Source organism: Caretta caretta, chromosome 8, assembly GCF_965140235.1.
Source record: "Caretta caretta isolate rCarCar2 chromosome 8, rCarCar1.hap1, whole genome shotgun sequence".
NCBI lineage: Eukaryota > Metazoa > Chordata > Testudines > Cheloniidae > Caretta > Caretta caretta.
Window position 1 is genome coordinate 189,034 of NC_134213.1, and position 288,358 is coordinate 477,391.

The window sequence follows — 288,358 nt, forward strand, 5'->3', positions numbered from 1 at the left end:
GAGCAGTAGCATGGAAATTCTGGGATGCTTTCTGGAGGCCAATAAAATCGGGGGAAAAAAGGCATGGTGTCTACACTGGCTGTTTGTTGACAATAAAGGGAGAAGAAAAGACAAAAGTCTCTTGCAGGGGTGGAAGTTTTTTGTCACCAAAACTGGGTGTTTTTTCCCCAACGAAAGTCCCATTGCAGTGTGTACGCTATCGCTATTTGTCACCAAAAGGCAGTTTTTGGCGATGAAACTTGCCCATGTAGACAAGCCCTTAGTAGTTCTGCAATTTCACATTTGAGTTCCTTCAGAACTCTTGGGTGAATACCATCTGGTCCTGGTGACTTATTACTGTTTAGTTTATCAATTTGTTCCAAAACCTCCTCTAATGACATCTCAGTCTGGAACAGTTCCTCAGATTTGTCACCTAAAAAGAATGGCTCAGGCTTGGGAATCTCCCTCGCATCCTCAGCCATGAAGACCAATGCAGAGAATTCATTTATTTAGTTTCTCCACAATGGCCTTATTGTCTTGGAGTGCTCCTTTAGCATCTCGATTGTCCAGTGGCCCCATTGGGTGTTTAGCAGGCTTCCTGCTTCTCATGCACTTAAAATATTTTTTGCTATTACTTTGAGCGTTTAGCTAGCTATTCTTTGAATTGTTTTTTGGCCTGCCTAATTATATGTTTACACCTTATTTGCCAGAGTTTATGCTCATTTCAATTTTCCTCACTAGGATTTAACTTCCACTTTTTAAAGGATGACTTTTTGCCCCTCTCTGCTTCTTTTACTTTATTGTTTAGCCGTGGTGGCTCTTTTTTGGTTCTCTTACTATGTTTTTTTAATTTGGGGTTTACATTTAAGTTGAGCTTCTATTATGGTATCTTTAATAAGTTTCCATGCAGCTTGCAGGGATTTCACTTTTGGCACTGTCCCTTTTAATTTCTGTTTAACTAACCTCCTCATTTTTGTGTAGGTCCCCTTTCTGAAATTAAAAGCTACGGTGTTGGGCCGCTGTGGTGTTTTCCCAGACACAGGGATGTTAAATTTAATTATATTATGGTCACTATTACCAAGTGGTCCAGCTATATTCACACATCTTGGACCTGATCCTGTGCTCCACTTAGGACTAAATCAAGAATTACCTCTCCTCTTGTGGGTTCCAGGACTAGTTGCTCCAAGAAGCAGTCATTTAAGGTGTCAAGAAACTATCTCTGCATCCCGGCTTGAGGTGATATGTACCCAGTCAATATGGGGATAGGTGAAATTTCCCATTATCGAGTTTATTTTAATTGCCTCTCTAATCTCCCTGAGCATTTCACAGTCACTATCACCCTCCTGGTCAGGTGGTCAGTAATGTATCCCTACTGGTTTCAGAGTAGCAGCCGTGTTAGTCTGTATTCGCAAAAAGAAAAGGATTACTTGTGGCACCTTAGAGACTAACCAATTTATTTGAGCATAAGCTTGTGTGAGCTACAGCTCACTTCATCGGATGCATTCAGTGGAAAATACAGTAGGGAAATTTATATACACAGAAAACATGAAACAATGGGTGTTACACTGTATGGCAAGTGATCACTTAAGATGAACTAATACCAGCAGGAGGGTGGGAGGGGGGAAAACCTTTTGTAGTGATCATCAAAGTGGGCCATTTCCAGCGGTTGACAAGAACGTCTGAGGAACGGGGGGGGGGGGGGGGGAAGGGAGGGGGAATAAACATGGGGAAATAGTTGTACTTTGTGTAATGACCCATCCACTCCCAGTCTCTATTCAAGCCTAAGTTAATTGTATCCAGTTTGCAAATTAATTGGAATTCAGCAGTCTCTCGTTGGAGTCTGTTTTTGAAGTTTTTTTGTTGAAGAATTGTCACTTTTAGGTCTCTAATCGAATGACCAGAGAGATTGAAGTGTTCTCTGACTGGTTTTTGAATGTTATAATTCTTGACATCTGATTTGTGTCCATTTATTCTTTTACGTAGAGACTGTCCAGTTTGACCAATGTACATGGCAGAGGGGCATTGCTAACACAGGATGGCATATATCACATTGATGGATGTGCAGGTGAACGAGCTCTGATAGTGTGGCTGATGTGATTAGGCCCTATGATGGTGTCCCCTGAATAGATATGTGGACACAGTTGGCAACGGGCTTTGTTGCAAGGATAGGTTCCTGGGTTAGTGGTTCTGTTGTGTGGTTGCTGGTGAGTATTTGCTTCAGGTTGGGGGGCTGTCTGTAAGCAAGGACTGGCCTGTCTCCCAAGATCTGTGAGAGCGATGGGTCGTCCTTCAGGATAGGTTGTAGATCCCTATTGCTATATTCTTATTATTTGAGCATGGAATTATTATCAATAGAGATTCTATGGTACAGTTTGCTTCATTTAAGATTTTTACTTCATTTCACATATAGTACCACTCCCTCACCAGCACGACCTGTTCTGTCCTTCCGATATATTTTGTACCTTGTTACTACTGAGTCCCATTGATTATACTCTTTCCACCAAGTTACTCTGATGCCTATTATATCAATATCTTCATTTAATATGAGGCACTCTAGTTCACCCATCTTATTATTTAGACTTCTAGCATTGGTATATAAGCACTCTAAAAACTTGTCACTTTTTAGCTGTACCATTACATGATGTAATTGAATGAGACTCTCTCATTTGACAGTTTCTCATCAGATCCTACCTGTATTTTAAATCTTCCATACTCTCCTCCTTATTAGGACAGAGAATCTCCATTAGTAGCGCCTCCCCTAAGGGATGTGTCTGTCCGAACCATGTGCTCCTCTGCACCTGTCGGCTTTCCCCCAGCCCTTAGTTTAAAAACTGCTCTATGACCTTTTTAAGTGGAGCAAGCTGGTTCCATTTTGGTTTAGGTGGAGACCATCCTTCCTGTATAGGCTTCCCCTTTCCCAAAAGTTTCCCCGGTTCCTAATAAATCTAAGCCCCTCCTCCCTACCCCATTGTCTCATCCACACATTGAGATACTGTAGTTCTGCCTGTCTAACCGGCCCTGCACGTGGAACTGGAAGGATCTCAGAGAATGCTACCATGGAGGTCCTGGACTTCAATCTCTTATCTAACAGCCTAAAGTTGGCTTCCAGGACCTCCATGGACCGCCTAGCCTTCCCTATGTCATTGGTACCTACATGTACGATGACCACCAACTCCTCCCCCAGCACTACATATAAGTCTATCTAGATGTCTCAAGAGATTGCAACCTTCGCACCAGGCAGGCAAGTCACCATGCAGTTCTCCCAATCATTGCAAACCCAGCTATCTATGTTTCTAATGATCGAATCGCACATTACTAATACCTGTCTCTTCCTAATAACTGGAGTTCCCTCTCCTGGAGAGGTATCCTCAGTGTGAGAGGATACTACATCATCATCTGGAAGGAGGGTCCCAACTATGGGATCGTTTACCTCTGCCCCAGTTGGGATGTTCTCCTTCCCTGAGGCTTTCATTCTCAACAGCACAGAGGCTGAAGAGAGCAGGGGACGGACTGTTCTACTGTATCCCGGAAAGTCTTGTCTATGTACCTTTCTGATTCCCTTAGCTTCTCCAGCTCAGCCACACGGTCTCTGAGGGCCAGGAGCTCCTTGCACTGAATTCACCCATATGCCACCCGTCCCTAGGGCCAGTAATCATACATGCTGCATTGGGTGCAATAAACTGGATAGCCCCCACTATGTTGCTGGACTTCTGCCAGCATTCGCTTTGTACTCCAGCAGCTCGTTCCTTTGTTGTTGGTGTTTTGTTTTTATCAGAGGGTGTTTTGTGGTTTAAGATTAAAGAAGTTTAAGGAAGGTTACATGTATCTAGCCCCCCACTCTCCCACGTCCCCATAAAGTCCCTCACAAAACTCCCATTAGCCGCTCCTGTTTGCTAGCTCCTCTGGTCGCTTAGGAGCAGGGTTTTTTTTTTTGTTTTTATTAGAACTGTCACCAAAATAAATGATTGAATTTTAGAATAATTTATGTTAGTAACTGATTAAATAAAAATCATTCAAATAAAGACCTGAGCTTTGACTGGCTATAAGTGACCAACCACTTCTCAGGTCACCACAAGTGGCACATCCAAATGACCGTTTGCCATGTCCCTGCTATTTCAGAACAGGCTGTCTCTGACCACAAGCTTTTTTCTTTACGAAAAGCAGCGACCCACCTCACCAATCCGTCCTCATTTTAAAGAGCGCAACCGAGTGCACACCCTTGAGCAGGGAAATAGGAGCAACAACTAGGATACTTTTAGAGTGCAAAGATGTGGATCCTGTGCTTGGAGGCAGAGGGACTTGGTGAGTATAACGTCCTTGGGCTGTCTGGTTATCCTCTGTGAATGGCAATGCCATGGGCCCCTGATCAGGAGAGATGAAACAGGAGCAAGCCTCCCAGCCGAGGCAAACACTCACGCTACTGGGGTTTGAGCTAGCATGATAAAAAAATGCTGCATCAACATTGCTGTAACAGCAGAGGCTCAGGCTATCCACTTGAGCCCAGACCTACTTGAGCCCCTGCCTTTTTATACAGCTAAATGTAAATGTATAACATTTAGGAACAAAGAGTGAAGGCCGTACTTATTACAGGATGGAAGACTATCCTGGGAAGCAGTGATTCTGAAAAAGATTTGGGGACATGGGGTCATAGTGGGTAATCAGTTGAACATGAGCTCCCAGTGTGACACTGTGGCCAAATAGGTTAATGTGATCCTTGGATACATAAATTGGAAACTCTAGTAGGAGTAGAGAAGTTATTTTCCCTCTGTATTTGGCATTGCTGCGACTGCTGCTGGAATATTGTGCCCAGTTCTGGTGACCACAATTCAAGAAGGATATTGATAAACTAGAGAGTGTTCACAGAAGAGCCACAAGAATGATTAAAGGATTGGAAAACATGCCTTTAGAGTCAATCTATTTAGTTTAACAAAGAAGGTAAAAGGGTGACTTGATTACACATTAGAAGTACCTACATCGGGAACAAACATTTGACAAAGGGAGCTTCATTCTAGGACAGAAAGGTTTAATGCTATTAAATGACTGAAAGCTTAAGCTATACAAACTCAGACTGGAAATAAGATAATTTTTTAATACTGATGGTAATTAACCATTGAACAATTTACCAGGGGCATGATGGATTCTACATCCTTGGCAGTTTTTAAATCAAGATTGGATGTTTTTCTAAATTGCTCTAGAAATTATTTCAGGGAAGTTCTTTGGCTTGTACTATGCAGGAGGCCAGACTAGATGATCACAGTGGTCCCTTCTGGTCTTGCAATCTATTAATCGAGCCTGACATTAATCCTGGGCAAAACAGAAAAGCGAATATGAAAGTCAATCAATAAAAGAATGGGATTATAATTCATGTCAGTCAACATGCTTATGGAAAAGAGATTGTCATACAAACTCCATTTAATTTTTGATGAGATTATGTATTTAGTTGATAAAACTAACTACATACATGTATATACTTGTATGAAGTAAAATGATAAATTTGCCCACTTTTCCTGTTCTTAATTTGTCTAAAGACAAACCAGGGGTACTATATACTTCTTAATTTGTAATTATCCATAAATTTCTGAGAACATTACAGCTGGATTTATAAAAAACTGGTTGAATGATGAATATTAAATTCATAGTGTACATTTACTAAAATACAAAAATAGACTCAGGAGTACGATATTTGGAAAAGTTTAGCCCAGAAATGAAACTTTGGCTCTGGTAGTGGCATATTCTAATCACTTCATAACAGCTGCAGGTACCTGTTCCTTGAGGAGACCACAAAGTATTTTGTCACGTGTAGCTAAGTCAAAACCTAATTCCTTATTCAAGAGCTATTTACAAAATGGAAATGGGGTTGCGGTTATCCTCTTATTGCTCAGGAATAATGCTTTAGTTTGGAAAATGACATTTACTCAAGAACAGTAATAGTTAACAGAACATGTCACTTACGGGGGACCTGATAAGTATTTTGTTACTTACAGCAAAAGTATTTATTTCAAAGTATTTATTATTCAAATTTATTTGAAAAATTAAATAATGCATTAATTGCTATACAATTCACTCATTTAATTTTAGATTTATTAATTTTAAAATGTGGTCTTTGACTGAAGCTGGGACCCACAAATAAGAAATTGGAACTAAGGAATTAACTTCATCCTCCTCAGATACCAGCTGTTTTTCACGGGGAGTTATATTTTAAGTGTGTTTTTGAATTTGGAATGGTTTGTGTGCACAGTCTCCGACAACAGGTGCACCATAGACACTGGAGAATAGGAATAGATGTTGAAATCACCAAGAGACCAGACCATCACGCCTAGCCAGTTTCATAGTCCCTTTCAAAGTGATGCACCAAGCAAGGCATGGTAAGGGATGTGACTATTTCTGGCCATGGTCCTAAATGTTTTAATCATTGCCCTCAGTCAAAGAAGCTGTTAGACAGCAGGTGTGAAGGGAAGGGTATGTAGAGGAGGCAGACACAGCTCGGAGATGAAGTACTCACTACCATCCACCTACCTGGAATACAGCAAGCAGTGTAGAGAGAAGCGATGCTGTTCCATGGGACTCTTCATGGAAACACACAGGATGACTCACATCCTTCTGCAAAGGTGAGCCAGGGGGCTGCACAGGTTTAACATGTGGGCTGGAGGGGTAGGTAACAGGAGAAAAGAAAATGGGGCAGTCACCCAGCCTGAGAGGGTTGGGGGAGCAGCAGCTACCTGGCCTGAGGGAAGGAATGGGGGGCGGGGAGGGTGGAAGCAGCCACCTGGCCTGAGTGGGGAGGACAGGACATGGTGGAGGCAGTGACAAGGTCGAGCCAAAAGCAGGAGGATGAACTTCGTGGTCACAAGCACTGCCTCTGGCCCTAGTCATGGTGCCTCTCTGGAGCCATTCACCCAGTAACAGCTCCACCCTGTGAACTGACAGTACCCCCCTCTGCCAAGTGCAGTGGTGGCTTTGCACCCACTCAGGCCCATTGCAGGGGTGGACCTCGCCCTCTGCCCATGGGGAGGCAGCTTGTCCTGCCCTACCACACCTCTCTAGCTGTAGGGTAGAGAGCTGGAGCCCAGGCTCTATCTGGGCTGTGACTGGCCCCCCTGTTCCCTCTCAGCTGGGATCTGGGCCAGCTGGAGCACCCAGCCCATGAGCCTGGCATAAGCAGTGCAGGAGTGCTGTGCTAGTAAGCCCAGCTGGCACCATGGAGGACTGCCCCCCTGTGTACGCCCCTTCTCCCCGCATAAAATGGTGCTTGGAACCATGCTGTGTGTGGTTTGATCATTGTGGAGGCTGAGGCAGCCGAGACTGGCAAGAAGGGATAGGGTCCAGTGGTACAGTAAATGACTTTTATTTTAAAAAGTGAACATATTAACAGGCCTGCAGGTGGCACACAGTACAGCTGGGCATAAGGTAGATACATTTCCCCATGGACCCGGACAATGAAATCATCGCTTCAATGCTGACATTTAGTTAATTCTGGATACAGTTCTACCAAACTGAATTTACTGAAAATATTTCTGGACAAAGCCAATATTGATAATTAATTTTCCTTCAGTTTTGGGAAATGACAGACATCCCGAGCTACCACTGGTACTTGGGGAAATATTGCCTGGAGCTACCAGTGCAAGGGGAGACGGACAACATCTCCATGTTAGGACAAAATACATGTCCTGTTTTACTTCTCACTTTGTGGAATCTGTAGGGAGTGAGGAGTTAGTTTCTATTTGCTCTCCTTTGGCTGATTTTGTGCTATTTTAGACTGATTTCTATAAATCATTTCTTGATTTTATTGAAAGGAAGACTAAACGTAATGTGCCTTTCCTTGTAAATCCAGTAACAGTTGAGATATTTCAAAAATACTAAAAATATCTACTTTCATGAAATATTAACTGTTTCACTACAAACCTAGTTTTTCACTAAATACACAATTCTCCTACTCCTGGAACCTCCTGGGAAAAGCAGTGGGTTCTCCCTGTAGATCTGTAATTCTACAGTGTATAGAGAAATGGCTACAAGAAGGGGTGTGTGAAGAACAGCTTTATCCCTTTTCCTTGTCCTGTATCGCACTAGGGAGGATTGTGTGTATGTCTGCGGTTGGACTCTTGTTGATCACACTCATTCAGAAGCTATCTACCTAGGTCTGCAGTAGGATACCCCACCTCTAGCACATTCCTTATAACTTCTTGGAGACTAACTAGGCATGAGGAAAAATGTCCACACTCTTATACCATTTCTAATCATAATATGGAGGAATACCACATGGTTTCCAGGCAATTCCAATTTGCAAAAGGCCACAGGAAAGGGACACGGCACCTTTCATTAGAATAAGGAATTCTGCATGTAACAGTGCGATCTTCCATCAGACCTTCAATATTGAGGCAATGTAGAAACAGTGGCTGAAGGGTGTATGTAATACTGACCACACCAGCTCTTAGTGAAAGGCCTCTGCTCCTGCAGAGGCAGTCATGTGCAGTCCCTGTATGTACTGTGAGAAAAGGCTTACTTCACCGGAGGGGGGGGGGGGGGGGTTGGGGGGCGCAGAGAGAGAGAGAGTTAGAATTAGCAACTCCTAAGATCTAGCCAATTTGGATTCATGAGCCTTCAGTGTGCCAACAGCATCTTTTACTGCATGGTAGATAATGTTCTTCACCTGTAAGTAACAGAAAAAAAAATTAATACAAACTTTTAAACCTGAGCAGCATGTCTACCCTAACAGGAAGTCAGAGTTTAAGGCCAGAAGGGTCCACTAGATCATTCAGTCTGAACTCCTGTATATTACAGGCCACCAACTCAATCTAGCATCCACACACAAACGCAAGTGACCCCAACCGCTTCATAAACAGGTATTTACTAGACTTTGGGGGTTGAATATATAATAGATGTAAAATGCTCACATGGAGGAGTCAGAGACCGAGAAAGAGAGATTCACACCAAAAATGCTGAACTTATTAAATACTATTGCTGCTTCCCAAAGTTGCAAACAGCACTGTTATATAAATGTCAAAATTAGACTCCAGGAAAAGTTTAATATTAAACAACTGCACTTCTATGTTATTTATCCACTTTATGGTAAACCAGGATTAATTTATTGGCTATTATCTTTTTAGATTTTAAGCTTCTCCTTGCAAGGACACTAGATCAGGCAAAATATTAAGTCTTTCATATTAAACTCTTGCCCAAATTGGTTGTATGTTATTAGGAGGAAATTATTCATACACTAAGAATGGACTAATAAATCATCTAGTCTGACTTGTAAATCACAGACCCATAAATTTCACCCAGTTATCCCTATGCTGAGTGCAAGGTTTTGACTAACACGTCTTGATTCAAAGACAACAACAGATGGAGAATCCAATGCTACCCTTGGTAGTGTGTTCCAATGGTTAAATCACCCTCACTTTTAAATTCAAAATTACAAAATTAGGCACAAATTTTTGTCTGGGTTCAGCTTCCAGCCATTGTTCCTTGTTATGCATTTCTCCACTAGATTAAAGAGTCTTTTAGTACTCAATATTTCTCTCCTGTATATTCTGTCATCAAGTCATCTCTCAATCTTCTTTTTGATAAACAAATGGAGCTCATTAAGTCTCTCACAGTAAGGCATTTTCTCTAGTCCTCAAATCATTTTTGTGGTTCTATTCTGCACCCTCTCGAATTTCAACATCCTTTTTAAAATGTGGACATAAGAATAGGATGCAGTATTCCAGTGTGGGTCTGAGCAATGCTATATCCAGAGGAAAAAAAGTCACCTCCCTAGTCCTACTCAACTACACCTTATAGATCCCAAGCAGGGGTTTGGAGCTGTGCTCTGGCTCCGCTCCAGCACCAGGCAAAAACCTGCAGCTCCACAGCTGCTCCGCGCTCCAGCTCCAGGCTCCGCTCCAAAGCCCTAGGTCCAAGGATTTCATTTGCCCTCTTTGCCACAGCATCACTCTAGGAGCTCATATGATAATTTATTCGTATTTCTGTAGTGCATAGATGTCCTAGGTAAGTCGCTTGTCCACTATGACTCCTCCTTTTCAGAGTCACTGCTTTCTAGGATACAGTCTGCCCCCCACCAATTCAGTAGGTACTGTCTGCACTTGTTCTTAGATGTATAACTTGGTATTTGGGTGTGTATTAAAATGCATTCTAATTGAATGGGCCCTCTTTACCAAGTGACCCAGATCTTTCTGCATGACTACCATGGTCATCATTATTTGCTATCTGTCTAATCTTTGAGTCCTCCACAAAAGTTTTTCATCAGCAGGGATTTTGTATTTAATTTTCAGATCATTGATGAGAAAGTGTTGAATAGCTTGGGGCCTAGTACTGATCTCATGGCACCCCAATAGAACATCCCCGTTTAATGATAACTTTCCACTGACAACTACTTTTTGAGATCTGTCAGACAGTTCCAAGTTCTTTATACATTTAACATGTGCTTTATTGATATTGTGTATGCTAATTTTTTAAATGAGGACATCATGCAGTATTAAGTCAAACGTATTACAAAGATAAGTATTTTACATCTACAGTTACTTGCTTTATCCACCAAACCTTAATAATCAAAAAATGAAACTGGGTTTATTGACAAAACCTATTTTCCATAAAATCATGTTGACTAGCATGATATTCTCATCCTTTAATTATTTACTGATTGACTCCCAAATCAGCTTCTCCATCATTTGTCAGGGATTTAATGTCACTCATTATCACTCTTCAAATCTTCTGAAATTTCCCTAGTATGCCAAGATTTATTAAAATTAACACTGGTGAGCCACAGATCGGTCTCAGCCAACACTTGGATGACTTGTGTGTGGAAGTATCAGAGGGGTAGCCGTTAGTCTGGATCTGTAAAAGCGGCAAAGAGTCCTTATAGACTAACAGATGTATTGGAGCATAAGCTTCCATGGGTGAATGCATGCACCCGACGAAGTGGGTATTCACCCACGAAAGCTTATGCTCCAATAAGTCTGTTAGTCTATAAGGTGCCACAGGACTCTCTGCTGCTTTGTGTGTGCAAGTTACTCAGGCCTGCCAATTTTAAAAAAAGTATTTATCCCCTACTAGATGTTTAACGTTATCCTGATTTATTAACGGTCTGGAAAGTATATCATCCTTATATGACAAGAGTACATCATCCTACTTCTTTCAAAAAATGGAACAAATTTTTACTGAACACGTCTGCCTTGTCTGTGTCATTAACAATTTTACCTAGTTTTAAAATTTTACTTCATCTAGTACTCAGTCTATATCATTTCTACGGTTTCTTGTGTTCCTAATATATTTAAACTCCTTATTGTTCTTAGCCCTGCCAGCAATGGATTTTTCCCTGAGGTCTTCCTTTAACAATTTTCTACCTTTCCTAACTTCTAATGTATATTGACTGCTATCTATTTCCTCTTTTTTCCATTTGTAACACATTGATTTTTATTCCTAACTGTGGAGTTAACTTCACCACTGAAACAGGTAGGTTATGCATCTCAGTTTAAACCAGTTTTTAACAAACATTTTAAAAATGCAAAGTAAGTAAGTACCACTATAAGAATAGAAGAGCAACAAGGAATAGATACACTATCAATTCTAAAGCCTCAGGATAGTTAATTTCCTAGTGCCCTTGCCCTGGCTAATCACCTATTAAGTTTCCATAACTGCATTACGAAGCATGTGCACATGTGCTCAATATCTTTGGTATCAGCTCTGACTGACAGGTTTAGTTTTGATTATATGCTTAATTAATTTTTCAAGCCCTATATATAAATTCATGAAGATCAGCCATTACTGCCACAAAGAAAAATCATAAACCAACAGCTGTTCACTCTCCAATTCCTTTTTGGCTTTTAAGAGATAGACATCAGGCCCATTCAGACCAGTAAAGACACCTGTTTTAAAGAATGCAACTACTAGCTTTTCTATTTCCACTAACTCTGTGTCAACTTACTCATCTAAGGATGCACTTGTGCATCTGCATCATTGTATCAGAAGAATAATGTAGTCTAGTGCAGTGGTTCTCAACTAGGCATACATGTACCCCTCAGAGCATGCAGAGTTCTTCCAGGAGGTTCGTCAACTCATCCAGATAGTTGTCTAGTTTTACAACAGGCTATATGAAAAGCACTAGCGAAGTCAGTACAAACTAAAATTTCACATAGGCAATGACTTGTGAATACAGCTCTATATACTATATCAGTATTTCTCAACCTGGAGGGTCGTGATTTGTTTTATAATTATAAATAGAACAGTTTTTGCTTGTGATGAAACAAAGGTAAAATCCTTCGTGCAACAATACTCAAGAGATTTAATAGGTGGCGTTGTCTTCTGTCATTTCCCCTCACCAGAGCTTAATAATTTATGAGCCAAGCAATATGATCCATCATGTAAGGATGAAAGTGTTACTTTCCAGGGACAGCTCAATTGAGGTTAGTGCTAGTCTTTTGCTTAGGTAGCCAAATCCCAGGATGTAGATTTTTGCCAAAAATATGGAATGCTTCTATCAAATTAAAAGCTCCAAAGTTGTAAAGTATTTATTTTTCCTGATTCACTAGCCATATGCATGTTCATAAGTGACTTCAAAACTTCCAACATACAGGATCTACCCAGAGATTGTTCCCGCAGGATGGACTGATAGTTACCTGCAGTTTATCCTCATGGTTTGTGTGAGTGTTAGAGAGGTGCCTGAATTCCTGGGTCAGGCGGAAGCAGTGCTTTACGTGTTCTGGAGATACAAAATCTTCTGCCACTTTAATGCAACTGTACAAATTATGAACCTGAAAAAAATAATAGTATTAGATGTTAGATACACCACAAGACTGAATGACCCAAAACAGAATTAATGTCAATGAATTCCATGGACAATAGGTTCCTGCACACACATCTACCAAAAAGATTGAAACACTCCAGTTTCCTGCAAGACAATTCACAGAATTGTATCTTAAGTTAGAGAAGCAAAAACCCTATTGGATCCCAGCTGGCCCATCTCTCCACAGTACATTCTTTAGTGAACTTTGTCGGTTCACAGGCTATCTTCTTAAAAAAAAGTGCTGTGAAGTGAACTGACAGACCATCAACCTCATATACCACAGTTTGGAAAACCCTGCTCTAGTATTTTAGCTACCATAGATTTAGATGTCCAAAGTGATGGGGCTTCCACTACTTCCTTGGAAAAAGAAAAGGAGTACTTGTGGCACCTTAGAGACTAACAAATTTATTTGAGCATGAGCTTTCGTGAGCTACAGCTCACTTCATCAGATGTTTACCGTGGAAACTGCAGCAGACTTTATATACACACAGAGAATATGAAACAATACCTCCTCCCACCCCACTGTCCTGCTGGTAATAGCTTATCTAAAGTGATCAACAGGTGGGCCATTTCCAGCACAAATCCAGGTTTTCTCACCCTCCACCCCCCACACAAATTCACTCTCCTGCTGGTGCTAGCCCATCCAAAGTGACAACTCTTTGCATAATCAAGTCGGGCTATTTCCTGCATAGATCAAGGTTTTCTCACATCCCCCCCACCCCCATACACACACAAACTCACTCTCCTGCTGGTAATAGCTCATCTAAACTGACCACTCTCCAAGTTTAAATCCAAGTTAAACCAGAACATCTGGGGGGGGGGGGGTAGGAAAAACAAGAAGAAACAGGCTACCTTGCATAATGACTTAGCCACTCCCAGTCTCTATTTAAGCCTAAATTAATAGTATCCAATTTGCAAATGAATTCCAATTCAGCAGTTTCTCGCTGGAGTCTGGATTTGAAGTTTTTTTGTTTTAAGATAGCGACCTTCATGTCTGTGATTGCGTGACCAGAGAGATTGAAGTGTTCTCCGACTGGTTTATGAATGTTATAATTCTTGACATCTGATTTGTGTCCATTTATTCTTTTACGTAGAGACTGTCCAGTTTGACCGATGTACATGGCAGAGGGGCATTGCTGGCACATGATGGCATATATCACATTGGTGGATGTGCAGGTGAACGAGCCTCTGATAGTGTGGCTGATGTTATTAGGCCCTGTGATGGTGTCCCCTGAATAGATATGTGGGCACAATTGGCAACGGGCTTTGTTGCAAGGATAAGTTCCTGGGTTAGTGGTTCTGTTGTGTGGTATGTGGTTGTTGGTGAGTATTTGCTTCAGATTGCGGGGCTGTCTGTAGGCAAGGACTGGCCTGTCTCCCAAGACTTGTGAGAGTGTTGGGTCATCCTTTAGGATAGGTTGTAGATCCTTAATAATGCGTTGGAGGGGTTTTAGTTGGGGGCTGAAGGTGACCGCTAGTGGCGTTCTGTTATTTTCTTTGTTAGGCCTGTCCTGTAGTAGGTAACTTCTGGGAACTCTTCTGGCTCTATCAATCTGTTTCTTTACTTCTGCAGGTGGGTATTGTAGTTGTAAGAAAGCTTGACAGAGATCTTGTAGGTGTTTGTCTCTGTCTGAGGGGTTGGAGCAAATGCGGTTGTATCGCAGAGCTTGGCTGTAGACGATGGATCGTGTGGTGTGGTCAGGGTGAAAGTTGGAGGCATGCAGGTAGGAATAGCGGTCAGTAGGTTTCCGGTATAGGGTGGTGTTTATGTGGCCATTGTTTATTAGCACTGTAGTGTCCAGGAAGTGGATCTCTTGTGTGGACTGGACCAGGCTGAGGTTGGTGGTGGGATGGAAATTGTTGAAATCGTGGTGGAATTCCTCAAGAGCTTCTTTTCCATGGGTCCAGATGATGAAGATGTCATCAATATAGCGCAAGTAGAGTAGGGGCTTTAGGGGACGAGAGCTGAGGAAGCGTTGTTCTAAATCAGCCATAAAAATGTTGGCATACTGTGGGGCCATGCGGGTACCCATAGCAGTGCCGCTGATCTGAAGGTATACATTGTCCCCAAATGTGAAATAGTTATGGGTAAGGACAAAGTCACAAAGTTCAGCCACCAGGTTAGCCGTGACATTATCGGGGATAGTGTTCTTGACGGCTTGTAGTCCATCTTTGTGTGGAATGTTGGTGTAGAGGGCTTCTACATCCATAGTAGCCAGGATGGTGTTTTCAGGAAGATCACCGATGGATTGAAGTTTCCTCAGGAAGTCAGTGGTGTCTCGAAGGTAGCTGGGAGTGCTGGTAGCGTAGGGCCTGAGGAGGGAGTCTACATAGCCAGACAATCCTGCTGTCAGGGTGCCAATGCCTGAGATGATGGGGCGCCCAGGATTTCCAGGTTTATGGATCTTGGGTAGTAGATAGAATATCCCAGGTCGGGGTTCCAGGGGTGTGTCTGTGCGGATTTGATCTTGTGCTTTTTCAGGAAGTTTCTTGAGCAAATGCTGTAGTTGCTTTTGGTAACTCTCAGTGGGATCATAGGGTAATGGCTTGTAGAAACTAAGAAGATCTCCTTTTTTTCCCTCACATGCATCCTAATTGTTCCCTTTCTTAATTTCATCCCATTACTTTATACACCCACCCACAATATGCCACATAATTTTATTTAGCTATATATATTGTGCTCAATGTGATGCTTGAGCACTATTAAATAACTCCTGTAGAACTGTACTGTTAGAACTGCAGAGCCCAAGACAGCAGCCTTACTTCAGAGTTCTTTCAGGAGCCAAATTATAAATCCAAACTACTACAGTTTTATAGTGTCCCAAATTCACTTGCCATCATCTTTATGGCCTCCACAGCATGACATTTACCTGGTGGGGGGCACCTGCAGGAATAAACACAGCATCTCCTAGGAACTGCACTATTGCCCAGCCTTGTACTCCATACTCCTCATAAAGACGCTTACGTAGGGTCTGGTCCAGGTACCAACTTTGGTCATGAATTGGATCATGATCCGGGGGATTTTCTTGGCCTTGTTCTTCTCCAACCTAATACAAAAGATACAAAAACATTTATACAAAGATATTGCAGTTCAGTGGTACTACTTTTCATAAAGTACTTTGCACCAACGTACTGGGGACAAACACGATCTTAAGCTACTTCAATATGAGATACTACCAGCTCAGATCATAAATACTTTTAAGGTCAAGGCATCTATACCAGTAAGTATCCCTTCCACATTCACCCCTGTGGTCTTAGCCCACAGTGAAAGTTTACACTTCCTCCATGCTTGGGCGTAAACTCATTCCCAGTTTTCTCAAACTGTGACATTGTGCCCATACAGATTTACAAGTATAAACCATATCCAGGCAGCAGAATAGTGGTTTGTCACTGAATATATGACCAGCTGTACATGTCATTTTCTTAAACCACATTCACAGAAGAGGAAAACATTTGGGATTTTTGTAGGTGCATCTGTATATGTGCTCATGAGCGTCAGCTGGAGCAGACTCAACTTGAATCTTAACACCCCCATTGATAAACCTTTCTAGGACCCAGTCAGGCCATAAGCTCCTTCAGTCACCATCATACCTTTCGGAGAAGTTCCCGGATCTTCTCAGCATCCTTGGCAGCATAGATGTGCCACAGCGCTCCAGGCTTCTCTTTCCCTTCATGGATTCGCTGCTTTGTCACATCATCAGCATCTCCCTCATCAATTGTTTTCAGTACTTCTGAAAGGAGGATCCACACAAAAGCTGAACAAGGTCACATGAATTTACAGCTCCTGTATTTAACATGCAAAAGTCGGCATAACAAACTTCGCCATTGTGCTAGTCAATAGCTAACTGGAAGGAAGCATGATAACTTAGTCATAAGAAATCTCTAGTTTGAGACTAGAGTAACCTTTGTTTTTCCCCCCAAGGAAGGGTTAGAACTATCCAGTTACAACACCACCATTACTTTCATAGTAATGTCCTAGAAAAAGCATTAATGACTAGTGACCACTGTCTATGCCTCTGAACGTCTACTGAGACATAGCCCAAATAGCCAAGGCAGTTTATAGCTGGCAAAGATTTCAAGGCCTTTTGAACAACCCATGGAAGACCTCCTTCTACACCCCAAAATGTCCAAAGAGCGTTATCTAAAATATTACCATCATCATGGGCTCCTTCCCCAATGGGGATGCCAACATACACCATGACATTAACAGCATCAGACACATCCAAATGGAGATTGGTTGTACCAACTCGCCTGTCTTCTGCAGTTATTAACCCTATGAAAAAAGAGGGGAGTAAAAAGATTAATATTGTAAAACAAGCAAGATCTAATTCCTACAAAAACATCCTCTTTTTGGAGGGTGGGAATGCTTCCCACTATGTGTGCTACTTTTGCTTTCTGCTATCATCCCAGCAACAATGCTTAGCTTGTAACAGAACTGAAAAGGTTGATTTTTCATACTTATTTTTCCTAGACATGAAAAAATTGCAAATTTATTGGAAGCTAGTTAAAAGTTTAGTACAAAAACAGCATGTTAGAAGTCTGTCCCTGTTTATAAGGGGGATAATTAACTCTTTGAAGACAAAAGACTGAATTTGTGCTCTGCAGCTTTGTGTATCTACAGGTCATTTGTTCCCAGCTGTAGCGAGGAGACGTGCTTTGGCAGTGCTCTTAGCAAAAATTCTCTCCCCTGCTTTACTGGTACTTGCATTTTCATTCCCCTTTTCCTCCCTTCTCCCCTCGTCCTCCTCTCTGTAGTGTCCCCTCTTTCCTTTATCTTGGTTTAGGAAATCTCCTCCCAAAAAACCCTATCCAAAAATTAAAAAAAAGGATATAAATTAATGGATTTGAAGTTTGCAGACCATCATGCTGTTACTCTGCTTGTTTATCTTCTCCGCACTACTCTGTGTCCTGACTATTTAAGCTGTAAACTCTGAGAAAGGATTTTCTTAGGGCTTGTCTTCATGTACAGCGCAGCTGTGCCGCTGCAGATGCTGCTACACCAGGAGGAGAGCTACTCCCGTCAGCGTAATTAATCCCCCTTCCTGAGAGGCAGCAGCTAGGTCAGCAGAAGCTCTCTCACTGACACAGCGCTGTCTACACGCAGGTGGGTGGGGGTGTTTGGTATAACTACGTTGCTCAGGGGCGTGGATTTTTCACACCCCCGAGCGACGTAGTTATACCGATATGTGTCTGTCGCGTAGACCAGGCGTTACTCTGTAGAGCACCTAGTAAAGTGGGGCATTAATGCTAGCTCAGGATTCTAGACAGGAGGCTAACAGACATCTTTTCTCAGTGGGTTTCAAAACTGGAAGGGGCACATGAGCTTCTCCAAGAAACACTTCTAAATTATAATTAGACAAGAACATCTACCTACAAAGGCTCAGTGAGCTGCAGCAATTTAAGGTAAATATAATGCTGCCTATGAAACAAGATTTTTTGCAAAATATTACAAGAAAGATTTTACATAGTACGAAAATAGAACAGGGGTGGGCAAACTACCGCCCACGGGCTGCATCCAGCCCATCAGGGCTTTGGATCCGGCCCGCAGAATTGCCACCCCCATGACACCCCGGGCCTCGCGCCGCTCCCAGAAGCAGCCGACACCATGTCCCTGCAGCCTCTGGGGCAGAGGGCTCTGTGCACTGCCCTCGCCTGCAGGCACCGCCCCCCACAGCTCCCATTGGCCGGGAACAGGAAACCGTGGCCAATGGGAGCTTCAGGGGAGGTACCCGCAGGCAAGGGCAGCGCATGGAGCCCTCTGCCCACCCTCCATAGGGACATGGTGCTGGCCACTTTCGGGAGCGGCACGGGGCCAGCGCAGGCAGACAGGGAGCCTGCCCTGGCCCTGGTGCGCCCCGCTGCCACTCCAGGTAAGTGGCGCTAGGCTGGAGCCTGCACCCCAACCCCCTGCCCCGAGCCCCCTCGCGCACTCCACACCCCCTCCTGCACCCCAACCCCTTGCCCTAAGCTCCTTCCTGCACACCGTACCCCCTCCCACACTGTGTACTTCAATTCCCTGCCCCAGCCCTACATTCATGGCCCTGCATGCAATTTCCCCACCTAGATGATTAGGGGGCTGGAGCACATGATTTATGAGAAGAGGCTGCGGGGACTGGGATTATTTAGTCTGCAGAAGAGAAGAATGAGGGGGGATTTGATAGCTGCTTTCAACTATCTGAAAGGGGATTCCAAAGAGGATGGATCTAGACTGTTCTCAGTGGTACCAGATGACAGAACAAGGAGTAATGGTCTCAAGTTGCAGTGGGGGAGGTTTAGGCTGGATATTAGGAAAATCTTTCACTAGGAGGGTGGTGAAACACTGGAATGCATTACCTAGGGAGGTGGTGGAATCTCCTTCCTTAGAGATTTTTAAGGTCAGGCTTGACAAAGCCCTGGCTGGGATGATTTAGTTGGGGATTGGTCCTGCTTTGAGCAGGGGGTTGGACTAGATAACCTCCTGAGGTCCCTTCCAACCCTGATATTCTATGATGTGGCTCTTTGGCCAAAAAGTTTGCCCACTCCTGGAATAGACGGTACAATGGAACTGTAATTCATGGTATTCAGAACCTGCTAAAACCAAATTTTAGGTCTCCTGCAAAGAAGAAAGTTTACAGGCTTCCAGCCTCACCTGTTGTGCTCCAGGCATTAGAACATTTGCCTGGATGGATTGCTACAGTCATCTAATATTGTGATTATAAGAGCGTCAGAAGACAAGAACCATATTTTACATCACATGTGACTAATGAAAAAACAGGTTTTAAGATAAATCTGTAATAGGGAACATGGATTTAACGATTCAGTTTAGGAGGAGGAGGAGGAGTCTTTTTCATTTTGAAGGCTGAACTTTTATATTGGAGCAGAAAGAATCTGGAAGATCTAAATTAATTATTTTCCACTTATAAAGACCAAGGCCAAAATTTTCAAACCTGGATGCCTGAAATTAGGCACTAAACATTGATTTAGGAAGCTAAATAAAAGTGACCTGATTTTCAAGGGTGCTGTGCATGCATAAATCCCACTGAAGTGAACAGGAACTGCAGTTGCTCAGCACCTTTTAAATTCAGGCCATTTTTATTCAGATGTCTATTTTAGCGCTGAACTGGTGTCAGAATTTTCAAACCTGGGTGTCTAAAATTTTTAGATATGAAAGCCTTGCCAACGCAGGATAAGGAAAAAGGATTTTCTTTCCAGAAGTAGGTATACTTTTAGTTTATGGACTAACGTGCAAAGGTCATAGCCATTTATTTATAGAATTGAAATACATCTCAAAAGCTTTTTTCCCTTTTTTTTTTTTAAGCTGTGAAGAAAGCATATGTATGCAGTGGTGTTGTAACCATTTTGGTCCCTGGATATTAGAGAGTCAAGGTGGGTGAGATAGTATCTTTTACGGAATCCAACTTCTGTTGGCGAGAGACACGAGCTTTGGAGCGTATACAGAGCTCTTCTTCAGGTCTGTGTATGAACACAGAGAAATAATTTTAATAAGTATTTTCTGTATTCATGCTACCTTCATAGTATATTGAGGGTGAATATTTATTCCTTTTTTATTTTCCTGGGGCCCATAACTAGGCTGAGTAAAACAGCGAGTACTCATTTATTGGGAAACTACTCTTGGTTATGTTTTCGCTTTTTCATTTTTAAAAAACGAACACCTTTGTATCCAAATAGCATAGAACACTGAAGTATGTATGAGCTTTTATTGCAAAAGTTGAAGTGCAGTTTAAAGAGTCCTACAAACTCATATTCTAAGAGAGGAAAAAGATATTGATAACTGTTTTAAAATTTAAAACAGTATTTTAAATAAATCTGTCCATCTCCTTTCATTCCCCATCCACCCAAGAAGTTAATAAAAGATAATAAAAATAATGAAAATCAGACAAAATAAGTTAGCCTTCACTGCTAATCAGTTTGCTTTTTGTTGCAGCCTATCCTCCATCTCTATGTTGCCGGATTAGACTAAGTTCTGTACAGTTTCTGGAACACTTTGGGAGCTGTATAAGCAAACATCTAAGACAATTCTCTCAAAATACTGGAAAATGTGACCTTCAGATCATGTTGATTCCATGGCTTGAGTAGCACCAAGCACCATAAACAAAGATTGGAAAGAACCGCATTATTGTAAACCTCTGTTTTAATTCCTTTATATGTGGTACTTTTTAAGCCCGTACCTTGTGATTGTGCTAAACCATATGTTTTAGAAAACAACTAATCCTGATTTAAAGGCTTCAAGTGATGGAGAATCCACTGTATCCTTAGGCCTGTTGTTCCTTCCAATGGTTAGTTACCCTGACTATAAAAAACTCTACACCTCATTTATCTTGCAAAGTTAAACTTTTAGCAAAACCTTTGCAATTTACTTTTAAAGTTAAGCCAGTATTTTCCTTCCATGTGCCTACTTTGTGGGGGCAGAGGTATGTGCTATGCTTGAAGAATCATCTTTAGTTTTGGGCGTGGATAAAATCATGCAGGTTTTTGATTTTTTTTTTTTTTAGAAAAATGTTTTTTTAAAAGTCAAAATCAGATTGTATTTACATGTTGCTAGTTCTTTACTCTTTCCACTTTATAGTTCTAAATTTCTAAAGTGGAGATTTCAGATATTAGATTTTTTTTCTAGTCAGAAATTTCGTATTTAAAATGTGCTTCTATGCTAAAAAAACAAGCCCAGAGCCTCATTAACATGCTTACTGAGATAAGAGTCAGTTTTGTGTTTGACAAGAGAACAGCCATTGATATATTTGCAACCAAACCCCACTTCTGATATACTGAACTTCCACAAGTAAAGAAATGAAGTTCTTCAACTAGGCTATATTTCTCCATCAGTGTTTGTAGATTGAAGTGGGACTTACGCTCATAAATCACACAGGTGGCTTTGAAAATCCCTCCCTTCTCTGTCTAAATATGGGATCAGGACCCTAACTTTATGCTATTTTTGAAATTTTTGGACACTGTACAAAAAAGTTTACAATAACTTCTTTAATGTATTTAAGGCCTAAATAACTTTTCATTGTTAACACTGAAGAGATTTTGGGGAGACAATGATTTTATGTCATTAAGAAAAAAGTTTGATAAATACACAGTTCTAGCCCGTGATACTGGAAACACTTATATACATGCTAACTTTTAAGCACATAAGTCGTTCCATTTAAATCAATGGGGCTATTCCCTGTGAGTAAAGGTATCCTTAGGGGGTTGCAAGACAAGCATCTTAAATTCTCAATACTCAGGTCATCAGATCCTCCTAGTGCGTTAACAGTCATGGACTATAAAGCTACATATCAACGTGGAGTCTGGTGGCACCTTAAAGACTAACAGATTTATTTGAGCATAAGCTTTTGTGAGTAAAAAACCCACTTCTTGCATCTGAAAAAGTGGGTTTTTTACCCACGAAAGCTTATGCTCAAATAAATCTGTTAGTCTTTAAGGTGCCACTGGATTCCTCATTGTTTTTGTGGATACAGACTAACACAGCTTCCCCTCTGATTCTTAAAGCTACATATCATCATTCTTGTGTATATTAATACTAGTTTACACACATTTCTAAAGAGCTATCACCATGCACAGTAGGAGCCAAAAATATACATGGCATCTTATGAAGAAAAAAATAAGCAAATTTAAAGGCACAAGTGTCTTATTAGACCAACACTATGATATAAGCTAATGCACTGTAGGACAGTTCATTGCACTAGCTTCTGTATGTTCCAATTATTCACTGGACACAGCTCAAAGGATAGAGACAATGTGGTAAAGAATAGTAAAAAAAGGCCTTCTCCAGACCTTTTTACACATACCATATGCGTTGTACATTTTGGGACCCAGATCAGGCCGTACAAAGTAACTCGGCAGTCTAGAGGCCAGATTCAGTCTGCCATCCCTCTTGGTATACTCTGGGAGAGGGAGGTTCTCCATCAAATCCTCAAACCTAAAGAGGTACAGCAGAGAGTACAGGAGTAGGACGACAGCACCAACAGAACTATATTGCTGAATAAGCACAAGTGTAACACAGAATCCTGTAAGTTCTGCTGTTCAGCTCACTTACCTCGTAGGCATCATGTCTCTAAAATCCTCCCCTGGAGGCCAGTCTTTTAGTTTCAGTACCATTGGCTGCCCATCATCTGACCTCAGACGCTCTGCAAGAGACAGACAAATTTTACTCAGCATGTTACATCCTTTCCCACCGCCCTTTGTATTATTTATTTAGATTGTAAACTCCTTCAGGCAGAGACTTCGTATACTGCCCAGCATACAATGGACCCTGACCTCAGTTTGGGCTCTTAGGCACTACTAGAATATACAAACAAACAAAAACAAAAAACAAGTTTTGACTCATCAAAAAGAGGAGGGGGAGAGACACCACACCCCCAAAACAGAGGCTGAGGGATCCCTCAAACCTGCTAAATCTCACCCTGCAGAACTTTTCTGGGCCTGAAAGGTGGAGTTTTCTTAATCATTCACCCTTATTCTACTTCCACTGAGGTCAAAGTTTTACCATTGACTTCAACAGCAGCAGATTTAGGTCAATGTTGAGTGATTTTGAAAATCCCCACCCTATATCACTTTTGCCAACTTGGACTGCTTCCAACCCACCCCAAAATCCTTTCTGCCCAATGCAAGGAACGAGTAATGTGCTTCTTAGACAATCATACATCTGGGTGACGCTCTTACTCAAAGGTAGCAACCAATATGTTGAACACCAGCTGGAATGCATACCTCCCCGTTTCACAGAATACAGCATATTCATAGAGTAAGACATTTTACAATTGCTGTGATATGAATGCATGCCCATTTTGTCAGGTGAAAGATGTCTGGGAGCACCTTGCACCCCTTCTGACAATACTATTCCCTCTCTACAGTTTGCTGTCAACATACCATAGTTTGCCCAAGAAATCATCTCTGGATCTAGATTACACTGAAAATTCCTTCCTGTTGCCAAACCTCCCACATCTGAAGGAGGTATTCAAGAAACTAGCAGAGAGCCACTTCAAACACTTGTCCTCCACCAATATGCCTTGACTACTACATACATTCTTCCAGAGCTCTGAAGTAGCCAACCTCAAGGATGAAGTGTGGGAGACAGCGGCAGAGCCAAAATTTTGGAAACTTATTACCGGGGAAGGCAAAAATGGAGGCAGTAAGATTTGTTATCATTTGTGAAATGTAAAACTAACTTCAACTTAGCTTTTCCACAGAAGCAATTATAACAGCACAGAAGAAAGAGGTAAAGACAAAAAGCAGTAGGAAAGAAATTGAAAGACATCCCACATGGTCTCTAAACAGAAACATTAGAGTACTGTCCTCCTAGGATACTGATCCTCTTTGACAGGTGCATCAATACACACTACTGTAAACCTGAGTTATCTGCTATTTGAAATCGTTTGATAGGCCAAGCTGCACTTAGCCTAACCTTATTCTCCACTGTTCCATCATCCACTCTGTAGTAAGCCCCAGTTATTTAAGGAGCAGCATGGACTTTACAGCAAGAGGGGCATCAGTTAGAACACAAAAACAATCTACCGTGGGGGGAAGAAGGGGGAGAGAGAAGTAAAATAATGAAATGTGCTATTCTGCCATCAGCCTGCACTTACTGGAAATGATTTCAAAGCCATCCCAGAAGTCACGCACTTTCACATCTGAAATTATGGCGCAGTTCCTGCAGTTCACCAGATCAACATCCTGGTCTCCAAATTCTAGGCTGAAGGCCTCTGGTTTCCAGAGCTCTGACTTCAGCTTCTTATGGACTCCCGAGACCAGCACAGGCTAAGGAAAGAAAGGCAGGTGCTCATTCCATGATTTGCCAAATGTATTGCATATCCAGCCAACTCTCTCATTCTCAAGAACTGGGAAATTCTTGGCCAACACCACACAGAAGAAAGTCACCAGAAATCAGTTTCCTTTTACATATAAATCCAATCCTTGCACATCAAGCAAAAGAGCGATTAAGAGGCAAGTCACCAAATAAAATTTCAGTTTCAATGTGCAGCTGTCCTTGGTGGTTAGTCTGATTCTACATCCTCCCCATCCCAAAGGGATCCAGGGAAGCAACGTCTATGTAAATAAATAAATCTACACTTCTAACCTAATAGCATCTGTTGCTATATGTTAAGAAACATTCCTCTCAAATAGTCATATGGAATGCCACAAAATTCAATTTTATTTTATACCCTTCCTCATACTTCACACAAAATTGCACAGTCACTGACCTTCAAGAGTAGGATTAGAAGAGCTTAAAGCAGCCCGCAGGCTATCAGTGCAATACTGCTTTCAAAATACCGGCACCAGGGTCTCCAATGAGAAAACCTGCCTATTTATTTTCTCTTACCTGGCCCTGTTTCCAACACTCCCTGAAGATCTTCCAGTTGTTTTTATTGCTGGGGTCATGAAGACACAAGAGCCTTCCATCACACAGCCAGGAATGGGAGGTGTGGGGATCCAGCACGTTTAATCCCATTACCATTTCCTTCACCTCTCTCTGTGTATCAGCCAAGTTACTTGCTCGTTTTGCAGCATCAGATGTCTTCTTATTCTCCACCACAGAAGCAATTATATGATCCAGGAAATTGGGCAGACTGGCTTTGCTCTTGGCCCCCTAGAAGATACAAACCCACAGGACAAGTTTAGTCTTCCATAACTGGCATAAGGATAACTCCTCTTGGGTGTAACAGCCTCTTGTCTTTCTGTTACATAAGGATAACATCTCTTCAATGTAAACAGAAAGAGAAGAGGCTGTTACATAAGGATAACAGCTCTTGGGTGTAAATTATGCAAGTTCCTTTCCGTCAAGGAAATTCCGATAACAGAAGAACCGGTGAACAAGTCAGTACAAGGTTAGGAGTGCTATGGACTGTCCTATACAGTTAAGGCTTGGAAAATTTGCGGAACCAACTGCTACCCTAAGTAGTAAAACTACTAAACTAAGGTGACCACCACCTACGATTCAAACCAAACCTAACACCCCATTTTATTCTTTAAAGTTATGAAAAACACGGTTACCTACCTTTCGTAACTGTTCTTCTTTGAGATGTATTACACGTGTCCATTCTGATATAGGCCTACGAGCGCCCCGAGCACAGACGCTGGAGATTTCTCCCCTAGTGGTATCTGTAGGCTTGGCACTGGCATCCCCTGGTGTCACATGCTTATAGCACCGGTATAAGGGGCTCCCGCCGAGCCTGCGCTCCTCAGTTCCTTCTTACCGACGACCTCTCTGAGAGAGAGGCTGGCGGGCGGGTCTTGGAACGGACACATGCAACACATCTCAAAGAACAGTTATGAAAGTAGGTAACTTTTTTCTTCGAGTGATTGCACATGTCCATTCCAATTTAGGCGACCAGCGAGCAGTAGATCTGGAGGTGGGCTTGGAGATCAAGTACAAGCTGACTGTAGGACCACCATCCAAAGAGGGCATTGTCTCTCGCCTGCTGTATGATAGCATAGTGTATTATAAAGGTATGCACGGAGGACTATGTTGCCGGTCTGCATATGTCCAGGATTGGAACCTGCGCTAAGAAGGCTGCCGAAGAGGCTTGGGACCTTGTGGAGTGGGCCGTTAAGTTCAACGGACGGGGAGTGCCTGCGAGGTCATAGCATGTTCCTATACAGGATGTGATCCAAGATGAGATCCTCTGGGAGACCAGAAGCCCTTTCATTCTATCACCCATAGCCACAAAGAGCTGGGATGACCTGTGAAATCATTTGATTCTTTCAATATAAAACGCCAGAGCACACCAGGGAGCACAGTCGTTGCCTTTCCCTATTCGCATGAGGCTTAGGGTAGAAGACCGGTAGAAATATAGGCTGGTTGTAGTGGAATTGGGACACGACCTTTGGTAGGAATTTCAGTTGCGGCCCCAGCTGTACCTTATCTTTAAAGAAAATTGTATATGGTGGTTCTGCTGTGAGGGCTCAGATCTCCTAAACCCTCCTTGCCAAAGTAATCACCATCAAGAAGGCCGTCTTGCATGAAAGGTGCAGCAGAGAACACGCTGCCAGCGGATCAAATGGTGGTCCCGTCAACTTTGAGAGGAGCAGATTCAAGTCCCCACACAGGGGGAGGTTCCCTTATCTGTGGAAATATCCTCTCCAGACCTTTGAGTAAGCGAATTACCATTTAGTGAGAAAAAAAATGACTGTCAATCTTTAGGTGGAATGCTGAAGTGGCTGCCAGGTGGACCTTCAGCGAGGCAAGGGCTAGGCCTTGCTCCTTTAATGACAAGAGGTAGTCCAAGATAAGATGGATCAAAGCTTGCATGGGCACAACTCCCTTAGCTACAGACCAGAGGGAGAATCGCTTCCACTTTGCACAGTATGCCGACCTCGTGGAGGGCTTCCTGCTGTGTAAGAGAATTCTACGGACCTGCTCTGAACAAGTCTGCTCATCAAGGTTCAGCCATGCAGATTCCAGGCCGTTAAATGCAGGGTGCTGAGGATTCTGATGCAGAAGCCAACAGCGGTCTTGTGAGATCAGGTCCAGGCACAGAGGAAGCTCGATCGGAGCCCCAAGGGAGAGACAAACAAGGGTGGCGTACCAGTGTTTCCGGGACCATGCTGTAGCTATCAGGATGACCCGAGCCCGGTCGTGTTTGATTTTTGTCACCACCTTGTGGATTAACAGAATAGGGGGAAAGGCATAGAACAGGTGATGTGACAACCTGTAGGAAAGCATCTGTCACGGAGCCTGGGCTGTGACCCCTCAGGGAGCAGAACTGATGGCACTTCCTGTTGGACTGTGTGGCGAACAGGTCTATGTGGGGAAAGCCCCACTGGAGGAAAACGCTCATTGCGATATTTGGGTGCAGACTCCACTTGTGATGTGTTGAAAAGGATGTGCTGGGCCTGTCCACAAGCTGGTTCTGCACCCCTTGCAGGTAAGAGGCCTCGATCTCAATCGAGTGAATAATGCAGAATTCCCATAGACAGATTGCTTCTTGACACAGGAGAGAAGAGCGAGCCCCTCCTTGCCTGTTTATGTAATACATGGCTGATGCATTGTCCTCGAGGATCGAGACTGTTCTGTTTGTGATGTGGGGTAAGAATGCCTGGCATGCCAGACGGACTATCCTGAGCTCCCTGACGTTGATATGGAGCAGTAGGTCCTCTGCTGACCACTGACTTTGCGTTTTGAGCAACCCTAGGTGACTCCTCAGCCCAGATCCGAGGCACTGGAGATTGGGAATACCGATGGCTGAGGCTTTGTGAAGGGAATCCCTTCGCAGACTACTCGGTGATCCAACCACCACAATAGAGAACCAAGGATTGAGGGGGCACAGTGACCGCCCTGTCCAGGTGGTGTCTTGCAGAGGAGTACACCGTAGACAACCAGGCTTGGAGAGGTCTGAGTCTGAGCCTCGCATGCTGAACGACATACGTGCACGAAGCCACGTGGCCGAGTAGACTCAAGCAGAGCCTGACCGTGGTGATTGGTTGGGACTGCATGTGACATATCAGGTCCACGATCGCCTGGAAGTGATCTTCTGGCAGAAAGGCCTTCGCCCATTGAGAGTCTAGGACTGCTCCTATGAATTCTATCCTCTGCAAGGGTACCAGGGTTGACTTCTGGACATTGATGAGAAGTCCCAGTGCCTGGAAGGTTGACTGGATAAGGGAAATGTCAGCCTACACTTGCGCTTGAGACCTGCCCTTGATGAGCCAGTCGTCGAGGTACGAGAATACATGAGCTCTTCTTCTGGGAAAAGCCGCCACCACTGCCATGCATTGGTAAAGACTCTTGGGGCCGCTGAGAGGCCCAATGGCAGGGCTGCAGATCGCTGGTTTGCCAAGAACCTCAGGAATTTTCTGTGGCCTTAGAAAATCGATATGTGGAAGTATGCATCTTAAGTCGAGGACAGCATACCAATCCCCTAGATCCAGTGATGGGATGATCGATCCCAAGGAGACTATACGGAACTTCAACCTCTTGAGATATCGGTTGAGATGATGCAGGTCTAAGATAGGTCTGAGACCTCCCTTGGCCATGGGAATCAAAAAAATAACAGGAGTAAAACCTCTTTCCCTTTAGATGACCTGGGACCTCCTCCACCTCTCCCATTTCAAGGAGACTGAATTTCTTGCTCTAGCAGAAGCTTGTGAGAAGGGCCCCTGAAGGAGGGATGCGGAAGGTGGGAGTGAAATAAACTGGAGGGTATAACCAAACTTAACAGTGTTTAGAACCCAGCGGTTGCTGGTGATCCATTTCCAGGCCTGGAGGAAGTGGGAAAGACTGTGGAAAAAAAAGGGATAAACTGGATCATGATGAATTGGTATGCTCTCCTCAAAATGGGTGTTTCGAGGCGCCCAAGTGATGATGGGCTGATTGAGAAGGCCCTGCAGAGGAGGAGAAGGCAGGCGTGGCCTACACCCAGAACCCTTGTTCCTACGCCTCCTATGATCGTAACGATTCTGGTGCGGGTAAAAACGGCCATATTGCTGCGGCCTATATTGCCTCCTAGGCTGCGACTGGGACTTCAAGCCCAGGGACTTCAATGTTGCCTTGGTGTCTTTAACCCTGTGGAACCGGACGTCTGTCCGCTCCGAAAAAAGCAAAAGGTCCCTCAAATGGCAGATCTTGCATTGCCTGCTGAACTTCTTGGGGGAACCCTGCCACCTGTAACCACGAGCTCCTACACACAATCCCAGCTGTGGCCATAGATCTAGCCATCGAGTCTGCAGCGTCAAGGTCTCTGCAAGGAGGCTCTGGCTACTGTTTTGCCCTCATCCACAAGTGTAGCGTACTCCTGCTCACTAGCCTGGGGAAGTCTGTCTCTGTATTTGTTCATTGCCTCCCATATATTATTATCATGGCAATCCAGCAGCACTTGCTGGTTAGTTATCCTAAACTGGAGCCCCCTCATGGAATACGAATTTTTCCCCAGACGATCCTTTTTCTTAGGTTCCTTTGGCTCGGGAGTAGACCCCATCTGACCTTGGCAGCTGCCATCACGAGGGACCAGGGAGGAGGATGAGAGAACAGAAACTCACAGCCCTTGGCAGGCACAAAGTACTTCCTTTCTGTCCTCTTTGCTGGGGGTGGAATAGAGGCAGGAGTCTGCCAAATGGCCTTAATTGGACCCAAAAGGGCATTGTGTAGGGGCAGGGCCACCTTAGCAGGGGCTGCAGCTGACAGAAGATCCAGAAACCTGTCTGAAGTTTCCTTGACGACCTCTGCCTACAATCCAAGATTAGAGGCCACCCTCCTTAACAAGTCTTGGTGGGCCCTTAAATCATCCTGCGGTAGGAAAGATTCTGCGCAGGAGCTTGTCCTCTGGAGAGGCTGAGGAAGAGGTGTGCGCGGCCATAGCGTGCCCTGCTGTGTCTTCCCTGGGTTCACAGACTTGGGTAGTGGTATTGGTGCCGGCAATGGTGCTGGGATCTGCTCCTGCACTGGTCCGGGGGGTTGGCTCTGGAGGGCCTCTGTGCACCACGGCTGCCGCTACAGTCTGAGCACGCTGAGTAGGAGCAGTGTAAGCCAATCCCTTGGCCTAGGGGAAAACCCCAGGGGTTCTAAAAAGGCCATTGCAGGGGCACTGGACCCCACAGGCCCATAGGCCAGGTCCCTTGGGTCATTCATGCTCCTGGCGCTCCCAACGGCAGCGTTGCCTGTGTGGGGACTGGCGTGGAGCTTCCCTTCTGTGCCAATGTCTCGAATAATCTAATCCCGAGTCAGAGCTCGATGAAGACGCCGCCGCAGACAACCACCTAGGTGACCACAGTGGGGCCGATCCTCCTGGTGCCAGCGATCGGTGCCATGGAGACATTTCTGGTGAGGCAATGAAGGGGGGTGGGTTTCTCCTAGAGGCTGGTCTTGAAATCGGCTTAAAGGCAGTCAATACCTCGATGCCACTGAGTGGCACCGCTGGTGCCGCTTCCTGTGTCCCGGCAGGACTCGGCACTGAGAGTCATTAGCTCCTTCGCAGTGGAGTAGGCTTCTGGGGTCAATGGCATTACAAACTGGTTCGCCAGGTGCTGACCCATCGGTTAGTCAAGCGCTACTGGGGTCTGTGGTGCCTGCGTTGGTGTCTCTGCCAGCGGTTGTCGCAGTACCAAGGAGGGAGAACAGCCCTGCATGGGTCTTGCTCTATCCCACTGTGCACGCTTGTCTGCCTTCAGTGCTGGCGAGCGAGTCTTCTCCTGGTTGCCCTGGCGCTGCTTCTTCTTTGGCACTGTTGAGGAGGACCAGTGCTGAGAGCCCCTACCTGCTGGCAGTGCACTTTGCACTCATGCCCAAGTACTCAGTGCTGAGGCAGGTCTCTGCCATCTCCGTAAGTAGGACTTTCAGCCTTGTTGCTGGGTCCTTCTGCATATGGGACTTAAATTCCCAGCAGATGTTGCAGCGCTCTTTTCTATGACCCTCTCCCAAACACTTGAGACAACTCAAGTGAGGGTCACTAGTAGGCATAGGCTTGCCGCACAAAGAGCACGGTTTAAACCCCGGCACCCTGGGAGGGACAGACCACCTCTCCGAGTATGGAGAGGAATCACAGTCCTAAACTAAACTACTACACTATGGAACTAACTATTTACTATGAAGGAACAGTGGAAACCACTAAAAGCACTTTATTTTAAAGGCAAGAGGGGGGGGAAGTTCCGACAGCTGCATAGGTGATAAGAAGGAACTGAGGAGCGTGGGCTCGGCGGGAGCCCCTTAAACCGGCGCTATGAGCGCGCGACACCAGGGGGTGCCAGTGCCAAGCCTACAGATACCACTAGGGGAAGAATCTCAAACAGCTGTGCTCGGGGCACTCACACATCTAAATCGGAATAGACTTGTGCAATCACTCAAAGGTTAGTATTCTCCTGTATTTCATTGTAACATTTAAAAAAAATTAAACACACAAAGTGTAACTTAGATTTCTTGCTTTTGTTGTTCATGCTTCCCCTCACTTCCCAGCTAAGAGGCCAAATGTGATCCTCTGATGTATAAGCAGGGAAATAACAAGTAGGAGTAGGGAGGCAGTATTATACACCTGGGGGAATTCTGTGCTACTGCGCGCATGTATAATTAATAAGCCCTGCATACTTTTATTTTTTTGTGCAGAAAAATGCTTCTGCCTAAATGTTGCTGCAATTCCCCCTTTTGCCCATGAGGGGGTGCTGTGGCAACAGAACAAAGCAGTAGCTCCCAGCCAGCGAGGGAAGAGAAAGAGGCCTGCCTTCTTTGCAGCGGGTCAGGTCAGGAGCCAGGGGATCATAAGGGCTAGTGAGGGAGAACAGACTGGAGCAGGGGCCGAATAGGAGTGAAGGCACAGGGCCACATGGTGATGGGGGACAGGGTGCAGAGCTGCACAGGGACAGGGGAATGGCTGGGTGGGGGCACAGACACACATGGGGACAGGGGGAGGGGTTATACAGCCACATAGGGATGGGGAGGGGAAGCAGGACCACATGGGGATGGGGGAAATGGGTGTCTGATGTGGGATGGAAGGACATGTGGACTGTGGGTGCAAGGACACATGGGGATGCAGGAACACATGGCGACAGGGGCAGATGTGCCTGACTGAATTGGAGAGACTAGAGGTCTGCCAGGGTCTGCATGGGGGAAGCTCCCTAACAATCCATCCCCAGCCCCCTCCCTCGCTCCCCCCCAAAACCTGTTCCATACTTTTCCCACCCATACCCAACAACCCTCCAAGTTCATACCCAGGCTCCTTCCCAGCAATTTACTTCCCTCTCCCTTAGCTCCTCCATTATCCCGACACTTTTGTACGGCTTCTGAGGGGTTCGGGAAATATGGTTCTGTAGTTTATTGTAGTTTAAAATCAATTATTACTCAGAGTTCTCTATTAATATGCCTAGTAAGGAATCTATTTATCAAAAAATATTTCCTGAATCTTTTTTTGTCGTCTATGTTATTACAGACTTACTTGCTGACAGGTATTTTGAAATAAATGACCAAAAATAATTGAAAGTGGTGTGATTATATTGTGTTATTCTGACAAATTAAATATGCAGAGTTTTAAAATACTTAAATTAAAAAGTAAGTATTTAAAGAATTTAATTTTTTGGCCCAGAATTCCCACAGGAGTATTATTTCCAAATACAGCATCAGTGAGACCATTGTGTCCAGTTCTGATGTTCACACTTCAAAAAGGACTTTGAAAATTTGGATGAAGGTTCAAAATAGAGCTAAAAGAATGATCTGAGGTCTGGAAAACATGTCTTATAGTGGGAGACTTAGGCTCAATCTATTTAGTCTATCAAAGGGAAGGTTAAGAGGTCAGTTGATCATGTTATACAAGCACCTTCATAGAGAAGACATTTCTGATAGCAAATGGTTCTTTAATCTAGCAGACAACACATAAATTGGAAGCTGAAGCTAGACAAATTTAGACTTTAGAAATAAAGGCACACATTTTAAAGAATCATAGAATATCTGTGTTGGAAGGGACCTCAGGAGGTCATCTAGTCCAAACCCCTGCTCAAAGTAGGACCAATCCCCAACTAAATCATCCCAGCCAGGGCTTTGTCAAGCCTGACCTTAAAAACTGAAAAAGTAGCCACTGGAACAATTTAAGGTGATGGACACTGTGGATTCTCCATCAGCTGAAGTCTTTAAATCAAGCCTGGAGATCACACTAAAAGATATGTTATTGCTCAAAAAGAAGTTTAGAGTTGATGAAGAAACAACCGAGTAAGATTTTAATGGCTTGTGTTATGCAGGTCCGACTAGATCATTCTTCCCTTTCTGGCTTTAAAATGAATCTTTCCAGAAGAGGGGCTATTCAACCTTAATTTGTCCCCCAAATTGTCTCTGTATGCATTACAATAACATGTATCAATGGCTGAACATACTATATTTTAACTTGATTAAGTTTTGCACTTAAAGCAGAGATTCAACATTAGAATTCAAAATGATCTTGAATGGAGAAGTGGTCTGAAATAAATAGGATGACAAATGTCCTTCAGTTAGGACAAAAGCAAAGTACTACACTTAGGAAGGAACAATCAATTGCACAAATACAAAATGGAAAATGACTGCCTTGGAAGGACTACTACAGAAAAGGATGGAGGGTTATAGTAGATCACAAAGTGAATGAGTCAACAGTGTAATGGGAAATGATCCCATCGTTGAGAACCCTCCTTCTAGCAGATGTCATGGTATCCCTCTCGCACTGAGGATACCCCTCCTGGGGAGAGGACCACAGTCACTAGGAAAGACAGGAAATAGTAATGGGGGATTTGACTATTAAAAATATAGATAGTTGAGTTTGAGATGACTGGGAGAACTGCATGGTTAATTGCTTGACGGGTGCAAAAGTTGTGTACCTCTTGAGACATCTGAATAGACACACGTGCAGTGCTGGGGAAAAACTGGTAGTTGTGCTGCAGGTAGGTACCAATGACATAGGGAAAGGTAGGAGAGAGGTCCTGGAGACCAAATTTAGGCTGCTAGGTAAGAGATTCAAGTCCAGGACCTTCATGGCGGCATTCTCTGAAATGCTTCCAGTTCCATGAGGAGGGCCAGTTAGACAGGCAGAACTTCAGGCTCTCAATGTGTGGATGAGACTATGGTGTTGGGAGGAGAGATTTAGGCTTATTTGGAACTAGGGAACATTTTGGGAAAGGACAAGTCTATACAGGAAGAATGGGCTTCATCTAAACCAAAACAGACCCAGACTGCTGTCATGTAAAATTTAAAAGGTAATACAGGAGTTTCAAAACTGAGGGGCTGGCGAAAGCCAACAGGTGTGGAGGAGCACACAGTTCAGACAGAGACATCCCTCAGGGGTGGATTTATAATAGGATATAGTGTCCCTTTAAAAGATGATAGGATAGAAGTTGATAAAGTGTAGACGGGAACTGAAGAGAAACAGTCAAACAAAAAGGAGTCTCATTCAATTACATCACGTAAGGCAGACAACGAAATATTGACAAATTTCATAACTGTTTGTATACATACTATAAGATACTAAGATGGATGAACTCAAGTGCCTGGTATCAAAATGAGTATATTGGTATGATAGGTATCACAAAAACTTGATGGAATCAGGATAATCAGAGGGACACGGTAATACCAGTGTATAAAATATATTGCAATGACAGGACAGGTCGTGCCGGTGGGGGAATGGCACTATCTGTGAAAAAGCATAGAGTCAAAGTAAAAATCTTGCATAAATCAAACTGCTCCATGGAATCTCTATGGATAAATATTCCATGATTGAATAATAAGTCTGTAGTAGTAGGAATATACTACTGACCACCTAACCAGTATGGTGGTGGTGATTGTGAAATGCTCAGTGAGGTTAAATAGGCTACAAAAAACAGAAAACCTAATAATGGGGGAGTTCAACTATCCTCATATTGACTAGGTGCATGTCACCAGAGAATGGGATGCAGAGATAAAATTTCTAGACACGATGAATGACTGCTTCTTGGAGAGCTAGTCCTGGAACCCACAAGAGGAGAGGCAATTCTTGATTTAGTCTTAAGTGGAGCACAGAATCTGGTCCAAGAGGTAAATATAGCTGAACCTCTCAGTTATAGTGACCCTACTGTAATTAAATTTAACATTCTTGCAGAGGGAAAAATGCCAAAGAAACCCACTGGCATTTTTCTTTAAAACAACGAGGAAACTAGTTAAATGGAAATTAAAAGGAACAGTCACAAAAGTGAGATACCTGCAGGCTGCATAGAAACTATTAAAGAACACTACAAAAGGCTCCAACCAAATGTATACCCCTAATAAGAATAGTAAATAATAAATAATAATAAAGTAATAATAAAAAAGTAAGAGGACCAAAAAAATGCTGCCATCACTACACAGAAGAGTACAAGGGATGGTTAGAGGCAAAAAGGCATCCTTTAAAAATTGCAAATCATACCCTACTGAAGAAAACAGAAGGAATATAAACTCTGGCAAGTCAAATATAAATATAATTAAGCAGGCCAAAAAAGAATTTGAAGAGCAACTCACAAAAGAGACACAAACTAACCAAAAAAAAATTTAAAGTACACCAGAAGCAGGAAGCCTACCAAAAATTAATGGGGCCACTGGACAATCAAAGTTATAAAGGAATACTCTGGGAAGACAAAGCTGCTACAGAGAAGCTAAATGAATTATTTGCATCTGTCTTCACTACAGAAGATGTGACAGATTCCCCACACCTGAGCCATTGTTTTAATGTGACAAATCTGAGTGACTGTCCAAGATTGAGGCATCAGTAGAGGTGGATTTGAAACAAACTGATAAATTAAACAGTAATAAGTCACGAGGACCAGATGGTATTCACCCAATAGTTCTGAAGGAACTCAGATACGAAATCGCACAACTACTAACTATGGTATGTAACCTATAGCTTAAATCAGCTTCAGATGACTGGAAGAAGCTAACTTAATGCTGATTTTTAAAAAAGGCTCCAGAGGTGATCCTGGCAATTAAAGGCTGGTAAGTGTAGTCAGTTGTTGGCTGCGTGTGTGCTCTCTGCATGCTGCATTGGCTCTGATCAGATAGCCTGTACAGCAGACTCCAACTGAACTGTCCAAAAAGACCACAGACTTGGTTCTGTAGCAAAGGCACTTGGCCAGGTTTATTGTTGACGAGCACGGTCCAAGCTCCCCAGATCAATGTCTACAGTTACACTAGCACCAGCACATGTATGCCATAGACACAGCTCAGCGAACGGCAGGACTTTCCATTCCCCGCTCGGCTGGACAAAGACACCCCGTCTGAAACCCTTCTTTATACACTGATACAAACAAGTTATGTATCATCCCTCTGACGTGGCTAGTTCCACCTTTTATCTTATACATGTTGGTTCTATCAGAACATCTCTATCCATTACTCTGTCATCCTGACCTTATCTTTAGGAGGGGTCAGTATGTCCCTGTGGTCTTTGGGGAGTGTGTTCACACCATACTTGGTATTAAAATGTCCTGGTACCACTCTTCTGGAATGTGTTTACATGAGTGTCCTGTGCCTAGCACTTCTTAGGAATGTTTATGGTTTTGCAATACCACCCCTGTTCTTGCCAGGTTCTGTAAACTTGCAAGCTGGCATGTTATGTAACTGGGCCTGACTTCAGCTAACTTTACTTTATATCATCAGGGCCCAACTACTACTTTAGTTCAGGCCTCATACCAGGCCTCATGGTGCGGGCTCTCTCTCTCTTCTACAACAAACATAACTTCAGTACCAGGCAAACTGGTTAAAAATATAGTAAACAACAGAATGATCAGATACACAAATGCTACAGTATGTTGGGGAAGAGTTCACCCAGCTCTTGTAAAGAGAAATCATGTCTCACCAATCTATTAAAATTCTTTGCAGGAGTCAACAAGCATGTGGACAAAGGTGATCCAGTCATATAGTGTATGTGGACTTTCAGAAAGACTTTGACAAGGTTCCTCACCAAAGGCTCTTAAGCAAAGTGAGCAGTCATAGGATGAGAGGGATGGTCCTCTCATGGATCAGTAACTGTTTAAAAGATAGGAAACAAAGGGTAGGAATAAATGGTGAGTTTTCACAATGGAAAGAGGTAAATAGCAGGGTCTCACAAAGATCTGTACTCGGACCTATGCTGTTCAACATATTCATAAACGATGTGGAAAAGGTGATGAACAATGGAGGTGGCAAAGTTAGCAGATGATACTAAACTACCCCACATAGTAAAGTCCAAAGTTAATTGCAAACAGTTACAAAGGGATCTCATTAAACTGGGTGACAGGGCAACAAAATGGCAGATGACATTCAGTGTTGGTAAGTCCAAAGTAATGCACATTGGAAAATCCCAATTCACAGTCAATCTGTGGAACTCATTGCCAGAGGATGTTGTGAAGGCCAAAAGTATAATTGGGTTAAAGAAAGAATTAGATAAATTCATGTAGGATAGATCCATCAATGGCTATGAGGCAAGATGGTCAGGGACACAAACCCATGCTCCAGGTGTCCCTAGCCTGTGACTGCCAGAAGCTGGGAGTGGATGACAGGGGATGGATCACTTGACAATTCCTGTGTTCTGTTCATTCCCTTTGAAGCTTCTGGAAACTGACTGCTGTCAGAAGACAGTATACTGAGCTAGATGGCCCATTGGTCTGACCCATTATGGCCATTCTTATGCTCTTAGTTACTGTTGCAAAAAAAGCGAACATCATTCTGGGATGTAGTAGCAGGAGTGTTGTAAGCAAGACAAGAAATAATTCTTCCACTCTACTCAGCACTAATAAGACCTCATCTAGAGTACTGTGTCCAATTCTGGGCGACCACACTTCAGGAAGATGTGGACAAACTGGAGAAAGTTCAGAGGAGAGCAACAAAAATGATCAAAGGTCTAGAAAACATGACTTATGAGGAAAGACTGAAAAAATTGGGTTTGTTTAGTCTGGGGAAGCAAAGACTAAGGGGAGACATTATAACAATCTTCAAGTATGTAAAAGGTTGTTAGAAAGAGAAGGGTGGTAAACTGTTCTCCTTATCCACTGAGAACTGGACAAGTAGTAATGGGTTTAAATTGCAGCAAGGGAGATTTAGTTTAGACATTAGGAAACACTTCCAAACTGTAAGGGTAGTTAAGCACTGGAACAAATTACCTAAGGAGGTCATGGAGTCTCTGTCACTGGAGTTTTTAAGAATAGATAATACTTAGTTCTGCCTCAATTCAGGAGGCTGGACTAGATGACTTATCGAGGTCCCTTTCAGTCCTACATTTCTATGACTATGATCTAATCTTATGTATGAGACATATAGCATAGAGTCCCCAAAATTACCTTGAGTAACAATGAATTTTCTGAGAATGTATAAGTAAATTTGTTAATTAGATTAGGAATTAAAATTAAAAGTAGGCCTTTTAATAAATTTTGCATAGTGACAGATTTTTCAGCTCCTAATCTCAATAAGATCACCACAAACTCTTCAAACTTCCCAAAAAGTTACTCATTTCACTATAGTGCAGCCTGAGTTCATTTCCCCCCCCCCCCCCCCCACAGAATTAATGGTGATTCTCTCTGTTGTTCTTCATAATGGAAACTTTCTCCTTAAGCAGAAGCAGAAGAATGCAATGTTCTACTTCAGAGAATTCCAAGAACTCCTCCCTTCTTTCAAAATGGTGAACATCTCCTATTGTTAATGGGACTAAAGCCACAAGTGCCCTCACAGTTGGTGGACATTTTGAGAAGGGTACATTTTGTCTCTCTCATTGTTCTCAATGGGATGGAGTGTCTCCAGCTTTTCACAGCATAGGGGGCTGATCATCTTCCCTGATGGTACCCACTGGCTTCAGTCCCATTGACAACAGTGAGAGGGGGCAGACATTTTGAACAGGAGTAACTGAAAATTTCAATTATTAAAATAAAAGAAAGACCATTACTCCCAAAATAGCTTTTAAAAAACTTCCCATTGCAGAAGCATGTAGCCACAAAATCAGAGAGGCTAAGACACAAAATGAGTTACACCTAGCCAGGGACAGAAAACAACAAAAAGAGGTTCTGTAAATACGTTAGGAACAAGAGAAAGATGAAGGCGGCGAGCTAATAGTTGATGACTTCAAGAAGTGTTTAAAGCTGGTTTGCTTCAGTCCTCACTAAAACAGTTAATTGCGAACAGATACTCAACACAATATTAACAAGAAGGAAGATAAGCCAAAATAGGGAAAGAATGGGTTAAAGACTATTTAGATAAGTTAGATAGTTAAAGAATATTTAGATAAATAAAAATCAGCAGGGCGTGATAAATTTCATCTAGGGTACTTAAGGAACTAGCTGAAAGAATCTCAGAACCACTAGCAATTATCTTTGAAAACTCATGGAGGATTGGTATGGCCCCAGAGGGCTGGAGAAGGGCAAACAGAGTATGTATCTTTGAAAAGGGGAACAAAGAAAACCCAGGGAATTCTAGGCCAGTCAGCTCAATTTCTATACCTGGAAAGAAACTGGAATAAATTAAACACTTCTTAAACACCTAGAAGATATGGTAGTAAGCAATAGCCAGCATGAATTTGTCAAGAGGAACCCCCCCCCGAAAACCATGTTTGACATAACTGTCTTCTTTGACAGGGTTACTGGCCTAGTGGATGGGAGCGGGGGGAGGGGTAGATGTGATAAGTCTTGATTTTAGTATTGCTTCTGACATACTCCATCATGACATTCTTGTGAGCAAACTAGGGATGTGTGTGGTCTAGATTAAATTACTACAAGGTGGGTGCACAACTGGTTGAAAGACAGCACTCTGAAACCTGTCACTCAAAGAGGATTTATCAATTGTTCATTGTCAAATTGGGAGGGCACATCATGTGGAGTCCCATATTGGGGTCAGTCCTGGGTCTAGTAGCATTCAGTATTTTCATTAATGGAGAGTATGCTTATAAAATCTGCAGATTACATCAAGCTGGGAGAGATGCAAGCACGTTGCAGGACAGGAAGCCCTTCAAACATCATACGTTGTGTCACTGAGTACTGAAAGCAGCCAACCCCCATAACTGGGAAAACAATGATTACACCCTATGTCTTGAATATCAGAATTATATTGGGATCTGCTATTGCCAGTCAATCCAAAGGTATTTCCCCCTCCAATTATGCAGTCAATTGGCAAAATCATGGCATGGCTGCAGATGTTCAGGAACAGCTGTTTATACTTTTCAGGGCCAATATTTCTCAATACAACTGTATGAAACTACATGAGTGTTTTCCCCTAGTTATCATATATACAGTCTTAGCAGGAACAAGCCATAGATGAGAACTGCCTGCTTTACAGTGGACTGAGAGCACATGCTTTGGGAGAAAAAAGGTCTTTGAAGCTTTGCAACAATCAGTCCTTCCAGAAGGGTTGGACTGGCAAGGATGTGTGTATTTGGATTAATGGTGCTCAAACTACAACAAAAACCTGTAACCTTGTTACTAGAATCTTGCTGACTGCACTCCAAGCCATTTGGACTCGCTGTTGAATTCACTGGGAAGTTTTTGAGGCAAGGCAGATGGCAAGTGAAACTGTAAAAGTTGTGAATTTTAATAAAGGAAAGCCTAGTACAGGCCTCTTTGATATCTTACATAAAGAAATGATTACTTGACATTGGCCATTCCTACTCCATGCTGAACTTCATTGGCTTTCATCTCAAAGTTTTTAATTGAGTGTTTGAGCTCAGAGAAGCAACAATAGATTTTTCTTGATGCATTTAGCTCTGCTCTTGTGAATATTTCACTGACCAGCACTGGCTTGCTCTGAATGCTTCTCTTCAGGAGCAGAATTTTGTGCCCCTTATTGCTAAGTGTCAGTGGGGCTTGGCTCAATACCTGTATGGAAAAGGTTGAGAACCACTGTCTTAATCATATGGATACTGCATGGCATCACCACCAGGCACTTAAACAACCTTAACTGTACCCTATGTGTGCATTTGAAGAACAGCAGTGAAAACTGCCAATTCTCTGAGGAATATGAAGAAACCATAATGCACCTCGTCACAGTGTTGTTAGGGACAGTATGTGGTTAAGGAAAACGGGGTGAATATAGGACATTCCTTCCTGACCCTTGAAGCAATCCCTTTGCTTTGACGCATGTGATGATCACCTGCATCGTCTTAGTCGGCAGAACTACATATATTCTTAGTGTCATAATATTTTCAGAGCCTTTTAAAAATCTATTCACAACTATTGGCCTTGGTTTTCTGTGACAATGAACGCCTCTCCCTTTTAACACATTCCATTCTTCTCTCCACCAAAGGCAAACAACTTAAGTTGTCAAGACCCCATCTTCCCTAACTGCAAAAGTTCAAGTATCCTGCTATAAATATTAGACAGGCAGTATCTCCTTGTTCCTCAGTTGCATTATCTGTCTGCCACCAGCCATCAGCATAATTTGAGTACATTCCACATAAAAATCAACAGTCCCTAGATTTCATGGAACCTCTGGCTTTTCTTTTTGGGGTAAAAAGTCCAGTTGGGGTAGCATTTTTGGTTTTGATTGTTTAAGTTTTCTTCATTAATTTTTTGGGGTAGAGGTTGGTTGGGGTTGTTTTTTTTTTGGTAGAAGGGTGTGTGTCAATGTATAATGACAGGTTTCAGAGTAACAGCCGTGTTAGTCTGTATTCACAAAAAGAAAAGGAGTACTTGTGGCACCTTAGAGACTAACCAATTTATTTGAGCATGAGCTTTCGTGAGCTACAGCTCACTTCATCGGATGCATACCGTGGAAACCGCAGCAGACAGACACACAGAGATCATGAAACAATACCTCCTCCCACCCCACTGTCCTGCTGGTAATAGCTCATCTAAAGTGATCATCAAGTTGGGCCATTTCCAGCACAAATCCAGGTTCTCACCCCCCCCCACACACACACAAACTCACTCTCCTGCTGGTAATAGCCCATCCAAAGTGAGAGAGTTGTTTTGGTGAAGCTCTAAATGGTTTCGTTCTCTCCAAATAGAACGCTAATGCTCGTCTAACGTCTAGGGCAGTGAGAGTCCCATCCAAAGTGAGAGAGTTGTCACTTTGGATGGGCTATTACCAGCAGGAGAGTGAGTTTGTGTGGGGGGGGGTGGAGGGGGGGTGGAGGGTGAGAAAACCTGGATTTGTGCTGGAAATGGCCCAACTTGATGATCACTTTAGATAAGCTATTACCAGCAGGACAGTGCGGTGGGAGGAGGTATTGTTTCATGATCTCTGTGTGTCTATAATGTCTGCTGCGGTTTCCACGGTATGCATCCAATGAAGTGAGCTGTAGCTCACGAAAGCTCATGCTCAAATAAATTGGTTAGTCTCTAAGGTGCCACAAGTACTCCTTTTCTTTTTGTGTCAATGTAGTGTGTCATTCTTAGGACAGAAAGGCATTTTTAAAGGAGGAAAGTTTTGCACTGTTTCTCATGATACCCAGACTCTAGATTTACCTAATCACCTCTAGAAGTTTGTCCCATAGCTTGATCCCCTCAACCAACACCAGAGATAAAATGGACTTAAATAAAGCAGGACCTCTGAGAAAAGACTGCTTCTAAATCAGGCTTTTATGGGGAAGCAGTACCTAACTGACTAACTCCTCCCTCAGAGCATTTCTCCATGACTGCACCAGATGAAGCCCCATAAAACTAACAACTGTGTTAAATCTTACCGCTCTTTTGAAAAATAATGCTTTTGTTTCTACCAATGTGTCCCAAAAGAATTCTGTTGAAATGTAGATAAAACTGACAGACCCTAAGGAATTCCCCTTAGAACAGTTCCCTTTGTAGGAAGAAAGGCAGGAAAGACAACATTACTCACCGTGGAAGCTGCAGAAAAGACTGGAGGAAAAGGGATTCCCGTATCTAGTGGGACCTGGGGCAGCTTTCCTGGCCCAGAGTGTAGCAGATCTCTGAGACTGGAGCCTTCAGCTTTGTTACTAGATGCAACTGGGCCCAACAAGAGACTATTAAACAGTTTTGGGGTTAATGGAGAAACTTTTGTACTGGAGTTGAAAGAATCCAATCCAAAGGGCGAATGAGATTCTTTATTAAGCACCGATCTCAGGGATCCAGCTTCTGTAAGGAAGAAAAATCACAACTGGGTGAGACAAACATCATTGAAGATCCACAAAAGGGAAAGTTCTGTGAAGATAACTGTCCAAGTATTATCCTTCAATATAACATGGCTATAATCCCGTGACAAACCACAGTACAGTTTACCTGGATGTTAAGGCTCAAGAATGATATTGTACAATACTGGATGAGGCAAAAGTAAGCATCCTGTTTCAGCTATGCCTCACCAACAGCTTTAATACATCATGGTGGGTTAAGAATTTGGAGGGTCCAGTAGATGATTTGGACCTGAAGTATTTAATTTACAAGGAACTGCACTCGTGTTTGAATCAGACGCTCATGAACTGACCCTTTTGCCTTCCAAATTAGTTTTGGATTCTTCAGAATGAATACAGAATCCTTCTGCAGGATTTTAAATGCAGTAGAGAGAACACTACTGTTGATTTGACCTAGAAAACTAGGGAAACATTTGTGAACATAAAATTGAAAAGTGAAAACAGAATGCCTATCACTGATAACCATGAACAAAATACAAAATTGTGTGCTATAATTCCCATACTTCTAGCTAGGTACAATATACAAGAGCTAGCCCGACCTGTCTTGAATGTAATGCTGCCTTTGTGAATAAGTCACAGTCTTGACAGTTCCTTAAGCATACCTTCAGCCTCTAGGTGCTTAGGAAATGCACTTTTTATATTAAGAAAAGGAGGACTTGTGGCACCTTAGAGACTAACACATTTATTTGAGCATAAATAAGCTTTCCGGAGCTACAGCTCACTTCATCGGATGCAAGCCAAACACCAAAATTAATTTTAGCACCAGTTTCCACAAAGTAACTAATTCTTATCTGAAGGGAATGTTAGTCAGACTTTACATCAGGAGATCATTTCTACATAGTCTCACAGAAAAGACAGCATACATAACAAAATGGGTACCTGATAAATATGCCCACCCCTCCAGCCTCCCTCCCCCGCTCCCATATCCCTCCAGCTCCTGCATGTATGTTATTTCTCCATCTCTTTCAGGAGGTTTCTACATGGTTAACCCCTACTTAAAGAAAAAAGATCCAAAGAGGCAAGTGCAGACGAATGATGCTGGTCTTCCCTAAGCACTAAGGACTACCTTCCAAGGATGGTAACCAAGCAGCACTCCTTTGCTTCCAAACATTAAGGGGGAAGATCTTTGCCTCACCTTTTGTTTCTTCTTTTGCTTTTTGTGTTGCTAAATCTGCAAGCCAGTGCAAGGCTGATGAGGGGGATGTTTCTGGACATAGTGGCCTGCTAGATTTTGTTTCAGTGGGGTTGCTGGTTGGCGAGGTCTCTATTTTCGCAGAATCCTCAGTTCTTCCATCTGTGGCCTCAGGTTTAGGATCAGTGTCCATTTCTAGTTGCCCCAATCCTGCTGCTCCTGCCCCACTAGAGAAGGTGCCCTCACTTCCAGAGGCTGATGCACCAGGATTTATACTGGGAAGCTAAAAACAAAAGATTACATGTGCTGCAGTCAAATGCTGACTCTGGGGAGGAAACTACATTTTTGATGGACTGGGGGGGGAAGTTAACCAGACAACAACAATATGACATAGTGATAGTCTATCACTAGGGTGGGCTGTGAGGCTGGTAGAAGGATTAATATGTTTTGTCTTAAAAGAACGTTGAGATTGATTTTCTAACTCCAAAGCCACGAAGATCCTGGAAATGGCTTAAAGACCTTCATGATTTGAATGTTCAGTGACCAATCAGATCTGTACTTTTATGAATGCATTTTAAAATAGTGAATTTTTGGAAATGAATGTAATGTAATGTAATGTACAAATTTTTATTGTGTCCACTGCTCCAGCTCTCAGTATGCTATTTTATACTGTTAATCTGGGGCAGGACTGTATCTATCCATCTCTATCACCTAGCACAGTGGAGCCCCAATCCCAATAAATATTGAGATTGTTTCAATGTTACTTTGCCCTTCTCACCTCCCCACAATGGGGTTCTGATACCTAACTGGGGTCTTTAAATTCTACACTAACACATGAGAATATATTTATGAGCAGTCTTTTGGAATTACATTGTGTTTTTATTTTATGGGATAGGCACCTCAGGATAGGTGCCCATAGTCACATTTTAGAAATCTGAATAAATATTTCATACTGGCAATAAAACATAGGCACATATGAAATGCCAGACTTATCAGACCACACTTCACCTAATCCAGCATCCACTGATTTAAACAAAGGCATCATATGACTTTCTATACTATTCTCAATCCCATTCCGTTCCTGCAGCTGCACACTGAGTGGGGGTTTTCATTAAGCAAATAGTAAATATTAATAAATGCCTATCTCTTATACTATTTTTCACCAGTAGATCTCAAGTCACTTTTCAAAGGGAAGCATCTTTATCCCCTGAGTGGCCAAGTCAGGAATAGAACCCAGGACTCCCAAGTCCCAGTCCAGCGCTTTATCCATTAGACCACACTGCCTCCTCACTAAGCTCTACAATGATACCCAGGTTCCTCTCCAGAGTTATTTTATTTTAAAACCTTGTATGGTCCATTACAGTTGATTTTTTTCCCTGCAACTTGCAGTCATTGAGCTTCATTTGTCACCATGCTGCCCATTCACCTAGCGTGGTTAGGTCTCTCTCAACTTCCTAACAATCTTCTCTCACTTATCTAAATAACTGTTACAAGAAAATTTCTCTCTCTGACTACTCACTCCCCTTTCCAGATCATTAATAAGAATGTATTAAACACTGGACTTATTACAGAACCTTGTGACATCCTGATGTTAATCTTTTGCCATGACGAAAATTGACTATTTAATTCCACTCTGACTTATGACAGTACTGTAGCTTATTTCTCATTAATGATTATTTTCCTTGCCTGTCTTGAGTGAGACTTTATCAAAGGTCTTTTGAAAGTCTAGTTACATCAACCGCTTCTCCTTTATCCACAACTGTATTGAAACAGTCAGAGAACTCTAACAGATTAGAGAGAGAGTTTTTCTTTACAGAAACTGTGCTAGTTAGACTACTATATCATGACTAAGGCTGCGAGTTTGTCACAGAGGTCACGGATTCCGTGACTTTCTGTGATCTCCGTGACTTCTGCGGTGCCTGGTGCGCCTGGCCTGAGGGCCACCCGAGTAGCTCAGGCAGCCCCTGGGCCAGTCACATCGGCCGCTGCTGGGGCAGTCTTGAGCCACCACACTCCCCTCCCACAGCTGCAGCTTGAGTTTGGGTGTGGGAGAGGGCAGAAGCACAGGATGCGGTGAGGGCACTTACCTTGGGGGGCTCCCTGGAAGCCACAACATCCCTCAGCTCCTAGACGGAGGCATAACCAGGCAGCTCTGTGTGTTGCTTCCACCTGCAGGTGCCGCCCCCACAGCTCTCAATGGCTGTGGTTCCTGGCCATTGGGAGCTGCGGAGCCGGTGCTTGGGGTGAAGGCAGCACACAGAGGTGCCTGGTCATGCCTCCGCCTAGGAGCTGAGGGAGGGGAATGTCGCCGCTTCCAGGGAGATGCGAAGCCAAGTAGGGAGCCTGCCAGCCCTGCCAACCATCCCCACCCCACCCAGCACCAGCGGAGGTCCTGGGCCGCGTGCTGCTGCCCCCCCCCCAAAGCACCTGCGGCACTCCCGGGCCACCCCACACATCAAGAACTAAAGAAATCATTTAGCTTCTCAGCAATATCCTCATACTGTCTGGCACTTCTAATACTCCTCTCACATTTTCCTGATGTAATTTATGCTCATATTTAGTGATTTCACTTGGATCAGATTTTCAAATTTTGAAGCATTTTTTTTGGCTCAAATATCCTCTCTAATGTACCATTGAGCCATAATGGTTTATCCCTTGGCTTCTTCATTTCCTTTTTGTTCATCAGTACACATGCCTTTTGAGACATATTTTTGTAAGTAGCATCTATGCCACCTCTAAAGTTAAAAGTAAAGGAAGTAAAACAGTCTTTTTGATTAACTTTCTCATTTTATTGAAATCTCCCTTCTTAAAATGTAGTGTCACTTTTTGATACCCTTTCTTCTTGTAGGATGCTGAACCTACCTAATTATAATGTGGTCACTATCAATTAGTGGCTCAAGCTACTACTCCTTCTTGAATTAACTCATTTGTGTTACTTATAATTAAGTAGAGAATAGCGTCTTCTTGTGTGTTCTAGATCTATTCCAAGAAGCAGTCAACCATTTCAAGTGTCAAGGACTGTTTCTCAAAACTTTACCCAGCTGTGCTATTTTATTGCTTATATGTGGATGTTTGACGCCCCCCAACATCATAATCATCCTGCTAATTTTATCAAAGAACAAAATCTATACATATGTCAAATCAGCATAATATTTCAGAAAGCCATAAGAAATAAAGTAAATGCATTGCTGGCATATTCCCCAATGTACCTTTCCTTCAAGGTTTTGGCAGAGATACCATAAGTCTTTTACAAAAATTTCTACAAAATAAAAAACAAGCCTAGCACAGACATCCAGCTAGCGAAGATTGTGTATAACATGCTCCCCACCTCAACAGGTTTCTGGGTGCCAGAAGTAGCAATGCTCAGTGATAATCCTGACTGAGTCAAGGCATCCAGCAGAAAATGCTGAGATTCTAAGTGCCATGTTATACAGAGGTCAGACTAAATGTTCTAATGGCCCCTCCCTTTTGGCCTTAAAATCTATGAATGCAATATCCAGTGTCCACAAAGGTCAAGCACAGGAATTCTATCCATGGATTCCCAGCTCACGTACCTGTGACATCCCATTTGTGACAGCAGGTCTCAACACAGATTTGTTCTGCCGGTTAATACATGGACAGTTGGCTTTAATTCCCCATTTGCCTCTGGCTGCATGTACCATGTCTCCTATATTGTAAAGAGCTAGAAAGAAAGTTACAAGTTTTCGTACATATGCTCATAAAAACTATGAAGTGAGGCCTTGACTGAACTTCAGGACCAATTTTTCCGCCTAGTCACAAGAATCCTTAATTTTAAGGCTTCATGATCAAGATACATATGTTAACCAGAGAGTGCTGCATAACTATGCTCACATAGGACTGGCTTTCAAAATCCAGTCAGAAATGCCATTATAACACTGAATACTTATATTTTCCTTCAGAGGACAAGAGCACTAGTACCTTCCCCATAAATTAAACTACATTTGGTTCATATCTTTTGAAAAGACTTCTGAAAATTAAAACAAGAGTCATGTGCTTTGTATCTGCAAATCTTAGGAGTAGCACACTGGATATGTTTTATCACTTTGTACTAGCAACTCATTCTCATCTGCACTATTTTCGTCTTTTTCTCCACACCTTCCTCCAAGAGAATGTCTTCCCCCTCCCCCATATTACCTCCTCCCTGATCCTTCCCAAATAAGGAGACAACTAGAAAACAAAACTATCACACTGCCTCCTCTCCTGCTTCCCAAAATAGGGAAGAAGATATCTAGAAACCAGAAGGAAGGAGTTCAAGTATTACCTGTTCCAGGGATGATCTGTGTTGGCATAAGATTCTCCGGTTCATGGGACTGCCCCTTTGCACACTTCAACCATGAGAAAACCTCCTCATCACCAATCTCCTCTGTCTCTGAAATGGACAGAACCAGATCATTTACTACCTTGCAAAAGTCACTCAGGCTTTACAGTGCAGCAGGTTGTTTCTGTACGTATTTCTTCACTGCAACAGTTAGCTCAAGTTAGGCCTGATTTACACTTAAAATTTAGATAGACATAACGACACTGCTCAGGGGGTGCATTTGTCATAGCTATGCTAACCTAACCCGTGGTGTAGGCGCACCTAGGTTGACAAAAGAATGTTTCCATCAACCTAGCTACCACAGTGATAGAAAACCCGCTTCCGTAACTATAGAAAGCATCTGCACTACAGCACTACAAGAGCATTGCCACAGCTCCGTAGCTGTGCTGCTGTAACACAAGACCTGAATATTAAATGTATTTAATTAAATTAAATGTAAAAATGTAATAAAAAAAGCCAAAAAGGAGTTTGAAGGACAGCTAGCCAAAAACTCAAAAGGTAATAAAAACCAAAAACAACAAAATATTTTTTAATTACATCAGAAGCAGGAAGCCTGCTAAACAACAAGTGGGGCCCCTGGACGATCGAGTTACAAAAGGAGCACTTAAAGACGATAAAGTCATTGCAGAGAAACTAAATGAATTCTTTGCTTCAGTCTTCATGGCTGAGGATGTTCGGGAGATTCCCAAACCTGAGCCGTCATTTGTAGGTGACAAATCTGAGGAATTGTCACAGATTGAAGTGCAACTAGAGGAGGTTTTGGAATTAATTGAGAAACTTAACAGTAACAAGTCACCGGGACCAGATGGCATTCACCCAAGAGTTCTGAAAGAACTCAAATGTGAAAATTGCAGAATTATTAACTATGGTTTGTAACCTGTCCTTTAAATCAGCTACTGTACCCAGTGACTGGAAAATAGCTAATGTAACGCCAATATTTAAGAAGGGCTCTAGAGGTGAACCTGGCAATTACAGACTGGTAAGTCTAACGTCAGTACTGGGCAAATTAGTTGAAACAATAGTAAAGAACAAAATTATCAGACACGCAGAGAAGCATAAATTGTTGCACAAAAGTCAACATGGTTTCTGCAAAGGGAGATCATGTCTTACTAATCTATTAGAGTTCTTTGAGGGGGTCAAACATACATGTGGGGATCCAGTGGACACGGGGTACTTTGACAAGGTCCCTCACCAAAGGCTCTTATGTAAATTAAGTTGTCATGGGATAAGAAGGAAGATCCTTTCATGGATTGAGAACCGGTTAAAAGACAGGGAACAAAGGGAAGGAATAAATGGTAAATTTTCAGAATGGAGAGGGGTAACTAGTGGCGTTCCCCAAGGGTCAGTCCTAGGACCAATCCTATTCAACTTATTCATAAATGATCTGGAGAAAGGGGTAAACAGTGCGGTGGCAAAGTTTGAGGCTCCTCTGCACTTGTTCCTGAGACCTGCCCTTGATGATCCAATCATCGAGATACAGGAAGACCTGGACCCCTCAACACCTCAGGTAAGCAGCCACTGGTGCTATATATTTTATGAACACCGTTGGGGGTGATGAAAGGGTAAAGGGCAGCGCCATGAATTGGAAATGGTGTCCACTCACTATGAAACAAAGGAAAAGTCTGACTTTGAAATATATCCTTCAAGTCAAGGGCGGCATACCAGTCTCCTGGATCCAGGGAGGGGATGATGGAGGCCAGGGAGACCATGCAAAACTTCAGCTTCTTGAGAGACTTGTTGAGGCGTCGCAGGTCCAGAAAGTGTCTGAGGACATCTTTTGCTTTTGGGATTAAGAAGTAGGAGTAGAACCCTTTTCCTTTCATGTCCCGAGGGACTCCCTCCATCGCCCCCAGATGCAGGAAGCTCCCGACCTCTTGAATGAGAAGCTGCTTGTGAGAAGGGTCACTGAAGAGGGACAAGGAAGGGGGTGGGATGGGAGGGAATGGCAGCCGATAATTGCAAGGTGTAACCCTGGGATACTGTCTCTAGCACCCAGTGATCTGAGGTGACCTACAACCAGACCGAATGGTAGGGACAAAGACACTGATGAAAGAACAAGGTGGATCTGTGGAGTTGAATGGGACGCACCTCAAGAACACCTTCAAAATGAGTGCTTCTGGCCCCCAGGATGCTTTGCCAGGCTGGGGTGCATGGGTGAGTGGGAGGAGGAAGGGTGATGATGACTAAAGCTCGTGTCTCTATCCCTTCTCCTTGCAGACCCCTGTCCAGGCAACCAAAAAGCCTTGGCAGCAGCCGGAACAGCTTCCTCGCTGATTGTGGCATATGCAGACCCACAGAGCAAAGGGTGGCCAGAGTTCCTTTAGGCCATGCAGCCTTGCATCAGTCTGCTGTGCAAAGAGACCATTCTCATCAAATGGAAGATCTTGACTTGAGACCGGCATTTCCCGCAACAGGTCAGCAGTTGGAAGCCAGGAGCGGCACCTCATGACCGCCACCGATGCAACCACCCTAGCCAGCAAGTCAGCACCTCACTGCTGCAGTACCCTCCTCCACCAGGGTACCAAACTCCTGGGCCAAGGACTCCTTGAACTTATGGAGGGAGTCCCAAGTTGTATCTGCCCAAAAAAGCCTTGTAGTTTGCCACCCGGAACTCAAGGCTGGCTGTGGAATAAATTTTCCTCCCAAAAAGGTCCAGTCTGTTGGCCTCTATTTTTGGGGGTTGAACTAGTGTGCCCGTTTGTCCTTCTCTTTGGCCGCAGAGAGGAACAGTGAGCCTGGAGGCAGGTGGGTTTACAAATATTCGAATCCCTTGGCTGGGAGGCATGGATGATGGGGTTTGCCAGAGGGCCTTGGCTATTTTTAAGACTCCCATCATGCACCTGCAACATGGGCAGGAGTAGATGCCAAGAGCACGCTGAACAGGGTGTCTGCCTGTTCGGCCATCTCCTGTACCTCCAGGCCCATCACTTCTCAGCCATCCATCGAAGCAGGGCCTGGTGCTCTCTGAAGTCCTCTGGCAGGCTGGCACTCAAGGGCCCCGCCACCACCTTGTCCGGGGATGAGGCTGAGGACTGGACCACCGGGGTAGGCCCCGAGGGAAGGGGGTTTTGGGGTGCACACTCGCTCCTCTACCCCGACCTCCAAGTACACTTCGCGCACCAAGGCCGGTGTTGTCGGTGCCATCAGCTGTTGCTCCAATGCGGCGGTCAAGAATGGTGCGAACGGGGCATCAGCATCACTTCCTCTCCACCCCCTCAGCTGTGAGAGGAATGGGGCAAGAGTCTGCCACAAAGTATTCGTAGTGGCTTGGATCGTTTTAACGCGTGGCAGTGCCACTCTTGATGGCTCCTCAGGGGTTAGCGTGTCCACCATGGGGACCTCAGACTCGACCACCTCCTCGGCCTGTAGCCCCATGTTATGGGTGACCCTGTGCAACAGTTCCTGCTGCGCTCTATTATCACTGGGGGACAGCCCAGAGGACGAAGACCCGCCACCATCTCATCTGGCGAGGATGATGACTAAGTCCTAGATGGTACCAGGCCCTCTTGTCCCTCTGGATGCATCCTGCTCAGTGCCATGCCGTTCAGCACCGACAGTGGCCTTGGTGCCCATGGTGGAGCCAGGACCTGGACGGGGCTCTGCCCCATGAAAAGAGAGGACTCGTTGCCTTGAGGTGAGGGACAGTGCAGAGGTGGTATAGGGGCGCGTCCTTCTGAAATTACAGACTGAGAGTCCCTGGAGTAAAGTGCCCTGGGTCTGGTGGTATGACCACGGGGTCCAGAAAAGCCAGTGCGCAGCCATGGTGCCATTGCACCTGCACACCACCATCCCCACCCGCTGCCTGTGGTGCCGCCGCGCCGATCGGTGCTGACTGCGCCTAGCATCGTAGGAATCCACCTCCCAGTCCAACGATGAGGAACCTGAGTGCGGAGACCATGGTGGTGCCAAGCAGAGAAGGCAAGCGGTGCCTCATCATCGCTGCGCCTTGCAGTGCTGGAGGACTGTGGAGCCATCATGGCAATCAAGCCTCCTGCCGCCTCAAATGTGTTCGGCGTGAAAGGGAGCTCCAGCTCCTCCACATGGTGCACTCTAGCAGGAGAAACCTGAAGCATCGGACTCGCCGGACCCCTTTGCAGGCCCAAAGTCAACAGTGCTGGCTCCTGAGAGACCGGCACCAGATGCCCCTGCACGGTGGTGCTGTCAGACCCAGCTGCTGTCACCGTGGGCGAGCGCCCTCTATCGGTCTTCTTGTGCCGCTTATGTGGCACCAGTGAGCCCAAGTGGTGCTGTGTTGCCTCCGCGGGCTTCAGCATCGGGCAGTGACAGTGCTGAGGGGCTCTATGCCTAGAGTCCTTCCTCGGTGCTGTTTCCTTAACGGAGGCCGGAGCGCTCCACATGGAGGTGCTCAGTGCAGCCTCCTGCTGGCCCAGAGCCGACTGGGGACAGAGAGCTGCCTCCGTAAGGAGTTCTTAGAGCCTGAAGTACCTTTCCTTCTTGTTCTTGCGTGGAACCCTTTGCACATCTTGCAGTGATCTGATCTGATGTGCCTCCCCAAGACACTTAGGGCAGGAGTCGTGGGGTCCCCTGTTGGCATTGGCTTGTGGCAGGTGTCGCATGGCTTAAACCCTTGGGATTGAAGCATGCTCCTGGAGCCCAAGGGGGGGAAGCCCCCCACTTCTACTTAACTAACTACTACTTAACTACAGGATAATCAAAAGTCAGATCACTAGGGAAAATGCTTGCCAAGGCAAGAGAGACACGCAGCTCCGACTGTCACTGGCAGTAAGGAACTGAAGAGGCGGTAGGTTGGCAAGGACCTATATACACCGCCATGAAGGCTCGATTCCAGGAGTCTCCACACCCGACCCAACAGGTACCACTAGGGGAAAAACCTTCCAACGACTGTGAACGCAGTGCATGCACACCTACTTGGAATCAACATGAGCAAGCACTTGAACAGTGAAGACAGGGTGACAACAGGGGAGTACAGGGCAGAACAGAACAGAAAAAACCTCCCCCACTCTGTCAAACCCCTCCAACCTCTCACGTCAGTACTCCCTAACTCACCCTTAAAAACTCCAGCTAGCTCTCAGGAGTTTTTTACCTGGAAACTAGCCAGTTAAAGGGGTGTGGACAAATCTGGTACTCACCGCTACGTGGACGGTTCTTCCTCAGTCGATAACAGTCCAGACAGACTCCAAAACCACATTTGCGACAAACCCAATGAATATTGAAGAGGGTTGTCTCACATACATCGCACATCTCCCTCACACCACGGACAGCTCGCTTCCAGGCTACTTTCTCTACAAAGAAAAGGAGGAACATTTCAGGAATGAACGCTTGGATAACGGATTGTACAGCCCAGTGCGTAACCCCACTTGCTATCTTCAAGCACAGGACAGTCTTCACCGGAGTATGTCTATATGCAAAAGCTATTTGGGAGTACTGAAAGAGACCTGCGGGCAGGAAAAGCTTCAAATACAGTGCTTTAATTCCATTTCTCCCAAGTGAATTTGGAAATATCTTAGAAGCACCGCAGATAGAACCATTCATTGAGACGAGACTTCCTGAGGGGAGTTTGGGAGAGAACAGTTTGACATCTGCAGTACTGATCTTGTGACACTTATTTCTACCATTGGAAAAGGGGAAAAAAACAAGCCTCCAAGAGCTGTAAGAAGCACAGGGGTATTTTGTGTGATCCACACAGAGTTTCAGCAAAAGGTATAAGAGAACTTACAGAAACTTCTGTGAAACTAGAAAACCTTATATTAATTACTATCTGTAAATAAAGTTTTAAAGACCTCTATAGATGACAAGCATATGATTTTAGTAATTTATCATAGACCTACCAGCTTCCTGGGTTTTCAGACTGACAGATCTGTAGGGAATATTCCCTCCAATTGGCTACTTTTCCCCTTTCCGCTATGGCCATCCTCTGCATATACGCATGTAATGGGTTAAACACCTATATCACCAAGGAACGGATCTTCTCCTTGCACTGGCAGAGCTGGATCTAGCATAGCTCAGTCTGTCAGCCAAGCCAGGCCCTGTTGGGTGTGGGAAGAGGCATGTCCCTTCCCCTGAAGATCCTGGAGTTCTTCTTGGATGGGGGCTGCACAACGGGGCACCCCCTAAAGATAGCAGGATGGGAGGATACAGGCCTTCACACTAGAGCAGAGGTATGTGAGGGGACTGGGCAGCATATCAAAGGCAATGCATGAGGGCAGAGACTTGGGGGGTGGAGGAGAGGAGGGGAGCCACCAGACAGCAACACATTTGTTTCAGGCTTGGATTGTTGTTGTTGGATTTTCAAGGGGGGGGGGGTAGAGGAGCACTCCAGGAACCTTACCCACTGACTGGGACCTCACTGGTTAGGCAACAATTTCTCTAATGAGACAAGAGGCAGCAGTATTTTCACTCTCTTCATTGTTGCTAGTGAAAGCAGAGGCAGGAAGATCCAGAGAAAGGTGGGGAGTTGATCTGAGAGTCTATTAGGTATTAACAGAACGAGTACTTCACCAGGAGGGGTGACAGGTTTGTAGAAATTCTGGTGGTGCCCAGAACCCGCCCCAACTCTGCCCCCCACCTGCCCAAGGCTCTGGGAGGGAGTCTGGGGATGGGAGGGGGTGCAGGGGTGAGGGCTGTGGGGTGAGGCTGCAGATGAGGGGTTTGGGGTATGGAAGGGGCTCAGGGCAAGAGTAGGGGTGTAGGGAGTGAGGGCTTTGTCTGGGGCTGGGGGTGTCGGAGGGGCTCAGGGTGAGAGGAGGAATGTGGGGGGTGAGGGCACTGTGGTGGGGCTGAGGGGTTAGAGACACTCAGGGCTGGGGCAGAGGGTTGCGGTGCAAGGGGATGAGGGCCCTGGCTGGGACTGGAGATGAGGGGTTTGTGGTGTTGGAGGGGGCTCGGGCAGAGGATTGAGGGTGTGGTGGGGTGGTGAAAGATCTGGCTGGGAGTGTGGGCTCTGGGGTGAGGCAGGGCTGGGGATGAGTTTGGGGTACAGGCAGACTGCTCCGGGACAGGGGCCGGAGAGGACTCCCCCCCAGCCCTTTCCCTGCCAGCAGCAGCGAGCTCTGAGGGAGGAGCCCCCTTTTCCTGCTCCCCCAGCAGCACACTCACCCCCACCACTGTCACTGAATGTACTCCTAGGAACCCTCTCAGGTCCAGGAATCTTCCTCGCCTCCCCCGTTGTGGGTGCTGCGTGCACCTCCTCCCCTGCTGTTACCCCTGACTGTAGCCTCACTGGGGGTGAGGGATGGGGCTGCCTCCTTGCCCAGCATGGGGCAGGAGTGGTGACTGAGGGCAGGGGGCCCCCTGTGCTGGTGGAGGGTCCTGCCGGAAAAGGGAAGGGTCTGAGGGGGAAGGGCAGGCTCAGTCAGTCTGCCCTGGCAGTGGAGATGGGGGGCACTAGGACCCTGTGGTAGGGGAAAGGCAGCCAATTGGCAGAGATTTCCCCACAAACTAGAGGTGTCTATGTGGAAAAGCCATAAAATTAGCAGGTCTGGGGGTGTGCGTGCATACGGAACCAGTGGATGGGTGACTAAAGAATTAACTGTATCTGGGGAGCACATACAATAGGCATATAAGGCGGGCATGGGTGTGAAACTGCTAATATGTATCAAAATTCATGAGCATTTATCTGAATTCATGTAAATATAAACTAAAATCTGTAGGATTACAGTTTGTAAATGTTGGTAGGTTTGTCAAAGAATTTAGTTTGCCTTTTTCAAAATTGGAACAATTTAAATCTAGATAACATTCACAACATCCATGCTGAAAAATTATGTAAAAGAGTTGCAAAGTCAGAGAAAACCCACTGGTTCTTACTAACTCTTAAACAGAAAATATATTTAATTACAAAAATATTGTTTCCCGTTTTTCACATATGCAATTTCTTAAAGAAATTTTTTTCAACAGGAAGGCTTTCTGTTCATGGTTTCTGCCAAAATGTAAAGTTGATTTTGTAAGTGTGAAGAAAATTTTGAACCATCTGAGTTAAGGAAAGTTACACTTTCTTTCTTAATGCAGAGGAAAAAGTGTTTAAGTACATTCTGGCAGGGTTGAATCAAAGCATCTTAACATTTGGATGCTGAACCCCTGAACAGAGCTTATTAGGAACTTTGCGATTTTGCTATGCTTGAAATTAATTGGTTTTGATGAAGGTTTGACAAATGTATTCTGAGCACATGCAGTTGAAAGTTTACAACTAGAGATGTGCAATTTGGCAAACAAACACACAGACATCCCAGAACCATTAGCCTCCCAACACACTAAAGCTCAGCTTTTTCTTGGAGCATTTCAGAGGCAAGATGGTGAGATGAGGGCTGTACTATGGTTAGTGTGGTGCAAAGGAGTGAATTTTGGTCGTACAGGCAGTCAGCAGTGGATTCAATAAGTTCTGCCATTAAGAAATTGCAATAAATAGCATATGCATCCATGATCAGTGGCCCAAAAAGTCTTACTCCATCCCAAAGTAGAGCTGCCTATGTGAACAGTAGATTACATTCATTTCATTTTCTCAGGGTCTTGGGTCAGTCAGTTGCTGAAGGGAAATAATTTTTGCATTTCCTTATTTAATATGGAATTAACAGTTTCTGGCAACTTATTTGTTCTTTCACAGGACAAACTGTTCTGACGGAAGAGGAAACTCTCTGAAGATGGTCTCAGTTTCTCACACACTCTAGAGGAAGAAACACAACCTCCTCTTTGGAAAAAGGAAAGCAGAAGTGTTACAAGGATCAAAATGTATTCCTTCAGTCTAGGGCTGTCGATTAATTGCAGTTAACTCATGTGATTAACTAAAAAAAATTAATCACCATTAAAAAAATTGTGATTAACCACAGTTTTCATTGCACTGTTAAATAGAATACCAATTGGAATTTAATAAATATTTTTGATGATTTTCTACATTTTCACATACACTTTGATTTCAATTACAACATAGAATACAATATATATTATTTATTACAAATTTGCACTGGAGAAATGATAAACAAAAGAAATAGAATTTTTCAATTCACCCTATACAATTACTGTAGTGCAATCTCTGTCGTGAAAGTGCAACTTACCACTGTAGGGGGTTTTTTTGTTTGGTTGGTTTTTTTACATAACTGCACTCAAAAACAAAACAATGTAAAACTTCAGAGCCTAAAAGACCACTCAGTCCTACTTCGTTTTCAGCCAATCGCTAAGACAAACAAGTTTGTTTACATTTCCAGGAGATAATGCTGCCTTTTTCTTATTTACAGTGTCACCAGAAAGTGAGAACAGGCATTTGCATGCAGTTTTGTAGCCGGCATTGCAAAGTATTTATGTGCCAGATATGCTAAACATTCTTACGGTCCTTCATGCTTTGGTCACCATTCCAGAGGACATGCTTCCATGCTGATGACGCTTGTTAAAAAAATAATGCATTAATTAAATTTGTGATTGAACTCCTTGGGGGGGAAATTGTATGCCTCCTGCTGCTTTACCTGAAGTCTGCCATATATTTCATGTTACAGCAGTCTTGGATGATGACCCAGCACATTTGTTTTAAGAACACTTTCACAGCAGATTTCACAAAATGTAAAGAAGATACCAATGTGAGATTTCTAAAGATAGCTCAGCACTTGACCCAAGGTTTAAGAATCTGAAGTGCCTTCCAAAATCTGGGAAGGACAAGGTGTGGCACATACTTTCAGAAGTCTTGAAAGAGCAACACTCCAATGCAGAAGTTACAGAACCCGAACCACCAAAAAAGAAAATGAACTTTCTGCTGGTGGCATCTGACTCAGATAATGAAAATGAACATGCGTCAGTCTGCACTGCTTTGGACTGTTATCGAGCAGAACCTGTCACAGCAGAACACGTCCCCTGGAATGGTGGTTGACACATGAAGGGACACAGGAATCTTTAGCACTTCTGGCACATAAATATTTTGCAACGCCGGTTACAACAGTGCCATGAGAATGCCTGTTCTCACTTTCAGGTGACAATGTAAACAAGAAGCAGGCAGCATTATCTCCTTCAAATGTAAACAAACCTGTTTGTCTGAGCGATTGGCCAAACAAGAAGTAGGACTGAGGGGACTTACAGGCTCTAAAGTTTTGCATTATTTTATTTTTGAATGCAGCTTTTTGTACATAATTCTACATTTGTAAGTTCAACTTTCATGATAAAGAGATTGCCCTACAGGACTTATATTAGATTAATTGAAAAATACTATTTTTTTGTTTTTTTACAGTCCAAATACATATCAAAAATAAATATGAAGTGAGCACTGTACACTTTGTATTGTGTGTTGTAATTGAAATCAATAGATTTGAAAATGTAGAAAACATCCCAAAATATTTAAATAAATGGTATTCTATTATGTTTAATCGCTTGACAGCCCTGCTTCAGTCCCATTCCACTGTACAGACATTACTAAAAGGAGTAAAACCAACAGCTTACGGTGTGGCTCCACCATCATCATTGCCTCCTTCTCAGACATAACAAGTTGGCAGAACTGGTCCCCAACATTGGCCAGGATATATTTAGAGGTCTCCAGGTCAATACCCTCTGCAGGGGAAGATGACGGAATCCACAGGCTCATGGCATCAGGGTCACTCTGCTGGGGATTTAAGAATCCCTCCACTCGTAGGATACCTTTCCGAGTAAATATCAGTCTGAAACAAAACAGTATAAGCTAGTCAACAAGAAGCACAATGGTTGCTATCTACCTTCTGCAGCCATCCAAGTCACAACATGCACCCAGAAAGGAGAAGAAAGTTTTCTTCTACACCTATACTCTTCAACCAGTGCAATTCATATCTATACCCAGAAAGGCACAGCAGGTTATGTGAAGGCAATGGCAGTAGACAGCTATTAGGAAATGGATCCATCCCTTACAAGCAAGTGGTGATGGGGAGCTCTACGTAAGGAAAATGATTCAGGTTTGGGAAATAACAGTACTGAAAAGTGTCAAGGGATCACAGTGATAAAAGTCATCTGGATTTATCTGGTCTGGTAGGTGACAGTATCTAAAGTCCTGTGCACTGTTCTCCATTGTGACTCTTAACACAAGTTATTTCCTAGATTCTGAAAAAATACTGTAGGGGAACAGGGGAAAAAAAAAAATCAGGAATTGGGAATAGGATACAGAGCCTTTCCCTACTAACTCAAAGTTAGCCTACACTGTTAGGCCCAGATTTTTAAAGGTATTTAGGTGTTGCTGCACTCAGCGTTACAATGCCTAACTGACTTAGAAGCCTAAGTCTCATTTTCTAACGGGATTTAGGCATTATCAATAGGATTTCAGCTCCTAAATGCCTAAATCCCTTTTTAGAAAAACGAGACTTCAGCGTTGCAAAGCTGAGTGCAGCTATACCAAATACCTTTAAAAATGTGGTCCCCAGGGACAAAGTTGATGTAACTTGACAACTGTTTCAATGGCTGACATGTTAGAACTGATCTCAGCCTGGCTTATACTGGACATGCAAAATATCCACCATACATGCCACCAGTCTCAGCAAAAACCAGTGCCAGTTGTCAGAGGAAGAACTACTTTTCAGTCACAGAGGAAGCCCCCCAGATCAAAGTTGACGTACATCTGGCAGGGGGACCATGTTATATCAAGGAAGCTTGAACTTCTGCTGAACTCTCTAAGAGGAGAGCTTATTTCTCCAGAGTGTCAATCTAACTTCTCACCCTTGTACCAATTTAGTTTTAAAACCAATGAAGGGAGAGACATAAAGCACCACCTCTCCCCCAACCATCCCCCCAACAAAACCAAACCAAACCAAACTGGTTACTAACTAAAGAGAACTGGATAAATTCATGGAGGTTAAGTCCATTAATGGCTATTAGCCAGAGTGGGTAAGGAATGGTGTCCCTAGCCTCTGTTCGTCAGAGGGTGGAGACGAATGGCAGGAGAGAGATCACTTGATCACCACCTGTTAAGTTCACTCCCTCTGGGGCACCTGGAATTGGCCCCTGGTCGGTAGACAGGATACTGGGCTGAATGGACCTTTGGTCTGACCCAGTATGGCCATTCTTATGTTCTAACCTTCCTTAACTGTTGTTCAAGATAGAATCATAGGACTGGAAGGAACCTTGAGAGGTATAGTCCAGTCCCCTGCACTCATGGCAGGAATAAGTATTATCTAGACCATCCCTGACAGATGTTTGTCTAACCTGCTCTTAAAAATCTCCAATGATGGAGATTCCACAACCTCTCTGGACACTTTTATTCCAGAGCTTAACCACCCTGATAGGAAGTTTTTCCTAATGTCCAACCTAAACCACCCTTACTGCAATATAAGCCCATTGCTTCTTGTCCTATCCTCAGACGTTAAAGAGAAGAATTTTTCCTCTCTCCTCCTTGTAACAACCTTTTATGTACTTGAAAACTATTATGTCCCCCTCTCAGTCTTCTCTTCTTCAGACTAAACAAACCCATTTTTTTCAATCTTCCTTCATAGGTCATGTTTTCTCAACCTTTAATCATTTTTGTTGCTCTTCTCTGGACTCTCTCTAATTTGTCCACATCTTTCCTGAAATGTTGCACCCAGAACTGGACACAATACTCCTGTTGAGGCCTTATCAGTATGGAGTGTGCTTGATTGGTGGTTTGAAAAGTGTGAATTGGGAGTGCTTTGTTCCAGGTGAGCCTTGAGTGGGCCTGACTGTATAAAAGCCAGTCAGCTGCGAGCCAGCTGAGCAGCTAACAGAAGAGCGGCTAACAGAGGGAGTTTGCCTGGGAGTTCGCCTGGGGAGAGCCTGCTGAGGCTTACATCTTGCCGGCTTCTCTGAGTAGTTACTACAACTCCTGAGTGAGCTTGTAGAAGGAAGGTAATATGGATGGGAGGTGTTCAGCTGTTGTGACCTGCACTGGATGTGCCATGCTCGTCTTTCTTCCAGAGGACAGAAGCGACTTTGTCTGTACAAAGCGCAAGCTGGTCTCCATATTGGAAGAGAAGGTTCAAGGTCTGGAGCAACAGGTATCGACCCTGCATTGCATAAGAGAAACTGAAGATTTCCTGGACAGACGTCAGGATATGCTTCTATGGGCATAATGTCCTGAAGATTCAGAGCAGGCTGCGCAGCGGGGACAGGAGGACAGTGAAGAAATTTGGCAGCATGTGACCTCCAGAAGAAGAAAGGGGAGCGTCCATGTACCAGCAACGCAGATAGAGGTAAGTAACCGTTTCATGTTCTCTCCACAGGTACTAATGCAGAGAGTGGACTAGATGATACGTCTGAGGGAAGGGAACAGAAGGAGACTCCGCCGATTGGAAGGCATGAGATGCACTGTCCTGGGGTTGGGGGTTCCACGATCACCGCTCCCAAGAGAAGGAGGTGGGTGGTGGTGGTCAGGGACTCTCTCCTCAGGGGGACTGAGCCCAATGGCCTGTGATGGGTTTTTAGATGGGGTAAGATCCAAGTTACCCGGGAAGGAATTTTCTGTAGTATCTGGCTGATGAATCTTGCCCATATGCTCAGGGTTTAGCTGATCGCCATATTTGGGGTCGGGAAGGAATTTTCCTCCAGGGCAGATTGGAAGGCCCTGGAGGTTTTTCGCCTTCCTCTGTAGCATGGGGCACGGGTCACTTGCTGGAGGATTCTCTGCTCCTTGAGGTCTTCAAACTACAATTTGGGGACTTCAATAGCACAGATATAGATGTGAGGTCTTTTTTAGGAGTGGTGGGTGAAATTCTGTGGCCTGCATTGTGCAGGAGGTCAGACTAGATGATCATAATGGTCCCTTCTGGCCTAAATATCTATGAATCTATCTGCCGCCCCGACTGGGAAAACCGAGAAGTCTGCTGCTTGACAGGAGCTAGGATTCACGATGTGATGGAGAGACTGCAGAGACTCATCAAGCCATCGGATCGCTACCCCTTCCTGCTTCTCCACGTGGGCACCAATGATACTGCCAGGAATGACCTTGAGCGGATCACTGTGGACTACATGGCTCTGGGAAGAAGGATAAAGGAGTCTGAGGTGCAAGTGGTCTTCTCGTCCATCCTCCCCATGGAAGGAAAAGGCCTGGGTAGAGACCGTCAAATCGTGGAAGTCAACGAATGGCTACGCAGATGGTGTCGGAGAGACGGCTTTGGATTCTTTGACCATGGAATGGTGTTCCAAGAAGGAGGAGTGCTAGCCAGAGACAGGCTCCACCTAACGAAGAGAGGGAAGAGCATCTTTGCAAGCAGGCTGGCTAACCTAGTGAGGAGGGCTTTAAACTAGGTTCACCAGGGGAAGGAGACCAAAGCCCTGAGGTACGTGGGCAAGCAGGATACCGGGAGGAACCACAGGCAGGAACGTCTGTGAGGAGAGGGCTCCTACCTCATACTGAGAATGAGGGACGATCAGCGAGTTCTCTCAAGTGCCTATACACAAAGGCAAGAAGCCTGGGAAACAAGCAGGGAGAACTGGAGGTCCTGGCACAGTCAAGGAATTATGATGTGATTGGAATAACAGAGACTTGGTGGGATAACTCACATGACTGGAGTACTGTCATGGATGGATATAAACTGTTCAGGAAGGACAGGCAGGGCAGAAAAGGTAGGGGGAGTTGCCCTGTATGTAAGGGAGCAGTATGACTGCACAGAGCTCAAGTATGAAACTGCAGAAAAACCTGAGTGTCTCTGGATTAAGTTTAGAAATGTGAGCAACAAGGGTGATGTCGTGGTGGGAGTCTGCTATAGACCACCGGACCAGGGGGATGAGGTGGATGAGGCTTTTTTCCAGCAACTCACAGAAGTGACTAGATCGCATGCCCTGGTTCTCATGGGAGATGTCAATCACCCTGATATCTGCTGGGAGAGCAATATAGCGGTGCACAGACAATCCAGGAAGTTTTTGGAAACGGTAGGGGACAATTTCCTGGTGCAAGTGCTGGAGGAACTAACTAGGGGCTCAATGTACTCAATACTTTTTTTGCCTCTGTCTTCATGAACAAGGTCAGCTCCCAGACTACTGCACTGGGCATCACAGCATGGGGAGGAGGTGACCAGCCCTCTGTGGAGAAAGAAGTGGTTCGGGACTATTTAGAAAAGCTGGACGAGCACAACTCCATGGGGCCGGATGCGCTGCATCAGAGAGTGCAAAAGGAGTTGGCGGATGTGATTGCAGAGCCATTGGCCATTATTTTTGAAAACTCATGGAGATCAGGGGAAGTCCCAGACGACTGGAAAAAGGCTAAATGTAGTGCCCATCTTTAAAAAAGGGAAGAAGGAGGATCCTGAGAATTACAGGCCAGTCAGCCTCACCTCAGTCCCTAGAAAAATCATGGAGCAGGTCCTCAAGGAATCAATTCTGAAGCACTTAGAGGAGAGGAAAGTGATCAGGAACAGTCAGCATGGTTTCACCAAGGGCAAGTCATGCCTGTAGTGCCCATCTTTAAAAAAGGGAAGAAGGAGGATCCTGAGAATTACAGGCCAGTCAGCCTCACCTCAGTCCCTAGAAAAATCATGGAGCAGGTCCTCAAGGAATCAATTCTGAAGCACTTAGAGGAGAGGAAAGTGATCAGGAACAGTCAGCATGGTTTCACCAAGGGCAAGTCATGCCTGACTAATCTAATTGTCTTCTATGACGAGATAACTGGCTCTGTGGATGAAGGGAAAGCGGTGGACGTGTTGTTCCTTGACTTTAGCAAAGCTTTTGACACTGTTTCCCACAGTATTCTTGCCAGCAAGTTAAAGAAGTATGGGCTGGATGAATGGACTATAAGGTGGATTGAAAGTTGGCTAGATTGTCAGGCTCAACGGGTAGTGATCAATGGCTCCATGTCTAGTTGACAGCCGGTATCAAGTGGAGTGCCCCAAGGGTCGGTCCTGGGGCCGGTTTTGTTCAATATCTGCATAAATGATCTGGAGGACGGTGTGGATTGCACCCTCAGCAAGTTTGCAGATGACACTAAACTGGGAGGAGAGGTAGATACGCTGGAGGGCAGGGATAGGATACAGAGGGCCATAGACAAATTGGAGGATTGGGCCAAAAGAAATCTGATGAGGTTCAACAAGGACAAGGGCAGAGTCCTGCACTTAGTACGGAAGAATCCAATGCACTGCTACAGACTAGGGACCGAATGGCTCGGCAGCAGTTCTGCAGAAAGGGACCTAGGGGTTACAGTGGACGAGAAGCAGGATATGAGTCACCAGTGTGTCCTTGTTGCCAAGAAGGCCAATGGCATTTTGGGATGTATATATAGGGGCATTGCCAGCAGATCGAGGGACCCCTCTACTCGACACTGGTGAGGCCTCATCTGGAGTAGTGTGTCCAGTTTTGGGCCCCACGCTACAAGAAGGATGTGGAAAAATTGGAAAGAGTCCAGCGGAGGGCAACAAAAATGATTAGGGGACTGGAACACATGACTTATGAGGAGAGGCTGAGGGAACTGGGATTGTTTAGCCTGCGGAAGAGAAAAATGAGGGGGGATTTGATAGCTGCTTTCAACTATCTGAAAGGGGATTCCAAAGAGGATGGCTCTAGACTGTTCCCAGTAGTAGCTGATGACAGAACAAGAAGTAATGGTCTCAAGTTGCAGTGGGGGAGGTTTAGGTTGGATATTAGGAAAAACTTTTTCACTAGGAGGGTGGTGAAACACTGGAATGCGTTACCTAGGGAGGTGGTGGAATCTCCTTCCTTAGATATTTTTAAGGTCAGGCTTGACAAAGCCCTGGCTGGGATGATTTAGTTGGGGATTGGTCCTGCTTTGAGCAGGGGGTTGGACTAGATGATCTCCTGAGGTCCCTTCCAACCCTGATATTCTATGATTCGAGAAGAAGAATTACTTCTCATGTCTTGTTTACAAAACTCCTGCTAATACATCCCAGAATTATGTTTACCTTTTTTTTGCAACAGTGTTACACTGTTGACTCATATTTAGCTTGTGATCCAGGATGACTAAAACATAGCCTTAGTCAGGGGTATTTTTAGAAAAGTCATGGACAGGTCAGGGGCAGTAAACAAAAATTCACGGCCTGTAACCTGTCCATGACTTGTATTACATACCTCTGACTAATTCTGGGGATGGGGGTGGCCCAGGAGGGCTTGGGGGGGCAGGGGGGTGTTAGCCCGGGTGCGCCACGGGTGCCAGCAGCTCTGGACCTTCGTTGGTGCTGGGGGTATGGAGTTGTTGGGGCGGTGGGGCTGGCAGGCTCCCTACCTCCCTGGAAGCGGCAACATCCCCCTCCCTCAGCTCCTAGGAAGAGGCGTGGCCAAGCAGATCTGCATGCTGCCTCTGCCCCAAACACCGGTTCCGCAGCTCCCATCGGCTGGGAACCAGAGCTGCCTAGCCACGCCTCTGCTTAGGAGGTGAGGGATGTCGCCACCGAGACAATGACTTTGGATATAAGATCCAACAGTCTGGAATTGGGTCTGCGGAAGGAAGGCTCTGGCTTAGGTTGAGTCGAGCACTGCCCCAGTAAACTCTCTTCTCTGAACTGGAACAAAGAGTTGACTTTTGGTCATTTATCAAAAGGCCCAGTGCTAAGAAGATGAACGAATGGGAGAGCAGTGAATTGGTAGTGGCATTGGTTTACAATAAACCTGAGAAATCTTCTGTGGCTACAGAAGATACAAATGTGAAAGTAGGCATCCTTTATATCAAGAGAGGCATACCAGTACCCTGGATCCAGGGAAAGAATGATGGAGGCCCGGGAGACCATGCGGAACTTCAGTTTCTTGAGATACCTATTGAGGTGACAGGTCCAAAATGGGCCAAAGCTCCCCTTGACCTTTGCGATCAGGAAATATCAGGAGTAAAACCCCTTCCTCGTGAGTCTTGAGGAACCTTCTCCATGGCCCCCATCTACAGGAGGGACTGTACCTCCTGGGCAAAGAGTTGCTTGTGAGAAGGGTCCCTGAAGAGGGACAGGAATGGAGGGTAGGAGGGAGGGGTGGATGTAAACTGAAAGGTATAGCTGATGGTCACTGTACTTAGCACCCAGCAGTCCGATGTTATGCAAGACCACGCTAGGCTGAAGTTGGATAGACAGTCCGAAAACGAAGGGCAGACAGGATCTGAAACAGGAACTGGTATAGCACCCTCAGGCACACCTTCAAAAGGCCTGCTTGGGCCCACTGGGAAGTACTTATGTGACCCCTTCGGGGAGGTTGAGGGAAGCTGTTGATGCTGCTTCTAACCTCTCCCGTTCCTTTTATAGGATTCCTGTCTCGGAGATGGAGCCAAGAAACGTGGTGGCTGTTGGGGCCTGAAGTGCTTCCTGGAAGCCGATGGAGTGTAGAGGCCCAGGGACCTGAGAGTGGCCCCTGAGTCCTTCATGCCAGGAAGTCTTGTGTCTGTCTGCTCTGAGAATAAAGAGGAATCTTCAAAGGGGAGATCCTGGGTGGACTGTTGGACCTCATGAGGAAGTTTGAGGACTGGAGCCAAGAGCATTGCCTCATGGTGACAGCAGAGGTCACTGTCCATTGCTGAGTCAGCTGCATCCAGAGCTGCCTGGAGAGATGTCCCAGCCACATTCTTACCTTCCTCCAAGAGTGCAGAGAATTTCTGCCTTGAGTCCTGCAGCAGAGTGTCTTTAAACTTGGCTAAGGAATCCCACAGATTATAGTCATATCTCCAGATACGCAGCTGTAGGCTACACATTAAATACATTTTTCTCCCGACCAGCTCTAGTTTTATTGCATCCTTTTGTTCGGGGGTAGCACTGGCCCTGATGCCCCTGTCATTGGCTGCTGACACAACCAGGGACCCTGGTGGGGGCGTGGGAGTATAGGTACTTGTACCCACTTGCTGGCACATAATATTTCTTTTCTGCCCTCTTTGAGGTGGGGAACAGAGAAGGAGTTTGCCACAGGGCCTCGACCGAACCCATTACAATCTCATTAATGAGCAAGGCCATTTTGGAGGGAGCAGCTGCAGCCAGAACGTCAATAAGGCCGTGTCTACACTACCCGCCAGATTGGTGGGTAGTGATCTATCAGGGATCGATTTGTTGTGTCTAGCATAGACGCGATAAATCGATCCCCAATCGCTCTGCCATCGACTCTGGAACTCCACCAGGGCGAGAGGCGGAAGCTGAGTTGACGGGGGAGCGGTGGCTGTCAATCCCGCGCCGCGAGGACGCGAAGTAAGTGATTCTAAGTCGATCTAAGATACGTTGACTTCAGCTACACTATTCTAGTAGCTAAAGTTGCGTATCTTAGATCAATCCCTCTTCCCCCCCCCCCCCCGCAGTGTAGACCTGGCCTAAGGCTGTGGGATGATTCCTTAAGCTCCTCAAGCTCCAGCCCCAGGTTAGCTGCTTTCCACTTCAGAAGGTCCCGATGGGCCCTGAGGTTGTCCTGAGGAGTGAGCTACTCGGCCCCAAGTCAGCCTCATCCGGGGAGGAAATGGCAGCCACTTGCACCGGAGAAGGGACTTCTTCCTCAGCCGCAATGACATCCATGGGAACTATATCCTGAACATCGATACCAGGGTCGGCGTCAGGTGCTGAGTGGAAAGGAGCGGTAGCCTCTCTCTTGGAATCATCAAGTATGATCAATGGTAGGGAGGACCCAGTACCGGGGGAAAACACCCAAGGGTTACCATATGGCCACTGCATAGGCCGCTGACCTGTTGGCCAGGTGCTGGCAGGGGGACTCGCGCCAAGGTCAGGCGGCACATAGGCTGAACGTCGGGCTCCCCTTCGGACTCAGAAGTCCTCCCTCGTGACCACAGTGGAGTAGTACCCCCTCTGCCTCCATTCAATCCCGGGGGTCTGAGGACTGGAGATGGTCGTGATGACAGTATCAGGGTCAGCTTGCCCCTAGAAGGTCCCAGGGCACTCAGTCCCAGGAAGGAACTCTAAGATCTATGCTCCTTCCTGCTCACAGACATTGGGACCGGCAGCTGTCCCATCAGAGTTGGGGGAATCAGGAGCAAAAGTAAGTCCCTGGCTGCTGCAAAGGCCTCAGGGATTGATGAAACCATCAGACTGCTGATACCACAGTGGCTTCCAGGTGTCGGCAGAGGGTCCCACACTGGACTCTATGTTGTGGGCATAGTTAACAATGCCACCATGGGACCGGGGGTGGAGGAGTTGGTTGACGCAGGTCACACACTGCTGCCTTGGCCATGCTTGTCCTCCTTCTGCACTGTCGGTGTGCTGCTTTTTGTGCTTCTTCCTTGGCACTGGAGATTAACAGCGCTGGGAAGAGCACAGTGCCAGAGAAGCACTTCACAGTGAGGCTGAAGTGCTCGGTGTCGAATCAAAGCGGCTTGGCTCTGAGGCCGGTCCGAGAGCGGTTTCTATTAGGATAGCCGTCAATCTTATTTCTCTATTTCTTTTTTTGTGCGCAGTCCAAAAGTCCTGACAAAACTGGCACTTGGTCCTCACATGAGTTTCTCTCAAGCATTTCAAGCAGCTAGAGTGTGGGTCGCTCATGGGCATAGGTTTGATGCAGGAGGCACATGGTTTGAAGCCCTGGGACCAGGTCATGCCCGGCCCCTGGAGCGAAAAGAGTCCCTCAACGATAGGGATTATCGATTTACGCTAACTACAATATCTATATGCACTAAAACTGTACTTGAACTAACAAACTATGAATCAGAGTTCAAAAACCACTGAAAATAAGTCTTGCCAAAGCAAGAGGGGTCATTCCAACAACCGTCACGGGCAGTAAGAAGGAATTGAGAGGGTGCATGATGGCGGCACCTCTTATACTGGCACATGAGCATGTGGCACCAGAGGGTGCTAGAGCCGGCCTCTGAAGGATACCACAGAAAGAAAAAGCTCGGACAATGGTGTACGTGGAATGTATGCGAGATGATGATTTTGTAGTAATATACTGTGCATTGGAGTCACTGCTTTTTATTTCTCTAAAAATTAGCTGCTTATCTTTCTCCAAACCATGCAAGCACACAGTCAGGAGGGCCTGGTTAAGGAGATCAAGAGATACCACCCATTAAGGAACAGGGCAAGTGGTTGGTGTACCATGGAGACACACACAGCTACTCTTAAGGCCAGTTACATATTTTCTCCAACATTAGCTTTGAACTGGCAAAATTCAATTAGTTGTTAGCTAGTCTAAAAATCCTAACTCTGTCCCAAACTCATTAAAGAAAGCTGGAAAAGAATAGTTATTTCAGTACAGGATCTTACTATCTAGCCGTAAAAGTTTACTGAGCTTTGGAAACAAATTCAGTCTCCTCAGACCTGGCATGAAGCCATCCAGTTAGTGTCATATAGCTGTAGCTTTTGAAGTTAGCTGAAGCGGGATAACAGCAATGGCAGCTGTTCTCCTTGCAGGACAATGATAGAACTCCAGCCAGGTGACAGTTTTGGAATAGTCAAAACCTTCATTAGACTACCCAGGCAAGTTAAAATGTCCAAGAACAAAATATTTAGCACTTCACAAGCCTGAAGTGTTCCATAAACGTTACATATGAAGCAGAGAGAGATTCAGCACCTCCGAAAATGGAAAAAGCGACAGGCCACAGTTGAGTCATCCTGCTCCTGCTCCTTAAACTTGCGGTACCGCTCCAGACGACACTCTCGACACTTGTGCAGATGAGGGGCTACATTGATGCAAGATCCATCCTGGAGGAACGGCTCTCCTGACTGCTTCAGTTTCCTCACCTTACTCATGTCTTTCAGCACAGACTGGCCAACTGTATTGAAAAGGAAAAATGAGAACCCATCAGTCAAACTACAACAGCAAATGGTCAACTCCAAGAAGCATATTTTCCAAGATCCTCTCTGAAAAGTGCATTCCTTCCAGAGTAATTAACCCAGGGTTACCCCTTGAACAGCAGACTGCTCCCCCTAGTTTTGATAGAAACTTTTGCCTACAACAGGCTTCCCAAACATGCCACACCACTTCAGTGATGGGTATTTTAGAAAGAAATAATGCAGAATGTGAAAAACAATTTGGCTGAATAATGTATCCACTTAAAATGCTGAAAAATTAGCTAAATGCATCTACAAGCAATTCCAAACACTTCTTACTCTTCTCAGAGCACTGGATAGTACCATATGCTTCAAAAAAAAGTGTAAAACTGCCTTAATTGACAGTTGTGGAATAACATGCCAATGGGAAAGTCTGTTAATGATTATCTTTAATTCTGAAGCATACCCCTGTTAACTGTGTCCTGAACTTTCAAAGCTTGTCCATTTTTCCCTAGTGAACGTACCCGCAGATATTCTTACATCAATCACCACATCCTTTAAAATCTCCAAGCTTTTTTTCACTACTAATATTTTGTGCCCATGCTAGTGATGCAGAATTTATACCAGGGTGAAAAAATCACAAGGTTTGCCATACAGAATATGTGCAGTGCAAAAAAACAGTGTCCCATCCCTTCATGTTCTCATGTATTCCTGCCCTGCCCTGAACGCTTCACCTTTCAGGGGAGCTGTGCGAGGCCGGCCCTTTGGGGCCTGCTTCCCTTTCCCTTTTCCCAGCAGCAGTTCAGCATTCCGCTCTCCACTGGGGCCAAGCTTGCCAATCAGATGCTCCGGAATTCCCTTTAGACAAGCCTTGGCCTGCAGCTGCTCCTCAGAATCACTCAAGTCTGACAGGTCACTGTTGGTACTAGAATCTGAGTCCTGTCTGGATGTCATGCTCCGCTCGTCTAAAGAAAACCTTTTCACAGCTTCAAAGGGGGCTTTGTTCTCCTGTGCAAACTCTGCCTGCGAAGAGAAAAAGCCAGGCGGGTGCCTGCCAAACACATTAGAAAAAGTTTTCAGGAGAGGATTGTCTTGCTGCCCAGGCCCAACAGATGGCTTTTCTTCTGTTGGGCTGGAGGAGAGTGTGGGCATCTCAATAGGCTGTGTCAGGCTACCAGTGGGTGAGCTGGAACGGCCATTCCCCACAGTGGATGGGCTCTGAACACCAGCAACAGCTGAACTAGGAGCATTAGAAACCATCTTGGAGGAATCTGTTGTTATAAACAAGGTTTTCTTCTTAGCTAGAGAAGAGTCTGTTGAGGTGTGTGATTCTGGCCAGCTAGAAGCAGCCTTTAGACCCATAGCTGAAGGGGGTATAGATATGGTCTGAGATGAAGAGGCAAAGCTGCTGAAAGGACTGAGTTCTGCTTTCTCAGCAAATGCCAGGAAAGGATTGGAGGGCTCCTCTCGGGACAGTTTTGGGGGCTGTAAAAATAGGTTTTCATGATTATCTGCAGGTCGAGTATTCAAGAGGCTTCGTGAAAAGGCTGGAGTGAGGGTGGGCATAGACTCCAATGGCAGCTTCCGGTCCACAGAACTGCCAGATGGGGCTGCAGGTTTAGTGTCTGCTGCAAGAGGAGATTTACTTTTACAGATCCCAGAGCCCAGACTGTCCACACTCTGCTTGAACGAGTCCCGACTAGAGGGCTCTTCAGCCAAACTCTCTGAGATGACTGTGAAATAGTTACTGGAAGGCAGATTCTGGGACATGCACTGAAAAAACAAGTTCTTTGACAGATCAGAGTCTTTCTGAGTCTCTTGCCCAGTGCTACAGCCAAATGGAAACCCAACAGGCTTGTTTGCTGGAGACAATACTCCATTTGATTGGCTTCTTCCATCCCCAAATCCCAAAGGCTGGGATGCAGTTGGGAGAGACGCTCCAAATCCAGAAGAGGTCAGAAGTGAATTTCGGGAATTCTGAAACAAAATTGAAGAGAGTTAACTAACAAAATGATTTTCTCTAAAAAGATGATTGAGTAGCTAAACCAGCAGAACTTTGCCCATTGCTACTAATTACACAATCAAATCCTTCACATGCTTCTCACATACCTGCCATGGGGAGTCACAGCAGAAATCATTACTTGCACCAACACAGCTTTCTCTAAACTTAAAATTTAGGAATGTCTACCAAAGTAATACAGAATAGGAATTTCCCTCCACCACCGCTCCCGACCCCTGCAGCTGTAACTAGCCAGCTCATGGCAATTACAAATTAAGGGTGGGAAGACCAATCAAGTTTTATTAATGCCTTGTCACACTATGGAACACAGAACTGATATATGAATGGTCTACCTAATCTGGAATCTTATCTCCAAGAACAGCCAATGCTAGATATTTCAGAGGAAAACCTGAAATCACCATAATGAACCTAGTTGAGAAATATCTCCTCATGGTACAATATTGCACCGAGCCCTCAGATAGTCATCCATTTATGCGTTTCAATATAAGAATGTATAGCCTCTGTAATTCTATCCTAGCTAATGTAACCAGAGTGTAAGTCTTAAGAATCACTTTTTACCCAGTATCTTGCAATAGTAAATGTCTTAGACTATGCATTATGGAATAGGTATTTGTCATCAGCTTAAATTTATCTTAAATGTAATCTTCACTACATTTTTATGTATTATGGGAAAGCAAGTACTCAATTGGCCTTTGCTATGCTTTTTAAGTCTTATTCTTTTTTCAGAGTTACATAACCTTTTAATTGTCTTCAGTTGACAGAGAAACAGCATCTTCCCAACAAGAATCATACCTAAAAAACAGCATGCTTATCCCAGCCTCATATTGGATAATTCAGTTCATCTCCAACCCAATGGAGGATCATTCCTTACAACACCACCTTGACCAATTTATTTTTAAATTTTATTTAAGTCCCAAGCACTGACTGAGGTTTCCACCACTTTCCTAGGGAGGCTATTCCACAGCCAGATTCCTCCCATTGTTAGGGAGCTTTTCCTGACCATTAGCCTAGATTCTCTCTTTTTCACTGTCTTACTCCTGCTTATATCCCCACTTTCACATTCTTTACCTTTCACATACCACAGGAGTCAGGTGTCACACAATGAAATTAACAGGCAGCAGGTTTAAAATAAACATAAGGAAGTTTAACAGAACACCACTAGCCATCACCTTCAGCCTCCAACTAAAACCTCTCTAACGCATCATCAAGGATCTACAACCTATCCTGAAGGACGACCCATCACAGATCTTACAGACAGTCCTTGCTTACAGACAGCCCCCCAACCTGAAGCAAATACTCACCAGCAACCACACACCACACAACAGAACCACTAACCCAGGAACCTATCCTTGCAACAAAGCCCGTTGCCAATTGTGTCCACATATCTATTCAGGGGACCTCATCACAGGACCTAATCACATCAGCCACGCTATCAGAGGCTCGTTCACCTGCACATCTACCAATGTGATATACGCCATCATGTGCCAGCAATGCCCCTCTGCCATGTACATTGGCCACACCAGACAGTCTCTACATAAAAGAATAAATGGACACAAATCAGACGTCAAGAATTATAACATTCAAAAACCAGTCGGAGAACACTTCAATCTCTTTGGTCACTCAATTACAGACCTAAAAGTTGCAATTCTTCAACAAAAAAACTTCAAAAACAGACTCCAACGAGAGACTGCTGAATTGGAATTAATTTGCAAACTAGATACAATTAACTTAGGCTTGAATAAAGACTGGGAGTGGATGGGTCATTACACAAGCAAAACTATTTCCCCATGTTTATCCCCCCCCCCCCCATTGTTCCTCAGATGTTCTTGTCAACTGCTGGAAATGGCCCACCTTGATTTTCACTACAAAACGTTCCCCCCCCCCCCCCCGGCTCTCATGCTGGTAATAGCTCACATTGCCTGATCACTCTCCTTACAGTGTATATGGTAACACCCACTGTTTCATGTTCTCTATGTATATAAATCTCCCCACTGTATTTTCCACTGAATGCATCTGATGAAGTGAGCTGTAGCTCACGAAAGCTTATGCTCAAATAAATTAGTCAGTCTATAAGGTGCCACAAGTACTCTTTTTTTTTGCGGATACAGACTAACATGGCTGCTACTCTGAAACCTGTCATAAGGAAGTATGTCACACAATGCACAGTCAACCTGTGGAACTCATTGCCAGGAGATGTTGTAAAGGCCAAAAGTATAACTGGGTTAAAAAAATTCATAAATTCATGGAGGATAGGTCCATAAATGACCACTGGCCAAGATGGTCAGGGATGCAACCCCTTGTTCTGGGTGTCCTTAAGCCTCTGACTGCCAGAAGCCGGGACTGGAGGACAGGGGAGGGATCACTCAGACTACCTGTTCTGTTCATTGCTTCTGAAGCATTTGGCACTGGCCACTGTTGGAAGACAGGATACTGGGCTAGATGGGCCATTAGATTGACCCAGGAGGGCCATTTTTATATACCCCATTTGTTTTTATACCCTTCATATATTTATAGGCTTCTATAACTATCAGGTTCTTCTACTGCATGCATCATTGTGGTATCCAAGTTCCTTTGTTCCATCACTCAATCAAGCTATACATTTTTAAATCAAGATTTTCTTATGAGTCAGTCCTGCATCCTGATGATTATTTGTTTTCTTCTCTAAACTCCCCATTTGACAATCTTGCCATAAACACTGTACCTAGAACTGCATGCAGTGTTCTAGGTGCAGGCACCCCAGAGCCAAATAAAGTGGAACAGTTGCCTCTCTGCTTCATAAAACCTCTGCATATGCAGCCTAATAGCCCATAAGCTTTTTTTGTAGCCACATCACACTACAAACCTATGTTTAATTTGCTGGTCATGATCAACCTTCACATGCTTTCTACATTACTGCCTCCCAGAAGTCACACTCCAAGTGTAGGATGCTTGAGATTATCTTTTCCTAGGTGTATTAGCTTCATTTCCCCAAACTGAATCTCTCTTATGTCATATTTCAAATCTCTTCATGTCTGAGTGTAATTTCTCTGTCTTTGTGACCATTTATCATTCCTCCTCGTTTACTATCTCCAGCTATTTTATTCATTACAATATGAACTCAACACAAGGTAATCATATTTCTTTAATGGGCTCTTCTATTAGCCTGTTCTGAGAATTTAAAAGAAAAAAAACCTATCAATTCCTTTGCACCCTTATTTTATTAGTCTTTTCTAAAGAATGTTAATAGGCTACAGAGGAATGACTTGCCCTTACAGAATATGAGCTTGCTCGTGCCTTGCATTTTCTGCTTATATTTAGGCTTGGTAGAATTCAATTTTTATTTCATAATTTTAATGGCTAATAACTTAGATAAAAATAAAAAAGTTCAAAATATATTTAAATTTTTACGGTTGGGCAAAATTATGGGGATGTTGGACAATATGGGGGACAATTATTTAATTACAGTAGATGTTGAGATTTAAAAAGGTTTAGAGCCATTAAAACACAAATTGTCAACATCATGTTAAAATACACAAAGTAAATATCCTTAACTCAAACTCTGATAAATTCTCGAGTAATGTTTTTCTCTCTTTGCCTATCTGTAATTTTCAATTATCAATGGGAATGTGTGTGTGTGTGTAAATTAACATTTACTGACATTTACCAATAAAAATCTAAACCTTCCAAGCCCACTTATATAGATGCTTGGATCAGTTAGCACCTCAGATATTGATAATTATAGACCAATGAGAGACAGAGTGACATCTCACTGGTCTATAATTATCAAAACCTCCCTTTGTGCCTTTAGAGACCAGTACAATGGTGGCCACTCTCCCATAATAAACATGATCTGTTAGTAGCTCCATTACATTGGACTTTAGTTCCCTCTCAATTCTTTGATAAATATTCCACAGCCCTGATGATTTATTGCAGTTTTATTTTTCAAAAGAGTCAGAAGGATAACCACTGAGGGAGATATTTCTCTCCCTCCTACCTTCATTATCCTATGTGATGGAGACTGCTGCAAATTAAACATTTACCCTTTATGCAGTCTAATCACATTACATGATCTCTTTTTACACTGTGGTGGTTGTATAGCCCTAGTGACTCAGTGAGCTTCCTATTTCTAATGCACTTGCCTGTCTTCATTTCTCCAAGTATTTACATAGTAGTCTTTAAATTTATTCACAGTCACCATTCTCAGCTTGGAAAAGAGACAGCTAAGGGGAGATATGATAGAGGTCTATAAAATCATGACTGGTGTGGAGAAAGTAAATAAGGTTTATTCCTTCTCATAACACAAGAACTAGTGGCCACTACATGAAATTAACAGGCAGCAGGATTAAAATAAACAAAAGGAAGTATTTTTTCACAACGCACAATCAACCTGTGGAATTCCTTGCCAGAGGATGCTGTGAAGGCCAAGACTATAACATGGTTCAAAAAAGAACTAGATAAATTCATGAAGGATAGGTTCATCAATGGTTATTAGCCAGTATGGGCAGGGATGTTGTCCCTAGCCTCTGTTTGCCAGAAGCTGGGAATGGGCGACGAGGAATGGATCACTTGATGATTACCTGTTCTGTTCATTCCCTCTGGGGCACCTGGCATTGGCCACTGTCAGAAGACAGGATACAGGGCTGGATGGACCTTTGGTCTGACCCAGTATGGCTGTTCTTATTTTACCTGCCAATGTCTACTTTATTAGTTTCTCTTGGGTTGGATTTTCATTTTTAAAAGGATACATAAAAATCTTCTGCCTTGTTATTTAACCAGTTTTCCTCCCGTTTTTTACTTTTTTCTTCCTTGAATATGCAGACCTTCTGTAACTAAAAGCATCTTCAAGCAGTCTTCAGTGCATTTCTAGGTCTTTTTTTAGTTTCTTAACTTTTGACCTTCAGGCAGATCCTAACAATAGTTTGTCAGAGTACAGTACTTACTATTTAAGAATCAGAGGGGTAGCCATGTTAGTCCGGATCTGTAAAAGCAGCAGAGTCCTGTGGCATCTTTTGACTAACAGACGTATTGGAGCATAAGCTTTCGTGGGTGAAGACCCACTTCGTTGGATGAATACGCACTCCGTCGGATGCATGTCATCCAACGAAGTGGGTCTTCACCAACGAAAGCTTATGCTCCATACGTTTGTTGTCTATAAGGTGCCACAGGACTCTTTGCCGCTTTTACTATTTAAGAGCATATCTTGCTATTTATTATCTTCCATGTGAGAATATCAAACTTAATTACATTAAATATAGTAGTTTGTATTAAGGTAACTTGAAGGTTGCACAATTTAAAAAAGGTTCCAATAGCAGCAGTTAAGGTTACAAAAGTTAAAGGTTCAATCAGCACAATTCACTCAAACACACTGCACATTTTATATTGTCATTGACTGTATTTACAAAGGACAAAGAAAGAAGACCGAAATGAGCCAAGTTCATGTTTCTACCCGACATGCTTCACTGTCAGAAAATGCAAAAAGTTTGCTCTATCAGCTTTAAGCTGACTTTGTGGTGGGGCAGAAAAACTGTCCATGGGAGCATCTCTACCAGTAAGTGGCAAAAAGTGAAAATGAGAGGGACTGAAACTTTACCTCCACAGGGACTGAACGTACCACATGTCAGAGGGGGAGGAGCTGGAGGGAGAGGAGAGTGAGATGCCCCAAAACTGTAAAGATTTTAGAGTTACCTGTAAACACAGATCCATGGGTGGGAACTTATTAGAATAAGTGACTTTAGAAAATATATTTCTAAAGTTTTCTAGTTGTACTTTGAATCTTCTAGGCTGTAGGCAACTCACCTCTCCCTGAGCTTGTGACCAGCCTGTTTTCTGTTTCTCTTGTCCAATAACTGCTGACATGCCAGTGTCCGAGATCCTCACAGTTGTTGGTGTCAAAGCAGCTGTAGTAACAGCTGTAGTAACAACTGCTGGAGAAGCCCCCATGCCTTGGCCAGCCTGTTCCAGTGATTTTCCTGCCTCTTTACATCCAGCTCCAACCAGCAGTGCTTGACTAGCAGCTGAAGAAAAAGGAGTGAAGGGTACAGGCGTGTCGCCACCCACTGGCTCATCCTGGACCACCAGAGTTCGGCCATTCTCTTTGGTGTAAGTGGCAAAGCGAATATTGCGATTAATCTGAGGAACAAAAGGAGGCAGCTGCTTGGCCCTTGCATCCAGCCCTGTTTCACTCCCGGTGCCTCCTTTCCAAGGAGGCCTGCTTGCCTCACCTCCATCACTCCCATTACTATCCACTTCACCCCTCTCTTTTAGCTTTTTTGTTGCAGGATCACACCCAGAGTCTGAAGCATTTTTCCTCCTTCGTCCATCTTTTCCTTCCATACTCTCTCTCTTCTTTTTCCCTTTCGAAGATTTAGCTGCCTTTAGGCCCCCTCCCTAGAATAAATAAAATTATGTAATCACTATAGGCAAAGGGTCATCCAGCCTGTCAGGCTGGAACCAGAAGGTCCACTCTCTTCCCATCTCTTAAAGGGAAACATTTCATTTGTTAGAATAATGGATTTGTTACACTACATTAAACTCAGAAATAGTTATTTTAGACAGATACTGCAATGCAAGTTTTTAATATATAAAATTGCATGTACGCACACTTGCCTCTGTTTTTTTGCATTAGAACAGGGTCCTCCATAGCAAACCAGCCTCATTCACTTATTAACAGCGCTACGTTGCCATATGGTGGTACATCGGCACAATGGGAAATTCTGATTATGGGTAATTATTTTGAAGTAAAACTGAATTTTGAAACGTTTTATATCATTGAAATTTATCACTATCATTTTCTTTTAAGGCAAAACTTCCAGTCCAGCACAGCTGGCAACTCTGCCAGCATCCTTCAGAAGGCAGCCTGTCCCTCAATCCACAGAAATAATAGCCCCAAATTTCAGAAAAGGATTGTAGTTAGGAGTGGAGATAGATTGCTGTAGCACAAAGCTATAGACAGTCTGCCATACAAGGACAAGCCAGGACCCCTTTCTAAGCATGGAAAGAGAAGAGGCATTTCCTGAAACCAGAGGCAGTGATCACCAGGACAGCCTCCTTCACAGTGCAATCCCTTAGAATGAAGCAAGACAACCCTTAGATACCAATAGTCCACTTTTCTCTCCAGTAAGAGTAATTCCAAACTCAAACTCACAGCAAGCCTGTGTTGAAAGAAAATGGACTTTTAAAGGAAGCCAAGTCGATAATCTGACTATTTTATTATCCACAACAAACATATAGGAAACCCTCCTCTCAGCTCCAGTGTATGTCTCAAATGCTCTCAGTAAGCAGAACTCCTCTTCAAGTTGTTTCCTCCCAAGCGATCGCAAGATACTTTCTAAAGCTCCTGATTACACAAGGAAAGACATGACAATACAGTACCTCATTTGGTGGAGTAGAGTTGTCCATCACTACGTGAACCAGTCGGGGATCCACTGACTTTATCTCACCAGTCTGATTTTTATGAGGTGGGCAGCAAAAATACAAGGAAGAAAGAACAAACATTCAGTCTAAATTACCAGGTAAGAGATAACAATGAACATAAGACAGCATGCAGCCCCTCTCTTCCCTCACTCACCTCCTTCTCTCCCTGTCCTCACTTGCCAACATCTCTGCTTTCACTATACCCTCTGAACTGTTTCACTACCTTTCCTTTCTCAACTTCTCTAACCCTCAAACTTGGTTCCTACTCTGTTCTACTTTTTCTGTCTCCATTCATTTATCAGTCCTGTTGAACACGTCTGGAGACAGTTCTGCCACTAAGTCCCCTTCTTCCACTTTGAATTCATTCCTTTCAATTTTGTCTTTTCTGTCTTTCCTTCTAAACTGGCAAGGAAACGTGTCAGTTGATGCCACCCATTCTCTATTAGCTTTCCCCACAAAAAGAAAGATTAGAGACCAGTCAATAATTAGCAATATCATAGAATATCAGGATTGGAAGGGACCACTGGAGGTCATCTAGTCCAACCCCCTGCTCAAAGCAGGACCAATCCCCAAATCAATGTCAGGTGATTGTTTCTTGAGCCAAAATGATCACTTCCTTATTTAAAAATGTCACCTTGCTCTCCCACATGGAAACAATTAAGAATCTTTTCTCAAAACAGACTCCCTGTCTCTCCAGTAGAGTTCATCAGTCAGGAGATACATGAATTGGATTCAGAAGGAGTGGCCTGAAACGCCTCCTGCAAGTCATACTGGCTAAAAATCAAGCAAAGAAAATTCTGCTCCTGTCCAGAACTAGCTCTGCCTCCAAACAATCCAAAAAGTTCAATCTGAATACAAATGATCTCATCATGGAGATTTAAAAAACAAACAAAAAAACACCACTCCTCACAACAAAGAATACACAACAGTCAGTGCTGTAGACAGTTATGATTCACCATGCTACCCACCACTTGGGTCTCCTGACTGGAAGTTTGTGGAAGCAAAGAACTGCTGCCTGGATTCCTATTCAGCCAAGACTACATATCAAAAAGATGGGTTCAGACTGAGATTTTGGCCCCTAGAACCTAGCCATCCTTCTTCATCTGTTTCAGGTAATGTGTATACCAAGGTGCCGTATGATGAAGAAGCCAAGAAAGATGGCATTTGGTGGCCATAATATGACAATCATGGAAAAATAACCTTCTGCTTGTCTACCAATATCCTCTCCTCCTTTACAACCATTTCCTACAATACAAATTTTCCTGCAATATTTTTGTCCTCGCCAAGCATCTCTCTACATTCTCCCATAACTGAATTGTGCATTGTAGATTTTGTAATAAGCCCTGTGGGGTAAGAAAAGTGACCTGTCCATGAAGTACCATGTGATTACACATCTTTAGGAGACACTAGCCAACAGACAGCAAAATTCAAAATTTTGTGGAGAACGGTATGTTCACCAAGCGATGCAGGGAACTCATGTTTTAGAAGCCCAAATGAGGTGCTTCAGGCCTTCACCTCAGTCACGGACACTTCCATAAGACGAGTGATGGGGTCTTGACAGGTCACAACACCACAGAGCCAGCTACTTTCATCCTCTGGTTGGTACACCTTAACCCTTTGGCCTTGGACACTGTAGGGACCTGAAAAAGAGAGCCAGATCAACTGAGTATACCTGCAGACAAATTATTTGCACTATACCATTAAGGGTGCGTAATACAGACAGTAATGTGTGCCAAGTTAGGGTTGAAAGCACTTTATCTCCTGGTGCAAGGAAACAGATTACCAAGTTTTATTACAGTTTTTGCTCACAGCAAATACATCATCTAAGCACAGTTCTGTTGAAAAAATGTGATTAAAAAAGAGCATTGTGAAGCTCATGTTTGTATCAATATTAGGTCAAATTTGATCAATTTACAAGTAAAATTATGTTTTGAGAAGATCTGAAAAACCCAGTCTTACAGACTCAACCTAGAACCTGAAACAATGCAAGTCTGACTCCCTCCTAAATACTCATTTTTTCCTCTGTCACCTACAAGTGAATAATTGGAAAAAAATCCAGACACACACATATCATGAGTAACCATGTGACTTTACTGTGAACTCCTTATGAAATCCCACCTTGAGTTTGTAAGGCGAGGTTCCTCACCCTGTTCAGCAACTGGAGTTCTTCGAAGTTTGTCCCCCTGTGGGTGATCCATTTCAGGTGCCGCGCACCCTATGTACCTTGGATCGGAGACTTTGGGTAGCAGAGCTCATTCGGCCCGTACTCGTGCCTTACACATCCTTGTGCCTCGCACCAAGCCTATACAGTGCTGTGCAGGTGAACTGCTCTCAGTTCCTTCTCCACAGAGCTGAAGTAGAGGGGAAGGTGGGCACATAGTGGAGCACCTACATGGACACGGACACACACACACACACACACGCGCCTCAAAGAACTCCAGTTGTTTACAGGATGAGTAATCTCTCCTTCAAGTAGCGTTCCTGTGGGTGCTCCACTTCAGGTGACTAACAAGCAGCAGCCTCAGTGGGAGTCGCGGGCTTTGGAGTAGTTCAATGCTGTAGATCGTACTGCAGACTCAAAAGCAGCATCTGAAGTTGAACTTTGGACTTTGAAAAAACGTGTACAGAAATCTACGTGGCAGCCCTGCAGAACTCATTGATGGAAGCTTTCTGGGAAAATGTCACTAAGGTAGAGAGATCTCTTTGTTGAACATCCGAACAGACGGTTGAATATATCATTAGATTGATAACAAGGAATGATGCATCCAGATATCCACCTAAAGAGTCTTTGATTGAAATTGTAGATTCCTTAGAGTTGTCAGCAATTGACAGAGTCTGGGAGATTTTTCAAAAGGATTTAGTCCTGTCCAGGTAAAAGACTAGTGCCCTTTTTGACATCAAGCGTAGTATAGCATCCTCCTTAGTCAGATGTGATTTAGGGAAGAAAACTGAGAAATGAATGACCTGGTTAATATGGAATTCAGATTAAACCTTCTGTAAGAATTAGGTGTGTAGGCATAGCAAAACCTTATCTTTGAAAAATACTGTGAAGAGAGAGTGCGCCATTTGGGTTCCTATTTCTCCCACTCTTGGAGCAGATGTAATGGCTACCAAGAAGGCAATCTCCATAGATAACTTAAGTAGAGAACAAACTGCCATTGGTTTAAAGGAAGGTTTCATAAGGCATCTGAACAAAATTAAGATCGCGATGATATTTTGTACCTTCTTGGGAAATCCTGAAAGCTAGAGCCAAGAAGCCCTCTGCATGACACCTGCTGTAGAGATGGAGTGTGCAGCAGTATCAGCAGCATCCAGAGAGGCTTGCAAGGATGCTCTGGCCAGAAGCTGATCCTCCACTATGACTGCCTGAAATTGCTCCCTCTATTATGGTGAAAGGTGCTCAATAAAAGGAAGTAAACTTGCAGTAACCAATGTGGTTCTACTTCACCATAAGATCCTGATAGTTGGCAATTCTGAACCGCAGAGTCGCAAACAAGTAGGATTTATGACTTAGAAGGTCGAGGCATTTCTGTTCCGTCGTATGGCATTGCTTTAGCATGGTACTGATTTCCACGTTCGTTTACTGCCTTGACGACCAGGGAATTGAGAGAAGGATGTGAAATAAAAACTCACGAGTCCTTGGACGACCTACAAGAGTATTGTGCTGAGGCAAGAGGAGCATGCGGCTTGCCTGAGACTGGGGGATGGTGCAGGGGAGGGCATAAGGTCCCTTGGCCTGGGTCTTAAGCAGGCAGAGGGAATTCATCATGGGAGTCTCAATTTGATTTCCTGGTTCTTCCTGGCCCTAGATTTAAATATTATGCAGAAGTTGCACTGCTGTGGGGATGTGTGTTTCCCAAAGGCAACAGACACACTAGGACTGCCTATTGCTCACAGCATGACCACCTAGCAAGGGACGCAGACTTTATATCCCACAGAACTGGACAAACTGACCCTGGAGGGGACTGGGGTGGGGGAGAGAAGAGAGAAAATGATCCTCTGATTAACCAACTAATAAAAATAAGAGTGAGGAAAAAACACAAATGAGGTAAGCTCAAAGCAGACTTTTGATGAAGCACCATCTCAGGCCAAGGTGACTGAGAAGTGACAGAGGGCGGTTTGCCTGCACATGATTGAAGATAGAAGGTCTGGAGCAACAGATATCGACCCTGCGTTGCATACGAGAATCTGAGGATTTCCTGGACAAAAGTCAGGATATGCTTCTTCGGGCACAAAGCTCTAAAGATTTAGAGCAGGTTGCACAGCGGAGCCAAGAGGCCAGTGAAGAAGCTTGGCAACATGTGACCTCCAGAAGAAGAAGGGAGAATGTCTGGGTACCAGCAACACAGACACAGGTAAGTAACCGTTTTCATGTTCTCTCCACAGGTACCACTGTGGAGAGTGGACCAGATGATACGTCTGGGGGGAGAAAGCAGAAGGAGACTCCACTGGTTGGAAGGCATGAGATGCGCTGTCCTGAGGTTGGGGGTTCCAAGACCACCACTCCCAAGAGAAGGAGGCGGGTGGTGGTGGTCAGGGACTCTCTCCTCAGGGGACTGAGTCATCTATCTGCCGCCCTGACCGGGAAAACAGAGAAGTCTGCTGCTTGCCAGGGGCTAAGATTCGCGATGTGACGGAGAGACTGCCGAGACTCATCAAGCCCTCAGATCGCTACCCCTCCGTGCTTCTCCACGTGGGCACCAATGATACTGCCAAGAATGACCTTGAGCGGATCACTGCGGACTACGTGGCTCTGGGAAGAAGGATAAAGGAGTCTGAGGTGCAAGTGGTCTTCTCGTCCATCCTCCCCATGGAAGGAAAAGGCCTGGGTAGAGACCGTCAAATCGTGGAAGTCAACGAATGGCTACGCAAGTGGTGTCGGAGAGAAGTCTTTGGATTCTTTGACCGTGGGATGGTGTTCCATGAAGGAGGAGTGCTGGGAAGATACGGGCTCCACCTAACAAAGAGAGGGAAGAGCACCTTTGCGAGCAGGCTGGCTAACCTAGTGAGGAGGGCTTTAAACTAGGTTCACCAGGGGAAGGAGACCAAAGCCCTGAGGTACGTGGGCAAGCAGGATACCAGGAGGAAGCACAGGCAGGAACGTCTGTGAGGAGAGGGCTCCTACCTCATACTGAGAATGAGGGGCGATCAGCAGGTTATCTCAAGTGCCTATATACAAATGCACAAAGCCTTGGAAACGAGCAAGGAGAACTGGAGGTCCTCGTGAAGGCAAGGAATTATGACGTGATTGGAATAACAGAGACTTGGTGGGATAACTCACATGACTGGAGTACTGTCATGGATGGATATAAACTGTTCAGGAAGGACAGGCAGGGCAGAAAAGGTGGGGGAGTAGCACTGTATGTAAGGGAGCAGTATGACTGCTCAGAGCTCAAGTATGAAACTGCAGAAAAACCTGAGTGTTTCTGGATTAAGTTTAGAAGTGTGACCAACAAGAGTGATGTAGTGGTGGGAGTCTGCTATAGACCACCGCACCAGGGGGATGAGGCTTTCTTCTGGCAACTCGCAGAAGCTACTAGATCGCACGCCCTGGTTCTCATGGGAGATGTCAATCACCCTGATATCTGCTGGGAGAGCATTACAGTGGTTCACAGACAATCCAGGAAGTTTTTGGAAAATGTAGGGGACAATTTCCTGGTGCAACTGCTAGAGGAGCCAACTAGGGGGGAGCTTTTCTTGACCTGCTGCTCACAAACCGGAAGAATTAGTAGGGGAAGCAAAAGGGGATGGGAATCTGGGAGGCAGTGACCATGAGTTGGTCGAGTTCAGGATCCTGACACAGGGAAGAAAGGTAAGCAGCAGAATACGGACCCTGGACTTCAGGAAAGCAGACTTCGACTCCCTCAGGGAACTGATGGGTAGGATCCCCTGGGGGAATAACATGAGGGGGAAAGGAGTCCAGGAGAGCTGGCTGTATTTCAAAGAATCCCTATTGAGGTTACAGGGACAAACCATCCCGATGTGTAGAAAGAATAGTAAATATAGCAGGCGACCAGCTTGGCTTAACAGTGACATCCTTGCGGATCTTAAACATAAAAAAGAAGCTTACAAGAAGTGGAAGATTGGACAAATGACCAGGGAAGAGTATAAAAATGTTGCTCGGGCATGTAGGAATGAAATCAGGAGAGCCAAATCGCACCTGGAGTTGCAGCTAGCAAGAGATGTCAAGAGTAACAAGAAGGGTTTCTTCAGGTATGTTGGCAACAAGAAGAAAGCCAAGGAAAGTGTGGGCCCCTTACTGAATGAGGGAGGCAACCTAGTGACAGAGGATGTGGAAAAAGCTTATGTACTCAATACTTTTTTTGCCTCTGTCTTCATGAACAAGGTCAGCTCCCAGACTACTGCACTGGGCAGCACAGCATGGGGAGGAGGTGACCAGCCCTCTGTGGAGAAAGAAGTGGTTAGGGACTATTTAGAAAAGCTGGATGTGCACAAGTCCATGGGGCCGGATGCGTTGCATCCGAGAGTGCTAAAGGAGTTGGCGGCTGTGATTGCAGAGCCATTGGCCATTATCTTTGAAAACTCGTGGCGAACAGGGGAAGTCCCAGATGACTGGAAAAAGGCTAATGTAGTTCCCATCTTTAAAAAAGAGATCCTGGGAACTACAGGCCAGTCAGCTCACCTCAGTCCCCGGAAAAATCACGGAGCAGGTCCTCAAGGAATCAATCCTGAAGCACTTACGTGAGAGGAAAGTGATCAGGAACAGTCAGCATGGATTCACCAAGGGAAGGTCATGCCTGACTAATCTAATCACCTTCTATGATGAGATTACTGGTTCTGTGGATGAAGGGAAAGCAGTGGATGTATTGTTTCTTGACTTTAGCAAAGCTTTTGACACGGTCTCCCACAGTATTCTTGTCAGCAAGTTAAAGTAGTATGGGCTGGATGAATGCACTATAAGGTGGGTAGAAAGTTGGCTAGATTGTCGGGCTCAACGGGTAGTGATCAATGGCTCCATGTCTAGTTGGCAGCCGGTGTCAAGTGGAGTGCCCCAGGGGTCGGTCCTGGGGCCGGTTTTGTTCAATATCTTCATAAATGATCTGGAGGATGGTGTGGATTGCACTCTCAGCAAATTTGCGGATGATACTAAACTAGGAGGAATGGTAGATACGGTGGCAGGTAGGGACAGGATACAGAGGGACCTAGACAAATTGGGCCAAGAGAAATTTGATGAGGTTCAACAAGGATAAGTGCAGGGTCCTGCACTTAGGACGGAAGAATCCAATGCACCGCTACAGACTAGGGACTGAATGGCTAGGCAGCAGTTCTGCGGAAAAGGACCTAGGGGTGACAGTGGACGAGAAGCTGGATATGAGTCAACAGTGTGCCCTTGTTGCCAAGAAGGCCAATGGCATTTTGGGATGTATAAGTAGGGGCATAGCGAGCAGATCGAGGGACGTGATCGTTCCCCTCTATTTGACATTGGTGAGGCCTCATCTGGAGTACTGTGTCCAGTTTTGGGCCCCACACTACAAGAAGGATGTGGAAAAATTGGAGAGAGTCCAGCGAAGGGCAACAAAAATGATTAGGGGTCTGGAACACATGACTTATGAGGAGAGGCTGAGGGAACTGGGATTGTTTAGTCTGCAGAAGAGAAGAATGAGGGGGGATTTGATAGCTGCTTTCAACTACCTGAGAGGTGGTTCCAAAGAGGATGGTTCTAGACTATTCTCAGTGGTAGAAGAGGACAGGACAAGGAGTAATGGTCTCAAGTTGCAGTGGGGGAGGTTTAGGTTGGATATTAGGAAAAACTTTTTCACTAGGAGGGTGGTGAAACACTGGAATGCGTTACCTAGGGAGGTGGTGGAATCTCCTTCCCTAGAAGTTTTTAAGCTCAGGCTTGACAAAGCCCTGGTTGGGATGATTTAGTTGGGGATTGGTCCTGCTTTGAGCAGGGGGTTGGACTAGATGACCTCCTGAGGTCCCTTCCAACCCTGATATTCTATGATTCTATGACTACATAGCCATGGTGAGGTGATCAAGGATGCGTAGGGCACATACACAGGTTGAATAGGCACAGCTACCGAAAGTCTTTGATCAAAGGGCACCTGGCATTGGCCACTGTCAGAAGACAGGATACTGGGCTAGATGGACCTTTGATCTGACCCAGTATGGCTGTTCTTATGTAAAGGTTTCTGGGGCACAATCACACCTGAAGTGGAACACCCATAAGGCTACTACTGGAAGAAGAATCCTCACTTGTATCCTGTCCAAGTGTAAACTGCAAGCAAAAAGCTAAGTTCACGGAACCAACTAATATGCCTAATTACCTGGACATGTATGCACAATTCTTCTAGAGATAAGGAAATTTTCTACTGCCAAAGCACAGTGTGCAGTTTCCCCAAATCTTGGAACACAGGAATTACCAGAAGAAATCAAACCACTGAGGTCCATCTAGTCCAGTATGCTGACACTGATAGTGACCATAAGCAAATGCCTCAGAAGAAAGGGCAAGGAATTCCATACTAGACAGTTAATAAAGTAACCTGCCTGGATGAGAAGTTTCTTCCTAACATCCATATGTTTGTTAAACCAAAGGCACTAGTACCCACCAAGAACTATGTCCATACCAATGTAATGTGATGCTCCATGAAAATCATTGGTAGCAGGGTTCAAACTCTGCTGCCTCTGTATTGAAAACTATGAGCCTCTACTGCCTGAGCTAAGATACCCAGGATATGTTAGCCAATAGCTGTAGCACACACAAACCTTTACGTGGTCTAGCCATTGGAGCAAGTCAGAATGCCATACTGAGTAAGGATGCGTGATGCCAAGTTTAAAATTTCAGTCATTTACTGCAGTCATGCTTAAAAGGACATCATTAGAATCTGAGACGGCAAAGTGTGGGGTTTTCGGCCTTAGAGATATCAAAGATGGCTTAAAGGACTACGTTTTATTTTTCAGAAGAACTCACTTTCAAGCAGACTAAGCATTTCAAATTTCAGCCCAAAGGGTTGATATTTTGGGAAGTTGTGAATGCATGAGGTTGGATTATAATGGAAGCTGTTTTGCAACCTTAACTATAGTGATTGTGATTGAACAATCGTTACAGACGATTCCAGTTAAACAGCAATCTACCTTTCCAATTAACTGCAAGAAAGCAATAATTAAACTCTCCTCACAAAGAATTTTGGACATATTAACTTGCAGAATGGAACTTCAAACAATGGGTATTACTGTTTATTTTGGGACTCCTCTCCGGAGCACAAACTCATGCACAATCCAAGCCCTCAAGCTACAAGCCAGTTGGTCTTACCTCTGCTAAATATTTCCTGAAGTTTCTGGTCACTAATTAATGCATTGACCGAGTCTCTCAGTGCAGATTGCTCCTGCAGAACTTGGTTCTGGCTCTCTGTTCCCATCTGCCAATGACACAAAAAAGTTTTGAATGCAAGAAAGCCAGTAGACAATACAGGTTTCAGAGTAGCAGCCATGTTCGTCTGTATCCACAAAAAGAAAAGGAGTACTTGTGGCACCTTAGAAACTAACCAATTTGAGCATAAGCTTTCGTGAGCTACAGCTCAATGCATCCGATGAAGTGAGCTGTAGCTCACGAAAGCTTATGCTCAAATAAATTTGTTAGTCTTTAAGTTGCCACAAGTCCTCCTTTTCTTTTTGAATAGACAATACAGTAGTTATACTGCTGGGGGCCACAGCTCTCTGGCCTCTCTCTATTCTAGAGGCTCTGATGGAGAAGAATATCTGACCTCCATCAAAACAAAAGTAAACAAGCTTTCTCAATGTGTCAGGAAATTGATCAAGACCACTATGCACAAGCAGTTCTGGAACTCCTATAGCAATGATTCCCTCTGGATAGGGAGGGTCTATGCAGACCCTTTGGCTGAGCCTCAGCAACTAGAGGCTCCTAAAATGAAGGATGGGGGAAGAGCTGGGACCTTAAGACTTTCTGAATGGAGCTGGAGATCAGGGCCAATTCTTGTACTTTTTCATACCCTCTCTATCTACCCAATATCCATGAGGATCCCCACCACATCTTGAAAAAGAATCAACCTGGAAAGCATGGTATGAAGTGGAATCTGTACTCTGTCTGAGAATGCCTCTTCAAGTACCTGAAACAGACACAATCCACTGGCATCGGACAGGAATCTCAGGTCTCGGTCCAGAAGAAACTCCACAGGAACCACAGAGCCTAAACCCAGCTTATCTACTAAAGGAGTGAAGGTCTGTGAAGAAGAAAACTTGAATGAAGGGTATGGAAACAGATTAGGGGAACACTCTGACAAAAGTAATACCCTTCTGCAGGTTTCATATCCTCACAGGGGATGCCCCAATCATTCATAAAATACTTAATTACCAAGACGTTAACGTTGTAAATAAGACATTTTTAAACAAGTGCAGCATAAATACTGAAGACAAACAACAAAAATAGCCCAGGTCAGGTAGCTTGCAATTCCTAGAGCCTAATTTTAAAACAAGAGGAGCCACTGCCAGCAATTTAATGAAAGTGAAAGGCATTTTTCATTTTCTCCAAATCATCTGATAGTCAACTCTCCTCACAAGAAAGTGGAATTACACTAGGACTCATCAGTGCTGAGTCCCAATATTTCTAGGAGCCTCAGCAACCCAGCCAAAGTATCACAGGAGATTACAGACATCGCTATTTGAAAGGGACACTTTTATATTTTCACATCATGTAGCAGTAAATACTATTATGGATAGACTAATGAAGGGAAGAATTTTCCGTTACTGTCATTTTCTGACAAACTAAAGTGCGTGTCAGGAGTACTATTAAGATACCTGACAGCAGCGCAAGAGAACAAGTTCCCAGATCAAAAGCTCTCTGTACTACTCATTTCTAGTTTTAATATTTCATAAATCTATGAGCTGAAGACCAGGTAGCTGCTCTACATATTTCCGATATTTGAACCCAATTTAAGCATGCTATCAACACAGCTTGTGCTCTGGTGGAGTGAAGTCAGATGTTTGACGGAGGACTCTTAAATATCATAAGCAGTTCTAATGCAATACTCATTTTGAAAGTCTGTGATGAAACAGTCATTCCTTTTGATTTATTACTATATGCAATGAAAAGTACTGAAGTTTTACAAAAAGATTAGTTCAGCAGTTCTCAAAACTTAATTGTACCGCGACCCCCTTCTGACAACAAAAATTACTACATGACCCCAGAAGGGGGGGACTGAAGCCTGAGCCCACCCCAGCCCCGCTGCCCCAGGTTGGGGGGCCAAAGCACAAGGGCTTCAGCCCCAGGTGGTGGGGGCCTGTAAACTGAATCCCACCACTCAGGGCGGAAGCCGAAGCCTGAGCCTCACCACTCAGGGCTGAAGCCCTTGGTCTTTGGCCCTGCGCCCCAGCAAGTCTAACACCAGCCCTGGCAACCCCATTCAAACAGGATCCCTGACCCACTTTGGGGTCCCGACCCACAGTTTGAGACCCCCTGATCTAGTTCGTAACAGCCACCGTCTCACATCTGAGATATGTGATTTAAATTCAGCAGGTGAAGAACATGTTGTTGGGGGGGAAAAAACTAGTAAATGAATAAACTGATATGAAAATCTGATAGTACTTTAGGAATAAAAGGTGGGTGCAATCTCATAGTTACTCTAGCCATGTGAAAAACTGTATGGAGGATGTATCATTAGGGCTTGTAATTCGCTTTTTCTACAAGCTGATGTAATTACCACCAGGAATGCTACCTTCACGGATGATAGATGAATTGGACAATTTGCCAGAGGTTCAAAAGTGGTGTGGGAAGAGGGAAAGCATCAGCAAAGAAATCACTAAATTTAAAGTCCCATGTTCAAGTGAGCTTTCCCACAGGAGGAAAAATGTGGCTAAGCCCTTTAACAAATCTATTCACTGACTGATGAGAGAAAATTGTACATCCCTCTACAGGAGAATGGAATGCAGATATCATTGCCAAATGGACTTTGGTTGAAGAGTGCTTTAAAGATAAGAAGTAATCTAATATTGTTGGAATAGAACACTGACATGGAGCATAACCTTTAGTCTTTGCCAAATGGAAACTTCTCTCTTTATGGGTGGTGTACGTACTCCTAGTGAATAAATTTTCTACTCTGAAGAGCATTGCTCTGCACCTTTGAAGAACAGTTATCTATTGAGAGCATTCAAATATCACCCAGGCCATGAAGACTGGTGAGAATCAGAGTGACTCTGTGATAACATCTCCCTAAACTGGGAGTGTGATAAACTGATTATCTGAGAACCAAAACTGGTGAAGCTGAGCAGGAGCCACCAACATAACTTGAGCTTTTTCATGCCTTATTTTCTGTAGCACTCTTGGAATCAGAGGAAATAGAAAGAAAACATACATAAAATGGTGTGACCAAAAAACTCATGAATGCATCTATTAGACATTGCCAACTCTCTTCTGCTCAAAGGCAAAATATCAGACATTTTCTGTTTAGAACTGACCCAAATAAATCTGGGGAAGCCAACACACTTGGAAAATTCAGTTTAGGGTTGACTTTTTAAATTCTCATTTCACGGGAAGAGTACATTTTGCTGCTTAGTGAGGCTGTTAGACCATTTCTCTCTCCAGAAAGAGAAGAGCTGTCAGACTGATGTAACACTGAATGTACCATTCCCAAAATTTTATGGTTCCTTGGCAAAAAAAAATAAAAAGGAGGGGGGCATGGTGGGGGGCGCCTGATCTTGCACCTCCCTAAGTCCTAGGAGGCCATGCAATTGTCCATGAGAACTTGGACTGAAGAACTGTGTGTGACAGGGAAAAATGCTTTGCAAGTGAATCTCACTGCCCTTAATTTTAAGTACATTTATGTGAATCGTGGCTTTTAGATGATGGTCAGACACATGGCCTCTGGGTCCCCTCTATATATGCTCCCCAACCCATCTTGGAATCAGCTGTTATCAAAGTTTTGGAACAATCAGAGGAGCAAAGGGAATTCCCGTATATATACTTTCTTCTGTCCTCCACCATTTCATCGAGAATAGAATTTGAACTGGAATCAGCACTTTCACTTATGTATACTGGATTGTTGGTCTGTAAACAGACTAGATCCAAGTTTGAAACAGTCCGAGATGTGACTGGGCGAATGTGGTTACAAACGTACAGGAAGCTATATGTCCTAACAGTTTAAGGCACTATCCTTACTGTTGCTTGAGGGTAAATATTGAAGTGTAGAATCAGGTATTTTATTATTATCTGAAATCTGTCTAATAGGAAGGATAAACTCCCTGTTAGGAAGTCCAGGAGCACTGATGAACTCTTTTCAGAGTAGCAGCAGTGTTAGTCTGTATCCGCAAAAAGAACAGGAGTACTTGTGGCACCTTAGAGACTAACCAATTTATTTGAACATAAGCTTTTGTGAGCTACAGCTCACTTCATCGGATGCATGCAGTGGAAAAAAACTCTGGATTATGACAGAATCGGATTCAACATTTTAAAGTTAAAGTTAATCCTCAAACCCAGGGATAAAAAAGTAAATGCATCAGTTTCTTGGCAGACACTATGATCTGTGTTTGACTTCCCCTGCACAAGCCAGCAGTCTAGCAAAGGGTACGTACGAAATCCTTGCCTATGTAGATGGGCTGCAATTACTGATAGGCACTTTGCAAACACCCTTGGTGCTGATGAAATTCCAGAATATAGGACTGAGAATTGATAATGACTCCCTACAGCCATAAAATGTGGATGCTTTCCAGGGGAGAGCGGTGGTGGGGTACTGACACATGAAAATAAGCATTCCCTAAATAAAAGGGTAATGAACCAGTCCATGATATCCAACTGAAGCAGGAGTTACCATGTGGAACTTGGCATGTCAAATTAATGTGTTGAGGTTCCCAAGGTCTAGAATCAGACACAAGCCACCTCTCTTTTTCAGTATGAGGAAATAGGGAAAACAGAAACCTTTTCCTATATACTCCTGACATGCTAACTCTATTGCTCTGAGCTTGATCAGTCTACTTCTTGATGAATGGCACTCATAAAAATGGTCCCTGAAAAGGGACCAGGAAGAGGGGTGGAAAGGAGACACGTATTGAAAGTGAATGGTATAACCATCCTTGATTACTTGAAGGACCCATCAATATGTGGTGACTGCCAACCAAGCCTCCAGGAAACAGGAACCAAAGCATGAAGAAAAAGATAACTTGTGGATTAGTCCAAGATCCTTGACTGTTGCAACAAATTTGATGTCTGTGTGTCTGAGGGTAGTGGAACTGACTACTATTTCTGCTATACAGATCTCATTCTAGATGGTTCAGGAGGCCTCTGGTGTTGGGAATATGAAAAAATATTGAGTGTTCGTATAACTGAAGAATAAAGATTGAGGACAATCTTTAAAGTGCGTCTTTTTGAAAGAAAGGAGTGTATAAACCTAATGACCTGAGTGTGGATCTCCAGTCTTTTAATGAATGCAGAGATTCATCTGTCCTGGCACTGAATCGATTCTGACCATTGAATGGAAAATCAAATAGTCGCTTGCACTTCTTTTGGTAAACCTGACACAGATAACCATGAAGATCACATCATGGTATCTGTAGCCATTGAACACACACTCAAATTGGCAGCATCTATTGCAGCTTGAAGAGAGGTTATAACAAAAAGCTGTTTTTCCACAAGTAGCTTTAAACTCATCTCTACCATTCTGAGAGGTAAAACTTGTCATTAAACTTTGACCATCTATTCCATGGCAGACAATCATGTTTAGATAACATGGCTTGATAATTTGGTATCCTGGCCTGAAGAGTAAAAGTACTTTCCAGAAAGATCCAGTCTCTTGGGTTCTCTCTGCTTAGAGGTTGATTTCCCAGACTGTCTTGACAGCTCATTGGATGCAGCAACAACCAGTGAAAGTGGAGCTACATGAGTATAAAAATACTCAAATCCGTTAGACAGCACCTGATGGCCATGATCAGAGTGTTTTGTAGTAGCTGCAGTGGAAGCAGGAATAGCCCAGCGATATTTTTCTGGATCCAATATTGCTTCATTAATATTGCAATATTGCAACCCTGCTTTGGGATGCTGGCGATGGAATATCAAGAAAAAGTTTATTTGCTTTTTTCCTAAACGCTCTCCAAAGGAACTTCTAGTATTTTTGCCATTTGCTTCAATAATTCCTGAAAAGTTTTTAAAATCAGCTGAAGATGGTGTAGCCTGCGAAATGGTTTCATCACTTGAAATTTGTTTTCCTCTGCATCTTGAAGTTGATGAGGAGAGTGATCAGAATTAAAAAAAAAAGTTTGCAGCAGGTGACTCATGAATAGATCCTGTATACTGTGGGAGAACTGGTCCATGAAATTGCAGTCATTGAGGCCAGGAGGGCCAATACGGCTATGGCAGTGGACCATATGGGAAAGATCATTTGGTCAGTCTGGAAGGAACCAAGGAGCACAGTGAGAATAAGCATCCTCAGGTCTGCTACGAGGCTCTTTTCCATATGCCTCCCTAGACTTATTTTCTTTCCATCCATGCAGTTTCCTTTTTGGTGAAGGACTCCTGTCAGAGTCTGCAGAGGAGTCAAGAGTCTTGACCTCTAATGTAGAAGCCAGGGCAGAAGAGTGAAGGATTTTAGTGGGACTCAAATCCCTAAATGTATTGATGTGCTGGCTCAAACAAATTTTCACTAGCATCATCCTTGCTTCTTTTTGAGGAGGGGATCTGTCCGGTATTGAGATCAGGGAAACTTCCAGGAGTGGTGACTCAGACTCTGAAGCAATACCAAGGTCTGGTGAAGATAGAAAAGAAACTTTTGGTGATAAAAATCTAGTTGTAAAAGGTCCCTGCAATAAGGATGCTGTAGGTACCTCTCTCTGCTTTGAAGCTTCCTCTGCAACTGAAACTGCTGGTTCAGAGCAGGCATTGATCAAAGCTGCTGGTGCTAACAAGGGAAGCACTGTAGAAGCCTGTCTTGAGAACTCTGATGCTAAGGAGGACAGTGCTGCTGAAGCCAGTGCTGAAAAGAAGGAAGGCAGAATGCTGTGCTCTTCCCCCCCGCACATGAGATCTTTTAGCTGAAGGAGGCGGCGGCAGGTTTTTATACCAGCACTGTACTACAATGCAGCATTGCAGGTCCTGGTCCCAATTTTTCCCCTCTCCAGAGGTAACAGCTCCTTGAAGAACTCCTTTTCAGTCTCAGCACCAGCAGTAATCGCTCTTTTGAAGAGTTCCTCTGCACTTCCCTCAGTGAGCTCGGTGCCAAGAAACTCACTCTGAATCAGTCACTCAGATGTCAGGGGTCCTTGACTGCTCTGAGTCTTTTTAATTGTTGCTGAATTAGGTACAACATTTCTAGTGACAGGGCACTGTTGTGAAAACTGAAGCCTCTGGAAGGACACAGCTAGAAAGCTGGAGATATGGGCTCTGCCATTTTTTTAAAATCTTGGGCTAACTAGTACCCTAGGTATAAATAATTTAACTACCAGATTAATTATGAAGTAACAAGATTTACTACAGAAGTACATTATGTTGTTCTGAGTCACAGCCTAAGGCAGTTAGAAGAAAATGAATAGCAGCTGGGATTACTGAGCCTTTTATGCCCTCAGCTGGGGGAAAGTGGGGGCAAGGGCATGTAGGGCGCATGCGTAACCTCCACTGGATGCTGCTAATGAAATTGTTCCAAAGTCCTGTGCTGGGGCACATGGACATCATAAGTGGGATCCACATGTGCAGTAAGTCAAAAAAAAAAAGTGACTTTTCTATGCCCAACACCTATCCAAATATCACACTGCTAGATAAGTTCATGGAGGATAGGTCCATCAATGGCTATTAGCCAGGATGGGCAGGGATGGTGTCCCTAGCTTCTGTTTGCCAGAAGCTGGGAATGGGCGACGGGATGGATCACTTGATGATTATCTGTTCTGCTCATTCCCTCTGAAGCATGCAGCATTGGCCAGTGTGGGAAGACAAGATACTGGGCTAGATGGACCTTTGTTCTGAAGTATGGCTGTTCTTATGAAAGGATGCTGGGTTGGGATGTTGGATGTGTGTCCTTGTCTTTAGCCAGTAGGTCTGGGAAGAGCTGAATATGGCTGCACAGACAAGAACATCCAAAGAATGCTCAGAAACCAGAGCTAGGCCACTGAAGCAATCAGAATCACCAATGCTCCATCTTGTTTGATCTTCTTCAGGATTCAAAGTAAAAGAGGGATGGTAGGAAATTTGTACATCAGCAGTTCTGACCACTGAATGATAAATACGTTCCCTCTGGAGTAGTAGATGGGGAATTTCTTGTTCTCCTGAGACACCAAGAGATCTCAGCAGTGGGGTTCCTGTCATGCAAGATGTTTCATATCACCCAGTTATGTAGTTCCCACTCTTGGTCTTTGAAGAAAAGCCTTTTGAGGATGTCTACCAATGTTTTGTGCACCACTGGGAGGTGCACTGCTGAGATGGTGATCTGGCAGCTAATGAACCAGTTCCACAAATTGACAGTTTCTATGACAAGAGGTGTGGTCCTCCTTGTTTGTTGATACAAATCACTGTCAAGTTATCCAATATGACTTGAACATGCAGGATTCAAATAAACCATCGGTATTGTCTGCAGGCTTTGTGAACGGCACACAACTCCAGAATGTATATGTGCAATGGAGATTCTTGGTGGGTCCAGATACCCTGTGTCTTACATGTTACTTGAGGCAGGTTTCCCATCCTTGCTGAGAGGGGTCTGTAATTAATCTCCTTTGTGGGTGAGGGAGGGGCAAAGGGAGCCCCCATGCACACCAGGATAGCAGGGTCAGAACTCTGTGGGGGCACAAGATCAGTTTGTCCAGGCTGTGCTTGTTTGGCATGTAGACTGTCTGTAATCATGCCTGTAGACATGGAAGATTGACATCCTTCGGAAGACTCATGTACCTAGGAAGGTAAAACAAGCTTGAACCATTGTCTGCATGTTCTGCCAAAGCTGAGTGAAGAGGTCTTTCATTGCTTGGAATCCTGTGATAGGTATGCTATGACTCTGGTTAAATATAGGGCAGTTCTAATAAAATCTATAGTCCTTGTGAAAGCTCAAATGTAGTTTTCTACATTTACTTGGAGGCCTAAGGAGTTAAGAGGTCTAAGTAGGGATAGGGATGTTATCTGTACTTCTTTATAGAACTTCCCCATCAGCAGCCAGTCATCGAGGTGTGGAACACTGACAAACCCTAGTGATGTACATGAGCTGCCACTACTAACGTCATCTTTGTGAATTCCCTCAGTGCCACTGAGAGGCCAAAGAGAAGCACTCTGTATTGGTAGTGGTCTAGGGCCTATGGCAAATTTCGGGAAGCTGTGTGCAGCGTGGATGTCTTTGTGGAAATAAGCATCCTTTAAACTGAGAACTGTGAACCAGTCACCCTTGTTTAGTGAGGGAATTATAAAGACCAGCATGATCATTCTGAACATCAGTGGCAGATGAAGACATTCAGCTGTTTGAGATCTTGGATGGGCTTCCAGCCTCATTGCTTCTTGGGAATAAGGAAATATCTTAAGTAAAATTATTTTTCCCTGTGCTGAAGATGTACTGGTTTTATGGCTCCCAAGCGTGACAGGGACTCTACAAGACTGAGCATCCTCTCATAAGATGGGTCCCTGAAGAGGGATAGAGAAATGAATGAATGGGTAAACACAACAGGTGGACCAACTTGCAGCTCCTGAAAGTCCCATCAAAAAGATTCCTTAGTGGGAGGCTGGAAAGAGAATAAAGGGAGGACATTGTGTTTAAGAGGCTGAGTTCTCTGGTGTTTCCTAAGCAGCTTAATGGCCCTTTGATGGTAGAATGGTTGAGGAGCTGGTTGTTGTCTGTAATACAGAGTCTTGGGGTATTTCCTCTGCAGTGCTGGAGTATGTAGAGATATCTGCAAGTGAATGGTTGCTCGTAAGTCTTTGAGAGACTAGAAAGATTCACCTGTTTTCTAACTGAATAGGTTATTTCCTTCAGAAGGCAGATCCTCCACTGTGGATGGACTTATTTGGAAAATCCAGAGGACTGGAGCCACAAGGCCCATCTCATGACTATGGAAGTTGCCAGCAAGCGGGAGCTGAATTTGATGTGTCCATTGAGGCCTGGAGGTTGATCTAGCTAGCAATTTACCTTCATTGATAATTGGTTGGAAATGAGGTCTCTCTTGAGGGAGTTTTGTTTGTGAATTCCAAGAACTTACTGTAATTAATAAAATCATACTTCAGCATTCAAGCTTAATAGCTTGCTACATGGAACTGTAAGTTCCCCACAGTGAAGTTCTCTTTCCTAAAGCAGTCTAAATGTTTCGTCTCCTTATCAGTGGGTGCCGATTTGGGTGTTTGTTTCCTTTGGAGACAGCTTACAAAACTAAAGAGAGTTCAGAATGGGGTGTTAAGGTGGCAGATTACTAGTTCCTCAGGTGGCACAAAATATTTCTTCTCTGTCTTTTCAGAGTGGGAGCATAAGTGGCTGCAGTATGCCAGGCCATCATGGCTCATTCAAAGATGGCCTCATTAAGTGGCAGTGCCACCTTACTGGGACTGACACTCTGGAAAATATCCAGTCGCTTATATAGGGTGCCCTGTACTTCCTCCAGGGAGCTGTGGAGTGTATCCGTATTTCTACTCAGGGAGTCCTGAAACTGTCTGTAGTTAGGCAGTGACAATGAGGCAGGTGTGATTGCTTCATTTGGGGACAAGTATGATAACCTCACAGTGGGAAATGGTGCCAACTAGTCAGCTTGCTCCTCTATTTTAGATTGTTTCTTAGGGGTCTGAGGTTCTCCCCTGTATGGGGAAAAAACTGTCTTGACTCCTGATGTGACCTTATAGATTCAAGCTGTCACATAGGGACCCTGGGACCCATATAAGGCCAGTATGAAGGGATGTAACGGAGAAGAGGTGATCCCTGTGGAGAAGAGTACTGCTGGTCTTGAATTGGGCAGTCCCCCCTATGAGAGAAGGAAGGTGCTCATGAGATCATGGAGCCTCTGTGAGGGCTGACCCCTATCTTGGGGGAGTTGGGGAAGCTCTCCCACTGACTCTGAACTCAGAGGAAAAGGAAGCTTCTGTATCAGTTGGCAGTGCCATTGGTATGGGACATCTTACTGTGCCTCAACTGTACCAGTGAGTTTAGGGACATCCCTGGTTAGGACTGGATCTGACAGGGGCTTTGTCTACACTACCGAGGTAAGTCAACCTAAGTTACGCTACTCCAGCTACACGAATAATGTAGCTGGAATCGACGCAACATAGGTCGACTTACCAGGGGTGTCTTCACTGTGCTGCGTCGACGGGAGATGCCCCACAGTCGACTTACCTTACTCTTCCTGGGGAGCTGGAGTACCGAGTCGACAGGAAAGCACTCTGCTGTTGATTTAGCGTCAATCTCCCGGTATTGAAGACAAGCCCAGTATAGGCGATTCTGGGCTCGTATAGATAGATACACTACTGTGGAGGACATTACTAACTAGATACTGGAGAGTGGATTGGGCTTCTGTCTCTTGGTGGCACCAGTGTTCTTGTCTTCAGATATGCCACTGTCCTCAGTACCAATTCCTTCCCTCTCAGCACTGGTACTCTTTGCCAGTACTGAGGATGGTCCTGCCCCTTCAACTAGAGACAGTTTGGGAGGCAGGTTTGCCCCTGGGTGGCAGGACACCAGTACCATACTCCTCGTGAACTCCTGACACTCCCATACTAGCACAGAGACTCACCAGACTCTGAGGTATCAGGGGGGACGTCCTCTCTTTTTGCGTAAGAACTTGGGAAGGGAATTTCTCATATTTCCTGTGGGAGTGCTTGCTCTTACCACCCTCACACCTGTGGGAGACAGTCTTTAACCGTGCTCTGATTATCCACCGAGCCAGAGGCTACCATGCTCAGAGGTACTTCTTGGTGTCTCTGGCCAATGCACAGAGGGGTCTGACAGGTCAGGAATGGACTGTAGGCTCATTGCATGGTCCCTGAGGAATATTTTAAGCTGAATTCATGGGCTTGACAGGTTCATCTAGGAAAGGTCTGGCAGATATTGCACTTGGAGGGTATATGAGCTTCACCAAGGCAACAGAGGCACATATTGTGGTCCTCGCTGACCAAGCAAGCCTGGGAGCAGGCCAGCAGATCTTGAATCTAAGGATCCTGGGCTTACTGGGGACCTTCTACAGGTTGGTGTCCAGATATGGGGGACCCCCATAGCCTTAAGAATTACTAATAATCTTTTCATCAATAGCCAAATGCCAGTTTTATTTCTCAGAAGTTTAATTTGGTAAATTTGCCTATATAGTATTTAAAAAAATAATTTTAAAATGTTAAAAAAAAGTTACCCTGTATCCAAGATAACTAAACCAATAAGTTAATTGCAAATTAAGAGTCAGATTCAGTTAGTGAGCTATAGAGGCTTTGCACTGCTCTGTTTCTTGTTCATGTATGAAATCTAATTATTAAAAAAGCAAAATTCACACACAAAAATTAACCTAGGGAGAGATTGGCTAACTGTTCTAAAAGTGTGAAACTGTCTATACTAGGTGCTAAGTGATATCTCAAATTATGCTAGGTAACAAGTATTAATAAGGTTAAAACAACACGCCCCTTTTCTCTCCCCCGCCCCCTCCGAGTCTAGACACAGCATTAGATCCTGTAGCGCTTAAACATTTAACTGCCTCAGAAAGCACTACAGTCCACAAGTTATGAATACGCTGTTAGTTGTTCTGCCAGACATTACTGTCTCTTGTCTCAAAAGCTCTCTTGAGGAATTCAGAGTAACAGCCGTGTTAGTCTGTATTCGCAAAAAGAAAAGGAGTACTTGTGGCACCTTAGAGACTAACCAATTTATTTGAGCATGAGCTTTCGTGAGCTACAGCTCACTTCATCAGATGTAAGGAATGTAATGATGAGGAATGTAAGCCACACAGGCTAAGTATCCCAGGGGGCATTTGCAGACTCTGCAAGAATCTCAGTCACAGACTACAGCCACAGCTACAGCGTTGCTGCTATGCCACTGTAGAGAAGACATTTCCCACATCAACAGAAGGGGTTTTTCAACTGTTGTAAGTAATCCACCCCTGAGTGGGAGCAGCTAGGTAGACTGAAGAATTTTCCCATCAATTTAGCTGCATCTACACCTGGCATTAGGTCAGCATAGCTTTAGAACTGAGGACTGAATTTTTCACTGACAGCACTAGCTACATTGACCTCACTTAAGTATTGACCAGGCCCACGAGAAAATCTTTTATGATGTTTTCCAGGAACTCTGTAGATTCTATAAAGCCAAGAGGGTTCAGAGGTTTGAAAAAAATTCTTATCAGGCACCTCATAATAAATGAGCTAAGCTAAGGCCTTGTCTACACAAAAACATTATGTCGACATAACTACGTCACTCAGGTGTGAAAAATCCACATCCCTGAGTGGCATAGTTAAGCCAACATAAGTCCCTGTGTAGAGAGCGCTAGGTCAACAGAAGAATTCTTCCATCAACCTAGCTACTTGGGGAGAAAGATTACTTATGCCAACGGGAGAACCCCTCCAGACAGTGTAGATAGTGTCTACTTTGAAGTGCTACAGTGGTGCAGCTGCAGTTGTAGCATTTTAAGTGTAGACAAGCCCTAAGATGTTTAAAAAAATTAGATCGTTTCAAGGGGAGAGAGGGGGAGTGAAAAACCCAGATGTTCTCAACTTCAAAGTTTACAAAGATCTTGTCCAAATCCCCTCTGCACCTTTCCCAGCTCCCACATTTTTTTCTGGATTATAGCTTCTAGAAATTTCAGGAAGCTTAGTTTTGGCAATGTTAAGAGGCAGCTTTGCAACAAAAGGTTTATAGCAAAGCTAGCCACAATCTCAGTTATGAAATGACTTCCCTACATAGTGTCACTGTTCTGGCCAAATACTTACCAGTGCAGGCCACTGTGCAAGTGAGACCTGAGTTCCCTGAAGCAGAACTGGATCACTTCGAGGAGCCCATACCAGTGACCCTTCCAGCAGCAACACTATGACCTCTTCAGCATGAACTTTCACCCAGGCATGTTGATTCCAGTTGCAGCCATCAAACTCCACAAAGATCTACGAAAACATATTTAACATGTTTCAGACACCATAGGTGGGTGGAAATCCCACAAACCCACATGGGTAAAGACTTCAACTTTAGTCAGGAAAATTAGTATAACTTGAGGACACATGCTTCATATCAATACTAGATTGTTGTGTCTGCATAGCTACCACACACATTACCGAACAGAAATCAGAGAAGTGCATAGTAACTACAGAAAACTGGAAAGAGTTCATTTCCTTGTTCTCCCCCACACCAAAATACACCAATTTCAGGTATTGTATCTTTCCATGAGAGATGGAAGACATGTTCCAGTTGCCCCTTTACTCCAAATATCCAGGTGGAAGTAACACACTCCAAACAGGCCTCTCAAAGATCATAAAACTGGAAGGGACCTTGAGAGGACATCTAGTTCAGTCCCCTGAACTCACGGCAGGACTAAGTATTATCTAGAGCATCCCTGACAGGTGTATGTCTAACCTGCTCTTAAAAATCCCCAATGACACAGATTCCACAACCTCCCTAGGCAATTTATTCCAGTGCTTAACCACTCTGACAGTTAGGAAGTTTTTCCTAATGTCTAACCTAAACTGCCCTTCCTGCAATTTAAGCCCATTGCTTCTTGTCCTACCCTCAGAGGTTAAGAAAAACAATTTTTCTCTCTCCTCCTTGTTACAACCTTTATGTACCCGAAAACTGTTTAGTCTGGGGAAGAGAAGACTGAGAGGGGACATAACAAACCTAGTGTTTTCAATCTTCCCTCATAGGTCATGTTTTCTAGACTTTTAATCAAAGATAAGGATTTTAAACTGCTTTCAATCCTACCCTCCCATTCTAAATTTCCAACAGATTGGCCCGACAGTTATGATAAATTGTTACAACTGCTATTCATCATATCCATAGAGCACACTCTAAACAAGAAGTTCTCCTCTTACATTGGGTGGGCACTGCTATTCCATTCTCTAAAATATAGGCACACACTTCTGTCAGTGTTTGGGATTACCCAGATTTATTTACTCACTAGAAACTTTGTAATATATTAAATCTCCTCTACAATACAATTGCAGTGCACTTTAACATATTAACCCTCAACCTCTCAGGTAGCATCCCTGTTTTTCAGCCTGGTAATTGGAAGTACAGAGACACTGAAGTGACTAGTCTGAAGTTACACAATGAGTGGTGAAGACAGGAACAGAATCCAGGAGTCTCAGTCCCTAATCTAACCACTAAAAGGATACTGCCTTCTGTAACGAAGCGGCCTCTAGCGGGACACAACTGAGAGTATCAATTCAGGACAAGTTGCTTAGAGCAGGGCAGTTAATGGCCCAAGGCTGGGTTTCCTTTATTACTAAGGCACACCAAACCAGCCAAACAGAGAGGACTTTGGTTTTACCCGACTGGCTAACCAGAAGTCATACAAGCAATTCCCTCAGATACGCCAGTTCCCTTGTATCACCATCAGCACCGCTCCTTATGGGGATGACTGGTTATGAAAACCAATACGCCAGTAAAAGAAAAAAGGATCTCCCGATCCCAAGGACCAAGCCCCAGACCCAGGTCAATATACAACTCAGATTTTACCAACAAATCACGCTGTTGTCAATCCTTTAGAATCTAAAGGTTTATTCATAAAAAGAAAAACATAGATGAGAGCTAAAATTGGTTAAATGGAATCAATTACATACAGTAATGGCAAAGTTCTTAGTTCAGGCTTGTAGCAGTGATGGAATAAACTGCAGGTTCAAATCAAGTCTCTGGAGTACATCCACAGCCTGGATGGGTCATTCAGTCCTTTGTTCAGAGCTTCTGTTTCTAGCAAAGTTCCTCCAAAGGTAAGAAGCAGGATTAAAGACAAAATGGAGGGATTTCCAGGGCTTTTTATATCCTCTCCAATGTGGAAGGACACCCCTTTGTTCTTACTGTGGAAAATCACAGCAGCAAGATGGAGTTTGGAGTCACATGTCCATGCATGACTCAGTTCTTTTCAGGCAGACATCATTGTTTACATGTCAGTTTGAATGTTCCCAGGAAAGCTCAGATGTGGATTGGCGTCTCCCAAAGTCCATTGTCAGTTAAGTATTTCTTGATTGGGCACTTGTTCAGAATAGTCCTTTCTCGAAAAGCTGACCAAATGCTTCACTGAGGCTACTTAGAATCAAACACTGAGATACAAGTACATAGCCAATATTCATAACTTGAAATATAAAAATGATACACACATACAGACAGCATAATCATAACCAGCAAACTATAACCTTTCCCATAGACACCCCACTTGACCTCCTCTGTACAAGACCTGGTACAACCAAAGGACCCTGGTTGCAACAATGATCTATACAGTCACAGTTCATGTCAATAACGTCACACCTTCTCAAAATCAAACACTAATGCTGCTGCATTCCAAGCTTTTGGGTATGTCTACACTACAGGGACTATACGAGCATAGCTAAGGCGCCATACCCCTAGTGCAGACACAGCTTATGTCAATGGAGGGGATTTTTCCATCTGCACAGTAACACCACAACCCTTCCAAGCTAGGTTGATGGAAGAATGCTTCTGTGAGTGTAAAACATCAATGGTATGTTGTATATTACAATCAAAGACTTTTACTAATTAACAAAATATAACTGAGGGCCACCAACAAAGGACAGAAGTTGGAGATCACCCACACTTCCCACGCCTCATACCAAAAAAGCTCCTGAGTTTCACAGGAGAAATATTTGTAGGTGCTCTTCTGAAGAATTCCTAGACCCTCTTAGAACCTAAGAATTCTACATCACTACAGTTAACTATGCATATATAGGCAGCCCTTTTATTTAGGACACAGATATTAGTCAGAGTGATGTGTGCGTGCAAGCTACCTTCCTCAATTCAACTTATTAAAGCCAGTTTTCACTGGAATACTGAATGGCACTTCTACTCTACAAGAATTTTCACCCTGCCAAATTTCTACTTTAGAAGAAGGGCTGTTAAAGGTTGCCAAAATAATTTTTCCCATTGTACATTCTCTCCCCCACCCACCATCATTTTCAGAAAACTGAATTTTGTAAATATTTTTTAGAAAAATCATTTCTCTGGTGGAGATCAAGGCTGGAAAATTCTAGCTCAGAAGGTGAAAAAAGTTTCAAGAATTTATGAGCTACTGAAAGAGCGGTGGGAATAGTTGCTATTTCTGACACTTTCTCAGTGTTTTCCCCTCTTCCCTTTTTTCTTCATCTTTGGATATTTAATTTATACATGTGCACAGCCCGTACAGTTTTTGTATGTAACTATAGAGAACCACACAACTTTTGGTTCTGAACCAGTATCATATTATTTTTCTCATGAAGATCTGCTAGCAATCTTCTCCAAGGCCAATCATGCAAGGAAGAGATGGCAGAGGCTACCATTCCAAACAGTGGAGCACAACGAAGAGGAAGCTAACCAGCCTGAGGCCAACAGGTTGTGCTCTCAAGTGTCCACATTCAAAGCATAGAAAATAAATTCTTTATTTTGTCCCAAATGGCGGGCATTGAGTATGCATAAGATGGAGAATGACTTGTAAAGACTGCCTGAAATACTTTTGTGGATTGATTGCTATGTGTGGATATAACAAAGATACACACACACACACACACACACACACCAATAATCATATTTTCAGACTATTTGCAAAGTGATGTATAACGCAGATTCACATGGAGGCTGTTCAAGACAGCAAGAGCTGCAAAGAAGGAAGCAGATGCCAATGACATGGAGATTGTGCAAAGAGAAGAGGAGGCTTTTGCAAGGCAAAGAGAGGAGAGAAAGAAAGACAAGGGCAAGACGATCTGAGAACAAACATAATATGCTCTTTGTATGTGAGAGGTGAAAGGCAGCAACATACCACACATGCTGGAATATCAAGAAGCCATTGTGAGGGTGCTATAATAATTGAGAAGTTTTGGGTGGTGTTCCCCACCCCGCACACACACCTTAATTTGAATATTTATTACATCTGGACTCTTGACTTATTCAAATATATATTTCAAAAATGTTTTCAGAGGTTTTTAAGACACTTAGATCTCCTGTCTTCAGTTCTGAGTTGGAAGGAGAAAAATATTAAATATGCTAAGGCCTTGACTACATTAGCCTTTATTCTCCCAAAGTTTCTCACCATTTCTACCACTGATGGGGTTACTAGTCTAGACAAGGACTCCTGCTGCCAGTAGCATTTTTACACTGTAACTCTGAGCAGAGCAGGTATACCACCGCCAGTGGTGTCTTGTTTATACTACCCGATTGCTGGTACTGGGAAATTTTGTGGAAAGTGCCTAGTGTACACAAATCCTTAGCAAACTACAGAAATCCACTGCTGCTGCTTGGAGGGAGTCAAGCAAAGACTTGCTCAAGTTCCTGAATTCCCCACCCTATGGAATAAGTCTCCCTTAGGCTCTATCCACACTAAACAGTTTCTAATAAAGCTTATTCTACCAAGGATTATGGGGTACACAATTTTTGCAGTGTAGAGACAGCCTGATGGACAAACCTGTATAACCCTTTGTTTAGTTTATTGCAACTAACGGGGAACACTAAAGAGCCATTAAAGAACTAAAATTGAGCTTGTGCCCCTTTTTTGCATCTTTGTGATTGTTCTGGGCCAACGTGTTTGAAGCACCGCAGGCCGGCAGAGGTACTCTGAAAAACAAGACCCACACGCAGCTAAGCAGCGAGTTATTGGCTTTATTGAAGGTTAGTGACACATCCGCAACGGGGACTCCAAGCGTTGCTGTCACAGAGGCGGAAAACCCAGCACACCGGAGCTTTGCCTGGGACGGAGTCCGACGAAGGGGTAAACAGCGAGCCCTAATAAGCAGTACACAAAAGCAGCTCATGAATATATAATAAGGTACTTTCCAACAGGGGCTTTCCACTGCCTGCACAGGGCAGATAGAACTGGCCGAAACCGGTTAGAGTTGGTTCTCCATGTCCTACAGTGACCGGGCGGCCTCGAGAAAGCGGAAGTTCCCTAGCTAGGCCATAAAGTCTTCCGCAGTCCCTTACAGTGATATATGAAGGCAGCCTGGAAGGCCTGGGTAAAAGACGAGTTCTTTTTCAGCTGGTTACTTACATTAGCATTCTGTTCTCATATACCATGGAAGACTACGGCCTTGTCTACAGTAGGTTTACCCCTCCACACACACACCACAGTTTCCCACCAGTTATTCATCTCCACATACAGCAGCAATAGGAGCACACATGTAAACAAGACGCCAAACAGATAAACTGGTTTTATACCAAAAGGAGTACTTGTGGCACCTTAGAGACTAACCAATTTATTTGAGCATGAGCTTTCGTGAGCTACAGCGTGGAAACGGTATGCATCCGATGAAGTGAGCTGTAGCTCACGAAAGCTCATGCTCAAATAAATTGGTTAGTCTCTAAGGTGCCACAAGTACTCCTTTTCTTTTTGCGAATACAGACTAACACGGCTGTTACTCTGAAACCTGGTTTTATACCATATCATCTAGACGAGTACTTGGAGACGACAGAGCAATGGGTTACCCCAGGGCTCTGTTCTTTTGCCAACTCTGTTCAATCTTTACATCAGTGACCTGCCAACAGCGGAGTCATGAAAGTTCATTAACGCAAACATCATCTGTTGCAGTACCCAGGCCCAGATGGTCCACAAGCTAGATGCCACTGGGACATGACAAAGTTAGCTGACTACTGTAAGACTTGGCGCCTCCAGCCAAGCATCATAAAAACAGACTCCAGTTTGTTTCATCTTCATCATGCCAGCGCAACCCGAGAACTGAATGTTTATCTGAGTGGTCAGATGGTGAAGCATGAAGTAGAACCGGTCTATCTAGGAGTGACCTTAGACTGCACACTGAGTTACCATGCCCACCTGACAAAGGCAGCAGCTAAAGATAAGACGCGCAACAATCTTCTTAGCAAACTGGCAGGTTCGTCATGGGGTGTTCGTGCTCCAACTCTGCGGACGTCAGCGCTTGCCACCTCGTATTTGGTGGCGGAGTACTGCACATCAGTATGGAGCCGATCACACACCAAACTGGTGGATACGCAGTTACATGCCACCATGGGTATCATCTCCAGCACCTGCGTCCGACACCACTCCCATGGCTCCCAGTTCTGAGCAATATTGCTCTTCCTCATAACAGAAGAGAGGTTGCCACTGGCAAGTTACTGGAGAAAGTACTCGCCAACTCAAGCCTGCCACTGCACAATGACCTTTTTAAACCACCAGCTGCACGTTTGCATTACGTCGCCCATTATGGTCTCATCCACCACACCAGGATGAGAGGGCAGAAACTCTCTGGCGAGATGAATGGATATCAGTTATAATCCCCAACTAGTCCCTTGTCGCCAACTCCACAATTTGCCTGCCTGGTTTTGATCTGCCCTGGCGCCAATGAGCCCTGTTGAACAGGTTCTGGACCGGGCAAGGTCTCTGTACAGCCAACCAGTATTGCTGGGGCCTTTGAGACAGCCTTTTGTGCAGCTGTGGTGCAACACAGACAATGACGCACATTGTCGAAAGCCTGCTGACTAGGTTCAGCAGTGGCCTAGCATCACGCCACTGAAGAGGCCATCGCTTGGCTAGAAGACTATGCACATGCTAAATAAATAAATCTAGACATGGTACAACCATGATCATATGGTAGAAAAATCACTGGTGGCCTGTCGGTGCTCTTCAAAAGGTCTAATGTAAATGCAACCGAAGGTAAAACAAGCAGAAAAAACTTTACATTTCAAGTCTTTATATAAAATGCAAAAGGGAAAAACGCTCAATTTTAGAAATGTCATTTGTATCACCTTAATTATGTAACTGTCTGAAATGTTACCTGTTGAAATGAAGGATGGCCCAATGGTTAGAGGCTAGCCAGAGACACCAATTCCATTTCCTGCCTTCACAGGCTTCCTGCACAACCCTGATCAAGTCAATTAAGGTATGTCTACACTAGCGCCTATAAATATGTCAATGCATGGATTTGTGCCATAAACCCCGTTATCCAAACGGAAACCCTAGAAGCATACTTCTGAAAACAAGCAGAGGATGAGTAGCCCTAAGTACCTGAGGCATGTGGATAAGTGGACACTTAAGGGTATAGCACACCCCTGTAACTGTGCATTTGCAGTGTGGAATAGGTTATGAGGCCTGTACCAGGACTCAATTTTCAGCAGTTCTGCACTTCCAATTCCACAGTGCACTAAAATCTTTTCTTCCTGACCCTTACTCAATCTATAAAAAGGCACCTGTCCCCTGTATGCTCCCAGAGTAGCGTGCTGTTCTGTAGGATAAGTTAGTTAAAAGAAAAAGAGGTGTAAGTCACATGAAGAGCAAGTTTTGTTGTTAGTGTTGGGAAGGCCTTGAAAGAATATGGCTTAATTGGAAAAACTGAACCTGAAAGGTAAATAATAAGACAGGAGGAAAAGTCCTTGAAAAAAGCCTTTAAATTATAGAAGATGGTTACAAACTGGTTAAAAGTTGTTCTGTAATGAACCTTTAACATACCAATGTTATCTTACGAAAGAGGCCCCGTGATAAATTTTGTCTACTTCAGGCCTAAGAAAAAGGGTCAACTCCAAGCCACCCAAAACTGGTTCTTAGTTAAAGTCAGCAACTGGCAATTACATGACTTGTTTGTTAAGTGTAAAAAGGTAACCTTTTAAAGAGTTCATTACTAGTGTGTCTGTCTGTCCATGTTGGAGACGGCCAACATGGATTTCAGCATCCTGAGCCTACTCCTGTTGTAAGTACCTGATCTTTGCTTATAACTGTACGTTGTATGAGTGTGATGTTTGCTTAGACCAGTGGTTCCCAAACTTGTTCTGCCGCTTGTGCGGGGAAAGCCCCTGGCGGGCCGGGCTGGTTTGTTTACCATCCGCAGGTTCGGCCAGTCGCAGCTCCCAGTGGCTGCGGTTCGCTGCTCCAAGCCAATGGGAGATGCTGGAAGCGGCGCGGGCCAAGGGACGTACTGGCCGCCACAGGTAATCGCGGCTCCCAGGCTTTGTCAAGCCTGACCTTAAAAATCTCTAAGGAAGGAGATTCCACCACCTCCCTAGGCAACGCATTCCAATGCTTCACCACCCTCCTAGTGAAAAAGTTTTTCCTAATATCCAACCTAAACCTCCCCCACTGCAACTTCAGACTATTACTCCTCGTTCTGTCATCACTACCACCGAGAACAGTCTAGATCCATCCTCTTTGGAACCACCTCTCAGGTAGTTGAAAGCAGCTATCAAATCCCCCCTCATTCTTCTCTTCTGCAGACTAAACAATCCCAGTTCCCTCAGTCTCTCCTCATAAATCATGTGTTCCAGACCCCTAATCATTTTTGTTGCCCTTCGCTGGGCGCTCTCCAATTTTTCAACATCCTTCTTGTAGTGTGGGGCCCAAAACTGGCCACAGTACTCCAGATGAGGCCTCACCAATGTCGAATAGAGGGGAACGATCACGTCCCTCAATCTGCTGGCAATGCCCCTACCTATACATCCCAAAATGACATTGGCCTTCTTGGCAACAAAAGCACACTGTTGACTCATATCCAGCTTCTCGTCCATTGTAACCCCTAGGTCGTTTTCTGCAGAACTGCTGCCGGAGCCATTCGGTCCCTAGTCTGTAGCTGTGCATGGGATTCTTCCGTCTTAAGTGCAGGACTCTGCACTTGGCCTTGTTCACCCTCATCAGATTTCTTTTGTCCCAATCCTCTAATTTGTTTAGGGCCCTCTGTATCCTATCCTCCTGCGTATCTACCTCTCCTCCCAGTTTAGTGTCATCTGCAAACTTGCTGAGGGTGCAATCCACACCATTCTCCAGATCATTTATAAAGATATTGAACAAAACCGGCCCCAGGACCGACCCCTGGGGCACTCCACTTGATACCGGCTGCCAACTAGACATGGAGCCATTGATCACTACCTATTGAGCCCGACAATCTAGCCAACTTTCTACCCACCTTATAGTCCATTCATTCAGCCCATACTTCTTTAACTTGCTGGCAAGAATACTGTGGGAGACCGTGTCAAAAGCTTTGCTAAAGTCAAGGAACAACATGTCCACCGCTTTCCCCTCATCCATAGAGCCAGTTATCTCGTCATAGAAGGCAATTAGATTAGTCAGGCATGACTTGCCCTTGGTGAAACCATGCTGACTGTTCCTGATCACTTTCCTCTCCTCTAAGGGCTTCAGAATTGATTCCTTGAGGACCTGCTCCATGATTTTTCCAGGGACTGAGGTGAGGCTGACTGTCCTGTAGTTCCCAGGGTCCTCCTTCTTCCCTTTTTTAAAGATGGGAACTACATTAGCCTTTTTCCAGTCGTCCGGGACTTCCCCCGGTCGCCAAGAGTTTTCAAAGGTAACGGCCAATGGCTCTGCAATCACAGCCGCCAACTGCTTTAGCACTCTTGGATGCAACTTGTCCGGCCCCATGGACTTGTGCTCATCTAGCTTTTCTAAATAGTCTCTAACCACCTCTTTCTCCATAGAGGGCTGGTCACCTCCTCCCCATGCTGTGCTGCCCAGTGCAGTAGTCTGGGAGCTGACCTTGGTCGTGAAGACAGAGGCAAAGAAAGCATTGAGTACATTAGCTTTTTCTACATCCTCTGTCACTAGGTTGCCTCCCTCGTTCAGTAAGGGGCCCACACTTTCCTTGACTTTCTTCTTGTTGCTAACATACCTGAAGAAACCCTTCTTATTACTCTTAACATCTCTTGCTAGCTGCAACTCCAGGTGTGATTTGGCCTTCCTGATTTCACTCCTGCATGCCCGAGCAATATTTTTATACTCATCCCTGGTCATTTGTCCAATCTGCCACTTCTTGTAAGCTTCTTTTTTGTGTTTAAGATCAGCAAGGATTTCACTGTTAAGCCAAGCTGGTTGCCTGCCATATTTACTATTCTTTCTACACATCGGGATGGTTTGTCCCTGTAACCTCAATAAGGATTCTTTAAAATACAGCCAGCTCTCCTGGACTCCTTTCCCCCTCATGTTATTCTCCCAGGGGATCCTGCCCATCAGTTCCTGGAGGGAGTCAAAGTCTACTTTTCTGAAGTCCAGGGTCCGTATTCTGCAGCTCTCCTTTCTTCCTTGTGTCAGGATCCTGAACTCGACCATCTCATGGTCACTGCCTCCCAGATTCCCATCCACTTTTGCTTCCCCTACTAATTCTTCCCGGTTTGTGAGCAGCAGGTCAAGAAGAGCTCTGCTCCTAGTTGGTTCCTCCAGCACTTGCACCACAAAATTGTCCCCTGCCCTTTGCAAAAACTTCCTGGATTGTCTGTGCACCGCTGTATTGCTCTCCCAGCAGATATCAGGGTGATTGACATCTCCCATGAGAACCAGGGCATGTGATCTAGTCACTTCTGTCAGTTGCCGGAAGAAAGCCTCATCCACTTCATCCCCCCGGGCCGGTGGTCTATAGCAGACTCCCACCACAACATCACCCTTGTTGCTCACACTTCTAAACTTAATCCAGAGACACTCAGGTTTTTCTGCAGTTTCATACTTGAGCTCTGAGCAGTCATACTGCTCCCTTACATACAGGGCAACTCCCCCCACCTTTTCTGCCCTGCCTGTCCTTCCTGAACAGTTTATATCCATCCATGACAGTACTCCAGTCATGTGAGTTATCCCACCAAGTCTCTGTTTTTCCATTCCTTGACTGTGCCAGGACTTCCAGTTCTCCCTGCTTGTTTCCCAGGCTTCTTGCCTTTGTGTATAGGCACTTGAAATAACTCGCTGATCGTCCCTCTTTCTCAGTATGAGGCAGGAGCCCTCCCCTCTCGCGCTCTCCTGCTCGTGCTTCCTCCCAGTATCCCACTTCCCCACTTACCTCAGGGCTTTGGTCTCCTTCCCCCGGTGAATCTAGTTTAAAGCACTCCTCACTAGGTTAACCAGCCTGCATGCAAAGATGCTCTTCCCTCTCTTCGTTAGGTGGAGCCCGTCTCTGGCTAGCACTCCTTCTTGGAACACCATCCCATGGTCAAAGAATCCAAAGCCTTCTCTCCAACACCACCTGCGTAGCCATTCGTTGACTTCCACGATTTGACGGTCTCTACCCAGGCCTTTTCCTTCCACGGGGAGGATAGACGAGAAGACCACTTGCACCTCACACCTCCCTCTTTATTCATGTAGAATGTGTGTCACATTGTCTGCTTTATGAGAACATGGTGAGATTGGATTAGTGGAAAGAATGCCCTGCATGCTTCTCAGACTGCTTTGAGTTCCCAGAAGTTTGTGAGGCCAATGGTTTTCTGGGGCTTCCAAGTGCCATGGGGGCCCCTACCAATTTCACAGCCGTGAAAAAAGTGTCATGGACCGTGAAATAAGCCCTTTCCCGTGAAATCTGATCTCCCCTTGTTCCTGGGAGCACCCCAGCCAGGGGGCTCCTAGGTGCAAGTCTCTGCCGGGCTAGGGAGGGACAGGACAGGTCCTTCCCTTGCATGGCAGCTCTGGGCGGGGGAAATCAGACCCATTTTCAGGTACCTATTGTGTTGGGAACCCCACAGTTACAACACCTGAGAACGTGAAATTGACCAATTTTAAAACCCTCTGGCTGTGAAATTTATCAAAATGGACTGTGAATTTTGTGGGGTCCTACCTGTAACTGTCCATGTGAGCCACCTTTTTGTTACGGTGAGGGATCTGTGATTATTGTTCTGTTGGTGTGGAGGATAGAAAAGGAACAAGCAGGCACACGTGCTGGATCCTTCCACAAGGTAAGAGTGGGTCCTTATCTTGACAGGGACGTCGCTTTAGTGTTCATGCTGTTTGAACAGTATGTATACTGTTCAAAGCCAAGCCTTCAGGCTGAAGAGGTGAAGTCTGGCAAACACCATTAGGTAAACATGACACCATGTGACCCACGAGTACAAGGGACATCCAGACCGATGTTGAGGGTTATACAAAATCTGATTTATCAATCTGCCTAAGGCTTGGAATCTTGTCCATAGGTAGATAAATCTTTGCCCTTATTATGTCAGTCACTCCTGTGAAGTTTATAATCTGGCTCAATTAGAGTGGACTTCTCTATATTCAGAGAGACTCAGGGATGCTAGGAGATGAAGCAGCACTGAGACTGATGCTAGGACTTCTGGACATGTCTTGCCTATGAGAACCAATCATCCTGATACAGGAAGACAATGAAACCATCCCAGAGGTGTGCAGTTGCTACAGAAATGAACACTTTCACAAAAACTGGGTGCAAGGCCAAATAGGAGTACCCTGTATTGACAGTTGTTGTGGCCCACTACAAATCTGAAGTATTTTCTCTAGCAAGGGTGAGTATCAATGTGAAAGTAAGCTCTCAATACAAAAGATGCTATAAACCATGCATCTTTCTAGGGATGGCAAAATAGATGCCAATGTGACTATGCAGAACTTTTTATTTTGTGAATAAAGATAGTATTGTCACAAAATGAGGATGGTCTCAACCCTCCTGTCTCTGAGAACTAGAAAAAATTTGGAGTAAAACCTTCTTCCTTGTTTTTGAAGGGGTACTCACTCTATTGCTCCCTTTTGTAGGAGGAATTCTTTGTAAGAGAGGTCCCTGAAGAGGGATAGGAAATGGAAATCTGATAGTATATCCGGAATGGATGATATCCAACACCCATTTGTCCATTATTACCCTCCACTTGTGGGAAATTGTGCTAGGAGTCCACCAAAGAGGATCTGGGAAGCTGGGTGATGATGGCAACAAACTGCTTCACAGCTTTCAAGTGCCAATCAAAAGCATCTTTTGGTCAGGAGGTAAAGTTCGGTGACTGCAGTAGAGGTGGATGGGGCAGTGTAACAGGACTTTTGTAACCTCCGCCATTTGCAGGGTGGCTCGTAAGAGTGCTGGTAGGTAGAAGAAGGGCTGCTGTAAAGGCCTTGGCTTATAGTTTTGTTTATGGTATTTCCTCTTCGGGGCTGGTGTATACAGGTCCAGGGAATGGAGGGTTACCATGGAGTCCTTTAGCAAACGTAAAGACTCACCCGTCTTCTGATGGAAAAGAAGGCAACTTCTGAACAGCGTTTGGTACCTCCCTGGGGAGTGTCAAAGAGAATAGGCAAGATCCCCAGTGTATCACTATACCTGGCACCGGATTTGAAGGCAGCTTCAACAGTCAACCACAGCTTGTAGCGAGGTTCTTGCCACCAATCTGCCTTCACTGATGAAGGCTCAAAATTGGGCCCTATCCTCTTCTCTTTGCGAACAAGGGCCGTTAACAGGGAGTTTCGAGAGGGAGCTCTCTAGGTGAAGGAGGAACAAATATAGGACCCTTGGGGAAAGTCGCTGTCTGTAGTGTGTCTTTGGGGGTTACTTGCTGTGTGCTGAGCTTGTGTCTGTAGGACCGTGTGCTGTGGCCGGCAGTTGGAAGCTGTGAGCTTCTAAACATAGATAGCTGGGTTTGTGATGACGGGAAGAACCGTACGGTGACTTGCCTGCCTGGTGCAAAGGTTGCGGATCTCTCGAGGCATCTAGACAGACTTATGTGTAGTGCTGGGGAGGAGCTGGTGGTCTAGGTACATGTAGGTACTAATGACGTAGGGAAGGGTAGGAGAGATGTCCTGGAGGCCAAATTTAGGCTGCTAGGAAAGAGACCGAAATCCAGGACCCTTAAGGTGGCACTCTCAGAAATGCTACCAGTTTCATGTGCAGGGCCAGGTAGGCAGGCAGAGCTTCAGAGTCTCAATGTATGGATGAGATGGTGTAGAGAGGAGGGGTTTAGATTTATTAGGAACTGGAGAAACTTTTGGGATGGGGGAGCCTATACAGGAAGGATTGGATCCACCTGAACCAAAATGGATCAAGACTGCTGGCACTTCACATTGCAAAGGTTGCAAAGCAGTTTTTAAACTAAGAGATGGGGGAAAGCCGATTGCTGCAGAGCCACACTTGGATCGGACAGAGACTTCTCTTAGAGGAGAGTCTATTGATAGAGATTCTCTAGGGTTTAGTCAGGAGGAGGGGATGAAAGAGGATAAAGTATGGGCCAGGTCAGACGAGAAACATTCACATAAAGAATCTGACACATCAGAAAAGGGCAGACAAACAGTGACAAGATTTTGAAGTGCTTGTACACAAATACTAGAAGTCTAAATAATAAGATGGGTGAACTAGAGTGCCTCGTGTTAAAGGAGGATATTGATATAATAGGCATCACAGAAACCTGGTGGAGTGAGGACAATCAGTGGGAAACAATCATTCTGAGGTACAAAATATATCAGAAGGACAGAACAGGTCGTGCGGCAGGGGCGGAAGTGGCACTATATGTGAAAAAAATGTAGAATCAAATGAAATAAAAATCTTAAATAAATCAACATGTTCCATAGAATCTCTATGGATAGTAATTCCATACTCGAATAAGAATATAACAGTAGGGATCTATTATCGACCACCTGACCAGGACAGTGATAGTGACGATTAAATCGTAAGGGAGATTAGAGAGGCTATCAAAGTAAAAAACTCAATAATAGTGGGGGATTTAAAGTATCAAGAAATTTTGTCTCTGCATTTCGTCTTGAGGTGACATGTACCCAGTCAATATGGGGATAATTGAAATGACTGCTTCTTGGAGCAGCTGGTACAGGAACCCACAAGGGGAGAGGCAACTCTCGATCTAGTCCTGAGTGGAGCACAGGATCTGATCCAAGACATAACTATAACAGGACCGCTTGGAAATAGTGACCATAATGACAACATTTAACATTCCTGTGGTGGAAAGAACACCTCAACAGCCCAACACTGTGGCATTTAATTTCAGAAAGGGGAACTCTGCAAAAAATGAGGAGGTTAGTTAAACAGAAATTAAAAGGTACAGTGACTAGAGTGAAATCCCTGCAAGCTGCATGGACACTTTTCAAATACACCATAATAGAGGCTCAACTTAAATGTATACCCCAGATTAAAAAACACAGTAAAAACGCCACCGTGGCTTAACAACAATGTAAAAGAAGCAGTGACAGATAAAAAGGCATCTTTTAAAAAGTGGAAGTCAAATCCTAGTGAGGTAAATAGAAAGTAGCATAAACACTGCCAAATTAAATGTAGAAATGTAATAAGAAAAGCCAAAAAGGAGTTTGAAGAACAGCTAGCCAAAAACTCAAGAGGTAATAACAAAATGTTTTTTAAGTACATCAGAAGCAGGAAGCCTGCAAAACAACCATTGGGGCCCCTGGACGATCGACATACAAAAGGAGCACTTAAAGACAATAAAGTCATCGCGGAGAAACTAAATGAATTCTTTGCTTCAGTCTTCATGGCTGAGGACGTTAAGGAGATTCCCAAACCTGAGCCGTCTTTTGTAGGTGACAAATCTGAGGAATTGTCACAGATTGAAGAAGTGACACTAGAGGTGGTTTTGGAATTAATTGAGAAACTTAACAGTAACAAGTCACTGGGACCAGATGGCATTCACCCAAGAGTTCTGAAAGAACTCAAATGTGAAATTGCGGAACCATTAACTATGGTTTGCAACCTGTCCTTTAAATCAGGTACTGCACTCAATGACTGGAAGATAGTTAATGTAACGCCAATATTTAAGAAGGGCTCTAGAAGTGATCCTGACAATTAAAGACCGGTAAGTCTAACGTCAGTACCGGGCAAATTAGTTGAAACAACAGTAAAGAATAAAATTGTCACACACATAGAAGAACAAATTGTTGCACAAAAGTCAACATGGTTTCTGTAAAGGGAAATCTGTCTTACCAATCTATTAGAGTTCTTTGAAGGGGTCAAACAAACATGTGGACAAGGGGGAATCCAGTGGACATAGTGTACTTAGATTTCCAGAAAGCCTTTGACAAGGTCCCTCACCAAAGGCTCTTATGTAAATTAAGTTGTCATGGGATAAGAGGGGAGATCCTTTCATGGATTGAGAACTGGTTAAAAGACAGGGAACAAAGGGAAGGAATAAATGGTAAATTTTCAGAATGGAGAGGGGTAACTAGTGTTCCCCAAGGGCCAGTCCTAGGACCAATCCTGTTCAACTTCTTCATAAATGATCTGGAGAAAGGGGTAAACAGTGAGATGGCAAAGTTTGAAGATAACTATCTTGAGCAGTTTAGTATCAAGACCAAAGCAGACTGTGAAGAACTTCAAAAAGATCTCACAAAACTAAGTGATTGGGCAACAAAATGGCAAATGAAATTTAATGTGGATAAATGTAAAGTAATGCACATTGGAAAAAATAACCCCAATTATACATACAATATGATGGAGGCTAATTTAGCTACAACTAATCAGGAGAAAGATCTTGGAGTCATCATGGATAGTTCTCTGAAGACGTCCACACAGTGTGCAGCAGCAGTCAAAAAAGCAAACGGGATGTTGGGAATCATTAAAAAAGGGATAGAGAATAAGACGGAAAATATCTTATTGCCCTTATATAAATCTATGGTATGCCCACATCTTGAATACTGCGTACAGATGTGGTCCCCTCATCTCAAAAAAGATACACTGGCATTAGAAAAGATTCAGAAAAGGGCCACTAAAATGATTAGGGGTTTGGAACGGGTCCCATATGAGGAGAGATTAAAGATGCTAGGACTTTTCAGCTTGGAAAAAGAGGAGACTAAGGGAGGATATGATAGAAGTATATAAAATCATGAATGGTGTGGAGAAAGTGAATAAGGAAAAGTTATTTACTTGTTCCCATAATATAAGCACTAGGGGACGAAATGAAATTAGTGGGTAACAGGTTTAAAACAAATAAAAGCAAGTTCTTCACTCAGCACACAGTCAACCTGTGGAACTCCTTGCCTGAGGAGGTTGTGAAGGCTAGGACTATAACATGGTTTAAAAGAGAACTGTATAAATTCATGGAGGTTAAGTCCATTAATGCCTATTAGCCAGGATGGGTAAGGAATGGTGTCCCTTGCCTCTGTTTCTCAGAGGGTGGAGATGGATGGCAGGAGAGAGAGATCACTAGATCATTACCTATTTGGTTCACTCCCTCTGAAGCACCTGGTATTGGCCACTGTTGGTAGACAGGATAGTGGGCTGGATGGACCTTTGGTCTGACCCAGTATGGCCATTCTTATGTTCTTTAAAGTCCACGAACTTAGAATAGTTTTTAAAAAAATCATTTTGCCAGGAGGGCCTGGGAATTGGAGATTCTCAGTTGAAGGCTGGAAGTAAATACCTTTCACCCTCATGAGATCTAAATGCTTGGCCTCCTAGACAACGGGGGGTGGCCCTTGGATGTTGCTATTTGGATATTTTTGTGGCTGCTTGGATGACTAGGGAGTTCAGGGTAAGGTGGGACAACAACTCTGCTCCTTTAACCAGGACAAAGTACCACTTTTCCAACCTCTTATGGATAGAGGCACAAGTGGCTGGAGTGTACTCTGCAGTTCTTGCCAGTTCCAATATGACCTCATGATCGGGATTGCTATTCCGCGCCGCTAAACCCTGTAGCCTGTAGGATGTCCGAAAGCTTGTGTTGCGAGTCCTGGACCTCTTCTAAGGTGACTTGGAAGCTTTTTTGCTACTCTTCCAAGGAGCTCTTGGAACCGTTTATGGTCATCTGGAGCAGACAGTGAGACTGGTGCAATCACCTCACCGGAAAAGAAAGAAGAAATATCTGTTGATACCAGTGGTTTCATTTCATCTTCCTCTCCTTCATAGGCTTAGAAACTCCAGTTGATCCCTAGGAGGAGGTTTGATGAGATTCCTTTTCCATATGGGATCACAGACTGCGTGTGGTGTATACAGGTCCCAAGGCCCCCAGTAAGGCCATCGTGAGGGGTTAAAAGTAGGTTGTGGTGGTTCCTCAGGCACTGGGTACAATCTTTCCCACGACCAGGGGAGGTCACCACTTTGATGGACAAGGCTGGAAGCAAGTGGTTCACAATGTTCTACCCAGAATAAATTCTCTCAGTGGAAGGGGAAGAAGATTCCACTGAAATATCTGACTGTCCGAAAGATAAAAAGAATGGGTCCAGTTCTATCAGCAGTGCAGTCAGTACTGGTATTGGGAAGCTGTAGCTAGCAAATGGAATGGGCGATGAGTTTCCTCTAAGGTGTCAATCTCCCTGGTGAGGGTCAGTCCCAACAACAGGGTAGATTGTGGGTCTGGAAGGATGAATCATAGAAGATTAGGGTTGGAAGAGACCTCAGGAGGTCATCTAGTCCAACTCGCTGCTCTGGTGTGATGTAGGATGCGAGCCTTAGATGGCTTATTTTCATTGCCCCCAACTACCAGAGTCAGTGTAAAGGTAGTTGGTGGGTCCCTCTGGGCTGTGGGAGTAGAACCTCTGACCACGTGTGTATTGTCAGTACAGACAGTTCACAGTCTTCTGGCTATCAGTGCTTTGTTTTAGTCAGTACAGAGATTGGTGGTGATGACCCAGGAGAAGTGCTGAAGGAGCCTTGCTCTTTTGGGCCTTTTGATCACAGTCAGAAGACTTAGGAGGACCCAAGTCCTTGTGTCCTGGGCACAAAGACTCACCTAATGTAGGCAGGATTGGGGAGGGATCCCTTCTCTTAGAAGATCTAGGAGGAGACTTACTCTGATGTTTATGAATGCCTAGCGATACCTATCCCTGATTCAGGCAGAGTTAGGAGGCACCCTCCTCAATGTCTCAGGCCAATTTACCAGGGGGAGAGAAGGGAGTCTCCCCAGCCTGAAACTGACTGAGGCCTCATGGCACACTCCATTAGGTGCCTTCAAAGCCAGAGTTCTTCAATCTGATGCGTTCAGATGGGAAAGAAGCAGAACATATTTCACTTAGTGGAGATGAGCTTCTCTGAGGAAAAATGGTCATCACTGACCGAAAAGGAGCGGGGGACAGGAGACAATTCTTAAAGCCCAGGAGCCGAGGCATAAATCCAAGTCCCGCTCCAAGAGGCTGGAGGATTCTCCAAGGTGAGGATTCTAACTAAGAATATAAAGCAGGGGGTCACGAGGTTATTACATGGGGGGTCGTAAGCAGTCAGCCTCCACCCCAAACCCCACTTTGCATCCAGCATTTATAATGGTGTTAAATATATAAAAAAGTGTTTTTAAATTGGGGCGGGGGGGTGTCGCACTCAGAGGCTTGCTATGTGAAAGGAGTCACCAGTACAAAAGTTTTTAGAACTACTGGTATAAAGTTTTTAAATATTTACAGGAAAGAATGTTGAAGAGGATCAGTTCTAGACACCAGAGGATTCTGACTCAAGTCATGCAGTGGTAAGAAAGTACTAGAGAGGCATCAGTGTGCACTGCCCTTTACACCCTTGATATGGAACACAAGGGAATCAACTACACAGGTATGGACCAACTGACACTACTTCCTAGTAATCTCCCGTCTCAGGTGCTTACCCATGGTGGAATACACAAGGACCAGCACTCAAATAACCTTCACTAAAGGTACTGTAGTAAGAGCACATTCTTCTAAGTGGAAAGTTTAAAAAAAGCTCAATATTTAGCCCCTTCTTCATGCACTGTCCCCACAGAGACTCAAACAGAAAACACCACCTGGAGCGGGGGGGGGGGGGGGGGGGGGGGGGGGGGGGGGGAGAAACAGCTGCCGCCAGGTAGCAACCTGGATGTCAGCTGCCTGGTAGCGCTACAGGCCTGGGTTCTAGAGCCATGGGGCCTTACAGATACTTTGAAAACTAGTGTTCAAGATGCTGGCCAACCTTTAAAGGAACAAAATAGAAAGTATTAACATGGCCCCTAGAAGAAATTTCTCTACTTCACCAGAAGCCCTTCAGAAGTTATTAAAAATTTGTAAAACCCTTTAATACTATAAGATGATTCGTAGTGATTAAAAACAGTAAAAAGTTGCTCACCATTATTTGTCTCTGCTGCTTGCTTATGGGCTGCAAAAGTTGATTGAGAACCAGGTAGAGACAAGTTACATTCATAGAATCCTCAAAACTATCAAAATTGTGGCCTTCTACAGCAAACTCATGCTATTTAGGAGATTTTTCAGCTATTTCCCAAGGCTGAAAACATAATTCTCTGAATTGGCAGGACCTTTGGCTCCTGACAGCAAAACCATACTAGCATGAGGACAGGACCAGAAACCCAGAGAGGGAACAGCCAGGAACATAAGAAGGGCTATAATGATTAGGGGTATGGAACGGCTTCCGTAGGAGGAGAGATTAACAACACTGGACCTTTTCAGCTTGGAAAAGAGACAACTAAGAGGGGATATGATAGAGGTCTATAAAATCATGACTGGTGTGGAGAAAGTAAATAAGGAAGTGTTATTTACTTCTTCTCATAACACAAGAACTAGGGGGCACCAAATTAAATTAATAGGTAGCAGGTTTAAAAAAAAACAAAAGGAAGTATTTCTTCACACAACACACAGTCAACCTGTGTAACGCTTTGCCAGGGGATGTTGTGAAGGCCAAAACTATAACAGGGTTCAAAAAAATAACTAGATAAATTCATGGAGGATAGATCCATCAATGCCAGGATGAGCAGGGATAGTGTCCCTAGCCTCTGTTTGTCAGAAGCTGGGAATGGGCAACAAGGAATGGATCACGATGATTACCTGTTCATTCTCTTTGGGGTACCTGGCATTGGCCACTGTCGGAAGACAGGATACTGGTCTAGATGGACCTTTGGTCTGACCTAGTATAGCCGTTCTTATGTTCTATAAAGGACCTGACCTGCTGGGATAGAGGAGGAAGAGCCAGGAACATCGGGATTTTCTTAGGGAAAGTGCCCTCGGCCAGGAGCAGAGACTGTTTGACCATTTTTTGGAGGAGGAAAGACATAATAGAGAACAGGAGCATTCCTTAATGAATCCATTAGAAAGGATGGTGGCTGACAGAATGCAGTGCCCGCCTGCCTCCTCATACTCCTCTGCCTCCAGCTGCTGCTGTGGAGTGTGTGCATCCTCCCCTAGAAACCCCTCCAGCTGGACAATACTGGAGCTTCTGGAATCCACAAACAGCAGTCTTTATCAGACCCTGAAACCCCTCAGAGGACATGTACCTGCATTTCCTCAAGAGACATTTACAACCAGTATCCATCTCCATCTGAGGAGGGGAGGAAGGGGACAAGGCCAAAGGAAATAACCCGTGGGTAGTGTTCATTATGCACAAGTTATTTTTACAAAATAGCTATGTTTAGCACAATATATTACATCAATATTTTTCTAATAATTTTACTTCTGCAGTTTTGTTAGTGGTTTATACAGTGGTGTCCCTATTTACTGTTATTTAAATGTTTTCCTGTGACAAAAGAGAACCACCTTTTATCTCTTAGTGTTAATAAAGTTTATAAATTTGTTTAAGTATTTCCCCACTCTGCTGTGTATGGCCACCTTCCTTTTTATTTGAGTCCCACACATAAAACAGTAAAGGATAGAACTGATGTCTTTCTCTGTTTACATGTTTGACCATGCAGGCAAAAAACCCATTTATATATATATATGCGCACACACACACACACACCATACGCATACAGGCAATGTCTGCCAGTTCTCCATAACGAAACTACTCTGTTTGAATCCTTGCGTGTCAGCTACCTAATTTTGGATCCAACCCTTAAACTGTTTGCAGTAGCAGATTTAGTAGATGCACATCTATGATAAATTTCACAATATGAAAACACTGAGCTTTGAAACCCTGTATGCCTTTTGTGGCATTGTTACAAACATGGTCATTTTTGGGAGAAGACAAAAACCTCTTTCTGGTGACAGTGTATACCTTTAAAAATGCAGTTTTTCCTCCAGGTTTTCAGTTGTTCTGAAGGTAGAAATGCAAAGGCAAATTGTTATGGTCTGGGGGTAACCATAATTAGGTATTTCCATTATTTTCTATTACTATGGTTGCTTTAACAGCCATTTCCAAGCTGAAGTTGGGGGGTGAGGGGGACGACTTTTCTAAAATCTCTCTTTTCCCTCTTAAAAAAAAAAAATAGGAATAGGTAAATTTATATTTACAACATTAAGGGGTCACTGCCAACTTTAAATTTAGTCAGTTTAAATTCATGTTAAGTTTCCTTCCTCCACAGAGTTCTCCTTCTGAAATGTCTATGGTTATACAATTTTTTTTTTTTTGTAATTTATATATTTTTGCATTAAGAAAAATATTCACCCGCTGCTGTCGAAAGACCTGCACAACCAGAATGACTATACAACAGTGAAACTGTCTATACACAAAGTACTATTCAAAAGCAAAAAGTTAATAATTTGAAAAAGAGGAAAGTAGCTCTCCATACCCACCTTCCAGGACACCCTACATTAATGAAATTTTTTCCTTGAGAATTCCCTTAACTTAACAGTTCCCAAATACTGGTCCATGTGCCACTCACTGATTGGCCACTAAGCAATGCTTGGTAGTGGTATACAGCAAAATAATTGGACACAAGTACCGACTCTCCTTTTTTCTGCCTGCTCAAGTACATTAAAAAAAACACTTGTAATCCCACTGTACCCGAGCTGTTAGCCAAAAATTCAGGGTCTTGCAGTTTATTCCAGTCAAGGGCAGAAACTGGGGGATAGAGTCAGGTGTTTCTCTGATGCAATTCTGATTATTTATCAGGTCCTGTTTCCTTGAACACAGCAAAAATCAAACAAGAGTGTCTTTGCTCACAGTTCCAAGACCTTTTTTCAGTCACCATTTAAACCAAAACGTGTCTCAGCATCATATTCCCAGTGTTTGTTCTGAGTGCATCCTTGGCTTTTACTGCTCCCAGCTCTATGCCTGTTTGTCATATTTTCTGTCTTTCATACGCACCTCTACTCAAACAATAGCCAGTGAAACCCCTCTACTCACATATGCCTGTGTTTTGGACAGTGACATTTGCCTGTGTTTTGGGTGGAGGCTTGTATTGTTTCAGCTTTCTAATTCCATGTAAGAGGCTATTAAGCTTCTCTATCTTGGGCCTGATCTACACCTAAAGCTTAAGTCAGCCTAGCTCAGTGGTTTACAACCTGTGGTCCGCAAACCCCTGGGGGTCCACAGTCTATGTCTAAGGGGTCCGCGATATGTTGTCATTACCATAGAACAGTTGTTTTCAATCTGTGATCCATGGAACCCTGAGGATCCGCAAACTGTCTAAGATTTCCAAAGGGATCTGCACCTCCATTTGAAATTTTTTAGGGGTCTACAAATAAAAAAAACGGTTGAAAACCACTGACCTACCTACATCACTCAGGGCTGTGAGAAATTTTGCACCCTGAGCACCATCAACCTAACCCCCCCACCCTTGTGTAGATTTAGCTAGGTTGATGGAAGGAGTGTTCTGTCAACTTAGCTACTGCCTTCTCAAGAGAGATGGATTACCTATATCAATAGAAAAACCTGTCGACATAGGAAGCATCTACACTATGGCATTACAAAAGCACAGCTATAGCACTGTAGCTATGCCACTGTAGCAGCTGCAGCTCAGACATCCACTTCCCTTAATTTAAGGGTAGTGGTTATGTCCAATCCATAACACCCTGGTTCTCAACTTTGCCCATCATCACAACAGAGCCTAAAATGGTGACAACTCTAAACAATCCATCCCAGACAGAAAAATTAATTTAACAAATTACAAATGATGCAATCTTAACTATTCACATGTTTACAGAGTAAATGTCAGGATATTTTCCCCATCACCAATCCAAAAAGGTTTTCCTCCCGTCCAAATCTCTTTGGAATTTTCTGCTTCCTGATTTCCTTCCAGCCACCCCAAGTCCTTTGAGTTCTTGTGTCAATACTGTCACCAATCCATAAGCACTAGCATCTATATCCAATATGAAGAGACATTTTGAAACAAGGGTAGGCTAAAACAAGAGCAATCACAGGAGCCTTTTTGAATTCTGAAAATGCTAAATTACACACTGCTGACCACTGAAATGGTTTCCCCTTTTTCACACAACCTATTCAACAATCGTGCAATATTGGCAAATCCACGTTCTTCCACAGGAACGAAGCCCTACAAAATTTTATGTATCTGAGAGTGTCTGGAGAGTTGGCCAGTTCTATGCAGCCCCAATTTTTTTTGGTTGTCATTGGAAATTCCCCTGCTCACTGAAGTTACTTTGGGCACAGAATCAATCTTTGAAACAACTCCTTTCTTTAGGTTCAGTTTCAGAAAGACTATTTGTTGTTAAGGAAAAGTTAGCACATGTGACTCCATTTTGGTTTGGGGCCCACCATTGTCTAAAAGCAAGCACAGCATGCACCAGGAGGAGATACTTAGATACTGCATTCCTGTGAAAATTCTCCAGCCTGCCTTGACTCCCGGTATCTGTTCTTTGTCAGTCCCTAAACTCCCTGTCTCCTGGCATTTGATGTGAGGCCTCCCATCCTGATAATAAAAGTTACTGATGCATCGCTTTAGGACCATGCTGTGTAATTAACATACTAGTTTAGCACGAAGAATGCACCAAGCAGGGATAGGTGGTAGATAAGAAAAAGGGTTTGTTTATTGGCTAAGGTTTCCGATGCACAAGGGCAACATGCTTTGCTAAGAGGTATATAACCTTTGTATAATCTGTATTCGGGGTCCCCTCCTGGCTAGCAGGGGGGGCACCACACTCGAGCATAATAAACTTGGTGGTTTTTGGGAACTCTGCAGTTGTGGACTTTGTTTATGTGCCTCAGCCTAGATTCGAACTGTGTGTGTCCTACCAGGTGTAATTTGTAGCATTTGCGTGCGTGTCCTATCAGGTGTAATTCATAGCATTGTAAAGGTATCACTTCTCATTCAAAAGTTTTAGCATGCACCAGGATCTCATCTACATAAAATAAACAGGGCATGAAGAGGCATGCCATGTAATACCCTTTCTACTATTCTCTCAAATGTGACAGTGGCATTGTACAAGCCAGAAGCCACCACTTTAAATTGCTAGATGCCTTGTCCTTCTGTGAAAGCAGCCTTTTCCCTAGCAAGTTGAGTTACTTGCCAATATCCTTTTCTAAAACCCAGTATGGAAAACCAGAAACCTGCTACAGCATCCAGGGCATCATCCATTCATGGTAATGGATACGAGTCCTTTAAAGTCACTTCATTTAGTTTTCAGTAGTTCACACAAAATCTGGTGCTACATTTTTCTTAATCACAACTGTGGATGAAATCCAAGGACTGGTTCAAGGTATCAGGAAGGCATATAACTGAACATTTCATCAATGGCCTATAAGGCCTCTTCCTTCTTTGCTACTGATAAACTATGAGGTGGCTGTTAAATAAACCGATACTGGAGGAAATCAATCTTCTGTTGGATAGTGCAGTACAACCTACATCTTTGTTGGATCAGAAGAAGAACTCCCAATTCCAAACCAGAAAGTCTCTTAGGCTGTTCTGTTGCTGCTCATTTAAGCATATAGCATCCTGGATCTCAAAAACAGATTTCGACCACTCCCTATCTTTCCTTTGCTGGAAAGCTACTACAGCATGTAGCTGCCGTTCTGGTTTCTGCTCCTGAAGGCAGGATCACTTGTTCCTTGCAAAGCAATTTTTTTGCAAACCAGTTTTTTTCATCTAGACTACAACTTTTAAGGAAATTCCACAGACTGAAATTGTAATACACCTTTCCAGGTATTTATTATAATTAGCCATGATGAAATCCAAACACACTCATCCACTATTAGATCTGCTATCAAGACTTGCCTGAATTCCAGTGGTCCATTTTCCCCACAGGTGCACATTCCTCAGTCACTGTTTCCATTTGAGACCAATTAGGGATTCAGTTTTGGATCCCCAATTTGCTAGCCTTGTTAGCATGTATGGTCTAATAACTTATGTTTGAACCATTATCCTCTACTCTCACAGATCCTATTACACACTCAATAGCCAAAACCCCGTTATAGTTTAACCAGTCAGACCTAACCAAAAATTGTGGGGTGGATCCCTGTATTTCCAAGCTTTGCTCCTTCAACTTAGTGTTCCTCCTGTCCCAAACTGGGAGGTTTCACTAGGAAGTTGTGATACTCTCTCCTGGCTAGCCTTATGTTTCTAACATTACCAGCCTCCCTTAATTTTTGCATTATTGCAAATTTTTCTTGTTTTACAAACCAGATTTATCGCTTTTGTTTATTGTTCAAAAATGTTACAAACTAGATTAAAATCCCTTTTCCCATCATACATTTGACAGAGCTATACTTGGGAGCTCACGGTGATCAGCGTCCTTCTTCACTACAGGTGGTGACCTCTTTTGGTGCACAAACCTCCATAGGTCCTCTGCCAATTCAGGTGGAGTGTCTAAGTTAAGTAAAGCAGATTGTTAGTTACAAAGGGATCTCACAAAACTAGGGTGACTGGGCAATAAAATGGCAGATGAAATTCAAGGCTGATAAATGCAAAGTAATCCCAATTATAGCTCCTATGATTGTCTGTAAATTAGCAGTTACCACTCAAGAGGAAGCTGCGTTGAAGATGATGAAAGGAACATGTCTGAACATGCAGGATCTTCACGTTGGTAAACTTTTATTTCATACTTTTTTCTTAAGGACTTAAGGTCTTCCTTCTGAACTATTCTTGAATTCTCATGTTTGAGCAAAAATATAGTTGTTACTCTATGGTACCATCATTTTAGATGTAGTTGTGATAAAAAATAAATAGCTGAAATAGGCAGATCTGCCTTTTACAATTTCACCTTTAAAGTAGTACTGAGTGTCAGTGAATGCAATGAGTAATACTAAGTGAGCAGTATGCTGGTAATAATTAAATAACTGCATTCACTTATTTTGCTTAAGAGAATCCATCCTCAACATACAGGATTCTAAAGACTATCCACCTTCAAGATCACTATCATTTTCTATAGTTCCAGAGTTATCTGCCAATGATAGTTTTCATTCACATCATGTATGTCACATAGCCACGGTATATCACCTGTAGCAAAAAGGGGGGGAAAAAAACCTCCATCATCCAGAAACAACCAAAGGTAAGTTTGTGATAAGAACCAGCAGATTACAAAGAGGTAATTGATGAAAAAATTGCCCAGTTTGTTCATGCAACAAATTCTCCTTTCCATAAGATTGCGAACCCACACTTCCTTAAAATGGTTCAGTCATTAAGACCAGGATACAGTCCACCCAACAGAGCAGATGTCACAGGCAAATTGCTGGATAAAGCGTATGAAAGAAATTGAGCAGTGTGCAAAAGGTCAAGACGGTGAAATTGTTAACCTGAGTCTTGATGGGTGGAACAATGTCCACAATGATCCTGTTGTGTGCGCTTGTGTGACAACAGAAGGAAATGTCTTCCTTACAGAAACAACTGAAATGTTAGAAAATGTACACACAGCAGAATACCTACAAGAAGCAGCAGTAAAAGCTATAACAAACTGAAAAAAATTCAAAATGTCTAGTACGCAGCTTGGTCACAGACAATGCTGTAAATATATCCAAGATGAGAAGAAATTTAGAAGAGTCCCAAGCTAATAACATACAGTTGCAGTGCTCATTTGCTGTACCTCCTAGCCAAAGACTTCAGTGTTCCAGAAATAAAGGCTAATGTTGAAATTGCAAAATACTTCCGTATCAACCACTTTGCAGCAGCTGCTCTGAAAAAAGTGGGAGGAACCAAGATAACTCCCCCACAAGATGTGCGATGGAACTCAGCAGTAGACTGTTTTGAGCACTATATCAAGAACTGATCAATTTGATGGCAGTTTGTGAACAAAATCGTGAAAAAATAGATGACACAGTCACAGACAAAGTTCTCAACAATGGGCTTAAGAGAAATGTTGAACACACGCTGAGTACCCTGAAGCCTATTTCTGTAGCCTTGAACAAAATACAGGGAAATCATTTCTTTAATGCTTGTAATTTAACTGTCATTGCATATTTCTCTTTTTAAGATCTTGCTCCGTTCCTTCCAAATTTCAGGAGCATCAGCAATAAAACACCTAATGGGACAAGCACTATCTCCAGCTCATTTTCTTGCAAATATTCTCAATACTCAGTATCAGGGTCAAACCTTAACTGCTGAAGAGGAGGAGTTGGCTACGACATGGACATCCAGCAATCATCCCTCCATAATGCCAACTATAATAAGCTTCAGAGCTAAGGATGAACCATTCAAAAAAATATATATGTTTGCTGAAGAGGTTTTAAAGAAAGTCACACCAGTGAACTGGTGGAAGTCACTTAAACACTTGGATTCAGAGACTGTTGAAGTAATCATCTCACTTTTAAACAGCAATAGCTTCTTCTGCCGGTGTAGAAAGAATATTTTCTTCCTTTGGACTAATTCATTCCAAATTGAGAAATCATTTGGGACCTGAAAAGCAAGAAAGCTTGTTTTTCTTTTCCAGATTATGAACAAACAGGAAAATGAAGGTGAAGACAACTGAGTTAACTGCAGAAGCCAATATTAAGTTTCTCATGTTGACCTAGCTGACAAAGTGGATTTAATTTTTTTTTTTAATATTTCATTTAACTATTTTAGTTAAAACAATTTTAACAAAAAACAAAAAATTTTTAGAAAACTTGAATGTAACTAAATTCAAAAATTCATGCTTGTTTTGTTAAAATATTATACGTTTGATGTTGAAGAAGAATTCCTTAATACGGAACGTTGTTGTTTTAGTTAAATAAAACAATTTAAATGTCTGTCTGGTGATGTTTTCCTCCTAATACAGCATGGCAAGAAAATCCTCCAAATATTCATTGATTAACCCATTGAATTGGAGATATTTATGAAGTCATTGGGATGTGAACTATCTGCTTCAATTACCTTTGGTAAATGAAATAACCAAACAATCATACATTTTCTGATACAGATGTAAAACTAATCTGAAAAGTTTCCAAAATAAATCACTTAAAAATGTATAGTGTGTGCCTTCTAAAAATGACACCTACATCTATCTCTGAGTTGTGAAGAATATGTATTAAGGTTATAACAACCAAGAACGCACTTTTATGCAGAAATCCCTGACTAAATTGAATCTTCCTGACTAGTGATTTAAATCAAATCCACTCTTGCCTTGCATGTGTTTTTGTTTTGGGAAGAGGCTTGCTATTATTTCAGCTTTTTGGTTCCATAAAGGAACTTAATGGCTTCTTACCATTATCTTAAATGAAGGGTGAGGATTATGCTCACTCCACAGCAATACATTAAATACTTTTCTGATGTTAATTTTTCATGTTAATTTCTGTAGTTGCCACCATGATGATTTCATGATCACTATAAATATTTGGTGTATGCAATCCAGTTAAGCAACAAAGACCTCCAGGAGGCTGAGTCATTTTGCACTCTGCAACAATGTGTCACAGTTTGTGGCTGCCCACATTGACATAGTGGACTAACTTTAAAATGCCACTGAAATTCTGCTTCAGCACAAATTCCATGTTCGGTACGAAATCGGTTAAAAAGGCTCCATTATATTTGCAGGTTTCAGAGTAACAGCCGTGTTAGTCTGTATTCGCAAAAAGAAAAGGAGTACTTGTGGCACCTTAGAGACTAACCAATTTATTTGAGCATGAGCTTTTGTGAGCTACAGCTCACTTCATCGGATCCGATTGCAACCGATTCATTGCATCCGATGAAGTGAGCTGTAGCTCACGAAAGCTCATGCTCAAATAAATTGGTTAATCTCTAAGGTGCCACAAGTACTCCTTTTCATTATATTTGCAGTAAATCAAACCCAGGTTGACACCAAGTGGGGTCTGAGACAAGGTAGTTATTCGTCACTTTCTCTGCAGATTCTGAAGCTCGCCACGTGCCCTCTATTGTAAATCCCTCACCCAGTAAACTTATCCACAATAGGCAACGTGAGGACAGATGACAACGTGGTGGATTAAACAAGTCTTTAACGGTAGATAGGGCACATCACACAATTTTGTTACGAGCTTAGCTACGCTTTCCTCTCTGCAAGCACTGGGCAGAGCAATATTGCAGAGAACCAGTAACCATGGTAGAGGAGTATATTTAAGTGTGCCTGAAATAATACGCATGGTGGAATTAAGCTGTATGTCGATCATTTTTGTGCAAGACGAGTGAGACCATTCTGGAGGGCAATATTCCACCACAGAATAACAGAGTGCTGAAGTAGAAGAGCGTAACGTTTGGGCATTGGCGTCCCATGTTGTTCCAGCCACTGAGAAGAAAGATGTCCATAAGACAATCTTGTTATTAAGATGTGGCCCACACGCTGAAAAAGCATGCCTTGGATTTTTTATTTTTAAGAATACCTGTAATGCTGATGGTCATTATGAATTTTAATGTGGGAGAGCTGGTGTGGACATTTTCAGTGTTGATGGACTGTTAAATTTGAGTTAAACAATCTCAGCAGAGGCATAGATTGACTTGGAGAAACTTTTATTATGTATTGCTGTTGCTTACAGCCAGATATCATTAAGCACCCTTAGCACTAGCCCTTTCGATGCCCTGGACTATTTAATCTCTGAAACACCTAGTCCAATTTCCCTCAAACGTCACAGAAAAATTCTATCCTTGAGAGAGACCCTGCAAACAAGTTTTCAGGAAAAATGGTTAAACTTTAGCAAGGTCAGAGTACAGGGGGAAAAGCTAGCTTTATAACGGAAAGGGAGTTTAAACTGTAAGTGTGTATAATAAATTAGTGTGTCTACAAAATATTATGTGGTTGTGCGACCAGGCTTCATTCTTGTGTCACCAAAGCCCCAGGCAAGAGAACCCAAACTCCAAAACAGAGCTTGATGGAACCTTTTCTCAAGAACAATGTGCAACCAAGGATCACAGTAGACAACCCAACCATTACAGTGTCCCTAGTAGTGGCAGTTCCTATTGTGCTGCTATCCTCGGCTCTGGAATATGTAAGCGGTAGTGAGAAAGCAATGATATAAGATTCAGCGATGGAGGGAAACAGGATGAGAGCTGCAACACTTACAGCGCTCTTGAGCAGGCGGATACCATGGGCAACAATTTCACAAAAGTTCCTACTCCCCAGACTGCTAGCAGGCAGGGAAGCAGGTTGCCCAACAAAACAAAAATCAAACAAGTGCTACACACTGACACCACCAGGTGCTGCACTATGATAGCAGTAACTAACCAGGCTACTTGGTGAAAATCTTCCCCCATGTAGTGATTCTGAGATTCACAAAGCTCAATGGGAAAACCTTGCACCAAGATGATGTTAAAATAGGGGTGCAATATTGTATAAAACCTGTATAAAATTACAGATGGGATGAGCTGAGAGCAGCATCACTTAAAGAGGTCACATCCTCCCCACCAGAAGAAAAAAAAAAAGCTGTTAGAATCTCAGTCCTCCAAAAACTCTGAAGAACGACAGATACAGTAACAAAACTATACTTCCAGAAATTGGTCAGAGGAAACAGCCCTGAAACTCTTCCCCTCTTAAAAAGTATTCCCAGCAAAGGCTGGGTTTCTGCTTTTGGGAGATGTGCCTGTAGAGCAGATAATGCGCTATAGCAATCTTTCCTTAAGAGCGAGTTTACAATTAAAGCAACTTGAAACAGTCAAAGAACTTGTATATTAACATATTGGACACAGTGCTCACGCAGCCCAGAACCTCACTTAAAATCAAGTCTTCAGCATTTGCGTTATAGATTCATAGATATTTAGGTCAGAAGGGACCATTATGATCATCTAGTCCGACCCCCTGCACAACGCAGGCCACAGAATTTCACCCACCACTCCTGCGAAAAACCTCTCACCTATGTCTGAGCTACTGAAGTCCTCAAATCGTGGTTTAAAGACTTCAAGGAGCAGAGAATTGGTTAGTCTCTAAGGAGCCACAAATACTCCTTTTCTTTTTGCGAATACAGACTAACACGGCTGCTACTCTGAAACCTGTCATTATTAAATAGGTGTTCTCTAGTTAAGTACTTATAGACTATAATCAAGTCACCCCTCAACCTTTGTTAATCTAAATAGATTGAGTTCCTTGAGTTTATCACTGTAAGATATCTTTTCTAATTCTCTAATCATTCTTGTGGCTCTCCACTGAACCCTCACCAATTTATCAACATCCTTCTTGAATTGTGGGCACCAGATCTGCACACAGTATTACAATAGTGGTTACACCAGTAGCAAATGCAGAGTTAAAATAACCTCTGTACTCCTATTTGAGATTCCACTATTTATGCACCCTAGGGCCAACATCAGATGAAAATGAAGTCCCAGTATAATGGTGTGGGCAAATGGATTGATTATCCACGATGACCCTCAAATCTTTTCCAGAATCTCAGCTTCCTAGAACAGAGCCCCCGGAATGCAAGTATGGGCTACATTCTTTGTTCCTAGATGTATATTATCATCCCTCACGCTTTTTATAGGTGATATGACAGAAGAAATTCCCTGCCACCAAAGACTATGGCAAGGGAGGTAGCTTTAACAGGTTCAAGAAGGATGTTCCACAGACAGCTTGGAAGAAGATAAATACTTATGAGAGGAGAGTAAAGGGTTATCAAGCCTGACATCACTGGCAATGGGGAGGGAGCAAGAAGAAAAATAAAGGGAAAACAAGTTGGATGTACATAAGTGCTATGATATAGAGCACTGAAGGCAAAGATACTTGTCCCCATATTTTGGTTTGATTTTTCACCTTATGGGCTGAGTTACCAAAGGCTCAATGTACCAATGTGCTCTCAGTACCTGTGGACAAAAATTGGTCAAATCTAATCTAATCTAATGCAAACATTAGAGATGCCTTTTGGGAGAAGTGTGTCTACAAATTCACTCAACTCTGTTAGACTGAACTTCAGAAGAAAATAACAAAAAAGAAAGTACATAAAGGTATTGCATGGTTTATGAATTCCTCAAGCTGAAAGCAGAATAAGTCTCCGGTATTGCAGAATTAGAAACAATTCTGTTTCCCCAGATTAGGTCTAAAGCTTCCAAATGACAGGAATCTACTACATGCTGTCTATGCTAATAAACAAACCTGAATACCTTTCTAGCAAAAACAGCCATCATGTGTTTAACAAGGTTTTATGCACCCAGACACTAGGGGTGCAACCCACAAAGGTATTTAGGCACTTAAGTCCCAGTTTTGGCTCCACTGCAATCCACAAAACTCAAATCTCGTAAGCACTTAAACTGACTCAATGACTAAGATTTCAGGGTAAAAGTTCTCTCAATGGCTAAGTTTCTGCCTCCGAGCATGCACGATGCTGCCTCACTCTAGGCATCAGGACACCTACCTCCCACCTAAGTCCCAGAGCAAATCATGAATCAAAGGAAGACAGGTGTTTGGCTGCCTAACTTGCACACAGGGCCCGATCTGATAGGCAAACTCGAAGCACGCCTAACAAATTGGGTCCCATTCAAAAGCCACCCAGAGGAAGTGATAATGGTAGTAGAAGTTGCTCACCTTAATACTTTCAGCTCAGTCATTAGAGCACTTGCCTAGGGCACCCAGGTTTAATTCCCTCCTTCTATGCCAGAGGGGAAGAAGAGAAACCCCTGTTCAAATCACTTCTTCCCCTCTGGCAGAGGGGGGAAGAATTGAACTTGGGTCTCCCACATCCCAGACATGTTCTCTAACCACTGGGGTAAAAGTTATATAGTGGGCACCACCAGCTCCCTCCCTGTGTGTGGAGAAAGGCAGGTGCTTAACTCATTCCTGCAAGAAAAGCATTAAGCGCCTAACACACTTGACTCCATGTGGCAGGTTCCTGCCCATTCATGGATCAGAAAGAATAGCTAGGTGCCTTCCTGCAACCTGGACTTAGGTACCTATCTCTGAGGGGTGAGAAAGGCTTAGCACATATCCTGCTCCTTGGCACCTTCAATTGGCTAGCTTAGGTGGCTCCCTGCCTGGCCTGCTAGTTTTCATGGATTGGGTTCTTGGACATCTAGCTCTACCCATAAATTGTACAGAATGCTTAAGAGCTTAATTCAAATGAGGAGTACTTGTGGCACCTTAGAGACTAACAAATTTATTTGGGCATAAGCTTTCGTGGGCTAAAACAACTTATGCCCAAATAAATTTGTTAGTCTTTAAGGTGCCACAAGTACTCCTCATTATTTTTGCTGATACAGACTAACACGGCTACCACTCTGAAACCTGTAACTCAATTTTGTGGATCATGGTGTTGTTCCTGTGATTTTCTAGGTACCTCGATGTTCAGTATTGCAATGCCTAAATCCATAGACCCCCACCCTAGCAGCTAATCAGAAACCTCTCATTTCTATTTTAGAATTTACTTCTCACAAATATTGCAGTTGTAGATTTTACAGGTACCTTATTAGCCAAACTCCTCCCCCCAACAGATGCGTTTACCCAAATGAGATGGCACAACCATTGGAATCACTCCTATATTCAGCCACCCCCATCCCACTGTGGTCAGGCTCCTCAAGCCTACAGATGTATCTGTACGGAGTGAGTGGGGAACTTCAGTGCAGGTATCTTAAGTCAATGCAGTGTGGGTGCACAATACACTATTTTCAAGTGGCCAGATTGTATTTCAAAGTCAAGATGCTAAGTAACATTTAACGCTACATATGATCTTTGGAAAACAGTAGCAGCAATGAAATTCCTCTCAGCTCTGCAGAGCCTCATTGTATAAAACCACAAAGAAAGGCTGACCTAAAAAAAAAAACTTGCTGATCTAATCCACACAGAAAGAGTTTGGGTTAAACCTTCCCAGCTATTTCTGGCAGACCCAAATCCTGCAGAACTGAGCTAGCGCCTAACTACAGTGAAAGTGAAACATAGGCTGCAAACAAACTAAGAGAGGATGATACACGAAACACGCCCAACGCTCCCAGCAACACTGGACGGGGTAGGCGCAAAATGCCCCTAACAAGGCGCTCCGCTAAACACCCCGGGCCGTTATCGAGGCAGGAGTACGAAGCAACATGGGGGAGGCGGGGTAGTTTGAACAACCTGAGGCATCACCCAGCGCCGCGGGAAGAACGGCCCCAGCCCACAAGGGGAAGGGGACAAAACGCCACGACTGATCCGCCCCCCCCCCCGCGCACCGCATGGGCCCGGGGGGAGGAGACGAGGCCAGGCCTCGCCGGGCCCCCCCTGCCGTCGCCGCCCCGCTCGCTTAAGCCCCCCGTGTAGGCCCCGGGCTTCCCCAAAGCTTCCCCCGCCGGGTCTCACCGCCAGGTCCTGGGGCACCGCTCCGCTCATGGCCCGCACGGTGCCGCTCCGCCAAGCCCGAGAGGGCAGAGCAGGCCCCGGCTCCAGCCCCACCGCTTCACCCTCACCCGGACTGGACGCCAGGAGCAGCAGGAGCCGCTTCCCCACCGGGGAAGCCGCCGCATCCGCCATCCCCGCCGGATAGGAGCCTCCGGAGCCGCCCCAACGGTCGCCGCCGCCGTCCCAAGACACCAAGCGAGCGGCCGCCCCGCGCTGGGCCTCTGAGTCCGAACACCGCCCGCCCCGATCCCGGCATACACCGCGCTGGCACTAAACCCCCTTCCTCCTCTGATCCCAGCATGCACCGCATCAGCCAGATCCGCTCCCGGCATGCACCTCACCAGCCTCACTTCCCTCCCAATCCCGGCGTGCATGGCGGCACCGTCTCCTCCTGACTGGCACACTGAGCCGTTGGCCGCTCGGTCCGCGCAGCCTGCCGGTGAGCCCAGCTTGCCCCGCGACCCACAGGACGGGCCTGGGCAGCGCAGGGGACGGGAACAGAACTAGATAAGTTCAGGGAGGGTGGGTCCATTCACGGCTAGTAGCCAGGCCGGGCAGGGATGGGGTCTCTAGCCTCTGTTTGCCAGAAGCTGGGAATGGGCGATAGGGGCTGGATCCCTGGGTGGTTCCCTGTTCTGTTCGTTCCCTCTGGGGCACCTGGCACTGGCCACTGTCGGCAGACGGGACACAGGGCTGGATGGAGCTTTGGTCTGACCCCGTCTGGCCGCTCTTATGGAAGCTCCTGCTGAGGCTAGGGACACGGCTTCGGGTGGCTGCTGCTGTTTGGAGTTTTCTGTCAGGCGAAGCAGTGAGGGCCGGGAAGTGCAGCCGTCATGCCAGAATTCTGACTGGCAACCTGGGGCCTGGTCTGCGCTTGGCTGGCACGGCTGTGTCGGGGGGTGAAAAAAGTCACACATCCTTACACACCTTAAGTGTGCTGGCAAAAGTCCAAGTGTAGACATAGTTATACCATCAAAAGAGTTGCTCTGGTGGCATCGCATACTTTGTTCTAGGAACTACGGTAAGCAAAATAAGTCTTGCTAGTCTAAGGTGAATCGCCACTAGGAGCATTTGCTGTATGGTATAGTTTTACTGCCAAACACTTTCTAGTGTACACAAGGCCTAGGCTATGGCACCGAGAAAACTGTGGTGGCATTGATGGGTGATGTCTCTGGGGACATGAACAGATGGCAAATGTTTGCTGCTGACAAAACTAGCATAAAGAAACACCAGGAGTTGCCAACTGTTGCAATTTTAATCACAAGTCTTGCAGTTTTAGATGGGTTTGTTATGATCTCCAATTTCTACCACTCATACTCACAATTTTTGGCCTTAATCAAAATGCCCATTTTTCCCATCACTTCAACAGGATTGAAATTACAGGCTGACCTCAGTAAAGATGGCCACCATTTTTCTCTAATCTTTTAATGTTATATGGGAAAGTGAAGCCATCACTACCTATTGCTTCCAGTGAAACTGGAGACTGGCTGCCAACTTCCCTGAGAGTTCCATGGTCAAGAAATTGTGAAAATGGGAATGTGGGGTGTATGCAAGGGAACGTACAAGGCAGGAAGGATATCAAGGGAGCATAGGGGAATGTGGGGATAGGGGATGTTAAAGAGCTGATAGTATGTGAGATGGAGGGGCACAGGGGAATGTTAGAGCAGGTAGTGGGAGAGGAGAATGTGATGAAACATTGGAGAGAAAATATGAGTGGGGCAGGAGACCTTGTAAAGCAAGGAGAGAGTCCGCATAGTGCAATAAGGGTGTATATGTATAGAGATAGTTTGGGATTAGAAGAGGGTGAATCCCCTTTCCCCAGAAGTCATCTGGAGGTCACATTTTTGAGTATACATTAATGTTGGATTTTAAACCTGAAACGATCACACAGAAATTGGGAGTGGGCAGCTTTTCCCTAAAAATCTCAGAAATCAGAAGGCAAATTAAAAACAATATTAAAACAATCACATGATTTATTGGAGTCTGAATCATGATTTCTGAACACTTGGAGTTGGAAGACACTATTGACTACAAGGTGTTGACAGTGTAGCACTAAACTGGGATCTCACATACAGTAATTTATCTATGTATTCATAAAGGCATTTACTTTGGTATTAAGGCATTGATGTCATCTCATGATAAGCTTTTGTTTCCCTACAGCCCTCTTGTAGAATACTGCAAGGCACAATCCCATCTCCTCTAGTTTTCAACATACATGGGAGACTTCTACAGGAGAATGCGAGATGCCTTGGACTCCTATGCCAATAGGCAGATGGCACGCATCTCTTTTTCCTGCAGATGTCGTTAGCGTCATCACATTGGATAATGTAGTGCCTAGAAGAGATAAACAAAGTGATGAATATCAGCCACTTCACCCCACATCAGAACAAGGAGCTGATGATAGCAAGAGGAAAACACTTAAGTGGAGCTGGACAGGACAGTAATCTCATCTTCTGTTGAGGGCAGTACACTGTCTCAGGGTCATATTGCTCCCACTTACACACTTAGGGTATGTCTACACTACAGCAGCATAGCTATGGCTCTTTCAAACTAGTCACATCTATGCTGGGGTAAGGTCAACCGCGAGAACAACCATAGTGGGTCAGATCAATGGTCCATCTAGTCCAGTAGCCTGTCTCTGACAGTGGTCAGTGCCAGATACTTTGGAGGGAAGGAACAGTCCAGGGCAATTTCAAGAGAGCCATCATGTCTTCCAGTCCCACCATCTGGTATTTAGGGACACCCAGAACATGTGATTATATCCCTGACCATCTTGGCTAATAGCCATTGATAGACTTATCCTTCATGAATTTATCTAAGTCTTTTTTGACCTCAGTTTTACTTTTGGCCTTCACAGCACCCCGACAAGAAATTCCACAGTTTGACTATATTATGTGAAGAAATACATCCTTTTGTTTGTTTTAAGCCTAGACAATTGCACTCCTCCCTCTTAGCTGAATCATTGTGATCTACACTTTTGTCTTCTCCAAGTTAGTTTGTTGCAATTTAGCATACCTCAGTGGGATTGTGAAGACTATACAGAAACTCCACCTTGTACAACATGCTTCAGCCATTATTTAGGGGAAAACCCATCTACAAGAGAGCGCATCATACCATTCTCTGCTCACTCCACTGGCTGCCTATTTGATTCCATAAGCATTTCAAGGTCTCTGGGCAAAGGGAAAATACTAGGCATGTGCCATTTTATTGCTTCTTTGTGATGTACAAAGAGGTCGAAAGGATTCTTGCGCATTTTTTTTAAACAGAAAAAAATAGTTTTTCTTCTAGATGTTTTGTTTACCCTGGAAAACTCCAGACAACTACAGAACTGATAGGTTTATTATATTAGAGCTACCAAGGACATTATATATCATTAATTGCAAGAACAATTATTCCACCTGTTTCAAACACTTTTGTTGTAACATATTTAACTTAAAAATTTGGGGGAAAGAACTGTTTGTAAAAAATTCAACACTGACCATGCCAACCGCTACGGCTGAGAAAGCTCCTAATGAATGATTGAGTCATTCAAGGAATTCTCCAACAAAACAAGGGAAAGGGGGAAGAATTTTTTTTTCCCATTTGAAAACACTTTTCAGGACATATTTATATATCATAAAGCAGCAAGAAATCACAAAACCCTTTATATATTTCTGCTTTGCAGATCATCTTTAAGGGCCTAAATGGTCCAAGGATTAGCTATATTGGTAAACACCCCTCTGTTCTCAACACCAAGACAGCTGTGTGCAAAGCAAAGCTGGTGGAACCCAAGGTGAAGCTTTTGGGAGCAAGCTCACCAAATGGGTTCACAACTAGCTGACCCTTGAGTGTCTTCAGATCTTCTATCCTCAGTAAGGCAGGTTGAAAAGCAAGTGGGCATAATTTATCAGAGAGAAAGTAAAACTGGAAAACAAACAAACAAAAAAGGAGCTGATGGAAAAGGCAGGCATAGAAAACTAGGGTCCTTTATGTAAAACTGGGAAGCACACAAAAAACGTGACAAAGATTATTTGAGGTCTGGAAAACATGCTTTACAATGAGAGACTTAAGGAGTTCAATCTATCTCAAATAGAAGGATAAGAGGCAACTTGGTCACAGTTTAAGTATCTAACCAAGGAGAAGATATTCAATACTACAGGGCCCTTTAATGAAAAAAGGCATAATTAAATCCAGTCATTGAAACTTGAAGCTAGAAGACTTCAGGTGGAAAGAATTATAGTTTTTTTTCCTACTACAACATTAAATAAGAAAGAAAAGCCTCCAAACAACAGGATCAAACAGTTCATATACACAGTCCTTGGGAATAGCACTGTGGGTCTTAACAAAATTAAGAAACTGGGTATTATTTTCATTTGGATACTTCAGCCATTACAACTGGCTAGGGACTCTCAAAGATGGTGTGGCCATTTGGAGTTTCCATGGATACAAAATCAGGCCCCATAGTTTATCAGATATTTAGTGGAAGAAAAGTTAGGAACTCTTTTAAAAGAGCCCTTCCAGAATCCGTGACAAAGTGTGGCCATAGATGCCTACATTAATATTTTGTTCAGGCAATTTATCAGAGATCTGTATTTCATGTCTGTTCAAATGCTTATCTTCTTTGAAGACCTGGTCCATGGGAAGTTTGAAGTTAAACTAACCCATCTGAGCTGACCATAATAAAGCATTTTTTTTAAAAAAAATAAGGTAGATGTATTCTCTATACCATTTTACAAATAGTTCAGCAATTAAATATTTTTCCATCATGGGGGATTTTATTCAGTTTTAATTTCCACAGATCTTTTGTAGGTCATCTCTAAGTTTCTCTGAAGCATTAAACTCTGCAAGACAACAAAACAGAGAACGTAGGTCAGTCTAGTGTTGTCTGCTTACTTGATTATGCCAAAGGCCCCAGATAGATGAATCTTTGCCCTTAACACTACTAATTTCTATTGGAGCCATTTTCTTCAGGAATATCCTGCAGCTTTCACTTTCTTGCAGAGGGCTTTCACTGCTAATGAGATCTTGACATGGCATGTAACTAGCTCTCCTCTCAACTATATAAATGGTTTATTCCAGCATATTTCATAATTTATGCAAATAGCCTGACACCAACAGAGATGTTGGCGTTTTTAAGGGGTACAAGATCCCTTGTGCAAGAGCTTTGGTCAAAGCCACAGATAAAAGCTGAACCCAGTGCTTCTCTAGGCTCAGGTTTTATCTGTGGCTTTGACTAAGATGCATGATGTCATGCTGGATCCCATTTTTTTGCCTTAACAGGCATGGCACTTCTTTAGCTCAACATTTTATCATAGCTAGACTGAAGTATCAATTTCCATTACAGCAAGAGAATTCTTATACTTGCACAGACATAAAAAATCATTACTGGTATGCACCTTTTGCCCTCATGCTGCTCCACATCCTCTTCAAAATGCAGCAGCTACACTTTTACACAGGTTTGATTTTCTGTACTCTGCTACCATTTTACTAAGGGTCCCATTCTTAATGGGATTCAGACAGATAGTGCACTTAAATGCCTTAGCATTAATGAAAGATGCCATCTTGACAGCCCTGGAGCAAAGTCTTATGTTTAATCCCTTGAATTCAGAGAATATTGGCAATGCAAGCTTTTCTAGTGTCCCCAAGGTAAGTTTTGAGGTACCATATCTCAGAGAGGGAAAGTAAATCTTTAGGCCCATTTCTTGGTTTCTCTACTGAGATTACTAGTAATGCCAATAATGAAGTAAAAACTCAGCAACCCACCGTCTTTCAGAGGGTGCTAATATTTGTTTCCTTTTCAAACAGAAAAACAAAAATTGCCATGCTGAATCAGATCAGTGGTCCAGCTAATCCAGTAGGCCATCTCTGACAGATGCCAGTACCCAGACCCTTCAAAGCTGCAAGACACCCTACAACAAACAATTATGGTATAAGCCACCACCCACCTCCATTAGTGGTGTTTTTATGCCCTGAAACACAAGGGTTTATAGACCTTACTGAAAAAAAATCTAATGTAACAGTGGATTCTCTTAACCACATAAATGTCTAATCATTTTTTGAATCCTGCAAAACTCTGGACTTCAATTATATCTTGGGACCGTGAGTTCCACGGGTTGATTTTGCCTTGTGGAAGTAACTTCACTTTCTTCAAGTATAATCTTGTTCTTGTATTATAAGGAACGGTAAATAAGAGTGCCCAATTCACATGGTCCACCTTTAACCCACCTCTGGAGTTAAAAAACCCTTCCTCCCATTGCCACATCTTCACAGACCCCTCACATCCTTTAATCATGGAGAGTCTGGTACCAGTATAGAAAAAGAGGCCATTAGCAGGTCCCTCCTTCCGATTTCACGCCCTCATCCTCCTTACTTTAAATTCTGTCTTCCACAAAATATCAAGGAAACAAACCACTTGCCACAGTAACAATCTAGGGAATGACAGAGTTTGGGAAATTTGCTTGGGAAATAAGGTGCTTAAAAAGTGGGACTGATGCAGCCATTGATTCATATTGATTTCCCAGCCTTAGTATACGCTGGGTCTGGTGCCAACCCCGCCACCAAACAGCAGCCACGCAAGTTAGAGAACTTTATTAAAATATATCCAAGAAATAAACAACATTTCTAACAAGAGCCAGGAGAGAACTGAAGTGAGAAAGACATCTGTACAGGGAACATTGATATAAAGGTTTGTTTACATGCTTTATTTTAAAATGTTTCACAGTTTAGTCATTCTCTACAAAAATATATTTCTGAAACTTTGAATCCTCTATAAAAAAGCTGGTCAGCAGCAGTGAACCCAACAAGCAAAATGTACCTTAGGACAGAGCGAGCACCTCCTATAAGCAGATCAGTGTGACCAGGGCACTCCTGCCTCACCCTGGAATAGAAGGTTTTTGTTCTTTGGGATTAAGCTCCATACTCATTTTGAAGGAAGGCAATTTAAGAAAACAAACATTTTCCTTCCATCCCGCCAGGCTGCATAAAACCTGGGACAGGGGGCCGTGGATCAGTATAACATGGAGAACTTGACATCCTGGTGAGGGGAACATGACTGAGCCCCTTTCTTGATAATGACCAGTCCCAGGCTAAACAATACTAAGCACATAATCTGGGGTATAACTGGAATAGTTCACCAGCAACTGGAGAGCTCTTCCTTGGCATTAGGGGAGGATTCAGCTTGATTTTAGCTAAAAAAAAACAAAACCAAAAAAAAAACTTACATTTGTATCTTCATTATGGCAGGTCTGACCAAACTGGCACTCGTTTTCATTTCCAAATGCAGGTCTATGTGGCACTGGCTATAATGGAACCAGTACCCTCAGGGCTAATGCTTAAGTCAAGTTTATCAGCATCCAGAACTGCAGCTAGCAGGCCTCACATTTCTAGATATGTATTCCTAGTACACCAATCACCATGGTATCTAGGCACCAAATACAAGAATTAAGATGCTTAGTATTATTTCAAGTGAAATCATCTTCTCCACTCCTCCCTCAGGGAGGTTTTACTGGATAGGTCTTCAGAGATACTTGTGAATAAAAAAAAAATGCTGGCTCTTAAGTGTCTTGCACTTCACTCTAGAAGAGACAAGATGAACGGATCCTGTGTTTGGAAATCCCACACCTGAGACCACCTTAACCAAAAATTATCTGCCTTCCTGGATCTTTACACACAAGGCAGTAGTTTCAGCAGCAAGTTGAGAAAATAATAGTTATGGATAGAAAAACCAGTCTAATATAGTAATTACATTTATGATCAGCTCTCTGAATCCTTAAAGGAACCTTTCTTCCCACTTGTCCTGCATGTCTATTAGGAAAGCAGCTTTCTAAATTATAGCCTTGTTGAGTTTTTAGATTTAAGAGTAGATTAGCAAATTGTTGAAGGGAAAGAGAAAATGCTACTTTCACCTCCAATTAAAAAACCTGAGCTGCAGGTTTGCTCAAAGGCTTCTCATCCTCATGACACATGCCTGCCACTAATCCCACCTACCGTGCCCCAGTTCGACCTTCTAAAATCCTGAGAAGCCACGAAGGTATGTGAATTTTAAAACTGAATCAGCCTCATCCAGAACACAGAACCCGAGTGCCTGCATCAACCTTAGCAAACAGCCAAATTCATCTTCAAAATTAAAAACCATATAACTCCGAAGAACTGAATCACATCCACTAGTACTAGATAGTCATCCAGTCAAGTGAAAGTCCGAAAGGGAAAGTTGAAGAGTTCCACTTATTGCAAATACTCCTTCCTCCCTGGCCCCTTTACCCCAAATAAAAAAGTCACTCCAAGATGTCAGCACTAGTCTACAAAATAAACCAGTATTTGCCAACAGGATTGGAGACTGATTTAAAACTAGAAAAGAATACGAAAGCCTGAGAACTTACTTGAGAAGTTTTACAGCTTCATTCAGTTCCCTAAACTCTAAACAATTATCTAATTTGGTGGTTCCCTCTGCTCCCCACCCAATTTCCAGACTCCCTTCTTCAGAAACAAGGGACAGTCTGTTTCTCAGCAGACAACAAAAAGATCTGCCCCTTCCTTTATCAGTTATATGCACAGGCTGTTCAGCTTCCACATACCCAGCAAGACTCCTGGAGGGCACCTACTTTGAAGTACCTGAGCAACAGGAATAAAACACGAATTGTTGCAGTCCAAAAGAGTTGTCAGCTGTTAGACCATCTAGAAATACTGAAGCGTGTAAAACCCAAGAAGGGAGCAGAATTACTTTATGTGGGCCCAGGAGGATATAAATAGGAGTAATGTGATTAAATGAAAAAAAAGTAGGATGAATATCAGGAAAATCTTCCTGTCATGGAGTCTAGTAAGCTGAAGAATCATCTCCCCCCAGACAACGGCAGATGCACCAAGGGGCATTTAACATTGGACTAAGCCCTGAAGAGAACAATCCTCTCTGGCCTTGGGGGATGGGCTAACTGGGACCTACATCTCTTCTCTTTCTAGAATTCTAGTATAACATTTCTCTTGTGGATAGACTGCATTAGCAGCATGTGAGGTACAGGCATGTACAGGATCAGCAGTAACAGCTTCACAATGCTTTAATTTCTGCTGCCTCCCAGTGCAAATTTCCTACACTTCTGCATTCCCTCCTTCCATTTCTCAGCTGGGCACAGATTCCAGAGAGTCTCCTAAATCTTCATGACCATCTCAGGAGACATTACATCTGAGTGATTTACTTTAATCCTCCCAAAATATTTCATGAGTCAGTTTGTTCGTAGTCTCAGATTCATTCTTGCTTTTGTGCTCAGGCCCAGCACTAACATTACTAGAGCAAAACTTCACACTGTCAATTTGCAGCAACCCTGGCTATGCCTGTGCTCAGAGGCACCTGGGTCAGGATAAGCAAGGCAGTGCATAGCACTGGGCATTGGCTTTCTTTTTCCTGCAATGCAGTACACCTGATTATATGCCTAACTTCTCTTCATTTTACTAGTCCTGCTTGAACACTCCCCCATCACCTGTGCTTCCAGAGACTGCAAGTCACTCTTGAAAATCTGCATCAAGTTTGGTATTGGAGGCACTGGGAGCCCTCCCTGTTCAGCCAGCTCCTGTTCTGCTGCATTCAAGCCCATGAGAGTGCCTTCCTGTGAAACATAACAGAGGCAGGGTCATGGGACACTACATGTTAAACTAATTTTCAAAGGGGAGGCAAGGTCACTGCTCCTGCCGCAGACAAGGAAAAAGATTCACCAAGAGATTAAAACTAAATTGGTTATAAAATATCTGTTGAAAGGCAAGAGCTAATGTTTGCCAGTAATGAAATGCATTCTCCTGTCCTGTGTGAACAGGAAACAGTCTCAGTGGGGTGTTAGAAAAGGTCCTAGCAGGGAGCTCTCCCCCTACTTTTTCTGCTGCCAGAGGAGAAGGGAGAGAGAAGATGCTATTGGTCAGTGGGGATTTCTCTGTCTGGGTCCTGTTTGCTCGTCTCTCCTGGGGAAGGGGTACGTGGTGCAGAGTGAGACACAGAGGGCATCCCGTGAGCTATAATCCCCTCCACAACCGCTGGCTCCGGCAGCCCAGGGGCTGCTACTCCCACTACTCCTGGAGGAAACCTGAAACCAACAGAAAACATGTGGAGATTACATGCCTGTCTAAGGAAGTGCACTGCAAAGGGAAAGGACAACAAAGCTGTGCCCTCACCCACATGTTCTGAATTGGCTATCGCAGCTCAGAGGATATGCAAGTCACGATGCTGCACTGAGCAAAAGTCTCCAAACAAAACTGCTCTGAGCTAAGACTACAGTAAATGCTGTCAGGACTAAATGGGCCCAGTTATGTGTTGATCCAAATGGCACCTACTCCCAGACAGCGACCAGCTCGGGGATTAAGGGCAGAAATGGCCACAGGGTCACACTAAACACACAGAAAATTTTGAGACAGATCTTGTCTCTACTAGAGAGAACAGAATGCCTGACACCCCATTCACACACCCTGAATGGCTAGAAAGTCTCAATATATACAAGAGGTTGCAGTTCTCAAGGGGAACATGCTGCTGGATACACCTCCCTGGTCTGTGATAGGAAGAGATTAGCAACTTCTAAGCAAACTTTTCCTTCCCATTATCCCTGACTATTTCTCAGGGGGGTGGTGGGGGAGAGAAGAGGTAGTGATTCCCCCCTTGGAACTGAGTACACATTAACAATCCTCATAGTGTCCATGTTACTGATGGGGAAACAAATACAGAAGGGAAGCAACCTGAAAAATAGAAACCCAGACACCTGTTCATAGTCTCTTGCCCAATCCACTGGACCATGATGCCTCTCATTTACAGTCCAATCGTGGGGTGAAGGAAAGAGTGCAGTATGCAGACAATAATTCCATGCTGGGGTGCAGAACTTCATCATTCCCAGGAGGCAGATCCCTTTTCATGGACCCACCAGGGTACCACATACCAAGGGATTTCTCTAGCACTTAGCCTTTCAAAATCCTTGCAAGAGAACTGGTGCCCAGAAGGTGCATTAAATGATCCGCAGAATCCTGAATTCCCAGAGCTGGTACAGACTATCACTCTAATTTCAGACAGGGAAGCTTAGTGCTTATGGGCCAGCTAAAGAAGCAAGGCTGACAGATTTCTGAAGAAAACCTACCACCCATTCAGCTTGTAAGAAGAAATATGCTGCCAGGCAAGAGCAATTCTCAGGGGCCCAAAGAAAGGGCTCTACCCAGGATGCTGGGGTCTTTATGTAAAAGATAAGCACGTGCATAAGTGACCTGCACATTAAGCAGGAGCTCAGAGGGCCTGCTTCTCTCACCTGTAAGCCGCAGCTCCATTGAGTTCTGGGTGGACAGCTGCAGGATCAATACTTGGCCACTGAGCAGCTAACAGCAAATACTCCTTATTAACACAGTTCCTCAAAGTATCAGGTATGTGACCTGTGGTGACACCAAGAAGGGCAGAGGATAGCAGGAGACAAATAGGAAGTGAAGATGCCCAAATATTTTCACATGAAAGCAGCGAGGAAGGGACCCAACAGCCCCTCCCACCTCAGTACCATAGGACAGAGGTGGGGAGAGATCTAAATCAAGATCCTACACACACACTCAGAGGAATATTCAATGAATTGATGGTCCCCTCCCCATCCCTGGGATCTCAGGGAAGGGGCAGCTCCTTGTGTTGCAGTTGCCAGTCCCCACCTTTCACAGGAGACACTGGACACAAACACTCCCAAGAGAAAATGGGTGCACAATGCAGCCATCAGTGAAACCATTCTGTGGGGGAGGAATGAGATGCCAGACCCCCAGAGGGAAGGGGAATATGACATCAGTACTGATCACATACAACTTGGGGCAGAAAGAGTAAAGAATCTCTCTCTAGCATTAGCTATGAGACCCTCATAAGTCAAAGACAACCAGTGACTTGTATTCCAGCTCCAGAAATGAGTCAGTGAGCACCATCCCAGCAGACCTAGCTTTAACAAAACAGTCAGCAGTTACTGTTCCATAGTCCTGACTCAGGAAACCAATGAATAACTCCCATCCCCGCAGCAGCTGCAGAGCACCAGGGCAGACCTGGCCTCCCCAGTTACCTGTGATAGCTCTGCGGATCTCTTTAGCTGCATCTTCCCTGGACTCAATGGAAGCCTGCTCACTGTACCAGGCTGTGTGAGGGGTGCAGATCACATTGGGAGCATCTTTTAGGGGCCCCTGAGCAAAGCTGTGATGGAAAAACAAACATGTGGTTTCTGCTGGAAAGTGAAATCCCCTGTCTGTCCTCCCAGGTGTAACCATGACCCAACTGAAACCAGAGAATTATCCAGTGCAGAAGAGCCATAGGATGGCAGCGGGTATGTGGCTCTGGTGTTACCTGAAGGGTTCTGACTCGTGCACATCAAGTGCTGTTCCTCTGATTCTCCCCTCCTTCAATGCTTGTGCCAAGGCCTTCTCATCTACTAGCCCCCCACGGGCTGTGTTCACCAGAAAGCAGCCATGGCGCATCTGGAGAGGGGAAAAAAAAGTGTTTGAGAATTCCTGCCTTCCTGTGGAGACTGGAGGAGACCTCTCAAAAAGAGCAGGAACCTAACTCTCCACCTTGGTGTCCCTAGCCTCTGTTTGCCAGAAGCTGGGAGTGAGCGACAGTGGATGGATCACTGGATGATTACCTGTTCTGTTCATTCCCTCTGGGGCATCTGGCACTGGCCACCTTTGGTCTGACCCAGTAGGGCCATTCTTATGTTCTTACATAACCTGCAAAGCTTAGGAAAAGTCAGGCTCTCTCAGAGCCAACTCGGGAGAAGAACACTTGCCAGTTGGGTCTACAAAACTAACTTCTAACACAGGAAGCGGGAAAAGGAGCTGATAGGTTTCCCACCCTAAAAACCCGTACTTCTTTTAGTGAAGTAGTTGAGCAACTGATCAGTGCAAACAAGATTCACAATTGCAGAAAACTGGACTGATTTATTCAGGGGGTGCTCAATCCCAGGAAAGCATTGAAAGGCATCAGCAGAGTGGCAGGAGGAGAGCCTGAGACCATCTTAGCTCGGGGTGCTATGGGTTGGGATCAGGGGGGCATTATCAGAGCTGTGTAAAGGCGTTTACACAGCCTCGGACCAAATCACTGCTGGCTCTACCAAACATTATCAGTTACTCATTTTAAATGTAATTTGAAACTAAACCTAAAACATTCTTTATAAATGAAATTATTCAAAGACAGTCAATCATATTCTTCTCCTAAGAACAAATTTTGCACAGCACAAAGCCCAGGCACCCCAATGCACCCACTCCCAGCCTCCGAAGACAGCAGGAGCCACAGAGCAGAGGTAGCAGGATTCACATGCTATCAGCCTCTGTGGAAGCAGCAGTTTGTGTTCATTCATTTCCCAAGTGCTTTGTGGGGAAACCAAGCTTCTGGCTGCACCTGTTTAATAGTGAAGTCATTGATGAGGTGATGATTATGTTCATTCAGACTGCAGTGCAATGTGATGCAATCACTGTGCATTAGCAGGTCCTGCAGAGTTCCTATTCGCTGTAACCCCAGGGATCGCTCCACGCCATCTGGTAGATACGGATCATAGAAAATCACGTTGAAGCCAAAGGGCTTGGCTCTCAGGGCCACTGCCTGCCCAACTCGGCCTTCAAAAGAGAAAACATACTCATGTCAAGCAAAACGCAACACAAGCATAACACAAAGCTGCTAGGGGACTGGAATATGGATAAGAGTCATTCCTAGGACTCAAGGGCTCTGTAGCCCTTCAAGGAAATGACAGGGCAGATAGTGGTCATTTATACGGTTCTATGTTGCTCCCATGATGAGAATTAGCCCTCACCCATGGTACAGCACCCAACAGCACTCAGCCCATTAGAGAAACATAAAGAGCTCCCAACGCCAGGTCTGGATCTTGTTCCACAGGCCCAACAGACAGACTGGGGAACAGGTGACCTGACTGCAAGTGCTTCAGGAACCATCTGGAATTAGAAACACTCAGAAAGCTCCCAACACTATGGCTAGCATACACAGTGACAGAACTACCACTGGAAGGGACCATCTGAAGCTTACAGTTTTTCTATTCATTGGAACATGAGAAAAGAAGAGGTCTTACTACCATGACTATTGCCCAGCTTCTGGGGGCAGCAGCATTGCACTCTAGGGCAGTGGTGGTATATATTAGATGTCTGATATTTATAGAAGTTAGCTAGAGTATTTCACTGGTTAGCAGCCACTGAGGGAGTATCTATTCCTGAGGCTAAGTGCGACACCAACATTCCCAGAAGCTTTCCGAGCTCCCTTTTCAGCCTAACAGTCACCATTTCTTACCAAGGCCAATGATGCCCAAGGTCTCACCACGGATACGCACAGCACCTCCAGCCACCTCTCGAATTTGCTCCATGCTTGAGGCTCGGTTTCCTTCCCGCATAGCCTGATGAAGCCAAGTAACCCGGCGATACAGGTTCAAGATGTGACAGAGGGTAGAATCAGCAGTCTCTTCCACAGAGGAGGAGGGGATGTTGCATACTGCAATGCCTAGAAAGAGGAAGTACAAATGAGATTCCCAGCACTGCCTATAGCACCTCTGCTGCAAACTCTCCTCATACAACACAATGGCTAGAAGACAGCAATAGTCCTGGAGCATGGGACTTAGGTAGCACACGGCACCAACCCGAGCATCCAAGTTTCAGGATCCAGCCTTGTATTGAGATGGAGAAGTTCCCTGCAGTCTTTTAACCTCCAGGAAAGCTTCCTAAGTTGCCTTGCTTCTAAAAGACCATTAGACTGTACCACCACCACAAAAACATGGCAAAATCAGAGAGCTGAGCTGTACAAATAGCACAGGAAGCAGCGTCTAGACTGTCCATGGCCAAGGATGCAACCCAGAGGTGTTCCTGAGGAATTAACTAGCAGACTGTAGAAGCAGAGATGGCTGAACTCTTCCAGACCTCATGCACCAGATGCTCAAGGCCAGGCTGAAAGCATAGGCTTCCCCAGCAGCTGCAAACACAAGGTAACTAAGTCATTAAACACACAGTGGGAACCCACAGGAATCCTTCTCAAAATCCATTTGAGATTCCATTTGAAACAACTGTTACTTAAGTTACCACTATCAACTGTTCTATAAAGCAACACAGACCCGCTCAAAATACCATAGGCAAAAAAGATCAATTAAGTTCTGGTTTCAGAGTAGCAGCCATGTTAGTCTGTATCCGCAAAACGAAGAGGAGTCCTTGTGGCACCTTAGGCCACGTCTACACTGAGAGGGGATAGCTCAGTGGTTTGAGCATTGGCCTGCTAAACCCACGGTTGTGAGTTCAATCCTTGAGGGGGCCGTTTAGGGATCTGGGGCAAAAAAAAAAAAAAAAAAAAATTGGGGATTGTGCCTGCTTTGAGCAGGGGGTTGGACTAGATGATCTCCTGAGGTCCCTTCCAACTCTGATATTCTATGATTCCCTACCCACCGGATTGGCGGGTAGTGATCGATCTATCAGGGATCAATTTATCTCGTCTAGTGTAGACGCGATAAATCGATCCCCAATCGTTCTGCCCTCGACTCCGGAACTCCACCAGGGCAAGAGGCGGAAGCGGGGTCGACGGGGGAGCGGCAGCCATCAATCCCGTGCCGCGAGGACGCAAAGTAAGTGATTCTAAGTCGATCTAAGATACGTCGACTTCAGCTACGCTATTCTCATAGCTGAAGTTGCGTATCTTAGATGGATACACACACACACACCCCCCAGTGTAGACCAGGGCTTAGAGACTAACAAATTTATTTGAGCATAAGCTTTCATGGGCTACAGCCCACATCATCGGATGCATAGAGTAGAACATATAGTAAGAAGATATATACATACACACACATACAGAGAACATGAAAAGGTACAGTAAGAGGCTAATTAATTAAGATAAGCTATTATCAGCAGGAGAAAAAAGTTTTTGTAGTGATAATCAAGATGGCTCATTTAGACAGTTGACAAGAAGGTGTGAAGATACTTAACATGGGGAAATAGATTCAATATGTGTAATGACCCAGCCACTCCCAGTCTCTATTCAAACTCAAGTTAATGTTATCTAATTTGCATATTAATTCAAGCTCAGCAGTTTCAATGCTAAGGGAATTAAGGTCCTGAAAGATTCATTGCTCCCAGAAAGCAGGGAAATGTGAAAGCACTGTAGAGAACCCGAGATATATTCTGAGTAATCCACCACAAGGAGGGATTGGATGCAGTGGCCTTTTTGGAATGATAGTTGGCTAAACTGCTACATACTGGCTTCTGTTAGGTCTCCCTGGCTTGAGAGGACTCTTAGGATCCCAAGGAAGGGCCAGCATCTCCAGAGAATTTTTCAGCAAACAAAATCCTTTAAGTAGCCAGGAAAAGAAAATCATGCCCAATGGGATGAAATTATTTCTTCCGCAAAACTTAACCCTAGAATCTAGGAACTTAGTTGGGAAAGGAAGCTTTTCTGGAGCCTTAGCCCATAGTATTTTGCCTTGACAAACGTAAAAGGACCTAAAAAGACACAACAGTAGCCCAACAGCTAACTAAGGACCAGGAAAGAAACCCAGGATGGAAGTGAAAGCACAGATGATTCAGCATTGTACACACCTGTTGATTGAGCCTGTAATATAGAATAGAGATCCAAAAAATTCATTTGGATCCCTCCACAAGCAGTTGGAACAGCAATGGTTACACTCACTCAATCCCAAATATCTGACACTTTTACTCCATCCATTCCTTATGCAGTGCTCAGCCAGAATTTAGTTGCATATAAAGTCTAGTTGCATGAAAAGGCATGGAGTGATTATTAAACATTTGAACTGAACTTGTCCAATAAAGAAGTCAGTTCTTTCCGTGTGGTCTTTGTATTTGTGGTAAAGACCTGATTAAATCTAAACAGGTGCAAGACCTCTTCACCTGTAAGTGTAGTATCCAAAGCTTAAGTTTAGCCTTCCTTATGTCCAGGTCTCAGGGATCTTCATGATCCCTAAATCTGAATGACCCCACCTTAACTCTCTTCTCAGGCCAGCTGCCCTTTAACCTTTGAGTTCAAACATTCTATCTGCTATCTAAAGAAGCCCCACCCTAAACAACTCTCTCTGAAATTCTTTTATGTGGGTGTTGGTCAGCATGGGTATTGTCTCTCAAGAACAAAGCGAGAAAAGAAATATATGTTATATCCTCCTATACATCCACACTGTGGTCATCATACCTAATTCTGCAGCTGACTTGATGTCCACATTGTCATAGCCACTGCCAATACGCACAATGACCCGAAGGGCTTTGAACTTCTCCAGGTCCTGGCGGGACAAGGTGATGGTGTGGTACATCAAAGCTCCCACAGCTTCATTCAGCACCTACAAACACAAACAGAAAGCACACCAGCTTGAGAACCATTCCCTACTCCTGCATCTCCATGGTGGCACAGAGCTAGTCAGCTTCACCCCCACAAAGGCTCATTTACTCTCCCTACCTTCTCATGGATTTCCTGAGTTGACTGAGCATCACAGAAAGCCACTGTAGCAACATCCTTCAGGATTGGCATTTCCACAGTGCAATCCCTCCCATCTAGGAGTGCAACCAGTGGTCGGGCAGGCATTGGGCCATTCACAATAGGAGGCCGTATACCTACAGACAAAGACAACAGTGATCAGCTGTGCAGGAGAGAGGAACAAGTGAATTCTGGAGCCCATAAATAACATGAGCAAGGGGGTATACATGAATCAGCACTGATCCAGCAGGGCACAAGAAGCTACCCTCCCACAGTATAGAAAAGATTAAGGAAGAAAATGGTCAATGGGGATGTGAAAGGGTCAACAAGCTCAGAAGAAATGTAGGAAAATGAAGCCAGAATAGAAATATCCAGACCTCTGATGTGAAGAGGACACAGCAGAAAGTTTTGAGCGAGGGCCCAGAATTAGCAGCCTCACCAGAAACGAGGTTCAGAGCATTGTATTAATAGTGCTGAATAAGAAAAGACACGCACACACAGAAGTGTAACAAGGGTCTCAATATTGTTACAGAATTCTTTTCCCAGAAATTTTCCTCAATTCATGTTATTAAAAAAAACAGAAAGGGCCTCCTACCGATATGGTGGCCACCATATTCTGGATTAAGGAAATAAAAGGTGAGGTCAACCAACATCGGGTTAACAGCAGGACCTGTTCTTCACAATTCCTTATGTCCCTAGCTGCTCACATTCTGCTTTCCCTCCTAGACCCTGGTTTGAAAGATACCCCTTTTTAGAGGGCTCCTAATAGGAACTTCCTGCCTCATATTAGCAAAGACAGGAAGCACCAACTGAGAGCCAGAAGAGTGCAACCAGGGGGCTCTAAGGAACTGTTCCCTGCAGGAAAAGAAAATGGATAAGCAGCTGGCAACTTTATTTCAACTGTTTTAAAGATATTTCAGTTCATTATCCAACGTTAGCCAACTCTCCCAGAGTTCAATCCTAGTGTTTGAATGACTTCTAGGGAGGATTGCTGTGCCAAAGCTGAAGGAGAGTTTCCTGCAGCAAGGAGGCCGGGCAATAATCACCCTAGAATACTAGCCCTATCTATCACCCTAGAATACTAGCCCAAGATGTCTCTCCAAGGAAAGCTATGCCTCATCCCTAGCTTGCACTCCTAATACAACAGAGGATTTAGATATTCTTTCATAATAGTCACAGCCTCCACATTCTCAGCTCTGAATCTCACTGTGAAAATTTCTACTACATCTTCTAAAGACTTTCAAAAATCTTCATTCACTGCAACGAGAACAGAAAAACAGGGCATTTTCTGGGAGATGAAAAGTGATGTGGTTTAAAGAGGATGCCCCAAATGTATCTTAATCCTAATCCTCTGGATCTCTAGGCTGTGGCCTGCACAGAAGAGAAGTGAGAGCAGAGCACCTAGTTCCACTGGAGTCATTCCAGTTGTCCCTGCCTGTAGGAACTGAGTTTCAGTTTTACTCATCTCACCCAAACACCCTTTTCCAGAAACAGGGCAGTGTCCGATGAAGTGAGCTGTAGCTCACAAAAGCTTATGCTCAAATAAATGTGTTAGTCTCTTAGGTGCCACAAGCACGCCTTTTCTTTTTAAGGGCTAGAGGGTTACCTTCACAAATCCGGTCCAGCCTCTGACGCTTCACTTTATGTCTGTCCATGAGACAAGCCAAGACTGACCTGAGCAGCCCTGAGGGGAGCCTCTGCACAGGATACTTGGCTCGGATTCCCTGAGCAATGCTGAAAAGAGATGGGCGACGATATTAGGGTTATTCCTGAACTCCGGGCCCACGCCACACACACCAGTGGCGGAACCCTTGGAGCCCAACGCCCTCGCCCCCGGGAGTCCCTTCAAGGCAGCTGGGTGCGGAGCCGGAAAAACCGTGGGCCCCTCCCCCACCCGAGCAAATCGCGCAGTGCCCGGGCGCCAGCAACGGGCGGGGGAATCCCCACGACGGGACGCGACTCCTCACTTCCCCCCGCTCCAGCCCCTCCTGCGGCCGGACTCCGCGCGCCAGAGGGGTCTGTGCTCAGGGAAGCGGAGGGGCTTCGCTCCACGGACGTGCGGCGGCGCCAGGCCCCCGCGCGCTCCGCCAGGCCGCCCCTCCCCCGCCTGTTTCCCTGGCCGGGCGGGGGCAGCGAGGCCCGCGGCGTCACAGCCGGCGGAGACTCGCTCCTCCCCACAGCCCACACTCACCGCCGGGCCCAGCTCCCGACTCCCAGCAGGAAGCGGAAGGGCCGGGCCGAGTCCGCGGCGAGCGGGGCCCCAGGCTCCCGTCCCTGGGCAGCGCCCCGTCCGGCCCGGCGCGGAACGGACCCGCGGCCATAGAGACGCGTTGCAGAGCGCCGCTCGCTTCCGTTTCCGCTCTGCCGAAACAACATCCGGTTCCCGCTCAGGCCGGTCCCGCCAGCGAGCGCCCCTCCCCCGCCCCGCCGGCGGCGAGCAAAGGAAGCGGACAGAGCCGCGGGCAGCGCGCGGCCGCCGGTTCGGAGCTGCGCACCTGGGGCCGGCTCCAGCTTCAGCCCTTGCCGCGCTGTCACCGCGCTGGGCCCCGGCGCGCGGCCGGCGTGGAGCGGCTGCAGGAGCCGGCCCCGCTCCGCGGCCGCTGGGACCGCGCGGGCCTCGGCGCCCCCGCCCCGCCGGGACGGGGCAGCGGCCCCCGCCCAGCGGCAGGACTCGGCGCCGCCGCCCCGCGACACACGTTTCACTGAAGCAACTTTTAACTTTTTCCTTTAAAAAAAACTCATCTGGGCCAGGGCCGCTGCCCGCCCGGCCCCCGCGGCGCTGACGCCCTGAGCAGCGGCCTCCTCCGTGGGCGCGACGCTCCCGCCGGGGGGGGGCTCCGCAGTTCCGGAGTGTACATGCGACCCCTCGCTTCTTCAGTCCGGCCCGGGTCCCTGAAGTCCTGCTGGAAAAACGTCCTCTGGCTGGCCAGGTGCCAGCTTCGGTTTCTTGCCTCATCTTCCTCTTCCTCACTCAGCACTTGGCCGTAGCTGCTGAAGGGGCTTGCGGGTTGCAAGCCAAGAACCACGATGGAGCCCTGCCTTCCTCAGACCTGTCTAAGAAACAGAGGCCTCCTGAGAACTGCTTCTGTCAACCAAACAAGAAAGATTAGGAAGCTAGAACAGAGCCCTCCTTCCAACAGTGCTAGCAGGGAGGATGAATGTACCAGTGTTGTGAGATTTCCCTAGCATAGCACCGGGAAAGGCTCCCTGCCTGCAGTACCAGCTCCAGCCCCTAATTGCTCTGCTTCCTGGACTGTTATGGAACAGGAGCAGTCTGCAAGGTGTGCAATGACATGGCCCTGACAATCTTCCCTCTTCCCAGTCTGCAGTGATAGCACAGATACAGATTTACACAGAGCCGCCAGCACCTCTCTTCATCCTCACCTGTTGGGATCAACTTCTGTACAGAGAAGAGGACCAGCCATTTACATAGGACACAATTTCATCTGCAGTTACCTGTATAGGCTGAACATTAACAAGGATACAAACCCTCCTGACCAGATCATGACACTTGTTTACCTTTCATTGTATATTCAACAGCCTAAAACAGTGTTTTTCTTCTGACTTTTTTTTCGAACATTTGAAGTGTCAAGTCCTAGCTTTTTACTTTGGGGAATTTGGGCATGTTTTTTCTGCAGGCCTAGCAGATTCTCCATCATTGCACTCTTTACATCAGGACTGGATATCTTTCTAAGATGCTATAGCTCAAACAGAAATTCTGGGCTTAATGCATTTATTGGGTGAAGTTCTTTGGTCTGTATTGTTCACGAGATCTGACTGAATGATAGTAATAGTTCCTTCCTGCCTTAAAAAAAATTGACAAAAAAAACCCAACAAACAACCCCCTCTCCAAAAAACCCTGTCTCTCCCTTCTTACCCCACTCCTTACACCCTACCTGGTTCATCTTGTAGAAGCCACGTCTGTGTGACCAGGCAAAGGCTATGAAGGGAAACACACAGAATCACCGCATCACAGGAAGGGTGAAACCCTCCCAACATCCCTATAGGCAGCAGCAGCAATAACAAGCTTCACCTCCAGATCTAGATGCACTGAACAGATAAGGGACACCTCTGCAAAACTTATCACAGCACCCTGTGGAACCATAGACAGGATTACAGTGGATTTTTGCAGTGCCCAGTGGAGTTCCTGACTCACATGGTGTTCTGGCTGGAGAGTGAGTGAGTCCCCAGCCAGGCCCAATCATACAAGAGACCCTATTGAGTTAGCAAGTGCCCAGCCCCTGCCCAATGAGTAGATCCGTTTCCTTGCTGCCACCTGAATGATAACATTGTAATCAGAGAGGAAAATATAGTGCACACACTAAAATAGTATCAAACACATACCTTCCCCTAGCTCCTCTGTTCTGGTCTCTTTTCACTCCCCCCTACCTTAGTCTGTGCAAACCACACAATTAGACACTTTTTGTGTCCTCCTCCTGTGCATCTCCAAGCCTTTGTGGAGTCCTCACTGACCTAGTGCATCATCTCTGAACACTCCCCAACTGGACTAGAATAATAGAATATCAGGGTTGGAAGGGACCTCAGGAGATCATCTAGTCCAACCCCCTGCTCAAAGCAGGACCAATCCCCAATTAAATCATCCAACAGATTTTTGCCCCATATCCTTAAATGGCCCCCTCAAGTATTGAACTCACAACCCTGGGTTTGGCAGGCCAATGCTCAAACCACTGAGTTATTTCCTCCCCACGCCCCTTCTCCAAATCCCACAGGGCCAATTCAGTCAAGGTGGAAGTGGCTTATTCCTGTTGACAAGAAGGGGTGAATCTCAACAGAGGGGAAACTGAATTGGCCTTGTAAGCACTACAAAAAGTAATTTTCTCTCTGTTGAGATTCACCCCTTCTTGTCAACTGCTGGGAATAGGCCACTTCCACCTTAACTGAATTGGCCCCGTTAGCACTGCCACCCCTCCCCCCCGCCCTTGGTAAGGCAACTCCCATCTTTTCATGTACTGTAATATATATACACCTGCCTACTGTATTTTCCACTTCATGCATCTGATGGAAGTGGGTTTTTGCCCATGAAAGCTTATGTCCAAATAAATGTGTTAGTCTCTAAGGTGCCACAAGGACACCTGGTTGTTTTTGCTGATGCAGACTAACATGGCTACCACTCTGAAACCTGTCTCTTTTTTCAGTTAACTTCTGTTAGGCATCAGTCACATTGTTTTCTCCTCTTGTTCATGTCTCACATTCCTCTACAAATAGAGCTGCTACAGCAGAGAGGGAAAAACACTTTAAAATATAGGAGAATAACTGAAAAACAAAAAAAATATCAGCAGGGGTCCTTGGGGGCAGGTGTGTGTGTGGAGAAGTGACAGACACTCAACCTAGAGCATCTAAGGGGCAGGTCTGGGGGTGTTAGGAGGGATGCACTCAAGTGAGGGGCCCTTGGGGAAAGGTGCGTGTGTGGGCTGAGGAAATACACTCAAAGCAGAGAGCCTCAGGAGGTGTTGGGAGAACATACTTGGTTTTGTTTTAAAGTTTCTAGACCTTATGGCTGTGAAGAAAGCCTTCCAAACATGACTGAATTATGGGCTGACAATTGGATTGGGGCCAAGGCTGCAGCCAACAGTTGGCAGATGTGAATTTAGTGATGGGTTAAATCCTAAGCACAACAGCAGATTATGTATCAATGCCATTAACTATTTCACTGCTAATCACTTTAGCAGAACCATCTTGTGATGCTGGATGCAGTAGCAAATCTGAGGCACTTACCACCATCACATCAGTGGGGCGCAAGTTATGGACTAATAGTTGGCCACATGTAAAACTGATGGTGGGAAGTATGTGTAAGAAGTGTGCTGTTCTTTGTCGTGAAACCCTGCTGTCCCATCCTCCCTCCTCATGATCCATGTCTGAGCCTAGTGAGCAACTGAGCTAGCATCTTCTCCTGTTATCTTCTTCCCCCTTTTACTGATCCTCAGGCAGGATAAAAATTTCTCTCCCCCCCACACTTAAAAAAAAAAAAGTATATTAAATACATTTTCTTTTTAAAAATCAAACCTGTTTAAAATTAAATTTGAAATTATGGCAACTTTAAGGCCTAAACTCCCCACATTCAATTAAAATCACTTAAATGAAAAATATGCTGCAACAGGGAGCCCTCCTCAAATTTTAATGAGTCAGAGGGTGTTACTTCTTTAATTATACACCGAATCAGTAGGAAACATTAACTTTTGAGGTCAACTCAAGTTTTATAAATATGCCACAACATCATGAGCTGCATTAAGTAAGTATCTATATTATTGTCAGTCTTTACAATAGAAGGAATGCTGGTAGTCACATTTTTTCCAAATGGAAGTACTTTTAGTTTCTCTTGTGCAGAAAAGCTTTTGCCTTAATTACTTTTGGTTTCAGTTTAGGTAGCAGATGGAGAGACTGTTTTCTTCAGTTGGACTAGTTCAAAGTTGAGAAACCAAATGGAAGTTGAAAAAGCAGGAAAGCTTGTTTTCCTCTTCTAGTCTGTGAATAAAAAACAGGTGGGAAAGGAGATCTACTAATTTTAAGAAGTTGAAGGATATGGGGCCAGATTGTCAGAGGTATTTAGGCACCTAAAGATGTAGACTACTTGATGTAGATGTAGGTACTTTTGGGTGCCTAAGCAGGTTGGGCAACTAATTCCTATGGATTTCAATGGAGTTAGGCACCTAATCCCACTATGCACTTTTCTATAAATACTTTTGAGAATCTGGTCTGTGGTGATTAGAAACAATCAGCTCACTAAGCACAGTTAATTCCTTTGTTTAATATATTTAAAACATACTGATGTAACATGTTTTGATAAACTTACTTTTTTATGTCTCCAGCACATTTAAGATAGTTTTATTTAGCAAATAAAAACAATTTTAAAATGCCGTTTTGAGAATTTTTAATTGAATTCCAATTTCCATCCTAATGTAGCTTGACACAGATCACAAGTAGAAAGTCATCATCTAGTAAATAAGAATTGTGTCACTCACCATTTTCTAACACTCTGAAATTGGGGGACACAATGTATTCAGGGGGGAGCATGAGAAGCATTAGGAAAAAAATACTGCACATATTTTGCCCACACCAATGAATAACTAGTAAAGTTGATTCCTCCAGATCAGGGGTTCTCAAACTGTGGGTTGGGACCGCAAAGTGGGCCTGAGCCCTGCCAAGGCTGGTGTTGGCCCTGGGCCACAGCAAGTCTGAAGCCCAAGCCCACCACCCAGGGTGGAAGCCCAAACCCATGCCCCACTGCCCAGGGCTGAGGTTATATGCCCCCCACCCAGGGCAGAAGCCCTTGGACTTCATCTCTCCCCCAGCCTGGGTAGCAGGGCTCAGGCAGGCTCAACCTTCGGTCCCCCCTTGTGGGTCATGTAGCAATTTTTGTTGTCAGAAGGGGGTCACAGTGAAATGAAGTTTGAGAACCACTGCCCCAGACATATCAGGTCTTCAGAAGGTGCTGTGCATTTTGATGGATTTCTGATAAATTTGCATAACATTATACAAAGTAGTTGCTAATCTGTATGTTAATCTGTTTGCTACAACACAGTGTGCACATTTAATTGTGAGCATCTACCACAATCACAGTTTTCCTTTTGCTCTTATTACTATGGATTGTTGGCTCATTCATGCAACAGGGAAAAAAACAAGTGAAAAACAAAAAAGCCTGTTTTAATTCTTTCTGTTTGAATCAATGCCTTACTGTTTTTAATATTTAGTGAGAATTGCATGTTGATATTTTTTTTAATCGGTATATGACTTGTGTGGTGGGGGGGAGTGTAAACTACTACAGACACAAAGAAGGGGGCGGTGATCAAATAAGTTTGAAAACTGTTCTAACAATAAAAAATGTAAAAATTAAGAATCCAAATGAATGTATGTTGATCTACATAATTGCTTAAATAAATGTGTATAGATATAGTGTATCCTCCTGGTGGGCAGAAAGTAGTATCAAATTTAGCAAGAAGTTTATATTGAGTTGCAATTCTACATATCAACCAATGTGAATGAACCGCTCTTTAGAAAAATAACTAAAAGTACAAATGCAAAACAAGATTAAAATCAATTATTTAAAGTTTCCTGCTTGTTGACTTAAATCATTAATAAAATCAGTGATTTAATTCACTTTGATTTAAGTCAAGCCATCCTACTGATTGCCAATGGCTATTTCAGTGCTGGTTCGACACAGCAGGGTGCAAAACACGGGAGCTCAGAGGGAGGAGGAGGAGTGACAGGGACAGGGTCTGGAGAGAGAGAAGATTTGCTAATGTAAATCTTAGGTTCAGGACTGGACAAGCAGGGAGGAACTACCACACAATTTCCCTTTGGAAAATTACTCTGCAGCAAGGTAAGGTTTGGGAGCAAAACAGATTTGCTGATGCAAGAGAAGCAGGGCTGGTGCAAGGAGGTTTTGCACCCTAGGCGAAAGGAACTTCCACCTTGCGCCGCCCCTTCCCCTCAGCCCAGGGAGCCCCCCCTGCAGCAGCTCCCTGCCCCAGCTCACCTCTGCTCTGCCTCCTCCCCAAGCATGCCACCGCTTCTCCCGCCTCCCAGGCTTGCGGTGCCAATCAGCTGTTTGGTCGCACAAGCCTGGGAGGGAGAGAAGCAGAGCAGGGCGGTGCTCAGGGGAGGAGGCAGAGCAGAGATGAGCTGGGGCAGGGAGCGGTTCCCCTGTGCACCGCCCCCGTTACTTGCTGCAGGCGGCCCTCCCCGCGCCCCCTGGTCCCAGCTTACCTCCGCTCCACTGCCGCCCCCAACCACTTGGCACCCTAGGCAACCGCCTAGTTCGTCTAGTGGTTGCACCGGCCCTGAAGAGAGGGGTCAAGAACTTCAAGCCCTCCTTAGTCCCAAATACATTTTCAAGTTAACTACCCAAGCAGAGTGAAATTCCAAACAACAACTTCTGCTTCTTTCCCCAGACAGGAAGAAGAGCTCCGTGTAGCTCGAAAGCTTGTACCTTCCACCAACAGAAGTTGGTCCAATAAAAAGGTATTCCCTCACTTACCTTGCCTCTCTCAAATAGCAACTTGTAAGTTTCAACATGCTGCCATTGCAATGCTCAAGCAACTCATGCATTACTCCAGTGCTCAAGCAGCTACTCCAGTGCTTCCGCCTCTCTTCTCCCGTGCCCACATCCCCCTCACCCTTCAGGAGCAGAGATCCAAAGCAGGCGCCAGAGTTATGCACAGAGGCCAATGATCCCAGAGGAGCAACTGTGGGGTTAAGTAGCAGAGATTTCTCCCCACCCCCAAACAAAAAAAAAGTTTTCTCTGAGCATAAGACCACAGGTGAGATTTCATAGAATCATAGAATACCAGGGTTGGAAGGGACCTCAGGAGGTCATCTAGTCCAACCCCCTGCTCAAAGCAGGACCAATCCCCCCAATTTTTGCCCCAGATCCCAAATGGCCCCCTCAAGGATTGAACTCACAACCCTGGGTTTAGCAGGCCAATGCTCAAACCACTGAGCTATCCCCCCCCCCGATTTCAGGCATATGATTTCAGGCATAATGAATTTGTTTGGGTTAATATTTTGGGGGTTGGAAGAGGAGACAAAAAACAGGCTTATTACAAAAAAGTTAGTAACATGCTGAACTATGGAAAATCATAGAAATGTAGGTCTGGAAGGGACCTCAACAAGCCATCTAGTTCAGTCCTTAAGCATTATCTAGACCAGTGTTTCTCAACCTTTTTGATACCATGGATTAGTTTGCTGCCTTCCTAAACTGTGTCAGGGAGATTGCAAGGACCCCTGGGGCCAGTCCACGGACTGGTTGTTGAGAAACACTGATCTAGATCAATGGTTCCTAAACTGGGGTTTGTGAACCCCTGGGGTTTTGCAAAATGTTACAGGGGGTTCTCGGGGAAAAATTCCCTAATGGCGGACAGAGCTTTCCCTAGGGACCCCAGGCAGCATGGGGCCAGCACCCCAGAGCCCCTGGACTTCCAAGAGCTAAGCAGATCAAAGCAAGCATATCTATCACACTGAGGAGATTTAAACTTCAAGACTCTTTATAAGAAATAGAAAGGGAGGTGGATATTTTTTGCTGTTTTTAAAATTAAATAGGCAGCTAGTGTTGTTTTTAAAATTATTATGAAGAACAAGTTTAAGCTTTGTTGTAACGTGCGCTGTTTGCCTGGACTGCTCAAGACCTGAATGCTTGTGTAGGAGGAACTCTGAGTTGGCTTCTTAAATCACTTCATGCTGTTTCACATCTGATACTCCTTGATGAAACGTAGGAGCCTTGTCTTATAACGGGCTTATTCAAAGTGATACAAGCTACGAAAGAGATCTTGGAAGAGTGTTGCTGTTTTCATAATGTAATAAAAATACTGTAATTATAAATAATAAAAGCATATAATAAGCATGTCAAAAAGAAATTTTATATTTCCAAGATCACTGCTTTTATAATTTATACTCAGGTAAAGGAGAAAATCCCTGGAAATGTTCATTTTTAGGAGGGGATTCGTGAGACTTGACATTTCAGTGAAAGGGATTCACAGGTTGTTAAAGTTTGGGACCCACTGATCTAGACCATTCCTGACAGATGTTTGTCTAACCTGTTCTTAAAAGCCTCCAATTACAGAGATTCCACAACCTCCCTAGGTAATTTGTTCTAGTGCTATTCACTCTTACAGCTAGGAAGTTTTTCCTAATGTCTAACCTAGACCTCTCTTACTGCAATTTAAGCCCATTGCCTCTTGTTCTCCTTAACTACTGAGAATAGGACAATTTATCACCCTCCTCTTTTAAACGCCCTTTATTACATACTTCAAGATTGTTATCACGTCTTCCCTCAGTCATCACTTCTCCAGACTAAACAAACCCAATTTTTTTTCAATCTTCCCTCATAGGTCATATTTTCTAGACCTTTGATCATTTTTTATTGCTCTTCTCTGGACTTTCTCCAATTTGTCCACATCTTTCCTGAAATGTGGTGCTCAGAACAGGACACAATACTCCAGCTGAGGCCTTATCAGTGCAGAGTAGAGTGGAAGAATTACTTTGTGTTGCTTACAACATTCCTGCTAATACAGAGGAAGATACTTTCTCATAACAACTTGCCTTTCATCCTAAGGGATCCCAAAGACCTCTACAAAAGAGAAAAAGATGAACACCTCCCAAGGCTTGCTGCCCACACAGCAGATATGAGGACACTTCAATGACAGGGACAATAGTCTCAATACGAGCACAAGCAGCGCTGCACAAGAGTTTAGGGCTGAAGTGAATTGGAATGCTGTATCCTACCAAAACTGCATGGAGAATTTAGAGGGCAGAATGTGATTACCCGAGCTAGGGCCACAAGTTAAGCCCACAAATGCTTGGGGCTGTTTAGTGACCACAGGTCACACAGGCTCCAACTTTATAGCTAGCCTGAAAGCTGGCAAATCTTGCAGCACAGCGTCCACTGACACCACCCTGGGACCTTGGTTCAGTACACAAGCAGAATGTGGACCCCACCTTCCACAACTAAAAATAATCTTGATATTTCCAAAGTGGACTAAACCTGCAAGGTTGAGGCAGAGAAACGTCTTTCCAGGCTGACTTGAAGGATGTGCATTTCAGCTCTTCCAGACTCAGTTTCTGCGGTCGCTCTGCAATCATGACTTCTGGAGGCCTGGCACCAACACAACCTTAGAGCCCCTACCTCCTGTTATCTTTCCTCCTCCTTCAACAAGTCCAGTCTTGTTCAAGGGCGATCGTACTGCTACCATACCTACTGAATTACCATCTTCATCCCTGGCTAGACACCTCTCACTCCATCCCCACCAACCCTATAACACAAACAGACACATTAGCAACATCAGGCACAGCCCCAAGGTCAGAGAACCTGCTTGCGCACCCCAGGCTTGCTACTTAGAGCCGAGAGAGCAAATACTGGTGCTCTAAGTCTCCTTGAATGAAACTAGCCCCAGACAGCCTGAAACAAGCTACTGATACTTATCTGAGCCACAGAATCACCTCACCCAGAATCATAGCCTTCCCAGGCCCAGAATACACTAGCTCATCACCATCCCATAAGGATCTGTTTCATCACTTTTGGGGGGCTCAGACAAAGGTTTTTGCTTGCCTCACTGAGCTCTAGCTGCTTCCATCACCCTATCCAATGACGGCTTCTTTCCTTCAGCCCCCACATCCCAGGCACACTTAATGAGCCCAGCCTCTATAGCTAGCCCTCATCTTCCTCCCGTAATCTCAGGACCAATCAAGTTGCAGGTCGAGCTTCTGGTTTCTGCACCAACCAAATGAACCATTCTCCCTCCTTAGCAGTTGGAATATCATCTCCTTTCCCCAACCCTGAAGCAACTTTGGTAAACAAACTCCCCACCCCCACCCCGAGCTTAGGGCAGTGGGTGGAATTAGCAATCTTATTGGGACCCAATAAACATTCTGCCCTTTCAGTAATGAAAATAACTAATGGACAGGTTGCACAGTGCTGTGGCTGTAGCTACAGCATAGGGCCACTGAGGTCTAGTCCCAGTTCTGCCACAGGCTCCCTGTATTATCTTGGGCAAGGCATGTCAGCTCTTTCTGCCCCAGACATGCCTAAGGGAAACTTAATCCACTAACATTAGTAAAGCACATTAAGCTCCTCTGGCGGGTGCCATTAGAGAGAGAAAAGCGTTATTTCTACAAGGGGTTCTCAGCCGCTCTCTTTCTGAGGCCCCCACCTCCCAACCTGCTATAAAACTTCACAGCCCACCTGTGCCACAACAACTGTTTTCTGCATATAAACGAGAAAGTTACTCACCTTGCAGTAACCGAGGTTCTTCAAGATGTGTCCCTGTGGGTGTTCCACTCCAGGTAACAGTGCCGGGACGCACCATCACCTGGAGTGGAGCACCCACAGGGACAGCACTCAAAGAAGCAGCCAAGGCTGCCGTTAGGGTGATGGCCTTGGGTCTCATGCCACGGGGGCACGACAAAGCTAAGTTGCTCAGGCTTCAACTTCAGCCCATGGTGGTGAGGCTCGGGGGCCCCTGCTGCAATCCCATGCAGCGGGGCTTTTTCTAGGGCCCAGGGCAGAAAGGCAGTCTGATGCCAGCCATGCTTGGTGGACACCCTGAAACCTGCTCATGGCCCCCCAGGGCCTCTGGTTGAGAACCAATGATTTATACAATTTAATCTCATCAGGGTGCAAACTCCAGGATCCACATGGGGCAAAGCCAGCAACAGGCAGCAGCTCCTCACTTACTACCAGAAGCCAGATGCAGCGCCCCTTGCAACTTCAGTTAGTGACCACCACCACAGAGCAAGCTGACTTGGTTTAAGGAGTCTCTCTGTGTGTGAGAGGAGGAAGCCAACAGCACCTAGCTTCCAGAGGATTTTCCAACACACAACATCCAGCAGCAAGAGGGAATTGATCTGCCTAATCTAACGCAAGCTACAGCGGGAAGCACACCAAGGCTGTGAGCAAAGAAATCTCCAAAGCTGAAAGCAAAACTAAACAGCCAACCTAACCCTATGGGCCTTTATGCTGCTTCCTAGTAAAAGGAGCCAACTGCTCTGATCCCTTTGCCACCTGCATCAGCTGTCCCGGGAGTCGGCAACTTCCATTCTCAGCCTAAACCCTTTCAAGTCAACTCACCCCCCTTCATCCAGGACGCTGCTGGGCCCAGTCAAACCTCAACCCAGGGAAATGATGTGCTCACCCCTGAGCTGCTCCGAGCATACCAAGTGCCAACTGATCCCACAGCCGGTCACATGAGCAGAAAGAGGGACAGAGGCTCACAGGCTACAGTGCCAGGCACCCTGGCGATGAGGGCAGGTCTCCCCACAGGGCCTGAGAAAGTCAAACACAGACATTGAAGCAGAGCAAGGTCCCCCAACGTCAGCAGCCCATCCAGCCCAGTCATTCCCCCCCCCATGGCAATACTAGACCAGCACAGAAGGTGCCAGCAGCCTCAGGCCCCCTTGCCCCCAGCACTGACCCAGAGCAGCATGAGGGGGACATCGTCCCAGCCTTCCCCTGCTGCCCCAGCGCAGGCTGATACTTGTGTCTGAAAGTGGCAGGAGGCTGTTAGCTGGGGAGGCGCGGGGGCTGCTAGCTTGGGAGGAGGAGACAGGGGACTGCCAGCAGAGAGGGCAGGGAGGTGGAGCTGGGGCCCCAGAGGAGGCAGGGGCCCCAGCGGTCAAGGCGCCCCGCCGCCCCCAGTTGTTTCTGGGCTGTGGGACCAAACAGGTTGCCCCACGTCACAGACCGAGGGAGCCAGGCGGGACCCACCACTCCGGGTGGCTCCGCTCCAAGCCAGCGCCGGGCCCACCCGCCATGCGCCCGCTGAGGCCAAGCCGGAGTCACCAACTGGGATCTGGCGCAGCCCCACCTCGGGGCTCCCCCCGCACCCAGCTCAGCCCCAACACCTCCCCCTTCGGACTGTACCGTGCAGCAAAGGACGACAGGAACTGTAGTCAAGGGGGGCGTCCGAGCGGCCCCCCCCACCAACCCTCTTCGATCCCTCCTAAAGTCACCCTCCCCCCAGCCTTGCCCCCATGTCCCCCCCCCATAACCTCACACAAAACCAGCCTCCCCCCGCCCCCAGGGAAGAGGTAGTAACAACACGAGGGGGGCAGAGTCTCCTTTCAGCGGATCCCCTTCAGCAGCACCGCCAGCTGCCCCCGTCCAACGTGGGGTGGGAGGGAGGCAGCAGGAGAGGCCCCTTAATACACTGTAGCCAGCACGAGGAAGGGGGGTACTCAGCCCTCAAAGAAACCTGTTGTAAGGGCAGGATGCGCGGGAAACATCACCTGTTCCCGTGGTGGGGTCACTGGCAGGGCATGTGACTTTACAGCAGGACCCCGAGAAGGGAGTGAAGTTTCCCCTCTAGCCCAGATCTGCACAGGCCACACCCTCTTTGCCCAGATTCCACCGGCCCTGGATTTCCAAGCCTCGGAGTCCTTTCCCACCGCTGAAGGAAAGTGCTAGGTAGTTACTAGAGCATGGCCTGGCCAGAGCCTCCCGACTGGCTCATCATATTCAATTGTGGAGGGGTTGGTTAGTGCAGATCTCCAGGATCCTGTTCATGGTAAATATTTAATCATCTTCACCTCCAACCAATGGCAAGAAGGGCAGCAGCAACCCCTAAGGAGGCATTAACCCTTTGGCAAGGCAAACTTCCTCCCTTAAGACTCATGGTTTCCTTGTGCCTTTTGTCGTCTCCCCTCCCCCATAACCTCTCCTCTGGGCTGGGCCTGAAACAGCTGCCAAGAATTTCCCCTCCTCGCTACTCAGTGCGCAGAGGGACATTCTTACTTAGCTTGTGGAGTGCCCACACTGCGGGAAGGGTCACAACTCCCCATTATTTGAGTCCTCATGAATTGCCAAAGCCTCCCTGAACCTGCCTGTGGTGAGCAGAGCCCCAGAGGCCTACGGACAGAAAAAGAACCCAGCCAGCAGCTATTATAGAGTCTTTGGGGAAATTTTATTGACCTCAGTTTCCATTTTTCCAACCCCTTCTATATAGCTTTCCCTTAAACACAGGAGACCAAACAGATTCCTGAAGGGAAGCAGAAAGAATTGGTCCTATGTGTGCTGACATTCACTGCAATGCCTGGGGTTACAGATACTGAGATGACAGAAAGTTCTCTCTACAATGTTGGAGGTTGGACTGTGGGAAGAGATACAAACCCAGCAGCTACCTCTCTGTTTGTGCATTGTGTAAGGGGTCTGATGCTCAGCTCCAAGCCTGAACATTAACACCAAGCCCCCTTTCTGTCCCAGGGGCAAGCTTCAGGATAATTCAATGTCCTCCATGAGCTCAGGAGATCCTTGCAGCTGGGCTTGTATGTAACTTGATGCCTGAGCTCTTCCCACACCTCAGAAATGACAGTGTTTGGGGCAACAAATGCGCTGGACTCTCCTTATAGCTCCATCCAGGAGCAGTATGGGCAGGTGTGCACATTTCCTAGGAAGGGCAGCAAGTTTGAGTGGATCTGGGGCAGCCATGGAGACGAGCAGCCAGGAAATGACAGGCCAGCCAACTGTGAAAACAGGGCAGAAGACAAAGAAATAGGAAGGAAAGAAAACAAACCTGACGTGAGATGCACACACCCGCAATCCAAAGCATGACAGTGTCCCCCTGGAGAGGACGCTGAGCCCTGAGGATCCTTTCCCCCCTATTCTCCCCTTCCCCAGGACAATGACCAACAATACTTTCTGCATCAGAGTGGGTCCAGAGGAAGGCACAAGACTTCCAGACTGCACCTCACAGACAATACCCCCTCCTGACAAGCTGGTGATCACCCTGTGCCACGTACTCCTGTGCTCGCAATGAACCATTAAATAGCATTCTCTACTGCTGCCCTAAGTCCCTGTCACCAGCAGGAACAGGAGAAAGCAAGCCCAATCAAAGCCCAAATACCTGTCCGCCCAGTAATTCTCCTGGCAGGTTTTCAAGAGGCCTCAGGGCACCAGGCCAGTCTTCTGAGAAGCCGCACAAAGAGTTTGTCTCCATCATTCCTGAGAGAGTCACCATCTCCTGCCTTGCAAACAAACAGCAATTTAAATCACACTGACCCAGTCAGTGAAAAGGAGCAGCAGGTAACTGGGTGCACCAGTCATCACATGAACGAGTGCTGTCATCCCACTCCATGGTTCAAACCTAGGAGAAATCATCAGGCCCTTCATCTCCTTGTGTCCAGACTGGGAGGGGTATGCATAACTCCTCTCCAGGGAGCAGTGGTGGAAGAGATAGGAGATGCTGGACCTAGTCCTTGCTCTCTCATCAAACCCAGCAATTGGAGTCCCAGTCCCCTGGGCTTTTCTCCCCAAAGCCCACCATGCAGCTGGGGAAGAGGGCAACGCAGGCACACATCACATACAACACAGAGAAGCATTTTCCAGAACACTGGGGAATTTATACTATACTCACCACTGGGACATTTGAGCACCTGGTAGGATTTGCTTGCATCAATCCCTCCCTTCTATGGTATAAGGCTCCTGATACCTACCTCTCCGTGTCAGAGTATCAAGCTTCACAGGCTCCCAGGCATGTTAACATACCATTCACTCCAGCTACCTGCTGCCTAGGGCAGCTCAGTGTAATGGCCACTATATCCAGAGAGATCCTAGGAAGCGCTGGGAAGGACACCCACTGATTTGGGGGATCCTCCACATTTCATGTTGCTAGGCTTCTGCCACTTCCTCCTCCCAGAAGAGTTTCTCCCCTACAAGACTCTAGAGGAGCCACGGGCAACTGGAAGACACTTTCCTTGGAAGTCCTTGTCCACACAGGAGAGGATGCTGGGTGGGCGGGTCCCAGGCATGCAGTGCCCGTCTCCACAGCTTGACTTGCATGTCCCAGGACCGGCGGCTATATTTCTTGTACTTATTTGGAGTTTGGGGGTGAATCCCTGGCTGCCGAGCGGCCCTGGGAATGAAGCATAACATTTATCAGTGACCAGGTGCTTCCGTTAAACATTCCTCACCCCAGCATCAAGACCACCCTAACCCAGCAGGAGCAAACACTAATAGGTCCCCAATAGGATGTAGGAAGCATGCTCCAAAGGCTCCTGAATATGCCAAGTTTCTGGGACTTTTGGAAGGAGGCAGGGACAGGAAGTTGCCTTTAGGCAGGATCAAAAGGAAGGAAGTCACTTTACATCAGTTTCAAGTATCTCTTCAGTTGGTGGGGGAATCTGAACCAGCAGGCTTATATGGGAAGTGGAGGTGAAAGCCAGGGACCACCTCACTTGGGGACCTGTTGTCGGAAGTGCTGGTAGCCAACAGTATTCTTCCCATAGTCTATCTGCTTCTGTCTCCTCTGCAGGATGGTACCGTCTGTCTCAGTGTCAGATCTGGTGAAGAGAAAAAGTTAGTACTAGACACACAGAAGTCAGCCCTGGACAAGCCACATGGTCAGCATGCATCCAACACACCTCAGTCCTGAGCTGGCTCCTCTTGCTAGGCCTGGCCTTGTGCCAATTCCCACGCTGACTGTCTTAACTTCAGGGGAGAAGGGCTTTGATGACAAGGGCCTGTCCCAAGGAAAAGAAAGTTCGTTGCACGATAAACTTGCTTGTGTCACAGCCAGGTGTGACCCACTGCATCCAGACTGTTTGGTCCTGGGAAGCAGAACTAAAGCTGCATTGCCCAGTTATCATAAAGGTACAGAGGATCCAGCTCAGCTTCTGGGACAGTTTATTCCTTTGAAACTCAGAACTGAAGCAATAAGACCTGTCAGCCCTCTCCTGAGAGGGCAACAGGATTACTCCAGGCCAGCTCTGGGGTCCGTTGATGGAAGCCCAGGATGCATGATCAAGGCAGCCAGTCATATTCTAAGATTGTGTGTATTGCAGTGGTACTCTCAGTCCCCCACTCAGAATCAGAGCCCCATTGTGCTGCATGTTATACAGACACAGAGAGACAGTCCTTGCCCCAGAGTTTACAAAGGAGGGGGAAGGAAAACAGTCAAATAGATACAAATATATATCTACAACACACAAAAATGCAGATGTATATATCTTTAGAAAAGTCAAATAGCCAACTGCCAATTAAGCTAAACCTTCATTAACTGGCAGGTTTCTATACTGTAACAAGTATCAGTGGCTGATCTAGACACTCCTCCTATCAGGCCAAGGACATAAAAACAAGTCAAGGGGTGTCATCCCATCCCCAAATACCCATTGCCATCAGCAGGGATCCCTTCAGCCTCATCTACAAAAGAGAAAATGGTGACTCAGGAAAATGCTTGAATGTAACACCTTCTTCCGATCTTATTTTCTGTTTATCTTTTAGACTAAGCTTCTTCGTGTGGGGGACTTTATGTTTTATACAGGGTCAAGAAGGGTCAGTGCTTAGTTAATAGGATGACATCTTAACTGTCAGATTAAAAATATAGGACAACTAAGCAATGTGACATAACTAAATCTATAGCCCCACATCTTACCATAGCTTCACATACTCTCTCAGGACTGCTGAGTGTCTACAAGGCCACTGGGAGATTAAACCCAAGAGTTCCACTCTGCAACAGCAACATTTCTACTGGGATATGTAGTGCCACTTTCCACAGAGCAACAATGGGAATTCTGGGCAAGGAAGGAGACTGGGAGAAGAGGGGTATCTGAGTCAGCGAACCAGGTCGTGCTGGTGAGGGAATGGCACTATATGCGAAAGAGAGCATAGAATCAATGAAGTAAAAATCTTAAATGAAACAAACTGTACCACAGAATCTCTATGGGTAGTAATTCCATGCTCTGATAAGAAGAAAATAGCAGTAGGGATATATTACCGACCACCTGACCAGGATGATGATAGTGACTGAAATGCTCAGGGAGATTAGAGAGGCTATTAAAATAAAAAACTCAATAATAATGGGGCATTTCAACTATCCCCACATTGACTGGATACATGTTACTTCAGGACGGGATGCAGAGATAAAGTTTCTTGACACCGTAAATGACCGCTTCTTGGAGCGGCTAGTCCTGGAACCCACAAGGAGAAGCAATTCTTGATTTACTCCTAAGTGGAGCACAGGATCTGGTCCAAGAGGTGACTATAGCTGGACTGCTTGGTAATAGTGAGCATAATATAATTAAATTTAACATCCCTCTGGCGGGAAAACACCATAGCAGCCCAACACCGTAGCATTTAATTTCAGAAAAGGAGGACTACACGAAAATGAGGAGGTTAGTTAAACAGAAATTAAAAGGTACAGCGCCAAAAGTGAAATCCCTGCAAGCTGCATGGAAACTTTTTAGAGACACCATAATAGAGGCTCAACTTAAATGTGTATCCCAAATTAAAAAACAAAGTAAGAGAACCAAAAAAGTGCCACTGTGGCTAAACAAAGCAAAAGCAGCAGTGAGAGGCAAAAAGTCATCCTTTAAAAAGTGGAACTTAAATCCTAGTGAGGAAAATAGAAAGGAACATAAACTCTAGCAAATGAAGTGTAAAAATATAATTAGGAAGGCCAAAAAAGTATTTGAATAACAGCTAGCCAAAGACTCAGAAAGTAATAGCAAAAAAAATTTTGAACACATCAGCAGCAGGAAGCCTGCTAAACACCCAGTAGGCCAACTGGATGATCAAGATGGAGTGGAAAATACAATAAGCAGGTATAAATATACAGCGCATGAAAAGATGAAAGTTGCCTTACCAAGTGGGGGGTCAGTGCTAACGAGGCCAATTCAATTACGGTGGATGTGGCCCATTCCCAACAGTTGACAAGAAGGGGTGAATATCAACAGAGGGGAAATTAATTATAAATTAAATAATATTTAAAAGGTATTATTAATAATTTCCTCTCTGTTGATATTCACCCCTTCTTGTCAACTGCTGGGAATGGGCCACATCCACCTTGATTGAATTTATTTATACATGTTTACTGTATTTTCCACTCCATGCATCTGATGAAGTGGGTTATAGCCCACAAAAGCTTATGCCCAAATAAATTTGTTAGTCTCCAAAGTGCTACAAGGACTCCTCGTTGTTTTAACTGATACAGACTAACGTAGCTACCCCTCTGAAACCTGGCTAAAAGATAGGAAACAAAGGGTAGGATAAATGGTCAGTTTTCAGAATGGAGAGGGGTGAATAGTGGTGAAGAGTTACAAAGGGAACTCACAAAAATGGGTGACTGGGCAACAAAATAGCAGATGAAATTCAGTGTTGATAAATGCAAAGTAATGGACATTGAAAAACATAATCCCAATTATACATATAAAATGCTGTGGTCTAAATTGGCTGTTACCACTCAAGAAAGATGTTGGAGTGATAGTGGATAGTTCTCTGAAAACATCCACTCAATGTGCAGCGGCAGTCAAAAAAGCAAACAGAATGTTGGAAATCATTAAGAAAGGAATAGATGGTAAGACAGAAAAGATCATACTGCCTCTATATAAATCCATGGTACCCCTACATCTTGTATATTGCGTGCAGATGTGGTCGCCCCATCTCAAAAAGATATATTGGAATTAGGAAAAGTACAGAGAAGGGCAACAAAAATGATTAGGGGGATGGAGTGGTCCACATGACAAGAGATTAATAAAACTGGGACTATTCAGCTTGGAAAAGAGATGATGAAGGAGGTATATGATCGAGGTCTATAAAATCAGGACTGATGTGGAGAAAGTAAATAAGGAAGTGTTATTTACTCTTTGTCATAACATAAGGACTAGGGGTCACCAAACAAAATTAATAGATAGCAGGTTTAAAAACAAAAAAAAGGAAGTATTTTTTCACACAACACACAGTCAACCTGCGGAACTTCTTCCCAAAGGATGTTATGAAGCCCAAGACTATAACAGGGTTCAAAAAAGAACTAGATAAGTTTATGGAGGATAGGTGCATCAATGGGTATTAGACAGGATGGGAAGGATGGTGTCCCGATCCTCTGTCTGCCAGAAGCTGGGAATTGGCTACAGGATGGATGAAGGATGAATGATTATCTGTTCTGTTCATTCCCTCTGGGGTGCCTGGCATTGGCTGCTGTCGGAAGACAGGATACTGGGTTAGATGGACCTTTGGTCTGACCCAGTATGGCTGTTCTTATGCCCCCGGCCATCCAACTCACTCTTGGTGTGTTCCAGCACAAATTGCTCATTCTTCCTCCCATGCGCTCACTACATTAAACATCATGCTCTCCCTTGAAACCACAGTAATAATCCTAAATAGAGACATTTGTCACCACCAGCTCCCTTTTCTCTTTGGGATCCTTGCCCCATTAATTATATGCTTTTTATCTCTAAGGCCAGAGTCAAATGTCTGTTAACTATGTATAATCTAGACAGAAAGCTTCTGCATATCATATGCGTTTCCACCCACCTGTCTCTCTCACATAAAGACGCTGTTCCAGAGGCAGGCTCCTCACATCCCACAACAAGAGGGTCATGAAACAGAGAACTGTATGCCAGTTATGGAAGAAAATCAATTCTCCACCCTAGACAGAGCTCACAACCCTTCCCTACAAAGCAGCTAGCTCAGGGACCCATCCTACCCTTGGCCCACAGAAAACACCTACTCCTGCTGTCAGTGCCTGCACGGGACAGAATTCTCTTTCCTAAATTGCGCCAGCTAAAAACGGAGCTTCCAAGAAGGGTTCCACCCCAAGGGGGAGCAGCCAAAGGGCTCCGGGTGACAGAGCCTCCAAATTAGTTTGCCGGAGCCTAAAGGGGGCCGTCAGCCAAGCGAGACGGGGGCTAAAGAGCACCGCCAACAGGCAGTAATGCAAACAAGGCGTCAGGCCAGCCCTGTTCCTGCCCCTCTTGACCCTGCCTGAAGCCCGGGAGCCACCGACAGGGAGCAGGGCCGCCTGGATCACCGAGGTTCAGGCGCGTTCGCTGTTCACGGGCATTTAGCGCCTCGCAGCCCCCGCCACGAACCAGCACCGGCCGGCGAGCAAGGCCACGCTCCACAGCGCGCAGCGGGGGCGTCTGCCAGGTTCGCAGAGTGCACCGCCCGCACTCCGGCACAGCGCGGGGCCCGCGGGGGGGGGGGGGGCGCCGGGGCGGGCAGCCGGAGATGGGGGGGCAGCCGGGGGGGGGGCGTCTGCCAGGTTCGCAGAGTGCACCGCCCGCACTCCGGCACAGCGCGGGGCCCGCGGGGGGGGGGGCCGCCGGGGCGGGCAGCCGGAGATGGGGGGGCAGCCGGGGGGGGGGGGCGTCTGCCAGGTTCGCAGAGTGCACCGCCCGCACTCCGGCACAGCGCGGGGCCCGCGGGGGGGGGGCCGCCGGGGCGGGCAGCCGGAGATGGGGGGGCAGCCGGGGGGGGGGGCGTCTGCCAGGTTCGCAGAGTGCACCGCCCGCACTCCGGCACAGCGCGGGGCCCGCGGGGGGGGGGCCGCCGGGGCGGGCAGCCGGAGATGGGGGGGCAGCCGGGGGGGGGGGGCGTCTGCCAGGTTCGCAGAGTGCACCGCCCGCACTCCGGCACAGCGCGGGGCCCGCGGGGGGGGGCCGCCGGGGCGGGCAGCCGGAGATGGGGGGGCAGCCGGGGGGGGGGGGGCGGGCGTCTGCCAGGTTCGCAGAGTGCACCGCCCGCACTCCGGCACAGCGCGGGGCCCGCGGGGGGGGGGGGGGCAGCCGGGGATGGGGGGGCGCCGGGGGGGGCCGCCGGGGCCGGGCCGCCGGGGATGGGGGGCGCCGCCCGTCAGCGGCTGGAGAAACCCCGTCTCCGACCGAGCGCAGCCCCACCGAGGAGTCCCTGGGGCAGACACCGGCCCGTCTCCACCGGCCCGGGGCTGTCCCCGCCGCCCGGGGCCGCCCGGCTCCCCGCGGAGCGAGCGACGGACTCCGGGGGCGGCTGCGCGGGAACAGGGCGGCGCGGGCTCGGCCCAGGTCACCCCCGGGACACCTGCGGCGCCCGCTACCTGCGGGCCAGCGGCTCCCGGCCACCCAGCGCGCGGGGCGCGGGCAGCATGAGCACTGGCGTGCGCGTGCGCACTAACACGTCACCAGGCTGGGCTTTGCCTGTCGAACGGGGGGGACTCCCCCACACTCATAATTACCGACCGCGCCCCCATGAATCACGTGCCCTCGGGGCGGTGATTGGCTTCACGGAGCCAATAAGCGCTAGATGTGGGCGGAACCCCTTCCATCCGTCCAATATCAAGAGCAAACGTCCCGTCCACCATTCTCTCCCCCAATAGGTTCTCACTTCGTTTGAGTCGCGCGGACATTACCCAATCAGAGAGCGGCTGTGTGTTTGGTCCCGTCCCCCGGTCACCCTGATTGGCTACAGTCGGCAACAATCTCTGTGATTGGCTGGGATCCGGCGGCAGGTTTAAGTTCCCCCTGTTCTATTTTCATTCAAGTCTGCGGACCCGGGGACTGGGGCGAGACCGGAGCAGCGATCGGCGCGGGGCGGTGCGGGGCAATGGGGGCGGGCAATGGGGGCGGGGCGGCACCGCCGGCTGGGGGGACCCGGGGACTGGGGCGAGACCGGAGCAGCGATCGGCGCGGGGCGCGGTGCGGGGCGGGGCGCGGCCGGGGGCGGGGCGCGGTGCGGGGCAATGGGGGCGGGGCGGCACCGCCGGCTGCGGGGACCCGGGGACTGGGGCGAGACCGGAGCAGCGATGGGCGGGGCGGGGCGCGGCCGGGGGCGGGGCGGCACCGCCGGCTGGGGGGACCCGGGGACTGGGGCGAGACCGGAGCAGCGATCGGCGCGGGGCGGTGCGGGGCGCGGCCGGGGGCGGGGCAATAGGGGCGGGGCGGCACCGCCGGCTGCGGGGACCCGGGGACTGGGGCGAGACCGGAGCAGCGAGGGGCGGGGCGCGACCGGGGGCGGGGCGGCACCGCCGGCTGCGGGGACCCGGGGACTGGGGCGAGACCGGAGCAGCGATGGGTGGGGCGCGGCGGGGCGCGGCCGGGGGCGGGGCAATAGGCGCGGGGCGGCACCGCCGGCTGGGGGGACCCGGGGACTGGCCGCGGCTCCGGCTCCGGCGTGAGCCTGTCCCGGGCGGGGCGTGACCCGAGGGCGCCGGATGCCCTGGGCTCGGGCCGCGGGCGCGGGCGGTTGCCGCGGGTGACCCGGCTTGTGTGCTCCCAGGTGGCGGTCCCGTGGCGCCATGGCCTGGAATCTCTCCCCCGCGGGACCCGGCGGCGCCCGCTCGCGTCTCGGCTTCCGAGCCCGCTGCAGGATGGTGCTGAACTCGCTGCGGGCTACGGAGGTCTCCCTGCCCTTCACCCCGGAGCCGCCCCGCACCCCGGTCACCGACCTCGCTCGGGGCTTTAGGAACCTCAGCACCGTGGCTGGGTAAATCCCGCCTCGCCGCCGCGGGCGCTGGGGCCGCGCGGGGAGAATCCCCGGCCTGGCCGCTGGGATGCGCAACAGACCCAGGGACCAGTGCGGTGCCGGGGGGCGGGCTCGGCCTCCGCCCCGACGGGACCGAAGTCTGCCATGCGCCCGCCCTGCCGGCGAGCGCCCCCTAGCAGAGCCGGGCCGTGCACAGGCTCCGCTTGGTGTTTTGCTGAATTCCGCGGGCGTTTCGTCCGCCTGCCGCTCGGGCTGCCCAGCAGGCAGAGACCGAATCGTGCTTCTGATCTCCCCAGAGCAGGGCGAGGGGCGCAAGTAGTGCAAGTCGCATTGGGAAAGAAGCTGGGGGGTAAGAGAGTCTCTTTGCTCAGCTTGAGTCAGGATGTGCACACCCGCTAGAGCTCCTACTACAGGGATTGGGTCAGCAGTTTGCTCTTGATGCCTGGGGGGAGGGTTGATAAATTCAGGCCTAAATTTAGGATTTTCTTGCTGTTTAGTGTTTGCATCATTGTGTTGAAAACCACTTTAGTCTAAAGGTTGTGATGTCTGCAAGGCCTGCTCAAAAGGAACCAAAAGGACTATAAAACTCTCTGTCCTAGTACGTTCCTGCAAGAAACTCTGGGAGGGCTTCTCATTTAAAAAAAAAAAAAAAAAGTCTCTTGGTGTGAATAGCATGGCCACTAAACCTGTCTGGAGCCCGAGGAGCCATCCCAGGCTGAAAGGATCCATCTTTTTATAAAGGCACCCTCAAGACCTCCCGAAATGGCTCACAAAACTCAGGCTCTGATAGGGCTGGGGAAGGTAAAGTGGGTGCATGATGCAGAAAAGAGTCCTGACGGAGATCCTGCTGTTGGATCCAGTGCAGTCTCATACCTTGATGTCTACATGCTGATTTACAAAAATGTCACAATTTCCCCCATCCCCTGATACTTTGGATTTTGATGTGTTGTTGCAGGGACACGCCAAAGTGCTGTCTAGATCTGTCTGATCTCAGCAGTGGTGAGGAGACGCCCACCTTCAATTTCACCCATTCCCCAGACATGGCTGGTAAGAGCTGACTGGCTGGGACAAAATTGAGCCTTAGCCCTAGTTTTATTGCTTGCTATTACGCTGGTGGCAAGACCCAAAAGAACATCTTTGGTAACAGCTAATACTGTCAGCCAGCTCGGCTCCTTCCCATTATTATTGTTGTTTGTTATTTGTTTTGTATTGCAAGAATGCCTACCTTAGGGGTCCCAATCAAGGACCAGTACCTCATTTTGCTATGTGGTGTTAAATAAGTAATAAGAGAGTTCCTGAGAACTCTCTCGTTATGGGATTATGAAAAGATGCAACAGATGGATTAAACAGATAGACGGATTGTGGGTAGATGAAGACAAGTAAAACAGCACATTTTGCGTAGTATAGGCAGTAGCTGCAGCTCACCTGACTGGCTATTTCCAACCGTCAGTGTTTGTAATTGTTAATAATGGTGCCAAGACTCTCAGAATCCTCAGCTCCAGCTGTACACCCCTTCAATATGAGACAGTCCAAAACGAGCCCAGCTTCCACAAGGACTAGACTTCACAGACTAGCCAGGTGGAAAGGACTCTTCCATCCTTATAGTGAAAAGATTGGCTGTTGTAGCTATTCTCTTAGCATGCTCCCTTGAACTGGTCTCTAGCGGCTGTTGCCAACGCATGGAAAGCATCGGCACATGGGATAATTTGTCTTTACCGTTTACATAAATCTAGGGATGCTGTAGCAACACATCAGCAATATTAGTGGAGCACATCCCCCGTCTCACTCTGCCTTAAAAGTGAAGGTTACAAATATTGTCTTCCTTGAACAAGTTAAATCAGCAGCAAATGCTGCTTTACTAGTTTTTTGAATCTCAAAATCTTCAAGTTTGTCTCATCCATCCCTTGGGACTGTGCAGTACTGAGCCCTGCCATATCATTTCTAGATTTTTTTCCACTGTAGTTTGAAATGTCTCCAGTTACTTCCTGGAAACCATTCCACAGCCTGGGTCTCCTCACTAGGAGGTGTTCCTGATATTCCGCCTACCATTATCCGTTTCTGTCTAATCTCCCATCTTGGGTAGTCATAGCATGTTGGCCACAGGAGACTCTTGATGCCTTTTCTTCATTTACCATAATTGCTCCTAGTTTATGCTCCATGCTCATGCCCACTGTGTTTTGCTGATTTATCTCTCTTCAGCTGTAGGTCGAGTGGACTCATCAGGACCTCCGCATGGGCTGTAAGTTCTGTATATCAGGGCTCTTCTATGAGCACCCATCACCACAGTATCTGTAGTTCCTGTTAATGAGCCAGATCAGATGAAGAATGATATGCTCTGAAATGGCAATACATACCAGGCTTGGGCTGAGGAAGAGATTTTCCCTCAAAAGTAGCAGGGATCTTTCCTGTTCTGCCCAGATAGTCGTCTTATCTTTGTAAAATGTGAGTGACTCATGGCTGGAAGATACTGTGCAGTTAAGCAAGGAGTCTTAATATTTAGGTTCTAGATGGAGTGTGCCATGTGCCATGTCATACAAACCTTTCCTTTCCAGCTGCTGAGTCTTTGCACTCCTTCTCCTTTTGAGCTCTATTTAATCATAACCACCATTCATTTACAGAGAGGGTCAGTAATAATATGGACTCCTTCACCTCCAATCAGCTGTTCAGATCTGGCTACTGTTAGTAGTAACCAAAAGTAGTTTCTATTCTGTGGCTCTGGTTTTCATGTGAAATGAGCATTGTGTGTTTTTTAAACCAACTCAGCCCAGTTCCTAATTCAGAGGTTTTCATATCACAAAAAAAACACCGCTTTGTCAGCAGGCTCAATGGACAGACCAAGGACTAAATGGGCCACAGTAATTGAATTCCCTTTGATGGGATCCTTCCAAAATATGATTGAGGCATGCGAGAGGGTGAAGTGAAGTTCTGTGCTGCAGCTGCCCATACAGTACCTTCTTCTGTGGCTAGACTGCTTCAGTCTCCAGCATGGTCAGGCAGGCACCATTTCTGTTATGTATCTGCATTGCAGTGCTCACATGCGAAAAGAGAAGCAAAGTCAAGTCAAAAAGATCTCTGAGTAAATCTGAAGGCCTGTTGTAATAATTAGGCCTATAAATTTACTCTTAATTGTTAGCTCAACTGTAATAAGTATATATATGTTCATAATATGTGACTAACCTATAACAACAAATGTTAATGGGACAAGATACAAAAGGGAGACAGAAAAACTGAATTAGCCTAAACAAAAAGGCAACTTTGATATAACTCAAGGACTATGTTAAAATCATGCTTGGTAAACTGATGATGTGGAACCAGAAAGTAAGTAACCAAAATTGGTATGTCAGAAACTAGCCCTAACTAGTGGACTAAATAATAAACATTCATTACTGAAAACAATTTGACCTACTTTCATTAACATCTGTTGTGGCAGGTAACATCTTAGAACTTTCATATACTTTTTAGAGTTGGTAAAGTTGTAGGGCCAGTTATTACAACAGCTATTTTACCCACCATTCCCTTTAAGGGTCCTTAAAGAAAGAGATTTGGGGAAGAAAATAAGAAAGAACAGAGGGAAGAACAAATGGAAGCGAACTTTGCCATCATGGCTGTCACCCCCACCATCTCCTGGGTTTCTGGGCCTCTGTTACCCTAACCGTGAGCAATGTCCTGACCAGACTGAGCCAGACAACATCGCCACCCATAGCAGCTCCAGCTGAATCCCAACAACCAACTGAGATGAAACGAGATTGGATTTAAACTGGAGCTGCTGCTGCTGTCATTAATCTCCACTAACTTCTTTTCTTTTCCCCAAAGGGACAGTTTAGGACTTTAACAGAAGTAGCAACAACAACAGCTCCAGCTCATCTCAACCAACTTTTTCACTCTTACCAAAGAGGACAGTAATTATCATAGGCCTGAACGGGACTGCGAGAGGTTATCTAGTCTAATCCCCTGCACTCATGGCAGGGCTAAGTATTATCTAGTTCATCTTTGATACCATCAAATAGACTGTCACACAAGGGTGTTTTTCCTTCTATAACTCCCTATAGCTAACAGGAAAGGGAACAAGGGATGTTCAAATGAAAGCCTTACTTAATACCTTACATTTGAAATGGCTTAACTGCTTTCCTTCTTTTCTGCATCTTTAATAAAAGATTTAAAAGGATTTTTAATGATATGTCTGCCATGGTACTAAGCAGGCTGTGGTCTCTGTATACCAAACCCCAGACCTTGTTTAATAGAGTTTAATGTTGGACAGTGACTGGGTTATGTTAACAACTTCAGCTCATATTCCACCTAAATTAGTACAACAGGTCACTGGTCTCTCCTCCTTCAAATCCTTCCTCAAGAACCACTTCTGCTGAGACCCTGCACAAGATCACTGACCAATGACAGCAAAGCTAGCTAGGCTGAGTGCAGTTTGTAAAATTAACGGGATGACTGTGCAGCCTCCAGCCCCAGGGCTAGAGTTGGATCGGATCCCATCCCCCCAGCACATGCACACCGTCCTCTGTCTGGCACACTTGCTTGGCAAGCCCTGTTTCAGATTAGACTGTGAGCTCTTCGGGGCAGTACCAGCACAGTGATGCCTAAGCAGGGCCTTTGGGCACTACTGCAATACACAAGAGAACAATCTTTGAAGTTTGTTCAGCGTTTCCTAGATGGGAGCTTATTGCTTCCCTGCCCTGCCCACCCATGCAGGGGGCATTCCAGACCAGGTGGTGCATGTGGCTAGGCTGCTGTCAGAAATGGCTGTTTTCTCTCGTACACAATCATCAACGTATTCTTCTCACGAGGCAGCCTCCTGCTGATCACAGACAGCCTGCAGGTTCTTGCCTAGAGCGGCTCCCTGCATTGTCTTTAACTGGCTGCATGTAGTACATATGTTTTCTGGTTTCAGTCCTGCCTGAGCCTGGTCAGGTGGAGTTTGGGCCTGAAGGCCTTTGAAGGGGACAATTCAGTCTCTTCTGAGCCTACTGACAAAGCAGTGGTTTTTTTGTGATGTGGAAAATTGGTTTTTAGGGTCATCATGGGAGCACCAGTTGCATTGGGTGTGGTATTATTTCTTACTCAGTTTTACATAAGAATCTGGAAATATGAGAGAGACAGTTTGCAGCTGGCCAGCCATGTCCTGTTCAGCATAAATAGGAGGGATGAACTGTAAAATGAGGGGCAGGATCCCTGAGTCCTAATCTCAGCTCTGCCAGTGACTCACCATGTGGTCTGGGGCGAGATTCTGTTTCTCTGAGACTTAGTGTCCCTTCCATAAAATGGGATAATCATCCTGTCCTGCCTGCTGAGTGTCACCAAGGTGCTGTGTTAGTGCTGAGCATTGTCATTCGGCATAAGTTCTGCAGGGACATACTGAAGTGGGTGGGTCCCCCCTGAGGATGTGCAGGCTGGAGAGCAGAGCAGGACCCAGGACACACTGACAGGCTGTTTTTCTCCCTGCAGAGAGGCACCGAGACAGAATGTAATATCTTTCCTGGTAAGTGACTGCTCTTTGCTGGGAGACAGGTTATTTTGTTACCGGGAGGAGTTGGAGCACCTGAGCAGGCCCAGAAAATGCTGTGGGCTGGTGTAAGGAGGCTAGATGCAGTGGGACACTGACTGCAGGTTTTGGGGCTCATGCTTACTATTGACCCAGTGAGCGATCCCTTCTGTGCACTGTAGCCCCAGGTATTATGCAGCACACCGAGTTCCCCAGGCTCCATGCATCGAGAGGGCAATGAGACAGACAGCTCCCTGAACAAGGAAAATGTAAGTACCTGCTGGATGGGGTCGGGGGGGCTGCACAGGCCTTTTCTGGAAGTGGTGACAGATGGGAGCACATGTCAGCAGCTCCGCAGCTCTGTAGCACAGAATCCTTACCAAGCACTGAATATGGAAAGGGGTAATCCTGTAGGATCCCCAAATTGCCTTTCCTCTTTCCCCACTAACTGCGGTACTGAATCTACTCCTAACCAAGATCCAGTGCCTGTTTAATGGTGGGGGAGGTTTGAAACTGTCATAGGCTCTTGACCCTGGAGGTAGCAGATGTGGCCAGCTTTCAGCCAAAGGCCCCTTCCCCTTTCTCTTTTTTCAGGAGGGTGTCTGCTTTAAGTGTCCAGGGTGGCAAATGCCTAGGTCCCTGCTGTTTCGAAAGAGAGCAACAGCTCAGCTGGTGAGTTAATGCTTCAGGCTTCTCAGTATCCAATGACCTAACACTATAAGTGTGGAGAGGATAATGCCAATGATAGCCAGAGCGGGATGGGGATGGGTCCTCCTCTGAAATTTGGAGGAGGGGAGCAGGCTGGGTCAGATCTCCCTTTTCTGATGGGAGGCACTGTCTGTGCCTTGTCTGAAGTCTTGTGTCCTGTGGAGAGCAGGAATCAGAGAGGTCACAGGTTTGTGTATTGGTTTGACACTGGGGGCAGTCAGGGAAGTCTGCTCTGCAACAGCTCTAGGCAGTACTCTCTGGGATTCGTTAACAGACTGACCATATGGAGTCTGGTTCTCCACCATCAGGAATTACTGTCCGTGAGTGGCACTGGAAAGCATGGCAGAGCAGGTCTGGGATCTACAGTGCAGCTTTCCTGGGTGGGAGCAAGGCACTGTTGCAAGACTCTAACTCCATCTCCCCCCGTCAGGATGCAGGGGGCTTGGAGGAGTGTGAGGTGAAAGATCTGGGTAGCCCAATTGCTGCAGTGGCCCTGCATCCACGCAGAATGGCAGAGAACTTGGACAGCTTTGAAGAGCTCTTCCCCAGTGAACAAGAAGACCTGGAGGTGAGAAGAGCCAGGCATAGTCATCATCTGCCCTGCATGTACTCCACTGTGTGCTTCATGGAGCAGTTCACAGGCTGGGGAAGTAGACACTGCAGAGTCTATCCTGGACTGGACTGACAGGCTACCGAGAGCCAGCAGGTGTTTGGGAGCATTCTGGATGTTTCTAGGGACCTGGGCAGCTTTGGTAGTGTTTAGCTGGACAAAGTATTGGCAACCTGAGTTCCACTGGGAGAAGATGCAAAGCTCAGCTCTCCCCTTCCACAGCTGGAGGAGTGGAGCTATCTGGGATGTGCTGAGCAGCCCTCCTGGACGCTAGCAGATCCCTAGCAGTGTGTCCTCTCTCCATCACTGGGCACAGCAGCACATAGTTACAGGTTACTCTTGGTCACTGGATACCTGACAGTGATTTCAGGTGAGTTGTGCTTGTGGTTAATGCTGTTTCTCTGCCCCCCAGAAACCAGTGGCTGGGAACCTGTCCTCCAGCATGGCTGTCCTGCTCTCTGGACCCCTCCTCACACAGGACATCAATGTCAGTGAAGTGAGTGAGCTTACCTACTAATACATCATTAAATCAGACCCGCCCATGTGTCTGGGCAAAGCTTGTATCCTGCAGGGCAAAAATCCTTCTTGTACTGGGGGGTGCTGATAGGGCTGGCATTGCTCACTATCCACTTATTGCCATTCTAGGAGGAGCTGCTCTGCTTCCAGCTCCAAAGGGGCTTTACAGAGATGGGCCTCTGCAACCCAGGCTTCCAGGCAGGGAGCATTGCTCCGAAAGTGTTGAGCTGGGGAGATGGCGCCCCCTTGTGACTTGCCTGTTCTTCCCCTCTTCTCTGTTTCCAAGCAGGTCTCCATCAACAGAAGTCGCCTGTACCGCTCACCATCCATGCCAGAGAAGTTGGACAGACCGGTGCTGAAGCGAATAGTGAGATGCCAGGACAATGAAACTCCAGTCAAGGTGAAACTGAGACGCAGCCCTGTCTATGAGGAGCTGGAGTGGGTAAGGGAGCCAGACCTGGGAATCATTAGGAAAGGGATAGATAATAGGGCAGAAAATATCATGTTGCCTCTTTATAAATTCCACACCTTGAATAATGTGTGCAGATGTGGTTGCCCCATCTCAAAAAGATCTATTGGAACTGGAAAAGGTTCAGAAAAGGGCAACAAAAATGATTAGGGGGATGGAACAGCTTCCATATGAAGAGAAATTAATAAGACTGGGACTTTTGAGCTTGGAAAAGGGATGACTGCGGGGGGATATGATAGAGGTCTATAAAATCATGACTGGTGTGGAGAAAGTAAATAAGGAAGTGTTATTTACCCCTTCTCATAACACAAGAACTAGGGGGTCACCAAATGAAATAAATAGGCAGCACGTTTAAAACAAACAAAAGGAAGTATTTCTTCACACAACGCAGTCTCCACACTGTGGAACTCTTTGCCAGAGGATGTTGTGAAGATCAAGACTATAACAGGGTTCAGAAAGGAACTAGATAAATTCAGGGAGGATAGGTCCATCAATGGCTACTAGCCAGGATGGGCAGGGATGGTGTCCCCAGCCTCTGTTTGCCAGAAACCGGGAATGGGCGATAGGGGATGGATCACTTGATGATTACTTGTCCTGTTCATTCCCCCGGGGCACCTGGCACTGGCCACTGTCGGCAGACAGGACACGGGGCTAGATGGAGCTTTGGTCTGACCCCGTCTGGCCGCTCTTATGCCAGGGACTTTGGAGGGGGTAGTCTAGCCTTTTCTTTGGGGAAACTGTAGGGTGGGTGTTGCCCAGCCCACATGGGCAGAGCCTCACAGTAGAGTAGGGACTGATTGGCTTGTGTATTGCTAATGGCTGCCTGGTTGGTTGCAGGGTGCAACTCTGAAGAAGACGGCCTCACTCTCAGACATGGAAATTGTCAAAGTTCTCGATCAGGACTATGGCTTCCGACAGCTCATCGGGGACTTCTCTAAGGTCTGTGTCTCTTCCAGCCACCTGTGCCCTGAGCGGTCTCCCAGCTCTCAGAAGGGGTATGCCTTGACGTGGGAGAAGGAGCCACCTAATGTTGATGTGCAGAGCTGGTTATTTTCCTTGCTGCACAGCAGTGAGATGAGAATCCTAAGCTGTAACCCCCAGAGACACTCCTAGGGAGCTGGTTTGGTTTCTACATGTTAAACAATCTTTGATTCAAAATCAAATCCCGATGCCCCCAGGGAGGTGGCAGGTAAGTCAAGGATCGGAGAGCAATACCTCCCAGCAATCACAGGAATCCTGTGCTCAAAGAAACAGTTATGGATTTAATCAGAGGATGGAGAATGTGGGTGGGAGGAGTGGATGGGGGGTGAAGATACCAGGAGAGTCACCACAGTACCTTTTGGGTGGAAACCAGTCTGAGTTTGAGAATCTAGAGGAGCAAGGGCCTTGCAGCTATTATGATTCTGAGCTGGACTGAGAATGTCTCTCTAGGTGTATGCGCTGCCGACAGTGACAGGAAGACAACAGGACCTGAGATACATTACCCCGGAGACTGTGAGCAGTGGCCTCCCCCTGTGTCTGTAACTGTGTCCTTTCCCACTCCAAGTATGCCTGTGCCCCTAGCTCTGCCTCTCCCTCCCCTCCAACATCCTTGTGCGCCACTCCTGAGAGCTGCTTGGTGAGGGCTGTTTGACCTGCCTGTTGAAGCTGCTGCTTGTGAATCCTGGTTCAAGTCTTGACTGCATGAATGTGGAGAAAAACTCCTTAATCCAGCCTTCAAAGCTTGTTCGCACTAGAGCATAACTCGACACACCCTATTCCAGCCACAAACGTCACTTGAATGTTCTCTGGTATTTGGACTGAGTGAGACCTGCTGCACACAGCCTGTGCCTCTTGCTGGCCTGGCAAGAGCAGCAGTTCTGTCTCAGAAGGGGAAGTTGTATAGCTGGAAGCTGCCCCTCATTGTTCAATCCTTTACAGGTGGCTGCTCTTCTCTTTGGGGAATTCCAAAGCTTGATTGAGACATTCTACATCATCGACTGTCGCTACCCCTATGAGTATCTGGGGGGGCACATAAAGGTGAGGGAACTGGGGAGGGTCTGAAGTAGGGGGTGGAACTGGGCAGGGGCACCAGGTGTCTGTGATGAGCCACACCTGGCTGTCGATATCGCCATTTGTTGCTGAGAATCGATCTTTCTTTCTCCATGACCCCACCCCCTTTTCTGCACTGCAGGGCGCTCTGAACTTTCACAGGCAGGAAGATGTCTTTGAGTTCTTGCTGAAGAAGCCTCTGTTCCCGTCCACCCCACAGAAACGCATTGTCCTTGTGTTCCACTGTGAATTCTCCTCGGAACGGGGCCCCAGGATGTGAGTGCAGGCCCGGTCTGGTCAGAGCTGGGAAGAGGCAGTGGCTAGCAGGGGGTGGGTGCTCCTGGCTGAAATAAGTCTTGGTGCTGCCTGTTGCACTCAGCTCCACGTGTCGCTTTTGAAGGTGCCGCTATCTGAGGGAGGAAGATCGAGCCATGAATGAGTACCCGGCACTGCACTATCCCGAGCTCTACATCCTGAAGGGAGGCTACAAGGAGTTCTTCCCTGAGTACATGGTAATGGCAGGGCATCCAACTGGTGGGGATAAGGATCCTCAGACCTCCTGAGATGGAGCTGACTTGCCTCAAGGCCACAGCAAGTCAGAAAAGTCGGTGTTAGCAGTGGGATTAGAACTGAGTTCCTGGTCCCATTGCTGTGCTTGGACCACTAGACTGTGCCCCACTGCCCACTAGTAGGTGTTGGTTACCAGTGAGGTGAAACCAAAGAAACAATGCCATACCACTGAGAATACAGCAGCCCCAGCTCCCACCATTCGAATTGTCTAGATGGGCTGGCTAGGGTTCCCTTGCTCTAGTTGGATAATGACTTCCCTTCTCTTCTCAGGAGCTATGTGAACCCCAGGACTACTGCCCAATGCACCACCAGGACTACAAGGCAGAGTTGCTGAAATTCCGTACCAAGAGCAAGTTGTGGGCTGGAGACCGGAGGAGACGCAACCAAATCGCTCGCCTCATGAAGTTGTGAAGGCAAAGGCAGCAGCCTTGAGTGGGCACTGCTTGGAAGGGCTCTGCCTTGAACAGCAACGGCCTTTTTTCTCTTGGAAATGGGTCACTTGGTGACAGTCAGAGGCTGGAGAGTGGGAACCTGCTTTGTCCACAGCCATTTCAGATGCTAACGAATGCTACAGGAAGGCTGGTTAAAAAGGTCTTGATTCTTGATGCTGCATCTCAGAAAGACTGTGGCTGAGCATGAACCGGGTGGACCCAGCAGTCCTTAAGGAAACGGGGCCTCCTTCACATGGAAGGCACAGAGTGGGCCAGGTTCTAGGCTGCCTCTCAATGTTGTGCCCAGCCATTGCAGAGCAAGGTATGTCACAGCCTGAGCTTTGACTCCTTTTTCCATCTCCTGCTTCTAGCAGGAACCTCCGTGTTTCTCTTCACTGTTACTCTAGGTTTTGCATTTAATTGTCTCTTTAGTGACAGAATAAACAGATACCAAAGTGCTTGATTTGAACAGCTCTCCCTGTCCCTCCAGCCTGGTGACTCCCACCCATCTGTGCCATTAGGATATTATGAAAACATCTTGTGGCAGAAGCCCTTGGGTGACTAAACAGATGCCAAATTCTGGCCTGTGATTGGCTGAGAAGTCCTGTGATGTGTAAGCCTCTATCTTATGCCTCTAAAAGGTTAAAACTGAAGGCTGGAACAGTGTTAACCAGTCAGATGACATCTCTTCTGCATCCTTATTATCCTTATACAGTTAGTTAAGGAAGTGATGAACAGCAGCTAATCAAATCACATGTGCAAACCTTTGCTTCCTCCTTGGCTCACTAGGATTTTGACTTCTACCATTATCTCCATTTAGAATGTTGGGGAAAAGACAAGTTTGAAATTCCCACCTATAAAGAGGGGGAGTTAACCATTTATATGGATGAGGAGAACATCCCGCTAAGAGGAATATGAATCCTTCTTCAAGGCACAAAGTTAGGAATAAACTTCCTTGGGGGCAGGTTATTCCAAAATTGTCCATTGTGGGGTTTTTTGCACCTTCCCCTGAAGCTTCTGGCGGGGCACTCTCTGACAGGAGCCTGGGCTAGAAATCCTTATGTGTCCCAGTTATATTTTGCATGAACATTGAGAATGTATATAATAAAACAGGCTGTCTTGTCCTTGAGGTAAACAATGACCCAGGCAAATAAATACTTATGCTAATTGAAACACAATTATTCTCCATACAGTAGAGGAGTGTGTACTGCTTTACAGCCAAGTAAGAGATGGTCCCAGCTCCAAAGAGCCTGCAGTGTAGATTAGAAAAGGCATGATATAGAGGAGATGGCATTGGCCTGAGGGTGGGGACAGTGTGTTGTGCTATTTTTCTGTGTTAGAATTTTGAATTTACCTACTATGAGAAAATGTTACAATTTGTTTGCTATTCACATTGTCAGTAGCTTCTACCTTGTTCCTTCTGCTCCCAAAAAGCAGTAGCTCTAGGGCCCACAAAGAGCAGGAAAGATTCGGTGAGTTCACATTTACTTCTTTCAATCTATCCCAGCCAATCTGGGAGCAACAGAAAGTCCAAAGATCTTCCTTTGGCTCTGAGGTACGCAAACTTTCTTTCTGCACAGCCTCTAGAACTAAGAACAATTATAGGAATAAACTCTTGTAGTGTCCTGACTCTGAGCACAGCTCCACATCTGTGTTTGCTTGGAAGGAAGAGATGTTTAGCCTATCCCATGCTGTCTTACAAGGCCAGCTTCTTAAGCTGTCTGTAAAGCCTAATGGGATACTGCATAAGAAAGTTCAGGGAGAGCAGGGCTGGGGAGCACAAAGCTGCTGCTAGGTGAAACAGTTCCACTGGATGGCACTGCTGCAACACAGTTAAGGTGAAGAGATGAAGATGTCCCCATGTCCGCTGGACTCTCTAGGCATATCTGATATCTGGGAATCGGGTGTCAACACCAGTACCTATGCTCTATGAAACAGTGCAGGAGGGGAAGCGCAGAGAATGGGGCATCCCTACGGTTCGTGTGAATTCTCCAGGGGGCAATCTTGCCCTTGTTCCCAGGGGCTGGATACAAGGGACTCTTCCCTCCACAGGGTAATCCACTGGCCAGCACAGCAGCTTTATACCATATCCTTCAGACTCACCAAGAAGAGCCAGTACCAGGTTCCTGTGGTGTCTCTGACCCTCCTCACCCTGATGCCTTCCTGTGAATGTTTCCTCCTAGTGATTGGGCATTTGGGACTGAGTTGTGGTTTGGCTTTTTTTCTTTTCCAGGTTTCATCTCCCATTCTGTAGTAAGCTGGCTCCCTGGGATGAGAGAGCAAAGTGCATACGGCCATGCTATGAGGCCATGCTCCCCGTACACACTGCTGCTTCTGCAGGAGCTTGTGGCAAACACCTCTGAAATTGGACTCTTTCAGTACATTGCATCCAACTGAACCTGTTCTCTTTATTCACCTGGCTGAGGCTCTAAGGTGTCCCCAGGTGCAGAGTTCATCTTGTCATCTACGGATCCAGGAACTGCAGGCGTCTCTTAGGAAGAATGAGTTACCTGTAGAATGAGCTTACATAAATCGCTTCACTAGCTTCCCCTCTCAGGGTCACAGAGCTTGAGGTCCAGTCTGAGTGTGAGCATCTACACAGTGATTTTTGAGCCCCCTGAGCCTGAGTTAGCTGACTCAGCCCAGACGTGCTTTTTCTCCTTGTGCAGACGTAGCCTAAATGTGCTGAGGGTACTCAGTACATATAATTAAACTAATGCTTGAAAGGTTGGTTGAAATATCCTCTGCTGGGAGGAATGGGGGCTGATGTCAGTAAGAAGATAAAGCAAAGGAATAAGAATTTCCAAAAACCCTGCTGCCAGGGAATTAATTTGGAGGATGCTGCCTCTGTGGACACAGCAGCTCTGTGTTGTGGTTCAAAGTCCTGCTGTGGGGGAGAGGCCTATACCTCAGTCTCTCCTGGTAGAGTCACTGCGGCACCTGATCCTGCTGATAAGGAGCAAAGCAAACACCAGCCCTGGCACTGCTGCCTTGCCACGTGCCCATCTTTATTACTGGAGCCCTGCAGCTTCCTTTTCAAATGCTGTATTTGTGTCAAATTTGTTTATTCCCAGGCGATTTTCTCTATTCACAATTCAGATGCGTCATTTTCTTGTCCATCAAGTCCACAGTGATTAAGACGTTTTATGTGTGACAGCTACTTTTGTAACTTACATTTTCTTGGAGCGGGAATGCATATCACAAGGAAGCACATTAAAACCACAAGCAAACATTTGTATCCACATCTGCTCCGTGATCTGCAAAAATGATCTGTGGATGTAAAGCAGATATCTGCAGAGTTGCAGAGCTTTAGATATAAAATTTGGATCTGCATCCATCCACGATCTGCAAAAATGGTCCACAGATAGCTGCAGATTTGCAGGACTCTATTTATTACAATCAAAAAGAGCAAATGTACAAGTCTGGCTGAAATAAAAATGCTGCTATAGCCAATGGGAAGCTGCATCCTCTGTGGGGAGGAGGAGAAAGGATTAACCAGCAGCATCTGTTCCTGTAGTTTGTCTCTGGCTCATGGCTTGAGGTAGATTACCAGGCCAGAAGGGACCTTTGTAATCATCTGATTGGACCTTCAGTATAAAACAGGCCACAGAACATCCCCAAAATAATTGCTGGAGCAGATTTTAGAAAAACATCCAATCTTGATATAAAACTGGGCAGTAATGGAGAATCCACCAAGGTAAATTGTTCCAGTGGTTAACTACTCTCAGGATTAAAAATGTATGCATTACTTCCAGCCATTGGATCGTGTTAGCCCTCTCTCTGCTAGATTGAAGACTCCATTATTAAACAGTTGTTCCCCACATAGATACTTACATACTGTAATCAACCTTTTCTTTGTTAGACTCAAAAGAGTTCAATCTATTTAGCCTAGCACTAAGCATGTTGTCTAATTCTTTAATCAGTCTTTAATCAGTGGCTTTTTTCTGAACCCTTTCCAATTTATCAACATCTTTCTTGAATTGGGGACACTAGCACTGGACACAGTATTCCAGCAGTGGTCATACCAGTGCCAAATATAGAAGTAAAATAACTTCTCTACCCCTACTCAAGATTCCCCTGTTTATGCATCCCAGGATTGCATTAGCTCTTTTGGCCATAGTGTCACATTGGGAGCTCATGTTCAGCATCAGAATTTCTGCCAAATCAAGGGGGGAAATAATTTAAAACGTTTTGTCACTTATTTTTTTCTTAAATCAGAATCCACCCAGCCACCCTGCAGGAGCAGTAAAAGCTTGTTTTCTTCTCCAGAGTTTCCTGCCTATTATCTCATGTGCAATGTAGCACACCAGGCATCTGAACAGCTGCTGGCCCTGAGGGATTGGAGCATCTGTTTGGGTCTCTCTTACCATGAACATGAGCACAGCACAACACATTCATTTGAGTTTTACCTCAGGCAAAGAAAGGGAGAGTAGCTGCTCTGCCAGAGCACCAATCACAAATACACCTCTGGGCAAAACAATGTCCCAAGAGCCAAAGGACTTGTGTTTTTAATAAAATATCTTGCCATCAAAGTCCTGTAGAATTTTGTTGTTAAAACTAAATTGACTCTGAAGTCTCTTTTTTTTTTTATGTTCCTGTTTTTCATGCTGACAAAATCTAACCTGACAACACAGGAACTCATAGCTGTCAGCTCCTAGAGAAAGACTGGGGAAGCCCTTTTCTGAGCCTCCCTTCTGGTCACCCAAACAGGCTGCCCCAGAATCCACGCAGTCACACAGGCATGTACTTGCCAAAGCCAGTAACCAGTTTCTTTGGGAGTAACTGAGGACCATCTGTTTCCCTCTTTGTTTAGGATGGAGTCTAGCCTGGCGGTTGTGACAGGCTGAGATTTTGGCCCAAGTGGGTCAGGAGTCTGAATTTCTGTTATTGACACTCCTGCCATCGAATCAAACAGGCCAAAATGGGAACAAGCAGAAGGGAAAAATCTAAGGCAGGACTGGCCCACTGCCAGCAGTGGAGAAGAGAAAGGGAAAAGGGCCTGCTGATTTGAAGGGAGGGTCCATGAACCTTCTGTGGCAGGAACAGCCAGGGCTCTTTAGGGTAGTTGTACCAATGTCAGGAAATGGTGGAGCTGGTGTTTGGTTTCCTTGAATGTTGACACTAACTTATGCTGGGCTGTTTACTTTAGGTTAATATGTCTGTCCTGTACAGGTGCTAATAGGTGTGGTTAGTGCATTGTGTCTGTTCCTGTCATGAGAGGGCTGTGATGCTGTAAATATTAACCCTAGCAGAGGAGTGTGTGCACAGCCTTTCTCTAGTCTGGCTCCTGTTGTCCTCAGGGCAAGTCTACACTACAGTGCTACATTGATGCAGCTGTGCTGCTGTAGCGTGTCTGGTGGAGATGTGCTATGCCAAGGGGAGAGCGCTCTCCCATCAACATAATTACTCCACCTCAGCAACATAGCACTGGTGTGACAGCACGAAACTTGCGTCACTTGGGGGAGTGGAGGGGAGGCTTTTTCACACCCCTGCGTGATGTAAGTTAAATTGATTTAAGTGGTACTGTAGACCTGCCAGTTAGTGCTTGTGATTAACTTGCCCAGGCTCAGCTGTCGGATCCTCTCTGCACCCTCTGCTCACTAAAGAACAGAGGCTACGCTGCACAGAGTGGCAGGAGCTGGTTTCCACTCCAAACAGGATTGCATGTGATCAGAGCCTCTGAACTGCAGCAAACCCCCACTGCGCTATACTCTTCAGACACTGAGAACATTAAATAAAACAAGCTACAGCTAAGTAACCTTCAGACTATGCTGCAAACAAATCATTTGAAAATAAGGCCCCAGCCCCACCTTTTACTCTTCAGGGCCCAAGTTATGGTGTGTAGGCAACAGCCTAATTTTAAAATAATAATTTTGTTTAAATGAACAAGGGAAATAGCTTAAAAGACATCAAACAAATTATCCATCTAAGGGGCCACAGCAGGCCCTCTCAGGGAAGGCTCCTGGAAGTAACAAAACCCTTATTTAGGTCAGCTGGGCCAGATGTTAGATTGAAGGAGGTATAACTGAAAATAGGCATGAATTCTGCTGGAGCCCAATCCTTCCCTCATACACTGGATAAACCAAGCATGTGATACATGCTCACAGGAGTGTTTAAAGGCCTTAGGTGAAAACACAGCTGGGCATGTTAGAAGTGACTGGGAATCAGGCTTCCTGGTTTTTATTCCCAACTCTATCATCAGAGACTCCGAATGTAATGGTGGGCCAGTGATTTCTCTGTTCCCCAGTTTAGCCATTTGTAAAATGAAGATAATATTGACCTCACAGTGGTGTTGTGAGGCTAAATTAACTATATGTAATCTATTTTGAGGCTCCCTTGCTGCGTGGGGTTATGGACATGCAGAGTTAGTTCTATACAAAGTGGACTGAAGAAGTCATTAGCCTCTCTCTCCTGAGATCTGGCTGGCAGCTGGCTAAACTCCTTTAGAAAAAGATGCTGGAGGTGTTATTCATTGATGGCTATGTGGAGAACAAGACACCTTTTTAGCAGAGGCCAGCAGCTTTGGAAAGTCCTTTTCAGGAGCTAGGTGCTAGTATTTCCCATGAGGGACTCTTGCCTTCTAATCTGAGCTGCAAAGGACATGAATATCCAGAATCACATAAAAAAACAAAAATGACTGAGACCAACCTGGTTACAGAGAGCATGTAGGTGTGAGCAGGCAGTGGGTGGCTTAGCAGTGGTTGTGCAGCCTTCTGCATGCAGGGGCCTGAGATGCAGTCCCTACGATTGATAAACACTTTGTTTTCTTTGGCTGGTGCTTCTCAGTAGTAAGAACCAAAGCCTCACAACTTCTCCAAGGGGCAAACAACTATAAAATACAAGCCACAAGCCTGCTGCCATGGTGAGAGACGTGCTGTGGCTCTGGCTCTTGGCTCAGACAAAGAGGGAGAGAATCTGGTTGGGGAGGAGTTAGAAGCTGGGGGAATTGGCTTGCTTTATTGGTCAAGGAAGAGGGAGTCTATTCACATGGGACTCTGGGGTGTAGCAGAAGGTGAGGTGGTTGAACTGTGCAGCTGCTCCCTGTTCTGTGCCAGGAGCAGGTGTTTATATTACCCCAACACTGTTTTGCAGCAGTTTTCCCCAGCTCTGTGGGGGGGGGGGGCATCCCACAAGTAGGATTATGCAGAAGAGATACTTTCAAGGAGAGAGTTACTGGAGAGTAACCTCTCTCAGCTATTTAGGGACCGGGATGAGGCAGAACGATGGGTTTGTGGTTATGGGTGTGGAGTGAGACTCTGGAACTGCGTTCAATTCCTGGCCTTGCCATAAACTGCCTCTGTGACTTTGGGCAAGTCCCTTTGTGTCTCTCTCTACAATAGGAATAATAGCACTGCTCTGCCTCAGAACGGGTTTAGTACATTAATATTATAAGGCATTCAGATCTTACAGTGATAAGGAATGAGCCCTGCTACATGGGATGCTGATAGGACAGTTCAGAGATATAATCCACCAATGTGGCTGGGAAAGAAAGGTCCCGCTCAGAACACAGAAATGTTTGTGTTTTTTTAAGTTTTGGATCTATGAGATTCCCGAGTAGCACTAAATTCCACAGGCAGGATGATTACTTAAAGCTTTGGATAAAACAAAATATCCATAAAAGATATTCACTCACCTGCCAGGCCCTGAGGTTACGCATCTGCTTCCCCTGCATGAGCTGCTGACATTACTTATCCCCAAAACAGTCAGAACCTGTCAAACCCTGTCAAGAGCGATGGAGAAAAGATGAGCCATAGGAATGAGGCTAAAAGCCGGGGAAATCATATCAGGGTTTACAGTTTACATTTTCTGCAGCTGCTTCAGTGGGCCAAAGGACTAGAACATGCAGGGGAATTGGAGAAACTGACCCCAAGATATTACACATTAGAGGTGTAGGTGACCCCTAGGTCAGACCTGGCCTATAGGATTCCAAGTGGAAAAACTGGTGAAAGCCTGGTCCTAAGAGACTGGTAATTATCAGACTCTCTGAGCTTTGTGAAAAGGCTAAAGTACTACCTCGGAGCAAGGAAAAGGGAAAAACACCAAAAAAGCCGTAGCATGTGTCCCAGGGTCCCAAGCAAGGGCAATGAAACGCTTTGAAAGAGATCTGGCTACTTTCCTGTTACACCTGGCCAAACAACTCACTCTGCAACTAGAAATGCCATCTTAGGGGAGTGATGGATTCTCCATCACTTAGAGTCTTTACCTCAAGACTGAATATCTTTCTAAAAACATAGTCTGACTCAACCACAAGATACAGGCTGGATGCAGGAGAAACTGGGCAATGTTCTCTGGCCTGTGTGAGGCAAGGAGCTCTGACCCTTCCGGTTGTAAATTCCATGACTCTGTGATTACTGTGTCACAGAAGGTGTTGTACTAATTTATTTGACAAATGTAGCAGAGTTATAGTTTAAAAAAATACCCCCAAAATAGTAACATGAGACCTCGCATCTCTCTGCTATTAAATTTTTTTGAGAAGAAGAGGAAAGTGCGGTATTTGTCGGAACTGCAGGGTTTGACCTGAATTAGTGACATTCTACTGTCTATTTAGTTTTTATTTAGTATTTTACTATTACTATTACTTATTATTTGCATTGCTGTAGTGCCTAGGGACCCTAGTCATGGACCAGGGCCCCATTGTGCGAGGTGCTATACACACTCAGAACAAAAGGACGGTACCTCCCCCTAGTAGTTTACAATCTAAGTATAAGACAAGAGGCAACAGACAGATACAGGCAGATGGGGGGGGACAAGTAAATAACGAGACCATATTGATGACAGGCGGTGGTCACAGCACACCAGCAGCCTAACTTTATAATGTCAAGGCATTGTATAATTATTAAGCTAACTAATTAACCCCTCCAGCCCCGCTGTGAAGTAAGTATGTTTTTCCCTACTTTATGAATGAGGAGACCAAGGCAGGGGAGTGAAGTGACCTGGCCAAGTCCACATATCAAACCAGTAGAAGAACCAGGATTAGAGCTCAGGGGTTCCTGATTCCTGACCCCTTGCTCGGATAATCAGACAACTCTGATACAGAATGAAGAAAGGATGGGTACTTCAAGGTGCTGTAGTCAGTGTGGATCCCACAGTAGGGTGCTCATGCATGCCAGACTGGATTCTTTTCACGAGCAATGTCTACTGGAGCCACACATGTGCCCTGAGCCTCCTTGTGCTCCTATACAAAGACAGAAAGAGCAAGGCAGCCATGGCCCTCCCTCAGTTTCCACGCAGTTCAAAGCCCATGCAGCTCAGGGCCCTGAAAGCAGGGATGGAGGATGAGTTGTGGGATCCACACTGACAACATCTCAAAGAGAAAATAGCTGTTTTCTTCTCTGAGTATGTATCACTATGGATCCCGGTGGCTGACCAGCAAGCAGTACCCTCTTCCAGATGGTGGATATGAGGAGTATCAGTCATACTACTCAAATAAGGATTGAAGCACTGCTCTTCCAAACTTGATGTCTGCCTCAGCTGCCAAGTCAAGTGTGTAATGTTTAACAAATGGCAGTAGATTACTCCACAGGGCTGCCTTACAAATCTCAATGGTTGACACCTTTCTGAAGCATGCTGACCATGTTACCTGTGTTCCGATGAGTGTACTTTGGCATCCAGAGGGAAAGGCTTGCCGGACAGCTGGTAACAGGTGGAGATTAACTGCATAATCCACTTGAAGAGTCTCTGTGATGAGACTGTCTGGTCTATTGATACACCTGGTATGTCTACAAAGCGACAAGGAAAGAGAGAGAAGGGGCATAGTCCTGTCTAGGAAGTAAAGAAGCGCTCTGGAAATGTCTCACGTGTGAAGGTTCTTTTCTTCTGGAGAAGAATGAGGTTTCAGAAGGAAGAATGGTGGGGTGATTGACTTATTCATGGGGAATTCTGAGTCTACTTTGGTCATGAACTTGGAGTGTGGTCTCATCACTTTGTCCCTATGAAATTATGTGTATGGCATGCTCACTGAATGTCTGTGCTGACATAATGGCAAAGAAGAAGACCATCTTGCCGGTAAGGTGGTATAAAGAACATTTGGATAAAGGTTTGAAGGAAGGCTCCATGAGACATAAAAGGATCACATTAAGGTCCCAGGTGGGTGTGACAAAGTAGAAATTTTTTGTAATATTTTTAATGAATCCTATGGGATTCACGCCTCAGTTTCCCTCTATACTTTGCATTGCCACCTGGGGGGTGGTGGTTACGTCTGCTTTTGGGGGCAGCACAGGCCATGAGATGTAAATGTTGCCTTGATGTCTGAGATGCAGTGAGAGTCATTAAGGAAGTGGCTGGAACCTGCTGAAAGTGACCCATATCAATGCAGAATCTGAGACAATGGGAAGCCCTAATGACCAGAACATTCACACCCAGCAACCTAGATGAAGGAGATCCCCTCCTCCCCCTCCTGCAGCTCACAGCAGGGAAGCTGAACACATTCCCAGCTCTAGAACAAAGGACTGAGGTGGCAGGCAGGGGATAAAGAGTTTGCTTCTGGAAGAAGCTGGCTGCTTTCACCTGGGACTGATGAAGAGGTCAGAGAAAGACAGAGCCGGAATAGAGTCCACTACAGTGTGGCTATTGGATTGTGCTGACTTGGCCAGATGGAGTATGTTTTAACCTTAATTTTTCTATGCTAACCTAAGCACTTCCAATCCTGTGTTCCAGTATACTAATAAATCATACTCTGTTTTGAAAACGCTGCCTGGAGTCACTGCAAATACTTGCTGAGGTGCATTAGTCCCTGAAAACCATACACGTCTCTAACTAGGAATCAATCTCAGTTGAACTTGCTGGGCAGAGCTCACAGCATGAAGCAGGAGTGCTGGAGTTTGGAGGCTCGGTCTGATAGGCAGAGAGGCTACATGGCCTACCCTGAAGGAAGAGCAAGACCCTTTGGGGGTCTGGCACATTGAAGTGGGTCCTCCAAGAGACTGTTTAAAAGCTGGGGCATAGCAACAGTCCTGTAGATCCAGGACAGGGTGCATGATAGAAGGCAGTCATGAAAAAGGCTCTTGATAAATCTTGACACTATAGGGTGTGAGTAAATGGAATGTGATTGAGCTGGCACATGATGCACTGATATTGCTGTTCTGTGGACTTTTAGAGAGATAAATGCCAGTCCCGACTGTTTCTGAAGAAGCAGCACATAATCCAGGATCCTTGGGATCTGAGCTTCGACTGGATTTACATTGGTTTGGGTCACCAATATGGCAAACTTCTTCCATTTCAGGGAGCAGATCCTCCAAGTGGAAGCTTTCCTGCTCTGCATAAGAATTTCTTACACTTGTCTAGAGTGCTCCCATTCAGTGATGTTCATTCAGCCAGCGTCCAACCCATCACGTGCAGTGACTGTGGGTCCCAATGAAGTTCTTGAATCTGAGACACTGTATCCAGGCAAGAGGGAAGGCAAATGGGAGGTTAGCTGCACAGCTGGAATAGGTCTGACAGTCAAAATTGCTTTGACCAGTATGGAGCTATGATGAGAACAGTAGCCTCCCTTGTCTCATCTGCTCTTGGATATATCTTGGGGCTGAGAGGGATTGATGGGAAGGCACAGAGGAGACCTTGAGACCACTGAAGGAGAAAAACATCCAGTGAGATCCTGGGATCATTCCCTGCACCCCACACACTGAAGCAGAAGATTTTAGTTCTCTGCAGTGGTGAAATCACCAGAATATCAGGTCTAGGATGGATTTCTGCAGTGACCACTCATGGTTGGTTACTACATTTCTGCTCAAGAAATCAGTAAGGTCGTTGACCCCTGAAAAATACAGGGTCAATGGAGTCACTCCATGTTGGTGACACTATTCCCAGAGCTCACTGGTTTCCAGGCACAGTGGAACAAGCAAGCACCTCCTTGTTTGTTGATACAGTGCCTCATCAATGTATTTTCCATCAGGATGTGCACTACAGAGCTCCGTAGAAGAGGTAGGAATGCAATAGAGGCCAACCCGATGGCCCTCAGCTCTAGATTGTCCATGTGCAACTTCAGACTGTACGGAGACAACACTCCTTGCATTTGGAGGTGAAGCAAGTGGGTGCCCCAAACTGTCTCTAATGGGTTCATAATAAGCATCATTGCTGAGGAGGAGGTTAAGAAGGACACTCCCTCCCTCATATTCAATGGTACTAGCCACCAGACAAGTTCTTGTAGGACTTTGGGTGGTACCATGACCAATTTGTTCATGTAGTGCTTGGCTGAGTACACTGTCCTTAGTATTGTAATGTCCACAGACTAAGTCTATCAAGCAGCATCACATAGGTACACACCAACATGTGTCATAGTAATCCCATGCATCTCCTGACCATACTGAACAGTCTTGCCATTATGTTGTAAACGAGCAACTGAAAGGACCTGAATCTGTGTTCCAGCAGATATGTTTGCACTGACCTTGAGTTGGGTTGAAAGCGCCTATGAATTCTGTAATTTGTGATGGTGAGAGATCATTTTTCATAGTTCACCAGGAGCCCTAACCGAAAGAACAGGGAGACGATTCCGTCTAGAACTCTCTTGGTCTCATCCTGGCCTTACCCTGATCAGCCAGTCGTACAGGTACAAGTGAAGTCCCTGTTTCCTTATCTGTCCTTCTGCCAAGCACTTGGTGAATACTGTCAGTGTTGTGGAGAGTCCAAAGGGCAGAACCCTGTATTGGTAATGACTGGACCAACCGTGAATCTGAGGTACTTCTTGTGGGTTGGGTGGATGACAATATGGAAATATGTATCTGGAAAGTCAAGAGCCAGGATCCAGTCTTGAGCTTGGAGCAATGAAATAATGGAAGCAAGCATTACCATCCTGAATCTGAGGTGACACATGTATTTGTTGAGTCTCCTCACTTAAAGTGACAGTGCGCTCACTGTCTCTCACACTTCCCTAATACACACACACACTGTCTCTCACACAGACTGGCTCTCACACCCACATATACTCTGCCTCTCGCGAGTCACAGTCCCCCAACACGGATTGTCACACACACACACACAGAGTCTCACACTCCCCAACACACACTCCGTCACACAGTCCCCCAACACAGTCACACACACTGTCTCTCACATGCACTGGTTCTCTCTCACACACACATACACTTGTATTATTGTTGTTGTTACTACTGCTTGGTACTTCCTGTGAAAATGCTCGTGGTGAGCCAGGAGTGGCTAGGGGCTGCAGGAGGGCCCTGGGCTCTGGCAAGATGCAGCCCCAATGTGACAGGGTGAAGTCTGCCTTGAGCCACTGCCAGTGTGTGTCAGCAATGGGGGGTGGGGGGAGGAGGGAGAGGTTCTGGGGGTCTTTGGCGGGAGTGGTGGCTGTGCCCCCTCGACACACTGGGGTCAGCAGCACTGGCTGGGGACTGCCTTCAGTGGAGCATAGCGGCACCAGTTTAATAATACCGCGTAAAGCCCCATAAATTCTAAGGACAGCCCGGGCCAGCCTTTCCCCAAAAAAGTCTATTTTTGAGGACCCAAAAAGGGAAATGATGGGTGGAACAGCCCAACATTTTGTCCATGAATTAAGCCTATTTCCAAAACACACCATTTTAGTTTATTAATTTCCAGTTCCACTCTTTTTGTTTACCAGGCATAATCTTAATACAATCCTTGAGTTACATCAGTAGGCCTTTTTGTCTGGACTAATTCAGTCCATCTGTCTCACTTTTGCACTTTTTCCCATCACCATTTCTTGTTACCAGTTACTGTGACATTTTATGAACTTTAATTCACTTTTGCAGTTGAGCTCACAATTAGGGTAAATTTGTAGGCCCAATTATTACAACTAAAGAATCACCCCTGTATTTCTCAGGTACCTCTTCTATGACTCCTAGCTGGAGCAACAAGGCCACTTCCTACAACATTACATGTCTTAATATTTAAAAAGTTACAAAGTGAAGGGTTGCTGCCTTAACCATCTGTTGATGCAGAGCAGGGAGAGAAGTCAGTGCAGCTGCCATCAAAATGTACAGCATCAGCAAGAAGCTTTCGGAGTTGGTGCCAGATAAGATATTACCATTTTAATTTTGTTTTAAATTAACCAAAACATTAAGAAAACCCCTTTTTAAATAAAAAACCAAACCCAGAACTTAGAAGAAGAAGAAACTCTGAAAACTGAGCTTCCTGCCTTAGAATAATCAGAGAAGTAATGCACCATACTTACAAGCCAAAACAGAGTTCCAGAGGAAAACAAAAGATGATATGTGAAGTAGCCAATCAGGGTCCTTCCACTTGCAAGGTTAAAGGTCACCTTTTTGTTGGATATTAACATTTATTGTAGTTAATGTTTTTTAAATTTGGGGAAACAATTCTTTGCTGAACATATTAACTAACCCATTGACTTGAAACATGTATTTAAGAATGCTACCAACTGTACTGAATCAATAAGCAAGCTATAGTATTCAAAAACGACAGTTATTACAACAAGTTTCTTGTACATTCAGAATGGGAGCTACATTCTCTAGCCTTGCCTGTGCAACCAATATTATTTGTTACTGACAGTTTATGTTTTCTGGAACAAATGCTGAATTTGGTGTGTCCTTGGTCACACTTGCAGTTAAACCTGTTCAGGATAGCTCAGTGGTTTGAGCATTGGCCTGCTAAACCCAGGGTTGTGAGTTCAATCCTTGAGGGGGCCATTTAGGGATCTGGGGCAAAAATTGGGGATTGGTCTTGCTTTGAGCAGGGGGTTGGACTAGATGACCTGCTGAGGTCCCTTCCAACCTTGATATTCTATGATTCTAAGTACTGTTTAGCTACAGTCATTGTCACCAAGGAGAAATTTCTGAAGTGTAGACAAAGTATCTGTTTTTTCTGCACCCTCAGCATTAAACTGCTGTTGTGTTGGGAAGAATCAGAGAAATGGCAGATCAGTGCAGAGTTCCGGGGACAGTGAGACATGGATCAGGATGTCTAAAAACTTCAAACAAACCCTTTAAAACGACAGTAGATATAGTAGATGCTGTGACTAGTCACGGCAGGTTTCCTTTCAGGCGGGTTGCGCTCCTACCTGTTACACTTTGGACCCAGACAATTTCCTGTCAGAAAGAAAATGAGCGGAGAGCTGCACTCGACTAGTAAATGACCCTAATCTACCTTTATTACAAATAATTTCCACAAATAGGCTGGAAGCAGAATGAGAATCAAGCAGTACCTTGGGCTCTTCACTACCTTGACTACCAGCCCCATTCCCAGCCCTTGTTTTCCCACAACACCCCCCTCAACCAGCCCCGCCAGGCCCCAAAAGGCTCTGTTTCACTCCGGTGACTTTTTACTCTCTCTTTAATCACATTTGGGTGAGAAAAGGAGTACTTGTGGCACCTTAGAGACTAACCAATTTATTTGAGCATGAGCTTTCGTGAGCTACAGCTCACTTCATCGGATGCATACCGTGGAAACTGCAGCAGACTTTATATATACACAGAGAATATGAAACAATACCTCCTCCCACCCCACTGTCCTGCTGGTAATAGCTTATCTAAAGTGATCATCAGGTGGGCCATTTCCAGCACAAATCCAGGTTTTCTCACCCTCCACCCCCCCCACACAAATTCACTCTCCTGCTGGTGCTAGCCCATCCAAAGTGACAACTCTTTACATAATCAAGTCGGGCTATTTTCTGCACAAATCCAGGTTTTCTCACATCCCCCCCACCCCCATACACACACAAACTCACTCTCCTGCTGGTAATAGCTCATCCAAACTGACCACTCTCCAAGTTTAAATCCAAGTTAAACCAGAACATCTGGGGGGGGGGGGGGTAGGAAAAAACAAGAGGAAACAGGCTACCTTGCATAATGACTTAGCCACTTCCAGTCTCTATTTAAGCCTAAATTAATAGTATCCAATTTGCAAATGAATTCCAATTCAGCAGTTTCTCGCTGGAGTCTGGATTTGAAGTTTTTTTGTTTTAAGATAGCGACCTTCATGTCTGTGATTGCGTGACCAGAGAGATTGAAGTGTTCTCCAACTGGTTTATGAATGTTATAATTCTTGACATCTGATTTGTGTCCATTTATTCTTTTACGTAGAGACTGTCCAGTTTGACCAATGTACATGGCAGAGGGGCATTGCTGGCACATGATGGCATATATCACATTGGTGGATGTGCAGGTGAACGAGCCTCTGATAGTGTGGCTGATGTTATTAGGCCCTGTGATGGTGTCCCCTGAATAGATATGTGGGCACAATTGGCAACGGGCTTTGTTGCAAGGATAAGTTCCTGGGTTAGTGGTTCTATTGTGTGGTATGTGGTTGTTGGTGAGTATTTGCTTCAGGTTGCGGGGCTGTCTGTAGGCAAGGACTGGCCTGTCTCCCAAGACTTGTGAGAGTGTTGGGTCATCCTTTAGGATAGGTTGTAGATCCTTAATAATGCGTTGGAGGGGTTTTAGTTGGGGGCTGAAGGTGACGGCTAGTGGCGTTCTGTTATTTTCTTTGTTAGGCCTGTCCTGTAGTAGGTAACTTCTGGGAACTCTTCTGGCTCTATCAATCTGTTTCTTCACTTCCGCAGGTGGGTATTGTAGTTGTAAGAATGCTTGATAGAGATCTTGTAGGTGTTTGTCTCTGTCTGAGGGGTTGGAGCAAATGCGGTTGTATCGCAGAGCTTGGCTGTAGACGATGGATCGTGTGGTGTGGTCAGGGTGAAAGCTGGAGGCATGTAGGTAGGAATAGCGGTCAGTAGGTTTCCGGTATAGGGTGGTGTTTATGTGACCATTGTTTATTAGCACTGTAGTGTCCAGGAAGTGGATCTCTTGTGTGGACTGGACCAGGCTGAGGTTGGTGGTGGGATGGAAATTGTTGAAATCATGGTGGAATTCCTCAAGGGCTTCTTTTCCATGGGTCCAGTTGATGAAGATGTCATCAATATAGCGCAAGTAGAGTAGGGGCTTTAGGAGACAAGAGCTGGGGAAGCGTTGTTCTAAATCAGCCATAAAAATGTTGGCATACTGTGGGGCCATGCGGGTACCCATAGCAGTGCCGCTGATCTGAAGGTATACATTGTCCCCAAATGTGAAATAGTTATGGGTAAGGACAAAGTCACAAAGTTCAGCCACCAGGTTAGCCGTGACATTATCGGGGATAGTGTTCCTGACGGCTTGTAGTCCATCTTTGTGTGGAATGTTGGTGCTCTCCAGCAGGGCAGACCCATTCTGGGTAGGGGACCCATCACTGCCCGCCTGCACTTCCTTATCACCAATCCGCTGGAAGCTGTGGCGCTGGGTCAGCCCGCTTCTGAGAGACAGGACACCGAGTTCCTCCTGCAGGTTGCTCTGGGCACAGGAGTTGGACCTGTTCCCTGCGGCCGGTTACCTTGCTGAGGGCAGGGTTTCTCTCTCAGACCCCTCGCCCATCCAGCTGGCCAGATCTGACACATGCAGATACACAGACCCGCCGAGGAAATCACACGCGCAGACACAGCGCCACAGACAAGGCTGCACACGTGCGGCTACCCACAGCAGCTGCGAGACACCTGGGCCGGCTCCAGAGGCTGAGGGAGGGCTGGCCGGCCAGTCCGTGGGGAGGGGGCAGAGCCCGCCGAGGCTCGGGGGAGGAGGCTGCAGGCAGCTGGCGGAGCAGGACGCGCAGACCCGGCGGAGCGCAGCGGGAGGCTGCCCAGTCCGCGCTCAGCACTCGGACAGCGCAGAGCCGGGAGGCGCCTGCCCCGCCGAGCCGAGCCCCGAGAGGAGCATGTGAGCGCCCGGAGGGACATGGGGACCCGCTCGCAGCGCAGGGACCTTCCGCGCCTGCCCGGCTCCAGCATGGGGCTCCCTCTGCTGCTGGGGCTGCTCCTCTGCCGAGCCGGTAACTGCAGGGGTCTGCCGGGGTGCGGGGTCTGTGCCCGCGGGCGGGACACGCGCTCCGAGAATTTACCGACTCCCGGCGCCGAGCCGGCGCCGAGCTGCGGGGCGTCGCTAGCGGCTAGCGGGGCTCGGAGTGTGGCGGGGCCGAGCGGCTCCGGGCGCGATTTGCCTCTCCCCCGCCTCGCTCCTCTGCGCCCGCAGGTGCCCCGGCGGGGGGCGGGCAGCCTGCTCCGCCCGGGGCTCCGGGACTGCACTGGATCCCCCGGGCGGGCTCCTGGAGGCTCTCTCCCCCCGCCCCGGCTCGGCCCCGGGCTGTGCTGGGCCCGGCTCCGCCTGCGTGGGGTCCGGCTCCCAGGGCCCCTGGCCGCCCCGCTGCGTGTGCCGCAGCCCAGGGGCTCGGCGCAGCCTCGGGCGGCGCAGCGCGCGCAGGTGGGTGCGGACGGCTGCGCGGGAGCGGAGCGCGCTTTGGGGGAGCCGGGGTCTGGCGCTGAGCCGCTTTGTTTTGTACGAATAAGCAAAGGGCGGAGGTCTCCCAGCTCTGCCCGAAGCCAGCATCAAGAGCGCTCCCGCAGGGGTGGCGACCTGTCTAGGGACAGTTTTTACACCGGGTTAACGATCCCGGTTTGAACCCAGTGTCGGTAAAGGGTCCCGGCTCTACGGCTACCTGTCCGTGTGCGTTAACTCACTGTAACTGTGTTCTCACGAGCGGTGCTTTCGGTTAAAAAATCACACCCCGGCCAAAAGAGTTACTTCAGCCCAACGCCCGAGAGTGATGCAGGCTCTGCATCTGTTTGCGGAAGCGACAGCGAAGAGTTTCGGTTGGGATTTGCGGCTCCATCCTGATCACTTGCAGTTATGGCCAGGACCCAGTTTTCGGTGCCAAAGAGCAGAACGGGCTGGACTGGATGATCAGGCGCTCTGAGCAGGTGTTTCGTGGCCGATTTACAGCAGAGAAACCCAGACATCCCTTTTTTGTAGCGAAGGTGTCGCATTGGTAAGGACGCTGCAGCCAAGCCTTTATTAGAGGCTATCGTAGCTGAAGTTTGCTCGTGGGATGCTTCACCGAAAGTGAACTTTGCATTAGCAAGGGGTTTATTCTGGCAGATCCGGAGGCTGATGGGTTTTTGTTTACCTTAGGGCCCACGGAGCGGCTAGCATCTCACAAGAAGGCACAGGTTCCTTTGCAGGCCACTCAAAGGGGTGCTAGGGCAATAAAGCCTCAGCAAAAAATTGGCATTTGCTCTTGGAGTTGAGCTGCATTTGGGGAGTACTTGAGTCAGCACCCAGATGTTGCTGGTCGGAGGCATCTATCTACATGTTTTGTCTTCTTCTACAGCGGAGGGTCAATCAGTGAGCTAAGGAGGTTCTAGGTTTTGCCCCCAGTTTAATGATGTTTTGTAACCATTTAAAGTTCATAGAATATCCGGGTTGGAAGGGACCTCAGGAGGTCATCTAGTCCAACCCCCTGCTCAAAGCAGGACCAGTCCCCAATTTTTGCCCCAGATCCCTAAATAGCCCCCTCAAGGATTGAACTCACAACCCTGTGGTTGTCTAGGCCAATGGACAAACCACTGAGCTATCCCCCTCACCCTCAGGGGGAAGACTCAATTGGAGGCAAAGCAGCTGATAAATTCCCCCAAAGCAGCAGGTGCCCAAAAGCTGCGAACAGCCCCAAAGTGGCTTGCCAGGCTCAGAAGAGGCTCATTCTTTGAAGCCAAGACAAACTCATTGGATTTCCTTGGGTCCAGTAATTACCCTCAGAACCAATTTTACAGAAGTTTGTGTTCCTGGAACCAAAATATTAACCACAAATATGGGAATTACTCAAAGTAAAAAGACTCCTCATGGGTCTGAAAGTTGGCCCCGGGGAGCCAGGGCTGGGGGAAAGAGACAGTTCCTAGTCCCACTACTATCGCCAAGACAAGAGGAAGAGGCAGATCTGAGAGGAGACAACAGAAGGTGGAAGTGGCTGCAGCTTCTTTTCAGGAGTCACTGGGACCTGCAACATCACCACTAGTGCCACATGCTCTCATACAATCTATTTTACTGGTAGCCAAACCAATAGCTAGTGTGTGTTTTACTCCCAGGTTTCTTGCACTGCAGGGCCTGTGAGGGTCCCCAGGATTGAGTGAGCATCTGGATTCTGTAACTAAATGACAATCATAATCCAAGAGCCTCATCTAGTGATGGCAGCTGTGAACAGAGGCTGTCTATGACTGCTCTCTCTCCTACTGTTGCAAAGTCAGGGGAGCTTAGATTATAAAAAATTTCTCTACTGACAGGCTTGCTAATATCGCCATACAATCATCACAAAGCCAGTACAACTCACTTTGGAATTTGCATTGCTGATATGGTTGAAAATATAGGAGTTACAAAACCCATTTCACTCTACAGCTCTCAAACAGTCCCAGAGTCCTGTCTGTGGCAGTAGATATGGGGATGATTTTGGAGCTTTCAATCCAGTAAAGCTGAAATTGCTAAACATCACACTGACTGCTTAAAAAATAAACTGAGACAAGGTGGGTGAGGTAATATCTTTTATTGGACCAATTTCTGCTGGTGAGAGCGCAGTAAGCTCGAAAGCGTGTCTCTCTGACCAACAGAATCATAGAATCATAGAATATCAGGGTTGGAAGGGACCTCAGGAGGTCATGTAGTCCAACCCCCTGCTCAAAGCAGGACCAATCCCCAATTAAATCATCCCAGCCAGGGCTTTGTCAAGCCTGACCTTAAAAACTTCTAAGGAAGGAGATTCTACCACCTCCCTAGGTAACGCATTCCAGTGTTTCACCACCCTCCTAGTGAAAAAGTTTTTCCTAATATCCAACCTAAACCTCCCCCACTGCAACTTGAGACCATTACTCCTTGTCCTGTCCTCTTCTACCACTGAGAATAGTCTAGAACCATCCTCTTTGGAACCACCTCCCAGGTAGTTGAAAGCAGCTATCAAATCCCCCCTCATTCTTCTCTTCTGCAGACTAAACAATCCCAGTTCCCTCAGCCTCTCCTCATAAGTCATGTGTTCCAGACCCCTAATCATTTTTGGCATCTTAGAGACTAACCAATTTATTTGAGCATAAGCTTTCGTGAGCTACAGCTCACTTCATCGGATGCATACTGTGGAAACTGCAGAAGACATTATATACACAGAGACCATGAAACAATACCTCCTCCCACCCCACACTCCTGCTAGTAATAGCTTATCTAAAGTGATCACTCTCCTTACAATGTGTATGATAATCAAGTTGGGCCATTTCCAGCACAAATCCAGGTTTTCTCACCCTCCACTCCCCCCCCCACAAACTCACTCTCCTGCTGGTAATAGCCCATCCAAAGTGACAATGTGTATGATAATCAAGGTGGGCCATTTCCAGCACAAATCCAGGTTTTCTCACCCCCCCACCCCTCCAAAAACCACACACACAAACTCACTCTCCTGCTGGTAATAGCTTATCCAAAGTGACCACTCTCCTTACAATGTGTATGAAAATCAAGGTGGGCCATTTCCAGCACAAATCCAGGTTTTCTTACCCCCCCAAAAAAAACACACACACACACACAAACTCACTCTCCTGCTGGTAATGGCTTATCCAAAGTGATCACTCTCCCTACAATGTGTATGATAATCAAGGTGGGCCATTTCCAGCATAAATCCAAGTTTAACCAGAACGTCTGGGGGGGGGGGGTAGGAAAAAACAAGGGGAAATAGGCTACCTTGCATAATGACTTAGCCACTCCCAGTCTCTATTTAAGCCTAAATTAATAGTATCCAATTTGCAAATGAATTCCAATTCAGCAGTTTCTCACTGGAATCTGGATTTGAAGTTTTTTTGTTTAAGATAGCGACCTTCATATCTGTAATTGCGTGACCAGAGAGATTGAAGTGTTCTCTGACTGGTTTATGAATGTTATAATTTTTGACATCTGATTTGTGTCCATTTATTCTTTTACGTAGAGACTGTCCAGTTTGACCAATGTACATGGCAGAGGGGCATTGCTGGCACATGATGGCATATATCACATTGGTGGATGTGCAGGTGAACGAGCCTCTGATAGTGTGGCTGATGTTATTAGGCCCTGTGATAGTGTCCCCTGAATAGATATGTGGGCACAGTTGGCAACGGGCTTTGTTGCAAGGATAGGTTCCTGGGTTAGTGGTTCTGTTGTGTGGTATGTGGTTGCTGGTGAGTATTTGCTTCAGGTTGGGGGGCTGTCTGTAGGCAAGGACTGGCCTGTCTCCCAAGATTTGTGAGAGTGTTGGGTCATCCTTCAGGATAGGTTGTAGATCCTTAATAATGCGTTGGAGGGGTTTTAGTTGGGGGCTGAAGGTGATGGCTAGTGGCATTCTTCTGTTTCTTCACTTCCGCGGTGGGTATTGTAGTTGTAAGGATGCTTGATAGAGATCTTGTAGGTGTTTGTCTCTGTCTGAGGGGTTGGAGCAAATGCGGTTGTATCGCAGAGCTTGGCTGTAGACGATGGATCGTGTGGTGTGGTCAGGGTAAAAGCTGGAGGCATGTAGGTAGGAATAGCGGTCAGTAGGTTTCTGGTATAGGGTGGTGTTTATGTGACCATTGTTTATTAGCACTGTATGTCCAGGAAGTGGATCTCTTGTGTGGACTGGACCAGGCTGAGATTGATGGTGGGATGGAAATTGTTGAAATCATGGTGGAATTCCTCAAGGGCTTCTTTTCCATGGGTCCAGTTGATGAAGATGTCATCAATATAGCGCAAGTAGAGTAGGGGCGTTAGGGGACGAGAGCTGAGGAAGCGTTGTTCTAAATCAGCCATAAAAATGTTGGCATACTGTGGGGCCATGGGGGTACCCATAGCAGTGCCGCTGATCTGAAGGTATACATTGTCCCCAAATGTAAAATAGTTATGAATAAGGACAAAGTCACAAAGTTCAGCCACCAGGTTAGCCGTGACATTATTGGGGATAGTGTTCTTGACGGCTTGTAGTCCATCTTTGTGTGGAATGTTGGTGTAGAGGGCTTCTACATCCATAGTGGCCAGGATGATGTTATCAGGAAGATCACCGATGGATTGTAGTTTCCTCAGGAAGTCAGTGGTGTCTCAAAGGTAGCTGGGAGTGCTGGTAGCATAGGGCCTGAGGAGGGAGTCTACATAGCCAGACAATCCTGCTGTCAGGGTGCCAATGCCTGAGATGATGGGGCGCCCAGGATTTCCAGGTTTATGGATCTTGGGTAGTAGATAGAATATCCCAGGTCGGGGTTCCAGGGATGTGTCTGTGCAGATTTGATCTTGTGCTTTTTCAGGAAGTTTCTTGAGCAAATGCTGTAGTTGCTTTTGGTAACTCTCAGTGGGATCATAGGGTAATGGCTTGTAGAAAGTGGCGTTGGAGAGCTGCCGAGCAGCCTCTTGTTCATATTCCAACCTATTCATGATGACAACAGCACCTCCTTTGTCAGCCTTTTTGATTATGATGTCAGAGTTGTTTCTGAGGCTGTGGATGGCATTGTGTTCTGCACGGCTGAGGTTATGGGGCAAGTGATGCTGCTTTTCCACAATTTCAGCCTGTGCACGTCAGCGGAAGCACTCTATGTAGAAGTCCAGTCTGCTGTTTCGACCTTCAGGAGGAGTCCACCTAGAATCCTTCTTTTTGTAATGTTGGTAGGATTAGTGGATTAGTATGTTGTTCAGAGGTATTTTGGAAATATTCCTTGAGTCGGAGACGTCGAAAATAGGATTCTAGGTCACCACAGAACTGTATCATGTTCGTGGGGGTGGAGGGGCAGAAGGAGAGGCCCCGAGATAGGACAGCTGCTTCTGCTGGGCTGAGAGTATAGTTGGATAGGTTAACAATATTGGTGGGTGGGTTGAGGGAACCATTGCTGTGGCCCCTTGTAGCATGTAGTAGTTTAGAAAGTTTAGTGTCCTTTTTCTTTTGTAGAGAAGCAAAGTGTGCATTGTAAATGGCTTGTCTAGTTTTAGTAAATTCCAGCCACGAGGAAGTTTGTGTGGAAGGTTGGCTTTTTATGAGAGTATCCATTTTTGAGAGCTCATTCTTAATCTTTCCCTGTTTGCTGTAGAGGATGTTGACCAGGTGATTCCGCAGTTTCTTTGAGAGCGTGTGGCACAAGCTGTCAGCATAGTCTGTGTGGTATGTAGATTGTAATGGATTTTTTACCTTCAGTCCTTTTGGTACGATGTCCATCTGTTTGCATTTGGAAAGGAAGATGATGTCTGTCTGTACAAGTTTTTTCATGCAGTTGATAGATTTCCACTCCATACAATATATAGCATTACAGTGTGGATATGGATATATTGTATGGAGTGGATAGATTTCCACTCCATACAATATATAGCATTACAGTGCTAATAAACAATGGTCACATAAACACCATCCTATACTGTCACAATGCCAAGAAACTACTAAAAAGGCATAGCAGAATGATAGAGACTCATGGGCAGCATGACTTGAAAAATTAGAAGGCATGGGCAGCAGTCCAGCATGGCGTCACATGTCATGCAACCAGACTCTACTGCCTACAGCAAATAAACTTTTGAAGCCAGCAACAGTGGAAAAGGTGACAGAACAAATTAAATGATGGTGACAGCAAATAGTATGAGAGGTGCCAAAGATCTTCCTGAACTCCAGACAGTACAACCAGCAACCTAATGACAAAGATAAGATGGAGGGCAAGGACAGGTATCCAAAGAGCAGCACCAAGGCTATACATGGTGAAAGTATAAGGACAACTCAACCGCCACAACCCTTGTATCCTAAGAATAACCAAGGAACAATTGCCCTCAAGAGATGGCCCACATAGATTCACACACAGGAGCTACAATAGAAACTGACAATGACAATGTAATTAATTCCCATTAGTTACCCTGAGAAGGTGGCAAATACATGCCAGTTAATGAACCTGCACAAAAATCTCCAGAAGAAAAACACCAACAGATGAAAGGACTTCAAATAATATCCCTCTAAGTGGAAGAGCCCTAATGTTGCCAAGTTTCAAAGACTCCTACATTGTTAATTCAATAATTTCAATTAACATCCATTATAGGAAGAGAGAAGTGTCCTATATAAAAAATGTATATATACTGATATATCTCTAGTTAATATTAAGGGTACCATTTATTACCATAAGAATATGTACCATTGTTCATAAGTGTCGTAGGTTCACTATAGTTGTTATTCTGTACTGCAAATGGCTTTTTAAATGCAGCTCTTATACCTAGTTCCAGCACCTGAGTTTTCCTTGGGGATCTTCTGTCCCATGTAAGTACTGAACAGCCCTGATCCTGATCAGGTTTGGAAGATTGCAAGACACCCATAGGAGGGTTTTTTTATAAAGCTGGCAAATGGCTTTGTATATAATCTCTTGCTATCCCTTTGCACCAATGTGAGTTCCTTTTGATGTCCATCCTCTCATTTCTAAAGGGAGGGAGCTCTTGTTCCCCACCTGTCCTACACCAAAGGCAGAGGATTCCATCTCACCCAGATCAGATACACTTTCCCATGGCTGCCTTTGCAGAGATGTTCTTGCTGAGATAGGACAGAAAGCCTGCAGTGATGGTACTGGAACAATTATTGTGTGGCTTTCTCCCTGAATGAAGCCCTATCACTCTGTCCCTACTTCAACAGGAGGCCTCCTTGCTCTTCCAAGGGACTGCATAGCAGCTGAGAAGATTTGCCTGATGGACCCTGCGTGCAATGCCACCTACCAGGCCCTGGAAAACTGCTCCCTTGATAAGACGCGTTTCCTCCCTCTGAGTCCTGATGCCAGAGCAAGGTGCCAGGATGCAAAGCTAGACCTCAGAAGCAGCCCTTTACTGCACTGCAAGTGTCACCGGCGCATGAGGAGACAGAAGCTCTGCCTGCGCATCTACTGGACTCTTCACGCCAGCTTCACTCGCGGTGAGATGGAATCATTGTTCATACGCTATCTAGTAATGACACAAACCTCTGCGCTATTAATACACACTCCCCAACAAGGGCAGGAGAGGGGTGCAGTGGAGAATCCTGCCACAGCTCACTCTCCAACCCTGGAGGTGGTTGCTGGAGAAACATCACACAGGCTTCCACCTCCTGGGGAAGAGGAGTCACTGGTCCTTTACAATAAATGTTTAAGAAATTAATATAATAAGCAAAGCTTGGACACAGATTTCATTTTTGGTTTAAAACTTATGACATGAGGTGGTGAGTTTATGTTCATGAAACAATTCTGGGGCTGGACCCTCAGGCTAACCAACAGGACTACAGAGGGTCAGAGAGAGGGGTAGGGTGAGAAGGGAGGTTACGCTGCAACCTAAAGAAACACAGAAAGTTGGTTTTGTCCAGCAGTGAGCAAGAGATTAATTAAAATGAGAAAAACAGTGTTATCCTGAAAGCTGCTGTCTCACTGCTTTACTGTAAAAAGCTTCTGCCTAAAACTTCCCCCCCTCCCTGCTGTAATTTTAAAGGGTCAGTGCACATATCCTCATGAATGCTGAGACTGAAAAGGAACAAATGAAAACTAGATCTAATCCTGGACACAGAGAAGCCAATGAGTGACTCCCATGTCAAAGCTGCTTAGTAACACAACAGTATCTCTGATAGGTCGGGGCCATGGTTTGCTCTTGCTGGCTCTGCCTGGTTCTTGAGTAAAGCAGTGTGTTTCTGGATGAACTCCAGTCCTGTGGGTGCAACCAGATATGTTTTGTGTGTGCATGAAAGTCTCTCTAAAAGGAGAAGCTGGTTCCAGTGTGTCCCCCTCTCCCCCCCCCGCCCCACATCCCTGAATGTGTGTCTCACCTTGCCTAGGTTATTTCAATTTGGAGACTTCTCCTTATGAGGATCCAGCAAATGAAGAACCCTGGAAGATTGACTACAACAAACTGGCAGCTTTGGTTTCAGGTAGGGATCATGACAGGTACACATTTTCCCCTTTTTCTTCCTTTCTCAGGGGCCACCTACTGCGCTGAGGATTTTTAAGAGGGAAAATATTTTGAGGCAGCACCCCCGTTAAAACTGGTCAGGGGAATATTGGCTCCAGAGGACCTGAGATAGACAGGTGAAGCTTTTGGAGTCAGCATGTCAGAGAGTGGGGTGGATCCGTAGATCCCACTGCCTGTAAGTGAAGCTATCCAAAAGGTAACCAGTTCGGAGAGATTAAAGGGACAGAGTCAGAAGAATGGAATGCATCAAGGAAAGCCCAACAAGGAAACAAGTCTAACAATTTCCATTTTATACATAATCCAGAATTTTTAAAACTATTAAGATATAATAAATATTGGCATTTTCTCCATTATTTTTATTTTCCTTTAGCTTGTTTAGAAAAATCAAAGATTTAGTTAACAGACAGGTGAGATTCCCTCTCCGTTGGACAATATCCACTTATTCCAAAAAGCATTACCAGACAGAAAAAATCTTCCATATGCTCTGATATTTGGTGTACCGCAATTTCTCTATAAGACATCCCAACTAAAAAGAAAATATACATTACTAAAAAAGCACCTACCTCTGATTTAGGCCTTCTTATGGCCTGCCCATATCATGGAGGATAGATCCATCAATGGCTATTAGCCAGGATGGGCAGGGATAGTATCCCTAGCCTCTGTTAGCCAGAAGCTGGGAATGGGTGACAGGGGATGGATCACTTCATGATTACCTGTTCTGTTCATTCCCTCTGAAGCACCTGGCATTGGCCACTGTCAGAAGACAGGATACTGGGCTAGATGGACCTTTGTTCTGACCCAGTATGGCTGTTCTTATGTCTAGTGTTCCCTGAGTTGCCTTCTAGTTTGTAAACTTAACTAAGAACAATTAGGAATATTTATGACCAGAGAGATAATTTTATAATGTATGGTTTCAGAGTAGCAGCCTTGTACTCCTTTTCTTTTTACAATGTATGTTACTTATGGTAGTTCACAATTTTTTCCAGTGAACTGCTAGAATGTCAGTGGCATAAACCAGCATATGTGCCATTCAGTTTACTGCTCTTTACACCATATATATCTTTCATTGCTGTCCTCAAAAGGAGTGTGTGTCAGGATATGGGTTTATTTCATTGAGCAATTCTTTTTATTTGTTCAAATAACGGAATCGAATCAATCTCACCAAAGATATATCTATAACTTTTTTGTCATTGTTGCCAACAAAGCCCTGAACTCTTTTCATAGACCTTTATGTTCAGCTGGAGTTCACCACCACTTTACATGACCTTAGATATAATCTTTTTCCCTTATCACTGTCCTCTTCACTAGCAGGACAAATGTTTGAAAACTGTTTACCTGGGCCCAGAACAAGGTTTAAATGCTGTTTTCAGACACTGTTCCCCAGCAGTCATAGAGGAAGGAGAGTAACTCCTCCTGCTTCATAAGGCAACGAGTGAGCCATAACAGACATAGGTGCGAGCCAGTGAAGCACAAACACCCCCCCACCCTCACCAAACCACATTCCAAAGAGCAAGGCTAGTTCAGGTGTCCGCACGCCTTGGGACTAGGCCTGAATCACATTAGCACTGAGCAGAGTCAGCTTGCCTGATGCCCCTCCCGTTTTCCTGTGAATCTCTGCTGAGTGATCACTAAATTGCAGTGTAACAGAGGATGGTAGCCTGCCCTCTCCCAGGGGCTGCAGAAGCCTGCAGCTCCTCCTGCCCACACCTAAAATCTCCTCTGGGATTTACTGTTCCTGGGTTTCTGTTGGCTTTTCAGGTTCACATCTAGCAGGGGACAGTGCAAATCCCTGCCTGAAAGCAACTCACTTCTGCAGTCTGAATAAGAAATGTGTCCATCTGCGCACATATTATGCATCCAGCTGCACCAAGGGGGCAGAGTCTGGAGGCACCTGTGACCAGCGAAAGTGCCACAAAAGGCTACGACAGTTCTTTGAGAAGGTCCCTGAGGATTTCACCAAGAGGCTCCTGTTCTGTCCATGTCAAGATGAGCTCTGTGGGGAGCGACGCCGGAAAACCATTGTCCCTGAGTGCTCCTTCCAGGACAGCATCAAACCCAACTGCCTCCTTCTTTTGGACTCCTGTATCAAAGACCATATCTGCAAGTACGTCTGTCAGCAAGGGGCATTAGCCCAGTGAAAAGGGCAGTCCTGACTCTCATGCTCTTCTTCTTCTTCTTCCTACAGATCCCGACTGGCTGATTTCCAACAGAACTGTCAGCCTGCAGGCATATCCCCAGATGGCTGTTCTCAGCACAACCATGCTGCGTGCCTGCAGGCTTACATGGGGATGATTGGTAAGTGGTGACCAAAGGGGAACATAAGAAGGCTTGATGAGGAGCATGCTCTCAGGCATACATGGGGATAGAGGGAGTGACAAGAGGGTGTGCCTGAAGGTGTATGGAGCTGAGGACTGGCAAGGTCCAGGCCCTGATCTTATCAGAGCTTAAGGTCATGGTATTGAAGACACTTGAGGCTGGCCTATGTTGGTGTTTTCCCTGACCCAGTGTAGACAGAGCCTAAAGAGGAACTCATTTAGCATCCATAATATCTATGACACCTACAAGGCCAGAGACTATATATTCTCCAATTCTCCCGCCATTGACGAGATAGCAGCATCACCCCCAATTCTCTTATACCAAATCTATTTTGCTTCTTACAAAGGTGCTAGGCTAGTCTACACTGGCAATGCTAAAGCGCTTGGTCGTAGCTCAGCGAGGGGCATAGCTCCTAGCTCTGGGGCACTGTCTACACTGGCGCTTCACAGCGCTGCAACTTGCTGTGCTCAGAGGGGTGTTTTTTCACCCCCCTGAGCGAGAAAGTTGCAGTGCTGTTAATTGCCAGTGTAGACAAGCCTGCTTATCCTGCAGTGTCTGAGCAGCAGAGCCCTGCCCAGCTGTGTGATATAGCCACTCCTGACATTCCAGCCACTGGATGTTTTACAGCCACTTTATCCTTTTACTATCCAAATGAACATCCATTCTTAGGGTCCTTGGTTGCTGACACCTTAAACCCTGTATTCCCTCATAGTTTGGCTGCCTGAGCCCTGATGGGACATTGTTGGTGACATATCCAGCAAAAGCCTTCATAGAGGCCACAGGGGCACTGGGATATAAGATGTCCCTGGTCACACCTGGTTGTGGCCAAACTGCCAAAGCATCCCAAGGTTCGCTCCCTGTGACAGCTGTAATAGACATGAATCTGCTAACAGTGAAGCTGTATAGGCCAGGAATGAGTGGGCACTTTAACTGCATTTCCAGACTATCCCTGTTTTTTTGTAAAGTCTTCATTGTGTTAACATGGTCACTGAACTGTATCACATAGCCAGGCTGCAGCTGCACAATGTTTATCTGGAAACAGGCCACAGGCCATCAGTTTGTTGGCAGCGGTAACTGGAAGTTACAGTAGAAGAGCATATCACTGCCGCATGCCAGTGCTCCTGTTTCTGGAGAGGGGTAGGGGTGTCTCCACGCTCCGCTACACATCTTCTAATTTACGACTTTCTTCCCATAGGCAGTAATCAGTGTGCTTCATTGTTAGGACCACTTAGGTGGGGTGCAGCAGGCTCCCTGGCCCTTCCTGCACCTGATTCCTCAAGTACCCCAGACAGCATGCGCCTCAGTGCAGAGGGCTCCCTGCCCCCCAAACAACATGCATTTCTGTGCAGAGGGCTCCCTCCCCCCAGCTCCTCCCTGGGCAGCTGTGCCTTGGCGCATTTAGGTTTAATGATAATTCATGATACATTGAAAGTAATACATACAAACATCATTTAGCTAAAGTACATAGAATCTGCCCAGAGAATGGGCCTCCCTAGCCTGCAGCATGTCCAGGGACTCTAGAGGCACAAAGCATGAGTGTGAAGGCCATGGTGTGATGCCCTGGTTAGAGGCAGTGGCTGGTACTCACTGTCTCAGAGGGTTACTGCATGCAGCCCACCTAAAGGTTTTCATACAAACAAATCTTGATTCTCATTTCTTGGGGACTGGGAACAGGTACAGCCATGACACCAAACTATGTTGGTAACTCCAGCACAGAGGTTTCGCTGTGGTGTACCTGTGAGAATAGTGGCAACCAGCAGGAGGAGTGTGACCAGATACGCAGCATGTTCATTAGCAACAAATGCCTCAGTAAGTGCTATATGACAAGCAACTTGGGACACAGATTCATCATAATTAAGTTCAAACTTCTTACTGCTTTCCAGGTCCTACATCACACAGCCCCTACCTACAGCTCCAACCCGCTCTCCTTTGGCATTTCCCTACCCTCTCTACTCCACCACTAGCGTCAGCCTAGATACTCCCTTTCTCTGCTCTTACAGGCATCTCTGAACTTTCTTCCACATTACACCTTATCCCCAGATCTGTTCACAAAGTCACTTCTCTGGCCACATTCAACCCCTCCCAGAGACTCACTTCTGCAGTCTCACCTATAATAAGTGAGGGGGTAGGAGAAGTTAAGAGAGAAAACCAGCATCACACTATATCCATGGCTTACTGAATAATCACATGATCTCACCACCATCATCTTGTCCTTCCTCACCTCCCCTTACCTCTGACCCTCATTCGCTGGACAGAACCTGGGATTTCAGGTGTCTCTGTGAGACACTTAGTATGGTCCTGGTGCTCAAAAAATGAATAGCAATTTGACCCACCACAGCCTGGCACAGACCATATCAATGGGCCAGAAGCTCAGCAATAAACTCTCAAATCCTGGTGGCTGAGATTGGGTAAAATCCAGCTGTGAGTGGTAGCTATGTCCAGAGCCCCTATTCCCCTTAACTATCTCTGGCATCCCAGCAATGGGCTTTGTTAAGATTTAAATATTTTATGACTGTAAAAGCTTCCAAAGGGCATCAAATAAAGAAACAAGCATCACTATATAATTGTTTAATATTAATGTATTTTCTGTGTATATAGTACTATATAGCGAAATCTCATCCCAATAGAACAGCTCCAGCCCACTCACACTGCCCACCTCAGACACACCCCCTTAGGATGACAGAAAGTAGAGGTGGAAAAACCCCATTCAGACCAATCCACTGCACCCCAGATACCATGCGAGATTGGTCCCTGCAGTCTGCTCTGTGATGCTTTATCCACCACATGTCCACTCCCCACAGTAATATGCCACTGCATACAATATTTACACTCATCAAAGCAAAATCACCCTTACAAACTCCAACATGTGAGCTTCCCAGGGTAGCCCTTCGGGGAGAGCTATATTCCAAGGTGAGCAAATCCGGAAAGCACCTTCTTAGACATTTGTTTGACTTCTACCTGCAGAAAACACAATTCAGTCTCAGATGCATCTGAGCCAGGCAACTCTGGAGGGGCAGGAAGGATTGTTTCACATGCCTTCCCTGAGTTTCCAGGGGGACAGCACCAACACTTCTCTTGCTTCAGAAACGTGCCAGGTATGAATTACTTTTCTACCTTCACAAAGCACCCAGTGAAGTAGCATAGAGAAAGTAACTAGCATCAGAGAAACAAGCAGCTCTGGACACCTGAAAGAGGGAGCTGTGCATGTATCAGAGCCTCAGAAAAGTACCCCCTCCCCATCGCCATTCTAGTTGCTCCATCCCATAGGTTAGCAGAGGGGCCAGTGTGTAGGGGCAAGAGCCATATTACTTGGCATGGGAGGTTCCCAAATCCTCAGTGCTAATCTCAGAATGGGAGATCCTGCAGCCAGGGGCCTGAGTGAACTCGATCCAATTTGAATTAATTTCTCCCTTTCCCTTCCCAGGTCACCAAGACAAAGACATGGCCAGACATCTCTGAATACAACAGCATGCCCATGGCCTCCTCTGTATATTCTGGAGCTGGTGTTTCCTGGCCCCCAATGGCCCTGCTGCTACTCCTGCTCCTGCTCAGCCCACCTTAACTTGGCACAACAGGCATCTGTCCCTTCCACATAATTCTCGTCACTCTGCACCCAGATATTGTCCTACTAACTCCCCCTTGGGGAACTGAAGACCTCCAGAGAAGAGGAACTGAACAGTCTCCCCCAGAACAGGAAGGCCTTCTCCTATTTCACTCAGCTCCTTCTGCAGCTAGAACTGCAGGGGCTGGTTGTCCAACACTATCTCCTTCCCCCACTCCTAGCACTGCAAGAGGAAGAGTAGCCAGTTGGGAGACTTTAGGGCACTATTTTGTTTGCTTGTTCTAAAAACAAAGCTAGTCAAAAATCTGTCCAAACAGCGTTTGCCTTTTGAATGAAGGAAAAGGAGGGGCTCCTGCAGGTACCTACGGCCAATTGGTGCTTTCCCTCTAGAGCAGAAAGCAGCAGACTGGTGCCCCAGGGGGCAGAGACCTAACTCTATGGTATTCTGAGAGCAGAGCAAGGCAAACTGACCCATACATTCCTCTGTAAATACCAGCTCTGGGTTCTGTTCAGGACCCTTTTGATCATTTTTCAAATCCATTATTTTAAGCCTATAAAAGAAAACCACCCCAGAGCCAAAGCAAGGAAGCTGGGCTCTGGCCTCTGCTTTTGTTTCTTGTCCCTTTCAGCCATCCATATCTTCCACTCTTAGTGCTAGCAAGAGATGTACCCTTGGATTTCAGCTCCATTTCTTCACTCAGTCCCATTAAACCTTGTTCAGCATTCCATGACACTGCCTGGCTAGGCCATGCTTTTCTAGGACTTCTAAGAGAAAGCATGCAGGCTTATTCAGCTGTACCCACCACAGCTCCCTAGGGATATACTGTGCTGATTTGCAGTGCAAAGACCTCAGGCAGCTGCACTGACCTAGTGTCCCTTCACATACCCCTTTGCCCCCTCCACAGTCTCCCTCCTCTCTGCCAGGTTCCATTTTATGACCTATTTATTCTGGGTGTAAACATGTGTGTTGTGTAACTGCTATTCTGCTGTGCTGCAGTGGCCTGTAAAAATGTGTTGTCCAAGTGAATATTGATTTCTGAGTGCAGGTTACTAGTCCACAATCAATTGTATGAAAGAGCTGCCTTATCAGGGAAGCTTATGTTTTCAGGAGAGCTGGCAGCCCAACTCGGAGCAGCTCCTCTGCACACAGGTGGTGTGTGGCTTTGGAAGATACAATGAAGCTGGGCAAATGTTATGCTCCTGGAATGGATGTGCAGCTGTCAGACCTCTCTACTGATCCCTGTGTTCCATTCCTTCCTGTCCCTCAGAAAGGGAATCTTGTGTTGTGTCACTTAGAATCATAGAAGAGTAGAGTTGGAAGAGACCTCAGGAGGTCATCTAGTCCAATCCCCTGCTCAAAGCAGGACCAACACCAACTAAATCATCCCAGCCAGGGCTTTGTCAAGCCAGGCCTTAAAAACCTCTAAGGATGGAGATGCCACCACCTTCCTAGGTAACCCATTCCAATGCTTCACCACCTTCCTAGTGAAATCGCTTTTCCTAGTATCCAACCTAGACCTTCCCCACTGCAATTTGAGACCATTGCTTCTTGTTATGTCTTCTGTCACCACTGAGAACAGCCTAGCTCCATCCTCCTTGGAACCCCCCTTCAGATAGTTGAAGGCTGCTATCAAATCCCCCCTCACTCTTCTCTTCTGCAGACTAAATAACCCCAGTTCCCTCAGCCTCTCCTTGTAAGTCATGTGCCCCAGCCCCCTAATAATTTTTGTTGCCCTCCCCTGGACTCTCTCCAATTTGTCCCATCCCTTGTGTCATGGGGGGGATCAAAACTGGACACAATACTCCAGGTGTGGCCTCACCAGTGCCAAATAGAGGGGAATAATCATTTCCCTCAATCTGCTGGCAATGCTCCTACTAATACAGCCCAATATGCTGTTGGCCTTCTTGGCAACAAGAACATACTGCTGACTCATATCCAGCTTCTCGTCCACTGTAATCCCCAGGTCCTTTTCTGCAGAACTGCTGCTTAGCCAGTCGGTCTCCAGCCTGTAGCGGTGCATGGGATTCCAGATACCTGAGTACCATAGCATCCCTCATCTCTGGATGCACAAATTACATCTCTCCACTGCACCTCTGAAATGTCCTTCATTTCATATTTCCACTTTGAATCCCAGTCTTCTCTGTGCCCACTCACTGAGGAATTAATTTCTTCCTGCTGCAGCAAGAAGCAGGGACAACACATTGCCCAGCAGAGGGGCTGCACTTAATTTCCATACATTGGAGAAGGTCACAGCCACTGCCATCATTAACAGAGAGGGCTCATCTACAGATGACAAGATGTCCCACTATGCACTGGCACCTGGCTGCTTGGATCAAGCGGGAGCATGGACCCCCCAATGTGCTTTCTACACCTCCATAATCAAGCTGAGGAAGGCAATGTTATAGGATTCCCTGGGCTCCATTTGGCCATGCACTGGTCGGACACTGACATGCAGGGGCTGGCAGTTCCCTGGAAACTTCCTTATTACAGTATAGCAGAAGTTGCCTTCTCCAAAGATTGGTGGTGAGAGGAGAAGTGGTTGCTGTCCCAGTGTCCCACAGCATGCATAAAACACATGCAAGGAGTTCAGAAGAATGTTGGGCTAGCAAGCCCCTATGCGATGTTCCCTGAGTACTCTGTATCCTCTTTTCTAGCCCCTACATAGAATCATAGAATATCAGGGTTGGAAGGGACCTCAGGAGGTCATCTAGTCCAACCCCCTGCTCAAAGCAGGACTGATCCCCAATTAAATCATCCCAGCCAGGGTTTTGTCAAACCTGATCTTAAAAACCTCAAAGGAAGGAGATTCCACCACCTCCCTAGGTAACGCATTCCAATGCTTCACCACCCTCCTAGTGAAAAAGTTTTTCCTAATATCCAACCTAAACCTCCCCCACTGCAACTTGAGACCATTACTCCTCATTCTGTCATCACTACCACTGAGAACAGTCTAGCTCCATCCTCTTTGGAACCCCCTTTCAGGTAGTTGAAAGCAGCTATCAAATCCCCCCTCATTCTTCTCTTCTGCAGACTAAACAATCCCAGTTCCCTCAGCCTCTCCTCATAAGTCATGTGTTCCAGTCCCCTAATCATTTTTGTTGCCCTCCACTGGACGCTTTCCAATTTTTCCACATCCTTCTTGAAGTGTGGGGCCCAAAACTGGACACAGTACTCCAGATGAGGCCTCACCAATGTTGAATAGAGGGGAATGATCACGACCCTCGATCTGCTGGCAATGCCCCTATTTATACAGCCCAAAATGCCATTAGCCTTCTTGGCAAGAAGGGCACACTGCTGACTCATATCCAGCTTCTCGTCCACTGTAACACCTAGGTCCTTTTCTGCAGAACTGCTGCCTAGCCATTCGGTGCCTAGTCTGTAGCAGTGCACGGGATTCTTCCATCCTAAGTGCAGGACTCTGCACTTGTCCTTGTTGAATCTCATCAGATTTCTTTTGGCCCAATCCTCTAATTTGTCTAGGTCCCTCTGTATCCTATCCCTACCCTCCAGTTTATCTACCATTCCTCCCAGTTTAGTGTCATCTGCAAACTTGCTGAGGGTACAGTCCACGCCATCCTCCAGATCATTAATGAAGATATTGAACGAAACCGGCCCGAGGACCGACCCTTGGGGCACTCCACTTGATACCGGCTGCCAACTAGACATGGAGTCATTGATCACTACCTGTTGAGCCCGATGATCTAGCCAGCTCTCTATCCACCTTATAGTCCATTCATCCAGCCCATACTTCTTTAACTTGCTGGCAAGAATACTGTGGGAGACCGTACCAAAACCTTCGCTAAAGTCAAGGAATAACACCTCCACTGCTTTCCCCTCATCCACAGAGCCAGTTATCTCGTCATAGATACATACATGATGTGCTCCCCACAGTTGCCATCCCCCTCTCTCCTCAGCATTATGGCCTGGACCCTCAAAGGTATTTAGGTACCTAAATCAATGGGAATTAGTTACCTAAATCCCTTTTTGGATCTAGACCTATATGCTTTCCCCATTCTACTTCCCTGCTATCCCGGATGCACAGTGCTCTCACAAAGGCAGGTATTTTGTTTGATTTGGGGCAACTTAGAACCAACACTATAAACACAGTTGTCATTTTGTTTGTTATATCCAGTGTGTCACTGGGACTCTAGCCTTCCATCCCCAATGTCTGGCTCACTGAGAGACTGCAAACTCATATCCTGAACATCCAGGGCCAATGGTTGGCTCATACTGGGGCAGGTGCTTTAAAGTTAAATAAATTCCGCTTTAATTGAAAATGTAGAGAAATCCCAACTGGCATTTTTTGCTTCAATCTTCTCTCTCCTTGTATTTACAGCCATACACACCCTTGCCTCTCACACCTATTCACCTGCATGTGTGCATACAACTCTACTTCTCTACACACCTGTACATTCACATCCACATGTACACAGAGCTATTTGCATAACTGCTCTTGCCCGCAGTCCCATACTTGCTTCCACTCCTAACCCTCTCCCCCCAAAATCACACATCTGTGTAGTTACACACAGGCATAAGAACGACCATACTGGGTCAGACCAAAGGTCCATCCAGCCCAGTATCCTGTCTACCAACAGTGGCCAATGCCAGGTGCCCCAGAGGGAGTGAACCTAACAAGTAATGATCAAGTGATCTCTCTCCTGCCATCCATCTCCACCCGCTGACAAACAGAGGCTAGGGACACCATTCCTTACCCATCCTGGCTCATAGCCATTAACTGCATACTGTCCACACACACTGATGAAAACCATCAACGTACTGATCTAGAATAATTTTAAATCTGTTTATTTAAAGGAAAACTCCAAAGTAAGAAGAAAAGGGATTTATTTATTATTTGTATTCCAGTAGCATCTGAGGACCCTATTGTGCTAGGCATTGTACAGACATTTCTGACTAAGCAAACACCAGTTGAGCTCCACCAACATTAGCAACATTAAGAGATGCACTGTGGATGGACTACAAATAGCCCAGAATCTCCTATTAAGAACAGTTCATACTGACATGGCCTGCTGGTTGCCACTGGTGTTTTAAATACTGTATAAATCAGAACTTTTCTGAGCAGGATTAGAATACACAGTGCTTAAAACACTAGCAGCCCATCTGTCTTAGATTTTCTAACATTGCTAACAATTGTGGTGCTGAACTGCTCTGTTAGTACCCATGAGAAATTTTTGCAGAATTTCCATCATGCAGACAAATTTTGAATTAGAGATCTGAGGATGGGCTTACTGTTGGAAAGGAGACACATGCAATGCAGCTCCCTTTGTGTTGAGAGGAAATCAGATTTATTTTCAGAGTTGTAGAGTAAATGTTTCTTACTTAATCCACTTTTCAGCGACTAATACTGATTCAGCCACTGTTTAACCATTTAAGATAGATAAGAATGTCCCATAAACTTTTCAAGTGTCTTATTTTAGTAGAAGTTACAGTGACACAGTCATGAGGTTGCCTCCTGATTAGTTCTCTGATGTCACTGGCATAATTCCAGATTTACTCAGATGTAACTGATCAGAATCTGGCGCCATCTCTTGACTACATATGGACTTATCACAACTCTGTGACTTCTTAAATGAAAAGGGCAGTGCAACAGAGATCACTAAAGATACCATAATGTGTCTTAAATATAATTGCAAGAATAACAAACAATTTAATAGAAACTCTCTATTCTGCCAGTCCTAGCACAGGACTTACATCAAATGCAGAGAAAGGAGGAAGCTTTCTAAGATGTTATAATGTAAATTCTATTAATTTTTTAAAATGTAAGATAAACCCAAAATATCTATAGTAAAGAACATTTTATCTTCCAACTCTGAAAGACTGTTGCTTTCCTTTGCATTCATTCCCTATGTCCTGCTCCACTCAAGTACCATGGGGATGATCGTGGTAAAGGAACCTAAAGAACAGAACAGCATCAGACAGGAGCTCCTGCCAGGAAGTCTCAGGGCAAGAGCACTGACAGCCACCCCAGCATCAGTCATGGAGATGAAGCAGTGCCAGAGATTTCTAAAAGCTTTTTAAAAATTCCTTAATTTGGTTTAATTTAATATTTACTTATAAATACTGTTTATCTGTCTCTTCACATACAGTACGCCTCACAATCACCCTGTGAGTTAGGTGAGTTGTTATTCCAATTTTAAAGGTGAGGAAACAGACAGAGACATAAGCCATACAGTGAGATGGTGCCAGAGATGGGCCTGCAATTTGGAAGCCCTAGACTATTAAACCTGTGCTCAATCCATTTGATCACACAGGAGTATCAACGCAAGCTATATGTGACTGCAATTTCTCTTTAAACAACAGCCAAGATCAGCATCATATGGATGTGAAAAAACAACTGAAGCTAAACTTCAGTTCAGACAATAAATGATTTTTATGTTCTCTCCCCACACTTGAAACATGCTGACAGTGTCAGAGAATTTGAGACAGGTGGGATAACATTGCAGCTTTAAGATTCAGTGAAGAGATGAAGGGCCTCCCCTCACTAGCACAACCTAAAAACAACAATCAACTACAAAGCTGCTAGAAAGGAAAGGATCTTTCAGAGTAATCCCTGTAGAATCTATGTATTCTGAGAACACCCCTTTGAAGGTGACTGCTCTAGGAACAGAGGCCCAGCTTCTCAAAGATATTTAGGCTCCAAACTTCCAGTGAAATCTTTGGAAATTAGGAACATAAATAAATTTAAGAATCTGGGCCAAAGTGGTAACTCCACAGCTGGACTCCCAAGGGACCAGTCAAAATTTCTGCAGAGGAAGAAATAGGTGCTATCCTGCTCTTACTTCCCAGGCAGAAGCAAAGAGTGGTAAATATAATCAGTAGGTAATTACTTCTGCCTCTGGGACTCAGGGCTGGAACTTTTGTTCAATTGATAGACTCTGTTGAGTATGAGCTTAGTTTTGTCTCTAATGGAAAACTCTTCTTATAGGTTATGAGTTCTTCTCCAGGAAGTGATTTGCTGTTTGGGTTTTTCGCAAACCCCAGGGTTAGCAGAGGTCACACTGTACAGTGCTTTGTCCTCAATGCCTGCATGAAAATAGCTCCACATCCTTTCCATTTGCAGCTGATCACTTCCATTACCCACAGACTAGGAGGAGATGATCAGTAATTGTTAAGTGCTTGAATCACACTAATAGCTTGCTGCTAATTCCCCCCTGTAATGTGAGTCTGAATTCCTGGTAAACAAACTGACTGCTTTTCACACACAGGGATGGATGCCAAGAGACTAATATTAGAGCTCTGGAGCTAAGGCTTTTAGAGCAATTCTGTCCACTCAAAGATGTTTAATGACATTAAATTGTGTACTAAATAATTACAGGACAAAGGCCCTCTTGGAATCAATGAGTTATTGTCTGATTCAGATGAAAAAGGGTCTCTATCCTACTTTAAAACAGGTTTCAGAGTAGCAGCCGTGTTAGTCTGTATTCGCAAAAAGAAAAGGAGGACTTGTGGCACCTTAGAGACTGACCAATTTATTTGAGAATAAGCTTAGCTCATGAAAGCTCATGCTCAAATAAATTGGTTAGTCTCTAAGGTGCCACAAGTCCTCCTTTTCTTTTTACTTTAAAACAGTTACACTAAAATGGTATACCTGATAAATGCTAACAATAACTAGGTCTTTACCTATGGATAGAAGAAATAGCACAAGAACAAGTCATCCATAAAGTCAGTGCAACAGATAATTCCTTGTGTGATTTTGGCTTTGTCTTTTTTCTAATTGGTTTAAAAAAAACCACTTTGTTTCTTGCAGGACATGCAACTCTTTGGTTCTTTCCTCCCCATCAGGTCACAAATTTTATTAAAATAGGGTTTGGGTAGTTAAATCCATTGAGAGACAACACACCCAGATCTGCTTGATGTTTCACCACATGCCTAGGATCACAGGACACTTGAAGAGATGTAGACTGGAGCCTCTAGAACAGTGGCTCTCAACCAGGGGTCCGGGGCCTACTAGGGAGCCCCGAGCAGGTTTCATGGGGGCCTCCAAGCAGGGCCAGCATTAGACTCATTGGGGCCCAAGGCAGAAAGCCAAAGCCTCACTGCATGGGGCTGAAGCCTGGTTCCCTCAGCCTTGCCTCCCAAAACTGAAGCTGAAGCCTGACCCATATAGCTTCGTGGGGGGCCCAGTAGCATGTGGCCCCAGGCAATTGCACTGCTTGCTACCCCGTAACTCTGGCCCTGGCTTTTATGTGCAGAAAACCAGTTATTGTGGCACAGGTGGGCTGTGGAGTTTTTATAGCATGTTGCCAGAGGGGTGCTCAGAAAGAAGAAGGTTGAGAACCTCTGCTCTAGAAAGCATTTGGTAGCATGGATTACGACTAAGCATGGGAGGGAGGCAACAAGATTCCAGTCACCTTCCTCTGGAGTAAAACAGAAACTTCAGATGCACAGAAAAGATGAGTCTTGGTTTGGAATTGCCTTGGAATGAACCTGAAAGCAGATTGTAGCCAAGCAGATTTGCTGTGTGAAGTCTGTGCATAGATGAAGAACTGAGGGATGTCCTATTGATTAGCTGACTGAATTAAAGTTAATTAGTAATATTTAGCCTTCAAGTGAATATTACATCAGCTACATCTCATCAATATAAACACACAAGTCCTGGAAAGCACTAGGCACACACTCCGAGCAGAGGGGACTATTTATCTAGAGGTTTTCTATACAGCCCCTCCCTAGAGAACCTATGCATTTCCTACCTTCTCTTTTGTTTGGTCTGTATGTATATCACCCTTCTTGGAGACAAAGCAGAGGGTAAGACTTAAGGTAAAAATAATATCAGTACAAGTGACACACTGGGTAATCTCTCTGCTGTGAGACCCATCTGGGATGCTATACTGTAAAATGAATGACATAAATCACATCTACTTCCAGAAGTAAACTAGAAAGCTTTCAGGGATGGTCCAGTCCTCCACTCCTTCCACAGCTAAGGAAAATGGAAGCAGATTTTCCGTAAGGCCACTTATTGGTCTTAACTGGGTCCTTCTCTATTGCTCACCCTTTACTCTTGGGCAGGGTGGAACTGCAATTGGAAGTACAAGGCATTGCAACATTTGCAAAGGGACAGAGGCCCAGATCCACAAAGGTATTTAGGCCCCTAAGTCCCAGTTTTAGGCACCACTGCAATCCACAAACCTCTGCTCAACTGCCACCTAACCCTGCTGGCGCCTTAACTCCATCGGAGTCCACAGCCACAGTTCCACTGTAAAAGCTCCTTAGGTGTGTAAGTTTCTGTCTCTGGGCATGCACACTGCTGCCTCAGTCTAGGTGTCTGGACACCTAATCTCCCACCTAACCCCAGTGTGACCCATGAAGGGGAAGATAGGTACTCCTCTGCCTATCACGCCCATGGGGTCTTATCTGGTAGGTGTGCTCAGAACTGCCTCTGGGATCCCATTCAAATCTGACTGGAGGAGGACATGGTGCCATCACCCACCTTATAGCTTTTAGCCTAGGAGTGAGATCACTCACATGGGATGTGCGAGACCCAGGTTCACTTTCCCCCTCCACCTGATGGGGAGAAAGGATCTGAGCGGGGCTCTCTATCTTTCAGCAGTGCGCTCTACTGAGTTAGAGAATATTCTGATGTGGGGAGGGAGGGCCTCAATCTCTCCTGCTGAAGCTGTTCTACTGTATATAAATAGTCACTGGACCAGGAAGACTGGATGCTGGGTCTCCCACTCCCACCTGGGTACCTTAATCACTAGGTTACACAGTCATTCATGCACGCTTGCTTTATCTATCTTAAGTAGATAACCAAAGTGGAACAGCTTCAACAGGAGAGATTGAGGGAGCCCATATCAGACTATCCATATCTCAAAGGTTAGCATACTCTCCTGAAAGGAGTGGAAGTTGCCTACTCAAATCTCTAAGCTGGTGGTGTGCCTTCAAGCCTGCACCCCAACCTCAAATCCTTAGGATCCATGATCTCTTCAGTCATTCTTTTCAGTACCTGTTTTCAAAATACTTGAATTATTGGGAACTCCCATTCCACTCCAGAGGGGTAGGGTAAGGGAGCTCTTCAAATGGAAGGGTAGCAACAGAGAGCGAGCTAATTTTAAAGTGTGGAGGGAACTGTGTTGGCAGGGGTGCAGACCATGTGTTGGAGGTTTGAGGTGACAGCATAAGGTGCCCAAGACAGATTTGATTGACCTTGCTGCAGTTCCTGGAAGGAGAGTACACTTGTCCATGGAGTTAATCCTATTAATTACTGGCATATATTTTAGACAGACCCTCTCATTGTGTCAGAAGTCTTCCCACTTCTATCCATTTCACTATTGCAGCCAATTTCTAAATCCAGTCATGACAGAGCAGCCATTAGGAAAGGGCTTTTACTTTACTGGGGCTGAGGAAGAATTGTAGAACTGGTGCCCCAAAACAAATGCTGCTGGCGCCAAAAATCTGCAATATTAGGGTCAGAGCCCATGACTGATCACTACCCAGCACATGACATATACTGAAAGACACGGCCCTTTGTGCATCTGTCAGTGCACAAAGGGCAGAGTCATGTGCTTATTTATTCACATTACAACTCCCTCAAGAAGTATTTTAGTCGGGGGAACTAGAGAGAGGGTCATTTTGTTTGCCACCCTCTTGGTATTATGGGACCCACCATCAGACTTTTCCCCCCAGCTCCAGGGTCTGAATTAGCACCTAAATATCTCTCTCTTTTATTTGATGTTACTCTCATTAGATATCACTGTTCCCAGCACCTGCCCAATGTAGGCCCACAGGGCCATTTTCAGGCCACAGAAATTAACTTTGGGGTATGAATTCCCTTAACCATCCATTCAAAATGACTGTGAACTAAGTTTGTTTTGCAGTGACCCAGACCAGCAGCCAGCAACCAACACAGAACATGGGATTTTTAACAGAATCATTTGATTAACTGAACTCAATTCTGATAAGTGCTAGCAGCTCTCAGGCTGATTGTGTCAGGGGCCCCTGGGGCTCCATTATGTTGTCAGGGCAATAAAGCAGGAATTGCTTTGTTTCTTTGCAGAAATGTGAGATTAACTAATTTTTCCAGCCTAATGCTCTTTGGTTTTAGATCTGAGCATCTTTGGAAAGGGTTTATTCCCAGTCAGAGGCTATTTGCCTTCTGTGCAAAGGCTTTATTGGAGACAGTTGGACAGATCTCTCATCTGTCCCAAGCTTTTCTGTCTTTATTCTCAAACCAGCCCAGAGAAAACTCTACAGTTCAGTAACATATAAGAAATCTGGGTTACCTTTTATGCAGCATGGGCACCTCTGTCTCTTCTCACTCTTCCAACCCTGAGCCGTTCACACATTACACCTAGGGACATATTTTCAGTGCACAACAGAGAGCTGTCACTGAACACTTTGCACTTATAGTGCATCTTTCTGCCAAGAATCTCAAAGCATGTTACAATGACAGGTTTATATTCCCATTTTACAGAAGGGACACTGACACACAGAAAGGTTGTAATGTGTCACACAGTGAATCAGTGGCAGAGTCAGGCATAGAACCCTGGTCACGTATTCACAGCATAAGGTCTGCACTCCATCTGAAGGGCTGAAATGTTCCCACTAAAAGCTAGGAATTGGATTTCTCTTTCAACAACTCACAGATTGGCTCTTGCCAGCAAGACACTCCTGTCACCCATCAGCCTGCCAAATGAGGCCTGATGGGATGGCAGGGAAAGGAAAGAGAAGTCTGGGTAGAAATCTGTCAAGTAAATTAGTATTATTTACTTTTTTCAGATAAACCTGAACTAAACTAGCTGGTGTCATGCAAAAATCCAGCAAGCCCTCAGGAGGTTATTTTCTGTGATGAACAGGCTTCCACCAAGACTGATTTAAAAGCCATGACTGGAACCTTTCTGCTTCTTCAGCTGCCTGCTTTAGAGACCCATTTCGTTGTAGGTACTGAGAAAATAGGACTTAAATATTCCAGGTCCAGGCCACAGTCTGGCCCACGCCAACTGCTGACGTTCGGATTTAGACACCCTCAGCATTTCTAGTCAGACTCTGCTGGCTGAAAACAGAGTCAGAGCTGCTTTCATTGTCTAAGGCCCATTCTGAAGTATATGACAAGGACGACACTGAAAATTCTGCCCTGTGTCACTCACTGAACTCATGTAAAATAGAAACCTCCCACCAGCAACATTCTGAATGTGAACTGTGCTGCCTAATGGAAAACCCATCTCCAAAATGAAGACCCTTAACATATCCCTCAGGAATTTGCATTGTGTCCCAACTACAGGAATATAGGAACAGCCATCCTAGGTCTAACCTATTCCTGTCTCCCGTTTCTGGCAGTGGACACTATCAGATGCTTCAGAGGAAGGTGAAAGAAACCCCCAGTTGACAATTACGAAGTAACCTGCCTACTAGGGAAGTTTTTAACTAGCCCCCATTAGTTAGTGGTTGGTTTATGTCTTGCAGCAGGAGAGTTTATATTATTTATTTGTTTATGATAGTGCTCAGGATGAGGTAGGTACTTTCCAGATATGATGAATTTATATCTTTAATCACTGTGACACTGGCAGACATGGTGCCAGCTCATGCCAAGTCCCTTAGGCCTCACTGAACACTGACAAGTACATAGCTAGAAACCAGTCTGGCTCTCCTGTGTGCTAGCATTATTAAAATAGATATTAGAGTTAAAAGAATGTGTTTAGTGTTTAGACTTTATGAAATGCTTGTAAGTTGCTGCCTGCATTAATCTCACTTATAATATCTGTATCCTATGTTATAAGGTAATATTTAAGTGTTTACTTTGTAACTATAAAAATGTTTGTTCTAAAACAGTAAACCCCTGCTGCCAGGAGAGAATCATTACTAGTCAAATACTAGTTTACCACAAGAGGTGTTACCTCCTGCCCAACAAAAGAAGACCCATAGAAAACAGACAAGCCATTGTGGAACATCAGTGGCAAAGGACACTGTTGATTGCTCTCCCCACACCCATGAAGTAGAGACGTGCACAAACCCGCATCTCATCAGCCTGAGGTGTTGAGGAAGGGGATAAGAATCCCTGTCAAGAAAAACTGTTATCGCTATGCTGTTTGGAATTTGGAGAAGGCAATGTTTCTAGGCATAAGCAAGGGATCCCGAGTTGCTTCATTTGGGTTAGCCATAAAGGACATATAGAGTGTGCACATTACAGCAGCTTCTATTACTTTTTGAAACCTAAGACTGTAACTCATTTGTGTGTGTATGTTACCTTGTAAATAACTCTCATTTCTTTTTCCTAGTTAATAAATCTTTAATTAGTTTATTACAGAACTGGCTGCAAGTGTTTTTGGTGAGAAATCTAAGGTACAACTGACCTGGGGTAAGTGACTGGTCCTTTGGGACTGGGAGTAACCTGAATACTGTTGTGATTTTTGGTATAAGGGACCATCTATCACAAAGGCAGGCTTGCCCGGGTAGCAAGATAGACCGGAGTGCCCAAGGGGACTGTCTGTGACTCCATGTTAAGGCAGTTTTAGTGTTTTAGGGGTTCATATTTATTACATGGTTGATGAAATCTAATTATAGCACATACAACTAGCTTGGGGTTTGTGCCCTATTCCATCCTTGATAAGGTGCTCTGAGGTTGGCACTCACACTTGTGAGGCACTTCAAACAGCTTGACAATCATTTAAAAAAAATCCTATTTAATGTAACTGTGGATGCTCTCGGTATCCATATAAACATTTAATCCCTTTCTGAATCCTACAGAGTTTTTGGCCTCTGTTATTTTTGTAGCAGTGTGTTCCACAGATTAATTACATACTATATTACAGTATTTTGGGCATCCCCTTGTTCTTGTATTATGAGAAAGGATTAATAGCAGCACCCACGTTACCTTCTCTATGTAATTCATTATTTTGTACACCTCTAACATGTCTCTTCTTATTCATTGCCTCTAAACTGGACAGTCCAAATCTTTTCAATGACTCCTCAGACAGAAATCTTTCTAGGTCTTTAATATTTGTGTCACCCACTTCTCAATCCTTTCTTTTTCTGTTATACTATGTGTTTCAAAATACAGCCTGTGGATTAATTTATGATCTTGTCTGAAGTCAGTGGAATGACTGCAATTGATTTCAATGGGCTTTGGATCAGGCCCTAAATGACCAGCGCGTATAATGGCTTTAATGAATCATTGCTGGGTTGTATTACTGGCTTCAGTTAAGTGTAGCACCAAAGACTTCCACCCACAAACGGGTTACCTGAAATAGCTACATTTTCTTACAGACTGTGACATGCTTAGCAAGTCTCCATCGTGCATTATTCCTGGCCTGGCAAGTACATTACACCCAAGTAGTGTCACATGTTTCTGTGGAAATTGATGCATGAGGAGCGCTTGGCTGGATTACACAACTTCACTTGTTCAAAGGGCAAAGTCCCCTGAAAATCTATGACTCTTACCCGATCTGCTTATCGATCATGTGTGGGCCAGTGCTTGAGTCACTTAGTAATTGTGCCCTGACTAATCAAATGATGGCAGTGGATCATCAGACCAGAAAGTTTCCTTCAGTTACATTGTCAAATAAGTTTATTTTAGGTGAAAAGAAGAATTGTGGGTAGAAAAGGAGGCACTAAGGGAAAAAAAATCACTTTTAATCCAAACAGTTCCATCCATGTTTGCCTCTGAAACTTCGGCCTCTACCTGAGAAACAAAGACTTAGGGCCATCTTGCAGCAAGGCAACAGGATGGCTCAACACAAGTGGGCCCAGATCCTTGAAGGTCTTTAGGCACCTAATTACTATTGAAATCACTGGGAGTTCAGCTCCTAAACACTGGGGTTCTCAATTTTGGGGAGCCCAACTTGTGACACATTAATGGGACCCAGTTTTCAAAGGACTGATGCTCAGCACTTTCTGTGTCTCAAATTGGGTTCCCAAAATCATTAGCTTTGAAAAATCATGACCTTTGTGTTTAATTTTAGGTGCCCAAGTTGTGGTCTAAACCCATTTGGACTGTGGCAGCTAAGTATTACCCTGGTTCCCATGAGCTCCACTGAACATCCAAATAATCCACCCTCCAGGACCGACATCCAGGTGCTGACATTGATTACCCTAGACCAGAACAGTACAATGAAGGGTAGGTCATTTCAACTTAATATGTAAATACATTTTCTCTTCCTTGATGGTTGCAATGTCTGGCTATTCCTTATTAATCATCCTCAAATGGAATCTGCCCTAATTTTCTTTTCGTATCCTCTCATTTTAGCGTAATCCCCATGGGATTTATTTTAGGCTCATTAATCATGAATTGTACAGTGTAAACATGGCCTGGGCCAGGGGCTTTGGAAAACACAACTATCTTTTCCTCTGGGGTTTCCAAATGCCTTTCAGGGCACAAAAGGAGTCAGCAAGACAAGCTCATTTATGACTTGCCTGATACAACTCTCCAATCTTGTCTGGTGGTTTTCAAATGTAACTGTGAAAAGACAGACATTGTTTCAGATTAGGGGGATGGAGGCAGTTTGCAATGAAATTCAAATAGTTTTGATTTTTTTTAAATTTTGGGTGTAAATTGGGTTGCTCATGAAACTCAGGGCACCCTTGTGGCATTGTGGAGGAGATGGTTTAGCAGATTCAGCATCAAGTATGAAATACCTGGATTCTGAGGCTCAGATTCCCAGCAAGTGAAGTCTTGATCCTTAATGTTCTCAAGGTAGCTACTTTGAGTATGAGATAGTTTAATGCAGGTGGGGCTGGGTGGTTGTCTTTTTTCAAGACCTATACAGATGAGGGTGTGTATGATCATTAACAATCCCATGACACTTTTTAACAAAGATAGGTGACACTATCGCCATACTCTGTGCACTTGATCTGTGAGGTGTGTCATTTGTCTGTGCACTAGTGATTATGTTTGAGCAGAGGAATAAATGATTCTCAGATCTACCACCACTGAACAGCTTACAAAGTGCTTTGGGGTCTTTCTGGACCAGAGGAGCTAGCGTATGTAAATTACTGTATGACATTACAGCTGTTGTGCTAAAAGGAAACTATTCCTTGCTGCCAATATTTCACCCATCTTGGCAAGCTATAATGACTAAGAATTTATATATATGCAAAATCCAGGAGTTAGGAACTTCCATAGAGGAGAAACAGAGTGGCAGTAGCTTATATCACAGACTTCGGATATAGATGGGGTGACCAGAACTGAACACAATATTCCAAGTAAAGGCATGCCATCCACTTGTATAAAAGCATTAGAATATGTTCAGTATTATTTTCTATCCAATTTTATCCATCCTAAAAACTCGTTTATTGTCCCACCACCATCACTGCACACTAAGGGTATGTCTACACTACGGAATAAGGTCGAATTTATAGAAGTCGGTTTTTTAGAAATCGGTTTTATATATTCGAGTGTGTGTGTCCCCACAGAAAATGCTCTAAGTGCATTAAGTGCATTAACTCGGCGGAGTGCTTCCACAGTACCAAGGCTAGAGTCGACTTCCGGAGCATTGCACTGTGGGTAGCTATCCCACAGTTCCCGCAGTCTCTGCTGCCCATTGGAATTCTGGGTTGAGATCCCAATGCCTGATGGGGCTAAAACATTGTCGCGGGTGGTTCTGGGTACATATCGTCAGGCCCCCGTTCCCTCCCTCCCTCCGTGAAAGCAAGGGCAGACAATCGTTTCGCGCCTTTTTTCCTGAGTTACCTGTGCAGACGCCATACCACAGCAAGCATGGAGCCCGCTCAGGTAACCGTCACCCTATGTCTCCTGGGTGCTGGCAGACGTGGTACAGCATTGCTACACAGTAGCAGCAGCCCCTTGCCTTGTGGCAGCAGACGGTACAGTACGACTGGTAGCCATCATCGTCATGTCCGAGGTGCTCCTGGCCACGTCGGCTGGGAGCGCCTGGGTAGACATGGGCGCAGGGACTAAATTTGGAGTGACTTGACCAGGTCATTCTCTTTAGTCCTGCAGTCAGTCCTATTGAACCGTCTTATGGTGAGCAAGCAGGCGATACGGATTGCTAGCAGTCGTACTGTACCATCTTCTGCCGGGCAGGCAAGAGATGAGGATGGCTAGCAGTCATATTGTACCATCTTCTGCCAGGCAGGCAAGAGATGAGGATGGCTAGCAGTCGTACTGTACCATCTTCTGCCGAGCAGCCATGAGATGTGGATGGCATGCAGTCGTACTGTACCATCTTCTGCCAAGCAGCCATGAGATGTGGATGGCATGCAGTCCTTCTGCACCGTCTGCTGCCAGCCAAAGATGTAAAAGATAGATGGAGTGGATCAAAACAAGAAATAGACCAGATTTGTTTTGTACTCATTTGCCTCTTCCCCTGTCTAGGGGACTCATTCCTCTAGGTCACACTGCAGTCACTCACAGAGAAGGTGCAGCGAGGTAAATCTAGCCATGTATCAATCAGAGGCCAGGCTAACCTCCTTGTTCCAATAAGAACAATAACTTAGGTGCACCATTTCCTATTGGAACCCGCCGTGAAGTCCTGCCTGAAATACTCATTGATGTAAAGCCACCCCCTTTGTTGATTTTAGCTCCCTGAAGCCAACCCTGTAAGCCGTGTCGTCAGTCGCCCCTCCCTCCGTCAGAGCAACGGCAGACAATCATTCCACGCCTTTTTTCTGTGCGGACACCATACCAAGGCAAGCATGGAGGCCGCTCAGCTCACTTTGGCAATTAGGAGCACATTAAACACCACACGCATTATCCAGCAGTATATGCAGCACCAGAACCTGGCAAAGCGATGCTGGGCGAGGAGGCGACGTCAGCGCGGTCACGTGAGTGATCAGGACATGGACACAGATTTCTCTAAAAGCATGGGCCCTGCCAATGCATGCATCATGGTGCTAATGGGGCAGGTTCATGCTGTGGAATGCCGATTCTGGGCTCAGGAAACAAGCACAGACTGGTGGGACCGCATAGTGTTGCAGGTCTGGGACAATTCCCAGTGGCTACGAAACTTTCGCATGCGTAAGGGCACTTTCATGGAACTTTGTGACTTGCTTTCCCCTGCCCTGAGGCGCATGAATACCAAGATGAGAGCAGTCCTCACAGTTGAGAAGTGAGTGGCGATAGCTCTGTGGAAGCTTGAAATGCCAGACAGCTACCGGTCAGTTGGGAATCAATTTGGAGTGGGCAAATCTACTGTGGGGGCTGCTGTGATGCAAGTAGCCCACGCAATCAAAGATCTGCTGATATCAAGGGTAGTGACCCTGGGAAATGTGCAGGTCATAGTGGATGGCTTTGCTGCAATGGGATTCCCTAACTGTGGTGGGGCCATAGACGGAATCCATATCCCTATCTTGGCACCGGAGCACCAAGCCGGCGAGTACATAAACCGCAAGGGGTACTTTTCAATAGTGCTGCAAGCTCTGGTGGATCACAAGGGACGTTTCACCAACATCAGCGTGGGATGGCCGGGAAAGGTACATGACGCTCGCATCTTCAGGAACTCTGGTCTGTTTCAAAAGCTGCAGGAAGGGACTTTATTCCCAGACCAGAAAATAACTGTTGGGGATGTTGAAATGCCTATAGTTATCCTTGGGGACCCAGCCTACCCCTTAATGCCATGGCTCATGAAGCTGTACACAGGCTGCCTGGACAGTAGTCAGGAGCTGTTCAACTACAGGCTGAGCAAGTGCAGAATGGTGGTAGAATGTGCATTTGGACGTTTAAAGGCGCGCTGGCGCAGTTTACTGACTCGCTTAGACCTCAGCGAAACCAATATTCCCACTGTTATTACTGCTTGCTGTGTGCTCCACAATATCTGTGAGAGTAAGGGGGAGACGTTTATGGCGGGGTGGGAGGTTGAGGCAAATCGCCTGGCTGCTGGTTACGCGCAGCCAGACACCAGGGCGGTTAGAAGAGCACAGGAGGGCGCGGTACGCATCAGAGAAGCTTTGAAAAACAGTTTCATGACTGGCCAGGCTACGGTGTGAAAGTTCTGTTTGTTTCTCCTTGATGAAACCCCCCGCCCCTTGGTTCACTCTATTTCCCTGTAAGCTAACCACCCTCCCCTCCTCCCTTCAATCACCACTTGCAGAGGCAATAAAGTCATTGTTGCTTCACATTCATGCATTCTTTATTCATTCATCACACAAATAGGGGGATGGCTACCAAGGTAGCCCAGGAGGGGTGGTGGAGGAGGGAAGGAAAATACCACACAGCACTTTAAAAGTTTACAACTTTAAAATTTATTGAATGCCAGCCTTCTTTTTTTTGGGCAATCCTCTGTGGTGGAGTGGCTGGTTGGCCAGAGGCCCCCCCACCGAGTTCTTGGGCGCCTGGGTGTGGAGGCTATGGAACTTAGGGAGGAGGGCGGTTGGTTACACAGGGGCTGTAGTGGCAGTCTGTGCTCCAGCTGCCTTTGCTGCAGCTCAACCATACACTGGAGCATACTGGTTTGGTCCTCCAGCAGCCTCAGCATTGAATCCTGCCTCCTCTCATCACGCTGCCGCCACATTTGAGCTTCAGCCCTGTCTTCAGCCCACCACTTACTCTCTTCAGCCCGCCACTTACTCTCTTCAGCCCGCCACCTCTCCTCCCGGTCATTTTGTGCTTTCCTGCACTCTGACATTATTTGCCTTCACGCATTCGTCTGTTCTCTGTCAGTGTGGGAGGACAGCACGAGCTCGAAGAACATTTCATCGCGAGTGCGTTTTTTTTTCTTTCTAAGCTTCACTAGCCTCTGGGAAGGAGAAGATCATGTGATCATTGAAACACATGCAGCTGGTGGAGAAAAAAAAAGGGACAGCGGTATTTAAAAAGACACATTTTATAAAACAGTCGCTACACTCTTTCAGGGTAAACCTTGCTGTTAACATTACATACATAGCACATGTGCTTTCGTTACAAGGTCGTATTTTGCCTCCCCCCACCACGTGGCTACCCCCTCAACCTTCCCCCCTCCCTGTGGCTAACAGCGGGGAACATTTCTGTTTAGCCACAGGCAAACAGCCCAGCAGGAATGGGCTCCTCTGAGTGTCCCCTGAAGAAAAGCACCCTATTTCAACCAGTTGACCATGAATGATATCTCACTCTCCTGAGGATAACACAGAGAGATAAAGAACGGATGTTGTTTGAACGCCAGCGAACATACACTGCAATGCTTTGTTGTACAATGATACCCGAGTACGTGTTACTGGCCTGGAGTGGTAAAGTGTCCTACCATGAAGGATGCAATAAGGCTGCCCTCCCCAGAAACCTTTTGCAAAGGCTTTGGGAGTACATCCAGGAGAGCCGCGAATGCCAGGGCAAATTAATTAATGTGAAAATGCTTGCTTTTAAACCATGTATAGTATTTTAAAAGGTACACTCACCGGAGGTCCCTTGTCCACCTGCCGAGTCCAGGAGGCAGCCTTGGGTGGGTTTGGGGGGTACTGGCTCCAGGTCCAGGGTGAGAAACAGTTCCTGGCTGTCGGGAAAACCGGTTCCTCCGCTTGCTTGCTGTGAGCTATCTACAACCTCATCATCATCATCATCTTCTTCGTCCCCAAAACCTGCTTCCGTATTGCCTCCATCTCCATTGAAGGAGTCAAACAACACGGCTGTGGTAGTGGTGGCTGAACCCCCTAAAATGGCATGCAGCTCATCATAGAAGCGGCATGTTTGGGGCTCTGACCCAGAGCGGCCGTTCGCCTCTCTGGTTTTCTGGTAGGCTTGCCTCAGCTCCTTCAGTTTCACGTGGCACTGCTTTGGGTCCCTGTTATGGCCTCTGTCCTTCATGCCCTGGGAGATTTTGACAAAGGTTTTGGCATTTCGAAAACTGGAATGGAGTTCTGATAGCACGGATTCCTCTCCCCAAACAGCGATCAGATCCCGTACCTCCCGTTCGGTCCATGCTGGAGCTCTTTTGCGATTCTGGGACTCCATCATGGTCACCTCTGCTGATGAGCTCTGCATGGTCACCTGCAGCTTGCCACGCTGGCCAGACAGGAAATGAGATTCAAAAGTTCGTGGTTCTTTTCCTGTCTACCTGGCCAGTGCATCTGAGTTGAGAGTGCTGTCCAGAGCGGTCACAATGGAGCACTCTGGGATAGCTCCCAGAGGCCAATACCGGCGAATTGTGTCCACAGTACCCCAAATTCGACCTGGAAAGGCCGATTTAAGCGCTAATCCACTTGTCAGGAGTGGAATAAGAAAATTGATTTTAAGAGCCCTTTAAGTCGAAATAAAGAGCTTCATCGTGTGGACGGGTGCAGGTTTACATCGATTTAATGCTGCTAAATTCGACCTAAAGTCCTAGTGTAGACCAGGGCTTAACAGAGGTTTTCATTGAGTTGAACACAGTGATACTTGGGTCATTTTTCTGACAGGTTACCATTAATTTGGATCCTGGTAAGGCACATGAATAGTTCAGATTATTCCTTCCAATATACAATCCCTTACATTTGTCAATACTGAATTTAATTTGTAATCATATTGCCTACTCACCTAGCTTCATTAGGTCACTCTGCACTTCCTCAGTCTCAATTAACCTAAATAATTTTGTGCAACCTTTGCCAACCCATTAATCACCCCCTTTTCCAGCTCACTGATAAATCTACTAAACACCAGTCCTTGTATGGAACCTCCTTGGGGAACCTCACTGTTAATCTTTTGCCATGCTGAAAACTGACCATTTACTAATCCTGTGTTTTCTGGTCATGTCTTTTTCTATCAGTCCTTGCTGTTAGCTGCCCATTGCTGATTTCTGGAAAGGGCCACATCATGTGAGAGTCATGCCGTGACCTAATGGAATATGTCATTACTGTTAATGAAGCATGCATACAGACTTTGGGTTACTAATAACTCCAGGACTGATTGTGCAGGAACCTCTTAAGAGTGATGGATCAAAAATTACATCAAGTCTGGTTGCTCTGCTTCAAGAGGAATTATTTAGTATATTCTAAGAAGTGTAATTAGGAATTAATGGGATGAAGATAAACAAAATGAGTAAGCTGATGATTATTAGAGAAAGATTTCTGAGCTCTATTCACCTGTGAAACATGTGGAAGTCCCACCATAGTTTGGGACTTTTCACTCCCACCTGCTCCCTCCTCCAAATATACACAAGGGCATATTTAGTAATGTAGAGAATCTAAAACCTCTCAGTTGAAACCCCTTCTCTAAAAGTATTGAATAGTGATGGCTTGTTTTCATTAGCTTATGGTTTTTTGTAAAGCATTGGGAAGAATGGCTTGTTCCACTGATACTTCAGGTGAATAACTCCTCTTCTTGAACTGGGGAATCTTTATCACCTATTCTGCTTGCAGAGTCCCAGGTCTCAGCCAAGACAGTGATCTTTATTAGAGAAGAAGTATTGTATCTAGAAGTTTCAGATACTCAAAGCACAAACCATGCAGAAAATCTTAGCTGAAGCTGCAAGACAGGCACTTCCAGCCACTACTGATGTTGGAAAATGAGGTTTCCCTTCTTCCAACCAATCCTCATTAGTAACCTGCTATTAGTCTGTATGAAATGGAACTAGAATAATAAAACTGAAGGGTCATGTGAATGTCTTCATATTACGTTAGCAGTACATTATGCTGTAATTATTGATTGCATTTTAATTGTATCAGCCTTTGTAAAAGCATCAAAGGCACTGGGTGGAGGTTTAATGTTAGACGCTGAAGCAAACCGCTGTTGGAAAGTACTCAGAAGCTGCAGGAGGTTGAAAGAACAAATATCCAACATTGTCTTCAGCATCTTATTATCTGCACCGCACCAACACAGTGCTAGATACTTCAGTACTGTCTTCAACCTCTCAATTCAAAACTCCAAGCAGCTGAAAATAAGAAACATGCTCAGGGAATGCCTGGCAAAGCTCCGTGGCCTAGGAAAGACACTTATTTGAATTAAATCCTACAACAGAGCAACCCAATCCTGGCAGCAGGCAGAACACAGTCTCAGCCAAAGGGAAAAGCTTCCTTTGCAATTAAAGGGGATCAGGACAGTGAGAAGGAGGTCAAAAGCTGAAATGTCCTCTTGTTGTGTTCAGCTCAGATGGAGACAATTAATTAGTGCAATAAAAATCTGACACTCTGACCAGATGATTGATAGGACTATCAGTCAGCCCCTGTGCACACTGTCTTATAAATTATTGATGGCGCTTACTCTACGGGGCTCTCGAGGAGACAGTTCCTCATGAGATTGGAGACTACAGAAGGGGATGTGCTGCTCACTGAAAGATAAAGAAACTGAAGATCAAGACAGATGCATAAGAATATAGGAACAGCCATCCTGGGTCAGATCAATGGTCCATTTAGCCCAGTATCCTGTCTCTGACAGAGGCCAATTCCAGAGCTCCAGGGGAGTGTACAGAACAGGGCAGTTGGAGTGATCCACTCTGTCTTCCCCTCTTAGCAGTCAGAGGTTTGGGGTCACCCAAAGCCTTGGGTTGTGTCCCTGACCATCTTGGCTAATAGCCATTGATGGACCAATCCTCCATGAACTTATCTAGTTCTTTTCTGAACTCAGTTATACTTTTGCCCTTCAAAACATGCTGTCAAGGTTCCCGCCCCACTCTGAACTCTAGGGTACAGATGTGGGGACCTGCATGAAAGACCCCCTAAGCTTATTTCTACCAGCTTAGGTTAAAAACTTCCCCAAGGTATAAATCCTTCCTTGTCCTTGGATGGATACTGCTGTCACCACCAAGTGAGTTAGACAAAGATTCAGGAAAAGGACCACTTGGAGTTCCTGTTTCCCTAAAATATCCCCTCAAGCCCCTTCTCCCCCTTTCCTGGGGAGGCTTGAGAATAATCTACCAATCAAATAGGTAAACCAGGTGAGCACAGACCAGACCCTTGGTTTTTAGGACACTAAAAACCAGTCAGATTCTTAAAAAACAGAACTTTATTATAAAGAAAAAAACAGAAGAAACACCTCTGTAAAATCAGGATGGAAGGTCATTTTACAGGATAATAAGATTCAAAACACAGAGGATTCCCCTCTAGGCAAAACTTTAAAGTTACAAAAAACAGGGATAAACCTCCCTCTTAGCACAGGGAAAATTCACAAGCTAAAATAAAAGATACTCTAACATGTTTCCTTGCTCTTACTTACTATTTCTGTAAATTAGATGTACCATTCAGTAGGAGCTAGATTATTTGTTCACAGAATATCAGGGTTGGAAGGGACCTCAGGAGGTCATCTGGTCCAACCCCCTGCTCAAAGCAGGACCAATTTCCAATGGCCCCCTCAAGGACTGAACTTACAACCCTGGGTTTAGCAGGCTAATGCTCAAACCACTGAGCTATCCCTCCTCCTCTTTGTCTCAGAGAGAACACACACAAAGAGACAAAGCAAAAACCTTCCCCCCCCCCAGATTTGAAAGTATCTTCTCCCCTTATTGGTCCTTTTGGTCAGGTGCCAACCAGGTTATCTGAGCTTCTTTACCTTTTACAGGTAAAGGGATTCTGTACCTCTGGCCAAAAGGTATTTTATATTACTGCATACATAAAGGTTGTTACCCTTCGCTTTATATTTATGACACATGCCATGGCAATGAATTCCACAGGTTAATTGTGCATTGTGTGAAAAAGTATTTCCTTTTGTTTGTATTAAACCTGATGCCTATTAATTTCACAGGATGATCCCTGGTTTTTTGTATTGTGGTAAAGGGTAAATTACACTTCTCTATTCACTTTTTCCATACCACTCATGATTTTAGAGACCTCTATCATATCCCTCAAGTCGTCTCTTTTCTAAAATGAACAGCCCTAATCTTTTTAGTCTCTCCTCATTTGGAAGTCGTTCCATACCCCTGATCATCTTTGTTGCCCTTCTTTTCCAGTTCCACTCTATCCCTATTTGAGATAGGACGACCAGAACTGGACAAAGTATTCAAGGTGTGGGGACACCATGGATTTAGAAACTGACATTTATGATATTTTCTCTTATTTTCTATCCCTTTCCTAGGAGTTTCCAACATTTTGTTAGCCTTTTTCAATGCTGCTGCACACTGACCTGAAGTTTTCAGAGGACTATCCACGATAACTCCAAGATCTTTCTTGAATGGTAACAGCTAATTTAGAACCCATCATTATATATGTACACTTGGGATTATTTTTTCCAACATGCATTACTTTGCACTCATCAATGTGGAATTTCATCTGTCATTTTGTTGCCCAGTCACCCAGTTTTGTGAGATCCCTTTGTAACTCTTCTCAGTCAGCTTTGGACTTAACTATCTTGAATAATTTTGTATCTGCAAACTTTGCCACTTCACTGTTCACACCCTTTTCCAGATAATTAAATTACATGATGAACAGCAGAGGCACCAGTACAGATCCTTAGAGGTCCCCATTGTTTCCCTCTCTCCATGGTGGAAAACTGACCATTTATTTCTATCTTTTGTTTCTTATCTTTTAACCAGTTACTGATCCATGAAAAGACTTCTCTTATCCTGTGACTGCTTACTCTGCTTAAGAACCTTTGATGAGGGACCTTGTTAAAGACTTTCTGAAAATCCAAGTACACTGTATCCACTGGATCAATCGTGTGCATAGGCTTGTGATACCCTCAAAGAATTCTAACAGATTGGTGAGGCATGATATCCCTTTAAAAAAGCTCTGTTAACTCTTCTCCAAAAACTCATGTTTATGTACGTGTCTGACAATTCTGTTCTTTACTATAGTTTCAACCAATTTGCCTGGTACTGAAGTTAGGCCAGGACCATCTCTGGAGCCTTTTTGAAAAATTGGCGTTACATTAGCTATCCTCCAGTCATTTGGTACAGAGCTTTGTTTCAGTGATAGGTTACATACCACAGTTAATAGTTCTGAAATTTCATATTTGAGTTCTTTCAGAACTCTTGGATGAATACCATCTGGTCCTGGTGATTTATCACTGTGTAATTTATCAATTTGTTCTAAAACATCTTCTACAGGAACAGCAGTTTGGGACACTATTTCAGAATTGTCACCCAAAAAGGATAGCTCTGATGTAGGCAGGGCTGGATTATGGTTATGAGGGACCTAAGGCTAATGGGAGGGAAGTGCCTAAGTATGAATTACATATTGCAAAAAAAATTATGAAGTCATCAAACATTTATCTACAGCAGGGTTGGGCAAACTACGGCCCGCGGGCTGGATCCGGCCCGTCAGTGCTTTGGATCCAGCCTGTGGGATTGCCACCCCCATGGCGCCACGGGCCCTGCACCGCTCCTGGCAGCGGCTGGGACCATGTCCCTGTGGCCCCTGGGGAAGCAGGGGGGGGGCAGAGGGCTCCACACACTGCCCTCGTCTGCAGGCACCACCCCCCGCAGCTCCCATTGGCCAGGAATGGGGAACCACGGCCAATAGGAGCTTTGGGGGAGGTACCCGCAGGCAAGGGCAGCATCTGGAGCTCTCTGTCCCCTGCCCCCGCCCCTCAGGGGCTGTAGGGATGTGGTGCCAGCTGCTTCCAGGAGCGGCGCTGGGCCAGGGCAGGCAGGCAGTCTGCCTGAGCTCCGCTGCGTGCTGCTGCCACCCCGATGCCGCTCCAGGTAACCCCCTGCCACACCTGTCCTGTGCCCTGAGCACCCTGCACACCTCTGCATCCCAACCCCCTGCCCTGAGCCTTCAAGCCCCTGCCATGAGCCCCCTGCCAAACCCTGCACCCCAACCCCCTGCCCTGAGGCCCCTCCTGCACTCCGTACCCCTCCCTGCCCTGAGCCCTCTCCCACACTCCACACCCACTCCTGCACCCCAACCCTCTGCCCTTAGCCCTTCATGTGCATGTGTAAATCAAGCAGACCTTGCTTATTTTTTTCCCTTAAAGTGCTCAGAGTTTAGGGGAGGAAAGTGAATGAGATTCTGCTTATACCAGGTGTGAAAAAACAGAAGGGACCAAAATCTATTCATGTTTAAAAATCTGTTCTCTCTGAAGTCAATAAGGCTACAGAGGTGTAACTGTCAGCAGGAATTGGCCTGTTTTCTCATTCCCTTCTCGAATCACATACATTCCATACTTACCCAACATTTTCCACTTGGGAAAAAAGTTAGTTTGAGTTGGGGCAGAAAAATGAGGACTAACTTCAGGTTTATTTAGCTTTAAGTTTTGGGAATGAAACCCAAAAGAAGTCAAAATGTGAGGTACTTTTATGATGGATTGAACTGCTAGAGAACCAGCAAATGGACAGAATCTGCCTTTAGCCTATTCAGCCAGTCTTTCTATCATAGCCTGCTCATAAGTGGATTTAAAATCCTTGAGGGAGAGGGGAAGGAGAAACCTACAACATTGTGTGTTGAGCTTCCTCCAGTGCTTTTGCAACCCCTTGAAAGTACAAAGATGTGTTGGCCTGTGGAACTAGGCTGAGCATAAGGAAAGAACTTGGTTGCCTGTTGTGATGTTGTCTAATTAAAATATAACCATGCAAATCATTATTGCTACCACTGTTATATAACGAATCTTATATAAAGTCCAATACATGGACAGAAAGGATTAAACAGCTTGCAGGCTGACTGATCCAAAGCCAACCTTTAAAGTCATGTTAGAAAGGTATGTGAATGGTAATTAGGGCCATTCATGGTAAATAAGCTGGAACTCTGAAGTGAAAACCTGTATTATCAGAGAATTAGAGGTGATACTAATTGTGTGCTAGAACACTGTATAAAAATGGCTTGGGGCCTGATCTTGTCATCTCAGACCTGCTTAAGCTTCATCGGCGAAGTTTGAGTAGCAAGATTGAAGTCCCAGTTCAGCTGAATATGAATTTGATATTGGACATTGGACTATAACCCATGGACTAAATTCTAAAAGAACTCTTTGAAACTACAAAGCTCACCATCTCTGCTATGTATCTGAACCTCAAGAATTGAACTCATGTCTGTATATATATTGATCTTTTAACCATACTCTCTTTTATTTTTTAATAAATTTTAGTTTAGTTAATAAGAATTTGCTATAAGCGTGTATTTGGGTAAGATCTGGAATATTCATTAACCTGGGAGATAATGTGTCCAGTCCTTTGGGATTGGTAGAACCTTTGCTTTTATATGAAGAAATAGGGTTTTCAGAAATCTTTGTCATATTTGACTTGGGTACCTAAATGGAGGCCTGAGGCTGGGTTACTTTAAGGGAACTGTGTTGTTGGTTTCTGGGCAACCAGTGAGGTAATCAAGAAGCTGTTTTGTATTGGCTCGGTAAATCTAAGTATTGTAATATCCACCAGCTTTGGGGATTATCTGCCCCATTCTTTGCAGTTCACCCTAATCGAGTGACATCAGCTGGCCCCCCCGGGATCCCGGTCACACTTGTGCATCCCAGTACAGTAAAGTACATCAAAGAAAAAAATTGGATTTCTTTGATTTTTAGTACAATTCAATATAGTATTGAACATAGTGCATCATAAATCTGAGGTCCCTCGATGGAAGGTACTGTAAAAGTTAAGGTACTGGTATCCAGAATGGGATGTTTTGTTTTGTTTTTCCTACACATGTGTGGGAATTCATTCCTTATACATGGGAGGGGCAACAGTTCTGGCTGGAGCTGGGCAGAGTGTGTGCAGGTTTTGTGCAAGCTTCCCACCCTACCGCTCTGGTACTGCCTCTTCCCCCCACTACCCTGTGCCCTGCCCCCCCACAGGCACTCACCAGTTATCCAGAAATGGAACCCAGCACACATAGAAGATGACAGTGATGGGCACTAGGACCCAGCGTCCTGGAGCTGCCTGCCAGCCTCAGCAGAGGAGAGGGACAGAGGGAGCTTCTTCCCTCCCTGACAGCTAAGCAGAGCTCCAGAGAAATCGGCGGTGGGTGGAGCTGGGGGGAGGAGGGGGAGGGGAGTAATGCCTGCTCAAACTACACCCACGGCTGGCACAGGTTCCCGTGGTAACCAGATTTTTAGTGTCTGGTCACCAGTGTGAACCGGATCCCTTGTAGTGTTGCAGCAGGCTGCCAGCTGGCTCCCGGCTGAGCTCCTTACAAGCTATAGGCAATTGCTTTGCTTTTCCTGCTGGCAGGAGCCCTCCAGCAGGGCTGCGTGAGCAAGCTCGCTCCCCCTCTCATCTGGCCCCGACCACGCCCCCTGCTGGACCAATAGGTCCTAAAAATAGGAGGGCCTAAGGCTATATAGCCTTATTAGCCTATGGGTTAATCTGGCCCTGGATGTAGGTATCTCCCTCACATCCTCTGCAGTGAAGACTGTGGAAAGAATTTATTTAGGTTCTCTGCAATTGCCTTGTCTTCCCTGCATGCTCCTTCAGCAATTTGGTCATCTTGTGGTCCCACTGCCTGTTTGGCAAGCCTCCTGCTTCTGATGTACTTTAAAAAATTCTTACTGTTAGTTTCTGTGTCTTCAGCAAGTTGCTTCTCAAATTCTTTCTTGGCCTGCCCTATTATACTTTTATATTTAGCCTGACTTCCACATTTTAAAAGATGCTTTTTTACCTCTAATGGCCTCCATAACACTGTTGTTTAGTCATGGGACATTCTTTTTGTCTTCTTATTGTCTTTTTTGATTTGGGAATACATTTAGTCTGAGCCTCTATTATGGTATTTTTAAATAGTCCCCAGGCTGCTTATGTGCATTTAATGCTTATGAACAGCTTTTTTCTGTCTAACAAGCATCCTCATTCTTGTGTAGTTCCCTTTTTTAAAAGTTAAATGTTACTGTGGTGATTTTTTTTTTAGTATTTTCTTCCCTTCAAGGATGTTAAATTTGATTACATCATAGCCACTGTTACCAAGCAGTTCAGCTATATTCACCCCTTGGACCAGATCCTGTACTCCATTTTGGACTAAATCAAGAATTGCCTCTCCCCTTGTGGGTCCCAGGACTAGCTGCTCCAAGAAGCAGCAATGTATGGTGTCTACAAGTTTTATCCCTGCATCGTGCCCTGATGTGACATGTACCCAGTCAATATGAGGATAGTTGAAATCACCCATTATTATTGCGCTTTCTGCTTTTGAGCCTCTCTAACCTCCCTTAATAGTTCACAATCAGTCACCATCCTGGTCAGGTGGCCAGTAGTATATTCCTACTCCTACACACCTCTTACTCAAGCATGGAATTTCTCTATATAAAGATTGCATGGTACAATTTGTTTAATGTAATATTTTTACCTTATTTATGCTTTCTTTAAGATATAATGCCACTTCCCTCACAGCATGCCCCACTGTGTCATTCCTATATATTTATAGTGTGGTATTACTATGTTCCATTGATTATCTTCATTCAACCAAATGTCTGTAATGCCTATTATATCAATATTCTCATTTAATGCCAGACACTGTAATTCACCCTCCTTAATATTTGGATTTCTAGAATTTGTATATAAGCAATTTTACATTTTGTCAATATTCAGTTGCTTGCCTTCAAGTATTATATTTAAATGGGACTCTATTTCATTTGACTGTTCCTTACTAGCTCCTACCTGTACTCTACTAACTTCTTTCCTATCTTCTTTACTAGGACATAGAGGTGCAGAGCCTCATGACAGAATGTCATGAGTGTGCCAAGGGCACACAGTGCCCTGAATGCCAGAGACCCACTCCCCTTTTCAGCAGGGTACCCTAACTGCAAAAGGTCACTCTCCCAGCTTGACTGTTTCTGTACCCCCCTTCTCAGCACAGTTACTAAAGGAATACAACTTTAAGGAAGGAAGTTGTCATCTTTTTAGCATGAGGCCTGGCAAAGTGACAATGTTTCTTCCTCTCTGCTCCCCGGAGCCAACTCTATGGAGTGAAATGAGAACTCAGACTCCAGAATGTCATATGGCCCCAGCCCAAAAATACTGAAGTTACTGGAGTCTCTGCTGGTGCTCTGGATTTATAGGGCCCCTCAGGAGTCCTTGAAGGGTGTCTGACATCCCTATTAACCATCCCCTGTTCTATATGTCATGTAGATAGTTTTCCATCATGTGATGCCTAAGACTGTCATTTCTATCAGCCCCACAGGCTGCTCATTTGGGATTCAGAACAGTTACTGGAACCATTCCAGGAAGAGCAAAACTGACTCTATGACCCTGGCTTGGATTAAAGATGCTGAGTGCAGAACATAGTAATTGAATTAAGGGGGTCCACAGAGCCACACACTGAGGGGAGGGGACAGGGGGCTTCCCTCTGTAGCATGCATCAGTGAGAGGGGTGACACAGGAGATTTGTCTCAGGCGATGAAATCATGCAGATGTTGCCCCTCCCTAGGTTGGTCAGTAACACTGCTCCCCCTAAGGGACCCTCCTCAAAGATTCCATTACTGGCAGCATACAGCCCACTCTGCCAGTCCCATAAGCAGGCATCAGGGGCACATCTCACTGAAACACTAGTTGGGATAGACTGCAGAGGAATGACAGCTCTATTTTAATATTACTGAGGAGAGCCCTCTCCCCCAGCACTGGGTCAGTGGCACCCTGTACACTGAGAAATAGGGACATGGAGAACTTGGCTCCTGGTGTGGGAGCTGCCTCCCTTCATTATAAATGTGAACAGATACAGAAAACCTCTGGAAAAGTACACAGCCATCAGCTGGCCACATGCCACAAGGGAGACAGACTGACACAGAAGCACAATCTCACTGAAGGTTTCACTATGAAGGAAAAAAGTGTTTACCGGCAAGTAGAGCAGGGTCCTGGGCTTCAAGAACTCAGTTATATTTCAGGCTCTGCCATCCTGTGGCAAGTATAGAAGAGAAGATGACTCAGTTTCTCCCCTTTAAATCTGTCAGGGGTGCCTAGAGCTTTGTATAGGTGCCTTTTTATTATTACTCTTGTAATTATTTTCATTAATACAAAAAAAAGGGGAGGGGGGAATAGTGGGATCTGTTAACTGTTTTGCTTCTTCATGATGTAGAGAGGGCTGCAAGGCTTGTGAAAGGATTGTTCTGTTTTGTTTACATCAGAAATCCAGGGCCTGAACAGACCGGAAGACTCTATGATGACTGAAGCTAGTGAAATAATGGCATCAGAAAGGCCAACAGAGGGAAACCTGCTACGACAGAGAGAAACCTAGTTGAAAGTAAAAAGAAAAGGAGTACTTGTGGCACCTTAGAGACTAACCAATTTATTTGAGCATGAGCTTTCGTGAGCTACAGCTCACTTCATCGGATGCATACCGTGGAAACTGCAGCAGACTTTATATACACACAGAGAATATGAAACAATACCTCCTCCCACCCCACTGTCCTGCTGGTAATAGCTTATCTAAAGTGATCATCAAGTTGGGCCATTTCCAGCACAAATCCAGGTTTTCTCACCCTCCACCCCCCCACACAAATTCACTCTCCTGCTGGTGATAGCTCATCCAAAGTGACAACTCTCTACACAATGTGCATGATAATCAAGTTGGGCCATTTCCTGCACAAATCCAGGTTCTCTCACCCCCTCACCCCCCTCCCAAAAACCACACACATAAACTCACTATCCTGCTGGTAATAGCTCATCCAAAGTGACCACTCTCCCTACAATGTGCATGATAATCAAGGGGGTGAGAGATGTAAACTCTCAGGACATGGATCCTCCACTACTCCGTGTTGTTTGCGCAGTGCCCAGCATAATGTGGCCTCACTCTAGCTTGACACTTTGGCACTATTGTAATAAACATGATTAATAATAAGAATAAATCTTGGTCACTATTTGAAAAGGCATAAGTGGTAGGGATAAACTGGAAATAAGTCTTGTTCAAACAAACCTGACCCTGATTCAAACTTTCCCCAGGAGAGACAATTACACCAGTTCTCATTTCCCAAAATTCCTGAATGTGTGTGGGAGCAACACTCTCCACGCTTCCTATGGAAGAGACATCACCGCCAAAAATCCCTCTAAACCTTTGAGTAAAGGGTGAGGACACTATACAAGGACAGTATTTCAAGGAGCAAAGGCAATAACCGGCATCTTTGTGAGCAATTTCAATACGCTGTATGGAATGGAAATAGGAGAAAGAAGAGGCTTTTCTTGGTTCTTGCTTGTTATATCCCAAGCATTTTGGGTATCAGAAGTACACCGGATTTCCAAGAAGACACAGAACAGAAATTCTGCTGGCAGGTGAAGAGGAATGTGCAAGCGTGAAACCCCCCAAAAAACAATGCCACATCCAGGGAAAATTAAGGGAAGAATCCTTGGTATGTGTGTATTTCAAGCCCCAGACAGTCCTTTCCAAGTACTGGACTCTTCCCTCATTTGCACTCGTGCCCTCCATTAAAGTCAATAAGCTTGCACAGAAAAACTGAGAGCAGAATTTGTTCCCAACTTGTGTATACTCACAATGAAACTACTGTTTCCGGGGGGAGAGGGGGGAGAAATGGTATGCGCCTATCATACTAAGGAAGGGAATTAGCTGAAGGTGTTGTACAGATAGTATACTTCTGTTTTTCTATTCCAGGCTTTTCTCAATTAGGAAGAAAATGATAGCAGGTGTCAAAGAATAAGCTATTTTTATTTTGCCCACAGTGAGGTAGCTCTGGCACAGCCTCTTTTGGTGCACTAGAAAGGCTAGAAACAATTTCTGGAAACAATAGTCACTGCTTGATGTAAGAGGATGGATTAGATAAGACACTTCCAGCCCCTCCTTTCTCTCTCTCACTTTGCCATCAAAGCCCATTATGATGGAGCGAGAGAAATTATTTCACCAGACTGAGTTAGTCATGTTGCTTTTACCAGTTATGCTGTCATAGTATTTTAAACATAAAACCATTAATCAAAATGCTGATCAGTAGTGTGACCTAAAGAGCAATCAGTCAGCACAGGAAGGTCTCAAACACTAAGCCTGAACAGGGATTTCATTGTAAAGAGTATCTGCAGTTATCAAGAATATATACACTTAGCCCTGGTCTACACTAGGACTTTAGGTCGAATTTAGCAGCGTTAAATCGATTTAAACCTGCACCCGTCCACACAATGAAGCCCTTTATTTCGACTTAAAGGGCTCTTAAAATCGATTTCCTTACTCCACCCCTGACAAGTGGATTAGCGCTTAAATCGACGTTGCCGGCTCGAATTTGGGGTACTGTGGACACAATTCGATGGTATTGGCCTCCGGGAGCTATCCCAGAGTGCTCCATTCTGACCGCTCTGGACAGCGCTCTCAACTCAGATGCACTGGCCAGGTAGACAGGAAAAGAACCGCGAACTTTTGAATCTCATTTCCTGTTTGGCCAGCATGGCAAGCTGCAGGTGACCATGCAGAGCTCATCAGCAGAGGTGACCATGATGGAGTCCCAGAATCGCAAAAGAGCTCCAGCATGGACCGAACGGGAGGTACGGGATCTGATCGCTGTTTGGGGAGAGGAATCCGTGCTATCAGAACTCCATTCCAGTTTTCGAAATGCCAAAACCTTTGTCAAAATCTCCCAGGGCATGAAGGACAGAGGCCATAACAGGGACCCGAAGCAGTGCCGCGTGAAACTGAAGGAGCTGAGGCAAGCCTACCAGAAAACCAGAGAGGCGAACAGCCGCTCTGGGTCAGAGCCCCAAACATGCCGCTTCTATGATGAGCTGCATGCCATTTTAGGGGGTTCAGCCACCACTACCACAGCCGTGTTGTTTGACTCCTTCAATGGAGATGGAGGCAATACGGAAGTAGGTTTTGGGGACGAAGAAGATGATGATGAGGAGGTTGTAGATAGCTCACAGCAAGCAAGCGGAGAAACCGGTTTTCCCGACAGCCAGGAACTGTTTCTCACCCTAGACCTGGAGCCAGTACCCCCCGAACCCACCCAAGGCTGCCTCCTGGACTCAGCAGGCGGAGAAGGGACCTCTGGTGAGTGTACCTTTTAAAATGCTATACATGGTTTAAAAGCAAGCATGTGAAAGGATTACTTTGCCCTGGCATTTGCGGTTCTGCCTTTGCAAAAGGTTTCTGGGGAGGGCAGCCTTATTTCGTCCTTCATGGTAGGACACTTTACCACTCCAGGCCAGCAACACGTACTGGGGAATCACTGTAGAACAAAGCATTGCAGTGTATGTTTGCTGGCATTCAACCAAAATCCGTTCACGCGGTGGGAGGAGGCAAAATGCGACCTTGTAACGAAAGCACATGTGCTATGTATGTAATGTTAACAGCAAGGTTTACCCTGAAAGAGTGTAGCGACTGTTTTATAAAATGTGTCTTTTTAAATACCGCTGTCCCTTTTTTTTTCTCCACCAGCTGCATGTGTTTCAATGATCACAGGATCTTCTCCTTCCCAGAGGCTAGTGAAGCTTAGAAAGAAAAAAAAACGCACTCGCGATGAAATGTTCTCCGAGCTCATGCTGTCCTCCCACACTGACAGAGCACAGACGAATGCGTGGAGGCAAATAATGTCAGAGTGCAGGAAAGCACAAAATGACCGGGAGGAGAGGTGGAGGGCTGAAGAGAGTCAGTGGCGGGCTGAAGACAGGGCTGAAGCTCAAAGGTGGCGGTAGCGTGATGAGAGGAGGCAGGATTCAATGCTGAGGCTGCTGCAGGACCAAACCAGTATGCTCCAGTGTATGGTTGAGCTGCAGCAAAGGCAGCTGGAGCACAGACTGCCACTGCAGCCCCTCTGTAACCAACCGCCCTCCTCCCCAAGTTCCATAGCCTCCACACCCAGACGCCCAAGAATACGGTGGGGGGGCCTCCGGCCAACCAGCCACTCCCCCACAGAGGATTGCCCAAAAAAAAGAAGGCTGTCATTCAATAAATTTTAAAGTTGTAAACTTTTAAAGTGCTGTGCTTAAAGTGCTGTGTGGCATTTTCCTTCCCTCCTCCACCACCCCTCCTGGGCTACCTTGGTAGTCATCCCCCTATTTGTGTGATGAATGAATAACGAATGCATGAATGTGAAGCAACAATGACTTTATTGGCTCTGCAAGCAATGATTAAAGGGAGGAGGGGAGGGTGGTTAGCTTACAGGGAAGTAGAGTGAACCAAGGGGCGGGGGGGGTTCATCAAGGAGAAACAAACAGAACTTTCACACCGTAGCCTGGCCAGTCATGAAACTGTTTTTCAAAGCTTCTCTGATGCGTACCGCGCCCTCCTGTGCTCTTCTAACCGCCCTGGTGTCTGGCTGCGCGTAACCAGCAGCCAGGCGATTTGCCTCAACCTCCCACCCCGCCATAAACGTCTCCCCCTTACTCTCACAGATATTGTGGAGCACACAGCAAGCAGTAATAACAGTGGGAATATTGGTTTCGCTGAGGTCTAAGCGAGTCAGTAAACTGCGCCAGCGCGCCTTTAAACGTCCAAATGCACATTCTACCACCATTCTGCACTTGCTCAGCCTGTAGTTGAACAGCTCCTGACCACTGTCCAGGCTGCCTGTGTATGGCTTCATGAGCCATGGCATTAAGGGGTAGGCTGGGTCCCCAAGGATACATATAGGCATTTCAACATCCCCAACAGTTATTTTCTGGTCTGGGAATAAAGTCCCTTCCTGCAGCTTTTGAAACAGACCAGAGTTCCTGAAGATGCGAGCATCATGCACCTTTCCCGGCCATCCCACGTTGATGTTGGTGAAACGTCCCTTGTGATCCACCAGAGCTTGCAGCACTATCGAAAAGTACCCCTTGCGGTTTATGTACTCGGCGGCTTGGTGCTCCGGTGCCAAGATAGGGATATGGGTTCCGTCTATAGCCCCACCACAGTTAGGGAATCCCATTGCAGCAAAGCCATCCACTATGACCTGCACATTTCCCAGGGTCACTACCCTTGATATCAGCAGATCTTTGATTGCGTGGGCTACTTGCATCACAGCAGCCCCCACAGTAGATTTGCCCACTCCAAATTGATTCCCAACTGACCGGTAGCTGTCTGGCGTTGCAAGCTTCCACAGGGCTATCGCCACTCGCTTCTCAACTGTGAGGGCTGCTCTCATCTTGGTATTCATGCGCTTCAGGGCAGGGGAAAGCAAGTCACAAAGTTCCATGAAAGTGCCCTTACGCATGCGAAAGTTTCGTAGCCACTGGGAATCGTCCCAGACCTGCAACACTATGCGGTCCCACCAGTCTGTGCTTGTTTCCCAAGCCCAGAATTGGCGTTCCACAGCATGAACCTGCCCCATTAGCACCATGATGCATGCATTGTCAGGGCCCATGCTTTCAGAGAAATCTGTGTCCATGTCCTGATCACTCACGGGACCGCGCTGACGTCGCCTCCTCGCCCGGTATCGCGTTGCCATGTTCTGGTGCTGCATATACTGCTGGATAATGCGTGTGGTGGTTAATGTGCTCCTAATTGCCAAAGTGAGCTGAGCGGGCTCCATGCTTGCCGTGGTATGGCGTCCGCACAGAAAAAAGGCGCGGAACGATTGTCTGCCGTTGCTCTGACGGAGGGAGGGGCGACTGACGACACGGCTTACAGGGTTGGCTTCAGGGAGCTAAAATCAACAAAGGGGGTGCCTGTACATCAAGGAGTATTTCAGGCAGGACAGCACGGAGGGTTCCAATAAGAAATGGTGCACCTAAGTTATCGTTGTTATTGGAACAAGGAGGTTAGCCTGGCCTCTGATTGATACATGGCTAGATTTACCTCGCTGCACCTTCTCTGTGAGTGACTGCAGTGTGACCTAGAGGAATGAGTCCCCTAGACAGGGGAGGAGGCAAATGAGTACAAAACAAATCTGGTCTATTTCTTGTTTTGACCCACTCCATCTATCTTTTACATCTTTGGCTGGCAGCAGACGGTGCAGAAGGACTGCATGCCATCCACATCTCATGGCTGCTTGGCAGAAGATGGTACAGTACGACTGCTAGCCATCCCCATCTCTTGCCTGCCTGGCAGAAGATGGTGCAATACGACTGCTAGCAATCCTCATCTCTTGCCTGCCTGGCAGAAGATGGTACAGTACGACTGCTAGCAGTCCGTATCGCCTGCCCGCTCACCATAAGATGGTTCAATAGGACTGACTGCAGGACTAAAGTGAATGACCTGGTCAAGTCACTCCAAATTTAGTCCCTGCGCCCATGTCTGCCCAGGCGCTCCCAGCCGACGCGGCCAGGAGCACCTCGGACACGATGAGGACGACTACCAGTCGTATTGCACCGTCTGCTGCCAGAAGGCAAGGGGTTGCTGCTACTGTGCAGCAAAGCCGTACCGCGTCTGCCAGCACCCAGGAGACATAGGGTGACGGTTACCTGAGCGGGCTCCATGCTTGCTGTGGTATGGCGTCTGCACAGGTAACTCAGGAAAAAAGGCGCGAAATGATTGTCTGCCCTTGCTTTCACGGGGGGAGGGAGGGAACGGGGGGCTGACGATATGTACCCAGAACCACCCGCGACAATGTTTTAGCCCCATCAGGCATTGGGATCTCAACCCAGAATTCCAATGGGCAGCGGAGACTGCGGGAACTGTGGGATAGCTACCCACAGTGCAACGCTCCGGAAGTCGACGCTTGCCTCGGTACTGTGGAAGCGCTCCGCCGAGTTAATGCACTTAATGCACTTAGAGCATTTTCTGTGGGGACACACACACTCGAATTTATAAAACCGATTTCTAAAAAACCGACTTCTATAAATTCGACCTTATTCCGTAGTGTAGACATACCCTTAGCCCTGGTCTACACTAGGACTTTAGGTCGAATTTAGCAGCATTAAATCGATGTAAACCTGCACCCGTCCACATGATGAAGCCATTCATTTCGACTCAAAGAGCTCTTAACATCGATTTACTTATTCCACTCCTGACAAATGGATTAGCGCTTAAATCGGCCTTGCCGGGTCAAATTTGGGGTTCTGTGGACACAATTCGCCGGTATTGGCCTCCGGGAGCTATCCCAGAGTGCTCCATTGTGACCGCTCTGGACAGCACTCTCAACTCAGATGCACTGACCAGGTAGACAGGAAAAGAACCACGAACTTTTGAATCTCATTTCCTGTTTGGCCAGCGTGGCAAGCTGCAGGTGACCATGCAGAGCTTATCAGCAGAGGTGACCATGCAGAGCTCATCAGCAGAGGTGACCATGATGGAGTCCCAGAATCGCAAAAGAGCTCGAGCATGGACTGAACGGGAGGTACGGGATCTGATCGCTGTATGGGGAGAGGAATCCGTGCTATCAGAACTCCGTTCCAGTTTTTCAAATGCCAAAACCTTTGTCAAAATCTCCCAGGGCATGAAGGACAGAGGCCATAACAGGGACCCAAAGCAGTGCCATGTGAAACTGAAGGAGCTGAGGCAAGCCTACCAGAAAACCAGAGAGGCGAACGGCCACTCCGGGTCAGAGCCCCAAACATGCCGCTTCTATGATGAGCTGCATGCCATTTTAGGGGGTTCAGCCACCACTACCACAGCCGTGTTGTTTGACTCCTTCAATGAAGATGGAGGCAACACGGAAGCAGGTTTTGGGGACGAAGAAGATGATGAGGTTGTAGATAGCTCACAGCAAGCAAGCGGAGGAACCGGTTTTCCCGACAGCCAGGAACTGTTTCTCACCCTGGACCTGGAGCCAGTACCCCCCAAACCCACCCAAGGCTGCCTCCTGGACTCGGCAGGTGGACAAGGGACCTCCGGTGAGTGTACCTTTTAAAATACTATACATGGTTTAAAAGCAAGCATTTTCACATTAATTAATTTGCCCTGGCATTCGCGGCTCTCCTGGATGTACTCCCAAAGCCTTTGCAAAAGGTTTCTGGGGAGGGCAGCCTTATTGCGTCCTCCATGGTAGGACACTTTACCACTCCAGGCCAGTAACACGTACTCGGGTATCATTGTACAACAAAGCATTGCAGTGTATGTTCGCTGGCATTCAAACAACATCCGTTCTTTATCTCTCTGTGTTATCCTCAGGAGAGTGAGATATCATTCATGGTCACCTGGTTGAAATAGGGTGCTTTTCTTCAGGGGACACTCAGAGGTGCCCATTCCTGCTGGGCTGTTTGTCTGTGGCTGAACAGAAATGTTCCCTGCTGTTAGCCACGGGGAGGGTGGAGGGTTGAGGGGGTAGCCACGTGGTGGGGGGAGGCAAAATGCGACCTTGTAACGAAAGCACATGTGCTATGTATGTAATGTTAACAGCAAGGTTTACCCTGAAAGAGTGTAGCCACTGTTTGATAAAATGTGTCTTTTTAAATACCGCTGTCCCTTTTTTTTCTCCACCAGCTGCATGTGTTTCAATGATCACAGGATCTACTCCTTCCCAGAGGCTAGTGAAGATTAGAAAGAAAAAAAAACACACTTGTGATGAAATGTTCTCTGAGCTCATGCTGTCCTCCCACACTGACAAAGCACAGACGAATGCGTGGAGGCAAATAATGTCAGAGTGCAGGAAAGCACAAAATGACTGGGAGGAGAGGTGGCGGGCTGAAGACAGGGCTGAAGCTCAAATGTGGCGGCAGCGTGATGAGAGGAGGCAGGATTCAATGCTGAGGCTGCTGGAGGACCAAACCAGTATGCTCCAGTGTATGGCTGAGCTGCAGCAAAGGCAGCTGGAGCACAGACTGCCACTACAGCCCCTGTGTAACCAACCGCTCTCCTCCCCAAGTTCCATAGCCTCCACACCCAGACGCCCAAGAACGCGGTGGGGGGGCCTCTGGCCAACCAGCCACTCCACCACAGAGGATTGCCCAAAAAACAGAAGGCTGGCATTCAATAAATTTTAAAGTTGTAAACTTTTAAAGTGCTGTGTGGTATTTTCCTTCCCTCCTCCACCACCCCTCCTGGGCTACCTTGGTAGCCATCCCCCTATTTGTGTGATGAATAAATAAAGAATGCATGAATGTGAAGCAACAATGACTTTATTGCCTCTGCAAGCGGTGATTGAAGGGAGGAGGGGAGGGTGGTTAGCTTACAGGGAAATAGAGTGAACCAAGGGGCGGGGGGTTTCATCAAGGAGAAACAAACAGAACTTTCACACCGTAGCCTGGCCAGTCATGAAACTGGTTTTCAAAGCTTCTCTGATGCGTACCGCGCCCTCCTGTGCTCTTCTAACCGCCCTGGTGTCTGGCTGCGCGTAACCAGCAGCCAGGCGATTTGCCTCAACCTCCCACCCCGCCATAAACGTCTCCCCCTTACTCTCACAGATATTGTGGAGCACACAGCAAGCAGTAATAACAGTGGGAATATTGGTTTCGCTGAGGTCTAAGCGAGTCAGTAAACTGCGCCAGCGCGCCTTTAAACGTCCAAATGCACATTCTACCACCATTCTGCACTTGCTCAGCCTGTAGTTGAACAGCTCCTGACCACTGTCCAGGCAGCCTGTGTACAGCTTCATGAGCCATGGCATTAAGGGGTAGGCTGGGTCCCCAAGGATACATATAGGCATTTCAACATCCCCAACAGTTATTTTCTGGTCTGGGAATAAAGTCCCTTCCTGCAGCTTTTGAAACAGACCAGAGTTCCTGAAGATGCGAGCGTCATGTACCTTTCCCGGCCATCCCACGTTGATGTTGGTGAAACGTCCCTTGTGATCCACCAGAGCTTGCAGCACTATTGAAAAGTACCCCTTGCGGTTTATGTACTCGCCGGCTTGGTGCTCCGGTGCCAAGATAGGGATATGGGTTCTGTCTATGGCCCCACCACAGTTAGGGAATCCCATTGCAGCAAAGCCATCCACTATGACCTGCACATTTCCCAGGGTCACTACCCTTGATATCAGCAGATCTTTGATTGCGTGGGCTACTTGCATCACAGCAGCCCCCACAGTAGATTTGCCCACTCCAAATTGATTCCCAACTGACCGGTAGCTGTCTGGCATTTCAAGCTTCCACAGAGCTATTGCCACTCACTTCTCAACTGTGAGGGCTGCTCTCATCTTGGTATTCATGCGCCTCAGGGCAGGGGAAAACAAGTCACAAAGTTCCATGAAAGTGCCCTTACGCATGCGAAAGTTTCACAGCCACTGGGAATCATCCCAGACCCGCAACACTATGCGGTCCCACCAGTCTGTGCTTGTTTCCCGAGCCCAGAATTGGCGTTCCACAGCATGAACCTGCCCCATTAGCACCCCATGATGCATGCATTGGCAGGGCCCATGCTTTCAGAGAAATCTGTGTCCATGTCCTGATCACTCACGTGACCGCACTGATGTCGTCTCCTCGCCTGGTATCGCTCTGCCAGATTCTGGTGCTGCATATACTGCTGGATAACGCGTGTGGTGTTTAATGTGCTCCTAATTGCCAAAGTGAGCTGGGCGGCCTCCATGCTTGCCTTGGTATGGCGTCCACACAGAAAAAAGGTGCGGAACGATTGTCTGCCGTTGCTGACGGAGGGAGGGGCGACTGACGACATGGCTTACAGGGTTGGCTTACAGGGAATTAAAATCAACAAAGGGGGTGGCTTTACATCAATGAGTATTTCAGGCAGGACTTCACAGAGGGTTCCAATAAGAAATGGTGCACCTAAGTTATTGTTCTTATTGGAACAAGCAGGTTGGTCTGGCCTCTGATTGATACATGGCTAGATTTACCTCGCTGCATCTTCTCTGTGAGTGACTGCAGTGTGACCTAGGGGAATGAGTCCCCTAGACGGGGGAGGGGAGGAAGCAAATGAGTACAAAAGAAATCCGGTCTATTTCTTGTTTTGATCCACTCCATCTATCTTTTACATCTTTGGCTGACAGCAGATGGTGCAGGACTGCAAGCCATCCACCTCTCTTGCCTGCCAGGCAGAAGATGGTACAATAGGACTGCTAGCAATCCATATCGCCTGCCTGCTCACCATGAGATGGTTCAATAGGACTGACTGCAGGACTAAAGAGAATGACCTGGTCAAGTCACTTCTAATGTAGTCCCTGCACCCATGTCTGCCCAGGCGCTCCTGGCCGACGTGGCCAGGAGCACTTTGGACATGACGATGACGGCCACCAGTCCTATTGTACCGTCCGCTGCCGGTTGCTGCTGCTGTGTAGCAATGCAGTACCACGTCTGCCAGCACCCAGGAGACATACAGTGATGGTTACCTGAGCAGGCTCTATGCTTGCCGTGGTATGGCGTCTGCACAGGTAACTCCAGAAAAAAGGCGTGAAACGATTGTCTGCTGCTGCTTTCACGGAGGGAGGGAGGGAATGGGGGCCTGACAATATGTACCCAGAACCACCCACGACAATGTTTTAGCCCCATCAGGCATTGGGATCTCAACCCAGAATTCCAATGGGCAGCAGAGACTGCGGGAACTGTGGGATAGCTACCCACAGTGCAACACTCCGGAAGTCGACGCTTGCCTCGGTACTGTGGAAGCACTCCGCCGAGTTAATGCACTTAATGCACTTAGAGTATTTTCTGTGGGGACACACACACTCGAATATATAAAACCGATTTCTAAAAAAACGACTTCTATAAATTCGACCTAATTTCGTAGTGTAGACATACCCTTGTTCTAAGGTCCAGAAGGAGGTGAAAGGCAGGCCAGTTGAAAGTCTTTGGATAAAGATAAAAAGGGAAAAAATAGAGGTGATGCCATGATAGGGGTCTACTGTAGACCACCCAGTCAGGAAGAAGAGATGGATGAGGCATTTACAGAACAAATAACAGAAATATCCAGAACATAAAAGCTAGTAGTAATGATGGACTAAAAATCCAGACATCTGTTGCAAAAGTAATATGGCAAAACACAAATTTTCCAAAAAGTTCTTTGAATTTGTTGGGGACACTCTGTTTCAGAAAGTGGAGGAAGTAACCAGGGAGATAGCCATTTTAGATTTGATTCTGACCAACAGGAAGGAATGGGCTGTGAATCTGAAGGTGGAAGGCAATTTGGGCGAAAGTGATCATGAAATGATAAGATTTAATGAGTCTAAGGAAAGGAAGGCGTGAGAACAGCAGAATGAGGACAATGGACTTTAAAAAAAGCCGACTTTAAAAATCACGGACAACTCAGCTAAAGTCCCATGGGAAGAAAATGTAAGAGATGAAGGAGTTCAGGAGACCTGGCAGCTTCTCAATGAGACAATATTAAAGGCACAACTGCAAACTATCCTAAAAGACAGGAAGAATAGTAATAAGCCAACTTGGCTCTATCAGGAGCTCTTTAATTACCTGAAAATCAAAAAGGAATCCTACAAAAAGTGGAAAGACAGACGAATAGCTGAGGAGGAGCACAAAAGAATAGCACAAGCATGTAGGGACAAAATCAGAAAGGCTAAGGCACAAAATGAGTTACATCTAGCAAGGGACATAAAAGGAAGTAAGATAACGTTTTTTAAACACATTAAGAGCAAGAGAAAGACGAAGCAAAGTGTAGGTACTCTATGTAGGGAAAAAGGAGAGCTAACAACTGATGACAACAAGGAGGCTGAGGTATTTAATGCCCAATTTGCTTCAGTCTTCACTAAAAAGGCTAATGGTCACCAGATACTAAATACCATTAATATTAACAACAAGGGTGAAAAAACGCAAGCCAAAATAAAGAAAGAATAGATTAGAAAATATTTAGATAAGTTAAATATATGCACGTCAGCAGGGCTGGATGAAATTCATCCTAGCATACTTTAGGAACTAGCTGAAGCAATCTCAGAACCATTAGAAATTATCTTCAAGAACTCTCAGAGGATGTGTGAGGACCCAGAGGACTGGAGTAGGCAAATAGCACCTATCTTCAAAAAGGGGAACAAAGAGGACCTGGGAAATTATGGACCAGTCAGCCTAACTTCTTCTTATAACAGCACCTTGAAAGATAGTGGAACAAATTATTAAACAATCAATTTGTAAGCACCAAGATAACAGTGCTATATAAAACAGCCAGCGTGGATTTGTCAAGAACAAATCATGCCAAATTTCTTTCTATATGAGGGTTACTGGCTTAGTGATTAGGGGGGAGCAGTAGATGTGATATATCTTGACTTTAGCAAGGCTTGTGACACAGTCCTCCATGACATTCTCATAAGCAAACTAGGAAAATGTGGACTAGTTGAAATTACTATAAGGTGGGTGCACAACTGGTTGAAAAACCATACTCAAAGAATAGTCAGGGTTTGTATCTAGTGGGGTCCCGTAGGAGTCTGTCCTGGGTCCAATACTATTCAATATTTTCATTAATGACTTGAATAATGAAGTTGAGAGTATGCTCATAAAATCTGCAGATGACACCAAATTGGGAGAGATTACAAGCACTTTGGAGGACAGAATTAGAATTCAAAACAACTTTGACAATTTAGAAAATTAGTCCCAAATCAACAAGATTAAATTCAGTAAAGACAAGTGCAAAGAACTAAATTTAGGATGGAAAAAATCAAATGCCCAGCTGCACAAGGGGAACAAGTGGAGAGCTAAGTTCCCTGTAAACTGCGCGGCTGCACAGCAGCCTATTAAGTGCTGCGCAGGTGCTCAGGGAACCTGACCAGGACTCTGCGTGCTGCCCCCACTCCAAGCACTGGCTCTGCATTCCCATTGGCTGGACCTGTTGCTGGCCAATTCCAGGGCACAGCGCAGTCTGCGGTGCCAGGTCAGGTAGAAAGCCTGCCTAAGCGCCCCTGCTGTGCCACTGACCGGGAGCTGCCCAAGGTAAGCCCACGCCCCAACCCCCAGCCCTAGCCCTGAGCTCCCCACAAACCAGAGCCCCTTCCTGCACCCCAAACCCCTCATCCCCCGCCCCACCCCAGAGCCTGCATCCACAGCCCAGAGCCCTGACCCCCTCCTTCTCCTCAGCCCCCTGCCCCAGCCCTGAGCCCCCTCCTGCACCACAAACCCCTCATCCTTGGCCCCACCCCAGAGCTTGCACCCCCAGCCCAAAGCCCTGACCCTCTCCCTCACCCCAACCCCCTGCTCCAGCCCAGAGCCCCCTCCCACACCCTGAACACCTCATTCATGCCCCCACCCCTGCATCCCAGCCCCCTGCCCCAGCCCTGATCCCCTCCCAGACCCCAAACCCCTCATCCCCAGCTCCGTTGGGGCACGGGCATCAACAGTTTTCTTCAACTGGGTCACCAGAAAAAAATTTGAAAACCACTGCCTTAGCCTTCTTGTTGTCATCAGTTGTTAGCTCTCCTTTCCTTTTCTTGTAGAGAGTCCAAAGGAGAGGAACGAAAATGATAAAAGATTTAGAAAACCCAATCAATGAGGAAGGTTAAAAAAACTGGGCATGTTTAGCCTTGAGAAAAGACGACGGAGGGGGAATTTGATAAGGGCTGTTATAACGTGGATGGGGATCAATGGTTCTCCATTTCCACCGAAGGTAGGACAAGAAGTAATGGGCTTAATCTGCAGCACAGGAGATTTAAGTTAGATATCAGAACAACCTTTCTAACTTTAAGCTCTGGAATAGGCTTCCAAGGGAGTTGTAGAATCTCGTCTTTGGCAGTTTTTAAGAACAGATTGGACAAACACCTGTTGGGGATGATCTAGGTTTCTGTAACGGAGTTCACTCACCACTGTAGTGCCTCCTGCTGGCGGTCTTGAGAATTAGCTCTGTTGTTAGTGCACCCTCTTCGGGTGGTGCCTCACCGCTGTCACTTCTGCTCTAGGACCCACGTTTCTCCAAGGACCATGGCATCCTCTTCAGCGACACAGCCCTTTGGCCGTGCCACCCACTGTGCTACCCCCTTCCAGGGGACCTGCATTCCGCTGTTCAGCCACTTTCCTTAGTGGCTACTGTAGCGAATTGTCTGGCCACTTCCTCGTGGCCCCAACATCCTCTTTGCCCTTGCCTCAGGGCCTCAGCCTGCAAACCCCAGCAGCCAGCCAGGAGTTGTCTCTTGCTCCCCCAGTCCCTGCTAGCAGCACTGCTCTGTCCAGCGTGCTGGCAGTTCTCTCAGCCCTCCAGAGACACAGTCCTTCCTCCCTGGGCTCCCAACAGAGAACTGCCTTCCTCTGCTCTGCAGCTCCCTTTCTATATGGGCCTGCTTGGCTGCTTCCTTCAGCCCTTCTCTGATTGGCTGCCTCCTGCGCAGCCTTCCTAGGGCTCTATTAATCCCTTAGAGCCCAGTGTGAGGCAGGTGCCACATCACAGTTCCCTTGGTCCTGCCTCAGGGCAGGGGGCTGAACTTGATGACCTCTCAAGAGCCCAGTCAGCCAACTTTTCTATGATTCTATTGTTATTGTCCTATCAACGTCACAATTTTTACTAAAGCGCAAATTGCACTTCAAGTCTTTGTATTTTACAAATGTTACACATAGAATAGACACTTCTTTAGTGAAATCTGCTCAGTGCAAGAGAAATAGGGTGGTTATGATTCCCTGATTCTCTGCCCTGTTCAGTCCTAGCCCCGTCCCGCATATAGGTTAGGACAAGACTCTTCTAATCTATGCCAGCAGGTAAAGCTTCTCAAGGTACCATTCACCACCTGAGAATTGGGGGACTACATTGGCATTCTAGCCATGCCCGTAGAATAGTATATGAGTACATAAGGGTCATGGCACTAATTCACCAATTCTCAAATAGCTGATGGTCTCTCAGGAATTGTTGCCAAGTTGCTAGCATAGGTTGGAACAGACCCTAGACTGCTCTAGCCTACTCCAGGGCACACTTCAGTGCATTAACCATAAGACTATCCTTCCTCTCATTAGATAATAACAGGGTTAATCTCTTTTGGGAGGCTTTTAATTGTATAAATATTAACTAATCCTCACATATTCATGTAGTATCACAAATCCTCCAAATAATGTTCTCATTTTACAGCTAGAGGACACTGAAACAGAAAGGTTAAATGATTTGCCTTAGGCCACAGTATGAGTCTGTCTCAGAGGCGAGATAAGAGCTCAGGCATTCCTGCCTCTTAGGCCTGTGTTCTCACCACTAGATCATACCTTTCTATAAAACAGGGAGAGGACTTGTATGGGGTGACACAAAGGGCATAACTATGAGTATTGGATGAAATTAAGCAAAGGACAATATAGTTTGAATATCAGGAAACATTGCTAACAGTAAATTCTATAAGTGCATTAAAGGATCTGAGAAAGGAAGTGACAAAGCTCCATCACTCAGCACATTTTAAATGTGACTGGACAAAGCCCAGAGAGTATATTGCTGTAACAGTTCTGCACTGGCTTGGGAAAAGATTGGTCTTTTGTATCTTTAACTTCTATGGTACTAATTTTTGGCATTCAAGAGCATAAGAACGGCCATACTGGGACAGACCAAAGCTCCATCTAGCCCAGTATCCTGTCTTCCAACAGTGGCCAATGCCAGGTGCCCCAGAGGGAATGAACAGAACAGGTAATCATCAAGTGATCCATCCCCTGTTGCTCATTCCCAGCTTCTGGCAAACAGAGGCTAGGGACACCATCCCTGCCCATCCTGGCTGATAGCCATTGATGGACCTATCCTCCCTGAATTTATCTAGTTCCTTTCTGAACCCTGTTATAGTCTTGGTCTTCACAACATCCTCTGGCAAAGAGTTCCACAGGTTGACTGTGCATTGTGTGAAGAAATACTTCCTTTTGTTTGTTTTAAACGTGCTGCCTATTTATTTCATTTGGTGACCCCTAGTTCTTGTGTTATGAGAAGGGGTAAATAACACTTCCTTATTTACTTTCTCCACACCAGTCATGATTTTATAGACCTCTATCACATCCCCCTTAGTCATCTCTTTTTCAAGCTGAAAAGTCCTAGTTTTATTAATCTCTGCTCATATGGAAGCCATTCCATACTACTAATCATTTCTGTTGCCCTTGTCTGAAGCTTTTCCAATTCCAATAGATCTTTTTTGAGATGGGGCGACCACATCTGCATGCAGTATTCAAGATGTGGGCATACCATGACTTTATATAGAGGCAATATGATATTTTCTGTTTTATTATCTATCCCTTTCTTAATGATTCCCAACATTCTGTTTGCTTTTTTGGCTGCCGCTGCACATTGAGTGGATGTTTTCAGAGAACTATCCACTGTGTCTCCTAGACCTCTTTCTTGAGTGAAACAGCTAATTTAGATCCCATCATTTTATATGTATAGTTGGGATTATGTTTTCCAATGTGCATTACTTTGCATTTATCAACACTGAATTTCATCTGCCAATTTGCTGCCCAGTTACCGAGTTTTGTGAGATCCCTTTGTAGCTCTTTGCAGTCTGCTTGGGACTTAACTATCTTGAGTAGGTTTCAGAGGAACAGCCGTGTTAGTCTGTATTCGCAAAAAGAAAAGGAGTACTTGTGGCACCTTAGAGACTAACCAATTTATTTGAGCATGAGCTTTCGTGAGCCACAGCTCACTTCATCAGATGTGTGTCCACAGCTCACTTCATCTGATGAAGTGAGCTGTGGCTCACGAAAGCTCATGCTCAAATAAATTGGTTAGTCTCTAAGGTGCCACAAGTACTCCTTATCTTGAGTAGGTTTGTATCATCTGCAAAATTTGCCATCTCACTGTTTACCCCTTTTTCCAGATCATTTATGAATATATTGAATGGGACTGGTCCCAGTACAGACCCCTGGGGAACACCACTATTTACCTCTCTCTACTCTGAAAACTGACCATTTACACCTACCCTTTGTTTCCTACCTTTTAACCAGTTACCAGTCCATGAGAAGACCTTCCCTCTGATCCCATGACAGCTTACTTTGCTTAAGAGCCTTTGGTGAGGCATCTTGTCAAAGGCTTTCTGAAAATCTAAGTACACTATATCCATTGTCCACATGCTTGTTTACCCTCTCAAAGAATTCTAGTAGATTGGTGAGGCATGATTTCCCTTTACAAACACCACGTTGACTCTTCCCCAACAAATTATGTTCATCTATGTATCTGACAATTCTGTTCTTTACATAGTTTCAAACAGTTTGCCCAGTACTGAAGTCAGGATTATTGGCCTCTAATTGCCGGGATCACCTCTGGAGCCCTTTTTAAAACTTGGTGTCACATTAGCTATTCTCCAGGCATTTGGTACAGAAACTGATTTACATAATAGATTACAAACTACAGTTAGTAGTTTTGCAATTTCACATGTGAGTTCTTTCAGACCTCTTGGGTGAATACTATCTGGTCCTAGTGACTTATTACTGTTTAGTCTATCAATTTGTTCCAAAACCTCCTCTAATGACATCTTAGCCCTGGTTTACATTGGTGGGGGGGTCAACATTAGATATACAACTTCAGCTATGCGAATAGCGTAGCTGAAGTCGGTGTATCTTAGGTTGACTTACCTGACCATGAGGATGGTGGCGAGTCGAATGCTGCTGCTCCCCTGTCGACTCCGCTTCCGCCTCTCATGAGCTGGAGTTCCAGAGTCGACAGGGAGCACATCCAGGGATCAATTTATTGCGTCTAGACGAGACGCGATAAATTGATCCCTGATAGATCGATCACTACCCGCCGATCCGGCAGGTAGTGAAGACCTGCCCTTAATCTGAGACAGTTCTTCAAATCTGTCACCTACAAAGAATGGCGCAGGTTTGGGAATCTTCCTCACATCCTCAGCCATGAAGACCAATGCAGAGAATTCAGTTAGTTTCTCCACAATGGCCTTATTGTCTTGGAGTGCTACTTTAGCATCTCAATCGTCCAGTGGCACCACTGGGTGTTTACCAGGCTTCCTGCTTCTCATGCACTTAAACATTTTTTGCTATTACTTTTTGAGTCTTTGGCTAGCTTTCCTTTTTACACGTCACTTGCCAGAGTTTATGCTGCTTTCTGTTTTCCTCACTAGGATTTAAATTTCCACTTTTTAAAGGATGCCTTTTTGCCTCTCATTTCTTCTTTTACTTACTTCTTCTTGTTTAGCCATAGTGGCACTTTTTTGGTTCTCTTACTTTTTTTTTTTTTAATTTGGGATATACATTTAAGTTGAGTCTCTATTGTGGTGTCTTTAAAAAGTTTCCATGCAGCTTGCAGGGATTTCACCTCTGGCACTGTATCTTTTAATTTCTGTTTAACTAACTTCCTCATTTTTGTGTAGTTCCCTTTTCTGAAATTAAATGCTACCATATTGGGCTGCTGTGGTGTTTTCCCCGACACAGGGATGTTAAATTTAATTATATTATGGTCACTATTACCAAGCAGTCCAGCTTTATTCACCTCTTGGACCAGATCCTGTGCTCTACTTAGGACCAAATCAAAAATTGCCTCTCCTCTTGTGGGTTCCAGAACTAGCTGCTCCAAGAAGCAGTCATTTAAGGTGTCAAGAAACTTTATCTCTGCATCCTGTCCTGAGGTGACATGTATCCAGTCAATATGGAGATAATTTAAATTCCCCATTTTTACTGAGGTTTTTTTTATAGCCTCTCTAATCTCCCTGAGCATTTCACAGTCAGTATCACCATCCTGGTCAGGTGCTGTATTCTTATTATTCAAGCAAGGAATTACTATCCATAGAGATTCTATGGTACAGTTTGGTTCTCTTAAGATTTGTACTTCATTTGACTCTAATCTCTCTTTCACATATAGTGCCAATCCCCCACCAGCACGACGTGTTCTGACCTTCCCATATATTTTGTACCCTGATATTACTGTGTCCCACTGCTTATCCTCATTCCACCAAGTTTCTGTGTAGCCTATTATATCAATATCCTAATTTAATATGAGGCACTCTAGCTCACCCATCTTATTATTTAGACTTCTAGCATTTGTAAATAAGCACTTTAAAAACTTGTCACTTTTTAACTGTCTGCCATTACACGATGTAATTGAATGGGGCTCTTTTTCGTTTGATTGTTTCTCATCAGATCCTACCCGTATTTTATCATCTTCCAGCCTCTCCTCCTTACTAGGACATAGAGGATCTCCATTAATAGATCCACCGCTAAGGGATGTCTCTGTCCAAACCACATAGTCCTCCACACCTCTCGGCTTTCCTCCAGCCCTTAGTTTAAAAGCTGCTCTATGACCTTTTTAATTTTAAGTGGAGCAACCTGGTTCCATTTTGGTTAGGTGGAGCCCATCCTTCCTGTATAGGCTCCCCCTCTCCCAAAAGCTTCCCCAGTTCCTAATAAATCTAAATCCCTCCTCCCTACACCGTCATCTCATCCACGCATTGAGACCCTGCAGTTCTTCCTATTTAACTGGCCCTGAGTGTGGAACTGGAAGCATTTCAGAGAATGCTATCATGGAGATCCTGGACTTCAACCTCTTACCTAGCAGCCTAAATTTGACCTCCAGGACCTCTCTCCTATCCCTCCCTGTGTCATTGGTACCTTCATGTACCACAACCACTGGTCTACCGCACTACACATAAGTCTATCTAGATGTCTCGAAAGATCCGCAACCTTCGCACCAGGCAGATAAGTCACTGTGAAGTTCTCCGGGTCATCGCAAACCCAGCTCTCTGTTTCTAATGATTGAATCTCCCATAACTATTACTTATCTCTTTCTAATAACTGAATTCCCTCCCCTAGCAAGGTATCCTCAGTAGGAGAGGTGTGACAAAGTTCCTCCTTTACCTTGGTAGGTCTTGCGCTTATTGGCGGATTTGCTCACCTTGGAGCTTCACGGCAGCCCTCAGTTTGGCCGTTTTTCTGAACCCACAGTCCAGGTCGACTCCTCCTGTATCTGACCAGGAGTTGGGAGGTTTGGGGGGAACCCGGGCCCGCCCTCTACTCTGGGTTCCAGCCCAGGGCCCTGTGGAATGCAGCTGTCTAGAGTTCTTCCTGGAACAGCTGTGCAACAGCTACAACTCTCTGGGCTACTTCTCCATGGCCTCCTCCCAACCCCTTCTTTATTCTCACCATGGGACCTTCCTCCTGCTGTCTGATAATGCTTGTACACCTCAGTCCTCCAACAGTCTGTGTTCTCACTCTCAGCTCCTAGTGCCTCTTGCTCCCAGCTCCTCACAAGCTGAAGTGAGCTCCTTTTTAAAACCCAGGTGCCCTGATTAGCCTGCCTTAATTGATTCTAGCAGCTTCTTGATTGGCTACAGGTGTTCTAATCAGTCTGTCTTAATTGTCTCCAGAAGGTTCCTGATTGTTCTGGAACCTTCCCTGTTACCTTACCCAGGGAAAAGGGACCTACTTAACCTGGGGCTAATATATCTGCCTTCTATTACTCTTCTGTAGCCATCTGGCCCGACCCTGTCACAGAGGATACCACAACGTCATCTGGAAGGAGGGTCCCAACTATGGGAACGTTTCCCTCTGCTCCAGTTGGATGTTCTCCTTCCCTGAGACTTTCATTCTCCTCAATGGCACAGAGAATGTCAGACTGGGGGTAGGACCATTCCTGGAAAGTCTCATCTATGTACCTTTTTGTCTCCCTTGGCTCCTCCAGTTCAGCCACACTGGTCTCCCAAATCCCGTACAGGGTCTCTGTGGGCCAGAAGCTCCTTGCACTGAATGCACACATACTTGCACACGCCACTTGCCCACAGGGCAGGTAATCATACATGCTGCATTGGGTGCAATAAACTGGATAGCATACACTCTGTGGCTGACTTCTGCCTGCATTCTCTTTTTACTCCTGCTTGTTCCTTTGTTGATGTTTTGCTTTTATCAGGGGTGTGTTTAGCCTTAAGTTTAAAGAACGTTTAAACTCCCAGACTCCCTCGCAAAACTCCCTTGTTCCCTAGCTCCTTTGGTCGCTTAGGAGCAGGCTTTTTAAAGCCCTGGTCTTCCTGAGTAGCCCCGCCTCCTGGTTAAGGGTTGATGGGTGTTAAAGGGTTTAGGGATCAAAGCCTCATTAAGAAGCTCTTAGCCTTGCCTAGCACGCTGCTAGGCTCGGCACACGATCCCCCAAACAAACAGACGACACAGTATATTTTAGTCAAGCAGCAAGCACACTACAAACAACAAACTTACCCCAAGAGTCACGTAATCACCCCTCCTTCACCTGGAGAACTCCCTTGCAAAGTTGCTCATGTTCAAACATTTAAGTTTCAGTCCTTTCTGGATTACAGTCTGCCCTTCCCAAAAGCAACAGGTTGTCAATGATCTAAAGTAAAGAAATAATAGAGCCTGTGTTGCTAATACGAAGTAGTGAGGTCATATCTCCACCACAGCAGGTCAAAGGATTGCAGAATAAACAAGGCAAAAGACAAGAGAACTTGAAAGTAAAATCACCAATGTGAAGAGGAGGATCAGGGAAAGAGAGGAAGGAAGATGAGGAAGACTGGGGAGGGAGAGGAAGGACATGTACATTTACTCTGTGATTTTGTTTTCTTGCTTTACTTGTGCAAACCTGAGAAGCAAGTAAGTTTAGAATATGTAAACCAAAAATTCACAGGGGGACATTTTAGCTAATGGGGACCTTAACTCCTTGGAATGTATACTGTTCAGTAACAACCACCCAGAGTTGGGAACAGAACCCAGGAATCCTGACTCCCAGTCCTTGTAATTCATAACTGGGTAATATTTTTCCCTATACAAGCAGGTATGAATTGACACACTAGCAACAGTGAGCCAACAGAATATCCCAGTACTGCAAATTCCTGATGGCTGGAAAAAAGGTCTTTCAGTGCACCGGAAACATCTGTTTTTAATTGTAGATAATAGTTTTGCCCAATTTCCAATTCTTAAAAATAAAAGAATAAAATAATAATTAAAAATCTGGGGACTGGAGGGCTCAGGGCTCAGTAATGAATACAGAGACGTTTACCTCTAAGTTACCCCCTTCTAGCCTGACCAAGATTGGAGCTGACTGAAAACTGTTCCCATGCCTGCCTGGTCGCCTGTAGTATGTGAAAGGAATCTCAACCTGATTCTAATGGAGAGATGTTCATATCATAAGAGACACTGCCCTACCAGCACTGATTGATCCCCTTCTTGGCAGTCTCAGCAGAGAGTCCAAGGATCGAATGGTCCATGGAGAATGACCACAAAGAGGTTCAATCCAGTCAGGCATGAAGCACAAGGCAGCCTAGCTAGGAATACGAGCCCCCATTCTGTACCTGTCCTGGGCATGAAGAGAGGATGTAAGTGACAGGGAGACAAAAATTCACTTTGAAAAAAATAAAAGTACATCCCTAACAAGATCCTCCACATAGGGAGCAAGCTGGTTTGGACAGAAACACCAACCAAAATGTAGGAAACATTTCACAACACTGAAACTGAGGGAAACGAGTGGGGAGCCTCCAGCAAGGGGCTCTTGTTCAGCTGAATGTACGTGTCAGTTAATTAGAGGAAAAGGTTATATCATTAGTGGCCAAATCGATACAAAAAAGATTAAGAGCCTTGGACAGCAAGCTCCTATGCTTTCCAGCAAGCACCCGGGGCTGTATGTAGCTAAAACTCAATACACATTAATGGGCTATCGCTGTAGACTTGAATTGGGATGTCTTCTTGAAATACTTTAATTGGACTCTCTCTAGCATTATCAATGCTAAACAAGATGTCAGATTTAGGCAGAATCTCTCCCAAATGGGACTCTCAGCCCAGAATCTGAAAAAAAACAAAACAAAAAAAAAAACACACATTAACTTCCGTTACAAAAATTGCTTCCTTTCTGATGATATTAATCATCTCGTGCCCTCTTCTGACTTGCTTCCCCCTCTCCCCAAATCCCCAGCTGTGACCCTGTACCTCAGGTCTGATGGGCCGTGCCCCCACAAGTCCAGTCCTGGGCTTTGTCTGAACCCAGAATCTGCAAGTCATGCTAGATTGCAAATCTTTTACCTTAGATTTAGCTACTCTGAAAGGAACACAAATCAGACTGTAGAACCTACTTGAAATCAGCAGGTCAATAAGTGGAAAATGCCCCAATCGATAACATCCATAACTGGTTTGATATCTGACACTGCAATATTGTGTGAGGCAGCACAGCGGTTCTGAAAACATAGAGCTTTATCTAAAACATTTCCCATCATATATATTCAATGTAAAACTGCACTAGAGAGAATCATAGAATATCAGGGTTGGAAGGGACCTCAGGAGGTCATCTAGTCCAACCCCCTGCTCAAAGCAGGACTGATCCCCGACTAAATCATCCCAGTCAGGGCTTTGTCAAGCCTGACCTTAAAAACTTCTAGGGAAGGAGATTCCACCACCTCCCTAGGTAACGCATTCCAGTGTTTCACCACCCTCATAGTTAAAAAGTTTTTCCTAATATCCAACCTAAATCTCCCCCAATGCAACTTGAGACCATTACTCCTTGTTCTGTCATCTGCTACCATTGAGAACAGTCTAGAGCCATCCTCTTTGGAACCCCCTTTCAGGTAGTTGAAAGCAGCTATCAAATCCCCCCTCATTCTTCTCTTCTGAAGACTAAACATCCCCAGTTCCCTCAGCCTCTCCTCATAAGTCATGTGTTCCAGTTCCCTAACCATTTTTGTTGCCCTCGCTGGACTCCTTCCAATTTTTCCACATCCTTCTTGTAGTGTGGGGCCCAAAACTGGACAGAGTACTCCAGATGAGGCCTCACCAATGTCAAATAGAGGGGAACGATCACATCCCTCGATCTGCTGGCAATGCCCCTACTTATACATCCCAAAATGCCATTGGCCTTCTTGGCAACAAGGGCACACTGTTGACTCATATCCAACTTCTCATCCACTGTAACCCCTAGGTCCTTTCCTGCAGAACTGCTGCCGAGCCATTCAGCCCCTAGTCTGTAGCGGTGCATGGGATTCTTCCGTCCTAAGTGCAGGACTCTGCACTTGTCCTTGTTGAACCTCATCAGATTTCTTTTGGCCCAATCCTCTAATTTGTCTAGGTCCCTCTGTATCCTATCCCTACCCTCCTGCGTATCTACCTCTCCTCCCAGTTTAGTGTCATCTGCAAACTTGCTGAGGGTGCAATCCACCCAGGGGGCTGTGCAATCCACAGGGCTGTGCAATCCACAGGGCTCCAGATCATTTATGAAGATATTGAACAAAAATGGCCCCAGGACCGACCCTTGGGGCACTCCACTTGATACTGGCTGCCAACTAGACATGGAGCCATTGATCACTACCCGTTGAGCCCGACAATCTAGCCAGCTTTCTATCCACCTTATAGTCCATTCATCCAGCCCATACTTCTTTAACTTGCTGGCAAGAATACTGTGGGAGACCGTGTCAAAAGCTTTGCTAAAGTCAAGAAACAATACATCCACTGCTTTCCCTTCATCCACAGTTATCTCGTCATAGAAGGCAATTAGATTAGTCAGGCATGACTTGCCCTTGGTGAATCATGCTGACTGTTCCTGATCACTTTCCTCTCATGTAAGTGCTTCAGGATTGATTCTTTGAGGACCTGCTCCATGCTTTTTCCAGGGACTGAGGTGAGGCTGACTGGCCTGTAGTTCTCAGGATCCTCCTTCTTCCCTTTTTTAAAGATGGGCACTACATTAGCCTTTTTCCAGTCATCTGGGACCTCCCCCGATTGCCATGAGTTTTCAAAGATAATGGCCAATGGCTCTGCAATCACATCCGCCAACTCCTTTAGCACTTTCGGATGCAACACATCCGGCCCCATGGACTTGTGCTCGTCCAGCTTTTCTAAATAGTTCCGAACCACTTCTTTCTCCACAGAGAGACTTCCCCAGGTCTGTCACCTGGTCAGGAAGGCATAACTGACCTTATGCATCCGATGAAGTGAGCTGTAGCTCACAAAAGCTTATGCTCAAATAAATTGGTTAGTCTCTAAGGTGCCACAAGTACTCCTTTTCTTTTTGTGAATACAGACTAACACGGCTGTTACTCTGAAACCTGACCTTATACTTGTAATGCACACACACAAGGGGGCTGAATTAAAGTTGCATGGGCAACATTCATTCTGGTATATCCGAACTTGAGAGTGTTTGACTTTGCAACCTTTCATTCCTTTTTAATCCTTAACTTTGTATTTTCTAATTTTTTACGGATTAGTTTATTTATGAGAGCAATCTTAACTAACATTAAATGAAGTTTGTTGTTTGTGAATTTCCCTATTTTTTAAAAAGAAAAAAAAATATTTTATATATGTGTTATTTAAATAATAAAGCACTTACACATTTGTTGTCTTCAGTGTATATTGTATTGCCATTGTTATCTTTGGAAAGCTCCACATTTTACCAACAAGTGTCACATTGACCAATATATTGAAAATAATTAAATTAAACTGTAGCAAAATAAATCATGTTTAATGCAACCATAGGTGCCGACTCCATGGGTGCCCTGGGGCTGGAGCACCCATGGGAAAAAAATGGTGGGTGCTGAGCACCCACCGGCAAACCCTCTATCAGCTCCCCCTCACCCCCAGCTCCTCCCACCTGTCGGTGGGCCCCATGGACCAGGTCCTCCTCCTCCTTCCCCGTGCCTCCCACCCGCTGCAATCAGCTATTTCGTGGCATGCAGGGAGGCTGGGTGGGAGGGGGAGGAGCAAGAACGCGAGGTGCTCAGAGGAAGGGGTGGAGCAGGGATGGGAAGAGGTGGGGTGGGGGTGGGGCCTTGGGGGAAGGGGTCAAGCACCCCCCGGCAGTTTGAAAAGTCGGCGCCTGTGAATGCAACTTCAGTTTTAGTGGAACTTCTAAGTGCCTTATACATATATTTTAACTGGGTAACAGAAAACTGAGTAGGGACTCATATCTATAATTTCCCACATTATTTTAAATACTCATAAAGCCATAGCCGCCAATCTGTAATCATATAAACAACAGACATGGGAAAGGGCTGTAAAATTGTTTCTTATGTTCATGTAATCCTTTTTCAGGAAAATAACAAAAAAATAGCTTTTGAAAAGAAACAGTGTAATTTACCACAGTACAAACCCAAAGGAGCACAGGAGGAGCTTATCAACACAGCCTGCTTTTATTACAGCTCCTTCTGTGACCCTTCTTTTTCATAATGTTAGTATAGTCTGAGGTAAATCAGTTATCAAAAGCAGCCATTACCAGGACAATCCGCAACAGGGACACTCCCCAGATATTCAAATGAACAGGATGGAATAGGTGATGAGTGGCTGATTACACCTGATGTCACGATGTTACAGCTCAGGCAGCAAATGAGCACTGAGAGGGAAACAATCAGGCTTTTCCTGTGTTCCAGTTTTCCCAAATTTCCTAAAACATCAGCAACATACAAATTTACACTGAAGATCATTACACACACACACAGTAATTAGTGATTGGACTTTAGTTCAGGTTTCCTAAGTCATGTTTACAAAAAAGGGTTAAAAGAAAGATCAGACACTGAGATACAGACTTTGTAAAACAGAAAATTCTGATTCAACCCTAGCTATGGTTTCACTACTGCGAGGATGGGCCTGGGGAAACAGGATGAACGGTTTACAGAAAATATGGAAATTTAAAAGAAACAGACCTCCTAATGGTAAAAACTCAGACCAGAGGAGATGGGAAGAAAGGTAAGTCCATCATAAGATCAGAGAAGGTAGAAAGGAACATATGAAGGGTCAACTTAGGTATCTGGGGAAGAAAAATATTAAAAAATAATCTCTAGAAATCAGAATATTTTCTTTCCTTTTCAAATAAATAATTAACACAATTTAGAGAATAAATCTCTTTAAATAAGCAGAAGATTCCCAACACAAGTGCTCAACAATGCTTGCTGCACAGCATTATCACAGAAAAAAAATAATTAAACTGCAAAAAAAATTACAGCCTGGTTCAGGAATAAACTGACATTTACTCAGCATATAGAAGCATTTTATTACTGTGTAAACTGGAAGATATTGCTCAATTAACCCCTAGCTGCTCCCATCTTTAAAAATGATGCGCTTAGAAAATGCAAGGCAAAGATCAGCTTCTCCACACACAATTCCTCTTAAATATCAAGTGCAGAGTGGTCCTGCAGTCCAATCACACAGAAGCGGAAGACTTAGGATGGAAGAATCCAATGCACCGCTACAGACTAGGGGCCGAATGGCTAGGCAGCAGTTCTGCGGAAAAGGACCTAGGGGTGACAGTGGATGAGAAGCTGGATATGAGTCAGCAGTGTGCCCTTGTTGCCAAGAAGGCCAATGGCATTTTGGGATGTATAAATAGGGGCATAGCGAGCAGATCAAGGGACGTGATCGTTCCCCTCTATTCGACATTGGTGAGGCCTCATGTGGAGTACTGTGTCCAGTTTTGGGCCCCACACTACAAGAAGGATGTGGATAAATTGGAGAGAGTCCAGCGAAGGGCAACAAAAATGATTAGGGGTCTAGAACACATGACTTATGAGGAGAGGCTGAGAGAGCTGGGATTGTTTAGTCTGCAGAAGAGAAGAATGAGGGGGGATTTGATAGCTGCTTTCAACTACCTGAAAGGGGGTTCCAAAGAGGATGGCTCTAGACTGTTCTCAATGGTAGCAGATGACAGAACAAGGAGTAATGGTCTCAAGTTGCAGTGGGGGAGGTTTAGATTGGATATTAGGAAAAACTTTTTCACTATGAGGGTGGTGAAACACTGGAATGCGTTACCTAGGGAGGTGGTAGAATCTCCTTCCTTAGAGGTTTTTAAGGTCAGGCTTGACAAAGCCCTGGCTGGGATGATTTAACTGGGAATTGGTCCTGCTTCGAGCAGGGGGTTGGACTAGATGACCTTCTGGGGTCCCTTCCAACCCTAATATTCTATGATTCTAAGCACAAGCCTCTATCCACCCATCCAGCAGCACCTTTGACCACTCTCCATCTGGTGAAAGTATGTGACAAACTACAATTGTGGGTCCCTAGTTACAACTTGATAGGTAGGGATAACCTTATTACATCTGCACTGTGGCATTACCAGCTACAGCATCAAGATAGTGCCATGCTTCTCAGTGCCTGTGCTGTCATATACAAGACTGTGGCATGCAGCAAGGGAAGGAACTAGTCTCTACACATGGCTCTGCTGTTGGGAAACACTCAAAACCAAATGCATTCATTAAAATAAATCAATAAATAAAAACAAAAAAACACACATAAACAAATCTACACATTCCATATGGCTCATCCAAAACTTGCTGCTTTTGCCAGTCACACCATACTGGAACATAAACCATATAATTTATCATAAAATTAACTCAAACATCTGTTCTTCCAATGCAACCAGAGTTTAGCTTGCTTTAAATCAACGTTATATGCCCTTTAATGCTGTATACTTGAGAAACATGAAGCCATTGTTTTTCCCTGCAGTAATTCATACAAACTCATATAGTGCTTTCTGAAATAGAAGAGCTACACATTGTATTTTGCATTACCTTCCAGTTTAAATTAAAAAGAAAAGGAGTACTTGTGGCACCTTAGAGACTAACAAATTTATTTGAGCATAAGCTTTCGTGAGCTACAGCTCATTTCAATGCCTCCGATGAAGCGAGCTGTAGCTCACGAAAGCTTATGGTTGAATAAATTGGTTAGTCGCTAAGGTGCCACAAGTACTCCTTTTCTTTTTGCAAATACAGACTAACACGGCTGCTACCCTGAAACCAGTTTAATTAAATGTTCCTTGGATAAATCTTGTATTTACATACTTGTGACATGCTGCTAGTTCTGACTGTTCCATTTATAAACTGACCGGATTCAGTCCAATCATCTCTAGTTAACATACCTGCCACTCACAGAGAGCTCAGACTCTTGGGAGCTTTGCTATTTGGGATCTTATATTTGCTACACTTATTAATTGGGTATGTCTCTAGAATTGAATTATTTAGATTAAGTAAGTATCCGCACAGCTCTTTTGGCCCTGAGAATAGCCAAGACGTTGATGGGGTATAGAACATCAAAATCACCTAAATTGAAATAGGAAGAATCTCAATTTATTTATGTAAACAGGCAAAAATAAAATCTTTGGATTCAATTTTGGCACATGATTCTCAGACAGAAAGGACTGATTTGGATGCAGAGTCTTGTTACATATCTTGCTAGGAGATATCCAAAGGCAACAGTAACTATGGTATCTAAGAAGTGCATAAAAGCATAAAGAGCGTCATATGTTGTTTTTCAGGGCAATGACAATTTCTAATAAAATATGATGAGGTATTTATCAGTAAGCCATGTTTCCATGATGGCTATTCTGTATATTCTGTTATATTATTACATACCAGCATCCAGATTGTTGTTCCTAGGAGCGTCTACATTTTTGTTGTGCCTTTCCACCCCCTCAGTGCTTATTTACAGGTTTCAGAGTAACAGCCGTGTTAGTCTGCATTCACAAAAAGAAAAGGAGTACTTGTGGCACCTTAGAGACTAACCAATTTATTTGAGCATAAGCTTTTGTGAGCTGCAGCTCACTTCATCGGATGCATACTGTGGAAAGTGTAGAAGATCTTTTTATATACACACAAAGCATGAAAAAATAACTCCTCCCACCCCACTCTCCTGCTGCTAATAGCTTATCTAAAGTGATCACTCTCCTAACAATGTGTATGATAAACACCACCCTATACCGGAAACCTACTGACCGCTATTCCTACCTACATGCCTCCAGCTTTCACCCTGACCACACCACACGATCCATCGTCTACAGCCAAGCTCTGCGATACAACCGCATTTGCTCCAACCCCTCAGACAGAGACAAACACCTACAAGAGCTCTATCAAGCATTCTTACAACTACAATACCCACCTGCGGAAGTGAAGAAACAGATTGATAGAGCCAGAAGAGTTCCCAGAAGTCTCCTACTACAGGACAGGCCTAACAAAGAAAATAACAGAACGCCACTAGCAGTCATCTTCAGCCCCCAACTAAAACCCCTCCAAAGCATTATTAAGGATCTACAACCTATCCTGAAGGATGACCCAACACTCTCACAAATCTTGGGAGACAGGCCAGTCCTTGCCTACAGACAGCCCCCCAACCTGAAGCAAATAATCACCAGCAACCACATACCACACAACAGAACCACTAACCCAGGAACCTATCCTTGCAACAAAGCCCGTTGCCAATTGTGTCCACATATCTATTCAGGGGACCTCATCACAGGACCTAATAACATCAGCCACACTATCAGAGGCTCGTTCACCTGCAAATCCACCAATGTGATATATGCCATCATGTGCCAGCAATGCCCCTCTGCCATGTACATTGGTCAAACTGGACAGTCTCTACGTAAAAGAATAAATGGACACAAATCAGATGTCAAGAATTATAACATTCATAAACCAGTCGGAGAACACTTCAATCTCTCTGGTCACGCGATTACAGACATGAAAGTTGTGATATTACAACAAAAAAAACTTCAAATCCAGACTCCAGCGAGAAACTGTTGAATTGGAATTCATTTGCAAATTGGATACAATTAACTTAGGCTTGAATAGAGACTGGGAGTGGCTAAGTCATTATGCAAGGTAACCTATTTCCCCTTGTTTTTTCCTACCTCCCCCCCTCCTCAGACGTTCTTGTTAAACCCTGGATTTGTGCTGGAAATGGCCCACCTTAATTATCATACACATTGTAAGGAGAGTGGTCACTTTAGATAAGCTATTACTAGCAGGAGAGTGGGTTTGGGGGGGGGGGGGTGAGAAAACCTGGATTTTTGCTGGAAATGGCCCAACTTGATTATCATAGAATCACAGAATATCAGGGTTGGAAGGGACCTCAGGAGGTCATCTAGTCCAACCCCCTGCTCAAAGCAGGACCAATCCCCAATTAAATCATCCCAGCCAGGGCTTTGTCAAGACTGACCTTAAAAACTTCTAAGGAAGGAGATTCTACCACCTCCCTAGGTAACGCATTCCAGTGTTTCACCACCCTCCTAGTGAAAAAGTTTTTCCTAATATCCAATCTAAACCTCCCCCACTGCAACTTGAGACCATTACTCCTTGTCCTGTCCTCTTCTCCCACTGAGAATAGTCTAGAACCATCCTCTCTGGAACCACCTCTCAGGTAGTTGAAAGCAGCTATCAAATCCCCCCTCATTCTTCTCTTCTGCAGACTAAACAATCCCAGTTCCCTCAGCCTCTCTTCATAAGTCATGTGTTGCAGACCACTAATCATTTTTGTTGCCCTTCGCTGGACTCTCTCCAATTTATCCACATCCTTCTTGTAGTATGGGGCCCAAAACTGGACACAGTACTCCAGATGAGGCCACACCAATGTTGAATAGAGGGGAATGATCACGTCCCTCGATCTGCTGGCTATGCCCCTACTTATACATCCCAAAATGCCATTGGCCTTCTTGGCAACAAGGACACACTGCTGACTCATATCCAGCTTCTCGTCCACTGTCACCCCTAGGTCCTTTTCTGCAGAACTGCTGCCTAGCCATTTGGTCCCTAGTCTGTAGCGGTGCATTGGGTTCTTCCGTCCTAAGTGCAGGACCCTGCACTTATCCTTATTGAACCTCATCAGATTTCTTTTGACCCAATCCTCCGATTTGTCTAGGTCCCTCTGTATCCTATCCCTGCCCTCCAGCATATCTACCTCTCCTCCTAATTTAGTATCATCCGCAAATTTGCTGAGAGTGCAATCCACACCATCCTCCAGATCATTTATGAAGATATTGAACAAAACCGGCCCCAGGACCGACCCTTGGGGCACTCCACTTGACACCGGCTGCCAACTAGACATGGAGCCATTGATCACTACCCGTTGAGCCCGACAATCTAGCCAACTTTCTACCCACCTATAAGGTGTATTCATCCAGCCCATACTTCTTTAACTTGCTGGCAAGAATACTGTGGGAGACCGTGTCAAAAGCTTTGCTAAAGTCAAGAAACAATACATCCACTGCTTTCCCTTCATCCACAGAACCAGTAATCTCATCACAGTAGGCGATTAGATTAGTCAGGCATGACCTTCCCTTGGTGAATCCATGCTGACTGTTCCTGATCACTTTCCTCTCATGTAAGTGCTTCAGGATTGATTCTTTGAGGACCTGCTCCATGCTTTTTCCAGGGACTGAGGTGAGGCTGACTGGCCTGTAGTTCCCAGGCACATTGTACATACACATAGTAAGGAGAGTGATCACTTTAGATAAGCTATTACCAGCAGGAGAGTGGGGTGGGGGGAGGTATTTTTTCATGCTTTTTGTGTATATAGAAAGATCTTCTACACTTTCCACAGTATGTTGGATCATATTAAAGAAGTTCTGTATTAAAATCACAAATGAGTTTGATTCCCCATAGTTTAAATTCCAGGGTATTACTAATTAAGAGGTCTCTTGGTTTTTGGTACTGTTTCTCTCCCTCTATGTGTGAAACTTGCAAGCTGCTAATTGTGTTAGTACATTCTAAGACAGAGTCTATTCTCAAAGCAATTCACAGAGAGAGAGACTCAAAGCAATACTCTAACAACAGAAACAGCACCCAGAGACTCCCCACCCTTTTGTTGTATTAACAATTGTGATTAAAATAGAGATAGAGGATGTATGTGGATGGATGCTTGGTGTGGATAATAACTGAATGATCAGGGAGGTGCCAGCCTAAGAATCCAGTGTCCATCGGCTGAAGAAGGCGTCAAGTGGAAATAACCAGAGGACCCCCGGAGGGCAGACTGGAATCCACCCAACAGCCTCAAGAATGGGAGAACCAAAGAACAAGATAACATCTTGGAGCCGTCAGGAATGTGCTATCTGCTGATTGATTCAGCAACAGCATGATGAAGCAATTCCCATAGACTGGCATAGGAAGAAATTCCTATAAAAATAGACTCTAAAAAGTGAGAACTTTGGGGTCTGATTCTGCAAACCAACTTCCAGGAGCATCAGATGAGCATCTGACAAGGCCCTGCTCCCTCCTCATGTCCAGGCCACCTGGCCAGTGGCTTGGCATGAGCAACTCTAAGGCTGGTAACTATGATAACAACCTTGCAGAACCTGTGTGTGTGTGTGTGTGTGTGTGTGTGTGTGTGTGTGAATAAATATGAGATTGAATGGAATGTTATAACTATAACTAACTGCTTACTATGATTCTTT

The 288,358-nt window shown here is 45.4% G+C and overlaps 5 protein-coding genes and 2 long non-coding RNA genes across 27 annotated transcripts; 3 read left to right on the forward strand and 4 right to left on the reverse strand.

Annotated features, from left to right (window-relative positions):
• Positions 1 to 7,308: 7,308 nt before the first annotated feature.
• KDM3B (lysine demethylase 3B) lies at positions 7,309 to 137,825 on the reverse strand. The gene is made up of 24 exons (XM_075131180.1): positions 137,529 to 137,825; positions 102,469 to 102,636; positions 89,747 to 89,860; positions 88,933 to 89,038; positions 81,171 to 81,295; positions 79,614 to 79,685; positions 78,039 to 78,629; positions 70,978 to 72,220; positions 70,044 to 70,245; positions 59,097 to 59,311; positions 53,816 to 53,968; positions 48,648 to 48,755; positions 47,920 to 48,047; positions 44,369 to 44,648; positions 42,924 to 43,180; positions 25,074 to 25,340; positions 24,340 to 24,511; positions 22,794 to 22,884; positions 22,546 to 22,676; positions 16,911 to 17,030; positions 16,349 to 16,488; positions 15,628 to 15,804; positions 12,591 to 12,725; positions 7,309 to 8,626 (listed from the first exon to the last, which is right to left on the reverse strand). Exons 1-24 carry the CDS (start codon positions 137,697 to 137,699, stop codon positions 8,546 to 8,548), a joined length of 5,247 nt encoding a protein of 1,748 aa, XP_074987281.1. The 5' UTR covers positions 137,700 to 137,825; the 3' UTR covers positions 7,309 to 8,545.
• Positions 137,826 to 137,922: 97 nt separating this feature from the next.
• On the forward strand, positions 137,923 to 143,617 carry LOC142072925 (uncharacterized). Its single transcript, XR_012669531.1, has 2 exons — positions 137,923 to 138,006; positions 143,352 to 143,617. It is a non-coding gene; the product is annotated as an uncharacterized LOC142072925 (long non-coding RNA).
• Positions 139,516 to 158,575, reverse strand: LOC125640836 (C-terminal-binding protein 2). Of its 10 annotated transcripts, none has more exons than XR_012669529.1 (11): positions 157,470 to 158,575; positions 156,581 to 156,708; positions 154,957 to 155,111; positions 154,696 to 154,840; positions 151,810 to 152,016; positions 150,913 to 151,127; positions 149,863 to 149,993; positions 149,585 to 149,712; positions 148,811 to 148,931; positions 147,017 to 147,610; positions 139,835 to 139,901 (listed from the first exon to the last, which is right to left on the reverse strand). XR_012669529.1 is itself a non-coding variant. In XM_075131181.1 (10 exons), the coding sequence occupies exons 1-10, from the start codon at positions 157,928 to 157,930 to the stop codon at positions 139,682 to 139,684; spliced, it is 1,911 nt and encodes a 636-aa protein (XP_074987282.1). In that variant the 5' UTR covers positions 157,931 to 158,575; the 3' UTR covers positions 139,516 to 139,681. The 10 variants fall into 10 exon arrangements, 7 of the variants coding, with proteins under 7 accessions (XP_074987282.1, XP_048715811.1, XP_074987285.1 ...); XR_012669530.1 differs by lacking the exon at positions 139,835 to 139,901 and adding an exon at positions 142,295 to 142,387; XR_012669528.1 differs by lacking the exon at positions 139,835 to 139,901 and adding an exon at positions 144,120 to 144,733.
• A 2,641-nt stretch (positions 158,576 to 161,216) lies between these two features.
• LOC125640837 (uncharacterized) lies at positions 161,217 to 169,293 on the reverse strand. Its single transcript, XR_007357920.2, has 2 exons — positions 168,618 to 169,293; positions 161,217 to 161,457 (listed from the first exon to the last, which is right to left on the reverse strand). It is a non-coding gene; the product is annotated as an uncharacterized LOC125640837 (long non-coding RNA).
• A 1,069-nt stretch (positions 169,294 to 170,362) lies between these two features.
• LOC125641117 (oocyte-specific histone RNA stem-loop-binding protein 2) lies at positions 170,363 to 178,371 on the reverse strand. The gene is made up of 7 exons (XM_048860580.2): positions 178,266 to 178,371; positions 176,726 to 176,803; positions 172,840 to 172,938; positions 172,654 to 172,758; positions 172,169 to 172,331; positions 171,324 to 171,440; positions 170,363 to 170,943 (listed from the first exon to the last, which is right to left on the reverse strand). The coding sequence occupies exons 1-7, from the start codon at positions 178,313 to 178,315 to the stop codon at positions 170,824 to 170,826; spliced, it is 732 nt and encodes a 243-aa protein (XP_048716537.2). The 5' UTR covers positions 178,316 to 178,371; the 3' UTR covers positions 170,363 to 170,823.
• On the forward strand, positions 177,020 to 195,008 carry CDC25C (cell division cycle 25C). 12 transcript variants are annotated; one of them, XR_012669535.1, is made up of 19 exons: positions 177,020 to 177,340; positions 178,545 to 178,676; positions 179,444 to 179,650; positions 180,606 to 180,697; positions 181,850 to 181,889; positions 185,105 to 185,138; positions 185,324 to 185,410; positions 185,736 to 185,813; positions 186,280 to 186,417; positions 186,872 to 186,955; positions 187,265 to 187,417; positions 188,282 to 188,383; positions 188,876 to 188,938; positions 189,365 to 189,463; positions 189,618 to 189,751; positions 189,876 to 189,987; positions 190,316 to 190,798; positions 190,967 to 191,089; positions 192,710 to 195,008. XR_012669535.1 is itself a non-coding variant. In XM_048860577.2 (17 exons), exons 3-17 carry the CDS (start codon positions 179,463 to 179,465, stop codon positions 190,454 to 190,456), a joined length of 1,545 nt encoding a protein of 514 aa, XP_048716534.2. In that variant the 5' UTR covers positions 177,020 to 177,340; positions 178,545 to 178,676; positions 179,444 to 179,462; the 3' UTR covers positions 190,457 to 190,900. The 12 variants fall into 12 exon arrangements, 8 of the variants coding, with proteins under 8 accessions (XP_048716534.2, XP_074987290.1, XP_074987291.1 ...); XR_012669532.1 differs by lacking the exon at positions 190,967 to 191,089; XR_012669534.1 differs by lacking the exon at positions 192,710 to 195,008 and having other exon boundaries at positions 190,909 to 191,654.
• Positions 195,009 to 207,754: 12,746 nt separating this feature from the next.
• GFRA3 (GDNF family receptor alpha 3) lies at positions 207,755 to 227,316 on the forward strand. Its single transcript, XM_048861880.2, has 8 exons — positions 207,755 to 208,254; positions 215,869 to 216,141; positions 217,027 to 217,119; positions 218,919 to 219,264; positions 219,346 to 219,455; positions 221,151 to 221,285; positions 222,441 to 222,571; positions 222,901 to 227,316. The coding sequence occupies exons 1-8, from the start codon at positions 208,161 to 208,163 to the stop codon at positions 223,036 to 223,038; spliced, it is 1,320 nt and encodes a 439-aa protein (XP_048717837.2). The 5' UTR covers positions 207,755 to 208,160; the 3' UTR covers positions 223,039 to 227,316.
• Positions 227,317 to 288,358: the final 61,042 nt, after the last annotated feature.

Coding starts and splice junctions, on each gene's coding strand:
- CDC25C (XM_048860577.2), top strand. CDS start 179,463: ATGGCCTGGAATCTCTCCCCCGCGGGACCCGGCGGCGCCCGCTCGCGT. Junction 180,698..181,849: donor CCATTCCCCAGACATGGCTG/GTAAGAGCTGAC, acceptor ATCTCTCTTCAG/CTGTAGGTCGAGTGGACTCA. Junction 186,956..187,264: donor AGGACATCAATGTCAGTGAA/GTGAGTGAGCTT, acceptor GTTTCCAAGCAG/GTCTCCATCAACAGAAGTCG.
- KDM3B (XM_075131180.1), bottom strand. CDS start 137,699: ATGGCGGATGCGGCGGCTTCCCCGGTGGGGAAGCGGCTCCTGCTGCTC. Junction 43,181..44,368: donor AGCAAAAGAAGAAACAAAAG/GTGAGGCAAAGA, acceptor TCTTCCTTACAG/AAGCTGGATCCCTGAGATCG. Junction 24,512..25,073: donor AGTGTTGGAAACAGGGCCAG/GTAAGAGAAAAT, acceptor TTCTTTCCTTAG/CCTGTGCTGGTCTCGGGAGT.
- LOC125641117 (XM_048860580.2), bottom strand. CDS start 178,315: ATGCTGCCCGCGCCCCGCGCGCTGGGTGGCCGGGAGCCGCTGGCCCGC. Junction 172,939..176,725: donor TCTTTATGTGAGAGAGACAG/GTGGGTGGAAAC, acceptor TCCTTGGGACAG/GCCCTTGTCATCAAAGCCCT. Junction 172,759..172,839: donor GGAGCCAGCTCAGGACTGAG/GTGTGTTGGATG, acceptor TCTCTTCACCAG/ATCTGACACTGAGACAGACG.
- LOC125640836 (XM_075131181.1), bottom strand. CDS start 157,930: ATGAGGCAAGAAACCGAAGCTGGCACCTGGCCAGCCAGAGGACGTTTT. Junction 156,709..157,469: donor GAAGCTGGAGCCGGCCCCAG/GTGCGCAGCTCC, acceptor ATCTCTTTTCAG/CATTGCTCAGGGAATCCGAG. Junction 151,128..151,809: donor CTTGGGCATCATTGGCCTTG/GTAAGAAATGGT, acceptor TCTCTTTTGAAG/GCCGAGTTGGGCAGGCAGTG.
- GFRA3 (XM_048861880.2), top strand. CDS start 208,161: ATGGGGACCCGCTCGCAGCGCAGGGACCTTCCGCGCCTGCCCGGCTCC. Junction 208,255..215,868: donor GCTGCTCCTCTGCCGAGCCG/GTAACTGCAGGG, acceptor CTACTTCAACAG/GAGGCCTCCTTGCTCTTCCA. Junction 222,572..222,900: donor TTGCTTCAGAAACGTGCCAG/GTATGAATTACT, acceptor TTCCCTTCCCAG/GTCACCAAGACAAAGACATG.